At 39.4% G+C, this 260,467-nt stretch overlaps 6 protein-coding genes across 18 annotated transcripts; 3 read left to right on the forward strand and 3 right to left on the reverse strand.

Moving 5' to 3' along the window:
- The first annotated feature begins 3,147 nt into the window (after window positions 1-3,147).
- LOC131592200 (pseudouridylate synthase 7 homolog) lies at window positions 3,148-25,369 on the forward strand. 7 transcript variants are annotated; one of them, XM_058863555.1, is made up of 18 exons: window positions 3,148-3,273; window positions 4,308-4,559; window positions 6,007-6,066; window positions 6,691-7,069; window positions 9,361-9,457; window positions 9,565-9,666; window positions 10,325-10,469; window positions 14,698-14,809; window positions 16,112-16,189; window positions 17,829-17,957; window positions 18,181-18,306; window positions 18,604-18,665; window positions 19,005-19,165; window positions 20,040-20,166; window positions 20,872-20,973; window positions 22,722-22,851; window positions 23,879-23,970; window positions 24,639-25,369. In XM_058863555.1, exons 4-18 carry the CDS (start codon window positions 6,720-6,722, stop codon window positions 24,773-24,775), a joined length of 1,950 nt encoding a protein of 649 aa, XP_058719538.1. In that variant the 5' UTR covers window positions 3,148-3,273; window positions 4,308-4,559; window positions 6,007-6,066; window positions 6,691-6,719; the 3' UTR covers window positions 24,776-25,369. The 7 variants fall into 7 exon arrangements, with proteins under 7 accessions (XP_058719538.1, XP_058719539.1, XP_058719537.1 ...); XM_058863554.1 differs by lacking the exon at window positions 3,148-3,273 and adding an exon at window positions 3,723-3,832; XM_058863559.1 differs by lacking the exon at window positions 3,148-3,273 and adding an exon at window positions 3,723-3,832 and having other exon boundaries at window positions 19,005-19,128; window positions 20,075-20,166.
- Window positions 25,370-25,771: 402 nt separating this feature from the next.
- On the forward strand, window positions 25,772-36,980 carry LOC131592198 (RAD50-interacting protein 1-like). The gene is made up of 14 exons (XM_058863546.1): window positions 25,772-26,155; window positions 27,204-27,399; window positions 27,578-27,819; window positions 27,989-28,162; window positions 28,240-28,389; window positions 29,532-29,688; window positions 31,517-31,627; window positions 31,812-32,037; window positions 32,631-32,768; window positions 33,492-33,691; window positions 34,898-35,112; window positions 35,769-35,949; window positions 36,034-36,152; window positions 36,745-36,980. The coding sequence occupies exons 2-14, from the start codon at window positions 27,223-27,225 to the stop codon at window positions 36,956-36,958; spliced, it is 2,304 nt and encodes a 767-aa protein (XP_058719529.1). The 5' UTR covers window positions 25,772-26,155; window positions 27,204-27,222; the 3' UTR covers window positions 36,959-36,980.
- A 631-nt stretch (window positions 36,981-37,611) lies between these two features.
- LOC131592202 (EF-hand calcium-binding domain-containing protein 10-like) lies at window positions 37,612-39,323 on the reverse strand. The gene is made up of 4 exons (XM_058863562.1): window positions 39,190-39,323; window positions 38,910-39,074; window positions 38,546-38,630; window positions 37,612-38,033 (listed from the first exon to the last, which is right to left on the reverse strand). Exons 1-4 carry the CDS (start codon window positions 39,287-39,289, stop codon window positions 37,997-37,999), a joined length of 387 nt encoding a protein of 128 aa, XP_058719545.1. The 5' UTR covers window positions 39,290-39,323; the 3' UTR covers window positions 37,612-37,996.
- Window positions 39,324-46,500: 7,177 nt separating this feature from the next.
- LOC131592196 (ataxin-7-like protein 1) lies at window positions 46,501-160,367 on the reverse strand. 7 transcript variants are annotated; one of them, XM_058863538.1, is made up of 12 exons: window positions 160,062-160,366; window positions 159,502-159,570; window positions 122,041-122,145; window positions 78,393-78,615; window positions 70,544-70,827; window positions 65,752-65,834; window positions 64,649-64,905; window positions 62,313-62,505; window positions 59,867-59,988; window positions 56,300-57,251; window positions 52,292-52,366; window positions 46,501-49,161 (listed from the first exon to the last, which is right to left on the reverse strand). In XM_058863538.1, the coding sequence occupies exons 1-12, from the start codon at window positions 160,174-160,176 to the stop codon at window positions 49,120-49,122; spliced, it is 2,520 nt and encodes an 839-aa protein (XP_058719521.1). In that variant the 5' UTR covers window positions 160,177-160,366; the 3' UTR covers window positions 46,501-49,119. The 7 variants fall into 7 exon arrangements, with proteins under 7 accessions (XP_058719521.1, XP_058719522.1, XP_058719523.1 ...); XM_058863539.1 differs by having other exon boundaries at window positions 46,501-49,613; XM_058863540.1 differs by lacking the exon at window positions 122,041-122,145 and having other exon boundaries at window positions 160,062-160,367.
- A 25,904-nt stretch (window positions 160,368-186,271) lies between these two features.
- On the forward strand, window positions 186,272-216,266 carry LOC131591574 (cadherin-related family member 3-like). The gene is made up of 20 exons (XM_058862397.1): window positions 186,272-186,287; window positions 186,402-186,604; window positions 190,934-191,102; window positions 193,422-193,507; window positions 194,497-194,591; window positions 194,688-194,792; window positions 198,330-198,478; window positions 199,802-199,991; window positions 200,287-200,459; window positions 201,020-201,123; window positions 201,917-202,016; window positions 202,162-202,260; window positions 202,856-203,082; window positions 204,750-204,921; window positions 206,479-206,723; window positions 209,245-209,408; window positions 210,685-210,698; window positions 212,130-212,161; window positions 213,159-213,207; window positions 215,953-216,266. The coding sequence occupies exons 1-20, from the start codon at window positions 186,272-186,274 to the stop codon at window positions 216,264-216,266; spliced, it is 2,706 nt and encodes a 901-aa protein (XP_058718380.1).
- A 5,447-nt stretch (window positions 216,267-221,713) lies between these two features.
- Window positions 221,714-234,306, reverse strand: LOC131591575 (synaptophysin-like protein 1). The gene is made up of 7 exons (XM_058862398.1): window positions 234,238-234,306; window positions 233,465-233,583; window positions 232,082-232,286; window positions 231,384-231,572; window positions 230,485-230,595; window positions 228,327-228,393; window positions 221,714-221,982 (listed from the first exon to the last, which is right to left on the reverse strand). The coding sequence occupies exons 1-7, from the start codon at window positions 234,304-234,306 to the stop codon at window positions 221,714-221,716; spliced, it is 1,029 nt and encodes a 342-aa protein (XP_058718381.1).
- Between the last annotated feature and the right edge of the window lie 26,161 nt (window positions 234,307-260,467).

The raw sequence follows: 260,467 nt of genomic DNA on the forward strand, positions 1-260,467 counted from the left end.
ATTAATTCTTTTAGAGATGAACAGACTTGGTTAATAAAAACCCTCTCTGACTAAAATTCTCCTTGTCTGTCTAGATAAGATGATTTTCCACCTTTCTTCTACTGCCAACTAATTGACAAAAGGATTTAGAGATGAATTTGAAAAATAAGGAGCTTTTTATTTAAAAAAAATGGTGGAAGGGAAAAGGGGAAGAATCAATTTTAAGGTGATGGCCTATTAAAGTGCTATAAACTTTGATAATTTGTGTTTGCAGAAGACCCTTTTTTGTCATTTTGGAAATCGGTATGATTCATTTTGGACTGTTTTCAAAATTCCTCAAAGAACCTTCTCGCTGAAATTGTGTTGTGAATAAAATTCTGTATTTTCAAAAAAATCCTTTTCTCATAATATTATATTTTTAAATTTTGCATGGTAATGAGTTATCACCCCCACTTTTTGCTTCATGCAAGGCCTCAAAATAAGCATGAAAAATCCAAACAACCTACACATGAAAAATACATTAGGCTTTTAATAGTTCTTTCATTTTAGTTCTCTGTGGTGCTATTGATGACAGGTAAAAATCAGACTAGTGAAGTGCAGCTGGTGCAAAGGGGTGTAAAATTACAACTTATCTGCCTGATTGCCTGTGCCCCTGGGAGGCATAAAACTGAAGAAGAGTGAGAGCAGTTATTGCTGCTCCGTTTTATTAGCTTTTTCTATGGACTGGGAACATCTCAACTTTGTACCTTAAGATTTTCAATGAGTATCTTTGGAGGAGATTGACTCAACATGTTTCTCACTTGCGTTCTCGTCCTAGCCAGATTTATGCTCCCATCTGCTGAGATGTGCTATCCTGATTTCCCCTCCTGGGGAGCCTGAGAGTAGGAAGACATTACAAACTTATTACAGTTTGGTAATGGTTGGTCATATTTTTTTCCCAGAAAACAAACCTCCTTTAGGTTACATTAAACAAAGTTTCTATGGGAATGTACTGATACATTGTAATAGAGATTAAAATAATATTTTAATTATACCACCCAATAGATATATTAGATCATTTATAATTGAGGGTTTTTTAATTGTTAAACTAACCAGAAAGAAAAAAAAATCGAGCTCAAGTTGCAGCCATATTATTATTTTCTTTTTATATTTTACACTATAACTCTGTGTGTAAAAGGAGCACCTGACTAATGGAAAGAGAAAGGGGTCATGACTATGAGCCCTTTGCCAGCTTACAGTTGGAAACCATGTTGAGGGTAGATCATAACATAATTTATTTGATTGAGCAAGCCTTCTTCAGTGGTCTCTGCTGATGGTCTCTACTTGCCAGGGTGGATCAGTTTTATCTCTGAAGCAGAGCTAGCATTTCCCTCCTTCCAGCCCCTGAACCATAGGAAAGGTGATCTCAAGGATTTTGTCTGTAGATTCTCAGACACAGGCAGACAGTTCTTTAATATGTCAGAGAATGCTTGCTGGTATTGAGAAAGGAGTAATAAACTTTTCTGAGTATACTAGAAGATTTGGGAAACACATAGGAATGATCTTATTAAGCTATTTACCTTGTGGTAGCACCTGCAGGTCCTTCAAAATGCTGGTTCTTCAGTACATGAGGTACTTCATACCACTCCAAATTCTATCTGAGCTGATGGTAGTAGATGATAGATGAACACTAGTCAACAGAGAGACCTAAGAGAAGGGTAATTATCATACCAAGCCAGAAACAAGCTACTTAATTACTAACAAGGATTTTGAAGATGAGGTACTTAATGTAGGAATTTGGAGGAGGAAAAATAAGTATTTTAGGGAAGCTCTCCTGCAGAAGATAGAAAAAGCAAGAAGTTACATGACAGAAAAAGTTGGACCAATGCATGGTAGAAGTCTTGATGAAGGTTTTCCCCAGCCAGATATTTTCAGCTGAATGTTTTTGCCTGGGAGAGGTGAAGAAACTTTTCAACATACCACAGCTACAGTCAATGGCCAAATGACAGCAATGTTCAAACAAAACATAATTCTGTGTTGCCCCTACCACTTGGACAGCCTGGAGCTGGAGATAGTCCTAGCCCTGGCTTCCTCCATGACACTACAGCTGTCAGAAGTGCCATAATCTGCCTTGTCAATCACTAACCTCCATTGCTGTTTACAGTCCACTGTTCACCTCTCCTCAGAAGTGCACTGAACTGATTCCTGATATCCCTACTGGTATATAGTAGGTTAATGAAATTCCGAGTGTGAAGGCTGGACAGGAGATAAACTAAAGCTCTGTCAAAAAGACAAAGATTTGATCCCCTTAGTGCTTTCTAAAATAAAACTCTATGGATCCATCTCTGGTCAGAACTAGGGAGAGCTGCATCTTTGCTCCTTTCCTTTTTTCCTTGGTGGGGTCTTTTTAATAAGCTAGTCATTGAGCAATGCATGCATATCTGGGAGTTTTTTAATCCCAAGAAAAGTACTCCATTGTGTTACTTTCTTATTCTACCCCAAGGGGAAAAGTAAGTACAAGAGATGAGAAAATACGTTGCCCATATACATGTATACAACTTGTAAGTTGCATCACATAAGAAGACTGTGAATGCAATTCAACGAAAGAATGAAAAGTATGAGACAGTGAACTCTGGTATTAATAGCCTGGCTAAGAGGAAGTCCGAGACAGGCTGGGATTCAGACATGACACACACGATCTTAAAAATAAGGACAAATCTACGTGTTAAAGTTAATGAAAATACCTTCCTTGCACCAGTGCCTAAAATAGAAAAAAGGGTAGAAGATGACATTCTGACTACGTCAGAAAAGACTGACAGCACAGGCCTGAATTTTAAAGTGATTTTCATAGGTACAGTGTAGGTTTTGAATGGCACTCGAACATTGCCTTGTCCTGGGACTAACATTCAATTAGCGCAATGTATTTCAGATGCCGGGGACTATCAGGAAGGCCACCATCTCGTGTACACGATTCCCTGCTTCGGCTATAGCCGCCTTTTGGAAATTAAACTTTTGTTCTGCACAGTTGCCGTTCTTCTGTAAATCATCGCCTGCCCATTACTCTGGGCGCTCCACAGGAAGCCTGAGGCGGCCGGGGGTGATGGCAGCGTGGGCAGGAGCAGCCCCCGGCAGGTAGCACCGCCCGCCCCCGGCTCCTCTCCCGCACCCGGCGTCAGCGCGGCGGGGCCGGCCGGGGGCGGGCGCGGCCTGGGGCCGCCTCCGCACGCGCGGGGCCGGGGCGGGCCCGCTCCGCGCCGCCCCCGCCTCCCGCCCCGCCGTGCTGACGCCGGGCCGTCCTCCCGTGCCGGCGTGCGGGTAAGTGGCTCCCCCTCGGCGGCTCCTGCCCGGCGGCGGGCGGAGCCGCACCCTTCCCCGGCAGCCGCTCGGGGCTCTGCGGCGGGGCCGGCTCTTCGCTCCTCGCCTGGGCGCGGGGCCGGGGGGTTCCGCCTCGGGGCAACTTTCCCCCGCCGGCGCCGGGCTTTCCCCTGCCGCTCCCCGGCGGGCCCCAGCGTGTCCTCCCGCCCTGCCCCGGCAGCCTAGGCGCTGGTAGTGGCTCTTCCGGCCCTGCCCCGGCAGCCTCGGTGCTGGCAGCGGTTCTTCCGGCCCGGCCCGGCCCGGTGCCCGGAGCGCTGTGGCGGCGGCCCTGCCCGGCCCGCGGGCTCCGAGCGCCGCTGCCCTCCCCACCCGCGCCCTCCGCGCTGCCCCCGCCGCAAGGGTTGGCCTTGGGGCGCTGCTGCTGCAACATCGTCCCCTCCTCGGTCGCCTTTTAATCCCACGTGCCTCGTGTCATGAGAAAGCGGCTTCGTACCCAGCGCTGCGGTGCTCCGGCTCTGTTACTTAGTGCCGTGCAGCCCCCGCTGTGCCTGCTTGGCAGGTACCGCGCCAGGAGTAATCGCTCGGCGTTTCTTGTTGCGGAGAATCAAGTGCTTTATTTGCAGTAGTAAACTCAGTCTCTGTTAAAACACTGACTTTGCGGAGTTGGTGTTTATGCAGATTCTGGCTTTTATGGAAACACCTGTTAGGAAAAGTGCCGATACAGTTGAGCAGCTGCCAAAAAAAATAGGTGCCTGTCACTAGCAATCTGCACAGGTGAGGCAGTGTGTGCCCCGCTCGCTTCAACGTGCTCCTTCAAGCAATTATCCTGCAGAATACATCCCCGATGAGGGCTGCCGTTGGGCTCAGGACAGTACTTTATAGTATGAGTCACTCTTCTGCTGTGAGAGTAGTCTGTGTGTGAGGAGTGTTTCTGACTAGTATCGAATTCTTATAACAGGTTGTATAATTCAATAACTAAGTATTACAGTTTTATTTAAGAAGCATGAGATTTCTCTTGTTCCTACCTTTGGCAGATGTCTCACAGGATTTTGCTGTGCTGAGTGCTGTTTTGTTCGCTATGTGAAGATACAAGCCATCTAAGAGCCTTTTCCACTTCACTGCTTTATAACCCAGCCTCTGTAAATCTTGGTACATGGGAAAAGAATCAGGAAACAGTGGTGAATTGCTTCATTTGGCTATGAATTTTATTTATCGTTCCTCTTGAAGGAAGAGTTTTATGAGCGTTTATTTGAAGACAGACTAAAATTGGTGCTCTCAGCTTGAAGGTACATTGTTTTGCTAATTGTTCTGCTTTCTTGTGTGTGTGTGTCTTATCACTCTTCAGGCCATACATACACTTAATTTTGTAAGTCTTTCTTTATTTTCCTTTTATTCATATATTTTTGTAGCATCCATTTTCACTTCTTCATTTGAGCAAAACATTTTAGGTGTTTCTAAAGCAGTCATTCCTGTCTCTTTACCCTAAGTTGGTGATCTCTTCAATGGGGAATCCAGGCCATGAAGTCAGCAGTGGCTAACAGCTAACTAGTGACAATTACTTAGCAACCCAGCTCATGCTGATTATCAAGTTAGTAGCAGGGTTTTCTTTAAAAACATACCCTTTAAAATTGGATAGATGATGCTATTTGATGACTGGAGAAGTAATACAGGGTGATGTATATAGCTCTAAAATGCTGCTTTGTGCCTAGATTAATTTCTCAGTAACAGCTGAATTCTATTCATCTTGAAACTTGGTTGTTGTGGACAAAATTGACTCAACATGGGGAATTTAGTTTATTACCAGTTAACTTTTAATTTCCAGTTGGCTAGTGATATGCAGAGAAGACCACTACTTAAACACAGACTTGGGGAAAACTCCTTTCTTCCCCTTTTCTCTTTGACCCCTCAGGTTATGCTCTGTCCCTTGGACAAGGCAGTGGTAGTGCAAGAGGTTGGGGTTGGAACATGGGGGTTTCTTTCTAGTGCTCTTTACTTCTGCACTCATGTGGGGCCCCTCAAGGGTGTCCCTGTCCCAGGGTGGGCACCTCCACAGGCCATAGTCCCTTCAGGGGTATCCCTGCTCCAGTGTGGAGAGGCTCCTTCCAAGAGCGAATCTCCAGCTGTGTCCACAGCAATTGTCCTCTTCTCCACACTTCTCTGTGCCTTTTTGAGCACTCTGTCATGTGTCTCCTCCTGCACTTTCTTTTGCATTTGCTGCCACTGGTTGCTTCTCTGTTTCTCAAATAAACTGGAGTGGAGGCACTGTGTGCTCATCTGATGAGCTGGAGGATGGCAGGCAGCAGGTTTATGGAGCCAGCTGGAACTGTCCCACACAGATCAGTTTATGGCCTCTTCCCATCCAGACCCTGCTACCAAAACCTGCACTTTATTCCCCAGTACACTTCTGTGCCAATTGGGTGATGCTGGAAGAAAGGTCCTATCCATGCCTAATTATAGGAACTCCAGTTTCCTTTTATACACTTAGAAATAAAAACCAAGTACTCTCCTGTAGCTTGCTAAATAGGAATAATGTGTTGGGTCACTAGAATGGTAATACTTTTGCAATTGTATTTATTGACATGCCCATCTGAGCAGTTGTGTTTGCTCCTATGCAGCTGATAACACTTGGGCCAGGGGCAGCTGCTTTCTCTAAGGATTGCATTCATATATGTTTTCATAATATTTTTTTTTCATAAAACTTTCTCGAAGAGTTAGTTTTCCTCTTCTTTTCAGATCTGAAGGCAGTGGTTTTGCTGACACAAAGGTGGCAGCTCTGAGCCCTATTTCACCAGCGTGAGTAGTCATGTTCTCCTCAGAGATTGTTAAATTTCCTTGTTGTTTTGCTTGTCTCACTGATTCAATGATTTTGGTATCTCATCCATCTTACCTTTTGGGCTGAATTGCTGCCACCTTGAGTTCTGTGTGGCATTCTGTGTGTTGGAAGAACACAGAAAAGGAAGGCATGAGGTTTCAAGTTTGGGGGAACTCAGCCATTCTCTTTGTCTCAGTCTTTGCAAGATGGAATCTTGATAGAATAGGGAATAATTGAGGGTAGCCATGTTTGAGAGAAGGCTTGGAAACAGACAGTTTCTTGGGCACCAGACTGCTGTTGACAGCAGTGCTGGTGTGTGCACAGGCCTGGAGGCAGCCATGGTAAGTAAAGATGGTGGTAAGGGGTCAGTGTAGTACTGAATCTTGCTCTGCTGTATTCCAGCATGCATGCTGCCCTCATAATATCTTCCTTCTTTCCCCCCAAGTACGTATTGTTTCTAGGCGTTTACTTGATGTTTAACTTAAATGCAGAAAGTTTATGGTTTTCCTGAAAAATTGCAGGGGGCAGAGTCCTTGGAGTGAAGTGACAATGTATTAGTATTGCTCTTAGCAGACAGAAAATAAGTCTTTCTTCTTCTTTCCCAGGGCTTTCTATCTTACCCTGTGCCTTAAACATGGAAGCTGTAGAAATGAATAGTGTGTCCTTGAAACGTCCTCACTCTGAGGATGATGTGGCCAGTGCAGATGAAATTAAAAGACAGAAGATCTTGGAGAAGTCTAAGGCAGGGAGTGACTCTGGGCAGAGTATTGAGACTGTAACAGAACAACTCAAAGACATAAAAAGTGAAATGATCCCCAATGATGAAAGTGAGGAGCAGGAAGAAGAGGACCTAGGGGACAGTGATGAAGATGGAGATCCAGAGAGCTTTGCAGACATGATGAAGCATGGACTGACAGAAAGCGATGTTGGCATAACTAAATTTGTTAGCTCTCATAAGGGGTTTTCTGGAATCTTAAAAGAGAGGTAACTCTTTGTCTTGTTCTATATGTTAATTCCTTGTGTAACACAGCTGTAGTTCTCCAGTTTCCTTCTTGGACTCACAGATTGCAGTTGGATTACATGAGGTTCATTACTTTTTTTACTGCTGAGACTGAAAGAATGTTTAATTTGGGACTTTCCTAGATTGTGGCTTGTTTGGTGGGGTTTTCTTTGTTTTGTTTTGGGGTTTTTCTGGGTTTTTTTGTGGGGGGGATGTTTGGGTTATAACATGCCAGTCGTGGGTGGGGAGACTAAAGCGCCACAATTTGTGATCCAGGTCCTCATGAGACAAACAGCCTCATTTATTATTCAGAACTCACTTAAATATCCAATTCAAATCTCCTAGGCTGTACAGCCATTGGCTGCAATCTGTCTCCCTGCCCAGCATCCTGGCCAGTGGTGTGCTTACTGCTCATCCTGGATAGGGCTGGCCGTGGATAAATATAATTTATCCGGGGACATGTTCAGGCATGAGCTAGGCTAGCTGAAGTGGATTGGTGTTATGGTCAGATTTACTTTGTCCAGTCCACGCCAGCTGTACTGGGACAATACTGTGACAGAGGTTTTTTGGTGTTGTTTTAGTTTTGTTTTTTGTTTTTAAAATTTATTTCCCTGTCAGATGGAGCTCTAATGAAGGAGGCTGTATATGAGTAGAGATACATGATTACATTGACCTTAGCTGTTTCCTTTGCTCTCTGGCAGCAGCACACATTAAACCTTACACAGTACGCCCACCTTTTGTACCTTTTCTCAGTGCTGATACGAGATGCACTGAAAAATGACATCAAAACCATCCTTCTTTTGTTCTTTACTGTTCTCTGACTTTTTTGTCCTAATTTCTGTAAACAAGAATAGTTAGGCTTTAAATTATTGTTTGCTCAGTTGTAACGTCATTTACATTGAAGGGAGTTTTAAAATTCAGGATGTGGAATTTATTATATACAAACATTATATATTTAATAAGATCTTTGGGGTTTAGTAGCTTTTTGAAATGAAACTTCTAGGTTTTTAAAATTAAAGAATAGCTTTGAATAAAATAAAATGCAAATACAAAACAGAATGCAAATACAAAAGCTCACTGAAGTGAGAATCACTGTTTCCCTGACATAGCAAAGCAGTTACGGTTGCTTTGTTTAAACACTGAAAAGTCCCTGTGTTTAAATACTGGCCTTATATATAGATAATTTTGCATAATAAAATGATATATGCATATTATGTATGTATTTAATCTTTATGTGCAGCATTAAGCATCTAGTGTAACCCTTCTCTGGGAAACATAATCTGTGCTAAACCATCTTCTGGGAAATCTGCCAATTTGGTTGGCCAGTTTTCTACCATGTGGTAGAAAATTCGTGGGTTTCTCGGATTTTTTTGGATCCTAGTTTTTAACGCCTATTATTAATTAATTCTTGGCATTTTTATGGTACTGTCGCTAACATGTCTAGACAGCTACAGATAATACAAGAGAGGACACATAATACTCCTCAGGAGGGAATTCTACCTATATGGTGTATATCTGCATAGAGGGATGGCAAAAGGGTGCTTGGGGGAGGTACAGTAGAAAGCTTCTGGTGAAGTTTAACTCATCTTTTAACATTGATAGAATAGGAATTATTTTCACTTTTTTTTCCCCACTTTGCTAGCAAATGCTACTTAAAAATCATTTAGTAGTTGTAACACAAGGCTCCAACTGTGTTCTGTTATAGTTGAGCTGTTTTTATTATTAGACATGAGTGACTGGATTGAAAATGTCACAGTAGAATTCTTTCTTGCTCTCATAGAGTATGCAGAGTAACTTTATTTGAATGATGTTCTCTACAACTGAATATATGAACAAAGTTGAATTTGTCCAGCCCGTAGAGCAGCTGAAATGCACTTTATTTTGTAGGCTTTTTGAAGTGACAGATAATGCAGTAGTTAATGCATTGCACATTGTGGCTATGCAGTAGAGTCTTAATTGCCAGTAATGACTGGGATTGAGGAATAAGCATTACTGGTCTCTTGAAGCTAGTAAGAAAATTACTCAGAATAACTACAGCAGGTGTTCGGTGATCTGCAAAGAAGTCTGCTGTATTTGGATATGTGTTCCTGTGCTGTCCTTCTGGGGGGTAGGAATAGGTACAACTTTCTCATGGTAAAGTTTGTTTTATGTGAATTGATTTACATTAATTCAGAATTCTTTGATGAATTCTGCTAACAAACAGCTTTTTTAGGGAAGGACTTTATGTGATGTGGGATTTTTTATTACAAATGTAATGCATGTTTCTTTCTATCAGATACTCAGACTTTGTTGTCCATGAAATAGGCAAAGATGGACGTGTGAGCCATTTAGATGACTTTTCTGTTCCAGTGGATGATGAGGTAAATTTTGAGGTAAAGATTTGGTAATGGCTATGCTTCTTAATGCTCCTTAAGCAAGGACATTATAAGACTGAAGAGAATTATTGGATGTCTGTTTTTTCTCCCCAAACATATATTAGGACCCATCAGAAGAAACATTTACAGTTCTGTCAGACGAAGACAAGCAGCGTTTAGAAGAGCTCCAGCTTTTTAAGAATAAGGAAGCTAGTGTTGCCATAGAGGTAAAATTAATAAATGGTATGAATTTTGGGATGGGGGCAGAGGGAGGCTGAGGGAGGGAATGAGAAGGCACACACTTTATAAAGCATGTAAAGTATAAGAGCAATTTGAACGTGATGTGACAGATAACACCAAACGGTGTCCAGTTTAGGGTTTAAGTCTGTAAAGTCTTACAAATGTACTTGAATTCATGCATCTGTGAGTTGTCACTTTGATTTTGGTGAGAATACAGGAACTTAAATACAGGTTTTAATTCCTGTGGTGTTAAAATTATATTGCAGTATTTTGGTTTCCTGTCTAGTATTGTTTTAAAGAATAAGGAGGTTTACATAAAACATCTATCCTGATGGAACACTACTTTCAAGGTCAGTGTTTAATGATTTAATAGAAAAGAAGATAAATGTAGTCTTCTGTAACAAGATAAGAAAATGAAATAAAAACCTTGATATTTTTAAACATTCAAACATTCCACATATTCAAAGAATAACTATTGAGCTAAATTTGGGGCACAGAGATGAGTAGGATTATATCTGGTAGTTTCAAATAAGCATTCGTACATTAAATAATCTTTTCTAGCTATTTTTTTTTTTTTTTCTATAAGACACCCTTCCCCTTTGTCTTAATTTATTTGGTTTCTGCATGTATGTGTTATTATCACAGGTAATTGAAGACACCAAAGAAAAAAGAACCATCATCCATCAGGCTGTGAAGTCCTTGTTTCCAGGACTGGAGACTAAAACAGAAGATCGAGATGGAAAGAAATACATTATTGCTTATCATGCTGCTGGGAAAAAAGCATTGGCAAGTGAGTTTCAGTATCACAGCAGATGGGTAAAGTAAATGCTAAAATTATCCCCAAAGTAAGAGTTGTTAGTAAGTACTTCAAGTGAGCGTGCTTCCTAATGTAGTCTTGCTTCATTTTTTCCTCACTTCAGCTTATGCTGTGCATCTAAAATCATTAAGACCACAAGAAATGATTTAAATTGAAATTTCTACTTGCTTTTCTTTACAAATAATTCATCCAGTAAAACCATATTAGAAGAGAAAACATTATCTTCTACTTCAGTGGGAATATGCAAAACAGAGGCTTTATTTCCAGTATTTTTTTGAATTTAACTTTCATGATCTTAACTGTGTGTGTAGGTGTGTGTTGTGGATGTAAGAGGTTGTAGTTGGAAAATATACATTAGATTGATAGATGGTGTAATCTTGATTGTCTTGAATATTCATGACAAAATTCTCAATGGCTTGAATAGAGACAAGCATCTTTTTGTTTTCTCAGAGTTATAATTTCATATAAACATAGTTTATTTACCATGATTTTTAATTCTGCTTCCAAGGCTAATTATATTTACAGAAAATTATCTTTATTCTTTATAGATCACACTTAATCTTTTGAAATAGTCAAAGTAATGAAGGACTTTCAAAATGAAGTGTTATCCACTTTAATCTTGCAAAATGCTATTTTGGATACTGGAAATAAATTAAAGTGTTTTACATCTTTTAAAGTTACTAAAAATTTGTTGCTACTGTAAGTTTAGAGGATTATCTACCTGCAGAATGGTGCACATTTAACTAAAGATACCAAGGTTTGGTTTAAATTGGTTGCATTCCTCTGTCATTTCAACCTACTACAAATGATGGTATGTAAACCTTACCCTTTAATTTTAAAGACAAAGTTGATGGAGGAAGGATAAGGAAATAGAGTAATTTAAAATGGGAAATAAAATAATTTCCCCTTTAATTTAATTGTTTGTTTAAGGCCAGTTGTAAGCAAATATGGGAATGTTGTATTTTTATTGTCCAATTATTATGTGTTTATGTGTCTTACTTAGTCATGTTTAGAAAATGCATATGTTTGCATGCTTTATGCATGGAGTCTGTATGCTTACCAGCACAAAATTCTCCTCGGCCAGTTTTGTTCTCTGTTGGTTTGTAATGGATTTTCCTCCACCTTTTCCTTCTGCTGCTTCTATTCTTTAATCACTGTTACAGTCAAGTGGATGTTGTTAAGCTGATTTAAGGGATACTATATAAAAGAATATAAGTATTTGAAATATGCTGAAAAGAATTTAGTGATGTGTCTCTAGGATTAAAACATTATGTGGAGCACCGTCTTGTGATGGAGAAAAGTGTAATCTATTTAAACTTGGATTCCCCAGCTGTGATGCTGCAGGCATCTGTGCATTTGTTGGTGGAGATGTCAGTTTCTGAGTGTGTGCAAATGCTTATGGATGTAAGATTGAAGTTCTTCCCAGTCAGGATTATATTTATCTCTCTTGTTTATATAGCCACAAACATGTCTCAGTCATAATGGGCTCCCCAGGCAAGAAACATTTCAGCAGTGTAGAATATTGGATTATTAGCTGAGATACCTGATTAGTTTTGTTGATAACAAAAAACGTTACCAAACATGCTTCTTAAAATTTAAAATCAGAATCTTTGTGTCTATAGTCAATTTACCCTCCAAATATTTACAATACTGTCTTATTAAATTGTCAGTAAACTGTTGTTTCATCACTGTCCACAAATTAAGATTGTTGCATCTCTGATTGAAGCTTTCCATGTGTTCACTGTTTGCCTCTGCACGATTCCATTCCATAATTGTCTAAATTGCTGTCATCCACCACCCGGCTGTTGGATGCTCCCTGAAGCATAAACAATCCCATGACCATAAACCTGCATGTTCACCTCTAAAAACCCTTCTACAGTCTAAAAATTAAATGCTACTCTTTTGTACTCTTTATGCTCTGCACTGGGACAGAGGTCAGAACTGCAACAGGTAAGAGACGTTGACATTTCATACTAACAGAAATGAAATGCCAACCATTACGACCTCCTAAATAGCAACAGGACTGGCCAAACTTGTAACAATTTCTTAAAAATCCCTACACATAAGTATTACTTAAAATGCCCTGAAACAGCCAAGAATTAGGTTTGTTCTACCTCTTTTTCATAGTGCAGTATAGGCAGTATTCATGTGGTGCAGAGAAAGTCTTCTATTAATAAGTGATATGAATTATCAATTTTGACAGTACATGTTGACAACTATGGTAAATTTTTCATGGATTTCAGTTAGCCAAGCCTTTGCCTTTCAACCTGTATTTCAGACACTACTATCTGTCTTTATACAACTTCAAAAGCATTTCTCACACGTCCTGCTGTTAAAAAAGAGCTTCCAAGCCTAAGTTTCAGCAAAATGTTTGGAAAAAGGGCTTGGAAATACAATTTTATTGTCAAAAATGTAACATGACTCTGAAACACAGCAATAAGGATTTCAAATTGTCCCACTACTCCGTCTACTCAGCTGAATGCTTTGAAGTATTGGGTGAGGAATGATTGAGTATCAGGACTGTGGCTGCAGCTTTCTTTGGGTAGGGTCATGGCTGTGATGCCCAAAGCATGAGGAGCCCATTTGTATAGAGAATCCTTTTAGTGTAGATTACATTAGAGCACACTTCTTGAACTGTGTTGAAGTGAGCATGTGCAAGATGTATTAGTTAAATATGAAGAATGGAGAAGGTTCTCCTTTGTGAATTGAGCTCTGTCTTACTCTCTTCCCTTCTAATCGCTGAGATCTTCATGGAGAACCTTTCTCTTCAGCTGAATGCAGTGTTTCATTGACTTAGTTTAAGAGTAGTGATGGCTCAGAAGGAGAGACCAGCAGGAGCTTGAGGTCTCCAGTTCAGGTCCTGTGAAACTCTGTGGGAAAGGGACTGTGCTTAGAAACTGATGGTGTAAGACAAGTGATGCAATAATTCTAAGTGACTAAAACTTCTACATATAGTATTTTATACTGTAGCATCCAAAATTATCTTTGCAGAAGTGTGTGCATGAATGGCAGCTTCTCAAAAGCAAGCAAGAACTAAACAAATATATCTTTGTGGGATATCTGGACTTTATAAAGCCAATGTGAAAGAAAAAGCAGTATTTCCCAGGAACTTCCGTCCTGCATTGGTGTTTATATATTGAAATAAGGCTGGCTTTTTCAGTTAGCTTTTGCTGATAGGAAAGATGCTTATGCCTTTTTTTACTTGCTTAGTGGCTAGCAAGAGGTAAGGGACCTCTTATTTAAAGCAAAACAAATTCCTACTTTTGTTCTTAAATAACAAGGAATTGATAAACCTCATAATTGAAGGAACCTTACAATTGATTACTAAACCTCTGTGGAATTAGTCTCCCTTCCCATTAATGCCGTGGACAGTGGATTATTAGAAACTGAAAGTTTTATCTCAGGGCAGGGTTTTATGTGCAAAAAAAAATTTAAGGAATCATTGACAGTTTCCTTCTTCAGAAAATGTCAAATAGTAGCACAGAATTGTAAATCAGTTGTTAGTCTGTGGTGTATGAAGTTATTTTAGCCTCTGGCCTTCTCTCTAAGCATGGCATCATACCTGCCATGGATGGTACCTTAATGTCTCTCTTGTACCAGATTTCTTGCTCCCATTGGATTTTTAAAAACAGCCATCTTAAAGCAACTTTTTGAGCATAATTTTTTAGGGTTTTGTAGTGATACAATTCACTCTTTTGCATGACACACAGAAAAAGTAATACAGAAATAAAGAATATGTCTGTACTATAAATAATAATGGTAGTCTTCCCACAAATTGGGCTCCTGTGGTCCTCAACTATTAATTATATAAGGAGCTAGAAGAAACGTGGTGTAGCTTCTATTGCTGAAAGTCAGTATAATAATAATGTTTTTGAAAAATTTAATCAGGTGATACAGCAATTAAATGACTAGGTTATATTTTCAGGTAATTTAATGACAAAGGAAATGTCACTCTTTCATTCAGGATTTTCTAGGTGGCAGAACTGCTTAAAGAGAAGTTTACAGTCCAGTGGAAGGGGAGGTCTCTTTCAATGTGTTTCACAGCTTTTGCTGTCAGTAATTAACTCTTTCCTTTTCATTTCTTTTAAAGCAGATGGAAATAGCAGAAATTGAATCTTGCGTATTTAAAATAAATGTAGCTGCAATAGCAAATACATTAAATTTTCAAAAAGTGACACTTTAACCTTTTTTGCTTTTAAAGATCCAAGAAAGCACTCGTGGCCAAAATCTAGGGGAAGCTACTGCCATTTTGTACTGTACAAGGAGAATAAGGACACTATGGATGCCATTAATGTCCTATCCAAATTTTTAAGGTAAGGCTGTTGTTTCTGCCATCCTGGCTGGCGTGCAGCCCTCCCCATCCATGTTTCTTGTTGCTGTAAATGTTATACTTCAGAATTATATAAGATCAACACAAGTGATTGCTATTCTCTAATTTGTAGACAGTTTAAAATAAAAAGTTACTTTAGAACATCAAATTTAAAACTTAGAATTTTTGTGAGGCCGTGAGAATGGAACAAAATGAGCCTAAGAAATTTCAAAGACTACCACTTCTATGGAAAAAGTCCACAGTTGACATTGGCTGATCTGAGAAAGGCTTGGCAGCTGAAAGCCTCAAAGTACATAACCTGAATTAAAAGCTGTTTTTTCCCCAATGTGTGAATATATGCGAGTATGTTATGAACCTGTTAGATATTGTTGTGATAATATGCTGATCGGTTCCTAAGCAGTTACAGTTGATAAACTGTTGTTCCATGTATTAATTTCTCCATGGCAACACAGGCTTAGTTCCTTTCACCCCATCAAGTGCAGAAACAAAAAGATTTGCCAAGGCATGACATGAACACAGTGAATTGCAGAGGAAGAGCAGTTTTAAAATTGGGTCAGTTCAGTGATCTATTCATAGGGAAACTTCCCCACTTCTCCCCTTCTTCTCCCTTTGCCTTTCTTGTCCAAAAAAAAAATAATTTGTAATCTAGACAGTAACAAGTGAACTACTTAGTATTGGTATTGAGAACAGAATGGCAAGAGCATAGTTAGGTGGAAAACTGTATGTAATGGCAGTCCTGCTACCCCCTGGAGCCCTTAACTGGAATAACTCTAACACAGGCTGCAAGGTACGAAGTGAAAAGGAAAGAAAATTTTCCTCTCAGGGAAAGGACTGGATCAAATTTTAAACTAACTTCCTATATTCTCTCATAATGTGCAGGCATGATACTCAAACAGACATGTTTGAAGTTTAAGGAAAAAATGGACATGGTTTGGTTTTTTTTTTAGTGAAGTTGGTAGTGGCTGTGCATTTGTGGATTGAAGGAACATGTATAAAGAAGTATTTCAAAGTTCATGTTTTGAAAGCACTGTTTATTTTGAAGTTGTAAAAGTGAATTGTCTACATATAATTAAACCAGAGAAGTTTCCTTCTGTTTTATGTACTCATGGATGAGATTAGAAAATGTCACACACATGTCAAATTGTAACCCAATTCTGAGGAATGTAGGTATATTTTTCTATTTTTAATTTATAAGATTAATAATTCTAGGCAATTATGGTAAAAACTGTTTGATTTGTTGCTATTTTAATATAGATAATGTATATATGTTACTGTTGTTTTTAAGAGTGAAGCCAAACATATTTTCCTACATGGGAACTAAGGATAAAAGGGCTATAACAGTTCAAGAAATTGCTGTTCTCAGGTAAGTAAAAGTACAGTCTGGAGTATTTGCACTTCTGCCGTGGTAGCTTAGATATCTCACTAAATACCTTAAAGACTCAATGATACAAATGGCAGGTTCAGGTCCTGACCTTGTAAAACACAGGTGTTAATGAAAATGCCACATTGCTTTTGTATTCTGTGATTACTACTGATATTTTCGGTCAGTGGTGCTCTGAGTCACAGGCTGGTTACGTGTACTTGGCCCAGGCAGTGGGACAGATTGCCTACGTGCTCTTAGGCTGCTTGGATCTCATGCAACAGCAGAAAAACAGAATGGCATGGTGAAAATAATGTCCCACTTCCTTCCTGGCTTTTGTTTCTCTCTTTCTACAACTGGAATCCTATTTTCTTTTTCACTGCACTCTCTGAACAGTGCCAGAAAAGGCTAACACTGCCTTTGCTCATCTATGAGTCGTCAGAAGGAGCAAAAAAAGGATGAGGAGTTTTTCCTGCCTTAACCTACTCCCTTAAGTTAACTTCAAAGAGAAAATAAAATTTACTTTGTCATATTCTAAGATAATTATATGGTTTCTGGGCACTTTAAATTAGTGTTAGATCCATAACTGAGAATGGCAGATGTCTCCCATGATATTACAATATCATTTTAGCTGGCTGGAATATCCCACCTCCATTACTTTTTGCAACTTTTTGAAAAACACACTCCTTGAGTGAGGAATTCACAGCTTGAAAGCCAGAGGTTTGACCAAATCCTTGTTAAAAGGAGGGCATCCACTGCTGAGCTGTTCATATTTTCTCCCAATGTTCTGTATGTGTGTGTGTTAGCACACATAAAAGGAAATAGTGATATGTGAGTTGTGAGAAGCCCCAGATTTGTGTTGCTGCAAGGCAGCTTTGCAAAGTGATAACAATTAACCAGATGTGTGGTGCAGCCATCTCAGGTGCTGTTCCATTTACTTTTTAACATTATCACTTCCAATGTGGTATCCAAGAGCTCCAGAGTGCTCTAAGTGTTGTGTGGTGTCTGCTCAGGTGCCACAGCCTCTGACTTTCCTGCACAGGACGGGGGACATTGCCAGTTGCCAGCTTGCTCTAAGCTGAGTATGCTGGCCATGCTGGTTCATAAATTTCACTATCCTGGTAGAATTTAGCAGAAGTGTCCAAGAGCAGCTTGGTGATGCAAAGAACAGGGTATGCTTCTAAAAATACTAGCAACAAAAATGGCAGGTATCAGTGACAGATTGGATTCCATGTTCCTTCATCTGCACTAGGCAAGCACAGTAGCTAATTTTACTTAACTGTATCTATGACTGTGCTAACTGGGCTGTATTCATGAAGTAGTTACTCAAGTAATACAGAGTTCAGCCTGTGGGGTACATTATACATCAATACTGCAATATACATTTTTGGAGTACATGTTTTAACATAGATAGGAAAAAATAGTGCTAACAGTCTATCACAAGGTACATTTTCTTTTGTATGAGTACCCTTAAGAATTATATATTATCTTCCTTTAGCTGTTTCATTAAAGTATTTTGGAAAGGCAATGGTAGAAAACTGGGGAAACTGGACTCACTGGTTTTTGTTTTGTAATGACAGCATTTCTATATTTACCTGCTTTTCTAAGCATAGGTTGGTCACTTTTGCCTGTTTCTTTTTAGAATCACTGCACAAAGACTTGCTCATTTGAATAAATGTTTGATGAACTTCAAATTAGGAAATTTCAGTTACAAGAACCATCCACTGAAATTGGGAGAACTGCAAGGGAACCATTTCACTGTTGTTCTCAGGTAGTATGCTAGTAGGTATTTAGATGGTTCTGTTAGAATTTTTTTTCCTTCAAATAGATAAGTGATATCAGTGCAACTGGTGATAGAAAAAAGAAGGCTTGTTGGCAGGAGACTATTGAAATTGATGCATGCTATATAATATTGATCTTGAGCTTTAATATAATGGACATCTCAAAAATAGCATAAATCCTTAATCTGTCTATAACTTTTTTTTTAATGCTAGAAACATAACAGGAACTGATGACCAGATAGAGCAAGCAATGCATTCACTCAGGGAAATTGGATTCATTAATTACTATGGAATGCAAAGATTTGGAACCACAGCTGTTCCTACTTATCAAATTGGCAGGTATGTGTTGCTTTCATCCTCCCCCCCTTCTTTTTTTTTTTAAATTTTATTCTTATCACCATGTAACTTAATGTATTTTTGGGAACATTTTTCTAACATATTGCCTGTACCAGTTTTAAATTTAGATTGAAGATAGATCTTGTTTCTGAGATTGCTTCAGCAGTTATCTTGCATAATAGCACTACTTTTAACATTGCATAAGTCTAAACACTAATACTTATTTTTTTTATAAGTTGGCTAAATCCCTTTAAAATAGATTCAGTCAGTTCTTAATACACTTTCGTGTTTGAATCCTAGAGCTATTCTACAGAACAACTGGACTGAAGTAATGGATTTGATATTAAAACCACGACCAGGAGGTGAGAACTGAAAAATGATACGTCATGTGTTTCTGCCTCTTCTCCAAGAACTGTATCTTTATGAAAAACTTAGGCCAGTTTAGTAGTGGAGAAGCAATCTTCAGACTCTCCCTTTCTGCCTCACTTTCCTTGCTGTGCAGTTTCTTGCAGGGGGGCTGAAAAGGGACCTGAGCACTCACAGTGTCTGCTCCATGTGAGGACTTCCAACCTCAAGTGTTCTGTGATTCTCTAATTACCACGACTGAAAATTTAATTTTTCAACTGTTCTAACAAAAGATGAGATGGATGCTTTTTTTTGGTGTATGGTTAAAATATTTTAATTTTACATGCTTGTTCTAGCTGAAAAGGGATACTTAGTCAAATGCAGAGAAGAATGGGCAAAGACTAAAGATCCAGCAGCAGCGCTCAAGAAGCTACCTGTAAAAAGGTGCGTGGAAGGACAACTTCTACGTGGACTCTTAAAGTATGGAATGAAGAACATAATCTCTGCATTTGGCATAGTGAGTGTAAAAGCTGGGTGGTATTTACTTGAATAAACATTCTTTTGATGGTATCAGGATGGATTTAAAATAGACTCATTGATGCTTGATGAGTAGAAGGTTAAGTTTAAAAATCTTTGCGTTTATCCTGCCTTTTTGCTGGAAGTACTGCTGTGTAGTAACTGATGACATCTCCAATTAATGTATGCATAATGAGCTTTCCAATTTATACAACAATCTCTCTGGTATGTGGGAAGCAGTACAGTTATACTTAGTAGCTACATATAATATGGATCTGAGAATTGTGCAGATGTTCAATTTCAGTGTTTTCCTGTTGCTTTAAAAGTATAAATCAAACTGATGGTGGGCTAATGAATCAGCCTGATATAGAGGTGATGGATCCACTTGTCATTTTCAAGTGCTGTAATCAAGCACAAGTCTTTGGAGAAAATACCTCATCACTAGTAAACTACTGGGCCCATTGTAGGATCTGGGGGATAATTTCTTGTTTATGAGGAAGATAATTAGAGTAACACTGCGCTTTCACAGCTGCGAAGTTTACTTAAGATTTCAAGAGGTTGAATATGAATTCAGTGTTTTATAATAATAGACCCATATTTTTGACCTGTAGAATTAAAAAATTCTGGAGGGTTTTTTTGGTAAACTTAAGCACAGTTCTTTTTTGTGCATATTTCAAATGTATAAAAGCATTATTTCTTCACATATCCTTTTCTCAAACATGGAACAAAAATCAAATATGTATACCAAGAAATGGTGTAAGTCTTTTTGCTGGATAAGGTAACATTTCAAATATACCCCTTTTTAGTTATGATTGTCAGAAAAAAAACAGAAAGTATATCTTTCCAGTGTTTAATTTTTTTTTCTTTACCTCTAGATACCAAGAAATAATCGTTTAATGTATATTCATAGCTACCAGAGTTATGTATGGAATAACATGGTGAGCAAGAGAATAGAAGAATACGGGCTTAGAGCTGTGCCAGGAGATCTCATACTTAAAGGAGGTAAAATCAGACAAAGCCAGTGATGCTGTGTAGTTCAGATTCCTAGGAAAACAAGGCATGTAGCTGTTTGTCTAATACTGCTTCAATAGTTTCTTTTCTCTCACCCATTTTGGCCCAGTGATATCTCAATCCATTGCCCTGTTCTAGACAAATTGTGCAAGGAATTGGAAGTTAGGTATTACACTTCCATGAGCTGTTTGTTGGCCTGTCTTTCCAAATAACTGGATAGGGAAGAGAGACTATGGAGGACTGATTATTCTCAAGAATGACATCCAACCTAGTTGAGCTATGAAGTGTGGAAAGATGTTATGAAGTTTTAACCATAGAAGTTCTTGACTGTATTAGTGTGTTGTAAAGCAGAAGCTCCACTCAGTTAAACTTTCTTCTCTTATATTTGCTCTGGCATTTCCTACAGTATTTCTCCTTTATGTATACCTGCTACATGGAAGGGGGCTCTTCCTCTAGCAGTCCTTAGTTCATGTAGCTTTAAATCACTGGAAGCCAGGCTGTGATTCTGCCAGTAACTGTGACAGCCTTGGAGGCTGTTAATTCTTTTCTTGGAAATGTTGTCTGTTAAGTGGAGATAAAACATGGTAGTTATCTTTCTCAGAGTAAGCTTATTTCAATCAAAGGCTTCATTTTAAATTTAGCTGAACTGTCACAGGCATCCATACTGGTAACTTCATTTTTCTATCCTGACTGTAGCTACAGCTGTTCACATTGAAGAAGGAGATGTTGATAACTACACTATCCACGATGTAGTGATGCCATTGCCTGGATTTGATGTTATTTATCCAAAGCATAAAAGTAAGTCTGACTTAACTGAAATATTTACTCTGAAAACGGAAGTCTGATTTAAGATTGTTCTTAAAAGGAAGATTGGAACTAGTCAACCTTCATGACTTTTAAAGCAATACATCACTGCAGATCTCTAAAACATTAATGTCAGCCTTCTGTTGCTGCCAGGATGCTCTGCTCAGTCTCCTTCCCACTGGGAATCCCAGATGACAGCAGAGCAGAGTTTCTCACTAACCTGTACCACTGCAAGGAGTTAATCAGGTACAGGATTTTGTCCTTGATGAATTTCATGAGGTTCCTCTTGGCCCATTCCTCTAGTGTGCCTCGGTCCCTCTGAATGGCAGTCCTGTCCTTGCATGTATTGAATGCCACCCCAGCTTGGCTTAGCCCACAGATTACTTGGGGTAAATTTAAGCTCTTCTCCACTATTTCACAGGACACATCTCAGTTCCTTGAGGAATTCTGCTTTTTAGGTAGAGCTGCACCCAGTAGTGTCTATACTTTGAGATGCTGAGCCAGACAGCTGTTACGCACTTACCAGTCCACCCACTGTAATGTTCTAACCTTGGACACAAAGACGCTGTGGGAATAGATTGAAAGCCTTGCTAAAGGCAAGGGCAGGCAGCAATCCCTGCTCTCCCCTCACCCACAGGTGTAATAATTTCATCATAGAAGACGGTAAGGTTGGTGGGCTTTTTGCTTTTTCTTGTCCTTTTTCTCCCCTTTATCAAACCCACAGTCGTTGTGTACCCAAAGAAGATAATTATTTTTCCCAGGGACCAGAGGGAGTATGACTGGTCTGTAATTCCCTAATTATCTTTCCTGCTCTTTCTGAAATTGGGTACAACACTTGGTATTCTGCAGTTGTCTGGAACTTCCCTAGATCTGCACTATCTCAGATGATAGGGAAACCTTCACCATGATGTGAGCCAGCTCTCTCAGTCTGTATCTTCTCCCACTACTGGTAGCCCCTCTCTTTCTCAACTTTGCCTCTAAGAAGAGAGGCCTGGGACACTGTGCTGGTCAAGGCTCAGGCAAGAGAGGCACTGAGACCATCAGCCTTACGTCTGTCACTAGATAGCTGCCCTGTATAGCACCAGGCCATTGCTTTCCTTGTATTCTTTCATTCCTTATGTTGCAGCTGAACTCTTCTTGGTCTTGATGGCATTTGCTGCTTTCAACTGTAGCTGAGCTTTGGCTTTCCTAACACCATTTCTGTGTGCCTGGACAATGCTGGTATAGTGCCTCTTTGTAGCTGGCCCTAGGTTTCACCTGCTCTGTGTTCTGATAGATGAGGTTAGTCATGAGTTCCTTGCACGTTTTCCTCAGTACTGGACTGAACTGTTCTTATACTTGGTTGTCAAATTGTCAACTGATTTCTCTCTGTTGCTTTTTAATGAGAGAGTAATGGGTAGTCTGGCCCTTTAATTATTTTTTTCCATATACCTGAGATTAGTCCTCTGAAGTCTAGAAAATTGGAAAGCATATATGAGATGATATTTAAATGTCAGTAAAGTATTTTGTAAATTTTGTTTTCAGCTGAAATTTGATTTGATGCGTTCTTTGTTACTGCCTCTACTAATCAGGGTGTAGAAGTAAAGAGGTAATAAGATTTGCAGTAATTTTAAACTTCTGTGTAGCATCCCATATATGCTGAAAACTTACTGAATGTAAGGGAAGGGAACAATCCATGAAAAAAGGCCGTTTAAATTTGCCACAGTACATTCTCTCCTATTAAATATTTTCCTCTCTTGCAGTTGGTGAGGCCTACAAGGAGATGCTGGTAGCTGACAACCTTGATATCAACAACATGAGGCATAAAATCAGAGATTACTCACTTTCTGGAGCATACAGAAAGATTATCATTCGGCCTCAGAATGTCAATTGGTGAGTGGGAGCATAAAGGAAATTACACTTGAATTGACACCGTTTATTTAAGTATAAAACAACATGAGATTGATCCATGGGACATCCACACAGACTGAAACAGGTAGAGAGGACTCTCTCTGCACTTCTCTCACGTTTTTAATGCAGCTGAAGGGGAGCTATACCCGTATTTATTCCTTGGTTCTGTGGTGGAAGAGTATCAAGACATGTATCTCGTTGTTCACTTTTTGCAAGCGCTTGCCTGAACACTTCATAGATAATTACTTATGTTGAAACAATGATAGATAATATTCAAAATGGGGTTTTTTTTTGTAGTCTTGCTGTGAGAAGGTTGGTCTCCAATTACCTATCAATTATGAAAATTTGTATCACTTAAACCTACTAAATCACTGTTAGAGATACAGCCTAATTTTCATATGGCAACTGAATAAATACCTTTTAAACAGGGATCTGTACAAATGTGCAGAAAGACATCACCGATGCGTAGAGTAAAATGTAGAGGGCTTAGGAGGAAGCAGAAAAATACAAATATTTATGTACTTGAAACATCAGCATTAATTAATATTAAGCTTATCTACTTCCCAGTTAGGTTTTCAGCCTCATGGTTACATATGGGATTTCTGTTAAATGAACAGCAGAAACTGTACAATGTGTTCGAGCCCTTTCAAAGTTTGGATGACTGTACTGAAAGGCTTCACTCCTGCTAGGTACCCTTAGCATTGACATCATTCTTCCCTTAATTTCATGAGCTATACTTCTTGTATAGTTGGAAATTCTGACAGCACACAAGGGCAAACAGATGAGTTATGCAAAGAAACTTCTCACTAACTTAAAATTGTTTTTTAATAATCTTCATAAGGCCAAGTCTTCTACATAAAGCTTTACATGATATTTTGCCTAATTCAATTCCAGTTGTAAATGCCAAATTGCAATAATAATAAAAATAGTATTATAATAAATACATGGTTATATAAAATGTGTTAACCTAAATAATTTAATAATAATAAATTTTATGTATATTATAAAGGGAAGTTGTTGCATATGATGATCCTAAAATCCCATTATTTACTACGGATTTGGATAAACTGGAAGGAAAACCATTACCACTTCTCCCTGTGGGTAAGTCAGTTTTTCTGCTAGTTTGCTAAATGGAAGTTTGAGCTGGCTGTTGCTTTCAACTGCTACATATTGAAAGCTCCTTTAAGGAAGGGCTTTCATTTAACTATTGACTGTTAAGCAAGGGTAACAACGACCTCTAAAGCCAGGTATCTAAATAAGGACCCTAATTTCTCAAGGTGCAAGCCATTCCTCCAGTATCCATATTGACTGTTAGATTTTCTTACAGGCATCTGTAAAATCAAGTAAATGCTTAGCAGTAAATGTCTGCAACTAAAAAAGGTAGAATTAAGTCACAAGTTGACTATATACTGAGCTTGTATTATTGGTGCTGCACACAGACTCAAATGCTTAGCTCTGGTCACAAGGTGTTTTGATACTGCTTTCCAGAAAAGTGAAGACAGGCTGGGAATTCACTCTGAAAGAACAGATGCTTGCTTTTAAAACTCTGAAACCACCACTTTGTGCTGAGAGAAAATGTTAGAAATTTGTTTCATTAAATTTTTCACTGTGGATTATAAACAGGAGTGTGATGGTGGTGGTTGTTTTGCTTTATGGACAGGCTAAGTTGGTTATGGAAACTGTTAGTCTAGTTTAGATGGCATCCAGAATAAGCATTATATATGCCCTTAATCATGCTCTTTCTTTCTGTCTCTTATGTCTTCTGATAGATGGCAAATTCAGGGCACTCAAGATGGAGTTCTCCCTTCCCCCATCCACTTACGCTACCATGGCGATCCGAGAAGTTTTGAAAATGGACACAAGCATAAAAAACCAGACACAACTGAATACTACCTGGTTGCGCTGAATGAACTGCAAAATTACTTAATTTTAACAAAGTGTTTTCTTATTTACATGTTCTGTACAAATCTTTAAAGAGTCACAGTAAGAGATTTGTATTTTTTTAAGTTTTTTTAGTGCTGGCATTTAACTTCAGTAGTCCTTTGCAAGATGGTAACTGTAATATAATACAGATTTTAGTGACTGGTGCTTTTTACTGAATGAGTAAGTTGCTTGAGCTGTAACATGAGTGCGTCTTTAGATTTGAGCTTATAATGGCATCAGACCTGGAAGAATGTTTAGCTTGCTTTCTCTGGGCAAGCACTGAATGTTTTTACGAGTTCAGCCCACCTTGAAAGTCTTTTCAAATACAATGAATTACATGGAGAAAGATGAATTACAATAAAATTAAGATACTGATGAACATGGGTATTGCTAGAGTTTTGCTGATAGCATTTGCACTGATGCAGTAGCGGATTCTGCTAGCAAGGCTTTTGTGAGCTGTAAAGCTGTACAGTTCTTCTAACTATTTCGACTTCTCATTGAGAAAATACCTGTATTTTCCAGCCAATACCTGTACCAAAGAACAGGTACTTAAAAATAAATTAATCTGAAATTCTGAGCGTGTATCAGTAAGTGCTTCCTTTAGGCCTGGCCCTTGCCCATTGTTGGTGGGGAATGAGTCAGCCTTCCTGTGGGGGAAAAAGAAATAGAGTGGAGCTGTTCTAAAGAGTCCACCTGCCCTTTTCAGCCAAATGCAAAGCCGGTGTTTAGTCATGCCGCCGGCCACGGCGGCTGCGTGCGGAGGGGGCGGGGAGGCCGTGAGGGGAAAGGCCGTGTCCTTCGGAGCACGGGGCGGGACAGTCCCGGAGCCGGCGGGACGCGGCTCTCTGCAGGCCGCGTCACTCGGAGCCCGGGGCGGGACACGGCTCTCTGCAGACCGCGTCACTCGGAGCCCGGGGCGGGACACGGCTCTCTGCAGGCCGCGTCACTCGGAGCCCGGGGCGGGACAGTCCCCGAGCCGGCGGGACGCGGCTGTCCCCGGGGCGCGGGAAGCGGGTCCCGCTGGAGCGGCGCCGCGCCTGCGCCCCGCGCTCCCTCACCCGCGGCGGCGCTGACGCGGCGGGGGCGGCGCTGCGGCCGCAGGGGGCCGCGGGGAGCACACTGAGGGCTCCGGGCGGCGGCACCCGCGGGTCTCCCGTCCCCGTGGCACCATCCTGCGAGGGGAAGCGGCGGCTCGTCGGCCTTCGCCCGTGGCGGGGGAGGAAGGGCTCGCCGAGCCGCCGCCGGGCTGAGGGGCTGCCTGGCCGCACGGCCCGGGCCGTGGTCGGCGGCGCTTCGCTCGCAGCCTCCCGGAGCTCGCAGAGCCTTCAGCCGGCCCTTGGAAGGGCCCGGCCCTCTGTCCGAGGTGGGTGCTGAGCCACGGGGCTGAGCAGGAAGCTGCTGGGAGTGATGCGCCCAGAGTCCTGTTCCTCTCTCCTGTAACCCGATCCTTTTCCCTAAGTATGAAAACAGCATCGCTCGGTTATCTTTTTCCTGCCATATTATGTTTAGGTTGCTGCAAACAGGAGTTTTGCTATTCTGTTTTCTTTGCTTCTTCCTCTGCAGCACCCTTGGTCACCCAGTTTGTTCTTTTTGGTGCTCTCTATTGCCTCTACAACTCTGGCTCATCAGCTGTACCATTTTCTCTGTGCTGTTGTCAGTATAATAGGGGGTTCAACTTAATTAAAGCTTGTAGCAGACGAAGTGTAAGTGTATAGGTTTTTATTTTTAAATACTGTTTTGAAAGTGATACTAAGAAGTTGAGGATTGAACTAGCCAAACAGTTGTCATTGTTGCCTTTTTTGTTTCACTGTGAACATCCTCTCAATGTCAGGTTTCTCTGGATGCTGCCAAATGTGTGGATCAGCAAGTGTCTTTTATGTTATACTCTGGGGTTTTTTTGGTAAATATTTCAGTGATGCATTTATTTTCCAAATTATTGTGAGGCCCATATAGATACTTTGCTAGTAACACATTAGTGGTGAGTTGGTGCCTCTGAAATATCCTAAACTTGTGAAAAGGGAAAGTGGAACGTTATCTTCCGTTGCAACTTGTAATTTTTTTTGTACTTTTCATTAAGTTTTCTATATTTTATATATATAGGAACTACTTACTTATTGAACCATTTTAAATAGAATTCATGCTTTTGGGGAAGGAAGAAATTAACAGATGTATTTCTCTTTGCTAGTTAATATATAATAACTCACCAGTTGGATATGTAAGCAAGGTTTTATCAGACTTCAGATTAGACTTAAACCAGCAAATTGTCTCACTTAAACAGTATAATTCATGAATATGGTATTTCAGTCTCAGTTTGAATTGAACTGCCCAGTTTTTCATGGAGTTTTGTTCCTCTATAGATAATATTTGTTTGTGCTGTCTTTGTGTTGGCTAATTAGAAACTGTATCCTCAGTATTGCAGAGAAAGAAAACATGGCAAGCATTGCTGTTAAAAAGAAAGAAGTCACTAGAGATCTAGACCACTGTGATATTCCATACTATGTTTCTGAATTTGTGGAAAGAGAACTTGGAAATGACTATGAGTCACTGGGAAAGCTAGATAGTCTGATTGAAAAGCTATCTGAAAATAAAAAGCACTTAGAGGAACAGGTAAGCATCTTTCTGTTTAATTTTTTTTCCTTCTTCTGAACATGTTACATTACATATATTCATATGAGAATATGAATAAGAATATGAAACTAAATTAAATGTATCAGTATCTCAAATGGTACTGCTCTACACAGTGCAATGGTTTTATGTCTGCATTAATACTTCTTTGTCAATGCAGGTACTTACAGTTTCATCAGAAGTTCCTAAAAGAATTCAGAATGCCTTAAAGAATGCAGAAGATTCCAAAAACTCTCTGAGTCAGCTTCTAGAGGAAGAAACTGTTCTGTCTGAGTCCATCAATAGCCACTTGCTGAAAGCCGAGCCATGGATGGAGGATCTCGATGTACTGATCGGTCAGGTTGAAGAGATCGAGCGACACCTGGCCTACCTCAAGTGGATTTCTCGCATAGAAGAGCTGAGGTAAAGTTTCTGAGTACTGTGTATATGTTCTGAGGCTGGTAACCTGGTTTATCCCATTATTAAAATATTTTAAATTCAAGAAAGTTTTGTCTTTACTTTTCAATACACAAATTATTCTTTTCTGTTATCATTAATAAATATTTGGCCTTGACTTTTTTGTGTTTTATAGTGATAGCATTCAGCAATATCTGATGACCAACAATGTTCCAGAGGCAGCCAGTACTCTAGCTTTCATGGCAGAACTGGATATTAAACTTCAGGAGTCATCTTGTTCTCATCTTCTTGCTTTTGTGAGATCCACTGTTAAATTCTGGCATAAAATCCTTAAGGACAAATTGACAAGGTAAGAGAGATACTGTGACTCCCTCATCTTTACATTGTACTGTAAGTTTACATCCAAGTGCTTATTTTATGTTGCAGTGACTTTGAGGAGGTACTGACACAGCTCCGCTGGCCCTTTGTGGGGCCGCCTCAGTCCCAGACATTTGGCCTTGCTGCACCAGCCAATGCTCCTGAGGTGTACAACAACTTGGAGATGCTGTTCTGTCAGCTTCTGAAACTGCAAACCTCGTATCCTTTTAAATTCTTGTGGTGTATTTTAGCATGTATAAAAACTGTTAGAGATGGACGTTCTCAAGGAGATTTATTTGAAATTTTATTCTCCCTAGAGACATAATTTATGTTGCTTTGTATTAACATTAGAATGTTGTGGGGGCTTTTGTCTGGGTTTTCTTTGGCATTTAGAAAAAGCCAAGTGCCAAAGTCGTCCTTTTTGTCAGTAGCAACATTTTAACTCCAAATCATCAGATCCAGTGCTGTCATTGTAGCTGACACTTGAGGTTGCATGAGGATTTGGCCTTACACTGTTTGGTACCATTACCCATGCATGTTAATGAAAAAATGGTGTGATGTGTGTTTTATTAGCCACAGTTAATGCTTTCCCTTTTATAGCCTTATATGAAATCAGCTTTAATCACTTTAATATGTCTCACCCCAGAAGAAAAAGAGGGAAAACTAAACATACATGTCTTGGAAGGAGACTTTACAAAAAGGGGAGACTGCATAAGGATTTCTGTTGTGCAACAATCATAGTCTGCCTTTGAGGTTGTTCAGAGGGCACTGCCGCTCATTCTGTTCCTGATTTTTATGAATTAAATAATTCACAAAAAAATAGTTAAAATTAAAGCTCAACAAAGTCTTTGTGTGTGTGACTATGGCTGCCAGTTTTTTGGTTTTCTTAATCATGTAGTGGAAAGATGCAAGGCCATTGTACACAATCCTGAGTTGGCACCAATTTTGGTTTGGCAGACTGGCTCACTTAAATCTATTACATGAAAGTGGGAAATCATGTATTGCATTTATTAATCCCAGGAGTCTTTATCCTCCTTTAACAAATATGAATAAGTGTGTCTCTTGGACAGCCACTGTGTTTGTTTCTGACAATGGTGGTTTGCTGGGTTCTTATAAGTTTCCTAAATCAAACAGACTTAAGGGGTATGTATTGTCATTGAATAAATAATCTCTAAGGGCCTGAGTTATATATAATATTATGTAAAGTGGAATATTTTAAATATCTTTTATATTTGAGGAATTGTATTGTTTTCATAATACTGCCTTCAGTCAATGCTGTAGAAGTAAGCAGTGTTTATCCAGTAAAATGATAATGCTGGGATAGTTCAACGCTTACATCCATCCTTGACTGTCAAACTTAGAGATGAGCTGTTAACCAAACCTAAACAGTTGCCAGAAAAGTACCCCTTACCCCCTTCACCGCCAATTGTCCTTCCGATACAGATCATGCTGAATCCTCTTCAGAAGAGATTCAAGTATCATTTCACTGGAAATAAACAAACCAATGTTCTTAACAAGGTATGTGAGAAAGTGGTTTGACATTTCTCAATTGCTTTCTAAGCAACCTCTAGATTGTTGTGTTTAAATTGTATGGATTTCACATTTTCCAAAATCAGGATTCTTTGAATCCTGTGCAGTTCTTGTGCCTACCTAAGTGTGGACAGACATCGAGATAGCACTTTGAGACTTTTCAGAGACACAGGCATATTCTCTGAGTGAGGCAATATTTTTCCCTTGCCCAGATCCTTCATAAAGCAGTATTGCAATCTTAGACTGACTCCCATCTGTTCACAAGTTTTGATTAATTTCTTCTGTCTTGTTGAAAATGGTTTTGTGCTGTTCTGTATTTCCTGAGCTCAAAGGCTGTGACTTTGATTTTTGGAATTGTGTTTGGCTACCTTCATGTATCTGAAAATATTGGATTCTGCAGTTAGGATATGAGATGGGATTAGTCTAAAGGTACTGTTAAATAATTCTTTTTTTAAATGGGTTGAATTTTTTTAATTGACATAAAACAAGATGCCGAGTTGTTGGAAACTGACTCACTTTTTGTGTGAATTGCCTTCAAGGACTGAGGATTTTTATTTGAGAATTAGCATGGGAATGGGTTTCATTGCACTAATGCCACTGTAACACATCTGGAGCAGAGTTTGAGAGCTGTTTTTTACAAGTCCTGTTGCCCAAGTCCCAAGTCTGCTTATGATCACCATCTTGTGTAAATTTAAATACATTTGCAGTCTTGACAGATGCTACTACAGAGCTTTTAAAATACTGTTGTGTAGGTCAGTGTGAAAGAGGTGTTTCAGATATGAACAAAAATTATTTTAAAAGCAAATGGAAAATTATGTTCAAGACACTGAATTTGCAAACAACAATAGGTGAACAACTGTTTAAAGAAGAAGAACTTGTTAAGAAAATTTTACAGGGAATCTAGATTCAGGTCAGAAAGATATTTCAACAGGGCTTTGCTGAAATTTGAGTTGGGGTTTTGGATTGGGTTTTGGGGTTTTTTTTTTAGTAATTACTTGGATAATGCAATAAGGAAAAAAAACCCAAACAATGTAAAATATTTACAAGGCAGCAACCTGGACAGGATTAACAGTATTTCAGAGGAGAGGCTCAGAGTTCACAATGACCTTGCCCAGCTGGGGAAGGAGCATCAAAAAACCCAACAACCCAAGCATGATAAAATGAATGAGACAACTGAAAATGAATACAGAGGTGAGAAACAGACACACAAAATGTGAGTGCACCTCAGCAGAAGGTTCTTTAGTTGTTGGGAATGAGGAAAACAGGAACTGCTTCCAGTTGCACTAACGCTGAAAGAAGTGTTCATCAAAACCTGAAGCCCATATTTTTAGGTGATGAAACTGAAAAAGCTTAAAGGCATTAAAATGTGAAATAAGAAGTGATTCCCCACTTCTAGGGGGAAGGTGGGACTGAGGTTAGGTACAATAACAATAAGAGCAGAGCTTTTCTCAGGAGTGCATCCTTTTTGTTGTACCAAGAAATGAGGGCCACACAGGATAACAGGAAGAAGCATATGAAGCAGAAACAAGGCTCTCATGAGTAAGAAAGCAGTAGAGAAAGGGGAAATAAAAATGGAATTTTTGCTTGAGAGACACAATATTTGGTACATTTAAGACAGTGAAAATCCAGAAATATTTTTCTGACAATGCTTTTATACAAATGAAAGTTAAGTAAAACAGAGTGAAAGACTTGTATGACCTGAGATCAAGAGAAGGTAAGGAAGGAGCTGCATTTTTTAAAATTTGTACTAAAATACTAGTAGCACTTGGATATATGTTTGGATACATTTAATAATGTCTTTTCTTTTTTAAATAAGCCTGAGTGGTATTTAACACAAGTACTTATGTGGATTGGAAATCATTCAAAGTTCCTTGATGACAAAATCCAGCCAATACTGGACAAGGCAGGATCTTCAGTGAATGCTGGGGTAAGTAATTAAATGGTTTGTAAATGTGAATATAAACATCTAAGCTTCTGATAGATATTTGTGTAGGCCCATTTCCACTGAAACGTGTACGTGGTAAGACTAAGTCTAGTAGCAGTTTCTTGTGTACGTATTTGCACATGTCAGTACTTCCTGTCTCTGACATTCACTTCTTTCCTTTCCAAAGCTTGAATTCTCTCGTGCTCTAGTAATGCTGATTTTGGAGAAGTTGGCTGCTGATATTCCCTGCCTGTTGTATGATGATACACTCTTTTGTCACCTTGTGGATGAGGTACTTCTATTTGAGAGAGAGTTATACAGCGTTCATGGTTATCTTAGCAGCTTTCCCAGTTGCATGCATATTCTGTCAGAAGAATCCTGCTTCCAAAGGTGGCTAACAGTGGAAAAAAAATGTAAGATTTCCAGTGCATTTTTTTGGCCTTTATGTTGCACAGTCAGAAAGTATGTGTCTACTTACACAGCTACCCTTCTTAAATAGGATAAGTCACTTGGACAGGGCTACTAACAAAACCATAGGTACTTTAATGCTCTGTAATTATTCTGAATAAAAATTGATTTGGTTTCAACAGTACTTCTGTATTTTGTGGCACTCTTGCCCCTAAGCTGTATGCAATCAAGTGGGCTTATTTTTAGACAAATGTTATGTGTGTACAGACAGAGATGGACTTTAAACAGAAATAAGGGTGAGGCGTTAGTTTCTGAGAAATGAAAAAGTAGTATATTGGAAAGGAACGAGCCAACTATTAAAAAACAAATAAAATCCCCCAATCAATTCTGCAGTTTAACTCTGTTAACGGCATTGCAAATGCAGATACATTGAAGCTGGTTTTGTATGAAATGAGTTGTCAGTAATTTTTATAACCTGATAATGCAGAACTTAATTTACTAGACATAAAGCTTTTATTTTGATATATATTTTAGAGGGGCTTTTGTTAGATTTTTTTTTTAAATTAAAAACTTAACTTACAAGTTTTTTCCATCTCAGTTGCTCTTCAGAAGATGGACTCTATGCTTTCATCAGAGGCTGCGTGGATATCACAGTACAAAGATATCACTGATGTAGATGAAATGAAAGTTCCAGACTGTGCTGAAACTTTTATGACTCTCTTGTTAGTTATAACAGGTAATTATATCTATGGGCATTGCTCTTGTTTGTAATGAACAGTAAAGAACTTTCAGCTAACAGACCTCTTTACTAAATATTCATTGTCAGCAGTAATCACCAAGTTGCAAAGTCGTCATGTCTGCAGTTTAATAAAAGCTTCCTGTTCATTTTGTATTTTGGACACTAACTCACGCTTGAATAATCTTGACCTAGTAACATGTTTGCAAAATAATAATTATACATTTGAAATTTACCATATTCTCTCATAGTTGGCGGAATATAATTTGTTGCAATGCAGTAATAAATGTTAATAGTCCTTTCCAATCTGTGAGACTTCAGAAGCTATTAAGTAACTTCTCTTTTTTTGCAACAGTACATAAGAGCAAGCGTGTCTTCAGGAGACAGTTGCATCTGCAATGGCTTTTCTCTGTGTGAGGAAGATTTAAGGGGCCACCATGGAGGGTGTGGTGTTACCACACATTGCTTCAAGTGTTAGAATATAAGCTGCTTGTGGAATGAGGAAGGAGAAGAAAGTCATTGCCTTTTTAGCTTTTGCATGGGCAAACAGTTTCCCTGAAAACATTGAAATATCAACTGTTTTAAATACTGACATTTAAATAATGACTATATTATGTTCTCATAGGTGTGAGTTGGTACGGTAATGTGCCTGTAATGTTTCTTTTTGAAAAGCTTTTATTTACTGCTGGAAAGCCTAAAAACATTTTATTAATGTCTTTCCAGACAGGTATAAGAATCTTCCAACAGCTTCTAGAAAACTCCAGTTCCTGGGCCTACAGAAGGAGTTAGTTGATGATTTCAGGATACGATTAACTCAAGTAATGAAGGAAGAGACAAGAGCTTCCTTAGGATTCCGCTACTGTGCAATCCTTAATGCTGTTAACTATATAGCAACAGTGCTGGCGGACTGGGCTGACAATGTAGTAAGTAATTAATCTTCTTTAGGAAACAAAATATTTAAAAATGGACTTTGGATGTTTGTTTTGTAACAGACATTTTATTTTCATCACTTTTTAGGTGTATTAAGAGAATTAATTACTGAAAAATAGAATGACATATAAATTTGGATTTAGTAAAAGATGAATAAATAAGGACGGGTTATTGTTTGAGGCCTAAGATGCCAATTATAAACTTCCTAGGGAAATGCAGAGAGAGCCTGGGAAATGGAACAATCTGAAGAGACAAAAAAAGTAGTTTTTTTAAAATGCTTTTTATTGTAAAAAAAAATGAATTAATTTTGGAGATCTCTGAACGAGAGAAGCAGCCTTTGCCTGGTGCTTGAATTCCTCCCATGTCAGGAGACCTTAGACAAATCCCATGTGGGTAATCTGTGTTGCAGCGTGGTTCAGGTGTGGCCCAGAAAGGCCACTCACTGATAACTGGGAATTAGTGACTGCTGTACAACAGCCTGCTGGCAGCATGGCCTAGTGCAGAATTTCAGCTTTTCTAAGACTATTGGTGCTAAAGTTCAAAAAACCTGTTACACATGGAGTGTGCAGAACAAGGCATTGTGTGTGCTGTGGGAACCTCCAAATTCTTCCTGTGTTCACAGGAAGCTGTGGCTCTAGCAGGGGATAATCTTGACTTGACAGGACAGCAGCCTTCATGTTGTATAACTGCATATACTACAGTGTCTTGATCTGCTTAAAAGCAAAACCAACAAGCTATTACCACAATGTCACATTGATCTTGATAAATTCAATTTTCTTGCTGTTGTCAGCACAGTAAATTTATGATTCAATGAATAATCATTGCTAAAAAAATTACTATTAAAGTTTACTTTTGCAAATCTTAAAGAGGCCAAGGTAGTAATTTTTTTTAAAAGCATGCTGCTGTCAGTCTTAAAATATCTTTTCTGTATTTCTCTAGATCTGTTCCCTTTACCTATCTGCTGTTGTATCTGAAACCTGTATCAGTTCCATCACTAGGATTAAACCAGCATGTTTTATTTTTCACTAAATCAGGACCACAGGGAAAGATAAGAAAGTGTTTTTAAAATCTTAAAATTTTATTTTATAAATGTGTCAGAGGAGAGTGTTTTCTAGAACTATGCCTAACAAAGTTCCAATGAAAAGTTCAAGGGGTAAGATTATTTTCTGTGGTGTTCCTCTCTGGTTTTGTTTGCCTAGTTCTTCTTGCAGCTGCAGCAGGCCGAGCTAGAGGTTTGTGCAGAAAGTGACACGGTGAGCCAGCTCCAGCTGGGACAGCTGGCGTCCATGGAGAGCTCTGTCTTTGATGACATGATCAACCTCCTGGAGCGCCTGAAGCACGACATGCTGACGCGACAAGTAGATCATGTCTTCAGAGAGGTCAAAGATGCTGCAAAGCTGTACAAAAAAGAGAGGTGAGTCTGTTTATTTAATCTCTTCACATATTACGGTATTATTTCCTGTTAAAAATACTGAGGTAAATAAAGACAAGAATAGATAATAGTATTTTTTTTCTGGAGTGGGAAAGCTGCAGGGTAATGAGTTCTGGAAAATTCTCTTCATTCTTACCTTGGGACCATTGTCATGCTACGTTTTCTAAAGTAGTTCCACAATTAGTGCATTCATTAGTTAAAAACCCTAGGAAAGATTCTGGATCGTTCTAGTTTTTTATTTTGAGCAGGAATTATTTTCTTCATAGTAGTATTGAAGATTTTATGCAAAATGGGCTATCATGACTGTTCTGTCTTCACAGACTCCTAGGGATTCTTGAATATTTTCTCCTGAGTAGAATTTCTGAAGTACTTTGTATAAGAAATACAACTCAATGATTTTCAAGTTAGATGGGGTTCCCTAGAATGACATGTTCAGAGATTTTATAACTAAAGCATGAGTTTAATATTAAATGAAATTCAAACATAGCATTAGACTGATAACTTTTAGATTAGAAATGGGAAAGAATTGTCTCTGAAACATTGCAAATGGGTAAGATTTTTTTTAAAGGGTAATTTTAACTTCAGTTGTTGTAATATGAATTTAATTCTAACAACTGCGGTGCAATGGTTTCTTTTAGGTGGCTGTCTTTACCCTCTCAAGCAGAGCAAGCAGTGATGTCTTTGTCGAGCACGGCGTGCCCGATGTTGCAGACACTGCGAGACCGTTTGCTACAACTGGAGCAGCAGCTCTGCCACTCGCTGTTTAAAATTTTCTGGCAAATGCTTGCAGAGAAAGTGGATTTGTACATCTATCAGGAAGTGGGTATCAGTGTGACCTGTGCAGTGCTATGTACGCTTCAGTGACTGGCTTAAACAGCAGATGCACCTCTTTTGTGTTTGTAGATCATTATGGCAAATCATTTCAATGAAGGAGGAGCAGCACAACTCCAGTTTGACATGAGTCGGAATTTGTTCCCCTTATTTTCACACTACTGCAAGAGGCCAGAAAACTACTTCAAGCAGTAAGTAGGCAAACTTCTGATCTACTGGTATTTCAAAAGTGAGTGTCCAAAGAAATGCAAGTGTTTTACTTAAAACCGAGTGTTTTTCATGGTTAGTTTGTATCCATGCTTTAAAGGCGTGGATCATTCATGCATCTGATGTTTTCAACTAGAAAAATTGATTCTGCAGCATGTACTCAGACAGCACAGACTTTGGCATGTCTTGGAGTATTTTGTGCAGTCAGGATGTCTAGATAAAATTATGGAAGTAATATTAAGTAGCACAAACCTCTGAAACTTTGGCCAAATAAACTTGTCAAAGATACAGTTACAACACAACAAACGTTATTGTTAGAAGGAGTACTTAAAACTATGTTCTTCCTCAGGATTATCTTGTGTAGCAGTCTAGCTGCTGTCATGGATGAGAAGCTGCTACTTTCTTTCTGGTTAGTCTTTTTTCCTAGCCCACAATCTCCTGAAGAGTCTAGCATCAAAATCCTCATCGAATTGGGGCTGAAATCTGAATATTTTTAAACCAACATGGAGCATGGAAGGTTTTTTGTTACATTTAAATTTGTGCTGCTTACATTAATCCATGTAACTTTTCCTCTAGCATAAAAGAAGCCTGCATTATCCTGAACCTGAATATTGGCTCTGCCTTGCTTCTGAAGGATGTCCTACAGTCAGCTTCAGAAAATGAATCATTAAAGCCAAGCCAGCCATCTGCAACAGCAGCACTAAATGAACTTGGAGTTTATAAACTGTCTCAAAGGGATGTTGAGATTCTTCTCAGTTTGAGAGCTAGTTGGCCAAATACAGGAAAATAAAGACTTCTTCAGAAATGGTTAATAACTTGGTCTAGATTACTTATTCCAAGCAAAAGCAAAGCAGATATCTTTAAATACTTATTTATTTCAATTCTGTATGCTGAGAGAATGTTTTACTCTAATCTTTCGCCTTATTCTATACAGTTAAAAAAAAAAACAATTCAAAATGACTTGGTGTTGAACTGTGCAGATCTTATTTTCCATGGCCACCTTGCCACTGCATTTGGAAGCTAAAACTGTGTTCATCTCTAATGAATAGTCTGCCTTGTCAGTGTTTGCTGTATCATTCTAAGGAACACAGAGTATTTACACTGTAAATGTGTTTTTGTACAATGTGGGCTAATGTTCCCTATGAACTGCTTGGTCTTCAGTTAAACACAGATGTTTCACAGCTCCAAAATCCAGGTAACGGATGTTCTGTATTAAAATGTATATAATCAATGCAGAAAGAAGGAATATTTCACTGTTTTGTTCACAGAAATTAAGATAGTCTTGTACAGAAAAAACAATCTCCTAATTTTTTTTTTTAAGTTTCTCCTTATAAATTGCATAGTGTGTGCTAAATTTGAAAATACCACTTGGTATTTACCTGTGGACATCTGTCATACCTTGTTGTTTTTTCCTTAAAAATACCTGAAAACCAAAACCCAGCACCAGGCCAAAAACAAACTTGATTTTATTCAGTGGTAATGAGCCAACGGGTAACAATTCTTTACTGTAAACTATAATTTGAAAGAGGAAACTCCAAAATACTATTTCAGTTGCGTAAGACATCTCTACTTCTTTTTTTAACTGTCTAATTATATTAAGAACAGCAATTCTTAAAGATACTCCCTTCAGTGCCTTCTCAACATGAAGACGTTGTTGTCATTTGTCCTTTTCAGCTGATTGTTCCTCTGAAGGGTGGGGAAGATGAGAAAAAGAGAGTATTGCTTAAAATCAACACAGCTGACAAACCAGAAGAAAAACTGGGGAAGATGCCTATTTTTAATATATATATATATATATATATATATATATTGCAGAACGCTGCTCAAACTAATACACAGACCAGCTCTCCAGCATCTTTTTCTTCCTAAGACAGAAAAAGAAAATCTCTAGTTAGATAATTAAGATTATTAGTTCATTACCTTTCAGCAATTGCAACAGTTACTAAAAAAATCGCTTCTAGAACCATACCTTGACTATGAGGAATTATTTGAACTCTGAACCTATTTCATCTCCAGCTGTGGTACCACCCCTGATAAAGACAACAGGGTCTCACTGTTCCACATTTCTAGATCCGTATTTTAACCCCTGGGCTGCCTGATGACCCTTGCTCTGACCTAGGCGCGGGTACCATGAGAAGATCCTGAAACTGAGCTGGTGGAGGGAATGGAGTTTGGTTCACCTTACAGCATGGCAAGAAGGTCAGGCAATCACTGACCTTTTTTTAATCTTGCAACGCAAAGTGACACAGTCAAGCTTAAACTAGCAAGTCCTTTAATTATGTAGTTTTGTAAATAAAAAATAAATCTCAGTAAAATATCTTCTATGCATATGTACCCCCCCAAAAAAAAACAAAACTACGATTTCAATTAAACTTACATTCCTTTCTTGAATACATCCAGTGTGATAAGCATGTCATCGTCTAGCTCCAAATCCTCAGTGCTCAGTCCCAAAGTTTTAAGAGCTAAAGTTAACAAAAGAGAATTTCTTATGTGAGTCTTTTGGAAAGACAAATTGAAATTTAAAGGTGCCTTGATCTAACAGAAGGTAAATGTGTAGCATAACAACACATAACTTCTATGTAGGAAACAACCACATGTAACTCTCAACTTTCCCAAGTTCCAGGTCCTGTGGGTAGCTGTGTGGATAATTCTGAAGTATACAGATGGGCAACTTGGAAACTATTTTAATAATTCTGTGCAAGTAAACAGTTTGTTGTGAGCTGGGGTGCAGGTGGGCGCACCTTCCCTGTACTGCGCGGGCCTGATGTGGCCCTGGCCTAGGACATCCAGCAGGCTGAACATGGCGTCCACGTTGGCCTCGTCCATGAGGAACGGGTACTCGCCCTCGGCTCGTCTCCCAGCCTTTACCCTCTCCAGCACCTGGATCAGGAACTCGCGTGGCCTTTCTGCAACGAGGTGAGAGTGCCCGCGGGCACCGGGCCCTCAGCCGGGGAGCGGAGGCCGCTGGCCCCGCCGCCCCCGCTGCCGCCCCGCTCTCGGCGGGGCCGGGCCCGTGCGCACCGGGCCGGTGGAAGAGCAGCAGCGCTCCGAGGCGGTGCAGCAGCTCGGGCAGCCGGTGCCGCCGCAGGTACTCGCGGCTCTGCTCCTCGGCCGTCGCCATGCCGCGGTGAGGCGTGAGGCGGCAGCGGGGCCCGCGGCGGGAGCTGGGCGGGCACGGGGCGGGAGGAGGGCGAGCAGAGGAGCGGGACGCTCCGCTGGGGTGAGCTGGAAGGGGAAGGAAAAACTGACTTCCCTGGAAGTCGTCACGTTAGCACCGGAACAGCCACGCCTCGCTCCCGGCTGGGTCCCGGCTCTGCGTTGGTTCGTGGGGAAAGCAAATTACACGCGGTGCTTTTTAACGCGTGTGCAGGTGTTGAGGGCCTGTTAGTCTGGAGAAGACTAATGATATCCTCTCTCAATGCAACAAATATCTCAAAGGCCGCTGCCAAGAGGATGTGCCAGACTCTTTTCAGCGATGCCAGCGACAGGTCGGGTAGCGTTGGCCATAAAAAAACCACAAGAAGTTCCACCTCAGGATGGGGAAGAACTTTACGTGAGGGTGACAGAGCACCGGAACAGCTGCCCAGGGCGGGCGCGGGTCTCCTCCTCTGGAGACATTCCAAACCCGCCTGGGTGCGCTCCCGTCTCACCTGCTGCAGGGCAGGGGGCTTGGGCAGGATGATCTCTCCCAGCCCTAAGGATTCTGTGTTTCTGTGTTCTTAGCTCCAGCCACGTTTCCTTCCACCGGCGGTACCACCTTCTTCACCTCTCACCGTTCCGCGGGCACAGCCCTGGTTCATCCCCGCCGTGTGAGGGGCTGCCAGGATGTTCCCAGAGCTCCACACCCGTACGAAGTGCAAAACCAATGGCCAGCAATGGAGAGGAAGAGAGTTTGCATTTTAAAACCATTATTGAGCCTTGCAGCATAGCCTCTGCAAACAGAGAAGAGACATGAAAGAAGCTTTTCACTGTACTACCCTCTGTTAATAGAACCGTAATCAAGTAAAGTATCTCACTAAAACAAAATTAAGGAAATCTACAAATATATAACTGTCTGCCATCAAATAAAATCCAACAATGGTAAATGAGCATATAGTAAAGAACAGTATTCCTATGAAAAGACTATTGCTAAATATATTCAACTATTTGCCAAAACTATCACAAGACAGTAATAGAATTCACTTTTTTTTTAGATAAAGTGGGAGAAAGGCAGCATCCAAAGCTGCAGAGATTGTACAGCCATGTGCTGTATGTATTTAGTATTTTAAATTACTATGCTACTTGGTTTGAGTCTCAGGGCTAGAGGTTTCTAACAGTTGCCTCCTATGACAGTTGCCAAGCAGTGATGGAAATCTCCTTTTCCTAAATAAAACATTCCATAGTTACTCAATCCATTCCTGCATTTGTCTTTCTATGCCTTTCTGCAGAGTTCACAAAGCACTAGCAAAAATTTTTCCCCAAAAGGAGCCATAGGAGAAAGTGCAGATAGAAATGTGGAGAAGTACAAACAGGAGAAGAGTTGGTCAGCAGAGGAGAAATAGAGATCTGGAAAATACATTATTGAAAATGAGGATAGGAAGATTGACAGGAAAAGAACAAATGAGATACTGGTAGGTAGGTAGGACAGTGTTTGGGTAAAAGAAACCAGCTTTTGGCAAAAGATGTTTCTCCTTTAGTGGTCAACAAATAACCAGTATGAAATACACATTAAGGCTAAAATTTTAAGAATAAGCACAGGAATTACAGATTTAAGTGCTTTCCCCTGAGGAATGGTTAAAAAAAAATAAAATCACTAAACAGAGTGACCCCAATTTGATTTACAACAAGAAATGTATTTTTTAAAATTCTATTCCCCTATTAAGGAAGCACAATTTATTTACTTAAAAAAATATTCTGATAATGAATCACATATTTATTACTTATGTAATAAATTATTATCTTCAGTTCATATAATGATAGTATCAGCTATCCATATATATGGATAAAAAGTATGATAGTTCAGGATAATTTGTATAGAGCTTGCATGGGCTATTGTAAGAGAAATTGAACTTCTGGTAGCTGAGAAAAACAGGATTTGACAAACATTTGAAATTATTCTGGTTCTTTTATAGAGATGCTGCTAAATGAGTTTTAATAAAGAACTAAAGGACTAAATTATTTTCATGTGTTTAAAGTGTCCTGGTTATATAAATTAATTTGTTTAAAAGGCTTAATACCTGTTGTGACAGAAGCTGAGTCTTCTACAGAATATCACTAATAATTTAAGCCTTTTATCTAATTTAATAGGGCTAAATAGACTACAATGAGCCTTTAAGAGTTGTAACAATGAAGAGAAACAGGGACTGCAGGTCAGAAATGCAGCTGGCTCCAGAACTACCTTGCAGGGGGAAACAGGCAGATGGACATGTTCTTTCAAATGGGAATGGCAGAAGACTGAAGCCTAGGGCTGTGGGAAAAGACAGGAGCAATACAGATTGGGAAAGATCCTCAGATGTGCCACAGGCTTCCTGTGCACACGGCTGCTGAGAGCAGCTCCTTTAAGGCTTTACCTCTGCTGCTCCTCAGCATGGACATTGGGAAGCACTCTGCTAGGGTGAGCTGTAGGGATTGGTCCTGCCATTGCTGCAGCTCCACTGCACCTTCCCTCTGTGTGTCCCCAAGGACTTCTAAGATACAGGTGAGCTCTTCATCAGGGGGTTTTATAATATATATTTACAGAGGAAACTGCTTAACTACAGAAATACTGAGCTTCTGAGTATTAATTATTCCAACAGCCAGAACAACTTTTTTAGTTGTTTTTACTGTACAGAACAGTGGAATAATTAAGTTGAAAATGTCCTCTGGAGCTCTTGTGGTCAACTCCCTTTCCTTCTCGAACTGGGTTAATTTGAAAGACCAGCTCAGGTTGCTCACTGCCTTTTCAAGTTTTTACTGTCTCCAAATGGAGATTTCACAGCATCATTTGCTCTGTGTTCCAGTGCTCAGCTACATGGGAATGGTATCAGCCTATATCCTTGAATCAAGCCCAACTTTTCCCATAGGCTTCTAGAGATGCAGGATAACTAGTCCTTCACTCAGACATCCTGGGGATAGCACCTCAGTGCCTGAACTATGCCCAAAGCTCCAAGCACAGACCTCTCCAGTTAAAACCTGAAGCAAAGGTAGCAATGAGTGTCCTTCCGTCACTTCCCTGTCCTCTGTCACCGGGTTAACTATCACATGCAGTGGGGCTCACATTTTACATTTCCTTCCATGTTAATGTTCTGGAAGTGTCTTTCACATCTCTCACTAGTTCCAACTCCAACTGAGCTTTGGTTTTTCTGGTTCTGTTTCAGCATGCCTAGGCAGCTTATTCTGCTAAGGTAGTCCACCCCTGCTTCCACAATCTGTGTTTTTGCCTTTTGCCTCTGACTTACCCAGCATGGCTGAATGGAGAGCTCCTTACTATCTCCCATGTCTGCTCAGCTTCCTGCAGATCAGAATGGACTGTTCCTGTGCTTCAGCTAACTCTCCTGGGTCAGTCTTCTGAGGGATTCTGCCAACAAAATGGCTGGAGGAGACAAAGTCAGCTCTCTTGAATTCCAGGGCTGCAATTCATCTTCCTCACTTCCCTCAGAATCTTAAGATTTGCTATATTGTAGTCGCTGCTGCCAAGGCTGCCACCAGTGTCAGTGCTCCCAGCAGCCCTTCCTTAGGTGTGAGCAGCATGTCTAGCATAGCCCCCCTCTGCTAGTTGAGCCCTTCTGTCAAAAAATTGTCCTTGATGTACTTCAGTAGCTGGATCACCACTTGTGCCATCCTAGTCCTTTCTAAAAGAACAAGAGCCCGTAGTTATCAGTCTAAGCTGTGAATGTTGCCTTTTTTGTTTTTCTTTCACCCACTCAGCTGCAAAATAAAGGCTAAACCTGCCATCAGAAATCATGTACTGGGGAAAATAAGTTACAAAAGTACTTCTTGTTTGTGAGTCCAGGAGAAATAAGTCACAAAGTGCCTAGTTTGATATCAGAAGACTTTACTGTCACAGAACTGTCCACTTCTCAATTGGCTGAAAAGCCATGAAGCTGATTTCCTGGAACTGTGGTTGGCCTCCTGCTGAAGGCTAAGGGGAAAAAAGAAGTTACCTGAGCAGAAGTCTGCATTCTTTGATATATACAGTATATTTTCCTGTTTAAGGCCCTGAGCCCATAGCTCTTCAAAGCACAGATGCTTTTATTCCAGCAGTATCTGTAGAATGAGTTCACACTACACAGGGTAGGAGAGATCAGAGGTCCATCTAAGTCAGATGCCATCGCCTCAGTGTGTCTGACAACCCATGGTTCAAATAGACATTTTGAGCAACAAAAAGGTGGGCATGCAGTTAAGAAGCAGAAGTAAGTATGGATTGTGCATCTCTAAAGGTTTGTGTTTCTGAAGAGTAACCCCTTTTTTTCCTGTACTTGATTGCAAATCCACACATCTACTCTAACTGTAGTCACTTCAGTCAGTATTTTGTAAAAGCAGAGTTACCAGGAAGAGCCCTTGTTGGTGTTATAACACAAATCCTAAAGAAAAGTAACATGGAAGGAGTAGCTAAAGGCAAGATTATAAAAACAACACAAACCCCAAATGCCCAAGAAACCGCACTACAAAACTCCCTAACTGATTATGGGTCAAAATAAGAGAAAACTAAAAAAAAAGAAGGCAAATAATTGCAATTTAAGAGCAGAGCTGACCAGAGGGGAAGGTTTCTTGTGTAGGCTGTTGAGAACAGCTTAGAACTGAGGAAATATAAATATAAATAATATAACTATAACTATAAATATAAATATAAATTTTCTGCACCAGTGGTGGGAAAGGCAAAGAGGTTGAGCCTGTGTAGTCATTTCCCAGTAGTGACCTATCTCACTCACCTGTGCCAGAGCTCTCCAAATCAGCACTGAGGAAATTTCCCACTGGGAAGGGATGATGGTTTCTCTTCTGCAGTGATGTCTCCTCCATCACCATTTCATCTGCTGCCTCAGTAGGGCCAGGCTGGAAATGAGCTGATGCCAGCATGGGACTCCCAGGGCTGCTCCCATGTTCATCAGGCCATTCTTTGTACTTACACCAAAAGGCCTTCACACCTGTGGGTTCTGTAAATGCACTTTGTCCGTGATAAACAGCTTTTCTGAAAAACTACCCTTGTAGTGTCATATCAACCATGTTAGCAACTGTTCCAAGTTAGTCAAACCCAGATTGAATTTTTAATTTTTATTTTAAAAAATTAAATTTTAAAAAATTTATTTTATTTGATGTATTTTTAATATGTCACATTTGGGAAATTGGCCAAGGGCACAGCTGAAGGTGGTGCCCCATCTCAAATCCCTACGGGTGTCCTTACCCTCAAATCAAGTTTCCTGGATCCTGACTATTATTTCTGGCAAACTTCCTCTAAAGCTTCTCTTCTTTCTGTAGGGACAACAGATCGCAGACAAGAGCTAAAGATTTTTGGGTCAGTCATAAAGAACAAACCCCCCCCACACAAGAGAATGCAGCCTGTGTCATTTGTGGCACATTACAAAATGAGAAGAACTCAATATCATCTGCCATGGATCCTCCAGTCAAAGGGCAGACTGGGACCTGCTGCTGAATGATCAGCTTTAGCTTTCTTCTACTTAGGAAAGTATCTTTTAAAAGAGATCTGCATTTACTTCGAATTGTTGCTTTCAGGAAGTATTCAAGGAGCAAAACAGCATAGAAAAATTTGCATGAAATAAACATTCTTGTGTTCTGAAGTCTGAATGTGTTGTATGACGCTCCTCCAAATATTTCTGGAATCAGTATCTGGCATTTTTTCCAATTGTGAATCCTGACAGATTTGGAAGAATAAAACATATCCTGGTTGCACACAGCAATGACTTTCTTATAAATAATTCCATGGTACAAACAGAAGCATAAAAACTACAGTGCAATGAACAAAGTTACAGTGTGATCTGCTTTCCTCTAAAACTGGTGATATTTAGAGCATGTTAGAGAATACAAGCAGGAGAGGAGTGATACAAGCAAAATACTTGTACATAACCAAAAAAAGGAGGGGAAACCCAACTCCAAATATGAGAACAGCTTAAAGATTATTCCAACAAACCCACAAGAACTAAAAATCTGATTCATTTTTGGGAAGTAAAGTCAGTGGTCTTCAACCTTTGCTGGCCATAAGCAACGATGGCAAGAAATGAATACAACTAATATATCAGCCATATTCTGTTTTCTTGGCTGTAGTTTTAATTTCTAATGGCTGCTAGAAATAGCAAAGCATCTTATGAACAGTGTTACTCTTTAGCCATACGTGGGGACCACTTTTATCAGATAAAACTTCAGCATCTACTGCTACTTCATGATATTAATTTTTTTTCTGTAGTAGAAAAGATAAACTAAAGATTATTAAAAAAAAAAAGCATTCAAAATACAAGTATCTCAGAGTATCTCAGATCAAGGCATGAATTGTACAGTAAAGAGGAAATTTTGGATTAGCTTTTGTGACAGGTCTCAGAAAATGCAAGACACCTCACAAAAAGCTGTTTACCTAGGAGGTAAAATTTCCCTCCTTCAATTCCATTTTCCTGCAAGGCAGCCCAGCTTCCTGTCTCCTCTGCCAGTTCTGATTGTGTGCACACAAAAATGCAGGTGGCAGTCCAAATTGCTTGCTTTTGGAAAAGGTACTGTAATTGTGAGCATCTTCCCTACAGCATCTCCAAGACAGTTTCCAGATACTTCAAAAAAGGAGCATGAAAATGTACATCGTCCCCAGATTTGCAGACGAGGGTGCCTGTGAGAGAAAAAACTGCAATCCTCTCTGCAGAGCTGTCGAGCCAATGAACAATTTAAGTCTCATTTGATCTGTAATTGGAACAGGCTCTGCACAGAACAAGAATCTTAATGCCTAGATAAGAGCTGCGGTTTTAGTATTAATGATGATAAAAAGACCGGTTATAAATTTGTACTGCCCATTGAAGTGAGAATTCCTAAATCTAGCAGCTGTAACAAAGTTAATTCTTACACTGATAAGGAATGAGAAAATGCATTCAGCTAAGCAAAGGAATTTAAAAATGATTTATAAGTGCAAAAAACCTCAATAGCTGATCACTGCACGTGTCTTGACATGTAAATACAGAAATATTTTAGACATGAATGCCAAAAATAATCCCAGAGGAATTCAGCCCTGTACAGAAAGCTGGGCAGATCTTTTGAACTACCATGGAATTCTCAGTGCAGGGCATCTGCAAAATGTATTTCAGCCTCTGGAAAGAGAAAGAGCAGTCTTGCAATGCACACCATTTTTGCTTTGCAAAGAGAAATAATGACAAACCCCATCCGTTTCTTACAAACATATAAATTATTTTATTTACAAAGCCATGTTACAAAAAAAAAAATAATAATAAAGCAAAAAACAAAAAATACAATCGCTCACTAGAGAATATCTCCAGGCCCGGTGTTGAACCATGGCAGTATCAATCAGATACATGTTTGTTCTGGTTTTCCTTTTTTAAACTGTAAGCCATAGAATTTACTATTTACACCTACTTTAGACATTTATTCTGCTTACAATTATCACAAGCATGGAATGAATTCTATTTGATACTGCTAATACATAAAGGTGCAGGACAAAGAATGAAAATACTTAGTGTTACAAAATATGGATTGTAGAAAAGAAATTGGCTGTACAAGTATGGCATTTTTTTTTTTCTTAGAATGATTGGACATGCTTTCTTCAAAAGTCTTCTGGAAAAGGTTCTAAAATCTGTAGTAGGAAAGCACAATATAGCAGGTGCAAATTCATTTCTGTGCAACAACAGTTATTTAATATATCCCATGACTGACCAGCTATGCAAAACCCACAGAGTTTTGTTAAAGTGCCATGGGTCAACAGCATAACAAAATATAAGGTGTAAATAGAAAAATTTCTTTTTTTCTTATTTTTTTTTAAAACAATAGTTCACTGAGAATCAGCAATAATAGAATATGCTGTATAAACTATTCTCTACAAAGGTCGATCAGCACTATTTACAATTGTTACATCGATACAAAAGAAGGCATACAAGTTATCCAAGTCGCTTTTTATGGCTGACGGGCCTATGCATTGCGTATGTGTAACAACCAAAGCTTCTGAGCCTCTATTGCTGGAAACAAATCACAAGGTTTTCAGGCAAATGGGGAAGAAAAAGAACTACGAGTGAATGCTACACTAAGAATGCATTATAGGCTGGTCCAGTTTGTTTCCACTTTTTTCCGAGAGTTTACTTCCGTTTCATTTTGCAGGCTAAAATTTCAGGTACATTTCATTAAATAATGATTCTTTGATGATGAAAGAACACCACGGGATTTTACTTCGTGCTTAACTTTCCTGAAATGCTGTCAGGTGTAAGCCAGTTGAAAATAAAATTTAAGCAGCATTCAAAGGACAGGCTCCATAATTCAGCTTTCCAATTAAAAGATGCATGGAAACAGCTAAAGCTTTCTAAAACTACAAAATTGCTCCTTCAGTCACTGATTAGCATTATTTCTCAGAAGCAACCACTGAATCTCACAACCACTGTTTTCCCTCAACAACTAGAAATAGCAGTTCATTGATTACAGAGGATGACTTTGTTACTGAGATTTTTAAAATCCTGCAGTTTTATAACTCAAAATAAATTAAAAAAAATCAACATAGTACTGCTCCTAAAACTGAACAAGACAAAAATTGTGCAAAAATAACAAAGATATGTACACATTTTTCAGTCTGAAGAAATGTACAATAAAAACATAATTCAAAGAACATTTTAAAAATATAAACATTGCTTAAACTTTCCTAAGTTTCATACTGTTTCTGAAACTATACCGGTCAGTTAGCTCTGAAGTATAGCAAAACATAAATTATTACAAAATTAACACTATAAAAATTTATTTTAAGAATATTTCTAAACTTTTTTTCAAAGGGTCTAGCCTTGTTTATAATTGCTTAAACATTTTTAGTCTTAAAATTTGCCTTAACCCTTCTTTTTTTAAAAAAGAAAGTAGTAATAATCTCCCTATTTGCAGTCTCTCGCCTTTCCCCAAGATGTAAATAAACCAGCATATAAGTGCACTTTTAACACTGTAGAAATAAAAATTAACTCCTCTGTACTACTGTTCCAGTACCTAGTATTGGCTTCCTGATTATAAAATCTATATTTTATTAAAAAATTATTCAGTAATCCTATAAGAAACACTGTCAGTGCAATTCTATTAATGCAAGCCAATTTGCTCAACTCCTGTTCTCACAAACCCAAACTGTTCACTGAAGTTATCAAGTGTTGTGTTCTTAAGGGTCTGGAAATCCCCCAAGATATGGGGATTTTACACATTGGGCCCCTGATAACAGTAATTACAGTTTGGTGCAAAATTCTGCTGTGCATTGATTGAAGTATAGATTCCTTAAGAGCCTGATCCTGGAAGAGGCTGAACACTCAGAATTCCCACTGAAATTATTAAATGCTGTAGGTACAGAGCACCAATCAGGATTAGTCCCTAAAGTTGCAGTGCCCCAGCTGTTTGCAAATTACTAAGAAATGCACTCAATTTTTATCCATAGGACAAGCTTAAATACAGAATTACTGTAATTTTTATTTAATGAAAAAATTTGGAGATCTTTTAAATAAATTCAAATCATGATCTGGATTTTTTTTTTTTTTTTTTTTTTGAATGTCCATTGTGTTCTGGTTAGGAAACAAAGGGAGCATTGCAACGCTAACAGCTTTAAAAGGCATGAAACATAACCAAGCAGAACGTACAGATCAGTGGCAAATACAAGTGGAAAAACTAAACAAATCACTATTACAGTTTTCTGTAAATTTAATTCTCTTTAAAACCACAAATTCATAAAAGATTAAATCCATCTGCAGGACATAGAAAAGAAAAACCCTGTGGAGTAGGGCTGCTGAGAGCTAGAGATTATAGGCTGGTTCCTTTTCCTTGTTATGGAAGAGTCCTTATTCTACCAGTCCGGTTTGATGTCTTCTAAAAGAGAAACCAGAGCCAGGTTCAAAATCACACAATGTCTTTTGGTATAAAACACTTCAATAATGTCTGTGGCTGACAGTACTCAAAGCAGGAATTTTTTTCAAGTCCCTGAACTAAATTTCCTCCCTGTTTACTGACTACATTAGACCTTTAAGAAAAGGAACTGCTTTGAATAAACGGCATATTTCCTTTTGGGACAGTCTGATTTTAGTAAGCTTTGGTGAATCTCATGTTCATTAACTTGGTTATCATTACAAATAAAGAGCAGCAATTAGACGACAACTCTGAAGAATCTTTTCCTCTACACAGCATGTTTTCATGCACAAGGAATCCTCACACAGCATACACGTTGTCACCTTCCCTTAATAAAATGATCTAGTTACTCAGTATTTAAAAACCACCGCATACTGAGGTCTTGAAGTGTTAACACTTTCAGGCACCTAAAAGCACTATGAAGACAAAAAGACTTGATTAGTTAAAAACCTAGAACAAGAATAAAATCTGGAGAAAACAAACTTTTAATACATACAGACACAAATAATTTGACTGTAAAACTACTATTCCATTAATTTTTGTTAAAGGCCAAGTAGTTTTTTTAGGAAAAAGTAGTATTTCTTTTACTGAAGCAACAATAGTTAGAAAACCAGGCAAGCTTTTATGCATACAATCCCTAGTTCAGGTCTCAAAGAAGGGCAGCAATATTCATATTAAACATTAATTGAGAAGAATCCGTTCAACCTGATGGAGTTTAATGCAATGGGAGCGAGCTGACAGGCCCACAACAATTCTTGTGATCCACCAGTCCCACGGGAGTACCCGAGTGAACTTCAACACATGGAGCAAGTGATCAAAAGGAGCTACTCCTGTGACATGAAAACAACTACAGGCCACCTTCAGCTCACAGCTCAATAATGAGCACTCAGTTAAGGGTGGCAGGTGACCTTCCCAGTGCTGCTCTGTGTCCTGTCGTTCTGACTGGCTGCTTTGGGAAGGTCAGCAGGAAGCTCTCCCAGTCAGACTGCGCCTGGGCCGTCACAGGTGCAAACAAGGCTGGGTTTACAGCCCAACACAATTTTCCAAATGCCACACTCTCACCCAGCCACTCAACCCTGTGATGAGTTATGGACCCCTCTCCCTTCTCTTGAGAACAACAATCTTCTCCTCCCTTTGGCTCTCCCTCTGCACCAGCAGACAGCTCCACCAGGTTGCCTGGCCAGGGAACACAGCGGAGGCAGTCCAGAGGAACTGCTCCATATGCACATTTAGCTCAGCAGCTACAACTCTGCTTCCAACTGCATTGTTAGAAGTCTGTTGTTGTGATGTATTCATGAAAACTTGCCAGATTTTTCCAACTATAAACCCTGGTGTATAGCAGAGATTGTCTCTGCCTACAGATCTTGCTTCACTTGGACTCCCTGATTATCATGGTTATAGCAACACTAACATTCAAAACCAGAGAGCTCAGCTTCCAGTTTTTACTGACACAACATACACTTGTAGATCCACTTATTGTTACCTAATTATTAACACCTTTATAATGAAATATTACCATAGTTTAAGACAGATTTTATTTAGAGACTATTCAATTGCTAGATTGGAGATAAACGCTGCCAACAAAGCAGCTCAAATTTGACAGTGACAAGCATTTATTATAAAGGGAATCATTATTTGTGGTTCCAAATACTAAAATCCTGTGTAAGTTTAAAAAAAAAAAAAAGTTTAATAAAACTTAGTATCAACTTAATTTTTTTTGTATTTGTACTTTGAGCTCCACATTCAACTACCAAACTGACAGAAACATATTCTTAAAAATAAAGAGTTTGTGGAGCTTAAAACTAGTAAGCACTTCTATTTTTGATAAAGTTATGAAAACAGGCAGCTGAAAAGCTCTGCAATAATCTCAGTTTACATAGAGCTGACACAAAATTAATCTTTCGTACTCTTAGGTTTTCCCCATGGGATCTAGGCAACACATCCCAACAAGTTCTGCCCCTTGGGCAGCGTGTATGTTATACTAACACAGGAGCAAGACATTAAAACAAAAACAGTTTTGCACTTCAGAACAGTTTGTCACTGGCAGTCAGATGACAGTGTCACACAGGAAAATGCCACTCCCTAGAAGTATGAAGAAACTTTCCACTTTTTTCCCTTTGGAGTAGTTTTCCCATACATATATTGCTTTGCATTCAGCAGTGAAAGAAAAAAAAAAAAATTTACTGTTCATCTCATGATATGAGTGATTCAGAGTATTTTAATTTGGCATACAGTGATGGGTTATCATTACTATTCTTCTCCTGTGTCTACACAGCAGAAACTAAACAGCATAACCATTTGGAGTAACTATTCATACATAATTTAGCCAGAATACATAACAGAATTCTATGACACTGGCTGTACAGAAAAATCCTCTGAATTACTTGTGACTATACCTTGCTGAGGTGGGAAACCTTTTCACACTAAAGAACTTTATATTAAATTCATGATAAAGTACTCAAGTTGGAGAGTCAAATAGTAGGGGCCATATTGAAGTAAACCAGTGTGGCAGTCCTCCAGACAGATGAGGGCTGGATAAAAAAAGCTGAGTTACAGCATTTATTATCATTATCCAACTCATAGCCTGTTTAAGAAGAACTCACATTACACATGGGTTAGTTATGCTTTCAGATTAGTTCCTCTGAATAGTCAAGTGCCTTGTCTTCTCTGTCCTGTTTTTGCTCTCCCTTCGCTGCTTTCACTTTTGGCCTGTTTTTAAATGCTGTCCCTCCTGTGCCAGTCTGGGGACTCTGCTGTGCCATCTTGCTCAGCAGAAGTTGGACAGAAAAACCAACAGAGACCTGCTGCTGCTGAACCTCTATCACCAAAGCAACAGCCAGCTAGCAGCACATGAGCCAACCTGAGCCATAACTCAGGTGGTGAAAAACAAGCAAAAAAATTTATAATTCGTAATTCTTGGAGGGAAAAACAGCTGGAAAAAAATTACATGAGAGGAGAAGTCTAGTATTAGTCCACTGAAAGGCAGCTTCTATAAAGAACTGTATTCATAAATTGTATTTTAAGATTTTATAGTATAAAGTGTTTCAAAACTGTTTACAGACTACTTAAGTACACTTTGTAAAAAGCAACTTACTTGTCTGTTGTGTACTGGGTTTGATGTACTCGAAGGACTGGATTGTGACAAAGCTACACTGCTATTTTTTCCAATCTGAAAAACATTAATTGAGCAGTATTGAGAGGCACATTTGTCAGTTGAATTCAGATGCTGGTGATGGCCTTCCCTTCCCTGTGTAATGTGGTACTAATCACATTACATTTGGATCACAGATATTTTGCTATTGCAAAAGATACGCTTCAGATAGAATCATCATTATCTCTCAGAGCCTGTACACTTTAAGTAGTCTTAAAAGGCACATAAATACTGTTACAGGTCAGAAAATAACATACAAAACAGTTGCTGAGGGAATATAAACTGTAACCCCCCCACCTCTCTTGACAGAAATACTGGTTTCTCTAGTTACTGAAGTCACTTAGAGCAGCTGTTCAGAGAGCACTGAGTGCTCCAGGTCATGGGATCCTCCCCAGGAGATCTTCCCCACTCCAAAACGGCCAAAAACCAAGTGGCCAAGCACCAGGGTATGCCCTAAGTGATTCCATTTTTTCCCATATATCATTACTCAATAAAAAAAGTATTAATCACAAGAACCAAACTCCAGAGGTTCAAATTTGCATTTGTATCCATTACTGCATCAGAGAATTTCTTTAGAAATGAGTGTAAATTGTAGTACACATACATCCATTTAAAAATACTTAGTTATAATACTGCAATATTCCATCTGCTTGTTTCAATGTTTGTGAATTTCCAGCACTCTGCAAGAGCAGCCTGTCATAGGTTTTTCTACAATGACCTGTAAACATGGTATAGATATTTCTCTTGCCATACAAGAAGGGACACAGCTGTTGAGTCAGATGAGTAGTTCCACAGGGGTTACAAGACTGATAAAAATTAACTATTAACCTGTCTGTAAACGGCAGATGACTGCAGTGTGAATAGTTGTTTACAAAGTCACTGACTTCAAGTAACATCATTTTAATCCTTTGATGGAGAAGTAGCAAGAACCTGTCTCCTAAACAGTGAGAAATGCAGTAGCCAGTTTTGTACTGACTTGGTGGGGCTGTGACATTGGCTGGCAGGGCCTCCACAAGAGCAGCTTTCTCCTTCCCTTCCACAGCATTGTTTTTTATTCTGCCATTTCGTGTACAGAGTGAAAGGTAGCCTCTCTCTTCCTCTCCACACCTGCACTTTCTCACACAGAGATTGTTTGAAACAGTGCTCTCTGTTCACATCCTATCCAGAATAAATGTTTAAAGATTTTATTTACAGCCAGTTTTGAAGGTGCTCCCATGGTGCATGAAAATTAAAAGGATAGGCCTTTGCCTGTCCTGCTCCCTTCAGCTTGTTTTGCCTGTCACAGCTGTTAACATAACAGAGGAAAACATTCTTCAGCTACAAATCTTGACTAAAGACACACAACCTTCTATCTTTCCTGGTCATTCAGAACATCGGGACACACCTGCAAATCTTTCTTCTCTACATACACCATTACAGCATTCATAAACCCCTTCAAAATAAATACATGTCCTCTTTTGAAATGGAGAAATAGTCGCACAGGCCAAAGAGGTACAGCACTCTGAAATGAAGGAAAGGTTCTCAGATGTCTTGGGTTTATAATGGGGGGAAACACCATTCCAAAAGTATAAGTGGGAGGCCAAAACTCAAATCCTTTTTTTCTCCCCTGAGTCTTTTAAAAATAAAGTGTACTTCAAAACCCAATGGTTAACACTTCTATCTAACCAATGGTCTAACACTACCTATCCAGTCTAGAGTTGAATTAAATAAGAAAACTATACCTGAGCCTATCGCCTGTTGCTGTGTTCTTAGTCTCTTCAATTTGCCCTGTTACATGAAGGAACAAGAGCAAGATTTTAAGTTGTGCCATTTTTTTGATTGGGATTTTTACTGTAACTGCATTTCTAGAACACAGCAAGTCAAACAGCACAGCTTAAAAGGGAATTTAAGTATTGTACTCTCCAGAGCTCCAATAAACACATGTAGAGTATGTAATATTATTTGACCCATATGCTTAAATGGGTACAAATTCCATTTATACTGTATTGCATACAGTATCCTTGTCACAAAGACAATTAGCTGCCAGCTACACTTCTCAAACACAATTAACCCCAAAGGCCTATTTTTGACTACTGCTGTAGCTCCAAAAACCAGCAATATAAGAGGAAAGTGTGACCAACTTTTACATATATACATACACACACATATATGCATGTATACATATATATGTATGTATGTATGCACCTGGTCATATATATAAAACATATATAGATATACACAATACATACATATATGTATAACATGTTTAAATATCTGTATATTGTAACACTCACTACAAATATTTAACCTCTTACTTCAGAAAAAAATATTAGTCAGAATTACATTTTTACAAATATTCAGCAAAGACCTCTGATAGATTTTTTGGGGTTTATTTACTTCTATTACTGTGCAACACGACGAAATACATCAGGAATTGAAACAGGAATGACACACAGGAACAGATTTGATCCCAAGGGAGCTCAGAATTTGAACTCAGAACCTCCTCTGTAAGATTTCCTCACACTGCACTAGCTACAGATACAGTCTATGTTCTGCGAAAAGATGATACAATCCATTTAATATTACCCATATTTGTACCAAAGTACCAATTTCTACTTACTTTTTCTTTCCATTTGACACCTTAAACCTCAGGGCAATTTAATCTTTTTGGGCACACGTTTCAAAATTCAGATTGTGTGACAGAAGAATTTGCAGCAACCTCTGCTGACTTCAGTTACTTGAAGATCAGTTCTGATTGCAGGACACGTTTAAGAGGCTTACAACAGAAATACAATGCCACTCCCCATTTTAAAAAGCCAAACAATTCATCTCTGTTGCACCTCTGCTGGAAGTAGGAAAGAGAAAATATACCTGCTAGACCATTCTTTGAGACCTTCAGTCTGTCTTCTATATCAGCTTTAGAATGCATTTATTCCTTTTCTCCTCTCCCATTTCTGCCATATTACTTACAGATTGCTCTGCACTTACCATCTTCTTTTTAAATTACACTTGTTTTTATGGGCAATATCCTTAGGAAATGAGAGCTTCATTAAAAAAAAAATATTCCTAAGCTACCTTCTCTGGATGCTCTGAGGTATCCTATTTTCTATGGCTTTGTGTTCCATACACCAGGGCCAAGCATTGTTTTGTGTGCACTGCACAGCACTGGGCACGGCAGCAGAATGAAACAGTTGATCATTATAAAGACTGTATTGGCAGTTTTCCCACCAGATCTTGCTTCACATATACTTTTGTCCTTACATAGCACCACTGAAAGAGGAGCCAAAGCTCTGTTACTATCAATGAAGCAATGTGTGTAACCTTATCTGCTGCACTGACTTCAATATTCTGTGAACACATGTACACTGAAAAAGGTAACCAAATGTCCACTAAAGGTCATCTGATTAAGATCCCAATTCCTTAATTTTTCCAGTTTCAAACAGGAAACAACATCTGAGGTCAGGCACCACAGACTCTCCCCAGGAGAAAGGTAGATGTGATATGAAGACTTGCATAACATTAGGAAATGAACCAGCAACAAGTTTGGAAAAGAAATAAACAGTAATTCTGACTCTAATCTTCCTGTTTAAATAATACAATTTATTTCAGAGAGATGAGAATTAAGAAAAAAAAAATCTAAAAATTATTTATCCATTCCGGACATTCAATTTTACTTGCTGAGATAGAAACAGCTACTTTAATAATTGAATAAAAAAATCTCATAAAAATATTTTGAGAAAGTGTATATATATATATATATATATATATATATATAAAAATATATATATACAATTTTTTTAACTCTCAGAGCATCTTGCTATGACCGGTACAAAACAAATAACTTTCTGTATTAACCTAGAAAGCAAATTGTGTGATGAAAACCCATCTGTGGCATTTTCTTTTCAGAATGTATGAAATATTTCAAGGAAGTCAGACATGATCTACAAAAAAATAACTGGAAGAGTCCCTTACCTGCCGAGAGATGGAGCTGCTTGTAGGATCTGGCACCGCAGAAATAAGGTTGGCAGTGCTCTTTCTATGAACACTATTCATACCAGGCATTTTAGTGATTTTACAGGCTTTGCTACTAGAACTAGAGTTTTTACGTTTTTTTCCTTCTGATTTGTCAAAAGAAAGGGGTAGAGAAGACACTGCATTATGTGCTCCCAGGGAGTGGTCCCCTGAGTGGTGCACGAGAGAAGATACAGACAGATTAGAAGAGTCAATACTGCTCACTACCATGCTCATGTGTTTCACTGAGTCTGTTGAACTACTTGACAATGAAGTCCGTCCTGAGGGCTCCGATTTGGCACTGAGTGGGCTTGTTCCATTATTGGTATTGTGCACAGACACACTGTTAAAGGAGGATGTCGCCTGATAGGAGTTCAACGTTGAACTGGGGTTCAGGACACAGTTCTTTTTGTGGGACCCTGAAAATGAAGATGAGGAAGATGTCTGCAAAGATAATGAGGATGATGACGACGATGAAGACGACGACTGCGGCTTTTTCTTTTTGTTACTTGAAGACTCATCACTCCGAGATGACAGGTCTTTCACTTTTGAGGATTTGCTGGTTTTTGTTTTGGATGGCTTGTGGGATGGGGAAGGGATGACTGCTGGCACTGGTGACACAGCTGATGGCGCCTTAAAAGTTGAGTCCATGATACTTAGGCTTGCAGCCATGTGAGGAAAAGCTGTGGTGTGTGACATAATGGAATTTGTCTCTGCCGTTGTCACAAAGGCTGCATTTGATAACATGGCTGATGTCATTATGTAGGAAGAAGTGATTCTTGAACTGATAGGTGTTGAAGGAATATACACCGCACTGGGGTTGCTAAAGGGCTGTAAGACTGATGCTGGAAAAGGAGTGGAGACATGTGCTGCTGGAGAAGGCATGGGACTGTCTGCCGCAGGAGGAATTTTCCTAAATAGAAAAGGGAGGGAAAAAAGAAGAAGAGAGCTACATAAAAAATTCCATCCAAACAATGCAGATAGGAAATAATTTCCATTAATTTATTCAAAAAGGCAAACTTAGTTTGTTACAATTTTGATTCCTATTTTATTCTATTAATCATATACAGCAATTAAGTGCACAATATTACAATTTAAAAACATTATTACAAATTTCATTTCCTTTTTCCTTCTCTTATTTTACTAAACAATTAAAAAATGCAAATAAATGCCTGACAGTGGCACCTATAAATATCCTAGTCACCATGTTTCATTAATTGTATATGCTTTGCTTCAAAGCTCAAGTTGTGGAACAGTTTCAGTATCAACCTAAACTCATAGGTTAGATTTCATTAAAGTAGTAAATGCGACAGTCTGAGGGGTTGTGAAGCACTTAATCATTGAGCATAAAGAGGAAAGATCATCCCTTTCCAAATGCAGTGCTATTCCCAACAGCTCATTTGAGCGCTGGTTAGATGGCATTAAACATGTAAATTGTTGATTAATTTTCACTGATATTGAAAAAATGACAAAATATTAAACAGAGCTTGATAAGCTTTATAAAAAGCTGAATACTCTTTTGAGAAGAAAGTATAATAGTATTACCTGTGAAATTAGTAAGGTGTATTCAAATTCCTTTCCGTTCAGCCATCATCTATTATTTTATCTAATGTGGTGTTATCAAAGAACCAGACCTTCCTAATGTCTCTTGGAAAACTAATATATGAGCTTTTCCCATTATTTAGACTTAAATTTAAGTCCCGGTTTAATCCTATTTCTCTTTTCTGAGAAGTTGTACAGCCCCATAACTCTGCCCTTGTTATCCTCACTACTGACACCTTTCCCATTTTTAAAGGCTTACTCTTGCCATCACAGAAGTACAACAAAAGAACAGCCCTGGGTGTGCTGTTTTATCATAAATCAAATCCTAATTACAAGTGTTCTCTCCAGGTATTCCTCTTGTGGAGACTGTTGGACAGAACACTGTTTATGGCACAGTTACATAAGGGATTACACACAGTCCATGCTGCCAGAAATGAGGAAGTCCTACTGCCTGCCACTTGCAATGCAAACAAAGCTGCTTATCAGAGCTGTCCTTCAGGTTTCTTTTAAAGAAGGGCCAACAATTCCTACCCACCTTTGCAAAGTAGTTTGAGAACTAGGGATTAAAGCACTTTGTTAATGTTACAGTTCTGAGAACATGGCCCTGCATCCCTGTACCTGTGGCCACAGCTGCAGAGCTATAGAATAGCAGCCTCACATCCAGGTCTGCTTGGGGAACACAGAAAGCCCAGAGGAGGGTTGAGGACAGCAGAGGAATAAAACAGGGGTTAGGCACTGTCAGCTTCCTGTGTTATACAGACAAGTGAGTATGGCTGGAGCTCATCAAGGTATTAGAGATTATAATAAGAGCTAAAATTTGGGAAAACTTTTAAAATCAGATTTAGTGGGAGCAGGATAAGGCCTGTTTACTTCTGGTATCAAATGACTACTACAGAGGTTTGTTTTCTGTACTAGTTTGTACTAGTGGTGGTACATGTTTTTTCAGATGCCTAAGCATCTTTTCTCCTGACAAACAAAGCCAATAGGTAACTAATTTTAATCTTCCTGTATAAGGAAACTAAAATATTTTTATTTGTGGAAGGTGACAGACACTAGTTTACAAATTTACAAAGTAGATTGAGCATGATCAGTCTCTGAACAGAAATGAAACTGGCCCTTTTATGGCAGAACCAACCATTTCTAAACTCTATCTCCTAGCACAATGTCACCATTATCATTAAGTTACCAGGTTAGTCAGACAAGCCAAGCTTTAGTGCTTAAAAAATATATATATTTAAATGAAAATCAAACCTTGTTTATCTAATGGCTGTTATCCAATGAATGTAACACAGTCCTGATAATAAACAGTGACATGAAACACTGCACTTCAGCATCATTACGTTGAAAGAATGCATATTCTGTAGCAGAATATCCCCAAAAAATCTATCTATCTGTAGATGCCATGAACTATTAATTACTTTTTTTTAAAAAAAGAATTAATATCTATTTTAGAAGTGCAGTCTATTTCAATGGATCTGTGTAGTCAAAGCCTATAATGCTTGGAAGCTGCATATGTGATAGAGAGGTGCTTCAACAGTGAGTAATAATCAAACTTTTAAGATCTCAAAGGCAGTAAGGGCACTATGGATTAAAAACCTATCATATTCCATCTTATGCACAGACGGATGTGCACCAAGTTTCTTATCGTACAACTCATGAGTCTTGAACAGCAAAGCCTGAATGGGTGATACAGGTACATGATAAAGGCATAAAATTCTAAGCAAAATCAGGATTCTTAGGGACTAGAAAGAGTCCTAGATCTGGCAGAAATTTACATTGGACTAGGATATTGTTCCGTTGGGCTGTATATTCCTTAACAGAAAATATTTGTACACATGTTACTGCTATACCTTAATACAGATGTAATTTTACAAATGGAGTAAATGGCCCATGGAGTGTTTAATTTAGAAATTTTAAAGAATTAAAAAAGTAAATTACCCACCAAGAAAAAAAAAAAAAAAAAAGAAGTGTAAAAATTCCACTTACTTCCACATCTGTGAGTTCAAGTGTTTTTCTACCATGGAGTTCAGTGCGAATCGAAAATGGTCCCATCTTCTGTCAAAGACATAGTACCCTCTTCCCATTAAGCGACTGCCGTATGAACAGAACTGAAAGAAAAAGTATTTCAATGTTGCTTATAAAAAATTATTTCTACATGATGAAATATTTATTGGTAGATCAAGGAACACCATTGTAATTTGTATCATGCATATAAAACTTCTTTTAAAATGTGGTTTTCATTATCTACAGCATAAATAGTTTTTTTAAGAATTATGAAATATGTGCATATTTTAGCTTAGTGTAAAGTATATTTCATACTTCATTAACGAATCAGTGCCAGAGAAAGAATGTACCTGTTGAGGTACTTTCAAAGAAAAAATTCTTACTGCTTCAGAAAGACAAGTTACACTGTTCTGTGTGTCTTAAATCTCATAATTGCATGACAGCAATAAAAATATAACTGAAGTGGAAAAAAAGTACAATGGGAACATCTTTAGTATCTACTTAATAAACAAATCCCTGACATTTCAGTAAAAATGTAAATTATCATCCATGGCATCTGTGCTACAACAGAACATCGGCTACAGTCTTGACAGTGCATGAAAATCTACTGGAGGAGTAGTATTTTGAAAATTCTGCAGTTCAGGAGTACCTGCACCACCTCCTCTGGAGAACCTCTTGAAAAGTCCTACTACACTGAAATGTTACAATCAGGAATCTGCTCTTGGTTCAGCTCAGTCTTAATGATCTACATGATGCAGAGAACTGCTGCAATGTATTTGTAGGAGAGAACTCTGTTACAAATCATCCTCAAAAACAAGACAACTCTCCATCATACAAGGGACACAGTCACACCAATTATGGCTGACAGCAGAAGCACTGATGCAGTAGGAGAGCATCCATTCAAAGCACTCATTAGCTTAATGGACAGCAAGTGGTCACTGCAACTGTTCATTTTAACTCTGTTTCATGACAAGGTTAAACAGGTTAATTAAAATCACCACCTAAGCTGACAAACTAGTCTTACCTCCCAGCAAGCTACCACTAACACCAAGTACCACCAAGAGGAAATTTAAGCAGCTACTGACCTTCCCCCTGATCAGTTTTTACCACCTGGCCAGGAGAAGGATGTTGTAAGGAAAAGAGTCTACTTGAATATGAAATTCAGCAATTAACATAAACTAGATGTGATTGACACTATCTTTTCTGACTTCACACTGATATGGACTAAGAACTGGTTTCACTACCAGTAACTGCTTCAGTTGAGAGATGTTACGATTTCAGAGAACAGATGAGTCAGTGGGTTTGCCTTGAAACAGAACTAGGATCCTAAACCAAAATGGCTATTGACAGCCATGCCTCACTGCTGAGGCATGTACAAGAACTGGCTGCACTTAGATTATTTTTTGAATTGTGTAGGCACCCATGCAGTGAACCTTTAGTTTTTAATTCATAGAGAAGCAGTCAGCAAAACCAAAGTAGCATGCCATAGTACCAAGGAAACAGGAGGTTTCTGCATATCATACTATTGTGTGGACTACAGTAATTCTCATTTTCTCTGTAAGAACCAAATACAGGATTTCATCTGACAGTCATTTAATGTTTGGGTCATACTTTTTCCTGGTGTCTGACAGTAACAAGTTCTCATTTGCTCTAGGGAATACAAACAATGCTACCAGTTATCACAGTGTTTATTCTGCATATTATATGGAAAACATGTAAGTGTATTCTTTGACTCAATTTTTATGAGAACCAACTCCTAAGAACTTCAAGAGTTCTTCCACTGCTTCTTGGTTTGAACAGTGTAAACAAATTCACACTGCAGAGATAATACCACAAAGCACCTTTTACTACTTACAATGAATTTCTCACTAACACAAGAGAAAGACAAAACCAGCTGCTCAAACACATACTTGAGCCACCACCAGAGTCTTTTCATTTTGAGGTGAATGAAGCAATAGTTTCAAAGTCCACATACACTCACATAAAAGACATTTAATTACTGCTTTAAAGCAGACTACAGAAATGAATGGAGCACTGTACTAGCCTTCTGCCACCAACTGCAAGGTACAGTTTTCTAAGAACTGCAACAACCAAGAGAAAATCTGCTCATGTCACATTTAAAGCAATGCAACTTTCCTCCGTTTAGCAGAGCTACATCCAATTTGAGGTCTACTGAGAGGACAATCTAAAAATAGAACTTCTGATTTTCTGCTGCCTATCTTGTCCTACGTCAATGTATCATGTGTACTGACCAGTGGTCTCTACCTTATCCCATCCTTACCCTTTTCTATCAAAAGTATTTTTTCTCTTTAGAACAGTTTTCAGAATGTGACTTCTTCATTCCTTACCTTCTTACTAAATTACTTATTTGTTCTCCCCTCCCTAATTATGCAAGAACAATGGCAAGGCATGCCAGACTGACACATACCCCAAGAGGTCTGGGATGGTGTCCAGAAAAATGACAGTCTAATTTCTCAGATTCTTCAGCTCCATCCACTTCTCCTTCATCACTGGACAATCTGCTTGTGATATCTCCTCCCATGGAAGGCAGTGGCAGCTCTGGTACATACCCACTGTGGTTTGAAGAACTGTTGCTGTTTATGCTATTTGCAGATGAAGGTCTAGAAGGAGAACATATATTTAAATCATCAGCATTCAAAGGCTCTAGAAACCTACCTGCTGGCATCAAGCATCAAAGCAAATGATGCCAGAAATTATCAATGTAAACAAGGAGAGTAAAAGACACCGAATAGCTGACATTTGGTCTTGTCAGAAATATATTGTGGGGTTGTCATCAAGTTAATGTTAACAGAAACACCTGTCTATCACCAAATTTGAAATTTGAAATTTTAAATTTGTCATGAAGCTGGATTTCAGATCTTAAGAGAGACATGGAACGCTTAAAGCACAGGTATATAAAATCTCTGCTACATTATTAATCCTAAAGGTCCATTTATAAAAATCCTACTTAAATTAGTGTACTAAATATAGGAGTGTTTAGCTGACCCCCTCTACAGGTAGATTAGTGAGTGAAGTAACTGGGAGAACTCCTCACAGCATTTTTTACCTTTGTCTAAAATGCAATAAAACAAAGTAGGAATGTCCTTGCATGACAAGGTATAATGGTGCTTTGCCTTTCAAAACTAGTTTGAAAACAGATTAGATTAGAAGTGGGAGTGGAAAAGGTTCTCAATTACAGTACAACCAAGTATGTATGGAGAGCTCTGAGGCTGGAGGAGATGCCCACACTGGGCAAAATCCTCCTTCAGTCTCATTAATTCATGCTCTCAGGACAGTGCAGTCCCCGAGCCTGCACACAGGAGCCCTGTCCTGACCTGAGTAGGGATTGCTCGCCGATTGGCACAGCCCAAGCTGCAGCTGCTGTCACCTGGGCTGTGCCAGCGCTCCGCAGCCCCCAAGCGCTCGGCTGAGCCCCCACGGTGGCCCTGGCGGGCTGTGCCACCGGCAGCAGCAGAGCTGCAGCTTGCTGGCCCCCACAGAGAGGCCACAAGGCTTCCATGGCTGCTCTGAAACCAGGCAGGACAGCCCAAGAGGCGCTGCAGCTGAAACAGAAATGCAGACTGTACAAACAATGTCTGACTGCTAAAATCCTCCTCCTCGACTACTACCTCTGCAATTTCTGCAGCTGACTCTCGTGGAATTGCACTCCAGTTTTGCTACTTTGATTGTTAATACCTACTAAGCCCCATTTCTACCTGTCTGTCTGTGCTCCTCTCTATGGAAGGATAGTGTAAGGTCACTGCTTTTCCAAGAATTAAGCAGAGAAGCACCGCTCATCTGTGGGTATTCTCTCATTGTCTTTTTCACTAAAACCCAGCAAGGTCCACCTCTGCCGCCACAGGAATGAAACTTCATTCAGGCTTGGTGGCCACACAGAAAACATTGGAAACAGCTGTCTCTGTAAGACCCAAGATAGTAAATACAAGAAGTATCTCTTTCAAATAAGGACTATCATAGTAGGAAAGTCCCAAAATGAACACCCAATCCTGACTAAGGTTTCTGCAAAGAAATGAATGATGAAAAAATATAAATATGAACAAAACCAATTGATTTAGCTCTATGCACACCAGCCAAAATGAGTACCAAAAAAACCCACAAATAAACAAAATATATGTGAAGTTTTCCAGAGGATAATTAGAATTCAGTAGATCAAATACCTTACTCTGTTTTTTGCAAAAGGATGCCTTCAGAAGTTTTCATTGTCTTTCTGAAGACTGTTTTTGTCCTTTCTAAGAAAAATCTTCAAAATAAGGGAAGACATGCTATGGATGGTTTCATATCAATAGTTTTAAATCAACACTAAATTACACCCTTTTTTACAATTCCATTGATGCAATTCGCGAAGTATTTCTGGAGAAAAATTTTATATAAATGTGCAGAATTTTACCACTAATACCTACACTGATTGATGTAAACAGACTTTTCTCAATTCCCAGGTGTGACCAAATGATTTGAATAGAATCTTTATTAATTATTACTGATCATTTTAGGAAAAAAATGCAGTTAGTCTGAGATTCTGAGCCAAAGGTGGACACTATTCCTTTCCTCATTTCCAATTAGATCACAGGCTACCATGGACAGAGTTCAATTAACATAAGCTAGCAGAAATTCTTGTATTAATACGTTTTATTGTGCAATAGCCTAAAAAAGTATTAAAAGCTTATAAAATGAGTTATATGAAAGTCTAAGAAATTTCTTACAGCACCTTCAGAACGCAACACTCCACACTGCAGAAGTGCTTACCTTGGAAGTACAGAATTTGGTGGTCTAGATTTTGCAGGAGATGTTACTTTAGATTCTTGCCCAGAGTTCACTGAGGATCCTGACAGAGAGTCTTGTGCTGGTGTGGGCTGGCTCTGATAGCTTTCCCTTGCAGATGGTGGATGCTCTTTGTCTTTTGCGACTTCTTTTTCCCTGGATCGAGCTTTGTGTTCAGCTAGAAGGATGTCAAACTGTTTTTTACGGCCTGGAACTGCTCGTCGATGATTAAGTGAATGAGTCTAAAAATAGGTGGTTAAAAAGCATTTGTGTGTGCATGACATTGTTTATGAGTCCTCTATACTTCTGATACACCACTACTCTAAAAGATAAAATCTACTTCAAACAACTTTAGCCACAGTTATGGAAATAAAGCTCCTAATCCACATTATCTTTGATAATTTATAAAGTCATTCTTAAATGCCAACATCAAGGCTAAAATTACTTTTTGCAATGATTTTTATTTAATAGAGACTATTGACTTACCTTTTCCAAGATGGAAAATAGAATTCCAGTAATTTTAAGATATTAAGAAAATGATTATAGCTTTTAACTTACAATGAAAACTGATTTCATTGGATTGAAAAACATGAATACATTTTAAAGCAAATTTAGCTGATCATCTCTACTGACAGGCAGCACATACACATACAAATGTTCATTAGAAACATCTCACATTGCAGCTACTTTTTGACACAGGATTTATTACTATCACAAGGGCAGCCTCCAAGTAATTTATTATACACAAATATGGTAATTTTTTAACTAAAAAATTACTATACTTCAACGTTGTTGCACACATGAACCAAAAAAGAAGCATTTAAAATAACACTTGGGTTTCTACATGAAACATTAATGCTTTTTGCATAATAAAATGACAAGAAAAAAATCTTTTTAGAAATATCAGCGGAATAATGCAGATGCTCTGATTCAAAGAAATAGAATTACACAAAAGAATTACCTGAAGACAGCGCCTGAATACCATACCCATTGTCTGTAAGACAGGAGCAGGTATGACCTCTCAAACTACTGTGGTAGGATTTAAACTATAACAAAGCATCTGATATTTTATCTTCTAAGAAAAATACCTTGCAGGTGAGCGATCTTGTGCAAGGTTTCTTTGTTTCAGGATCCAGTACTCCACAGTGCTTATTTGGGTCAAATTCTCTTTCTGTTTGATGGGAGAATGGGAAATGAGAAAAAAATAGATTATTACAGAAGTTTTAACTAGAGTAGCTTATAAATTTTCCTGTTAGAAATTAATTTAATCAGGCTCAGCCTGAACCACTGATCCCATAACAGTGCTATGTGCATCACACTTATAGCTGTGCATCTTTTGGTCCTTGCATGTTTAAAACCATTTAGAGCAGGATTTCAGCCAAAGACTTCATGGAAATAAGTCTGCTTACAGTAGAGTGGCCCAAACAAAGGACCAAACCAAATCCCTGTGACATCAGTTCCCTCCCTAACTCTGGCTGCCTCAGAGCATTTGCAGCTCTGGCTCCAGAGATGGGCTAAGACACAAATAGCATCACAAGTGCTTTAAACAACTGGTGGCATTTTTAAAAATAAAATTTATCTAAATCTGTCCCCTACATCTTTATAAAAATACCATGTATGTTAGTTTTTACTTCCCGATGTGAAGGGAGGGATGGAATTTAAAGTTTGCGGAGATTATGAAAAAGGCTTTTACTTGAGTTCTACTCATGATTAACATTAAAAGGGCATTAATATTTAATATGCTGTACCTGCATATTTAATTTCATTAATATTTTAGTATTTCTATACCATAGATAGCATCACCTCCTTTAGGTTATGTTAATACAATTTTACAGTTTGCACTACGAGCTGTAACAAAACTATGGATCTACACTTGTTAGTTTATGCCATCAAAACCCTCTACCATTACCTTCATACACCTTGACAAATTATGGTGCAATTGGCAGACTGGTTTGCTTTTGTTTGGTAGGGGAATATAAACTATTTGCCAAATCCTATTTTAACTATACAGTGGTGCTACATTCAGATATATTAAATATCCTGTACTCAAAAACAACTTTTAATCAGAGGATTTAAAAATTCTTTATAAACAAACAAATGGGAGCTAAGAAGACAGTGATTCACAGCTGTGTTACAATGTTATGACAGCATCACAGCAAGTACAACAGCTGGAATAAGAAAAGTAAGGACAAGTAGCTTAATGTTAGACAGCAACTAGCCTTCAGATATCACAGTTTCTAGCAGTTTTATGTATCCTGCTATCTAGACTTAAAAATGCTTATCCAAACATTAAATGGTTATATTATTAACCTATTAGCAGAGCCATACAAAAAAGTGAGCTTGGAAAAAGCAGCTGGTACAGGGTTGGTTTTTTTTGTGAAACCTACAAAGGGACTGAAATATGTTGTAGGTAGTTGTAGTTTCTTTGGTATTTACAACACAACAGAAACACAAAAGTAACTGTGTATGACTCAATATAATAACTATTTTTTTCTACTTAATAGATGAAAACACATGTTTATGAACTAAAGGAGTAAGTTACTCCTGCAGTTTGAGTGTAAGATGTTCCTATTACAGTTTCCTGAATGACCCACCTTAAACCTTCAATGCAAATTGAAAAAACTAAAGAGAAAATATGGGCTAATAAATAAGCCTTCAAATGAAAAGTCCTGAAGACAATTATAAGGCTATGGAATGTGTTCTGAAAGTCACCAAGCAAGGACTGTTTTGGATCAACAAGGAAACACTTCAAATTTCAAAAGTGCTCCAGATTGGTACTAGTCAACAAATGGCCCAACTGACTAACACTTGTAGGATTGATTATAGCAAAGCCAGTTATTAGGAAAAGATATACAGATAAAATCAATATAAGGAGCTACAGGAGGAAAGAGTGGAAGCCTCTGCCATTGACCAAACAACAAAATATCATGGTTTCCCTGAGAAACAGAAAATACTGGACAAACAGGAAACCACTTCTCCTGGCTGAAGCATTTATGACTGCTCCAGAGAAATCATGACCATCTAATTGCCAGCTACAGACATGCCTGGTTTGGGCAACACACTACAAAAAACTTACCACCTTCTTATCATCTAAAATGCAGCTTCTGAGTATTGTGTTAGGAAATGTGGAGTGTGGCAAGCCCCAGACCCCTGTGCACAGGCACAGTTTGGGAAAGCTGTTTTTCTGGAATGGATTCTACTTCTTCATGTTCAGTGGATAAAGTGAAGAGCACTTGTTATAACCTCACCAAGAGAAGAACAAGGGCCAAAACGGAACTGTCATAAACTTCTGTTTGCAACAGAACAGTTTTACTTGGCGTAAGCTGGGCATCTGCATTCTTTAACAGCATCCCAAAGAGAACAAGAACTGAGGAAGATTTAGGGGGAAAAAAAAATGTTTTTTGCAGTTGCTACTAGGAAACACTGATCCACTTCTGCTGGGCAGCTACAGACTGTCTTTTGTGGTTCCACAAGCTGTTTCCTCTCTCTCAACAAGGACAGTGCTCCTGAAAAGAGGGCAGGTTGATTCATCACACAACCATCAGGTCTCAGCAAAGAAAAAAACCAAACTTCAATCACAATCAGGGAAATGGTGTGAGAGACAGTAGAGGTTGTTAAAAAGGGAAGGAAACAGATGCAAACTGGCCAAACTTATTAGGGAGCTTCAAAAATTAACATCTGTCCAGCTCTAGGGCAGTGGACCGAGGGAAATCTAAATCCCTTAGCTGAAGTTTCATCCTTTTCATATGAAATGCATGAAATTATGGGATATCTTAAATATCTCTTTGACCTTCCAAGATCTTTTTCTCAGCCTTTGCACTGTCCTGTATAATAATGGAGAGGAATACATCATAGTGACACACAATCTACAGGCAATTCATCTCCAGTGCTCTCAGGACGTCTACAATTTGCTTATAATCCCTAAATTATTGCATTGTTGCATCAATTCTCAAGGCAATGGAAGTAAGACTGAACAGATCACAAATCTGACCATGACAGAGAAGCTGTAAAAAGTCTCAGTTCTGTGTTTTTGTTAGCCATAAAAAGGTAAACACCAGCCTATCCAGGTGCTCAATCAGTCCTTTGCAGAAATTTCCACCATAGCCTAGAGACACTGAAAGTCAGAGCCTAGAGAAAGAACAGTGCCACCTCCACAGAAAAAGCCAGCAAGCTGTAGGAAGCTACAGAACTGATTCTCCTTTATGAACACATTTCTGCAAGTACTTGCACAAAAATGTACAAGTATCACTCTCAGCCCTGCAGTGTTAAGTGGTGACATGAGGAAAACCACTAGCAGTTTCAACTGCTCAAGGAGGAATTCTGAATTGGTTAACTAAATTAGCTAAATTTAGCATCTAAACCATTACAGGAAACAATAGGTTAAAAAGAAGCAATATTCTAAATTAACTGTAAAATATAGAGAGTTTTTATTAGAATAATACATTGGATTTTAAAAAGTGAAATGTAAGGGTTAAAGCCTAATCTTAAACTACTCTCTTGTAACATTTTTTTCATGTTGTGAAAGCTATAAATGAACAACAGTTCTGTTTTCTTATATGCCACCTTTAACTAGTTAAGAAAGCAATCAGTGTACTGAATCTTTTCAGGCAATGGCATTGTTCCATGCCCAACACAGCCCTAGCAAACACCTCACACTGGTCTGAAATCCAGCCAAGGTAGCAGTACCATAGGCAAACTGCCAAATCTGAGAAAACTAAAAAAATAAACCTGATATTCAGGCAAAAAATAGGACACACTCATGAACTGGAAATGAAAGCATTTATCTAGTACAACTTATACTGGTTCATAACTAGTGCACATTTAGAAATCATGTGAACTAACTTTGTGCCAAAGTGACGATCTAATGCGGATCATGCTGCCATTAGCAAAATTAGCCTTTCAGTACACACAAGAAGTTCCTGCCCGAGTCACAAAGTACTGCGAGCTGATGAATAGACCTTGCACAGCTTCTTCAGCCATAAACTTGAGTCAGTTACTTTTGCTTTAAAAAAAACCCATAAAATAAAAACCCTCAAAACACTTTGTTTCCTTTCATTCATAGCAAAAATCTGGTTTCTGCCTTCAGGGGCAAATTCTCTCCTCACTGCCCAGCAGCTGGCATGGGTCACCTCTAGGGAACTCCACGTGGATGGCAACCTTTCTAACAGAGCCTCTGCCCACCCACAATGTGGTGTTCTGTGCTTTGGTGGCAGGTTTGGACAGGACCTACATCCTCAAAATTACCCTGCCGAAGGCCATCCAGGCTGTTTCCCATTTAATGTCATTTTCTCAACTCCACTGTCCTGTCTTCCTGAAAAAGATCAAGATCCTCACGCTAGAAACATTGCCACTCATATATGAATTGCATGGGGAGAGGAGTGAAGGGAAATTATGACTTTCAACACTTCCCCAGCATTTCCCATATCTCTTTAAGAATTTTCTCATATCTAAAACAAATAAAAAAAGGAGTCTTTAAAAAATCATGACTTGGAGGGTAAACCAATGTCTTAAACCTGTTCAACTTGATCATGATTTAAGTAAAGTCACCCAACCAAGGCACATTTTCCTTTGTTGTAAACAGACTCAAATTCCATAATGGCTTGAAGAAGTCTTCTGTCTTTCTGTTTTAATGAATTTACTTCCTTAAAAATTTGTATTTGGCCTGTTGACCAGTAATTTCAAGCTAAACAGAATGTGTACTTTGAAAAGACTGTACAAATGCTTAGAGTGTGAAAGTTTTCATTTTCATACATGCAACCCGGCATCTTACAGAAAAAAAAGCAAACCAAACCCAACATTTTATTAGCTGCATTATGAGCTATAGAATCATTAACAAAGAACAACAGACTACCACAAAAGGTGAACTACAACATCACTTACCTGAAAGTCTTTTGTAAGGCTTGTTACTGCTTTTAGTGCCATTTTGGTGTTTCTTGTCTATTGATGGAGCTACAATTCCTTTGCCGTTCATAATCTTTTCTGGTGATGGTGGCACTGACTTGGATGTCAAACCAGATTTAACCAAAGTTGGAGCAGGTATGGTGGATGAAGAAGCTGAGGAGGAGGTGATGGTGGTAGTGGTTGCAGAATTCATTTTAACATTGGCACCATCTGCCTTCACTAGGTTAGGAATTTTCTCTAGACTGACTACTGGAACAGGAACGCTGCAAGATCAAAGGAAAATATTCATGTGGTATTTTCTGCACCACAGATTTAGGGTTACTTAATCCCTTTCCACAGATACAAAAATTTCAATGCAAGTGACACAGTATCTCAAGACCAGACTAAAATGAAATACTTGGTACCAGTATTGACTATTTTTGTTCAATCAAGTATTTACAAAGCCAGGCATCTGTTAAGCCTGTAGAGAATTATGAAAATGAACCTTTGTAATTTTTTTTAAGATTCAATCCCCTACTATTTATAAGTAAAATCAGTATTTGGTACTAAGCAAAACATACCCCTTACAAATACAGTCTCATGCCTTTAACACAAGCACGTACCAGATATGTGTATGCTGTACTAAACTCACCATGATAACGAAGCAGTTTGCTAATAATATTAATATTTTTAAACAAACACAAAAATAATTCATTTGCTCAGATGTGTCTGAATGACATACAAGTTCTGGAAACAAGGAGAAAAGAGATTTTAAGCATAGAAATCTTAACAGCTGTCCCTTTAAAAGTATTAAAATCCTTGATGACTTGAGCATTACTACAATGTATTTTAATAAAATCTTAGGGACTTAAAAATTCTTAATATAATTATTAACTTAGCTGTCCCTTTTCAGAGTAAAGTTTGCAGTAACTAACTTACTCTAACTTAACTACCACCACTGCATATTTGTGACACTAACAAATGTTACCTTCTTAATTTGGCAGCAAAAAAGATTGAGACAAATGATTTTCAGCTGCAACAGTATTTTAACATTTCTGGGTTCTATCTTCATGAGGAAATATCCAGTGACAGCTTTTTATCTACTCAACAACTCCAAAACTGGGTATCTCATGACTACCAGTTAATATATAAATTATATACCCCTCCCTACTGAAACAAACCCAAATAAAAAAAATATAACATAATGCATGTATGGTTAGGGACATCCCCCCATTCACAAATCACACATAATTTCAGTCTTTTGTGTCTGAGAAATGGCAACTTTGCTGCACCTTTCTACAGAAGGAAAGTGTAACAGGTGTGAAGTTTTCACAATTAGAAAAAGATGACTTTGAGATGGCATTCTCCATGGGACACACTTTGGAAACACTGAAGCAGGGTCCAAAATAACTCAAGTCTTGGCTTTCCTGGGCTCCTACAAACTTCTGTTTCTCTGTAGCTGCTGAAGACCTTATTCTAAGGGTATTTTAACACAGGGAAATGTACAAACATTGATGTAAACAATAGGTATACATAACTGTGAAGAAGATTTAGACCAAGACATCTTCTGGAGCTGGAATAAAATTATATAAAAATTCTATCTCCTGTGGTACTATAAAGCAGTTAGTCAGAATACAGATGCAACTGCAGTAAAGTGTAGAGCACTGGCCAGTAATTAAGCAAAAAACATACCTTACAAAATCAGAACTGCATTAAGTATTTCAACAAATGCAAACATGTAGCTATGAAAGGGAGGATTTGATCCTCTCCTTTTTTAAACTGCTCTGAATTTATTAAGTTAAATGGGAGGCAAAAATTGTAACATCTCAGCATAGGAATTATTTTTTATCTTTAAACAGATGGCATTTACATTTTCTGAAAATAGGATAATTTTACATTAAGTAGTTCTACTATACATAAACCATATAAAAACATAAGAGCAAATCTGCATGCCCAGTTTTAAAGAACTATCTTAATTCAGAATACTGATATTCACTGAGAATCAAGTGTATTATCTGGTCTAGTAGTGAAATACTGTTAATAAAAATTACCAGGGTTTCTTTGTTTTGCAGTGTTTAGAATCTCAGATCCTAGGGCACATACAGATGTATTACTGTGACAATGAAAAATGCCCAGGGAGGGAATATTTTTCCTTCATTTTGTTACAGATAACAAGTCAACCTTCATTATGCATTTCATTGTAGTAAAGAAGAAAAAAGAAAAATACTCCAGCATTTGTGGACATACACATTCTATAGGATTCTATAGGTACTCTACAATAACCTATTTATGATTTCAGAAGCTACAGATGATAATTTCTCTCTCTTTTACTGCATTCAAGAGTGAGGATCTCTAGTATTAGCATAACACTTAAAGATGAATTTATAGCCAAATGGCAAACTGGAAGGTGCACAGCAACAGTGACTGGAGTCAACTACTAAAGTCTTAAAAAGCAAATAAATTACAAATGTTTATATTTATATTTGATGATAAGAAAGAATTCTTTTCCCAAACATAGTTTTTTGAGTAAAAAATTGAAGATTTATATCAAAAGTCCGTTAGAAAAAGAAAACCCAGGTTTTTAGAATTATTTACTGTATTTCAAAAGGAGTTTTTGAACAATAAGCTTGTTTATATTTTTTTAAAGACAGCTGTTGAAAGGGGCAATTAGAAAAACAATATGCAACAAACATATAAAGTGAGGAAAAAGGTCTGTATTCAGTAAAGATAAATTTACTTTTTTTTAGAAAAGAAACTCTAGTAAGAATAGCAGTATCTACCTAAAAGGCAATAAAAGTTACTACCAAAGCAAACACTTCAGAAACATTATTTCTTCTGCACTAAGAAGGAAATAGCATAACTCTCTCCAGGCAGATAACAATGCTTTTTGATTCCTTCAGTAAGTGCAAAGTGCCAGCTAAAAAATAATCAATGTTTTTCTTCTTTTTACATATGGGAATCTGCATAATGTGGCCATGGGTTCCAAAAGAGTAGGAGCAGTATTGGGTCTCAGCACAATAATTTCCAATTGAATCTTGGAATCTTAGAGAAGCTAGCTGAATGTTGATCTTGCACCCATGCTGAAAACCCAAACCAAAGTGTCTTGGAAGAAACATTGGAAAAGCTAATAAAAATAAACTGATAAACAATAAGTTAACACGCCTTTGCAGAAAATCAGATCCTGGCAAAGAAATATGGTTTCACTTTTTGATGAGGTTACCAGTTCAGAGATAACTATGAAAATGTTCCAGTTCTTGAAAGGCATTATAAAACAAATTATTTAAAAGCGAATATTAAACAATATGAAATTCAAATCTAGCTTTTCTGAGATCTATTATTCATTGGGGCTGTTTTTCTAGGGGCATTTTTAGCCATCATTACCAAGTCTGACATGACCAAAAACTTCAGTGGACCTGAGAAATAAAGATAAGATTACTGATGATAACATTTGCTGATGGAATCAGGATTGAGGGAAACTAAATAATGAAGAGAAAAAGTTAGAAAAGCAGTATGGAGTGTTTGGTAAAGTTCATTAACTCAAAGAGACATTTTAACACAAATGAATGTAAAGTTACACATGAAATAACAAGCTGTTCAGTCTGCAGTGAAATACAGGGAAACAACACACTGGAAAATAATGACAAAAATATTCAGTGGTCACAGTGAATAAGTAATATGAGGTTTTATTGTATTGTTGTGCTTATATCAAAAATGGGATATGGCAAGTAAGACATGGTTTTCACATTTCCCTGGTTATACTGATATTGGAATATGGCTTCCAGTGTTGCTGACCAGCAGTACAACACCAATGTTGATGAATTAGAAGGGAACCAGAAAAAGGATCAAAAACGAGGACTACACAAAATGCATGGTCACGATAGACTTTAGAAGCTTATTCTCTTTTTCAAATAAGGTAACATTTCCTTCTGTTTTCTTGTGCTCTGTCAGGCAGTTGGACTAGATGGTCATTGTAGGTCCCTTCCAGCAAGCAAGAAAAATAACTGCAGTATGTCACAATACTTTTCACTTCTTTTACTTCTTTTCACACCTTTTACTTCTGTTTTCCTGTCTCTTGGCTTTCAAAAGTTATTTCTCCTTCCTATTATGTAATTTTGTTGGGTTTATGTTTTGGTCATTTGTAATTATATTCATTCTAAAAAGCTCAGCCACTCATTCAACACTTCAAATTTGTGAAAGAAGAAATTCACAAACATTTAAAAACATAAAACATTATCCTATATTGCTGGGATTGCCTCTACAATGTACAAAATATTTGTGATTTAATGTTAGATTGTATGGTCCAAGTTAACCCTGCTGAGTTTTGCTTCCATGGTGCAATAGGAATATCCTTAAATCATGACTATCTTAACTTTCTCAGTCTCAGAATGAAGAATTGTACTTCCTAAAAAGAAGAAATAAAGGGCAAGAAATTATTAAAAAATACTTTGAAAAGTGACATTATAAATTTTAAAGGATTGCTCACAGGTATACCTTTGGGATCTTTTTTCTGTTTACAGAGAATCAGTTTTCTCTGTGTTGATGAAAACCATATCAATTTAATCACATTTTTTTAATTTTCAGAACTTCTGGTAGGCTAAACTTTGTGGAGGGAGGCCAAAGAGATCTGCTTCAGCTGGTTTCTCAACACTAGCTTACTTCAACACTTTACCCCAATTTTATGCTGCCTTAGGATCATGGATAGGTGGAAATGAACACCTAAATCCTCCATGGCAGCACCCAGAAGCTGTGCTGGGGCACAGCAAGCGAAGCAGCATCCTTTGGGTAGGTCAGCAGTGAGGAAGAGAGCTCCAGCTGCAGGAATTCCTTTTACAAAGGGTAAGCATCTGACCTATGCTTACTAATTATGATCACTTGTTCATAATTATTATTATTACCAATTCTTTGCCTTTTCCTCCCCAGTTTCTTCCCTTCTGCTATACCTCTTACCACCTTGCCTGCAAGCTGCAGAAAATTATGGTTTGCATTTATCTTGTGCACAGTGCAGTGGTGTTCCAGCTCTGCTCCATCTCTAAGCACTGCTGTATTAATAGCAACGATGGTAGAGATACAGGGGAAAAAATCATAACTGACAGATATTTCTGGATGATGTATTCACAATAATACTTTATATTCCAACTACAAGAAAGTATTAAAACAGCAGCTGAAAAATGAAACAGTTCCAGATTTCTTTTATCTGATCATTCCAATCAAGATTTTTAAAGCATTAGCCATGGAGCAACCTGAAACTCTGGAGCACATCTTAGAACAACAGAGGACATGAACAAGAGAAAGATCTACTTGGTCAATGGTTAAGACGATGCTTCAATCAAAACTATAACAAATTTAACAACAGAAGTTGGATCTACATGAAGGCAGGCACAGAAACAACACAGAAACTGGGCTATGCTGTTGCAGAGGCCATTCCCAAAATCCTAATTGTAACAACTAAAACTTAAAGGAGATGCTGTACAAAAGAATCAGGCAAGCCCAACACAGGTTGTTCCAGGTCTGAAAAGCAATCATTAAAATGATGTAATTCCTGAAATAGCTGATTTGACAACTGTCTAGAAGAACTTATATCAAATAAATGCTTGGCATAAGATTACAATGTAACAGACAAAAGCACTGAAGACCTGGAAGCTTCTGAGGATGATAAACCACAGCACACTTGGATACAACATGAATCCTGTTTGCATTTTTGAGACAAACGTTTCTGTGTTGAATATTTCTTTCTAAAACCTAAGATAAGAAATTCTATGGCTTGTGCAGCAGCTGAATGGAAGACAGAATCTTAAAAAATAATAAATTTTATTAATAATTTCACCATAAATCAGATCTGCTGAATATTTTCTAGTATTCTAAATAAATATTATAATCCTCTAATAGAATAGGAGCAAGCACTTTCTTCTGTAACAGCTGTCAGCTCTCTATAACCTGCGATGATAAGCAGACAGATTTTATTCTCTAACAAATCATGTAATCTAAAGCACTTAACACTATATTTTGCAAGAGAATTTCATTGATCTTCACTTCAGACTGTTTGTGATTTGCTATGTGGTAATTACAGTATTATTAATTACTATATGCCTTGTTTTTCCCCAAAACAAAACAAAACAAAACTGCAGTATGATCTCCTAGCATGGCTGCAAGAATTACATAATTCTCGGGTACAACTACTGTCATATTTATTGCCAAACAATCAACGGAGCAGTACAACATTTTTAAATGGTTAAATCTACCTTGTTAATCATCAGTAAATATTTAGGATGTTCCCAATAAAAGGAAAAGGGATTGGTGGAAATACTCAGTTATTTTGTTCCCTTCCAGCTTTTACTGACTGCCAGAATGACATCTGTTGCCAGAACGGAAGATATTGTTTATAGATTCAGTGAGTCTGCTGAAATGTGGATATGTATGTTGCTGTCTGTAACAGGATGAGAAATAGGTTTATAGTCAATACTGTTAATACTCTTAAGTCCTTTCTGATTTACTTTTAATTAGACTTATAAAAGAATCCTCTATTGTATAAAATTCCCCTCCAACATTCATAAGGAAAAGTCACTATTCAGTCAATAATATTTGGTTTTGAGCAGTAAAAGAGGTATTTACACACAGATGAGACAGTGGCTATTCTGCTTTTCTAGTTAATGTGTGAGTGTATAGTCTAACCAATCAGATTTCCTATTTTCAGAATTTTATATCATAATTGCCCACAATGCTCATCATGCTTAAAAAGATGGTGGGTCCAGATTTATAGGAAGAATATATTTTTCTAGGACAAGGTAAATTCTACAGCTAGGCAGAAGCTGCTGTCCTTGAAATCATGCCAACTTGTGCACATTTCAGGCAGAAAGCATGAGCTATGCCTTTAACATAATTTGAGCTTATTCTTTGTCTCATGAGTGAACAGTTTGCTTTAAATGATTTGCTGTTTTGAGGCAGTTGTGTCCAGAAACCCTACGTAAAATCATGACTTTCTTATGCTAGGTGTTATATACAAAAGAGAAGGATCTTTATAAAGTAAGTAGATAAATCTTAAGAAAAAGGAAGTCTCACTATCTCAAATTTACAGATGAAGAACTGAAGAGAGCAAGGCATAACAGAACCAGGAACTGAACCCAGATCTCAAGTCACCAACCTAACGGCCTAATCACAAAGCATCTTTCCTGTAGATAATGAAGACAAAACAGTTCCTTAAGGGATAAAATAGTGACCCAGTTCTGCTGTCATTTATATTTTTGCAACTCTGCCGCTATCATCACAGTCATGGGAGGATGGGCATGGCAGTGTCAAAGCCTGTATGTGTACATATATCACAGTACATGATGTAAGACACCCCCAAAATAGTGATTTTTGCAGCCAGAATTTTCTTGTCATCTCATAAGGCATCAAACATTATCAAAATACAGAATGAACTCCAACAGCAGCTGCTATTGAAGATAATTGACTATAACCAGTAAGTTTTCATGAACATCAGTTAAGCCAATATTAAGAACTCCACAAAAAATTATCCTGTTAAACTGTTTAAAAGCATCAGTTCTAAGGGCTGATAGTGTAATGGAAGATGGACCTTAAAGATAGAAAACTGGGTCAATACCTCACTTGCTATATGCATCTTAGAAAAACACACTCGATGGAACAGTGAAAAAGTAATCCAGTCCTTCTTGCTCTTCCTATATGTAATTTTTTTTCTTCATTCAAGAATATCCTAATTTCCTCCCTTAGAAATATAGAGGCTTAAACTGTAAACTTAGGTAAAATGAGAATACAGATTTTTGTGATGATTGTGATATATATATAGAGTACTTTGAACACCAACACCTTTGGTCACTATTATTTTGGTACTTACCATGGTTTATCCCGTGACACTTTTGAAGGAAAGACTGTGTGCTGTTTGCTACTGGAGGTAAGTAGATTGTCTTTGGGCGTTTTGAATGGCTTTGAGTTGCTGCTGACAGGGTTATGGCCGCTGATACAGGATTTCGGTTTCATCTGTACTAGGGATGTCCTGGAATTACAGGCTGGAGAAGCTGGAGAAGGGGAAGGTTTACACATTGAACTGTGTCTTCGTTCTGTAACAGAAAAGAAACTAATTTTACAACATGTCATAGGCTAAAATTAAAAATACAAGTTGGGAAAGAGGAAGTTGTTCTTCTCTATGCTAGTTACAATGATTTTCATCACTCCAAAGAACACCAGTTCATTACTGTTGGGAATGTAATCAAGCCAAATGATAATTAGACAAAATCAGCTTCATGAAGCAATCTGAAAAAAATGTAAAACATAGTAAAATAAATAGCAATAATCTACCAGAAAATCTATGTGAGGTGTACTTGGTGTCCCAGCTCTTTCATGCTAAGAAGAAAGGAGAGTATGTAACAGCTAAGATGACTCAGTAAACTGCTCTGTGACAGATATGTGATTGCTCCTATAAAGGTTTATGATGAATTCAACTGACCTAGTTATTGGGCAGTTTACTTTATGACTATCTTGGTTCAATTCTATTGAGAAACTGTAAGGAAAAAAACAGGAAGACTGAAAAGTAGCAAAACGTCTACTGCTCCGGGCCCTTCCAGAGAGGTGGGCTCTGCTTGGTTCACTTGGTTATCTCCAAGCACCATTCAAGGTAAAAGCTTGGGTTTTTTTCCACACAGAGCAAATGGCACGTGCAAAAAACCCAGGACGTTTACATCTCAGTAACAAACATGGCATCTGAAGGTCAGCATGGCTCACACTCACACCAGAGGCCTCTCAAGCACTACAAAAAGGCAAGGCCTGGCTGACCCTGCACAAGGCAGGCTTCAGTGAAATTGTTTTGGTTGAGTCGTTATTAGTGTTTTTTAAAATCTAAATGTCCTGTCCCTTATATTGTAAAGTAGAAAGACTGTTTTGGCCATTCTTTACAAATCATATCTTTCTCCAGGGTCAAAGTGCCGGTGCTTGGCCAGCTGGCTACATGAGTGTGCAGCAAGCAACAGGCTTGTGCTGTGAACTTCAGCACAACTACAAAATACTTACAAGAGACAGGAGTTGATCTTTGCTGTGATATTTTCAAGGGGTGCTACAAATCTTGAACAGTCTTGCTGGCCCCATTTGTGAAGCACCCTTTCCCCAGCCCGCTGACCCTGCAGTGAGCCAGCCTAAGGCAGCAGCGGCTGGCACGGATGGGCTGGGGAAGAGGAATTTTCCGGTCAGCAGGGCCTGGCTCATTGGCACGGACTCCAGTTTGCTGTGCCTGAACACCAAGAGCCCGATCACAGCAGGGATCAGGCAGGTACTCCCACAACCAACACCATAATCAAATGTAGCAAGCGGAACATAATCATAGGCCGAGTACTTCAGACAAGGTGGAGTTTCTCATTCAATATGCAGCAATTTTTCCTTGTCTAAAGCCTTCAGCACTTAACTTGAAGAATCCAAGTAGGTGCTACTCTTTTAGCTTGACCAGCATCACACAGTCAACCAAGAGCAGGTTAAGGAAGCACCAGCGACCTGCTAATACATGGGAAGGTTTTGTACTTGCATCATCAACCCTGCACTCACTAGTCTGATATTTCAAGGACAACTAAGAAAAATTTTCCCACAGAGAATCAAAACATGACAATTTGTCTGGCATCCTCACAAGTAAAAACTTGCCAGTAGCAGAAGGATTCATCCATGATTAACTTGCAATAGGCAAATACCTCAAGAACAAAGAGAAATGCTTTAAAAAATTCCAAAATGTTTCTATTAGATCTAAAATAACTAAATAAAGACATTTTTTATTTAAGATCAAGCATTTCCATATCTTCACATTCACAGCTTTAATTACCAATGCTGGAATTCCCTCCACATTCTCCTGCAACTGAAGAACAAAACAGTCTTAATTTTTTTTCAAATACAAAAGTATCTATTGCGACTCCCAAAATGTCCCCTATCATTCGCTACTTTTCACCCCACCACACACTTCAGTGTGCAGCCTCTGCTTTTAAAAGTCCTTTGCAGGATGCAGTGGATTTACATTCATTTCACCTCACATTTGTGGTAACACCTGTGTAAGCTACACATCTGATTTTGAAATGCACAGTTCCATTCATGGACTATTTATTGTATTACATAATAGCTATTGTTTCAAGATTTACCAACTTTCTCAGCATCTATTTAATCAATTTTAAGTAGGCTAATCAAAATTCGCAACTTTCCCATAAATTACTTGGGGACTGATGAAAAGGAACTGCTATGCTACCAACAAAATCAAGCCATATATAAAGTAAAACTTGTGAGAAAACATGTTTTCCACACACATGCTATATAAACTTAGGATTAATTACTCCAATTTTTACCACAGCTACTGGTTTTCTTAAGCCTGACTGGTTTCGAGTAAACTGTGTCATCAATATCAGCCCTATGGATATGTTTGGAAATGAAATATATTACTCTTATTAAAATTAATCTTCTGGAAAGATGAACATTCTAGATACTGATTATCTAAATATATATTTTAAAGTCATTAAGTATCACATGCCATAGCAAGTTATTTTATAAGAGTCTTTTTGTACTGGATTTTTAGTCAAGCTAAATGTTTGGTGCTTTTCCCAAGACAACTTTCTCACTTTATTAGTTTTTAAGAGCAAACTAGTACATTAACCTTGGATTTTTTACTCTAACATAGAATATGGTGGAAACTGTTGTAATTAGACTATAATAAAGTGCATCCCACTGCTTTAAGCAGCAGATGTTTACTTAAAAGATAGGGAAGGGAAAAAAAACTTATTTTAGCTGAGTGTGTCAAATTGGTGGTTATTCTTGTGATCAGAACCAACTGCCCTAATTAGCATTTCCTTTTACCTCCTCAAATTCCCCTCTTCCCTCAAAACGTGCTACAGAAAATCTTCCACCTTTTAGACAGGTACAATACACATTTGAGTATCATCAGCGTTACCCAGCTTTACTTCAAATTTCCTAGAATGGAAACTGTGACCCCTGTAAAGTCATAAAGGAGAAAGAATGCAAATAGCCAGTGCCACACAAACAAAAGTGTTCTGAGACTGCTTGGACGGGTAAAATCTGCACATTTTTTCACAAAAGTTAATGTCACTTCAATGTCAGCAGAAGAAGATGGCAGCAACACCTTGCAGGTATGGCACTGTGGAGAGCTGGAAGAGTAATTCTCTCCAAAGGGGCTGAAAGTCCCCTTTTTGTGCTGGGCAAGCATGGTTGCAAGAGGCTGTATTTGACAAAGGTGTGAATTCTCAGACAAATCTCGATGGTGAGGGCATAAATTGTAACTATATGTTGGTATATTCCTTCTCAAGAATTATCAAGTTGCCTCTCGATTCTTCATTCCTTACAATGTATGTGGTAGTCAATCACCCTTGGACACTGGCAACGTTTCAGAGAAATAACGGGAATATAGGACAAAAAGAGAAGGCTATCAGGTGTCAGAATACACTGCCTATACCAGGGTGGTGGTGGCCTCCTCTATCAAATTGACTTTTGTGGTCAAATCTGTTGAAAAATTTTTTTACTAGTTTGTCTGTTCCTATTTTACATATATACAAGGAATGACACATAATGTACAAATCTACTATTATACAGCCTATGCAATAAATTAATATGTGAATAAAATACATTTGCACATCAAATAGTTGTGATAAAATTAAATATTCACATACTAACATATTCAGGAGACAATCAGCTATCTGTGTAACACTTTCTACGCTCATTTGCAGATCATTTGTAGACAGATTAGATCTAGCAGAGCAGGTGAACTTGTATTCATACAGCTGTGGACATGGCTGTCCCTGTTCACATACACCAGTGATAGAGCCAGTGGACATTGATGAAACTAAAGAAGAATGAAAGTTCTTGCCCCTAGAAATTATAAAATGCAGCAAGGCAACTAGAAAACCAGTTATCATCACTGATAAGATACTAACCTAAATTCTGCACACTTTAGCAATGCTATGGATATGTGCTCTAGTTTAAAAGATAATTTTTCTGATTCATTTAAGTACTTCCAAGTGGATGCTTACATTCCCCATAAATAACAACACATATTCTGTTTTGATTCTAAATACCAGGTGCTGCCAAATTCAAGAGCACAGGAGCACAATCAAACTTACAATCCTCTTTACCACATTAATTCCTTCTGCAACCTCTCAGCTGTCTCTGTGCAGCCATTGCATGTGACAAGCAACATGTGACTTCTGCTGTCAGACAGTTAATGTACTAATGGTATTAATCTCAGAGGGAAGTTTAACACTCTCACTGAATTACCTCACTTTCTATAGAATCAATTTCAGATCAATATCTGTTACTTTTTCTATTAAGCAGTGTCTGAAAGCCCAGTGTTCCATATAATTCAAAGGCGCATTGCAAACTCTGCCTCAGTAGCACTGCAAATGATCTTAACTATTCCAGGAGATTCTCCATGTCCTATGGAAACATGGATACAGTCCAACTTTCTCAGCCAAATCTGAATTGTTTGTAGATGTGAAGTCCTTATGTTGTTGGAGACCTAACAGTCCCTGAATCTCCAGAGCTTCTCTCCTATGCCCTTATACTCCATTTTTAATCCTCCTTCCTGCCTCCTGCACAATGCAACACCCTGCCTTTCCCCAAATCTCTGTTGCAGCTGCCAAAGTCCTCTAGGTCTGCCTTTAAATCTGTAATTCCACTGGATCCTCTCTGATAGGTCACCAGGGAATACTAGCAGCTGTTTTGCAGGAAACGCCACATCTCCTTCTAATCATAAGAAAAAAAAGCAAAGCAATAGAGGGGCAACATGAGCTCCAGAGCCACAAGCAGAGTGTGTGGGAAAATGAGGCAAAACCACATTCTGAATAGAAAGTCTCTTTTCAAATTTTTGCCTTGACTCTTATACACAGGATCAAGCACGTACTTACCTCACAGCAAACCTTACAATGATGCTGCAGCAAATACAGTAAAATATGTCAAACATTGCAGTTTCCTACCAAAAAAGATCTTTATGTGATCCTGAAACTGCAGATATCTCTAATCTGGACTAGAAACAAAAACCCATTTCTTATTATACCCCACCTGCATCCACATTCTCACCCATCATGCGGTACTCAAAATTGATCAAATCAAGTGAAAAGGGTTCGCCCACTTAGTGCCTTGTCCATAAATATGGCAGACAATCATGGAGGAAAAAGGTAATGATACACTTTGAGCAGAGAGAAAGATACGTCTTTCATCTTTCAGTGCTCTTTTTCCCCAGATACTTGAAACAAAACAAGAAAAAAATCCTCTTCATGTTGTCAGAAGACAGACACTAAAACTCTGTCAGCACGAGTCATTTTGAAACATTACTCTTGTTTAGCATGATCTGACTTCCTGTGTACAAGAGGCCTATAGGAAAAACCAATTTTAGGTTGACCCATTAATAACTTAGGGACCCAGTGTTATGGATAATAGCTTGGTAAAAACAAACAAATTGCTAAAACTCAAAAAGGTAAGAGCATTATTTACTGCTAGTAAATATTCATAGAATAATAAACCTTCTTTTTAAGCCTGTATTCATCACAACACTTGCATTCATAGTCCTTTTACTTGGAATAGCATAGAGTAACTGATCCAACTGCCCTTAACACAATATGAATACTGTTATTCCCCATTTACAGTATTTAAGCAGATGATAATGAAATTTAGTATCTCATAGTCTTGTTGATGAAGATGTTACTCATGGTAACTCCTATGCACTGCCTATGCACAAATTACAGTTTTCCCATTTACATTATATCCTGAGGTGCTTTGTTGCACAGCCTTCCACTGTGCAAAGCTGAGCAACTCACACTTACAATTTCAATAAATGGTAAATGAAACCTACCACCTTGTACTGATCCCAGTTCAAAGTTTGCAAATGTACTTGGCATTAATCCTAATAAAACCAAAACAGAAAAAAACCCACACATGCCCGAAAAGCAACAGCCAGCAACCAGAAAATGAACAACCTAGACTCTTGCAGAAATGTGTCATCCTGCAGGAACTGGCAGCTGGTTCATAACAAGAATTCATAAACACCTTGTAAGCACTTTCATTTTGCAGCCAGTCTGAAAAAAACACTAGCAAAACCCGGTACATGAAGTTAAACAAAAATAAAATTGTATTTGATGTTAGCAAACTACAGCATAATGTTGCAAGATTGAAGGATAACTTTACCAGCTTTTTTGACAAAACACTATTCCAAGTCCAGCTGAAAAAGTTTGGAAATAATATCCACAAACTGTTCCACCCTTCTTGCACTGCGCACTGGAAAGGAAACAGCACAGTCGGTTTCATTTTGATACTTCTTGTAAACTGACAAAGGAAATAAACTGCCAGCTCCAACCCCCAGACTGATCCGCTGCATAAAACACTGCTCAACAATCACAAGCTTCATTTCAGGTCAAATGACATAATTGGGAAATTATCAAGTGCTAAAATAACCACCGTTCTGCTGGTGTTTATTTACAATAAACACAAGCTCCGCTTTCTGACAGAAACCCACTAAAACGATTCTCCATTTCACAAAGTCTACAAGTGAGTAGGATCAGCAAAATTATGCAAAACATCCTGCTAGAAGAAGAAATGTAAACTGAGCCACTTACAGAGAGGAGCAGGCTGCCAACTTAATCTGATTCTACGACGACTGTAAACATGTACTTTTGGAACGTGAAGCGATTCACATTGCCACAGATGCCGTCAGAGAAACACAGCAACGTGATTAGGTATTCTGCACACGGGGAAAAATCCGGCAGATGACCTGCCGCAGCAAATACCAGATCTGTGCTCGCACACACCAACTGTTTTGACTACAGGCACTTGTTAAGCACCAAGTTTCGGTCCTACCAGTTGGACACCAGAACTGAACCTGTGCCAAGAACAACACGAGCTGAAAACGGCTGCAGGGTTTTTTTGGGTTTGTTTTTCTTTTCCTTTTTTTTCCTTTCTTTTTATAATTGTTGATACAACTCAAGCAACTGCAGAAATGAACCAAAGTGCAAAATTCAAAGCAGCAAAACCCACAAGTGTATATTTAGAAGACACTGAATTTTTACTTCCTTGATCCAGGAAAGAAGGAGAGTTTTTGTGTGTAACATGGTAGGATGAACCTGAGGTTTTCCTGGAAATTCTTTTATTTATGGGATAACCTGGTATTTGTCAGGATAATTATAAAAGACATGAGAAATAATCTCTAGATTATCACTATTTTACATTTATGTGACCAAATATCTTAAAAATGGCAAGATTTCATGAAAGTCACACACAGCACTTCACAGAACACTATTATTCCTCTTGAATAAAAAAGCATTAAATGAAAGAAGGGTCAAATGGAACTCCAAAAAATGCTTCAAATAGTGAAATTAATTATCCAAAATGTAAACTGAAGCTTCTGGGTATTTGCTTGCTTCTTTTATAAGGATTTTGAGACATAAATATGAAGCTCCAAGGTATCACTGAAGTATCAGACAGACAGGAAAACAATAGAAGTGTGAATACCCTGCCCTGGTGACAATGTCAGTCTTCACATGATTGAGCAGGAAGACCTAGATTTAACTGTAGTGTAAAGGCCTGCTTCTACAGCTATAAAAGAGGATATTAATGATTTAGAGTATTAACTTGATTAAAAAAGGAAGACTTAAGTAGGAATTCATCACTCCTGTAATGACACAATTCCACATGCATAACCAGCGTCTGCCACATGACGCATTGCTACTGCAAAAAAATGACAATTTTCAACTCTGTATTTCTCTGCTCAGCAAGGCCAAAAATCCCCAGGCAAAAAAGAAGTAATGGAGCAAGCAAGTCTTGGCTACACACTTTTTTGGAGTGACAGCCTACCAAAGAAAAGCAAGGAAACCTTATACACAGAAATTTCACTTTCTGCTGGAGAAGATGCTCAGGTAAGTCCAACATGAAGCAAGAGTCTGAGCTACATAACACCACAAACCTTGTGTCCAGTGCTTACACCACAAAGACAGCCCTCAGCATCCTTCTGCACTGGTATCTTACTACCTGCTGACTCACATTCCCAGCATTTTTGTACTCAGAGGATGGAAATGCATTATCAGCCCTAAACCTGGGACAGACACATCAGGTGAAATGCTAAAATATTTCCAGCAATCAAGCCATGGTACTCTCAAACATAAATACTGCCAACAAATCAGAATTTTGTGGGTGATTTTATACCTGAAGAGAAATCTTTTATTTGGCTAAATGTACAAATTTATAAACAAATCACCTATTCATTTATTCAAACACCCAACTTAAATAATTGCACTCCAAATTGCTGCAAAATAGAGGAAAATTTAGTATTGTCATCCTCTCATGCTTTGTATCATGTAACAGACCAGTTTCCCCAGGCAGATCATTCACATTCAAGGTCAGCTAATGACAAATGTTTTTATTTATTTATACTTATGAGATAAAATATTTCACTGTATCTCTGTTTTCATCTTTAAGTATATTTACATAACAATAACAGAATAATTTATGTACATGATTGCTTGAAGAACTAATTAAATGTTTCCCCTCATCTATCATAAACCAGAAATGTTTAATGTTTCTTTAATGTTTTAATCCAAAAATATATAATGTCATTTATTTTTATTGTTAAAGAAAGGTAAGCCATTGCAGAGTGAGATGGGACTACTGAGGTGGCTTGGAAAAAAAAAGGATGCTGTACTATGACTCCGAGAAAACAGGCTATCATTTTTAGGTGACATGTTCTTCATCTGGCTCTGTGAAAAACACGACACCAGATTTTATTCAATATCTAGATCACATATCACTATCTTATTATATCATTCTGTACAAGTAACTTCTAGAGAAACAGTAACTTCACTGAAATTAGCCCAGAATAACATCTTTGCAGGACTTGCACATAATCTGTTGTTTAAACCTTCTGGATTTTTCTGTTACTTGAGATCCAAACCCAGCACCTGGTGAATCAATGTATTTCTTAACAAGCTGAAGAATTATTTAAGCACAGAAATAATGGAGATTTTTTTTCCTAAAAATATGTAGGTTTGAATGGTAAACTGTTCCATCTCTGTTACCCGAGTTTCTTTGTCCCCCAGCAGCCCCATAATTTCATCCTGTATCCATGGTCCTTTGTCCTTCTCCCCAAAGAGACAGGAGAAGCTCTCTTTGGTCTGCAGGTAGACATGTGCCAGCTGTCAGTACGAGCTGCAAATGTGCTACTGCCACATGGAATACTCTTATCTGGGCCACATCATTTAAGCTGTCTCCTCACAGTTGCTGATTTTCACAAGACTGCTGAAAAACTTTGGATTTTTGAACCAAATTAGAAAACAGCTAAAAATTCTCAGACAAAATAGAAAATAGATACAATCACGTAAGGTTTATTGCCATTATTATTTTTATTACTAGTAGCATTATTATAAAATTATAATATTTTCGGAAATCCAAGCTAAAATCTATAAATGAGGTTTTTTACTTGCTTTTCTGTGTTTGCCATTCCCCATGGGTATTCCCAGGCATCAAATTAATTTCCTTGGAATACTCTGACATAATTTCAAAATCCAGGTAACCATACACGATCTGCCAAGCTTGGGACACTATTTGAAAATTGAATGAGCCTACATTTAAGTTTCAATTGGCTTTATAAAAACCTACTACAAAAGCAGCATAACTGTCAGTTCAGAGTATTTCCTCATTCCAGATAAATCAGTTCACTCATCTTTCAAGCGCGTTATTTGCCAGAGGTAAGAAAATCTATTATTTAGAATGCTGCATGAATAACCACAAGTGATAACCCCTTAACACACAGCCTCTGAAATGAATGTGCAAAACAGTTCCTGAAGAGGTCACTTGATCATATTTCCCTCATTACATACAATAGCTCTTACAAACAAGAAACCAAACTCTTAACCTTCTACAGAAAAAAACTCAAGAGACAAAACTGAAAAACATACCCAAATACAAAAGCGGGTTCATAGGGCATTTTTAATCTGTTCCTCTCCCTTTAAAAAAACTCTTTAGTTCTGTATTTACATACAGCTTCTTAATTCTAAAGTTAGTTTTCACTTTAACTTACATCATTTATGACTTCTAACTGTGCAAACTAAAGAAACTCAGGCAACTCCACATGAATGAATAAATGCAAATCAACCTCTGAGAGTCCAAGTGACAGCTACTTCATATTCTGTCTATTCATGCACCTCTTGACCATTCATCACTGCAATGAACTTCTCATACTATAAATTACGTCTTTTGGATAAACCATTTCTCCATTCTTAATTTATCAAATTTCCCATCATTGTTCATAATGAGAGTTTTTTATGCCTACAATATTAAATGTCTGCTATACCTATACCTATATATACATATAAAAAAGATATTTTCTCAAATAGGTATTTACTCCATGTTTTTCAAGTTGAGACTTCCAAAGTTTGTTGAAGCATGGTGAGCGTTTCAGATGCTGTTTGAAGAAAGGCATTTTCCACAGCCATTAGAGTGTAGATCTTAATTTAAAGCATTCCAAGTTTATTCACCCACTGATGCTATAGAACAATGCCTCTCTTACAGAACAATGTGGCAGGAATGACACAGGGAAAAGAGACAGGTGATTTTCAGTACAACTGCCTACCAAGGTGCATGAACTGCTGTGACAGCACAGCTATGCAATTCTGTTTTCCCTTCTCCCACTTCCAATGCCCTGAACAACCTGTCATCCAGTGCAGGTGGTTCCAACTTTCCACTGATCTTCTCAGAAGCACACACATACTATATTTTAGAAAGACTTCTGGTAAAAAAAATGTGTAGATGCTCACCGGCTGAAGACACAATATTTTTCCTATGAGGCATTCTAATTACTTTCTATAATTCCTTCTATAAGGTAATAGAAAAACCATCTCCTTAAAGCTAGGCTTAGCTCAACTCAGAACAATTCTTGTGAGTTTTAACACTGACAGTAAGCAAACAAACCAAGATGATTAGAAGTCCAACTTGAAGCAAGTTCATACAAATGAACGAGTTTTACCCAAAGACATTTCACTATTATATATGTAACAGAACGGTATCTGAGAAGAAGCATGCAATAAGTATCTTTCCAAGGTATCAAATGTTTCATGTGTGTCAGTCATTTTCGCTTTAAACACGAGAGTTAATTGGAGCATATGTAAAACTTTAGGATGATTATTTCCTACAAGGACTTAGCTGGCTTTTTATAGTGCTAGAATCTGTTTTCACCCATGCTTGGTGTAACATTTCACTTCAGGTGGGAAGATATGAATAGGATATATGTTTGCCAAGAGATGAGAGTAACCCTTGGTCAGCCAAGAAATGACTACAGAGAGTAAGCTTGGAAGCTAACAGGAAGAAGAGAAAACAATTTTAAGACAGGTATTTCAAAGTGGGTTATTTATAGAGTCAACACTGAATTATCCATGGTCAGATTATCTGTACCAGAGATGTAGAAACAAATCAGGTCCAGCTGGGCTCATTAGCAGAGGTGCAGCTTGGTGCAAACATCCTTACACTTCCAGGGACATTGTGGGTTCAAAAATTACACAGCATCTTTTCTTTAGCATGAGACTGAAGTCCTTGTTTCAATCTAAAGTGAGTCACTCAGGTTGTTTCTGTATAGCATTTACAAAGACAAGAGCACTGGGGGTAATGGCAAAGACTTCAGACAAAGCCACCACCTGGCAGTATTACCCTTGGGTCTGGGTCCCAAGAAATTTTATTAACTCAGGCACAGCATGAAGCCCGAGCTGGCTGTGTGCATTCCTGCATTCTGTGTCAGAGCTACGGCCCCCGCCAGGGAGCTGGGTACAGACAAGCACCAGATACTTGTGACAAGGCAGGAGTCAGGCACCAGCCAGCGACATCACTTGAGATTACAATTTAAAGTTAAGTAATTTAAACCAGATATTCTAAATGAGGGAAAAATTAAAACAAGTACTTTTCTAACTTCAAGAAAAACACAGCCACAGCAATATCAACCCAGCTTGAAACTGTTTTCTTGGCCACAATTCCAAAAACATAACTGACAGTGAAATACAAAGGTAGATTAAAAAAAGGGAACGAAACGGAAAAAAAAATCCAACATGACATTTCTTACCTACCAATTGCTTCCTCTGAATCAGACTATCTGAGTTCTTGATCAAGGACTGAAACCTTTCTCTACCTGTCAGGAGACAGCAAACTCCAGAAGAGACTACGATCTTAGGGAAGTTGTCCCTTCTCATCAAATTCATGTTCTATAGTTGAAAGAAATCCTACTGTTTAGAGATAACAAGAGATACTTCTAAATTGGAGGAATTTGAGATTCAATTTATTTTTTTCCAGCAATGGTAGTCACTTGACCAAAGAGACAGAGAAAGGACAACAAGCAGGATACTGGCATGATAAATCTCAACTATAATCAACTGACTCCAGCTTGATTACAGAGGAGGAACGAAATTCTGTATTTGGCAAATGGATCACAGAGCAAGTCTTTTCTAAAGCTTTTTGCTGAGTCTGCCAATTGTTAGCTAGACAGTACAGCAGATTTAACCAGCAATGGCTAACAAGTGAACCAAAACTAACCAGGCCTGACCTATCATCTCTGGGATTTGCCTACTGTATCTAAATACTGAGAGAAAAAGGTTTATTTATACTGAACTGCTCAAGTAGTTTCAAATGATAGCTAGAAAAAGAGGATCACTGAGTGCAGGATGAGATAGAGGTTATCTATCCCATCAGAAGACCACTTAACACTTGAGGAAATCTGCAGATCCTAAATCTACAACCTTATTACCCCTCTTCCTTTCCTCCTCCCTAGTCCCAAATTCCCTGACTTTTCAAGTTGCTTAAGGTCTAAAAAAAAGTAATTCAAGGGAAGAAACAATTCAAAAGCACATTCACTATGACAGATATGACTTATAAGAGAACTCTGGCAGTTTTATTTGTTCTTATTTCTCCTTACAGTTCAGATCCCTAAATGCCTACTGCCTAAAAGGTATTAGCAGTGGCATTAACAAAAGGCCTGCTGTCTGTCTTTGCTGTTTTACGTAAGGACATGAAGTCTATTCTCAGTTGAGGGACTAACTTATTTTGGAAGGTGAAATATTCAGGAAACAAAACCAGAGAACAGATCTGCTGTACAGTATTTGCAAGTCTCGTATATGGTATTTATCTTGGAATACACAGTAATGAGGACAGCAGCACAAGCACTAGAAGGGAAAAGACTCAATTACTGTAAACAACTGGGAACAAAAGACTGTCTAACATTCAACAACCACATCAACAGAAGGTTCAGAAGTCTTTACCTCTTGTTTACTGTAACAAGATTAGGTCAAGGCTTGCCTCTGCCTCTTAGCCTCATCAAACTAGGGAAGACCATAAAAACAAAACCACTGCACTAACTCACACACTCACTGAAAAAACTCACTGCCCTGCTCAAAGTATCAGAAACATACCAAAGTATCAGGGGCTACTGCACAGTAAATTTCAGCCTGTAACTTCCAGCTAATCAGCTGCATCTCTGTCAAGCACATACATGCAAACCACACTTACATAAACTTTCTGCTCCCTTGCTGTTCCTCCCACTCCAAGATATCAATTCTAGCCAAGAACTTGGCTAGATTAGCAAGAGACTATGAAACACTTTCAGAGAACATCAGAGGTGGCACTTACAAAAGGACAGTGAACTTTTAAGGCCTGAAGGCCCCAGAGCAAAGTGTGGCAGCTGGCATTGAGCATCACATGTTATAGCTGCAGTCGTACCATGAATCAAAAAAAAGATGCAATTTCTTTTTCTGCTCTTCTTTCCTTTCAAAACATTCCTGGCACACCTCAATCTGGTATTAATTCATGGCTGAATTACAGTGTATAGATGGAGATGGGGCACATTGTATAACACAACCTTGAGTCTTTTAGCATGTGCTTCCTAGAACAGGCTGCTCTCACATTGCAAGTACAGCACGTATTGTTGTCTCCAGATGTAGCCTCACAGAATCAATATTCTGAAAAAGACCTGCTGAGCCCTCTTTCACAAGCAATCTTGATCCATTCTGTATCAGGGACTTCTCTCTTGTTAGTAATTTTATGCCAGTTTAGGAGTAACAATTATTACATGCTCTCCCACTCCTTCCTGGCTAACTGTAAAATCATTAAACACCAGAGTTACATGGACTACTTTTGTAGGACTTCTGTCTTCCTCTTTATAATTACCTGTAAAAATATAGTACACAGCAAGTTTTAAACTATCAGATAAACTATCTATCAGATAACACTGGTTTCAAGTAAGGAAGTAGGTTTTATTCTTTTCCCTGAAAAGTCTAATGAAGTTTTCTAATGTCCCTTAGATTTATAGTCATTTAGAAAAATGTAATAGAGATATAGAACCTTATATTTTTCTCCTTTTAAGTTCATTAGAACAAATAGAGGGAGAATGTAATCCATGTGCACAGCAAGTAATCCAGCTGTAATTTATACCAGAGCATAGCAGAGGTAAAGCGGTAATGCCGACATTAAACCTGATACTGTTTAGCCCTTAAAGCTTGCAGGTAATCCTTTTCTTTCCAAGAACTGCACACTCAGAGAAATCAGATATATTTAAAGAATAATTCAGTATCATGAAAGTTTTAAATGAAATTTAATTTTTTGAAATGAAATAATTTAAATTGAGCTTCAACATCTAGATCCACATCGAGGCTTTCAAAAGCAAACACTCAACAACTGCCTTTTTCTTTATTTAAAAATCTCTATGGAATACATATAAAACAGAGCATAAAAAAGTTGACAGCTGCCAATTCAAGAGTCAGCAGTTTCCCACCGGCGTATTTTGTTTAAACTACTTCAGTATCACTGTCATATTATTAATCAAATTTTTAAAAAAAACTTTCATGAATTTATATTTCTGAAATACTACCCATTACCAATGTAATCAGTTTACATTTTTTTAAACTACATCGCCACATGTGAAACATACCCAAAAAATGGCAAAACAAAACACAGAACATACAAACACATACTTAAGGGAGAAATCAAGGTGACTTCTTGAAAATATGGGTCTTGTTAAGTTTCTAGTTACCTGTATCCACTTTTATTTAAGCTTTCTGAGGCTGCAGCAAATGGAGCTTAGTGTCTGCCCTCTCAAGCTAAAAATCTTTGCAATAATTTGTGTAGATTTGTGCAGATAAAAACAAAAGTCACAGACTATATTAGATTCCAAGATTGCAAGCAACATGAACTATCATATCTGCACAACAGCACGCTGATATAGTTGGGAAAAAAAGTAAAAATATTCACACTCCAGATAACCAAGGGTCAAAGTTCTGGTTATGCATGAAGTTTCAGTATTGGCACTTCCTGTTCTGAGTCTAAAATACTCATAATTAAATCTATTTTGTCCTTCTTTGCTAAAGTAATGAACTGCTATTCTCTCCCCTCCTTCATAGATCTATACCTGATTCGCCCACTTACATTCCTGTGAACCATTAGGTCAGTTTTAAAAGGCCTTCGGCGCACAAGAGGCACTGCCACACTCAGTCCCGCAGGCCAGGGCTGCGCTCAGGCTTCCTGCACAAGGCTCAGCCCAGAGCAGCCTCCCGGAGCGGGGCGGGAGCTGCATGGCATCCCTGCACCCCGGAACGCCTCAGCTGCTCCGGAGACCGCAGGTGTTGCCGACAGCCCTTAAACACTTGTCACCTCCCTCCGCACCGCGCAGGTATGTAAAGCTGTGGGTGTTTTTCTCCAGCAACAGCTCTGTCCTACAACCTCGTGCGGCTCCTACACCAGGTTTCTCACGCCGCTCGACCACAGCAGCAACAAAGCAAGGCAGGATCTGTAGGGACCCTCACTCACATTCAGCCCTCCGCTGCAAAACCCACCAGCAGCACCTTCCCCTGGCGCGCTGGCAGCTTCGCCTGCGGGGTTCCGGGCCGTCCTTCGGTGGGGGCCGCCGGGCCGCAGGCGCCGTCAGCGGCCGGGAGGCTGCCGGGAGCGGAGGGCCGGGAGGAGGCGAGCAGAGAGCCGGGACGGGGAGAGCAGCGGGCCCGGAGCTCCCCCTCCCGGACCCGCCGCCGGCACACCCGCTCCCGACATCCGTCCTTCTGCTCCCTACCGTCCCTGTGCACGCGACGAGCAGGGAAAGCCCCAACTGCGAAAGGTCAGGATCAGCAGAGTTAAATGCAAAACTCGTTTCACTTATCGCACGATTTTTTTCTCCCGAAAACTCGTCAGACTTCTAATTTAGTTTTGGAAGGCTTAGGGAAAGTCAATCCTTCGACCCACCGTGCCACAGCTTCAGCCACTGCCGGCAAGGATACACACGCTGTCCACGTTAACTCCAAGTTCAGGTTCTGAACTCCACACAGTAATGTATAGAGTAATGTATTACCATACAGTAATGTATGGTAGCAATGTATTACCATACAGTAATGTATGGTAGCGGGTAATAAAAAAAAATTAAGCTTCTGAGGATCAGATTATCTTTGATTTTCACACAGTGGAGTACAAGCAGACCAAGGATTAAGATCCTGTTTAAAGTCAGCTGCTGGATAAACACAAAGGTCTTCATCACTTATTTTTCTTCTTACAAGTACTCCATACTCATGAGTATGCAGATATCAGAGCTGTGGTGTCACCGCCCAAAATAAAAAGTTCAGTCAACAAGCTGAGCTTTGCTGTGGCACAGCTCTGCATGTTAAAGCATCCCTGCGCCAAACTCTCAGCCAGCTGACTGCTGCTGGAAATGGTGGGTTCCCCATTAACCAAAAATACTTCCTTTGGCATAACTCTCAAGATTTGGAATGGCGGTATGTTTAATGTTTACCTGAAACCATTACAAGTAATTTGTTTCAACTATATTTAAATGGGCAGCCACTCAGCTCTTCTCACATACATGCAACTCCCTTTGCAGCTAAGTTGTTGGCTTGTTCACTGAACCCAGCAAAACCCTGCAATTTGCAGCAGATCAGCATGGGACCTCAGTTTAAATGCAAATTTATTCTCATAGCTGTGTCCAACATGCAACACACCAGCAAACGGAAGCTCACACCACAATGTATTTTACCATGTTTCAGGATTAAATTCCATATATTTGAACACATATACGGAGTGGTGTTCCCCTGGAAATTAAGATGGAAGATGTTCTCTGGAGTACTGCATTCCCTGGCTGTGCACCTTCCTGACTATGTAGGGATCCCAGTGGGGCAGGAGCAGGAATGGCCTCAGTTTATTCAAGTTTCTATCTTAATCACAGAATCTTCTGCCTGGGGCCTTGGAAGAAGACAGGGAGCATGGAAACAGAACCAGAACTCTCACAGACTACTTACAGTGAGTAAGCTCTTCAGAGGGCCAGGCTGGGTCCTTCCGGCAGTGGTTTCCATTGGACAGAAGTGAGAATTGGATTCAAGACACCCTGACCCACTGGACCCAAAAATGAAGCCCAGAAATTTAGTCAACAGATCTTTGAAGGTGCATAGCCAGTTGTTTCATAGCTTTGTTTGGTTTCTTTGTTTTTAATTTAATATGAACATAGGACTTATAGTAAAAAATAAAACACTGTATTTTTGAGGCAGAAGCCAACCTAAACAAAATAGTCCTGAATGCTTCTGGGATTCCTGTTTAGGAAATCATTCACTGCAGGTGTACATGCCTCACAGAAGAGGCAGTCACTGAAGCCAAGGAATAATGAGACACAATAAAATATGGAAGTATAAATAACGAGAAGAAACAATAAGAGGTATTGAAATAATAGGCAAATAATATCAACATGCAAATAAATAACAAGACAAATAGATACAATGTTTAAAAGTGACAAAAAAAAAAAGCCAGCAAAAATTTACTATGCTCATAAAAAGCTCCAGCTAAGCTGAGAAATAGATGGTTGAAAGCAACTACTGGTGTGCTGTATACCTTCATCACTTTATGGTGAAGACATTACATACTGTTAATACCTATTTGTATATCTCAGATTCATGCCTGCAGAGCAGCTGTCAAAGCATGTTGTAACACAATCCTGGGGATCCACGGGGCTGCAAGGCTGCTGCAAAGTGAATGGTGATTGCTGCCTCATGTCAGCATGCCATAAAGATCATATCACAGGTCTTGAATGGCCAGTAAAGCATTGAGTGATCATGACTATTTAGAATATAACACAGGGTAATGCTAAGGGAGGGTTAACTTCTATCAAGAAACAAAACAATGCATCAGAATTTGGGGGGGTGGGGAATATGCATAGTAACCATGCAAACAATCTAGCAGAAGCAAATCCAAAGCAATGCTTTCATTATCTGAAAATAAAAATCCATCTTCTGAAAATCAAGGCTGATGTTAGCTTTTGTTTAAGATGCAATCAAGACGTTGACACTTTTCTGTACCTTAATACTGGGCATCTCAAGTGATCCATCAACAAATCACTTAAACCAAATGTTTCAGAAAGTTATAATCAATGCATAAGTTTTCAATCTAAAATGGGAAATTTATCAACAATATTAAAACACATATTTAAATAGGAAATTGAGCTGAAGCCGACAGACATTTACCTTTTAGATTAACTTCTGTAAATAGTTACCTTTACACAATGTGATACGTCGCCGTGTGTTGCATGCACTTCTTGTTAATGGTATGTTATTGCCCAAGTTGATGGTTTGGCCATGTTATACCAAGTTATACCTTCCCACCCCATGTTGTCAATCTACCCCGAGTTCCCTGTCAATCCTACATTACAAGCACCACATGCTTGGAATTCCACTTCAGAAATCTCCTAAATTTCGACATTTGATTTGTCTGTGTGACCCAATTTCCCCCCTACCTCCCTCATTGGACAATGATTTTGTGAACCCTGCCTTTTACCCTCCCCAGGACATCTCTGATTAGCTGATGCTTTGTACCCTCCCTTTGAACCGCCTCCGTATTTCAGCTGTTGCATGCTCACATTTTCTGTCTTTTTTGCTCCCAAGATTCCCCAGAGCAATAAATCCTCTATTATCCCATGCAAAAGACCTCCCTGTCGTCCCTGCCTCCTCAGAGTGCAGACTGACAGCCAAAAAGCCGTAGAGCAAGTGCTCCAGTGGCACCTCAGGTCATCCTGCTCCTGGGGTGTGACCCATTCCTGGCACGGGCTGAAGTGGTAGAGCCAGATAAGCTCTGGCCCATCATTAGTGATACTAACAGAGACTGTGCTAATTGACAGACAAGTTCTACATTCAATCATACTGAGAAAATAGTGCACAGGAAATAATTATTTTCTATCTCTAGAATCTTCATACAGAAATTTTTGCACAGAATCCACAATCTGCAGAAAGGCTAAGAACAAAACTAGTTAATAGTTAAAAGGACTATTCATTGTAAGTAATATGGGTGAAAGGATTTTTTTTTTTTTGTTGAGGGATCACTTTCTTTGCTCATCTTGCAAGCTTTAATTAAGTGGCTATTAAATAAAGAGTAGCTGAGAATGATTCTTTTATAACCTGTTTTCAGGCTATAAACACGTTTCTGGTTATAGTAATACTACATACAAAACCATTAATAAGACTGCCTATTTACCAAAGCCTAGATATTAATTTGCCTGTTGTCAGCATGAAGTTAGGATATCAGGGTGTTTTGAAAAGAAAACATCTGATCTTTGTGGTTGGTTTTGGACTGATGAAATTGGGTTTGTGTCTATTGAAGAAAAATAAGTGATATGCCAGAAGCACTTTATGGTGACTCTTTCATGCTGTCCATCAGAATACTCCCATAGAATTTTCAACATGAGGCCCAAAATTTAAATATTAAGTGCTTTCCTGATGGACACTGGCATTATCAGACAGCTTGCACATTTAAGCTACCTGAACCCAGGAACATTTCTTAGTACCCAGCACACGGAGACTGCCTAGTCTGGAATGTGTATTGGGACTAAAACTTTAAAATGCAGAAACCAGAGTCCAATCTGTTGGGAGTGTACATGTTTCTTGCTAAAGATGTGCGGGCCTAAAATAGTGCTAAAATTAATTTTGTTTCCTTGTACTGCTAGGTAGGTCAACATGCAGGATTCTTTTCCCACCTAGAAACAAGGCTACAGCTCTGGCAATTCAGCATGAGCAAACCAGAAGGGACTTCAGGCAAAAAACTTTAACCCAATAGAACACCAGCATGTATATTTGAGTGGCAGCTGTATGAAGTATTTTGGGGTTTTTTTTGTATCTGTACACTAATTTCGCAATGAACCCTAAATCAGGTTTCTTATGTTTCAGTACCATGGATATTTCAGCACCAAAGGACAGAAAAGGGGTGTTAGAGAAATGCAAGTGAGAGTGCTTGAAAAAGCCAAAATGGTACTGATTTTGCATGTGGAAATTATTTCAGAATAATCTCTGAACAGTTAGCTGATAATTTCTGCAGACATCTTATCTAAACCACATTTAGCAGAATACAGGGGACCCAGATTTCTAAGAATTCCAATTATCCTGGCTCAACTCCTGCAACAAGTCAAGCATCTGATCCATTTCCAGAACAACATTCTACAAAGCTGTGTTTGTGACCTATAAGACAATCCTTTTCCTCTTAAAGCATTACAGACCTTCATAAACAAAGCAAACCGTTGTACTGAGGAAGAGTACAAAGCTCCAACTAACAAGTGGTGCTTGACAGACACTCAGTTATGCCTACATTACCTTACAGATGTGACTAATACCCCAGCAATCCCAACTTCTCACAGCAGCTCCTCCAGAAACCCCATGGGATTCTGGATTCTTGTTTAATCTCTTGGAAAAATGAGGAACACTGGTTTACTTGAGTGCCTTAGTCCTGCACAATCCACTCCTTAATCTATAAATTAGACTGTTATTTTTGGGAAATGCTAGAAGGGCTGAGATATATCCATATCCTGAGACAGTGCCTTTTTTTTTCTTATCCTCTCCATCTATCAGAGTTTGTCCATATCTGATGCAGGGAAAAGCTACTCCACTCCCTTTCACTTGATTTTAGTCAGTCCTTGCATGAAGTTTGTGCCATCCTACTCATACAGAGACTTATGACAAACAGGATTCTCTCCCGTCTCATTCTCTATCCAGGCCAAGAAGGTGCTGTCCATATAGGTGTCAAAATATATGCAAGTCACATTTTAAAGTCAACTTCGACCAGCATAAGAAAAGAAAACCTACCCTCTGCTTTCTGAGGAAAACATTGTCTTTTCAGAAAGTGTTTGTTTAATCTCTAGCACAGGATTTCTTGTTTCTTGGTCAGACTCCCTAGGGGTTCCTAAAGACCAGTTTGTCTTATTAAAGATGAACTATCATAACCACAAAATTAAAAACAAGCTCTGTTTCCATTTTGAGTTGGACACAGCTTTCTTGCTGTAAACCTTCAAATCTAAACTATCTAGGAAAGCTAAAGTACCAAGAAGTGATTCCACTGTCTTTCCAAAATAGCTACAGTTAATATTGTACAACCATGTAAAACCCAGTCTTTGTTCTCAATTGCTTACAAATGAATTTAAAAACATGGGCACCTCACCAGTGCCATGGGTTCAGCAGTACCACTGCAGGTGGCTCAGGTACTTTGCTTAGGTACACATCATGCTTAGGTACTTCTAGGATAACCCAACAAGAAACATTCATCCCTCCTCCTACACTTAAACCCGAATTCTTCAAGTAAGCTCATGGAGACAACACATCTTTCAGTACTTCTGTCATACAACTTTTTCCACTGTTCTGTGTCTCTAAAGGTTTTTGAGTATTTAAAAATATTTATTAATATAATTTACTGATAATATTTACTAATTAAATAATGCTAAATGATACACAAAGAGTTAATGAATTCACAAGTAAAATACACAAAAATAGTATTTATTACAGAAGCAATGCTGTTGTACCTTAAAGTGGTTTCTGAAGTTTATTAATTTTGTCCTCATATATACACTGCTTCCTTAAGGTGTTATAGGGCTTCAAATGTATCCTTTAACTACCTATAGCAAACAAGAACAAATCTGTTGCTTGACATGTGCAAAGCTGCACACACCTTCACAAGCACGCCAACATTTTATTTCTTAGCTGTGAAATTCCACAGTCACTGGTACTAGTAGGTATCTATTACTGACTTAATTCAACTGATAATAAAGGGTTTATTTCAATTAGTCTCACATTAGAATCAGTGATTTAGATTTAAATTAAATTCACATAATTTTCATGTCCTGTGGGTATGCATGTTTTGACAGTACTGCAAAAATGTGCTGCAAGTTGCATAGAAGTTGATTGAAACCGTCAAACCAGTATTTAATTGCTTGCTGACATGTACCTCAAAAATAGTCCAGAGTGGATTTATCTGAACACACAAAAGGACATGCAGAAAACACATTTTAAAGTCATCTCCATGCATTGAAGAAATACAGGTTTTATTGCTGTATTTCTAATTCTTGAATCAAGCACTACAGCTTTTGCCTGTCATTTGCTCTATGACTATGTGCATCACCTCAGACTTCAAGAATTCTTTTTTCCATGTAATGAATATTATAAAATAATATTTCCAAAATGAAACAAATACTAAAAAAAAGTTTTAAACATAAAAATTTCCTCACTTCTTTTGTTCTGATCCCCAGCCTTTGAAACTCTGTAATATCTGTGCAGTCTCATTAAATACATTTGCTCAGATAATGTAAAAGAAAAGCAATCCATAAACAATATGTAAAGTTCACAAAGTTTTTGCAGAAACTTGTATTCAATCTGTCTTCTCTCCTGAATTTGGTGCTGCAGAAAGCAATACTCAGGACATGGAGTCTAGCAGTCCTCACTACTTTTTCCCCACTTAAATCTAATTTTCTGTCATTTACAATTTTTACTTTATTCCTAATCAGTCAGTAAAGTTTTAGAGTTGTGTTCTAGACTTTCTATGTCTTTTGGTAATTTTAACAAGCTTACTTCACACATTAAAACCTACTCTTCATCACATCCCTCTTTAGGGCTGTGAATTCTTGTTAAAAGAAGAGTACTTTAGGAAAAAAAAAAAAAAGAAAAAGGCATGTTGCTACCAATTCTTAGATCACAGAATCACAGAATGGCTTGGGTTGGAAGGACCTTAAAAGTCATCCAGTTCCAACTCACTTGCCATGGGCAGTGACACCTTCCACTAGACCAGGTTGCTCAAAGCCCCACCCAACCCAACCTTGAACACTTCCAGGGATGGGGCAGCCACAGCTTTTCTGGACAAACTGTGCCCATGTTTCACCACTGTTACAGTACAGAATTTCTACTAATAGCTGATCTTAACCAGCCCTCTTTCAGTTTGAAGCCATTCCCCCCTGTTCTGTCACTATCTTGTATCTGTCATGATCTTGTAAAAAGTCCTTCTCCAGCTCTCCAGTAGCCCACCTTGGTACTGGAAGGTGCTCCAAGGTGTTGCCAGAACCTTCTGTTCTCCAGGCTGAACAACCCCAGCTTTCTCAGTCTGTCTACACAGCAGAGGTGCTTCAGCCTTATGATCATTCATTGAGGCCCTCCTCTGGATTTGCCCCAACAGGTCCATGTCCTTATTATATTGAGGGCCTCAGATCTGGATGCAGTACTCAGGGTGGGATCTCCTCAGAGCAGAGGGGGAGAATCACCTTCCTCAAACTGCTGCCCATGCTGCTTTTAGTGAAGCCAAGGATATGGCTGGTGATATATCAATCTAGTTATGTCAACAGCTTGTATGTAGCAACTTTAAAAAACCCAAACCCTCATATCTGAACAGACACAGCTCAGAAAAAGAGCACTTTTAAGATAAATTCAAATGGTAAATCTTTCATCTTCAAGGTCAGTTCTCCTTTTCAAAAGATATGCTTTTAAGATAGCTTAGAGAAGACAGGCAGAGCTGAATTAATAATTAATTGCAGCTGTTGTTCCTGTGCAAGTGCCACTCTGAACCATTCATTCTCTCTGCTTCTGCCTTCCACCCTCCCCGGCATTCACCTGCTGCCCTCACGGGTGAGCTTAGCTTGCTAAACCAGCAGAAAACTAACCAAGGAAAGGGGGAAAAGTTGCTAAACAAATAAAACAAATCAAAGTGAATAGCTTTCTCCTATTATTTGATAATAAGTTGAATAGTGTCACTACAGGGTGAGATGAGCAGCAGGGAAGGAAGAGGATTGCTGAAGTGGGTAAGAAGGGTGAGGTGTGAAGCGCGTGCTCTGCCCTCTGCAGCAGCATGCCTTCAGATCCATTTGGGACATCCTGCCACAGCAATAGTCAACAGAGCTGTAGAAAGGGCACTAATGTCACTAACAGAGGAAAACATCCTAGAGAGATGATCATGTTTTAAAGCTACTGGAGATTTTGGTGTTGTTGAAACAGGTTCTTGCATATTTTACAAGGACCATGGTTGCCACTTGGTTAGCAGTGCTTGCTGTAAAAGAGCACTTGCTGCACCTTGTGACCTATGGCTGCTCTCCAACCCATCTGCTCTTCTTCCAGTCTTTACCAATCGAGGCTCAAGAGTTTATTCTCACAAAACATCAGTGACCACTGCTCTATTTCAAACAGTGTTACTCTGGGGAGCAATGGCAAATGTGGTAGTCTGGAATTAATTGTGTGATACTCGTACCATGCTGACTGGTCTTACTTAACCTATCTGCCTCCAGTTATGGTAGCAGAGAGGACATGAGGTAAGAATGAGTAACTAACTCTAATATTTTGAGAAATATGATTAGGTGTCTGTAAAGAACTAAAACACTAAAACTAAAACTTGTTTAAAAAAACAAGAGAAATTTCACTCACTTCCTGTGTGTATCATCAAGAAAAAGCATACCTCATTTTCAAGAACAAAACACTAGAAACACTTAGACCCGCTGAGTCTACTGGATATTGCAGACCTACTTCATCAGTGACTTCTGCATAGCTAAGAAAAGACTTAGAGAATTAATACTGAGTATGAGGAATTTAACGGTTCTCCATGACTTGAGACTCAACACTATTATAATATTAGTACTTGCCTTGAGAGACTAATACAGTTCATTAAAAAATCTAATCCTGACAATTAAAATTCTCCATATCCTAAACTTTAAAATAAAAACATTTTGCATATTGCATTTGTCCTGAAGTTTTCAAATAAAATATGAACTAGAAATACAACTGTTGTACTATTTATTTTCTCTCTTAGTTACTTATAACACTTTTTTTTTTAGTTAAAATAAATTTTAAAAGAAAAGAATAAAGAAAAATAATCTCACTACATTAAAATTAAGTTCTACATTAAAACAAAGTTTCACTATACCAAAATTGACAATTTGGAATAAATAAAACATAGATTGCCTATCAAAAGAAAAACCAGGGTGCAAGACAGTGTAAAACTGTTAGTAATGTTCATATGTAGCACAATTGATTATTGCATTTCTTATAACACTATATTAATATTCCACACATCAGCAAAAGAAAAATCACAAAAGCAAGAGACATAAGGAAGCTTTTCCATAATATAAGAATAGATGGATTACAATCAATACTAAAAAAGCCAACTGTTACAAGATGAGACCTTTTCTGTAGGTAAATGTAAATTTATATTTTTCTGTAAATGGCTAATCCACATTAATAAAACCACTACTAAACATCACTGCAGGTACTTTAGATTAATATCACCTAAACAAAAACATATCTTAATGTAACAGCGTGGGTTACATTTTAAAACAGTTTAGTCATTTTAGCCATCAGCACAATCCAATGTTTCTAGGAATGCAAGTCATTTTTATTAGGCAGCCAGCTGTAGGCATTGCTGGAACTAAAATTTCAGAAAAACTGGGAAAATTACTATTCATATGCTTTCAAAAGCTTCCTGAACACATAAATGGAAGCTGTGTTTGAATGGTAGAAGTCAAACAATTTGGAAACTAGATTAAAGGAAATAAGTAGTGAATTATTTGCAGTGTATCTTTTCATTCCACATAAAAATGCTTGAGCTTAGTGACCAAGATTTAGTCCGTACTTACAAGAATATACTACTGCAATGATACATTATGAAAAAATCTTTGAAAAAAATGAACTAGGAGCAACTGCTTTAAAGAATTACTTTCCTGCACACAGCATCAGGGATGGCAGTGATGACTAATGGGGAGAGGCGCTGCTCGGTCAGCTCAGTCCCACAGTGTGGGGGAGGCACTGCATACCAGGGAACGCTTGCAGGGAATGTGAAGCAGATACTCTCGTATCACAGGGAAATAAATGGGGCAGTAAGACAAATAAAGCTGTTCAGCCTTTCCTCCTGTAGTATTTTTAAAATATAATTAAAATAAACTGCTAAATGCTAGTGTAATCTTATGAAAATTCCCTTTATTTCCATATGTAAAGCTAATACTGAATGGGTTTCTTACACATAGATATCTATAGCATATTCACCTAAAGAAAATCAAGCCCAGGTCTCTACGCCCATTACACATGACAATATGTGCAAAGCCCACATGATAAAATCTTAAATTTTGTAGTAATACCAATTCTCAAACTTTCATCCTTTTTCTTCCTTTTTACATGAAAATCAAACATTTTAGGCCACAGTACAGCTTCCTATACAATAGTTACCATAGCTGTCATTCTTCAATTAAAAAAAGTTATTAATTATTACAGCTTTACCTAGCAACATTTCTCATGAATATTTACAGATGATGTAAAGAAACTTCTGGTTCTTAATTAAAAAGCAGAATTTAAGTTATTTTACAAAGGTATCCCTTTTTAAAAAAAATAACAATAAAAATAAACAATGTTTCAAAATTTCCAGGAATATCTTTAGGTGATCTGAATGAGACACTTCACACATCCTACTGGAGTTTCTAATCGTATAAAAAGTAGCAATAGCCAAAGTTATGTTGACCACACTTTATCCTCTCAAGTTTTAGAGAAGTTACATGGAGGTTCTCAGCAGAAACTTTGCAGACTTGGAATCCCCAAGCCATTTCTCCAAATAAGATCAGTATACATACTTCTAACCAAGGGGATCTCAAAGAAGTCAACTATACCTGCACAACGTAACATGCCTGTGCCATAACCATGGTTCTGCTTCCACCTGGATGGTTCAATTATTTAGGAATAAACTGACATTCCCAAAACCAACCATTAAATGTAGTATTTTAAAACACAATTAGGACTGATCTGCGTGGTTCAGCTGAAGCTGAGCTTTAAAGTGAAATGTGTAAGAAGAATGGGAAAAGCAAAGCATAACAAGTAAAACCAGCTTATGTCAACAGTTATGCTGTTTCATCCAATGCAACTATCTTATGTGAATTGCACTAAAAAAAGAATCCTTTTTTTTAGAAAGAAAGAGAGAGAGAAGGAGAGAAGGAGAGAAGGAGAGAAGGAGAGAAGGAGAGAAAGAAAGAGAGAAAGAGAGAAACAGAGAAACAGAGAAACAGAGAAACAGAGAGAGAAAAAGAGAGAGAGAGAGAGAGAGAAAGAGAGAGAGAAAGAAAAACAAGAAAGCAAGAAAGAAAGCTAGAAAGAAAAAAAAAAGGGGGGGGGGGGTCAGAAACGGTGAAATAGAGCATTTAAAAGCCCAAAACAATTTGCAACACAAATACTGAGGAGCAAGCAGCTTCCTCTTTGAATGAAGCAAGGGTCTGACCCCTTCCTGTGTCACAAATTCTCCCACTTACTCAATATGTTTTCTACTGGCAGTAAAACAAACATCAATTCTATCAGCTTTACAGACATGTGTGTATCAAAAAAGACACCATATTGTATTCCATCCAGTTTTAGGAGAGATAGAAGAGGTATTTGATTGAGCATCTTCAGATCTTCGTTGTCTGAACTGCTCCCTAATATTACTTGTGATGAAATAGCTCCTAACTTAGACTTCATAAATAAATATTAACTTCTGTCTTTTAAGCACATCCTATAATAACCTAAGAGCACAGAATGAATGCTACAAAATTTTTAAGAAAAACACAAGAAGATCATGGAGAAAATGGTACCTTGGCAATTCATGCAACTCCATAGTAGACCTTATAATGCTGAGTTAAGCTACACTTCATGCATTAATTTCCTTCACAGACAAAAAATGCCCAGGTTAGAGCTGCAGCTAGCTGACTCTTACACACACCCACAAGTTTCAGATAATTATGTTAATTGAAGCTATGAAGGCTGTAATATTTTTTCAAAAAATAAAGTAGCAGCAGACCCCTCAAAATCCTGTCTGGACAGATCTGAGTGAAGCACAGTTTGCAATCTATCCAAGCTGAAGAAGAAAAGGCTTCTAAGTGAAGGTATGATGTGCTGCTACAGCAGAGGAGACACTTGTGTTAGATCATACACACGTAAAAACACCACCTGTACACACGCAAAAACACCACCTGTTTTACCTGTTTAACAGTTGATGTTATGCAACTCTAACTGCAGAGAGTTAGCTGGCATTTGTATATTCTCTTCCCATTAGTCAGTTTTCCAACAGATAATTCTAACTCTAAGTGGTACTTTCTTTTTTGTGATATTTGTATGTTTTGGGGAAGAAAAAAAAGGTCAGTCTAACCCTATATTAAATATTGAAGTCTAAAACAACAAAATCAAGACATCAAGCAATTCTGAAATGACATTAAACTAACTTAAAAACTGAAAATATTTCTCTTTTATAAAATGTAACTATGGAGCAAAATGTCAATGAATAAAAAAAGTCTTGCATTAAACTAGCTGGATTTAAGTGTTCAGTGGAATGAATTTGTTTCTACAGCTGTCTTTTTAAAGGGTGGTATTGAAACTCTATGTATCATTTATCTGAACTTTGTTTCAACCTAGCGATACTATCTTGCTAGAATTGTCACTTTCAAACCTGTGAGTTAAAATACAAAATTAAACTTGAGTTATCTTCTTACAGAGTGCTATTGGTAAAAATGCTGGCAAGAACTCTATAATTCCTTCTTGTAACTGCATCACATGATAAGCAACTGGAAATAAAACTATCCTAGCACAGGGGATACTGACTACCTTAGGGCCCTCTGCAGATGAAAGCAAAGCAGAGACTGAAGTCAGTTTTGCCAGGTTTCACTGACACAGATCTGAACATGCAAAGAAGAAAGACAGTTCACATCTTCCTGCCTGCATTTCCAAAATCTGCCTTTGTACTTTGACTTTTCATCACACAGAGTGCCTACAGGCCACTCACAAGTTCAAGATCACTGGGCATCCTCAAATTAGGGCAGAAGCAAACATTCAGCTTTGTTCCCTTATGCCTCCTTCCAGCTAATTCCCTCTGAGTGCTAGGAGAATCACCATGAGAAGGCAGGAAAGCACATGGATAAATACCGGCATGAAGTGTTGAAGAGGAACAGCCTCAGAGCATGCACAGGCAAGTATCTTCACTTGACCCATGCTAACCATAAGATAACATCTTTTCAATTGTCTAAGAACTCCTAAATTGGAAGATGGCTGAATAAGTATGTCTGTGAGACATAGTAGTTCAGTCTTCGTGGTTTTGTTTCTCTATTTATGAAAATAAACTAGAGTGAAAGCTGTGAATGTAACATGGACTGGATACGCATATATCCTAGTTCCAACAAAAAAAACCCAAACCATGCTAAGTGTGTTCCTTGCTGCAGGACTGCCATTGACCTTTCAATCTTGTCCCTTTTCAAATGCAAAAACAGGCTAATTCTGAGCTACTTTATTTCCAGTCTGCCTGATATTGTTTATGGAGCAGTAGGTATCTGGTATATGGAAGAGAAGAAAGGCCTAAACACTCCAGTTCTTCCCATGGCTGTCTAACAAACACTAGTTGAAGTTTTCATGACTCCCAGGATTCCAAGCTAGAACATGTGAACTCTGATGATGGGATTGTGTGTAACAACCTCATGTACCTCCTCCTTCTGCTTCTGGGATATAAAGGGATTTTAGTTTTTTGCTGTGATTTGTTTTTTACCCATCTTCCCATCCCTTCCACCTCTCCAAGAAAAAGACTCTGACCTCAGCAGGGCAAATATTAAAGAGCACCTGTAGTATTATCATGACATTCATTAGGGAGTATTTAACTCAGTGTATGTATGGCCCATAGCTCTTTGCTGGACCAACTAGACATGAACAATGTCATGGAATTCTAAGGGAACCCTCAGGCTTTGTCAACCAACTCACTGCTGGTAACTGCTGCCTAAGCACTTGGCCTGTCCTCAAAATTACTTTATATTCCAATACATCAGTATTTATGACTGGACCAGCAAACACAGGAACTGATATAATATGGTTTTTCCCCCTCAAACACCAACATATGATCATGTGACAATTCTGTAACTGCCTTTATTTTGACTTTACAATCAGCTACTTTAGCTTGATTCAGAGAGTGGACTTGTATCTAAAATTCTGACAGAATAGTAAGTATTTCTAAATATATTTTTTTATTATAAAGCCATTTAGTGCTAGGTCTTTAAACAAGACAAAGTTGGTGAAAGGAAGATGACTACTTCCCTGATCAAAGCACTCACCTTTCTGTAATCTGTCTGAACCCAAATCTTCCCCTTTTCATAAAAGGTCTCTGACATGGACAAAGCCTTGTGAAGGGTGTAAAGAAGTTGTTCTCCCTCCATCCCGCTGAAACTATTTCAACCTTTTATAAACACGTTTCCTGAACCACAGATTGGATGCCAAGTGTCTTACTTGTCAAGGTTAGGGACAAATTCCCCCTCTAACTCTGTTCACCGCTGTTATTTTATGCAAAATAAAAACACCAAAAGGAAAGAAGAAATGAGTGTGGACTGGAACTTGTATTTTCCAATAGTAGAAGCCCAGGTAATTCTGTTCTCAGTCATTTGCATTCCTTTTCCATACAAAACATGCAACAGGAGAAGCAGGCAAAGCCTCACAAGCAAAATTGTTCCACCACACCCCAGCAAATGAAACACCCCAATTCTCATTAGCATTTCTTTATGGAAAGGAGAAAAAACACCTATCTACACCAGGTAGCCTCTTAAGGTGCACTCAATTCAACTCCCCACAGATTTGGGAAGAAAAGTGTAAAGAGAATGTCCCACATTGCACATTAGCTGTTCTAATCACGACACTAGTGGCTAAAGGAACAGAAATAATTTTGCAGACTTAGAATTTAATTTCCTCTGGGTTTTTTTTCCCCCAGTCTCTTAAAAGAGATTTTACCTCAGGCCAAGTGCAACACTTCACCTCTACAGGCATGGAAATTATTTTGGTAATAAAATGAGAGAAAGATCAGTTACGGTCAAGCCATTTTTTAATGTAAAAAACCTCTGTGTTTTTTTCATAAGAAAGCTATAGGAAAAAAATATCCTATTTTTTTACCAATTGCATCTACTCAGGAAGTGGCAATAAACCATTCCCTAGTAGTTATTACAGAATTAAGGCTACAACAGCATTTGGGGTGCAATGGACAGGTCAGACAATATATGTGAATACATATAGAAATGTATACACATGGACACTTATGCACAAATAAACCTGTCCATAGTCATGACAAAAATTATCTTTATGGTCCAGATGCCCCAAAGGACTTAGAAAACCCATCTCCAACTGAACTAATGACTTAACACAAGGGAAATCCGACTGACACAAACATTTAAGTGAAAATTTTCTACTTAAACATTTAAGTGAAACGAGGCCATGCATACACATTTCTTAAAGATACCTGCTGTTGAGATAGAATGGAGGGTTGCAACCTTCACCTAAAGGCTATAGAACTACTGATAGACCAAGGAGAACAGGGTAAAAATGGTCCTCGAAGAAAGAATTTAGCAATGATATGCAGCAAGAGCCTGTATTAGTGCCTGAGCTATTCAGCATATCCAGAAATGACTGAAAAAAAAGGTGGTGGTTAGTGAGAGAACATGATTTTTGGTATATAATTATTTAAAGTACTAAAGATGAAAATCAACAGATTGCAGAAAAACCTAATACTGACCAGTGTAATAAAAGGGCAAATGGAATTCAATGTAGAGAAATATAAAGTGACAGGCATGGAAGAATAAAACTATGTTCACTTTATATATAAAATGATGGTTTTTCAATTATTATCACACAGTAATGAAACACTGGTTTTGTAACAGTTCTATGAAATTATAATCTCAATGATCTGTGGTGGTCACAAAGGCAAAATAAATGTTAGGCAAGGAATACAGCACATTATGCCATGGCTTTCCTCTCTTCAAAAATGGTTTAGAAGAGTTAGGCAAGATATAAGAACACATAGGAAAGACATTGGGAGTTTCCACAAGTGACAATTAGACAAATTTGGACTTGTCAAACTGGATGAGTGATGACAAAGGAGGGTTATGGCGCACATTTATTATTAACATGGACAGGAAATGATCATTTGTTGCTGGTTCAAAAACAAACCAAAAAGCAAAGTATTTCTTCACACAGTGTAAAGCTAAGCTTTAAGAATCCTTTCAAAGGGACCACCTAGCTCTCAAGTTTCTATTAACTTCAAAAAACCCACTGTGTCAACAGAGTTGTTTAGCTCCACAGTGACAAATACCAGATTTTTCTCTTCAAGATTTCCTTTTTTGCATTTCTATACTCATTTAACTAAACATGCAGTTCTGCACTGTGCTCTTCTTCACAGGCTTATCTGTCTAGTCTTGACTATGCCCTTCCTGCCCATGCAAAAATGATGAAACTTTTACTGCTTGTTTCAGGATTCTTGTTACATACATCTGGTATTAGACATCAACTGAAAGGTTTATTTAAACTGCGAATGAATCCTTTGTTGTCGTAGCCAGACTCAAAGGCATTACTTCCACTCACATTTTACAGTCTTCATCTATCTAGAATCACAGAATGAGAAACTCTTGTTTTCAGACTCATTAGGACATACACAATACCCCCACAAGATACTTCCACAGAGAAAGCTGAAAGAACAAAGAAGGATGCACTGGTCTTCACAGTTCCTGCAGTCCTGTCACCATCAAATACAAAATAAATCTATCTGAAACATCTATAATCAATGTAGACTTTTACAGCATTGTTGACCAATTACTGGTCCAAGCTTCAGTTTTCACAGATGTATTCCTGCTTCAGTATTTTTAAGTAGAAGTGGCACCGAGAAGAGACTCCTCTCTGCCAATCCTAACCAATTGAATTAAAAAGTGAATTAGATTTTCAACTGTCAATCTCAAACATAAAACATAAAACTACATTTAATTAAAAAAAAATTAAAAATCAAAATTCTCTAGTTACCCAACTAGTAAAGCACAACATTGATGACATAAGAAAATCGTATAAGACAGAGGGAATAAACTGAAAACACGTGTATCAAATAATGATACATTAATGCTTGCCTTAAACATGTTTCTCACATGCAATGCTTGATATTTTATGTAAGTATGGTGTTAGTTATACTTCATTAGTTGCAGAGCAGATGCTAAGCACGATAAAAGAGTATTTTAGAGAGAAACAAGAAGTGTGCCCAAAAAAGCAAGTGGAAAAATGTGTTATTTCCCAGAACACCAGTCAAAGAAAATGTTCCTAGTTAATAAACATAAATAGTTAACAAAGCAAGTTTTCTACATTTTATTTAGGCCTCTTAACAATAGGTAGGTTTTGGTGCAGAAAGCTAAATCCAGTATCTGAAAACTGACCATAATGAAAATATGTATGCATTAAAGTCAACCAGTAGTCTATCATCATTTATGTAACATTTTAAACATTTCTTTCACTGTGTCATAAGTAATATAATTTTTTAATTTTGCTAAATGAATGCAAAAAAAAAATTATTTTGAAAACAGAAGCCTACAGTGTGTCTAACCTACCTGTACTAATATAACAAGGCCTAATTCAATATTTTAAATTTTAATGTGACAATTAGTACATTAATATCACTAGTTAAAGATAATAGTAATAAGCCATTAAGATAATTATATGAATCACTACAGGGGTATGAAATGGGAAACACGAGGAGCTTCAGCTACATTTGAAATGATGAGAACTTTACTTAAAGTATTGTATGCCCACAAATAAAATGTTTTGAATAGATTTGGCACTAGTCACATACCAAAAGGTTGTGTACTATTATTACAATGAAATAGACAGAACTCAATAGATTTTAAACCTAGGGATGTGACCAACATGTTTGCATATTAGATGAAAAAAATAACATTAAAATAAACAAGAAGAAATATACAAAAAGGTATACAAAATCTAGGATAAATGTTACTATTGAAAACTGTGGGAAAAGTAATTTGTAAGCCTTGTACTAGTGAGTTTATCACAGCTGAGATTTTCCTCTACCAAAAACAAGGGGATTTTCTAAAACACCAAATAAAAGAAATATTTCTTTATGAAAGACATTTAATGTAACTACTTTCAGCTAGAAAAAAACATAAAGCTCTTGAAATACAGCCCAATATTTAATTTAATTGCTCTCCATTGCACATCTGTGACCAAGGACATAAGACTACCCTGTCATCTGCCTGCATGCCAATGGAATTTCTGTATTCCTCACTACACCCCAAGTGGCCTGTAGATGTTAGAGAGGCAACACAAACATTGCTGGAAGAAGCACTTCGGCCTCTCAGAAGCAGTACTTCCAGAACCTAATAAACTGTCCACTCCCCAGTGTGCATAACAAGGCAGCTGTGGGGGCCACAGCTGTACTCTGGGGTCATCCAACCTCCTCCCCACCCAGTTCTCCAGCTCTGAAAGAAGCCCTTGAAACGCCCAAGACAAGTTGCAACTCCAGCCCCACCTGCCACCTCACTTGCAGGCTCAGCAACCATAACTCATGGCACAGGAGATGTTCAGCTGCCCAAAAAAGTGCTGCTGTTCATGCAAGGAAAGGCCCAATAATTAATAGTCAGGAATCAACTTTATGAGACAGCTTACAGAAACAGTTTCATACAAGGACAGTAAGAAATTACTAGACTTGTGATATGCTTTGCAAGAAAATGCTGAATGATAACACAGTAGAAATTGCTACATTCAGAAAATTAACCAAACCCAAAATATTCAGACAGCTACTAAAAGTCATGGTCAGTAGGGAGGGCTATATGCAGACATGACTTCTACAGACTTGAAATGAAACTTACAATATTTGATAGTAGCTAATCCACATCTTAATTACCTTCAGCAACACATGTAAAGTGAAACACTATTACTAAAAAAATCCTACACCCCACACTAAAAAACTCTGCTGTATCTTCTTTGTCTAATCACATGCAGGAAATACAAAGAGAAAACAGAGAGACAAGACTTGCTCTTAACGCTTCTGTACTTCTGAATACAGTGAAGAAGCAATGACTTCTTACTTGGGTATTTGGCAAATTCAGGTTCCACTCCAAATTTTCTCATTAGAGTACATCACAATTTGATATAAGAAGGAATTTGATCTTGCTTGTTTTGCTCACCAAAACATTTCCAAACAGTGACTTCAAAAACCCCTTAATTCTGTTTCGGACTTTGTCTAGGAATAGGACCATAAAGTATTTTTAAAATCATTTTAAAAAACATTCCTTCTCTAAGATGGGAAGCACCCACCTTAGTAAGACATGCTATGGAAGACTTCAAACCAAATACTCCAAATTTTAATTTTGTTGGATTTTTACAGATTATGACAGAAAAATTTCACTACCACAACCCCCATCCCTCCACCAATGAAGCAGCCAAAAGGCTGCTGCTCTAAACACAGCCCTGTAAATTACAGTATGTAAGGGATTAAACTTAAGCCTAATGCTACAGTCAACCTTCAACAGCTGAGTTCTATTAATGGCCACTCCTTAAAAGGAATCCTTATTGGTTACTATTTAAAACTACAACTCCATTAAAATCTTGACTGAAAGAAATTACATGTGATATGTATCACCCATCACTGCCATGACAACAACACCCAGTTCAAGTATGTACTGCATCGTTTACTGCAATTTATCCAAAGCAAAAACATACAAAAGGGTTCACTAATCAAATACTATCAATGAATACACAATGAAAGAGATGAGTTAATTTATAATGGTAGGGATTATGTGTAAACTAGAATAGTAAGACTTCCAGTGCACTGAAAAGCCCAGTGTCATTATTATTCTTTCACTCTCCTTCCTACGTGGATTTATTTAAGATCAGCATTGCAAAATTCCAGCACAGTCAAGGCACTGTAAAGTACTTAACAGAAAAACATCAAGGGAAAAGACAATTAATTGATGTTTTACTTCCAGACTGCAATTTCAAGCACAGGACCAGAAATAAGGGGAGGGTGTGTAGGTTAGTATGCTGAATAGCAACTGCATATATGTGTGGCATTCTGTTCACTGCTGAATGTTTTCTCCTGTTGAATACTTACTGCTCTCCAATGCATAGTCTTTTTGAGATTCAATGCTCCAAAGTGTTCCTGCTTTCTCATTCAAAGAATCTTTTGAATGAAGAAATTTTCAATTATTGGCACATCAACCGAAGGTCAAGTTATCTGTGGGAAGCTGTTGGCTTCCTACTTACACTATTTGTTGACCTTGTAACTCTTCGTGTATCATATCTGTTTCTATATCTGAACTTCCCTGTTTAAGGCTCTGTCACTGATGGTGAATTAGTAACAAGAAAGAAAACAATTTAAGCAACAGATGATAGTAAAAAATACAAAAAAAAGCCAACCCTATCCAATACTATGCTACCTGCTTCTAAGGAAACAGGTCAGCAGGTCTGAACACAGCTCCACTTCTAATTCACATGCTAGACTAAGTAAAGAAAGCACAACAAACCTTGAGCAGATCTCAGCAACCTGCCAAGTGAAGACACATTGTGCTGCTGTTGTTCTGAACATCAGATGCACATTTTTCAGTCCCATCACAGTCCTTCCCTTTGATCTGGGTGTTACTTTCCCCATCCAGGTTCACTTTGTCTGATACATCTCTGCTGCAAAAATCATGTGTTGTCTTGTTTTAGCCTGGGTTATGGTGGGTGTGTTTTCCTCTCTTAGGAGGTAGAAGGTGAGAGAATAGCTCCTAGGTGGTAAGGTTACTAAATCCAAATCTCTTGCTTCCTGGACAAGTGAGTACAGAGAAGATAGGATTTTGTTGTCATTTTTCTTAAATGAACACGGTCTTGTCAATACATCCTCCAGTGGAAATATAAAAAAAAGCCCAGGACTGCTTGCAGTCCTGAATGAGCACAGTAGGCAATATCTACATGACCAACACTCTCACACATACAAGCAGCTACGAGGGTTTTTGTTTATTTTATTGTTTGAATCAAGTATTGAAATGTCAGTTGATTGCCTTCCATGCAGCTAAGTGCTTTTCTGGCCAGACTCTTATCAGCATTTAGCATATAAACAAAGTAAGATTTTGTAACAGAATAAACAAAGCCAGAAATTTTCATTTTTGTACCTATTCAGAGCCTCAAGAATTGCTGACAAGTCTAAAAATATATCACTCCAAGAATATGTAAGGAAAAAGACGAATTCAAAGGAGTGCTGGTTTAGTTTTGCCTCTTCGAGGGTAATACTCGTTTGACCTCGACGGTCCATGCAGGTATGAATGGTGCAAAAGATAGCCGGTGATCCCAGTCTCACAGTGTCTGCTGTTATGCTGGGCTTGGAAATCTTAAAAGAACAGGGACATGACAGACCCACATGTACCACTGCAGGAACTACAGCTGAGACTTCCATCACTTACAGAAGACAGAGGTTTATGCTTCTGGCTGTGCCTTTGTCTTGAGAACAAGATTTCTGATAGAAAACCTGTCTCACTGAGAATCAAGCTTTCTGATATTGTTTTTCATAGTTTCTAGACACTTTCCCAGGAAAGTAACTATAAACATAGATATTTATACATTGAATTAAAGCTATGTCTTTTGATGGACGTTTCTTATAACTAGTGTGGTTGGGAAGGTGGTAACCTGACTATCCAATCCCTGGTCGTTGTTGAGAATCTATAAATACTGAAGCAAAAGAATAAAGTTCCTTCTTCTTCCTCTATCCCACATCGAGCGGTGTCTGTGTGAATCATTTTGTGTCCAACAGTGACAAAAAACTGCAAAGCAACAAAAACTTTTTTTGGGAATGAGGAGTTTCCAGTTTAGAACAATGGAAATTAGAGTGTGAGACAAAATCAGTGTATCCTAGGTAGTCACAGAAATAAAAAGATATATATGGTACATAAAACATTCAAATCCATCTTCCTTCTGTCCCTACCCCTACCAAAAGAAAAACTTTAATCTTGTCAGTCTAGCTGTTACTGTTTCCATTTTGAAAAAAAAAGCCATGGGGATGAGACCAATTTTTATTATTTTAATTTTTTTATTCAGTGAAACCTAAACATGTGACAAGTAGAAAGTTATTTAATCAATAATGATATCATAGAACAAGTTTTGACAGGGGTATGAATAAAGAAAATCGCAGTAACAGGAGAATCACTCAAAATGTCATTGCCCTTTAAGGGCACAAAAGTGCTTCTGATAAAAGGTCAAATGCAGGGGATAAAATATTAACAATTACAAACCCCCAAACAGCTGTATTTAATAAAAAACAAGGTACCAAATAATTGAAAATATAAAAACAGAATAATCTGTCAAATGTGACACTGACAAAATCCCTATGCAAGAAAGGTGCCAAACAGTAATGCTCAAGCTAGTGTTAAAAAAGCCCATCATTATTGTTCACACTTTAAGTTTAGCCTTCTTGTCTTTAATCATGGTTCATAAAATTGTAACTACTAGCACAATGTAAAATAGTTAGTCTGAGTAATCCAAAATATATAACCTCTCTCAGGAAAATAATTATGATATGGAATAACAAAATAATTTATTTATATTCTTCAGTGCTCCATTACTTTTTAGTTTGCTTTTGTTTTAAATGACACTTATACAGCCAAACAGAAGGATAAAAAGGAAATACTCTTTTGCAACTTGCATGAGGACATGAAGAGACCAACCCAAGTATTTATAACTCAGAATTAATGAAAACAAAATGTAGGTTTTTTTCTTTTTTTAATGAATAAGAACTTCTTAATTTGAAGCCTGTTAAAAGAACCTTATAGGCAGGCAGGATAGGTATCAATGAGCCTCCAGTAAAGACATTAGAAAGAAAAAACAAACAAAGAGGTCTCTGTGGTCATTTCTCGTGATAAAGTAAAATTGGTTTCCTCTGTATGCTACAACTTCATCAAATGGGGATCTCGACTATACAATTTGTTAGGATACCATCCACAGCTTTGGAAACTGTTCCAGAACATGTGTGGAAGTTTTCTTTGATGGTTATACTGCTGCTATTGTTTAACCAAGCTGCATTATTTACCTTGGCTAATTCACCTCTTCCCCCTGACCCTCCCTAACCTTCTCTTTTTTTTAAAAAACTTTCCCATCATTAATTAGTTTCCTCACAACAGAAGTAGAAGTCAAGATGTCTTGACAAGCTCTCTAAATGTACACTGCTTGATCCTCACTGTACCAGAGCTACATTTTATGAGAGATTTTCCTTTTAACTAGGAAAGACCAAAGTTAACAAGACTATTAATGTACAAAACATTAAAAAAAATAACCAGAACAGTATCTGATGCTCTTTAGTCTCATAAAGGACAATGCAGTATAAGAACATGAAGCTTTAATCTTTCTGGCACCAAAGAAAAATGGAAATGTCTCCTGGGAAATGGGACAGGGTGCCATCTTCACCAGTATTTAACAATGACACAACTGGAGCTAACAGAAGTCAAAGGGACAGAGTTAAGTATTGACTGTCAGCCTAAAAGTCTCCTAGAAAACAGATGGACAAAAATCCCTAAACAAACAGCAAGGACAAAATCATACTTCAGTATTGTACTATGGTACAATATTTTGATGTTCCAAGAAGTGATCTTCATTGAGGTTGGCACTCGAGAACAAATTAAAATTTTCTGAAAATCAAAACTACAGTTCCTCACATGTCAAGTACACTTAGGAATGCTACAAGCTGCATATCCAGACTGACTTCTTATTTCAATCTACTTTATGGAGGAATAAATACAACTACATGTTAACACATTTTTAAAAAAGTAAATCCAAGATACTGTAACAAGAAGATACTCAAAAGAAATTACTTCAGAAGCCAACACCACTGTTTCAACTCTATTGGTGATGACATTATGATATACTATTTTCTAAGTGCACAATAATACCAAACAATCTCAAAAAATTATATGATTTACATGGTTTATCCAGTAGCCTGTAACAGCAAGTCTCTTCCAGGTGTGCTTACATCATATATAAATGAATGGTTTAATACTTGCAAATGGATATGTTTATCCTGCAGATGCAAGGATGTGAAACTGCTCTTAAAAACAGATCAGTATTTCTCTGACTTATGGGCTAGAATAGATCGGTTATCATGCAACACCAAGCTTTATGTTGTGTTCCCAATATACACTCTCAAGCCCAGAAAGTCAGTCCTCTAATTAGCCAGATCTCTTATTTTACCTTCCTGATTTTTACTGCCTAAGGTTCTGTGATGCACTGCCTGCTATTAAGAACAGCTTGAGCCACAAACAGATTTTTCTTTTTTCCTGCTTGATATTACAGGAATCAAACCCTTAAAAGTTAAACAACATCTGCCTCTATAATCTTCACAACTTCCCATAGCCATCAACAAGGATGGCTGCCACATGTCTGAAAACAGAGGCAAATGAAACAGTGGGTCCTCTTACACTCTGGAGAAAGGCAGATGCCAGCAAGGGCTCAAGAGAAGTATTACAAAAACCTTTGCTAAACTAAAGCATTCCAGTGCTGCTCTGAAGCCAAGACCTTCAAGTTACAATGCAGGGAACCTAGAAACATAAAGCATGTGCCTGGCATGGACCTAATTTCTTACTGAGAGGATATGGATTGGATTTTACCAGGGATATTAGCAACAAACCACACTTTGTGGGAGATTCTGGGATAAATCTCTACAAGCCCTTGTCAGTAGCAATAAAGACTCCCCATGATACAACCTACAAGAGCCAAAAAACAGTAGTGCCTTCTAACGCTTTCTCATTCCATTGTCCGTGCCACAACTTTGAAGCTGTAATTCAGTAACTGTATAATAATGCATTTTGTGGTAAATATGATAGTCTAAAACACCTCAAAGTCTACTGACAGACATGCCTGGCATCACTGAATTTACAAGCATTCTGCTGCACCCTCTAATTAAAGAAAGTCTGATCCACCAAAATGAATGTATCTGAAGGTGATAAAACTCTAAATAGAATTGAGGATTAAATATTCCTGCTTCACAGAAGAGCTCTGTGCAGCCAGAATCAATGTCTCAAATGAGGCCCTGTCCAGACCTTTCTCAATGGACTACTGGAACCATAACACATCCAGCAAGAAATTATTCAATCACAAGCAGTTCATGGCTGATGTGTTTTCTAATGGGAGATTTCTATAATTTTCTAACCAGACAATGCAACTACAGATCAATTAATAACATCTATGTGTAGCTCTTCTTTAAATCTTACTAATTTCTAATGAAAACAATAATAAAATAGTAGATGTATTTAACATATAAAATATGGAGTTCTTTTAACATATCGATTTTTTGAAAATAAACTATTGGTTATTTTACAACAATTCTCAAGACTTTGAGGAAACCTTCTAAGAATCCTTTTATATGGTTTTAGTACATTTCCTTTACTGTTTCTTTTTCAAAATAAAATAATGTATTTATATATTTAAAGCCCTTCCACAGGCCTTTCAGCAATATTCCAGTATACCTTTCCTGAAACAAGTCTGATTAGATTAAGTACAATCTTCCAGACCTTTGGTCAATTATTTTCAGTATTCTCCGGGGTTTTTTTAACACAGTCCAGTTTTTTTCCAAGTCTTTTTTGACCTTAGGCTCTTAAATCAAGCAATTCAGAACTTAACATTCAATCACCCAGTGTAAAAGGATTGCTATAATGAAGATGAAGTAAAGGGAACAGTAAAAATAATGGAGTAATGGAGAAAAGAGAAAAGCAGACAGTAACTCATGGGATCTTTGTAGTTTACATGCATTGCACTAACTGATGGCAATGCATTACTTACAAAGAGCTCAAAAATCCTTTCTAACATGAAGGAATTTACTCTCATCTAGAAGTAATATCATTCAATGCACCTACTACCTGAAAACAGGACCAACTTTCACACTGCTCACCAAGCCAGGTTAATGCCCAGGAAAGAGCACAGCTATGGAAGGTCACAGCAAGGCATCCCACAGGTTCTTCTGCCCTGAAGCACATTTTATTGATGCATGACTTCAATGTTTATGTACCCACTGTACCTACAACCACGTGCAGAGAAGCTTCTCTGTTACTCACTGAAAGAATCATAAGATACCTAAAGCTGGACAGAAAGGAACCGTGCAAGACTAAGAACAAGAAACAAATTTTGAAAAAAATAGCAGGATGGCTTGTTAACACACTAAAATCAACATCTGCCCCCATCATTAAAATAATAAGCTCATTTCACCCTAGAAAATTCTTCTAGATCTTTTCTCATTCACTGGATAGAAAGCTGCATTTCACTATAACCATTTTTTCACATTTCAGTCTAGGTCAAAGCTGGTGGTAAGTCTTAGAACTGCCTCCCAATATGAATGCAGTTGTTCCTGGTTTGTTGTTAGCCAGCTATCCATACAAACACAACCCAGTATTTTGGTAATATGTCTTTAAAAATAAATAAACTATTTTTCTGTGCATCCCACTTACATTTTTTCCCTTACTGAGTTGGTTTGTTGCCAAAAAGACTAGAAGAGTTACAGGATTTGTGAAGCTTACTTGTATTTAGACAAGTAAAATCTTGCAGAGGTATTCTTTTTCTTAACGTATTTAACTTATTGCATCCTCAGTAGTAGCTGCCTTTCTTTATTATGCGACCACCTTCAAATTATTTAGATTAAACTAAATTTTATTAAAGGTCATAAAAAGCTAGCTATTCCAATCACTCTTTGCATGCCTTAAAAAAAATAAAACAATAAAAAAATCACCACAGAAATCACTGGACAAATAACAAATAAACCACTAGATAAGTAATAAATAAACCAGACCTTAGGATGAAGTTTTTCAGAAATAATTTTAAGTAGTTTGTTAATCAATACCAAAAATTTCTAACTGGAGTAATTCTGCTTTCAAATAGTCAAGAAAAAAATCATCAACTTGTTGTCATACTAACTGAGAAATTAATATATGCATATGCTTTTCAAGACTCTCTTGAAAAATGTTAATTTAAGAAATGTGTTTCAAAATGCCAATTTTGTAAAAAATTAAACCTTATGATAAATATAAAAATATCCCCTATATATAATTACGCATTAATCCCATCAGAAAAAAATCCATAACATCCAACTTCTAGTTAATATAGATCAGTATCATAGACCTCACTTTACAGCTTTGATAAAAGACAATCCAATATTAGGTATTAATAGTTTTAGCCTAGCTAGTCTCTAACTAACAGGATTTATTTGTTGTAACAGGTTAATTTCGTGTAACAAGTTCAACTTGAAAAGCTCAGCTTCCAGAACAACTAATTTAACTTCCTCTACAGGAAATATGCATATTTGAAGGCATTGCTGGTATTTTCTGTGGAAAGAACACACGATAACCAGAAAAGTCTATTTGCAACGCCTCTGTTATGATTGTATGCAATGATTCTTAAGAGAGCCATACGCCAGTTTGGCACTGTAATTCAGGAAAGAAAACATTCACTTACCGCAGTGTGACTGGAAAACCTGTGGCTTGACTACCTGATTGCAGATATTGCACACTACAAGATAGAAATCATCATGAGCTGGATAATGGCCAAATAAGTGCATATCTGTGGGAAAGTTAAAAATATATACAAGAATTAGAAGTTATGCTTTAAATATATATTAAGAAAAAAAAATTGAAAATACTGTAGGGCCATTACTGTTATATTAATTTACACAAAGCAAATGTATACATTGCTCCATAAGAGATTCTTACTATGTTAAAAAGATTTTTTTCCCTCTTTTGGGTTTCAAGGTCCTGTACTAATGCTGCAGTCTCATCCCTCAGTCTGAGTCAGAACACAGACTGCAACACTTTTTCTTAACACTCACTGCCAAGAAGTGGAATAAACATTTCTGTACTGGTCAAATGCTGAAACACTAAAGAAATATTTAAAAATCTCTGCCTGAAGATCCTTAGAGAAAACATATTGCATAGGTTATGCTCTATATTACAATATTCTAAGCTTGACTTTAAGTTGCTTGAGAAAGGCTCCTGCTTAAAAGCTAGTTATAGTAACCAAGGTCCTACAGCTTAAAATACAGCCAGGAATACAATGCCACATGAAATTTCTGATTCTGTGCAAATGCCCTTCCCGAGTTCCGACATGCTGAGGTTTGTCGGAAATACTGTGAGAAGAGACAAAGTTGGTTAATGATGTATTTCTTGGGGATGGCATGAGGAATTTAATGAAATCCAAAGACAGATACAGTCAGATGATGACAGGCACTTGTCCTTCTTAGCCAAAACACATAATGCAACACATGCATTCTTAAGCCATTACAAACAGAGTAAAATGGCTTAAATTACTAACTGAAGGCCTCAGAACTCTAACATTACAAGTGAGGTAACCTGTTCTACTCTTCATTGCTATAAAGAACAAGCACACACACTCATCCACCACAGCTCAGCTTGGAGGACAGAAACTCCACACTTTCATGCATTTCAGTGGGATCATGTCACCATACCCAGTGTTGCTAATGAATGTGTTGCTGCATTAGTAACACCGTGCCAAGTAGTGGCCCCACAGATCACACTACCTCTCAGATTATAAAAATAAATATGTTGTAAATTTCAGTGTTATTCAGGAGCATCTGAAATCTATTACAGAACTTACAAATGCAGACTGAAATATTAATCTGGTGCCTTTTAAACAGGAGGAAAATCAAGAAACCAAACATGCACAACAGCAGCTGTGATTGATAAACATCAACAATGAAATCCTACTTCTCCATTACGTCACGTATTTCTAAAAAATAACGATTTCTTTCAAAAACTGACTCAAGCAGGTACCTTATTTCACTAGTTCTTAACTAAAGCAATTATTTTGGCCCTAGAACTATTTTCATAAGTAATTCTGCCCTGGCCTCTGGCACTGTAGATCACTGCTCATGATGGCAGTGCTTGGCACAATGAAGTGTAAAATGTCTTCAGTTTCCAAAAAGCCCAGAGGAACGGGGCATCACTCTCATGGTAATACAGGCAGTAACACAGATAGATCTAAAGAGGCTCATTCAAGAATTTTTGGGCACAAACCAGCCCCATTAACCTGCAGGTATTTTATAGTATGATATGATGTCCATTGTTTCTTTATCCCCTGCAAACCAAACCCCTTTCTTTCTGGTACTGCTTGTACCAGGCTATGAAATCTAGATGAATAATTAACCAGACATGACACCTTTGCAGTGCTGGTCTTGCACTAACCAGGCCTTCAAATGCAGTACAGCCAGATGCATGCAACCAACACATTCAGCCTAAATTTAAAAGAATGCCACTGGTGAGGTATAAACTCCTTTGGTATAATTACTGTTAGTACACTGTTAGTACTGTTAGTGAAGCAAGAAGTGCAAAGTTAGGTTCAATCAAATCTTCCTTACTGGTAAAACAAATAAAACCCTAAGCAGGCACTAAAACAGACCTTTAAATTCTATTTATTGTTTTAATATGATAATTCAGTGACCTTAATAATTATTTTACACTGGGAATTCTTAGCTGGATAGTTTTGACCAGAACCTACAGATTTCCAATAACAGCACTGTAAGTTCCACAGAAAGGAATATTTCTTCTGGGAATGAAAGAAGTCTCAACTCAAAAACATGCATTTAATTACACTTATGAAATATTTTTTAAATGGTTAAAATCTCAAACTATTTTTTTCTGCTGTTAGAAAGGTACAGTGACAATCTCTTATGAAAACAGAGACTTTTGCCCTTCACAAACAGAAAAGTTACAACTGTTTCTCAGTTTAAATTCCTTAAGTTCTTTTAACCTTCACAGATCTGTATGCTAACCTTTAAACTATATCCAGCTCTGAGGTGTCTAAACTTTGGCTGGGTCTGACTCTTTTTTATGATTTCTGGCTGCAGGGAGTAACTTTTAAAAAACATAAGGTATTAATATTGGCAAAAACCATTCAAGGACATAGGTGGGAAAAGGAATCAGGTTAGTTCACAGGATCACAAAACCATCTACCTTTTCATCAGGCACTGCCAAGGAGACAGAGTAGTGAAGGAAAAGTCCTGTGAACTTGCTCCACTACCCTGGCAAAAACCACTGCACCTTAGAGGTAAATAGTACCATTTGAGGGGGTCTTTTTCATACTCCCTATGGGTTGATATATAAAGAAATGGCAGAGACATGTAGGAGAACACACCAAAATGCTGCTGTGAGACACATAGCATCAAAAGGATGCACAGATGCAGAGTAAGTGACTTCCTGAAGCAGCATTTTGGAAGTTTTTCATTTTGCAGGTGCCTAGAAATAGCCCAGTGAAGGTGCAAGTGTCCACTGTAAATGAGAGTGTTCTGTATGAAGTTATCAGCCCCCTCTGAAAAGTCTACTCAAAATAATCCAAGAATCTTGACACAAGGCTGCAGGTTGAAAATAAGAATGGCAGCACACAATAATACTGTTATTATTAAACCAGATTAGATAAAATACTTAAACACCACCTTTCAGATTTAAAGATCATCTTTTAAGATTCCTTAAAACTCTCACTATACAGGAGTTTTTAAGAAAGAAAAATTCTTTAAGTCCAAGCAGGTTCAACTACCTCTCTTAGTTTATTCATGTTAACCAGATTGGCATAAATCTGTTCTCATTATTAAATTCATGATTTATAATTATATAAATTACTTTTCAACTGTAATTGCACAACATATTAATATTGTCTCACTAGAAAGTCCAACTGGGGATGCACTTTATTAGATGTAATAATACTAAAAATGCAATCCAGATCAGAGAATTTACATTGAATAAAGCAAGGAACATTTGAAATTTAAAAGAAAGTGGAAAAGACAAACAGCTATATATGTTTTCATACAGGTTTTTCTGTTTTTAATAAGAATAGTTCAATGCTGCCATGTCCTACTCAAAGTAACCAAGACTGAAAGATTATTTTAGACAGTGGTATCATTCTTAGATCAGATTGCAGCCATTTGAGAATTTGGACCTTCTGTGTGCAACAAAAAAAGACAATGGCCTCTCCAAACAAAAAACTGTCTTCTAAAGGCAATAATCACATCTCTGTGTCTGCTTAGTCAGAAGCAATGGTGATAAGCTTTTCAGAAAATATTATTTTTGGGGAAGAAAACATTCTCTGAAGTCAGTTCAGGAAAGACTTTTTCATGCAAAGAGGCAAGACCGCTGAAAAAGACAGGCAATAATTACTGAATAAGGTGAGTGACTATCAAATGGTACTGAAATTATTACCAAGCTATAAAAAGGAACAAGGAGGGACAGAAAAGCAATGGCAAAGAGTATTTCTTTCTACCAAAAAACTGCCTACCCCCTAAAAGTGAAACAAACTGACCACAGTGTGCATGACTCACCACACACTGGCATGGTGAGCTGCTTGTTCCCTCTGTGTCAATACAGACAGCCACCAGTGTGAGAGAGAAAGGGCTGCCCAGCCCTTCTGCAAGGTGAAAGCATTCCTTAGCCCCCATCACAGTCACCTCATTTTACTGGAAGATACTTCCAGCAGATTCAAAGTAGACTCTCGATGGCAAAAAGAAGTGGTAACTTACTTTTCAGTACCCACACACTTTCCGAAAGGGCCATCCACACATACCTCACTCCTTGCAGTACTGAATTGTCATCCCCTCAAAACGAAACGTAACTGACACAGCCATATCACATTCAATGACAAAATCCTGCTTGAAAATGAGCTATTGAACTAACAGGATGCAAAAGCAGCCCATATCATGGGAAAGATATTCTATATAGGTGGAAATCTGAGACTGCGAATGCTAACTGTTTGAAATTACTTTCATAGATTAAAATCTTAAAATACTGCTTTCTGTATACTTTGCTATGGCACTTGAAAAATTCTTTCTGTAGGTTTTATATTACTAACATTCGCAAATAAAAAGAGAGCTTTAACCATATGACATAGTTTTGTAAGACATCAACTTGGTGAAATTTGCATTAGGAACACACATACCATACAAAAAATAGAAAACGTTGCTTATGCAAATTGTGGCACAAACACAAAAATGCAGGTGTCAGATACAACTTTTTATCTTCTCCAATAACACACAGAAAGGAATCATTTTTAGTAACAATCAAAGGCAGATGACTTATATGAAGTTCCTTCTCTATTATTATATAATTCATAATCATTTACATCCCACTGTATAATAAAACACAAGCTAGAAATAATCTAAAACATTCTTCCACTGCAGAATTAAGGTTGTCAAACAGTAAGACCTCACAGTATTGCGTGGGAAATTGAGTTTTAATGATGATCTTTTGCTATAAATTATACATACTTTAAATGTTCACTTATATATCTGTTGCTCCACTAAATATACCCACAAAGCCTGCTTTGAAAAATATTAGTGATGTTTATGTGCCAAGAGAAGAGGAGTGAGGAGGGGAAGAGAAAGACTGTTCAAGACACACGGCACACTAATTTAAAACTAAAAAAGAAAAGCTAAGAAACAAGCAAAGACAAAAACGGCAGTGGACAACACCAAATACACGTGATTCTTCCAGCTCCTGAAGCTACACATTTTTAAACTCTGCATCTAGAATTGTGCCCAATATTTCCCTCTTGTTACATAGAAGCGACAAATCCGTACATCATTCAAGAACTAGAGCAACATACAAAATCTTTCAGTGCAGTAGATTACTTCTACGTTTGAGATTACTTAAAAAACTAAGTAATTTGAGTAGTGAATTGAAACTTGAAACTGAAACAATAAAAATACAATCTTTAGGGCATTATTCAGACACCAGTTAAACACGCTTGCATAGACAGGTTGGTCTTGTCATAGAAATAAATGTCACACTCTTTCCATTTAACATGAGCTTATTCTCCCCCGAGTGCAGTTTTCCTTTCTTACACAAAAACCAGTAAGTCACTTCAGTAATTAGTTCCCCAGTATAAATTGCATTTTACCCCTGAAAATGTCAGTCACACTTGCAAATTAATCACAGAATTATTTAAACTGAAAGAGATCGTTGGATGTCATTTACTCCAATATCCTAGTGAAATTGTGGCTAACTTCAGGGTCAGAACCACAAAGTAATGCTCAAGATCACTTATTTTCTCATGGAAAAATGCTGGTCATGGTTAAAGTAATCATAAAGTTGAGGAAAAAATCAAATTAAAATATTCATGACAGAACTAACACAGGACCAAACACAACTGTCGTAAGTCCTGACTGATGCCTTTCAGGTGCTAATACAAGGAACTTAAGATTCAGCATGCTAGAAAGTCAGGTGAGAAAGAAAATCAATGAGAAGAAAACAGAAATACTGGCCTTCTCAGGAACAACAATAATAAATGAAACATGACCGTGATGAAGAAAAAAAAAAAAATGCAGGGAAAAAGCAGCAAATGGACTTCAAGTGTGAATGTGGTAAAGAGTCAAGGTCATGACACCTTTAAATGAGTCCAGTATGGTTGAATGGTATGCTGCCTCCCAGGTTGGAGCAATCATAAGGATAGTGGCAATCCTAAAGAATGCTGGGAATAGTTCATTAATTATAGTGTAAACAATAAATACCATCCCCAATGACGCAGAAAGACTTTGTACTCCACTGCCTTATCTAGGCATTATGAAACGGCATTGAAGCTGGAAACAGTGCCTTCCATTCCCAAAGATCCATAATAAAAAACAGAAGTTCATAATTGGGAACCAATGATCTAAACAAATATTGTGGAATAACCATATCTACATAGCTTTTGCAACAACCTTTGTTTGGAAGGGATTATAAAGTAAGCTATGCAACACTGACACTACTATTTTGCATAAGACACTACATATCAGTAAAGAGAAGAATGAAATAAACATGGGAAAATGTGATATTGCAGTTCTTCCATAATTCTGAAGGCTTTAATGCAATTTATGTAGGCTATTTGCCATCCCAGTCTAAGGTAATTTGGCAATAAAGGACCAGAACTGCCTGGGCTACCAGATTAACATATCACAAGAATACTAGAAAACACAAAACTCATACATCAAAAAGTATGCTGCATACCTGTGACACCAAGAAATCTCCGTTTTTCATGTCTTAAGACATCTAAGTCATCTTAAAACATCTACCTAAAGTAATGTGCCTTAAAACAGTACCTAAAAACCTACTTTTTTTCCTTGAAAAACCTACTTTTAAAAACTTCCTTATATGGAGGCACAGGGCCCCTTAGCTCCTAGGGTAGGCAGAAGATAGCTCATCCTCTTATGGAACTTTTATTTCACTCTCTGTACAACTCAGAATTTAAACCAATTAAAGTTCGGCACTGGCATGGTTCTTTTGGACTCCCCATCTTCATACTCCTGCCCCTCCCGTGTGCTTGTACCATCAATTAACTGATTACACAAGGCGTCAAATTCAAGCCAACTGAATCAGGAGCAGAGCAATATAAAAGACAGAACAAAACAGGAAAAGGTTTTCTGACGGTTTGATTCCATAAACTGCCACACTGCAGAACTTCATGAATGCTACCACCAGCGTGAGGGGAATGAAATGTAGAGCCCAGAACAGGACAGCAGGAAGGCCAGCAGGACCAACATCAGTACAAACTGCAGTGGTGACTCTCTAGATTATGCTGAAATCTGTCACACAGCCATCTGTGCAATATTAAAGGAAGACACTTGGATCTAAAAGAATATTTGTAAAAATACTTGCTTCTCAGTTAAAAATAGCAGTAAACATATTTATTAATTTGTAACATATAAAAAGATGTAGAAACATGGCATTGTGCTTGTGTGGCAAGGTTTTGGTAGTGTGGGGAGCTAGAGAGGTAACTTCTCTGAGATGCTACCAAAAGCTTCCCCCATGACTGACAGAGCCAGTGCCAGCCAGCTCCAAGTCAGACCTGCCACTGGTCAAGGCTGAGCCCATCAGCACATCAATGCCTCTGTAATAACATATTTAAGATGAAGAAAAAAGTTACTGTGCAGAAGTAATCGTGAACGGAGAATAGAGATGTAGAGAATATATGAGAAAAATAGCCCTGCAGACAACAGGGTCAGTAGAGGAGGAAGAGGTGCTCCAGGCACTGGAGCTGAGATTCTTCAGCAGTCCATGTTGAAGACCAGCCTATTTCACCATGGAGGTCCATGGGGGACCAGAGATCCACCTGCAGCCCATGGAGGACCCTACACTGGAGCAGGTGGATGCCCAAAAGGAGGCTGTGAGTCCATGGAAATAGAAGCCTATGCTACAGAAGCATATGTTGGCTGGGCTTGTGACCCCACTAGAGCATCCTGTTCTTGAAGGACCACACCCTGTGGGAAAGGACCCACACTGGAGCAGTTCATGAAGAACTGTTGCCTGCAGGAAGGACTCAAGTTGGAGAAGGTAGTGGAGGACTGTCTCCAATGGGAAGGACCTACACTGGAGCGTGGGAAGGAGTCCTCTCCTTGAAGAAGCAATGGCAGAAGCAACATCTATTGAATCATAGCCCCCATTCCTTATCGCCCTGTGCTGCTGGGTGGACATGAAGTAGAGAATTGGAAATAAAGTTAAGCCTGGGAAGAAGGGAGTGGTAGAGGAAAGGTGTTTTTAGGATTTGTTTTACTTCTAACTATCCTGCTCTGATTTTGACTAGTAATAAATTCAGCTAATTTCCCTACATCAAGTCTGTTTTGACTATGACAGCAATTGGTGAGTGACCTCTCTCTGCCCTTATCTCAGCCCACGAGTCTTGGTTATACTTTCTCTCCCTTGTCCAGCTGAGAAGAGTAGTGATAAGAGTAGCTTTGGTCAGTACCTGCCTCCAGCTAGGGTCCAACCACTGCAAGCATATCACCTTCCTTGACATAATTCCTTGTGTTTCTAACACTTTCTATTACTGAACTAATTTTAAAACCAGATTCCCATTTTGCCATTTAACTACTCAATTATTTTGTGGAAAGTATCCATACAGGGTAACTTCTACCTTATCAGTTTCTGAACACAGTGACTTTCCTGCCTGCCCTTCAGTGAAAGAACCTCCCCATTTCAGACATAAAGGGTGCAGGTACTCAGAAACCAATGTACATTTAAGAGAGGAGGTTATAAACCACTGAGGTCTGTTTGGATGACTATGAGAAATTTGGTTAATAATTTCTTTTTATTTTTTTTACCATCAGAGTTTAAACTACGAGCAACTGCAACAACAAAAGTTCCTAAAATATATTAATAAATATTAGTGAACATCTGTACTTGGACATTGCAGCTCAGGGCTGGAGTGACAGGACGGCACTGGAAAAAGATCAGCTACAGCAGACAGCCTATTCACCACCCTGGCAATACTCTGCATTGACCCTTCTCTAGCAAATCTGTTTGGAAGAATCTGGAGAGTGAACAAGGCTGCAAAATGAAACAAAATACAGCTTAACAGGGTGAAAGACAACAAAACCAATGCCTGCAATTGAAATGGACATCACTAAATTACACAGTATCTAGTTTTCAGTCAGGTAAGTGTAACTGTAACATAAGAAAAACAGGCAATTGTAACAACTCCAGTAGCATCTACAAAATCATTAACTGTTCTTACATTTTTCTTTAATTATTAGTTTGTACTTCAGGGAAATTATTTAAAGGAGCTTCTTCCTGGAACCTGGATTTTAAATTGCCTTTTATTTTACATACAACAACATATTTTAGGAACTACAATAATTGCTTATGAAGTTTGTATTATAAAACTGTACAAAGTCAATACCCAGAAGAAAATCCTGCTACATTGTAAAATAGATATCAGTTAAACATATTATTATCCAAAGACATAAAAAAAATGAAAAAAAACCCAAACAAAAATCCTGAAACAAAAGCAATTTTTCCACAAATCAATTACCAAATACGCCTCAAAAAGCCAGGTAAACAAAACACAAGGAAGAAATAGGCTTTTAATGTGTTCAAAAACAAGCTAGAAGAGTAATGTAAGTGTAAACAGTGTCTTCAAACAACAGGTTAACATTTAGATCTGGCTTTTGGGATTTAAAGAGACCAAATATCTCTATTTTCCCAGCCAGATGCATTTAGTCTAATTAAAGATGTCACCTTCAGCTACAAATTTCATCTTGCTAATGTCTGGAAATCTTCAGGACAGCAATAGTATTATCAAATGACAGCAAAAATTAAATTACTGAGGGCAAGGAAAAAAATACACATTATTTATAAGGATACAGACTATGTACTCCACATCCAGAAGAAGAGGTGACATTCCATCTGTAGAACATACAGCATAACTGTCTCCAGACTCCTGAGTATGGAAAGCATGGCAAAGAGCTGATCAGAGACTTTCTAACCCCGTAAATACAGTGGCTTTCATATCACCATCAAAAACCTCAGAGAGTGAGCATGGCTTCACACAGGTGTACAAGGGATAGGGAATGTGCAGGAAAATCATCAATCTCTACATTAGAATTCTGATTTCTTAACATCCCATGGGCAGACATAAGGGGAGGAACGGCTGGAAATCATCTTAATTTCTCTCATAATTCAAAGTGAACGTTGTGCACCTTGACTAGGCAGTCTCCACAAACCACCGTACAGCAACAGAGCAATTCTTTCTTTCTCAAATGTGTATCAAGAGAAGCCTCCCTGCAAATGAGACTTGTCAGCACAAGTAGTACCCTTCATGGATGATGGCACCTAATTTCAGCTCAGATTGATGTATAGCTCTCTGGAATCAGACATTTGACCTTTAGCAACAGTTAGAGGGTTGTACCACATCCATACTTTCTGCAGCAGGTGAACTCTGACAACTTCCATGCTGGGAAAACACACCTTGACACAAGAAGAGATGTCACCTGCAACTTAACTACAATAACTCATAGAAATACACAGTGTTTCAGCTTCTGATTTTTCTGCATGAAGATGATTAGCTTTCTGATATATATCCAAATAAACTAAACAGGTATGGAACATATGGAACATCACGAACATACTGATCCTGCAGAAGCAGTAAGATGAAGATCTGGAGATACCAAATGCTCGCTGACAAAGAATCAAAATAATTTAATAACCCATCTGTAAACTTCACAACAGTACCTCTGTACTACACATCATCTTTAGAGTGAGTCAGGGTGAGTATTAAAGTGGTTTTTCCTTATTTTTCCCCATTTCCCTCATAGCTTCAATCATCTTATATTAAGTGTACAAATATTAGTGATCTGAAAAATAAAATTTGAAAGGAAAAATCTTCCCTGACGTTTACTGACATTTTTGTTTTTTTAAAGGAAATGTTGAATATGTCATATTAGGGACTACTAATAGTCCTGTTAGGGATTACTGAATTTGCAGCAGAAAGACAGAAATGTTTTAAATACAATTCATTTGCAATACTTTTACTAATTCCAACATCTGGGATGCTAGTAATGAAATACTACAAGGATAGCAGGTTTTCCTCTTTCATTTTCCTGTCAATGCACACTAAGAAAAAATTATTTATGCAGCAAAACAGTCCTACAGAGAAAAATCCCATGGCCAAAAAAACCCCTTTCATTCCTATTTCTTCTGTGCAGGCTGCCATGAAACCAGCTTTAATCCTCCAACTGGTGTTTCCCTCATAAACACTCAGCAAGACACAACTGGCACTCTCACACTCGCCTGCAAAGCTGTATTATCTTCTGCAGAAGAGTGACTCTGGTTTAAGGCAGTACAACTGGACTGAAGGAGAGAGCTGGCTTAATTCCTGGCTCCCAAACAACATTCTTGCATGACCCTGATTAGATTTTTCTGTGCCTCAGTATCCCATCTCTAAAATCAGGATAATATGCTCTTTGTCTGCCCTGCCTGTTTAGATTGCAGCCTTTCAGTATTCTCTTACTATTTGTCCATACACTGGGACCACAATGGGGCCCTTCATTTTGGCTGGAACCTCACTATGACAATGGAACAAGCAACGAATAAGATAACTTGCAGTGTGTTTTACAAGCAGTTTGTGACAATCTTGACAGAAATTCAGGTTTTTTGATTAAGGACATAAGTTATTAAAGCTTAAAGAACATATTATAAAAATTAAATTTTCACAGCTTTCTAGGCCACCTCTTTAATAACATTATTGTTATTATTATTATCATTAAAAATAAAATAGCATTATCAGAAAAATATTTCTCAGAAAATGACCAATTTTTATAGTAGGGAAAACGATGAGTAAATGAGCAAATAAACACTGAGAAAAATAAAATCTTTAATCTCACCTATGTAATTTTATAAAATGCTAAGTATTTCATTGATCTTCACTTCTCCCTACAACAAGAGCCAAGGCCAAGAACATCTTTTAATTTAACTCTCCTCTCACTCAAGATAGAAAGTGTCTCCTCATTCTTAATCAACATTTGGATATTAAGTGGAAATGTATTGTCTAAATGTACTGTCTGAAAGGACACAATTTTGACAATTTTCTGAATTGCCTCTTACACCTATAACAGCACCTCTTTTCAGGAATATTGCCTCTCATCTAACTCAACTCTCTGAAGAAAGTTACTTCCTGATAGACTTTGAATAACATCTTTTTCCTTCACACAGTTCCAAATGAAATAGTTTTAGTTCTCTTTCTTGTTGGCATACAGATCAAGCTTCTGCTTAAAGTGTTCAGCCGTGGGGATTTTTCAGTTAGAGCACTTTATGCCAAGGAAAAATACATGAGAAAAAATATTAATGAATAATAGGAGGTGGAAAGATGAATGAGAGACTTTCTAACCAAAGTCCAAACATACAAAATATCTACCTCAAGGCCAATTAGACAAAATAGTAAAAACATTCTTACAAATTGAAGAGCAGCCTATAGTTCCACTATCACACAACTCCAGAAAACAGCCCTCATTCTAAGAATTCTGGTCTCAAGGGAATAATTATCTTTGCAAGTGCAATCAGTCAAATACTTGTACTGTCTGCAAAAGCATACATACATCATCAGCTCTTACACTGGGATTTATATAGTACACTTTCATGCACACCACAAACATTTCCCAGGATAGGAATATGCTCCTACTGGTTCAACATGTTGCCTACAGAAAAACAAGTCAGGCAGTGCAGCACTCTGTGCTGGTACCGTAGTCTCGTCCTCATTGCAGGAAAGAAAAGCAGTTTTGCTGGACTAACCGAGTCCATGACAAGAACCTGCTACACACCCCAGGGAGTGTTCTTACCTCTAAAAGTCACAACATTTAAAAAACATGGTCATGAAGGGCTCAGGTCAATACAAGTCTGTATGCCACCAAAGTGCCCATCAAATCTTTGGTATGAACATATTAAAGAACATATACACACTGCATTCAGAGGTATTCTGTTCCTTCCACCTCCCTCCTTCCTCCAGCAGTGCTACTAACAGTTTCTCAAAGATGCGGGATCAACCACAATTTAAAGTAATTTAAATCAAAATAAAGCTTTGCAGTTAAAGTGACAATTCTCTAAAGGAGCAAACTGCACTAGCAAGACAAGCTCATGAAATTTGCTACCATTAAATGAGAATAAAAATCAGTATTCTGCTTGTACATCAAGCAAAAAAGTCCTTAAGAAACTTGAGGAGATTTTATCAACTAAAGAATGAGCAGAAGAAATTCTAAGTATTTTCCCTCTGAAACATCAAAATACTTCAGTTCTGAAGACCTTCAAAAATTTAAAGGGCAAGTCTAAAGAAATCTGCCCATCTAGTAGTACCAAAGAAGCAAAAGAAAAGCAATGGAAGACACACTTACTACTTGTATCTGTCATCAACTTGTTATGTTGCACAGTACCTGCACCTGAGACAAATTATTGGTTTAATATTGTCAAAGGCATACATGCTAATATAATAAAAGCTATTAATGGGGACTCTTTCCTTTTAATGAAAGAAAGAAGTAGTTTATTAGCTCAATCATGTTATTGTTGTTTCAATTTCTGCTACACTGAATACTGCACAAGTCATATTCTCACCTGCACATACATAATACTCACCATCTATCAAACAAAAAAATGCAACAATTTTGCTTTTGTCTCTCAAACAGAGACTTGGGAATGCTTCAGATGTCTCTGGAGCTGTTTTTTGTCTCCTGGACAGGAGAAAAAGGTGGCTTTTGTGAAATAAACTACTCAAATATGGAAAGATAAGTTTTTCCTGATTTTAATCTTAAATACATGACTACAACAAGGATCTGTCCAGCTCACTGCTCTTCACAACAGTAGATCACTTTCTGCTACTTGGCAGCAGCAATGACTTCCTAGTACCTGATTGGTACTTCAAAGGGAAAAGTATCACACAGTAGCATTTCTTCTTCAAATACCATGAAGTAGCATTTCTAAGACTTAAGAAGTTTTTCTCTTTAAAGGAAGACCACTGCAGGTGATCAAGTATCAGCAGGCTGAGTTGAGATGTGCTGCACTGATGAGAAAAATTAGAATATTTCAGATCCATTTAACCAGGAAGGTAGCGAGCCTCCTTCGCAGTGCAGCCTCTGAGTTGCCACTCCTTTCAGAAGGTACACTGCAGCTTCATTGCTGTTGATGCCTGACTGAAATTAGGATATGAAAGGCTCAGAGATATTTATTGGACTTAGAACATCATAACACACACAAAGAAAACTTCACCAAGATTAAAGCAAGCTGCTGAAAATGGCCCTGCTAAGTGACTGTCTGAGGTTCTTGGCACAAATGTGCAAAAGGTCAGCAACACCCCTTGCTGACATGACCTGATCCCAAAATGATGCTTCCACCAGCACCCAGCTTCCTGCATTAATCTCACCCACCTAACAGCTTGCTGATATGGGCAGACCACTTAACACCTCTTATGCTGCAGTCTGATGCCTGTCAACATTGCTTAGAAGCAACCTCCCTTCCAGCATTATACTCTTCTGAGGATTTGGGTGTAGAAAAGTAATTGTTCATTTATTTCTGAGGATTGGGGTTAGGGAAGCAGTTGCTAATTTATTTCATCCAGTACTGAGAGTGTTGTGCTAGCTCTTCAACAACTAAAAAAATATCAACCAACCAGTTCTGTTTAAAGATTGATTTTCATGTGTTTAGAATCCACTTTTTTTTCTTCAAGTCTGCTGTGCCCCTTAGTACTCCATGATTTATCTAATTGTAGGGTCATTGGAACAAGAGGTTTCCTAGATAAAGTTCAAGATACAGCTTTTCAGAGACACTCAGTTCTGTGGCACATACCTGGCTTCAGGAGTGATAGTGCCTTGAACTGAGAAAAAGGAAATAGAGGAGCAAAAATACACTGTCTTGTCTTATGAATTTAAAGTACACTCCAGCATCATAAAGCAATAAAAAGTCATCAAGATGCACAGACAGAGACCACTTAGGAGACTTTTTCACCAATCCCATTTGACAAAAATATCTTCCACATTATCACAAGGAACAAACCTTATCCCCATTTACTTTAACAGTACAGGTCTTTGAAGGGCTGTTACTAATTACTTCATAATCCAGCAGACAGGACAGTGGACACAGAAGGACCCAAACCCTGCATTCCTTCATTCCCCTAAGGGGAAAGCTTTTAGAAAAATTTCTCAAATTCTTAGTGTCTTTCCCTGTACATCAAGAGGAATTACATGCATCTGTAACTTATAATTAAACACTTCCAAATTTACGAACTAAAAGCATCACACAAGAAAAGAAGTATATCCATTATTATGCACATTTGAATAAATGCTAGCAACTCATCTGCAACTTTATGTGATAATTACAATGGCACAAGTGACAGCTAATTCCTATCAAAGCATTTCATCTGGAAAAAAACCACTGGTATTACTACTTTTCCAAAAGACTGAATTCAACTAAATTCAGCTTCTGAAAAAAAAAAAAACAAACCCACAACAGAAAGTAGACTGAATATGGTACAGCAGCCATGTGAGTGAATATCTGTCCACTAAAAATCTGCATGTTCTCCAAGTTGCAGATCAGAAGTAAACTCTGGATCTTCTTGAATGAGCTGAAGCTGCTTCAGTATAGAGAGGTTCATCACCATTTTGAGGGATGCAACACAGCACAGGACTGCACTGTGTATGCTGTTGTAGCACCAAAGCTGTAGAAGGCACCAACCTCAGGAATCTTGCCAGCAGGTTGGTGAGTGATTAATGTGGTGCATGGATTTAATGAAAGGTAATGAAGGGTAATACAACACCGGACAGAATCATTATTCTAATCAAAAGAGTCTGTGAAATTCTTTGTTAAGGAGTCTAAATACCTATAATAGTCTAACACTAGCAAGCACTAACACCCCACTCACCATAGCACAAAGAATGACCATATACAGCTGTAAAGTGCATTTTTGGAGTGTCATTCACAAAACCTCAAAGTTAGTGATGTGTACTTCTTCAACAATCTCATCTTGGATAGACATGTGAGTTTTGTTGAACTGTGTATCTGAATGGCAGACACAACTTGTTAATGTAAACTCCCTGTTAATGAAGCTTCTGTAAATGATCTATATAACTACTCTGTAGTTAAATATCATCTTGTTTCCAAGATGATCATAAATATTTTTTTCCAATAACTTTCCAACAGAAAGGATATTCTGTAGTCATCAGAGCAGAAAGGCTGAACAGTCCATTTTTTTTTTCAAGTATTCATCATAGAAAGCATCTGCCTAACAAGAACTCTTAAGTCCCAAATACACTTTCTTCCAGAGTGTTAGAATACAAAGCACCTTCAAAGCTTCTTAAATTAATTTTATACCACATTTGTTACTTCATGTTCAAGTGCAGTACATTATTTGTACTTATACCTTAAATGTGGTCATTTGACTTCTCTCACAATTGCAAGCATTAAAGAGTAAAGAATCTTTGCAGTTTATAAAACTGGACTCTTTTTATTTTGATTATAACAACGTTTTTCTGCAATGCAAAAAGCCTGAAAGAACTGTGAAAAAGAAAGCATGAACTACAGAGAAGCACATCCTCTGAGGAAGTTACTAGGATACATAGTTACTGCATAGTTACATGACCATATACTAGAATTAAGGCAGTTTGGACATCTTACCTATACATTTCTTTACCGATTCAGTAATTTTTTTTACTATCTGAAAAATTATTTTATAATTTTATTATTCTATCTATATTTTAAATACTTGAAGGGTACTAAGAAACTTATAATATTACCTTTTTTCAACAAGATTTCATGCTAGTGAAAGAGAGTTGTTCTTTTTTTCCTGATTGTATCATCCTAAACTCTTCATAAACACAAATTAGAACTTGTTAATTACTACTTTGCTATTCTTTCATCATTTAAGTGAAAGCAGTTTCTTTTTCATGCACCAGCTGAATTTTACAGCTAACACTAGCAAAGTCATCGGCTATTAAATTCAACAGCAATACACTAACATTTTCAGTAGAAAACACAGGCATAACTAAGATTTAACCCTGGGTTCAAAATTTTTGTCTGTATCTCCACATACATAAAGTGGGAATATTGAGTTTCATTTTAGAATTATATTTTACAGCAAGGAGAATATTTCAACTATTTCCCACCTACAGTTTAGATGCTGACCACTAGGCCATTCACAATTAATTTATTTTGGTTTAGTATCAACAGGGTAGCTACCAGAAATTAACAGATGAATCCCCTTGTCAGAGAAAGGAGGAAAAAAAAAAGAGAAATAATGAAAAAAATTGTAGTGCTATAAAATAAAAATCACCAGTAATGATTCATGCCCAGTTAATTATCAAAACATGCCCCAATTCTTATTAAAATAACATACTCACAGCTAGCTCACAATCACTGTTTACATTCCAAGTGCTTTACAACTACATGTTTCAGTAACCTTACAAGGATTTATTTCTCTGTGGAAACAGAGCATTACAAAATGTCAAACTTGTTGCAAAACTGCTGATGAATTTGTGAATAAAATCATCTCTACTAAAAGTCAACCAAAAGGATATGCTATACAATAAATAAACCAAAACAAAAAATTAAAGCATTCTTTCCAGGTGAATATTTTTTCTTGGGGGGGGGGGGGAGGGAGGGCAGGGGAAGCAAATAATACAGTACTATTTTTTTATTTCACACACTTGAATTGCATTTCACTTTATTAAAAGTTACAGAACAAAGTACATTTCAATGACTAGATTACTGTGGTATCACCGTGACATCTGCATACAAGAATATAAGGATCTCCTCAGGTGCACAGGTTTGACTGCATGGCTCTCAGTTATATTCAGAAGACTTCTAGATGTTACAACCTCCAGACTTAGATGAAAAAGATATGTGCCCATTTTCAAAACAGTTAGTATCCTGAAATTTTAAGGAAGATTTTGGACATGTAAGGTGAGTGAGAGCATTCGTAATGGGAGCTATGCTGCTGTTAATCAAATCTTTGCCCTTTATCTGCCCGTGCAGAACACACATACCAAAGGAACTGTAAGCAGTCAGTAGCCCAGACACATCAAAACTCAGGACACTTTAAGCAAACAAAACCTTAATCATTTACCACACTTCTTGATTGCTTCAAACAGATTCTGATGATTTGCGAGCTCCCATCGTCTTCACATTAGGGATATCTGAAGCACTTACACAAAGCAAATTAGGCAAGAGGTCACACTACTAGGCAGGACACATCCCCTGAAACTTCAGATGATCCATTCCCAGACCCTGCCGTGGTATGAATTCCCCCTGGCTCCTCTTGCCTATCCTACCCCTACACTCACCTTCAGCCCCCTCCAACCTTTCACTTGCTCAAACCTCTCTAATTAAAACAAAGCTATGGGTGGGAAAAAAAATAGCCAGAAGCAACTCAAAACTATGTAAAAGAAGATATCACATACAACACAACAGGCAAGTTCCTTGCATTGCAGCAAGAAATGTCTCTGAATGAACCAACTCTGAGCACTCTTGAGTCAATTTTCTTTCTTAAAAATAAAATAATTAACTGATACCTACTAAAGAAAAGGAAAGCCTCCTTCCAGCTACAGAGCATACACGGTAGCATCAAATTGCTACTCTACCAACTCCTTTGATCTAAACACAAATTCTGAAGAAAAAGAACCCCACATTTCTAAGTTACCTGAGGCTTCAGTACACAGGTTACTGGAGTGCAGTCCAGAGGTATTCCTGTATACATTGTGTACTCCAAGGCAAACTTTGCCAGTGCTGTCTGACAAGAGACCTGGATTTTGCTAAGTACCTACATTCGGTTGACTGCAAGTTGAGTGAATTTTAAAAACAATTAAACAAAAGAAGAACAATAAGAAATAAAGAACACACATTCTGACGACAAAATCTCTTCTATACGACAGTCCTTAAGGCAGACACTTTTTGGAGAGATGAAAAATCAGTTTTTCTCTCCTCAAATAAAGGAAAATTAAAACTTAACTTGACAGCAGCAGTGTAAAGCTGTGGCTGATCAGTCTCCAAGTTCCCACATACATAACTGGTCCTCCATCACCTTTCTTCAAAATATCAGTGGTAAGGAGGATGTAGCTTCTATGCAGATACAACTAGCTATGCTGTGTAAATAACAAGATCTATATCTAAGGTGAATATTGATGAAAACATTTCATGTGTTGCAATTATATGCAGCAATTTATTTATTTTTATTCACCTCAGACTAACACAACCTCCATATGCAGGTGCATTTAACCATAGCACTCCAGCAACACAACTAGAGATTTATCTTCTATGTCTGGAGCTAGTCACTTGGCCTCTCCATGTTTCTCAGTTTCTCCATCTGTGATGCTTCACAGAAAGCTTGAGAGGCTTAATTTATTATGCAGCCTGCCAAGAGCTTTAGAAAGTGTGTTACTAAAGCATTAAAACTGTGTGTGTTGGTTCTGAAAGGGTAAATTGTTAACCAAACCAAAATGAAACCAACAATATCCTTAAAAGGTGGCTGCACTTTTAAAATACAGAAGTGTCATGTTTACCTTAGTTGCCATTATAGGAAAAAAGTCTCCAGACTTCAGGTATTTTATTACTTTAGGACATCAGGAGATCTGACTATCTTCTGAACCCCTTTTCCATCCATTTACTGTTACACTCCCAGAGGAGGTGATAAGAAGAGAGAAACAAACCAGTAATGCCAAATCAAAGTGACACGTGTCCAGCCAGACTCACTGTCCAGAGGCCACAGGGAAAGATCTCTACTAAGGAATCAACAATGTTTAACTGGCAGCAGATGTCAACTACAGGTTGCCTGATCAGGGCAGGAAACAGCTCAGATGCTAATAAAGACAAGGGCAAACTGTTCCAAACACCTGCAAGACAATACACTAAATACTGACAGTAAACATATTTAAGCCCTAGACATCTTTCAAAACAGTATATCATGTGAAAGTTTTGTATTTCTACAAACCCCAGGTATAGGCTTTTGCTTTTTTTTAATTGTTGTTTTTACTGTAGTATAACTGAAAGAATTCTCAGGAAGCTGTTTCTGGCAAGCAAAACAGTTCTCCTAAAACATTGACAACGGACAAAGATTGTCTCAAAATACCATCTATATAAAATACAGACACATACCAACCAACTCCCAAACACTAGTTACACTTAAGGGTATATAATATATACCTTTTATAGCTAAAACCACCTAAAAGAGGCAGCTGGAGTAAAATAAGAAACTCAGAAGAGAAACAAATAAATAATAGTACAATTTCTTGTAATTTTTAAAATTATTAAATTTTTAAAATTATTAGCTAATATTTAAAATATTAGCCAAGTAAGACAAACAATTTCAAATGTATCACAGATTAAAACCAGTATTCATTTAGGCAAAAGAGCCCCCGCACACTTATAAAAGTTGTAACATTAGCTCAAGGAATATAAGTGATACCTTGAAAGGTCATTTTGAATCACCAGATAACAAAAATCTTGAAACCCAAGAGCAAACATGATTCCAGACAATTTTCTAGGTATCAGCACATGTGTGTACACATATGCATATATTTTTAGGAAATCTGCCTGCAGATTTTCAGCACATAGCAATGCTCGGTGCCATCCCTCATCTTAATCCAGCTAACCTGTGTGCTTTATGTCTTTTTCAGACTGCAAATGTATATTTGTACTGCACTTTGTTGCTAGTGTATCCAGCACACAATTTAAATATGGCCTGATGCAACTGTCAGGATTCTGCACTAGCTTATTGCATCCTTAAGCTCCCACATAAGCTCAAAGCATTTCAATCGCACACTTCCATGTCCACACTGCAGAACCCATCCTGTCTGTAGCATCCTGAGGAGTCACTACTGTAAAAATAACATTTTTCCCTCCTGACAGATCAGCATGGCTCTCTCTCAGCAGGTGACTGGCAGTAAGAAAGTAGAGTTTCAATTCCATCAGATGCACAGAGATGGACATACGTCTCTGCTGGAGCCAGCACCTGACCTATGTGCCATATCAAGAACATAGTGTTTAGCAAGTTAGCAGGCTTCTGCACATTTCAGGACAGGAACTCTTCTGGTATGACTGCTGCCATTTGTCTCTTGCAGAAGCATGCAGTGACATTTTGGCAAGGGAAGTGGGGAAGAGAAGAGGGGCTTTTTTGTAATCAACAGATATCAGATGGAAACACATGGCTCAAGATGCCTTGCCTTTTTGTAGGTAGGACACTGATACAAAAAGCCAAGAAAATGCCCTGAATAGTTTGGTGCTGTGATGTGCTATATGAGGTTCTGAAGCTCTGCATTTTATTTCTTCTGAAGGGAACACAACTTTTGTAAGACAACAGTCCTAATCCATTTAAACTTTGAGACTATGGCATGACAATGTACAGCGTAATTTTTTTCAGCAAGTAATTTGTTCCTGTAGAAAGCAAATGAGAAGTAAGAACTTTGGTGCTCTTAACCTCCAGCCTGAGTAACAGCACCTAACAGGAAGGTAAAGCTTTGAGCTTTCTATGGAGCCACTGAGTTTCCGTACATTTTAAAGAACTTTATCCAACAGCAATAGTGATACTGATCTGCCTAATACATAGTCCAGCAAACCACTGCCTTGGCTGGACACACCATGCCAGCAGAATAACTTTATCTGACTAGTTCCTCCAATTTTTAATCAATCTCTCCCTCCTGCAGGGTTTCAAGTCTCCTTGAATTCTTGTTTTCATATTAGAAATTATCCTTTTTAGTGCCTTATGTCAAAGCAAATATCATATTTTGTTGTCATATTTGCCACAGTCTCAAATACAATTTACGTGAATACAGGTATGGACTAAATGATGCTGGGAAGGTTAAGCAGACCAATCATCTGATTCATCTTGGCATAGCTGTTAGCATTCCACAGCTTTACAGCAGATCCTGACCTAATCCAACATTTGTTGGATAACAGGATATACCTATGGAGGAGATCATGACAAAGTCCAAACACTCAGTCCAGCTCACTATACAAGTAACATTAAAGGTGACTCCAATTGTAAATGTCTAAATATTTTGTAATTACTCAAACAAAAACTGAGGGATCAGATACCCATCAGGCTGTGCAACATCATCACAGGCAACAACAAGGAACTGAGGAAAACTCAGATTTCCTGAGCCTTTAGAATCTCCTCATGGTACCACTACAAGGTAGCACAGGATATGTGTGACCCTGTACACTCCCAACCAGAAAAAGCTCACATTGGGCTTCAGAGTTCACATGGCTCTACAATAGAACACATACTAACACATATTTGGAGCAAACCTCATTGTCCAGTTCAGTTTGTTTTAGCCCTTCCAATTGCAGCAAAACCAACAACAAAGTCTGTTCCACAGTACTGAAATTCTTTAGTTTTTGTTGGGTATGTAAGCCCCAAAACTTGATATTTAATACAAATAAATTCAATATTGCCTATTTTCATTTCAATTCACACTGTCTTTTTCACATGTCTTTTTCACATTCACATTCAAGCAATTCACATTATCTTTTTTTACAGTTTTTGGAGGCAGCAATACTGGTAAGGGGATGAGGGTGAAGAATTTATAAACTTGAGATGCGGCACATTTGCTCTCTGCTTATTTTGTATACAGTGCTTACAAGAGTAATAGGACCACTGGTGCTGGGAAAACCTCTGAGAGCAGGTTAGGTGCTTCCTTTAACCCCACATACATAACATTTCTCATCTAGGTTGAATCTATCTTAAATCAGTACTGATTGGTCTTGCTGTCAACATAACCAAGAAAAAACGTGACACTTTCACCCAAACTGATGGTGATTTTACAAAAAAGAGGCAAACTAAATGATACATATACTGATATCCTTCAAACAACTCCTACTGTTTCTTTTGCAAAACTAGGATAAAATGAGTTCTTATACAATTCATTACAGAGCCTTTTACTCTACCACAAAGATTGATCTCCTATGTCCTAATAAATCCATGGCCAAGAAGGCAGCACCAGGGAAAACCTGCTGACAAAGACTGTTTTGCTTTGCAAACCAAGTCAAGAAAAGTGTTTGGGTCCAGCTGTCAATTACCTGACCTTACAATGAGAAGGCACAAACTATCTGCAATGCTTCTGAAAAGGTCAACAATTACATTGGTAAATGATTAAGTTATGCTTAGAATTAATGACTGGGGGGATATTAGTGGTTTTGATTACAAGAAAAACACAAAAGGAGATTCGAAAGTGTAACTTCCTCTTTTACCTGCTGTTAAAGGATAGTTCCTTCTCACTCACCACATTAGAAAGCTGCCTTTTGCTTTTATCACCTCATCCTTAACATGAATTTTTTTTAACAAAAGAAGTAGTAATAATGTATGAAACCTTAGGCAGTTAGAACAAAAATCTTCCTTATGAACTGTACTGACTTTCTATGTTAAAACAGGCCACAGAATTTAATCATACTATTTTAACCTCAAACCCAAGATTTATGGATGGCTAAAGCACTGTGTGCTTCCAGGGAAATGATCAGGGCCTTATGTGAGGATTTTGTGCAACAGAGTCTACTACATCCCTTGATAAGCTGTTCCTATTTAATTGTATCATTAGAAAACTGCATCTTATTTCTACTCTGAACTGATCTAGCTTCAGCTTTTAGCCATGAGAATCCCCTTAATCTACCTGACAAAGAACCATCTAACTGTCAGATACCTTTGCCCTGTCTAAGTACTTACAGACTTATCAGGTAGCCTCTACGGTCTGTTGATAAACTAAATAGATTGAGCTTCTTTAAGTCTTCCATTCTAAAGCTGCTTATCCAGGCCTCAAATTAATGTAGATTTTTTCTGAACTCCTTCCAGTTTTTCCAACACCAGATGTGGACATGAGAACTGGGATACAGCACTTCAATAAAGCTGTATAAAATGTAGCAGTATTCACCTCCCCCTACACTCCCAGTCATGCACTTTCAGCCTCCTTCAAGACTACTTTGCACAAGGAGTAACACTTCAATTAATCAACTCTCAAAAGCAATTCTTCCATCTCTACTTACATTCTATCTAGTTCTTCCAAATATAAAAAAAATCAGAATGGACCAAGTTTACTTGTTTGCTGTAAAGAAAAATGTATGTATTTTTAACCCCTATTGCATAAGCTCCAAGTATGATGAAATGTATAAATTCAGTGTCTGTATTTTACAAGAGAAAAACTGCAGAGAAAGATTACACTGCAATCATGTAATAGTTACCCAATTTAAAGCTCCCTCTTTAAACTACTATTTCATTCAATAAACTCAACATTTACAACCTATTTTGCACTATGGCATTCTGATGCTTACTTATATATTCACCTCTTGAGGCGCTGGGTGGTCACAGCAGGTTTTATTCTCAGCAAAATCCAGTGGGCACAACGAAAAATTGCTTCAGGCTAAAGTCAGTGTTCTTCCAGACAAAAGGCAGAGCTGCAGGCTAGTCATGGAGGATTTGCTAATGTTATAAATCTACCCATGTAGTGAAAATTAATTGCCAGTTATAATCTTCAATTATTACTGTATCACCAGCTAGTTCCCCTTCCTATCCTGAAGTAAAATCATGAAGTATCTAGGATGACCATTTTCACAACACAACAAAAAGAAAACTGCCAAAAAAATCCAATTAGAGATTATAAAATCATATCCTATCATATCTGGTAAAGTCCATGGTCCTCACTGGTAGAGCAGGTGCAAAAAAGATGACAGTAATGTTTGCACAGAAAAGAAGCAAGTGACATCCAATTCTGCCTTTAAGTAATTTAAAAATTATTGAAAAGCACCATACTAGAATATGTGGTGACTTACTAAAATATAGTGAAGTACTGCTATGGGTTTTTGCTGTAATAGGAATTGACCTATTCTTCTAAGTGTGGCTTGGGTAACTGTTCTTTGAGAGAAAGATAAACCTCAGCAATATATTTTGAAGTACGTCAGTCCTTACTTTAATGTAAGTAAATGTAATGTAAGTAAAATTTGGTGTAATGTAAATAAAGTAATGTAAGTAAAATTTGGTGCCAGTGGCAGCATCGACTTTTGAAAAACACTAAACAGAGTGCTAGTCAATAAAGCCTGCCACAACCCATCATAGGGAAAGGTAATGTGCTCTGGTATTCTGCTTTTTCTTTTTCCCCCCATAAATAAATACATTCTATTCTGTATTCTCTTTGTAATCTAGAAATAAGGCATCGTTCCTTTCCTTTCAAAATTGTTATGCAACAACATACTTCAGTGAGGACTGGATTATACCCCATGAGTAGGGAATAGTAGCTTTTAGTGTTCTTTCAGCTAATTCCAGTGCAGGTATGATTGGTCTTCCAGCAGCAGCAGCCATGTTTGCCTATCCTCTTTCAGTGACAAAAAATTTCCACACATAGCTGGTAGGACACCTTGGGCCACTTCACAAAGAGAGGTGATCTACAAACATCAGTAGTCAACTTGCTTCTTCTCGTGACTTCTTCCTATCCATTCATTCATTCCCTCTGCCTTTCCTCATATTGACATGAATCCTACTACATACACTTCCCCTGGATATATACACACCATCCTGATTATTACTCAAAGCAGGTTCAATATAATGATTTTGAACACAGGGAAAGTCTCTCCCATAACATCACAACACTAAAATGAGAAAGCTTTTTAAAAGCACTTGTTCCGCATATTGTTTTCATAGCACACTATGCTTACACATGGTATGTCAGAAATCTGCCATGGAAAGCCCACATTGAAAGAGGTTCTCCTAAAAGAAATTAAAACTTCAGAGAAATTTGGACACAAAATTTGGAAACAAAAATTTTGACACAGGCCTATTCTAAGGTAGATAGTCAAGAACAAGAGTCAAAACAGTTTAGAATTTTGCATGTCACTTACTCTTCAATCCTGTAATATACAAACAAATAGGCAGAAAAGAACTAATACAGAAGAAAGAGTGTAAAAGAATGACAAATGTTGTTGCATACACAATGTGTTAGTTTCTCTTCACTTTCTGCCTATAGTAGCAAAACTAGGGCACTATTCAAAAGAACAGATGAGGCTGAAGCCTAATAATAAAGGGAATGTTTAAGTATTTGGAGAACAGAGGGCATGTTTAGGGAACAGAGTTAAGTAAGATTAAGATTTATCTTTCAATATTTATGTTATTTTTGCAGTCTGGCAATTACAATTAGTTTTGCTTTCCAACTCCGAGACAGTAAGACAATATTAACAAAACAGGGAGAGTTTATTTTTACAAATGAACTGCTTTCACTAGAAATCTGTTCTGTATGCTACTTTCCTGTGTGCTATACTATCAGCTTTGATGCCTCCTTCCTCCACATCAACTAATTATTCTCTACCTCCTTCAAATTCCTCCTTAAAATAGCTCACTGCATGAAATTGTTCAACATTCATAGACTGATTTTTGTCTTCACAACATACACTACTTATAGTTTTGTCTGAAATGTATTGGAGGCTTTCAGAAATAGAGACGATATCTTACTGTTCTAAAGCCAACACTTATATACGTTACATCATTTGAACATACATGATACATCTCTTCAGAACTTTTCCAAATACACACTTAATTGCAAGGAATTAAAAAAACTCAAAACAAATGAAAAGCCTACAAGAACTCCAGCAGTGGATATACTCTTACCTTCCAGGAAAGCGATAAAAGTTTACAATACCTTTGATTTGCCAAGGAGCTTGGAAAACAAACAGAATAGTGACAGGCATCTTGAAAAGCTGAAAGAATAATGAATGCCACTCAAATAAAACTCGCAGCATCGCCTCCTTGAGCAATGCAGTCAAGAATAATTTTTTTTGATGAGAAAGAAACCCAAAAATATGTAAAGCTGCATTACCTCTTTCAAAATTTAAATACCTAAAAGGCTTGGTAATGTTCACACCCAGTGTGTTGCGAGTTATGAGAGAAGCTGAAGAAAACTTACACCAAGCACAGAATGTTCGAAGACTCTATTAAAAGCTCTATACACACAGCTCACCATAATTTCAAGAGCTGAAATATTTTTCCTCCCATTTCTCCTCATGTTTTTCCATTGCCATGCATTCAGTTTCTTAATATATTTGCCCAAGGTTCTCCAAGTTCTCTAAAAAGCCAAAAATACAGCAAAAGCATGAATACAATCAGAACCATAAAACTTCATGATAGTGCACAAAAAAAAAATCACCTGAGAGACCCTGAAAAGAAAATTTGAAGACTTTTTTCTTTCCCTGTTTTCTCAGCACCTCTGCATGGTGACGTGTATAAGCTGCTGGGATGACTGAACATTGATAACATACAGGGACATGCAGAAAGTTGCTTGGGAAAGGCAGGCAAGGTAATGAATAAAGCCTTCCAAGTCAAAGGATCAGCTCAATGCTCTGCACGTGAAGGAACAAATCTCCCCCACAGCATTTTCCTCTTCTTTAAACAGATGTTTAGATCTACTAAAGAGATGTGAAAACCTAGGATTAACTTCTTAGACACTGAATGACATGAATGACAGCCATTCCATGTAACCCCTCTAAAATTACTATGTCCTTTCTCAGAGAAAAAAAAAAAAAAAAAAGTGCTGTATCATAAAGCATGCCTGCCTGTAGCATGTAGACAGGAACAAGCTGCTTTGCCCTGCAAGACAAGCAAAAGCCATACAACCATGGTTACTGCAGCACCACGCCCAAGCTCTCACGATACACCCTGAGCAGTACGACATTACCGGGGGCCCAGTCCACGATAATGCAATCCCGTGGCCTTGTCTCAGCTCTGGAAGCAGGAAGCACAAGTCAGTATCAGTATGTAACAAATCATGTAGATATATTATCTAGTTATGATGCACTGCAAGGAACAGAATACTTTCATGTCCATCATGCTATGTGATAGATATGATCAGACACTCCTCTCTCCTTGAAGAGCTTTATTTTTTGTGATGGTTTTTGCTCTGCTTGCCAATACCAGGTCCAACTTCACCAAGCCTGAACTCATGCTCATCTTAAACATCCATTTTCTTCTCTACGTTCTCGCCTGTCCTAGAATTTGCAGTGGAAAAAAGAACCAGTCTGAAAATGAGGTTATTGCACATTTTCTCTCTCTCTCTCTCTCTCTCTCCTGCTGCTTACTAATCTGTGCCATTCCTCCAGTTGAGCTGAACCCACACCTGCAATTTCAGCCTTTTTTCTTCCTACTTTTGACTCACTCCTCAAACCTTTTCTTTTGTATCTATTTCTTTCTCTGCAATAGAATGCAAATATTTATTCCAAGAGAAAGCGAGAAAACATAATAACCATTTCACATTCTCCCTTCCCACTCTCTTTCTCTCCCTTATAGCTCTCCCTTCTTCCTCGTACAATAGAGGTAAAACTCATCTGTCCCACTCTCTCCTTGCCTCACTTGCATGAGCCCATACCTCACATCTCCTTTCTCCTCCTGCTCTGACAGAACAGCAGGACAGCCAATGAATCTTTTCTGTGTTTGGAAATCTACTTCTGACCCCTTGATTCTCTAACTGCACTACTCTTCCTGTCCTTCTTTCACCTCTAAGCTTATTATGTTCTGTTTGATAACAAATTACACTTTTGTCTATAAATTCAGCGTGAGTTTCCTTCATCTGTCCCTTGCAATATAGTGAAACTATTTTCACTAAAATGTCTAAAAACCTTTTACTATTGCAGTATCACAAATTAATAATTTCCATCACCCATAACCCTTGTGCATTCTTCATAAAAATTAAATGCCTTTCTCCTTTTGAAGCATTCACTCTCTGTTTCCGACTTCCATGACTCTCCCCTCTCCTACTGTCCATCCTTCTTGTACCAATCCCTTCACAGAGTATTGGCAGTCTCCTTATTCTTCCTTTGTCTTCTAGCAGGTCTCCATTGAGCTGTATCTTTTGCTACTACTTTTATGTCTGAGAATTTTACATTGTTCCTGAGAACAGGTCTTAAATACAGTAGATTTACATCTAAACAAAAAAATCTCATTCTATCTGACACGTCTTGCCACTGAGTAGCTGTTAGCTTCAGCTCAAAACAGCCAGAACAGAATTTAGATCTCACCACTCCTACCCTTTTTTCTCCACCTCCTCTCTGGATCACCCTGGACAGCATAATCAACTCGTCCATCATTCGGATAAAAAACACTATGATAAACTAGTATGTCATCTTTGCCAGTAGCTTCTCTGTTAAACCATTCATTCAGGTTACAGCTAAATCTAAATGATTCTTCTTGTCTTGCATCCCTAGGACAAAGTCTTCTCTAAACATCTTCAGAGCTAAAGGTTTGTCTGGGCCTTCACCTCACATTAGTTGTATTTTCTTATTTTAAATGTTGACAAACGTTATCCACCTTGTTCACACTGTTCCAAAAGCTCCTTCTCCTATACTCTCATACTACTTTACTCTCTGCATCCATCTATGCACAATCCTCCATTACAAATTTGAATTTGGGAACAACTCATCTTTGCCTTCCAGTCTCCTCTGTTTTATGTACACTAAACTGTCCACATCCTACTTGCTGTCACACCATTTGCTCACATTTCTAATTGGTTCATGGCATCAGTATCCATTTATGAAGCTTTCAACAACCAACCTGCATTTTCATACAGGCCAATTTCCACACCTGAGTAAGGATACCTTCCAAGCTCTTGCAAAATTACTTCATTGCCATCCAGATATCACTTTAAAGCTTTCCTTGTTACAGTTCTAAGAAAGTCACTTTAGTTTAGGCTAAAGTCAACCACATTGAGAAACTAAGTGCTTTTGTTTGTCAATATTCAAACTCCTGCTTCATCATACATTAAAAAATTAGTTCTCTGCAGCACAGTTTCACAACACACGCAAGTACACACCCTTCCTCCCTTTGCTGGTATCCAGCAGAGTAGCATCTTGTGCCTGATGGGGCTGCTAGGTGCCTCAGCTAGGCATTAGGATCATGCAAATAATAATACTGCCTCCCTAGTCATTGCAGTAACAGATCAATTACTTATATTCTTCCAGATCATTGTCCTCTGACTATCTCCATTATCAGACCCAAACAAACAAGGCTCTGTCGGTGTTTGCTGTGGTGGCATGGGTCCAACAAACTTTTTAGATGTAAATCATTGTACCATTCTGTCTCAGTAAAACATAACTAAAAATATCTTAAGAAAGATATGCTATCACATGATAATCTACCTAATCTTGACAATCACTAGTGGCCAGCCTGAAAGCCACCTGAGGACAGGATACTTATCAGAGATTAAAAAATGAACACACAGAAATTATTTACATTTCTTTAAATCTCAGCTTCCATTCTGGCCATTTCATCTCAAAATGATGACAAGCTCAAGTCACCTTATTCTCTTACTGGAGAGGTCCATTCCCACCCTCTTTTGTCTTGCTAGAGAAGAGAATTTTGATCCAGCAAACTTCTCAACAACTACTGACATGACATTAGCATTGTTCAAATATAACTTCAAATTCACAGACTCTGCCTGACCCCTATGTCTAGTCCCTTGCAGTAGGAAAAGGAAGAGAAAGAATGACTGGACAGAAAACATAAAACACTGTATAATATAAACAAATATAAACAAAATAAGGAACATAATGATCACATAGAACCAAACCCTATGAACTCTTGCCCTTTGCCAGTCATTCTCATGTATTGATGCTACTTCACCAGTCACTCTTCTGCCTCTTCTGCTGAACACCTGTTCCCAGGGAACGGAAAGGGAAGCCAGCCTAACCCCCTGTGTACCACGCGCAGCTCTGTCACAATACAACTGCTTCCGTTTTATGGATGATTCAGGAGGGGCCTGCAGATTAAGTGAAACTGCACTAGACATACTGGAACCAGCAGTTGTGCAGAACCTGGAACTTCTGTTGGCAAGTTCTTTGCTACTTCTGGCTGATGCTCTTTCTGATCTAGGAAAACTCCCCTTCTCTTTTGCCAAACAGCACACACTTTGTAAATACATGAACACAGAAATTAAAAAGTTGGAAGACCAAATAAATGTAAATTCTAATTACTGTCAAGAAAGCAGAGAGATAGGAATAGGTGTTGGGCTTAAGCACTGTATTATTAATACAACTTGGTAAAACATGAAATTGAATTACTGAATAAGAAGCAAAACATTTCAGAAATAAGAAAGACATTTCTATGAGCACAAGACCAAGAGCAATCAGAAAACTCACTTCCCCCGCAACATCAGTGGCTTTCAGGCATGACTTTTTTTAAGCCATACAAAAAGTTATGTCAAAACCAGTTCCTTAACATCAGCCATAGAAAGGGACACAGAAAAGAAAAAGATAGAAATTATTCATGCCATAGTTGGTTTTTCTCTGTTTTGTATCAGTTGCAAGTAGCTGTGCTGGATTCTTCCTTCAATTTGAGACAGCTTAGTCAGCTGCATAACACTGCGATAAAAAACTGGGCCATTTTTACTCTCATAGCATCTACCCCTCTCATCCAGCAAGAGAACCACCAAAGACTTCTTGCTATAGACTTGCTAACAGACCTCTGTCAAACACCCTTACTGTCATGACAGCATTTGCCGAGGGGTTTTTTTGCATATTAATTACCTAAAGACACCAGCTTCACCTGGCATCCTGCACCATTAACTCCTGAATCAGCTTTTTCAAAGACAAGCTGAAGAAGTTCAATTTGGAAGACAGAAAGATCCAGCAACTTAATTATGTCCATACAAACCAATAATCTTTCTTGCTAGTTATTCCAAAATCACTCTTAATAATGAATAGTCGTGGCATTCAGATCAGCTTATACTCAAGTTAACTCTTTAAGAAACATTCATAGCAACAATACTATTTTTACTGAAGGTAATCCTTCTTAGTAATTCATGCAGTGACTACCAGAAACTTTTGCTTTGACTACCAGAAACTTATGCTTTCTGCCAACAGGACTCCTGTGATTCACAACTTAAAATGTAATTTGAAATGTTTTCTATAGGAGTTTCCACTGCTTTAATTTCATTCATACACCTCAGCCTTGGTTAAATGGCTAGTATTTTTTTGCCCAAAGGTAAAACAGAATCTGATAATATCCTAATTTTTAATTAACTAGAAAAAAAAGGTATATTTCAAAGAAATTACTCCATTTTACAGTGGAAATAATTCAGCTCTTGTGTAATCTATTTTTAACACACAGAAATCTATATTTCATCTATAAACTATTAACTACATACAGAGGCAGATCAACACGAAAACACACACGTTTGTATATCTAAATCAAAATTAGACACACAAAGTCATTTACTTTCTGTAGTGACAGCAGGGCCTAGGGCACCCTCTAGTAAACACATAAATTTCCCTCTTTCTCAAGTCTGGTTATAAATTACAACTAGTAGAAAGAATGTCAGAGACAGATCCTTAGTGACAGTGCTGGCAGTTGACAGGGAATCACACATGGTTTCCCCACACATAATCAAAAAAAGGTACCTTAAACAACAGGAGATCTAACCTCTTCAGAACAACTGTTGCACAAATAATGCACTTCATCAAGATATGTGAACCTAACAAAACCAGTTTTTTTAATGAAGTCATTTACAGTACAACAGTTTTAGATGCATATTCAAAAACATCAAAATCTTGATTCAAAACACAGAATACCTGATCAGAAAGCCTTACCATTACTCCACTCCTTTTATCCAGTGTGTGGGATGAAGAACTAAAGGACAGGTTTCAGAAAATAACTATGTAACTATGAAGATAAACTACAATTCTGACTAAATTTTCTGGGCACTATCATACATGATGTTTCATTCTTCCTCTGTCATCATTCCTTGAAACACATTAAATGAGGTGACAGCCATAACCAGGAGACATGCCACTCCCCTGCAGAAGCTATCCATATTAAAAAAAAATAAAAACAAAAAAAAATCAGAGCCAGATATCATATATAGAACTGATTAGTCACACATCAGAATGCACACCAGAATTCAATCCCACTGTCATTTTTCATCCTAAACAAAGACCCCAAGGGGACCTCTGCTTACTGTTCTTCTTCTCAGCATAAAGATAAGAACGGTAAGAAAAAGTTTCTCTCGAAAACAGCCACAGTTTTGCTATTTGCAAATTGCAATTGCCCTGCCAAGTCTCAGTTTTTTCACTCATCAAGCACCACAGAATATTACATGTGTTTAAGAATCAGTATCTCTGGAAGATTATATTAGCTTACGGAGAAGAGACGAATAATTACACAACATTCAACTCTCTCTTTTGCCCACCGCAAAACCAACCCCAAATCACCAACTGTGGCGGTCTAAATTCAATAACCTCACTTCTTTCTTTTTAAGTATGTGTTTAAAACCTTATTATTATTTTCTTTCCCTCTCAGCCCTTTCTAACATTCCCTACTACCACAAGAAGGTGGAAGATGAAGGTGGTAAGTAAAACAAGAATGTTTTTATTCTTTTTTGTTTAGTATGTTTTTAAAGGAGACAAATAGCACCACAAGCAAACCACTAGTAAACAAAAAAATAAATAATAATTTAACTCCACTCTCTATGCTTGCATTAACCAGCCGGTTTTGTCTTCTCTTCTTTCACAATCTGCCCATAATAATTTTAGTTCTCTTCCTCTTGCTTTTCATAAAGTAGAATGTTATATGTCGCACACTTTTCCCCCCTATAGAAATGCTCCCTACCACCATCTAACCTCCTTAACTTCTTATTTTTCCAACAAGAATACTAAAATCATCAATATATTTTTCTGAAGAATTAAAAAGATATTGAAAGCAAAATGAATCTGTATCCCTTTAATTTTGTTTTTATGTTGCCAAAGGATTTATCAAAAAACTTTCCATCAGATATTTGTGTGAGAAGTCAAAATGGGAAAAAATATATTGTAAACCATTATCCAATACATTTAAAACTCCAGTTCACACGCGTAATCATAAAGTAAAACGGTGAAGTCTGGGGTGGAACAAAAAAAATCTCTTAACACAAACTCAGAAAAACAATCAGAATTTTTTAACTTCAATAATACAAACGCACTGAACTGGGAAACTGAAGTTGACTATGAAACCAAGTATCCAGACATAGACCTAAATTCCATAGGTCATATTTAACTCTGCTGTAATTCACAAAGATACACAGGATATCTTTTGCTCCTTTACAGCCTGTGTCTACCTGCAAACACTCAATGCTTGCACATTACTAAACCAATTATTAATACAAGTTCTGTACATGAAACCTAAATAATCCCATTCTTCCATTATTTTGTCAAATATTGTATAAAGTAAAATACGAGCCTCCAAAATTAATTTATAATAATTTACAGGTTATGGCTGATAATAACAGAACACACTACCTGACTCAGGCACACAGTAACTGTGATGTTTTACAGAACACAAACTCTCAAATACAGACTTCTTTTAGTATGCCTCCTCTCTGCAAGAAAATCTTCAATTCTTCAAATATGCCATTCAACCTTTTAGAATTCAACATAAATTCTAAATGCTGCTCTAATTCTGATAACCTCTCTTTTAGCTAAGTTGGTTGCTTAGTAGTGATTTGTCAGATAAGTTACACAATACTGTTTCTGTTTCCTGATTAGATAAGCAGATAAGTTTTTTGGGTTTTTTTTTTTCTGGCACAAACATTTATGTATAAAATTTCTCCTTTTCTGTGAGCTCTTGGAACTTTGTAATCCCCTCTCTACAAATCCACACGCCAGTAACAGTCAACTATGGACAGACTGCACTTGCTATAGGAAAACTCAGAATAAGTGTCAGCACGCAAAAAGCAATTCTGTCTAGAAAACTGAACAAACATTCAGGAAATTTCTCTCCCTCTATGCTACCTACATATACACTGCAGAATAAAGGAAAGCAGTGAGCAATACTTCTGTGTCTTTACTTTTACCCTTAATATGGGGCACAAGGCCTCAATGCATCTCTTGCATTACAGAAATGAAGAGCACAATCAGACTGTGACCCCTCCTCCCAGGGACACAACCCCTTGGGCCGGCAGAGACTCGGCAGGCAGTGTTCCTACCCCCCACCTCCAGGAAATGCTGCCTCCCACATCCCCTCCTAGGCCAAAGTGAGGAAGAAGAGCAGCCTACCACTCTAAACACACATGGTACACAACCAGAAAGGAGCCAGAGAAGCAGGGATCAAGCTAACTGGAAGCACTTTTTGCCACCTGCCAGCATTGTTTTCCTTCAAAACCAAAGTGAAACCATGACCTTGTCATGGTCTGAAGACCAACATATTCCCACTCTTTAGCTCCCACTATGCTCTGCACACAGTTTCACTCACCTAAAAAGCCCTCCTGCTAAACTGCTTACAAAGGAATGGCAGCATAAACCTGGCCACATCAGCTAAAGATGATGTGCAGACAAATATGAGAAGAAGTAAGTGCAGAGAGATCAGGTTTTACACTACCTTTATCAAACAGGACAGTCATTTTTGATACTTAAAATCCTGTCCGTCTGTCGCCACTGGTTACTTGATACAAGTAGGTTACAAGTAACATTTGATTTTTCTAAGACACCACTTACAATCTCCTGGCATCACAGATGCCATTAAAAAGGTCTACTCAAGTTGGTAAGATTGTAAAAAAAAGGAATTGGGTTTTATATTCAGTCCTAACATAACCACAACCCTCATCTATGAACAAAGCATGTAAAAAAATGCAACAAATGGTAAAAAAATGTCACACAACACATGAGCAAGGTCAGAGTAAAAGCACAAGCATTTCTGCAAATACATGAAAAACATTTCCTGCAGACCAATCTAACTCTTGACATTTTTCTCCACTTTTATTAATAAGGACTGGGAGGCCCAAGGAAGACTTACAGTGGGTGTTCAGACACACAGATGGGTGTGGTGAAAACACCTGTATTAACAGGCTGCCTAAGTGAATACAGTAGAAATGTTTCAATACATACTAATTTATTCAAACTTCATGGAAGTTCCTTCAAAGTGATCTAACACAAGTTACTACTTGAAAGCAATAATATCCCTAAGGCTTTTTATTTTCTAAATATAACAGTCAATTTTGGGGTTTTTTTTTCATGGTATTATGACATAAGTACTATAAAAGCCAGTAAGTGCTTCACACCTGTCATGATCATAATGTCAGCAATGACATTATGCTTTGTTTGGAAGTAATTTTTCTGGATAGTGAGTTTAAATAGCGCTCCTTTGATGGAGTCTCTGTCCCCCCCACCAAAACCAAACAAGACTGGAACTGATAATTTAAACTGAATCTTTCTAGGAAACAATTTGCATATTATGTATAGTAGAGTAGTAGAGACTCTACAGTCTTTATGTCCCAAGCTTATAATATGAATTTGTGTTCAAGGACTTCTGCGCACAAAACATTTTATCTCGACAAATTAAGCTCCTTATGAAGGCACAGCTGAAGTCGCAAAATTATTGTTTAATTATTTTTGAGTCAACATTACTGACAGATGTACAGAGCCTTGAACCTTTTACCTATAAATAAAAACTACATGAAAATCCCAGTTCTGCTGCTAACTTATCTTTGGGCAGAAAAATTAGAGAGATTCAGGCACGTAAGAATCAAGATAGGAACACAATCAAGCTTGGCATCTCTGTAAAGGTCTTTCAAAAAGGAAGTTTTATGGTATTTTAAATAACTTTCATGAATACTCCATGCAATTTTATAGTTTATCACACTAATCTACATTACTCATTAATTCATTCCTTTTTCAAGAGCTTGTTTAGAAAACATAAGATTCCTTTGAGCTGCCAAGATGCTCAAAATCGAACGCATGTGTAATGACAACTGCAATGTAATGAGAAACTTAACATAATTTCAGAATATATATTATGACATTACAGGTAATAGCGGGATTTCTCTCACCATGAGTAAGTCACACCAAAGTTTAACTGTGATGGGATTGTTCATTATGAACTGACTTCCCAAGAAGTATCTCCCAAGACAGGGAGGTTGTGTACGTAAAGTGCTTTCTTAACGAACAGAAACAAACACGAAGCTACTCGAAAAAGCGTCCTGAACCATTTCACTAGTTGCACTATGTGTTACCTCAGCATGATGTTAATGATACACATCACAAACAAAATGTTTCTCCTCTTGAGGCTGACAGAGCTCTGACAGGCCTGGCATATTGGCAAATACCACTAACCTGGAATTTGCCTGCTCACACTGACAGTACCAGAAGAACTCATGGCCCAAATTACTAATTTTATTTATTTTTGCATAATATGCATGGGTTAGTGTAACCTAAGATAATATTTGATGCTGGCTGCTCAGTTGATACACTCAGCACTGCAAATGAAGAATAAAATGCAATTTGAGCTAAAGTGAATAAACTTAAAGATTGTAACAAACCCTTTCTCACTGCAAGGGAAAACATCTTTACTAAGTTTCTAATAATAATATAACATTTAAAGTTTATATGCTTATCTTCACACAAGCAACTGGAATGTTGCACCAAGGGACAGGGTCCACAAAAAAATCCAATATGGCCACTGACGTGTAGTTGTCTTTAGCCTCAAAATTGTCTTATTTTTTACCATGTCTGTCAGTTGCATGTATACACCTGTTATACCCGTACTTCAAAAGAAGTTGACACAGTGATAGTCATCTGCATGTATCCAACCCTGAAACGTTCTTCACGGCAGGGAAATCCATATGCTATCAGACCACCCTGTCAAGGCCAAACCACAGTCATTCACAACCACCAAGAAACAGACAGGTAGAGAGGTGTGCCAGCACTATCCACTTACCTTCTTTATTAAGCCTCATAACCTCCCTGCTTTTTCCACCCTCCTTTCCAGTCTCTTCCAGATCTACACCTGCAGAAGAGAAGCAGAGTCAGGAAGCACCGAGGGCCCTGAGGTGTGCATTTATTGTTTGGCGAGGAGAGGAGGAGAGGTGAGGAGGTGAGCAGTGTTTCTATTTGCAACAGCAAAAGCACAATGGTAGGAGCATCTGCCAGGGAGCGGAACCGCCGGGCCCCCCGCGGCAGCACCCTCGCCCCCCCCTCCCCGCCCGCGGCATCCTCCGACCCCTCCGCGCATCCTCCCCCTCGCCCCCTTCCCCCACCGCGGCGCCGGCCCAGCGCCGCGGGGCAGCGGCACGGCAGGCGCGGCGCGGCGTGCGCCTCCCGCACACATGGCACGGGGGCTCGGCCGAGCGTCAGCTGAGCGCCCGGGGGGGCGGCACCTCCCGGCCCCGGCGGGAGGAGGGAGGGGAGCGGAGAGGGGGGGGCGGCCCGGCCGGACCCCGGCCCCGCTCCGGGGGGAGCGGCGTGCGGAGCCGGACCGCGGCCGGTCCCTGCCCTTACTGTGCGGGGGGGCGGCGCCGTGCGCGTGCGGGGGGGCGGCCTCCCGCACCCAGGCGGCCCAGGGCTGGCCCAGGAACGCCTCGGGACTGGGCACGGGCCGCTCCAGGGCCGCCATGGCGCCGCGCCTGCTCCTGCCTCCTTGTTGCTTTTCCCGTTTCCTTCGGCGGCGGCGGCGGCGAGCGAGCGAGCGAGACACGGGATTCGAGAACGCCGCACGTCATCCTCGGGACGTTCCGCCGCCCACACGGGGGTAGTGTCAGCCCCTGCTCCCTATCAGATCGGGCTCCCCGCCGCACAGCGCGCATGCCCGCGCCCCCCGCGCCTGCGCCCCGCGCCGCCGGCACCGGGCCCGCGCCCGCCCCGAGGGGCGCCGGACCCGCGCAGCCCCCGAGCTGCCCCTCCGGCACCGGCCCGGCCCGGCGGAGCGGAGCGGGGCCGGCGGCCCGGGAGCCCCGCCGGGAAGGCGCAGCCGCCGGCCGTGTGCGCCTCAGGGCTGCGCGCCCCGCGTCTCGCAGCTCCCCGCAGTAAGTCCCTGGGACGGGCTCTCGGTAACTGCGGCACGGCCCCTCCGCGCCCCAGCGCGGCCGCGAACCGGACCCGGAGTGCGGGTTTGGGGCTCCCCCGCTCCCCTACTTCCAGCTGCGCTCTTGTGGATCACCTATAGCCACAACCACAGCCATTTTGTTGTCCGAATACTGCCTGATCTGTAGTAGGCTTCGTTTGTTTGCAAATGGGATTTTTTTTCTCGTTTTGGTGTTCTAGGCTATGGTACAGCAGCTCTGAACTCGCAGGTCCGGCTACTCAAACAATAGCGAGGTTTTCATCTCGCTCTACATAACCTGTGGGGCGTACATGATTTTAATTTAGGATAATATAATTTTTGCTTATTTCACCATTAAGGTAAGAATAGAAAATAACTGTGAAAATTTTTATACTCAGTATACCTGCTCTGGATTAGGAGTTTCAGCATAATCCTGTTGCTTCAGCTCACACCTCTTAAGCCAAATATAAACGTTCCCAATGAAGAACTTGGTTTCATTTAAGCAGCTTCACATATCCCTCACGTAGTGTCTTTCATACAGCTCTGCAGCCCCTTTAGGGATGGTGATGACTGAAGTTAATGGCTCAACAGACACTTCTCAGGGTGGTGAAGTGAGCTTTGCGTGGTCCAGTCCCCATCCTGTATCTTTTCCCAGACACTCGTTCACATTTTGCTAGTTCAAACCATTGTGAAGCAATACTGAAGCAGAGCATGGAATTAATGTGGACTGGGGAAAAAAAAAACAACCCTCCAAAAACCAAACAAACAAACAAAAAAAAAAACCAAAAAAACTAAAAAAACCCCCACCAACTCCCCCCCCCCCCGCAAAAAAATAAAAACAAAAAACAAAACAAAACAAAAATCCCTAAACATTTTAGGCCTGCTCAAAGGTTGGAGCTGTGGCCAGAGGGAGAGGACAGGAGTTGCTGAAGTCAGCACTGCTGCCTGTCGAAAGGTGTAAGGTGCTACAGTCTAAAGTGGATTTAAGTAAATTTCCCACAACTTCATTAAGACTAAGCTCTTCACAGTGCTAACAGATAAAGATTTGGGGCAAAGGACAGACACTCTTGCCTTATGTATACTGTCAACACACTCCACCTCTTCCAAAAACTAACTGGAATATGCAAGTCCCATCCCTAATACCCAGAGGTGAGACTAAAGGCTTTCATTATGTATGGCCTAGCCAGAGTGCCTCCAGTCAAGTAAACATTAGCTACAAGAAACTTCAGTAGCATTATCAAAGAAGCAGAAAGCTCACCAAAATAACCCTTCAAATAAAATCAGGCAACCACAGCTGGCTTGTTAGCAGTCATCATGAAGCAGACAGAATGCATGACCTTTCATAGACTGCATAGGCATATGACTTTCATAGACTACATGTGGAATTTCCAGAAGCAGGAAGGGTAGTTGTGATGTAGCCCTGGCAAGATCTATTCAGGAATATTATGTGCAGTTCCATCCACCAGTTTAAATTAATCTTCCTACCAAAAAAACCCCCGATGCGTGGAAAGGGTTATGAGAAGGATCAGAGGAATTACAATTCTATCATTTGAGAAGAGTTTTACTTAATCTAACAAAATTCAGCTGGTAGTGAATATGTTTGATGTTTTTAATTATAAGGACACCTAATCATCAATGAGGAAATAAAAATAAAGAATAGGTATAAATCGCTTATGTTGAGGTTGAGACTGCCCACTATACTGAAAAACTCTTTGGTCAGGAATAGCAGGAATAGCAAGATGGAATTCCTTAGAAGGAGTGATAAATGACATGAACTGAATAGTCAACTGTGTTTGACACTTGTGTTCAAATTCACTGCAAGATAATTGAGCAAATGTCTTGACAGTGGCCAAATAGTCTCATAATTAGAGAAGTTAAACTGCACAGCTTATACCATAACTGCTGTGATTACCCAAGATGTGTATCTGGAGAGAAGATACAAAAGAAAGGCATGTGAGCACCTAGGAAATCCCCATCAATGAAGGGCAACATTAGATTTCAGGGAAGTATGGGTGGCCAAATGTCTAACTAGTATTAAATACTACCACAGGATACACAGGTAGTAAAAGAATTCCTAACCATACAACTGAGAAAAAAAGGGAGGGGTAAAGTATTTAATACAAGCTGCCTTAAACCAAGGGGGGCCGGGGGGGGATGAAGTGAAGAAACTTTCCAGCTGTAACACATGGCAGAGCTACATGCTGCTTACCATGACACACTGCAGAACTACAGACAAGTTTCTCAACAGAAACAGACCGTATGAAGGAAAATTAGCATAAAATCAAAGATTTAAGATGTAACAATTCCTTCCTAAAATAAACAATCCAGTAACTTACAGTTTAAGAGAAAGGTTTCCAAAGCCCTCCCCAAGGAATTTCTCCTCCCTACCTTATGTATTCAGGAACAACAGTATCATTAAACAAATGGTTCCACAATCAGAATCATAGGATCATTTAGATTGGAAAAGACCTTTGAGACCAACCATTAACCATAATTCCATCACTAAAACATGTCCCTAACTGGCACATCTACACATACGCCCAGCTTTCCTGTGATCAGCATCTTTTGTTTAAAAAGTGTGAGTTTTGCTTTGATTACATCTATGCTACCGTTATGATCTTCACCAAGAAATAACACCATCCCTGAGCAAACCAGCTGTCAGTTTGTCTCTGTTGTCTTGTAGGGTGCAAGTCCTGAAGCTGCAGAAAAATATCCTCACTTCTGCACCAGGACTTCTCCCCAAGAACACCTTTATTTCAGTCTACATCGGTGTCAAATGAACAAGTGTATATTGCATGGACAGCTGGGATTGTGCTCCAGAGCCTTATGGCAAAATAGGAAGAGAGCTGACCTGACATCCTAAAAGTTTTCCCATTGTTAGGAGTATAAGTAGTTCTGTCATATGAATGTGAACTTGAGCTGCAGCTTTACTGTAGCAAGACCATTCAGATGGTTTCTTCTTCTCCTGGCATCTGCTTCCACAAAATTCATAGAAAGACAAACCTATTTAAGACTTTAATTCCTTTTTCAGGTTTGTTTTTATTAATCAGTTGGGCCAAAATTTATGTGTAGGGAGAAAAAAAAAAAAGAGAGAAAGTCACAAACATGGTCACAGAAAACTTATTTCCTTAGGAATTTAATGAAAAAATCTGCACATATAAGTGTAGATTAAGCATCCTATGTTTTTTTTCCACCTGCTCACCAATACAGAAATTTAATTCTTCTATAACCTCGAAGAAGTCACTGTGCCACAGAAAAATAATTGAGTCAGTCAGGAAAGATCCTTTTTTCCCTCCCTGCTCCCTGAGGATTTTTTTACTTCAATTGCCAAGCAGAAGCTTCCTTTTTCTATGTGTTTTTTCAGAATTCAAGGTAATGCAGCCCTGGTTTTGGTTGCAGTTTCTTAACACTACAGTGATCCAATCATAACATGGTATTAAAAAGGTAAACTATAAGCAAATTATGGCCTTTAATTAATAAATGGCAAAATACAGATAAACCTCTAATCTTTTTAATCCATATATCATTGGTCTTTTAATAAGATGATCTCCAAATGCAAGCTTTTTGCCAAGTAACCAGAAGATAAAAATCATATGTTCCTGTATCTACTTATTAGAATCATAGTTAAAGACTTGGGCTTTATAAAAGTGCAGTAAAAGTTATGATATTAGAAGAGATCCAAAGCTGCATATCAATCTTTGGCTTATTTGGAGACCAATATTTTAATGTAATTTTCAGGATGTGAATGGGAAGACATGACCAACTAAAACAGCAATGCTCACATGTGGCTATCAGGAACATCATATGTAGTCACCATGTACAAATAAATGATATATTTTAACTTCAATTCTACTGTCATACACTGAGAAAATACCATGAGAGTGCTAAGGGTGTGTGTGTAGTCACAACAAGAAAATCACGTATACCTGGCAATACGTTCACCAGATGGCTTTAAACAGGCTACAGAAGTATTATAAAAAAACAGCTGTATAAGGCCTCAATATCATAACAACATTATAAACATATGATGCTTGTGGCAGAGTCATGATTTAAGCAGTTTGGAAGGAGATTCATAAGCACCTCCCAGGATCCTGTTGTGCAATGGATTTACCACAATGGTGGTTTTATCTTATATTGCAGAAATTATTACATAGCAGACAGTTTTATGAACCCAGGTATCTGCTTTGGTGGAAATGGAGCAGTAAATGAGTCACAAGATTTTCTTACAGATAGTCAGTGATGGAGTTTGCATAAGAAAAGCAACAGCAAAGTAGCTGGCTGTCAGTCACAGGGGTGCAGAAATTTTAATCCTTCAGCATTTTGAGGAGTGCAAAACTAACTTGTACATTCACCTCTGTGCAACCTATTTTTATGGTGGACTTTTACACTTGTGCTGATTTTAAATCTGTAGATTATCTATTTGCAGTCATCTGTTTGCAGTCTCTCTTTCCACAATGGATAAAAGAAGTTTCTATTTAATGCTACAGCAACACCTCAGGTTACCGGAGAAGTTTATATTGAAAAGGTGCAAAATCCACCAAATGCATGGTTTTGCATTTCTCTATTAAAACGGATTCTGAAACTTTTTAAATACAGTGCAACATTCTAGTATGCTAGTAATATCTAGTATGTGATAGTTAGAGTAGCTAAATTAATTAAATAAATTGGATGCTTTTTTAAAAGTCCTATATCTAGGGTTCTGTAAAAATATGTATACAGGATGGCCATTGCAACAACTCAGGAGTTAGCAAGCCAAATCTAGAAGCCACTATGAGCCAGTCTCCCTAGAGCCAGTCTGGCCAAAAGTGCAGTCCCTGTAATATTTCTGATCTCTCTGTAATTTCAGAAGGTGTCTCAAACATTATGAGTACCATCATAGCAGACTTGAGCTAGAAAATGGTATTAAATAGACATTTATATCAGAGAAATCTATTTTTAATGTCCTCTGAAATAACAGAAGGAAAAAAATCTGAATTATGCTTTCGATTCCATTTTAGCCAAAGAAACTAGCACTTAAAAAAGAAACAGTCAGAAAAAATGAAGAACTGAGAAAGAAATTAAAAGTGTGATACTCTTGTATCCCAGCAAAAAGTTGTTTCTCAAAAGATTGTTGTAAATTGCTTCACACAAAACAAAGCAATGCTTGAAACGCTACAGCAGCACTAATCAGATGAAACGGGAAATCTGAAGGGAGGTGTACTGCATGGGTTTTTGAACAGACAATGCACAATTAGGTAACTTATTACATTGAACTTTGGGAAGTTTAAAGAAAAAATGATACCAAAAGTAAGGGTACAAACTAGAGATGGAAATCAATAGTTACTGCACTTTTCAAACCCAAAAGAGTTATGCAAGCACTGTGAAAAAAATCTTTTTGCTCCAGTGCCTTAAAGTTTGTTCTAAACAATTTTTCTGAAGTGTTGGTTGTCACCTAAATGCATTAACCTACTACTGTACTGTCTTTTCCAGAAGATAAGTTTTCTTCTTTATTACCATTGCTGGAGTATATCTCATACCAAAGCTAGCAATGGTAACTATCAGTGTACCATTGGCCATCTTTGTGCAGAGCAGAGATGTATCCTCACTGAACTCCAGAACTTACCAATTGCTTCAGAGAAACAAAACAGTTTCTTCTTTTTTCTGCAACAGTTTCGGGTTTCAGCCAGGAGTCTCTGAAAATTCAGTTTCTGACCCATCTCAGTTGCCAATACTTCCTCTCCCTCAAAAACATTCCCCGTGTCTTGACCTCCACCAAACACCTGAAAATCCAGTCTCCGTGCTATAGTATAACCTGTATGAAACATGGATCTCAAGCTCCCTTCTTAAAACACACTACCCAGAGTCCTTGGTATAGCACTTCATCAGCTGCTCTTGTGGCAAGAAACTGAGGATTAGACCAGGTCAGAAGAGAGCATCTACTGAAGAAGAGTGAGGACTAATGTTCCAACTAATGTTGGAAATTGGAAGACATGAATGACAGAGTACTTGCCAGGCTAAAATTCAGTTTGCTTGTATTGACAGGTACCCAGGAAAGATCTCAGACAAATTGTTTTAAAGCATCATCACTGCGTGTTTCTTACTGCTTCTTAAAATTTTTAAACATATCTAGCACTGGTGCAGCAAATCACTTCTCTTATACTTACTAAATATTCATCAGTTTTGTTTGTTGTTTGGTTTGTTGTTTGTTTTTTTTATTTGAAAGAGATTTTTTGATAAATAATAGTAACGAATTAAAAATGATATTTTTATTAAAAAATAAAATAATATTCTCAAAGGCCATATTCAGATTTTAGAGGAAGGCTCTTAACTGTCTAGTTGGGACAGAAAGTAAGAAAGCTGTAGGAGTTCCCTGCATTTTTGAAAGACAGAGCAAACTTCTTTAGATTTTGAGATATAAAACCTCTTGGGGATGGAGAAAGTTACCTTGCCTCAGTGTGAAGTCTGCTTTAAATTGTGTGCTGCTTCCCTGTGCTTTGCTCTCTCAAAATGCCCATGTGAATAACCAAAACCACAAAACATGAGTCCCCAAAGATCTTCACACATTTCTCGTTGAGGTAGGCATAGAAACATTCTTTCATTAAAAATTAAGTTTGCCCCAATGAATAATGTATATTATAACTTTCCATTCACCAGCCATGTTTGTGTGTGGTGGCAGCACACAACAGCAGCTTCCTGCCTTTCCGTCATTGCATTGTAGCCAATTTTCTCCTGTTCCTTTTCAGCACAGATGCCATACTTGTCCTGTTTGTATCTCTCCTTCTCCCAAACGCTTCCCTTTTCTGAATATTGTTCTCACTTTTCTGTTGCTTTTCCCTAACCTTGTGTGGTGTGTTTTCATCTCGTGCCAGATTGCTCCACTGGAACAGCAGTTTGGGGCCTGTTTTTCACTCTCAGCTACTCTCTTGCCACCGTCCCACTTGGGTCCAGCTGCCTCACCAGAGGTGATCATGTATTTTAATATACAATGCCTTGTTTTCTATCCCCTAGCTTGCAGTTAGGAGAATTTCCTCTCCTTTCCCATGTCTCCCTCAGTGGAGGGCACATCCCTCCCCATCCTGAATCACCTCTCCTACCAGTGAGCTGCCCCTTCCATCACAAAGCTGTTTGGAGTTGCCCTCTTTTCCTCTCCAAATGGTTCCTCTTGTCTTGAGGCACGTCCCCTTCTCCCCTCCTCTCAGCAGCCAACTCTCTTCTGCCTCTCCCTGGGAAGCCAGCAGTCCTTCCCCTGGCCCTGGCTGGAGTCCCTTGGCCTCAATGCAGGGGTCTGCCTCCTCTCCCATCATTTTCCACAAGTGCTGGTGCCCTGGCAGTCCCCCTGTCTCAGCAGCTCACTGATCCCAGCAGTAGACAGGGACTCATCTCTGGCAGGGCCAGGTGCCATGTGTGAGTGGGCTGAGGGGAGGCACCCACAGGTTGCCAGAAGATTTCAGCCTGGGAGGGATGTCCCTCAGTGTTTGGCAGTCACTCGAGTGTCCTTCAGCCTGGCTGTGAAAGTTTGGGACCAGCCAGAAAAGAGGTTAGAGTGAGAATCACACTGTTACACCTTTGGTAAGGTCACTTTTGGTCCCTGGATCAGTGGAGAGCAGAGAGGGCCCAGCCTGCTCACATGGCTCCCCAAGCCCTCTCTGCTTCTAGAAGCTGGCTCCAATCACATCTTGCTCGAGGTTCTGAAATGTTTTGCCAGTTGTTATGGTATGTCCTACTTCCAGCTTGTACAGGAAGCAGACATGTTGAAATCACAGAAGAAAGCAAGCCTGTTCATCTTGTATTTCTGGCTGACGCTGGAAGTGGAGTGCCAGAAATCAATTGTGTCTCATCTATTATACAGGGAATTCTCTTGTAGCTGTTTTCATCGTTGTGCTAACTCTGCAAGGAGCTTTGTCCTAGTAAGATTCCCATTACAACCCGTAAGAGTCAGATGTAGTATCTTCTGGTAAGCACTGCAAGTTCTGTACTCAGTCAAAATGGATCTCGAAGGCCTTAGCAGGAATTGGGGTATAGTTAGTGATGTGTTTGACAACTAAATGAACCCAAAGTAAAACCTATGTGTGATGTTTAAGCATTAACTTACATGTATAAACCTCACATGGGCTGCCCTGAACTTCAGACTTCACCTGACCTTTTATAAAGGCAATGTGGTTGCAGAGACCTGATGTGGATGGACCTCAGTTACAGTCTCACAGATCAAGTGAATCTTTTAATTAAATCCTCCTCTTAATGATAAAAATACATAGTCCTTTGTTATTTTTTGGAAACCTGTGGTTTGATGAGTGTTCCTGAGGCACTCTTTCCTTCAAGCAATCCAAGTATAAGCATACTACTAATACTGCTTTGGGTTTAAATGGAAACCATAGCTAGTAAAGAAGACAAAAGTTCAGACATCATTAAAAATATCCCATGTTACTTACGAAGGGTGTATACTTCTGGAATGCCTGTGAGCTAAGACTGCAACATTGCAGGCTCAGATTAAGAGAGTCTTTGTACATCTTTGGCCATCAAACATTTTAACTGACTAATAACATCCAGTGGTACAGATCTGTGCATTGAAGCAAATCTTGTTTTGTAGATACTCTGCATGTGACATCTGGTATATGCAAAAGTAACAAGACCGATGAAAAGTGAACAAAAAGAAAAAAAATTAACTAAAAATCATTACAAAATTAGCATTTGAGAATCTTGTAATTCAACTTCAGATACCCATTTGATCCAAGATTATAAACAGAATTAGCTGCTGTTTCCCAAATCCTTTAATTGACAGAGAAAGAAGTGCTTTTTCTTTAGGAGACAGCAGGCATCTGTGGATTCCCTGTCTGTGTTTAATTATGCCAAATAATATATAACAATAATAATAGATTATTTGAAAATACTCAAATTCAAACCATTAATTAAGCATGAACTCCTCTTCCTCTTTCTGTGGAATTGTAATCTCTTTCTGTGAATACTAAGCCTGAGCTCTTACAGTTTTACTTGCATTTATATTGACATTCAAAGATTCTGTAGTAATCTGATAATGCAATGCTTGTTTTTCCTTCTGCACTAAGAAGAGTATTGGTACTGCAGGTATTGGTGACTTCAAAATATTACAATTGTGGCCCGTGACATAGGAAAGCTGGCAAATGAGAATGCTTTATGTATAGTGGGCTGAAAAGTTTTGCAGCAGATTATTTTTCTAAGCATATATTGACTGTCAGTTTTCTATAAAGAGAGGTGTCTACTCTTCTGTTTACAGGAGAGATGGAACCCTTTTTCTGTGCCCTCCCACATCGTCATAATTAGCAAAATTGATACAACTCACTGAAATCTATTAATAGCATAAGCAGTGGCATTTTATTGAGTAATGTGCTCATGTTGCAGTAGAGCTGGGTCCTTCTGAATATTTCTAAAATTGTTTGTAACCAATGGAGCAAAACTTATGTCATGCTCTTATAAAAAAATACAATGTTAGAGGTTGTATGGAAGCAGAGTGAGTTTTGGTGGTGACAAGACCTAACATCAGCGCCTTGATAAACACAATATATACTAGCAATACAATAGGAATTGAAATTGAAAGGTAAGTCTACATTGGAGGGGTTAGAAATGTCTTGTATGTCTATGTATTACAGGTGAATAGAGCCATGAACCTGTGTCTTCTGGATTTGTAGAGAGAATAGCATCTCTGGGTTCTGAAAGTGCTCATATGAGGGTGAATTCCTCCATTTATTCAGGGTTTAATGTTTTTGCCTATGGAAATTTTTACATTAGCTGACAAAACCCCCTCAGTCTGTCTTTGTCAATCTGAATCTTAATGTAGCCAACTGTTCTGTTCTGTTCTGTTCTCACACTACATTTGTGGTGTAAGAGTCTAAGAGCATGCTGTGTCAGCCATGGGATTATTGGTCCTAGATTTTGTAAAATTTCCCATACACATTTTTAAAACAACAGCAGATAATTATGAGAGTTGGCAGATGCCACAGACATAATTGTTTTCAGCAGCTACAATAGATGTTTTAAAAACACTTCCATATTCAAACCTTTAGTTAGTTCAGGGCTGGTGAAATACAATCCTTCCTATTGCCTCCTGCCCTTGGGACATCCTCTAGGGATAGCAACCGGCAGGACCTCCCTCTTTCTGGCTCCCCATTGCTTTTCACCTGCCTGGCTCACCTTTTAGGTCATTGCTCCAGGTAATTTGCTGGGCTGCCTCTCTGATCTGCTGCCTCTCTGATCTGCTGGTCTGGACTTCGCAAAGGCTTTGGAAAAATCATATCTCAAAACAACTATTCCATCAAAATGGAGCCATGTCTGGAAAGATGGTTGAACTCATCAGCATTTTATTTCAAAAAGTAACATGGATAAGGAGTACCTGGCACCAAAATATTATGTGTTAGTATTTAAGGCATGATGATGATGTAACTGTCACTTTCCTTTTCTCCTGTCCCTGTCTCAAACTTGACCTGACCTGAGATTAAACAATCAGTGTTGTCACCATAACATATTTCTTGTGCTCTAAGATCACAAGTAGGCTGACCTCAGTACACAGCAGATATGGTTGGCGTGCAGAAGGTAAGCAATGGTACACATGATCTTGACCAATGCATTTATACCCTCACCCTGTCTGCAGCACACGTGGCCACACATTAGTGAGATGATAAAGTTTTCCTTTCTTTTATATTTTTTCACTTCCCTACTCTATTTACCTAAGCAGCAGGAGTCATCCTAACAGTTGTTAGTGGGAAAAGATACAGAATGTAATACATCTTCTTGTCCCTCAGGAAAGACATTTGGTAAATTTGGAATGAGCATCTAATTCTCTCCAGGATGCTCTGAATGTAAATTTGGAAAGAGAAATTTCTCCAAATAATTATAGTTGAAATGCCGAATTCCAAATATATTTATTTTCTTTGCTTTTTTGTTGGCGCGTGTTGCACACATGCTGGAAGAGATTTCTTTTTTGTGGTTGCTATGGTAAAAAGCAGTCCCCAGTCCTTTTACTTAAAACCCATGAACTGCAATTAACTGTTTAATGTTGTAACAGACAACAGCTCTAGTAACACCTTAACAGCTTTGAGCATGATACTCCCATCATCTCAGCAGATGGTGATTTTTGGCATTCTGTGTTTTCAGTTTATTCCTCTCCTTTATAATCCTTGCCATTATATCTTCTGACAAATGCTTCTGGACTAACTTAATTGCAATTTGATTATACTGGGACAGTCCTCAGATCTCACATCTTTTTGTATTTCTGTTAAAGGTGACCAATATATGAAAAAAAAAATAAATTGTGTGTATCCCCATCAACAATTATAAAACCGGATTTTAAAGTAAGAATCTGTTTCTTCTCATCTGTAACCACAAAAATACAGTCTTAAAATATGCTTAGTCTGCCATAGGAGCCCTTCATCTGAACAGAAAAGGAGAAATAAATTATTCTTTTGTGAAGAAGGAGTAACCCTGAATGTTTGTCAAGATTCTGAATTAAATAAGAGTTACCAATTTCAACTAGTTTTACTACAGAGAGTTGTCCTTCATTATTATTTCTATAGAGATGGAGACTGAATTCCTCATGAATTTTGCTCATTGTTTTAAAGATTTGTGGCTAATATAAATCCTTTTAAACAGAGAGTTTCAATTAAATTTAGAAAAAAATTCAACTTTGCCAAGACATTATCAAAAGCAAGATTGCCTTATGAAAATGTTTTTCTGCTTCTCTTCCTTTTTCTCCCATATAATGTAGTTGTATTCTAATTTTTTTTCACTTAGAAATAAATTATTTGAATTTAAAATCAGCACTGTTCTCCATTTTTCTCTTTAAAAGGATTTAGCAGGCAGAACACTTCAGATGTTTAATTCTGTAATACAGGACCAAATAAAGTTTTTTTGGTACCTCTGGCAGCAGTATTAGCATTTCTTCTTTTTTGGGAAAAGAAAACAAGAGGGGAAAAGGAAAAGAATAGTTTTCCCAGAATCACAAGATAATATTGCAGTTTCAGGTTCTAAAATATGAATGTCTCATTCACAGCAATTTCCTGGCTGACTCCAGGTTTCTATGATTATTATTTATTCAGTGCTGATAGTGTGTTTGACATTGTGCAAATATAGAAAGAGATATTCATGTGGACTATCTGCCAGGATTTCCTAGTTGTTAGTGGCAGTGTTAGCCTCTTTAAGCAAAAGCTTGAGGCTGTCTTTAAAGCAGAGATTCTTATCCATCCTGCCAACATGCAGCTTCATACATATGACCGTGGGAAACACTGCTCAAATGCACAAGGCTTTGGAAGGATGGACCCAGTGGAGTTTAATTTAATTAGTACAGCAGCAGTGTGTGGTAGCTCTAACTAATCAAACCTTTAAGACCATTCATGGTAATTTTAAAAGCTGGAAAATTTTTAGAGAGAAGTGATTGGGAAGAATCAAAGATACCTAAAGATACCTAAAGAATCAAAGAAAGACTGTTTGCTTGAATACTGCATGGTTTAAAATCCTGTGTCTTGTGTGAAATCCATGAACTGTTTTGTAATTTATTTGTAGGAGTTACTGATGGCCCGTGTACTTGATTCACCTAGATAGTAGTGATGGTGTCCCTCGAGTTCTTGCTGCCTGTTGCAGACTATCCCCTGATTAATTTCTCAGGTTAGGGACATTCTGCCAGAAAAAAAACAAAAAAAACCCAAAAAAACCAAACAAACAAACAAAAAAAAAAAGTGAAAAATCTTAGTCTAAACGGGAGGAATGTTTGTCTTTTTATTAGAAATCTATCTTTGGATTTCCTTTCCAAAGAAGTCACTGAAAAATCCTTCTAAGGAACTTTAGTGACACTTCCTTGACTTTATGCATGAAAGAGTAGAAAGTTTGCTGTCTGCTGTTTCATAGATGAAGAATATTTTTGTCATGATAACTTGTAAAAATAATAAAATGTCCAAAATCCCACCAATAAAACCAACTTGCAATGAATTAAAAGGTGGAATGCGAACACTTGTCCGTGTTTTCTTCCTGGCTAGGATAATAATTTCATTATCTGATTCTTTCCCTTACCCCAGCAGAATGAATGGATGATGACAGTTAGCTTCTCTCTTTGTCTGAGGTAGTGATACCACCCAAGCTGGCACTGCAAAGCCTTCTTAGAGCAACACAAGTCATATATAGGAGCCAGTATCAAAAAGCTCCACATCCAGAAATGAGCACATCTGCCACGTATTGTACAGAAGCAGCCAAACCAAAAAGATTTGTAGAAAAATAAACAAATCTCTGAGGAGCTTGAAAGCCGAAGTCAAATATCTTGAGGTCAGTTCAGAACTGTGAAGCAAGTTAAAAATGGATGTATCAAATCTGATATATAAATTACAATTCCTGTATTAGTCATAGTTGTTATACCCCAAATTTTGTTTGGGGAAGGAAAGACAGTGCTCAAATTTCCTTGCCTCTCCACCCACCTCCCTCAAAGTGTTCCCTTTAGCTTTCAAGCAATTTATTTACACTGGGAAAAATGTCTGGTCTGCACTCACAGAAAAAGTTTTAATTAATTCTCATTTTACAAATCCTCCACAATATTTATTCAAAAGATTGGCAAATTCCAGGAAGTTCACCCATCCCTGAAAAAATAAGTTTTATAAACAAATCTGGCAACAAATTTATTTTAACAGCAGCAATCCTGCTAATCTGTCAAGATGTAGTTTGTTTCTGACTTTATTAAATTCTTTTTCATTAAAAATAGAAAATAATTTGCTACAAACAAACCATTTAGCTGGGACATGGTGACTACCCCTCTGCTATTTCACAGAGCATTTAATTCAACATAGAAAAGCTAACAGTATAATGTTTTGCACTTTTTTTTGTTTGTTTGTTTTTTAAACAGAAACAACAACAACATTAGGGGCTTCGGGACCTTTAAAGCCCATTCTTGCTGTATCCCACAAACTGAACCAGCATTACTCCACATCTCAACATAAACAAGGGGCATGTTTCAGGCTGTATTCCACAGGAATTTTTTTGCCCATACCCCTATTTCCTGTCCATTTGTTCCTGTACATATCATCCACTTGGTCACTTCTTATCCAGCCTCAATCCATGGATCCAGTTCCCTGTGCAGCAACACCAGCACTTGTGCAGGTGCATTAGCCTGAGACAGCCCAGGCTGATATGACACAACTGAGTGGACTGTGCAGCTTAGTCGGATTTCATTAAGAAAAATGTCCATGCCCAAAAAAATGTTTTATGCAAGGAAATAATCTCAGATGTTTGCAAATATCAGTAAGGCAAAATATGCAAGCCCCATGGCTTGCCATTAATGTTGATTGAAACAGAAGAAAAATAGGTGCTGAAGTTCAACTGAAATGGAAACCATCCTTCTTTGTGTTAAGACCTCATCCAGCCGGACTGCTGGGTGTGTGAACATTTTGGGGTGTTCACTTCTTGATTCTTAAAGAGATTTGGCATGTCATCTCACTGCTGCTCCTTAGCACAGGAAAACAATTTGTGAATCTATTTTATGTCACAGCTTCATAAAACTGCATGTCCTGGTGTAAAGGCTCAGCTGGTGCAATGCCAGTATAGTCCCAGCAGTTTGTACAGCAGGTAAAATCTGCCATCCATCTTTCCTGCTACTTCCCCAGCTCCTTCAAACTTTAAAAGACTGATCCAGATCCTGATGAAGTCAGTGAGAGCTTTCTCTCTGTGCTGGATCCAGCAGTATGCAGCCTCTTAAGTCCAGCAATTAAGATATTGAGCGAATGTTAGTAATCCTTTCCTGCCTGCCTAGAACACCCAAACTGTCTGAGTCAGGCTTCATTTCATGCAAAAGCCTGAGGAAATCAGTTGGGTTCATGTTGCATCTGAAAGGTCAGTCTGTGTCCCCATGGACTGAGAGGTATGGGGGAGTTCCAGAATTTGCTGTCAGTTTCTTGCTATTTATTTCTGGAAGCTGTTAGCTTAGATTTTTTTTTTTTTTTAGCTAAACTTAGTTATGGGGAACTGAGATGCTAAGAGTGAGGGCTTTGGAAAGTCCCATTTCTAGGTGCTTTAAAACCTGTTTATAAATCTAGAACCCTTGCTTTTCAGGTTCCTTTTCAAATGGAATTTTAAGTCACATTATGGACACTCAGGAGTGTGCACATATTCTATTTATTTTCTAATACCACATTTAAGGACTTTGCCAAATGAACAAAAGCAAAGAAAACAACTCTAAAAGTCCTGTCAGAGTTTGACATCAGTAACTTTATAAAGTAGTATTATTGTGAGACATTTTATTATCTAAATAATACCTCATTTGGAGGAATTTCAGATACACATTTTTTGAAGCATATTTAAAATCAGTGTAGATAATGAAAGGATTTATATTTGATGTAGAGATTTATATCTGATGATGGGAAATAATGGATTTTTAAAATATAAGCCAATTAACTTAGCAGACTCTTGCTCAATTGGCACTCATTCTATTTAAAAGAAAAGGAGTGGTGGGTGTCTAAAACTTTCTCAGGCTGAAAAACAATGGTTTTTTATAGTATTGATTCTCATGCTCTTTTTGATTTAATCCTTTCCTTTACATGTCTAGTAGATAGAAATAGTGGGAAAGTCACAGCCACAAGCAATAACATGGCAATTAACTCAGGGGTACTGGTGGGACATTTAAGTAATTCTAAGTCAACATTTATAAACATGATGTTGCTGGCTTGAAAATCTGGACATTATTTGCAGCTTTGGAAGATTAGATTACTTAACTGATTTTGATTTTCAAATTGCTTTTGAAAATCAACCACTGGTTTGAATCTGCTCCAGATGGGCAATGACTGAAAATTGTTATAATTTGGCACATATTTGGTAGCATAGATAAGTGAGTTGATGGCCTCATTAAAAGTATCTCAAACATATGTGCTGATTGAAACCCCCTCATCTCAGGCTCAGCAGGGTTTTGGCTGAAGGGACCTGAACGGCTCTGTCACCCCTAAGGGCCCTTTCTGGCATGACAACAGGAGGAACTTCATAATGCTGCTGCACACAGAGGTGGATATGAAATATGTCATGGCCCAGTGCACCTGCCCAGCAGCAAGTGTACCCTGGTACTGGCCACCAGGAGTTTCTGTGTGAGTACAAGTGGCCCCACAACCTGAATGAGACTCACACAACTGAGATCATGGAATTTACAAGTCTAAAAGTGGTGTTTTTTCCACCAACAGGTCCTCAAAATTATTGCCTATCTAGTTAAAAAATGGTACAGAGAGACAGGTACTGAAGGTTCAAAGGCTCCAAACATCAGAACCAGACATCCCCAAACCCCCTTGTTGTCTCTGCAGAGAAACAGATGTTTCAAAAGTACATCACTTCCCTAATCCTAATGTAATACATCACATCCTAAATGCAACAGCTAAAGCTGGCCACACCAGCTGGGCCCTAGCAGTGCCTCTTTGCTTCCAAAAGAAATCTAGGGTGACCATGGAACAAGAGCATATACTGTCTGGTCTGTGTTTTAGTAAATTTAAGGCAGGCAAGATAAATCCTATTCTCAACAGCATCCCATCATTCTGGCAGCTACTTGCTAAGCAGCTATGAGAATACTTTGCACTTTTTTCACTATCTCAGAACAACTGAACAGGGTCTTTCCTCTGAAGTGTTATGACTCAGCTCCCACACACAGTAATTTTTTAAAGGAGAAAAATGTATCATTTCTAATAACAAACCTGGCAAAGGCACTGGCCAAAAGGATGTCCCTGGCACATAATATAGCTGCGTTTTGGGATGTTTTGTCATCATTGCCTACATGAATTAAATGGCTCTTTTCTGTTTAGACAGCTGGATTTCTCTGTGGCACTAGATGGCAATATTCCCTCAGCTCCTACAATGGTCAGGGGAGCAATACACAGCAAAGGGACACATCCTGACCTTGTTTCCTTGTTATCACCCATGCAGCTGATATTATAACAGCCAGGTTTTATGTGACTAAACTCAATCTGGGCTGTAGGGTTTTTTAAAATCTCTGTGCGTTCATCCACCTACCTTTACAGCTTCACAGTTCTCTGTCAAAACATTTATTGGACACTAGGTTTACTGTGTGGGATCTTCTGTTTCATTAAGAGAGCTCTTATGGTCTCAGGCTGCTTCATGATGTTGCTGCTCAAATCCACAGACAAGAAATATAAACATCCAGAATATTGCACTGGTTTCCTGCTGCCTTTTATTAATTAGTGTATTAATGTGGTGGCAGATTCAGTCAAGTCATTACTCAGATATAATGTTGCCTCATGTCAATTATAAGTGGATTAGTTTTTCCACTCATGTTTGCTCTCATATAAAATCAGCATAATCTAAAGTCAGCAACTGTAAAAAAGTAATTCTGTGTCTGTACCTAGATTAATTTAACCCTATCCATGTGTAATACTTTTAAAGGTTTTCTCTAGTTAAAGAGCCTATAGACAGCAAGGAACAGGGCCAGCAATGAATATTGCCTATCTCCTTTGTGTGATTAGGATTTTTTTTTGCCTTTGGACCACTCCAAAAGTGTTTATTGAAATTGCTGCTTTCAAAATCAAGCTTGTCATTGATTTTTGTGAGACCACGATCACAATAATTCACAAGATCATGATTTTCCAATAATTAAGTACTCTGAAACAAAGGTGTAGAGTAAAACACCCCTGCTTATACCACACCCCTCTTCTGGTCCCCTGGAGAGCCACAGAGCCCAGCTGAAGATCTCAAAGTTTTTGAAACCATAAACAAACAAAATTTCACACTGTTAGGTGGTAGTGAATTATTCTCAGTCCTCCTGTTCAAAGGATGGAGTGACTTATGTGTAAAAACCCATCTATCTCTTAGTGAAACTCCACCACCTGAGCCTTCACCCTGTGCCCAGCCATGCCCTTTTCTGTTAGTTGCACAGTTTTCTGTGGGTTGTTTTTTCAAAATCAATAGAAAGTATTTTATATGTGCTAAAATGCAACGTTGCTTTTGCAAAAATAATCAAATGCCTCTTGCTGATAAAAAGGGAAGGCCAGTTTAAGTAACTCTTGATATAATAAAATACTTGACTAAATGAAGTGCATCACACTGTGTACATAGAAACCTTAGAGTTTGTGTACCCATGTTTTCCCAGAGCATTCCTTCTTGTTGCACTTGGATCATTTGCTATTCACAGCCTGGTTTATATATTTACCAAACAGCTCAGGTGGCCAAGCAATTACAATAACAAATGTGTAATATGCAGTAAATGCTGTAACATGAGGTACAAAGTATTGCTGCATGGGTTCAGGCCCTCATCCAATAACCAGTAAATGCAGAAAGAAGACTTCATTGGCCTTAACACATTTTTCACTGTATCTTTACTGGCACTAGAACTTAATTTGTAAGACATGATTAAAAGTCAAGTGTTACATGTATCTGGTATGGACAGGTGACATCATTTCTTGCAGGCACCAAATGTTCTATGCCACAACACATTATTCATCTCAAATCACAAGACACAAAATACTTGCTGGTAACATGTACTTTTGCTTGGGTGAAAGAATATTAAAACTTGTTATCACTGACTTCTGTGTTTTGTTAGGGAAGAAGAAAATGTAATATTTTTAAGCAGCACAAGAACTTCTTAAAGAGAAAAACATTTATCAACAATGTGTTTTTTACAGTCATGATGTCTTACAGTTGTCATGACTGTTGTTGGGAGTGGGACTAAGACCTCCGGCTTTTCTGGAGTTTCTGTGTGGCCTTGCTGATGTCACTTGGTCTTTACATTTGGAGCATTCAAGTACCTCTAGAGCTTTCTTGAATTCATGTCCTTGTAATCATCTGTCTGCCTCAGTCCACATTTGTCTAGATGGAGCTGAGGGAATGGGAAGGACCAGAACAGTCTCTGCTAACTTAATGCCTTTCATATTCCCAGTGGTCCTAAAATAAGTGCTCAAATTCTTTGTTGCAAAAGACAGACTCTTAGGATTCCTTCTTCTCTGGCAAATGCTTTCACCTCTTGAGTGTATAACTGCTGGAATAATGGGAAGACTTGTTTTCAGCACAGACAACAGCATCATTTTCAGCTCTCTGTGTGTACTCACCCAGATTTTAGGCTGTTCTTTACTTAAACCTGGATTCCCAAAACAGAATTAGCATGATGGAATCTCGTCTTGTTAACAACCACTTCAAGCTAATTGTCAATGGAGTGACTAAAGGGGGTTACATGTTTACAAGTCAATGCTGGAAAAATACCTGCCTGGGACTTTTTTTGTAATTGTATGGGTTACTGACCTAGCTAGTAGGGGATTGCAATAGGTATGATTAATGTAGAATGGATAGTACTCTTTGACTTTTATTTGTTCTTGTTACTTAGAAATGGTACAAAGGAAGCTGAGAAATTGAAGGAAATGGTGCATAAGTTTCTCGTGTAGGATGCTAAGGTACCCTTTTAATATTTTAGGAAAGGCTACCAAGGCAGTGCTTGGAGAAGCTGTAATGTTTAAAGAGAAAGGAAATGAAAATAGAACCTAACAGTCTCAGTAATATAATTCATGAAACAACAATAATAAAAATCATAAATTGAGGCTGGATCAGGTGTATGAAAATTCTCCTTAGGCTGCCTAATTTTTGGTGAGTAATTACCACAGTGATAGCAAAATATCTGCTTTCTCCCGTTAAAGAGAAGAGAGACACTTCTCTGGCTGAAGTAACCATTAATGGAAAAATTATGTCTTGAGCCTCTGATGTGTTTGAAAAGTAAGAGAACATTTCCTTGATGCTGACGGACTGGAAGTCGATTGAGAATTAAATGCATAGAAAACAATTGAACATCTTGAACCTGCACATTTTGTTATGCAAGTGGACTACTCTGAAGCTGGCTTCTGTTGAAATCCCTCACTTTCCTGAGCACAGGCAATTGGAAGCTTGAACATCAAGTCCTCATCTTTCCCACCTCATAGCCCTCACTTCTCATGTTCTTTCTCCCAACTTAAGAGCAGTGCATCCCATCTGTAGATCTTTTCCTTGGAACCAGGATTCTTTCATCTCTTGAAAGATATTTCATCTTCCTCATATTCCCCACTTTACCTGATTATCCAGAAGACTTTTTTTCAGAAGTGCACTTTTTTTGCTCCAAAGCAAAAAATAATACAATACCCAAATTACATTGCAAGTCATCATGAAAGCCAAAGAATTAAAAAACCCCACCTTTTTTTGAGCTTCCCTCCATTTTGCCTGAAAACTCCCTGATTGTATTCTTGCTAATGTTGCATTGACCTCTCTTCATCTATTTGCATTATATTTCCAGAAAGCTCATTCTTGACCTCTTGGCAGTGTAAGTGCTGCTGTTGCTAGACTTGGCAGTAAATTTCTGCCTTGCTCACCTTTTCCTAATTCACCTGTTCCTAACCAGCTCATATGTTTTTTTCCTACTTGATTTTCAACCTCTTTGGGGCTCTCTTTTAATTCTGGCTCCCCTTTCACTTCATGCCTCACAGCCTGTCAGGTTGAATCAGAGAGCCATAGAAATCCACTCAAAGGAATGTAATAAATGAGAGATCTAAGGAAAGTAATGAAACACACTGGAAGTGACCCAAGACAGAAGAAAGAGCCAGTGCCCTTTCTACTCACCCTTACTCCACCCATATGAGCTGCTCTCCACACTCCCCTTCCTGTGTGCTATGCTTGGCTCTCCCCTCATCTCCATGGTCACCTTTACAGTCTCCTCACAACATGCTTGAACCATGAGGCTTAGCAGGAACTGTTTGAAAGCCCTGGAGACATATTTAGAGGGAAAGCAGGAATTAACTACTCCATGGGTATTCGCTTAGTACCTGAAACAATCACTCATTGCATTTCCAGGTGAAGTTGGGGACAGGATAGCATTTCAGGCACATGTACCTTTCCCATACATGTCTCCTGTATCTCTCTACAGTGTCTATATCATAAATAATGTCTGGTTTATGTTTATGGACTTTGAATCCTTGCTGAAAGTAGATGTGTACGTTGTCAGAAGGAGGATCAAAACAAAGAAGCTGAGAATTTTGCTTATAGGAAGAAAAAACACCTCAGGCCACACCAAAATCAAATCCTCCTCCTCCCCACCAAACCCCAGCCTAAGAAGAAAAGAAAGAAAATAAAGGATAAAATTGTGACCTTTGAGTTCTGGAGAAGGCTTGGCTATCCAGAGCATAGGATGGAATCAGTCCTAACACTCAAAATAAATACTAAACCAATTTAGAAATGTATCTGAAAGACTTTGAAACTTATCCCAGATGTTTCTATAGTTTTGTCAAGACTTAAAGAAATAGGCTTATAATGGGATAGATTACACATTACAACCAAAAGGAGGGAATACCAGTGTTCTGGTATTCAGTAGAAGATCACTGCACAAGACATCATCTTGTACAAGCCTGATCCATGCTTGTGCACACAGACCTCATCTCTGTGAGGTGTCCAGTCAGATCAAAAGTTTCTTTGTGAACTCAGGAAATGCTATGAAGGGATGGGCAAAGACCTGGTAGGTAAAGAGACAGGTTAGAATTTTTTGACAATATAAATATATTAACATTATTACCAACATATCTAGGTCATTTGAGAGTGAGATTTTCTATACAGTGTTTTTACTAACATGAAGTCTAGGCACACATTTCCTGGGACAAAGAAAGATCAGCCTCCTTGGTACTACAGGTTTTGTTCCCAGATGATAAAGTGTGGCCACACCCACTTTAAACCATTACAAGATCCTAGAAGCACTTTAGAATAGATGCAGATTAGCCATCAAATGAGTACTTCTCATGATTTCTCAAATCAGTATCTGATATGTAGGTATGGTTCTATTCCAATCAGTAGGCTTTACTGACGCATCCTTTCCAGGTCCATTGTGTCAGCAGAATTCTCCAGGCCACATAGGTACCATTGCCTAAGGTGTGAATACAGCAATCATAGGTAATGCCTGCCCCAGTGTTAAACTGGCTGCTCATGTTCAGCATGTTCAATTAACATGCTCATACTACACAAAACACAGAAGCAAGGGACAGAACTTTCTGAGCTACTGTTAGCTTTCAATGGGACAACCAGAAAGGGTCATGCGGACACATCTAGAGATGCCAGCTTAGATCACAAATCATTCAGGTTTCTTCACAGCTGTGTTAAGTATGAATCTCAAAATTCTTCCTCTTAGCAGAGATGCTAAGTTTGTGCAGAGGTGTTGAGAATCAACTAGATGAAACCCTGAGCAACCTGATTTAATTAAGTCTGCTTTGAGCTGGATATTTGACTAGGTGACACCCAGAGGTCCCTTCCATGCTAAATTATTCTATTAATCAATTCTAATGCATCTATATTTCATTCAGGTCCAGTATTAGTGTCACTGCTCTCCTATTCTCAATGAAATAACACTAGGACTGTCCTCAGTAAAAAAAAAAAAAACAACAAAAAACCAAATTTGGTTGTATTGTGGGCTAGCAAGTTAAGTGTATAATCTAAGGGAGCCAGTGCGCTTCTTCAGGGGCCCATGCTGTTCCTGAGACAGAAAAGCTGCATCATGTACAAACTTCCTCATGTACACATGCCCCACCTCCAAGTATGCAGTATTTATTGTCTGAGTGATCCTTTAGTAGTCAGAAAAATAAGAAAACTTCAGGTTCTAGGTTTGGGTGAAAAAAACATGAGTATTTGATTCTGGTGTGTGAAGAGAGCACCTCATTGACAGAGTGGTGAAAGCGGCATGGTATTTCCAGATTTAAACAATACTAGATTCTCTTCATAATGCTTCATTGAATAAGACTATTATAGTGGAAGGACAATTAATGACTGTTTTTCCAAGTACAGACCAGGGCTGTGAATGAAGTGTCAGCAAGGAGCAGTTCCCTGACAAGCAAACAAGCTGACTGTGTTTGGGAACTCCCTTAGAGACGTGGGTCCTTTGTTTCATTTCTCACTGCTCAACATGAAAAAGAGGAAGAATTTAGGAGGAGCTGATTTAAACTGCAGAAAACATACTGTGATCTTCCTTCAGTTTGCATACTGGTAACATGAAGGACAGGGTCATAAAGACAATGAGGAGCACGATCCTTTTCCTAATTTTGCTGGGAGTAGTATCTGGTAAGAACATGATTTCATTATGCTGCTAAAATTAGGACACTGTTGGCTGTTATACTTTCTCTAGGGAATTTTATAATACATATTTAGGGATCAGACACAGATGGGAAAAATCAAGTAACAATTATTTTCCTACTGAAATAGATTGGGCTCTGTGGTCACAGCAGTATAATGAAGAGAATATGACTCTTTGCTAAAACACTTTGTTGGATGAGGCACTTCATTTCTAATAGCCACTGCTCAGTGTGACAGCACTGGAGTGGGAAAGGAGGTCAGCTCTCCAAGAAACAATAACTAGTAGTTATACTCCAGTATCTTCCTTTCAAATATTGATAACATTTCTCTTTGATAAAGTAAAACATGCAACCAAACAGGACCAAACAGAAAGAAATTTATGGACTATATTAGTGATGCAAAATCACTAATTTTGATCTGTGTAAATACATGGGAAATTTGCTAATATGATATTCGTATATTAGCAACTTAGTAGATATTCAAACTGTCTGAAGTCTGTGTGGCACATGAAGCACTGCTGTTGCTGTAAGCTACTTCCTCAGGTAGGGTCATTTTGTTCTCAAGGAACTGTAAGATTTCTGCAATCCCTTAGAAACCTGACAGTATTCAGTGGTTTTCCTGATGTTCCCAAAACTGTGATTAGGACACTGCCCGTGACTTTAGGTTTGTTTCTTTGAAAAATAGCGTTTTTCTAACCTGCATGGTGGTGGATAGAGAAAATCTTGAAGGTGTTACTCAAACACACTCTAAAAATTGGCACATCACAGACAAATAAGTCTTAAATATACATAAACTTTTCCAAACTAATATCGTTGCTTTGTCTTGGACTCATCATTTGTCAATGATTGTCATTGATAATTCTGATAAATAATGTGTTAAATTGCTTTAGAAATATTTTGTTCTGCAAAGTAAAGAGGTAAGCAAGGATTTGTGAATATGGAAGGAGAGTTTTTGTAAAATTGGTGGGAAAAAGAAGAAGCCATTTAGATGAAGAACCTAAAATTTCAGTTAAAAATAAAGAACAAGAAGTAAGAACTTTTGATTTACAAAGACAAATTCTGAGTAAACAGCCAATGAAATCTTTGGAGATAATACAAAAATAGCAACTCCTTTCTACATTTCTAAATACTAGTAAATTAATTCATTGTTTTTATAGATGGTTTCCATTAATGAACTGTGGCTTGATGAGTGAGCTGAATTCATCAAGTACTGTCCACAGGAGATTACATTCAAAGTTCAGCTCCACTTATGGAAATATATCTCCAGAAGCCCTTCTCAGCTCAGCCTCATTTGCATGGGTGATTTTTGTTGATGATGTTTTCCAGAATCTCTAATAACAGTAATAAAAACTTAGTCCTTCACTGTTATCTTGCTCCTGCTGATATAAATCAGTAACAGCTCAGCTGAACTCAGTCCTACTAAGGTGTCAGATTGACCTGTTCAGATTAACTCTTTCAGGCACTTCCCACCTCACAGTCTCCCACATCCCAGCCTGTACCTGTAGAGTTTCTCCAATGCCATATTTTCCATAAATGCCAGAGTAATCCCAGATGGATCAGTGACCCATGAACCTGCTATATCTGCAGTGTGGGAGCATGAGAATCTCCATGCAACTGTGGAGGGGCCCTTAGGCTGCAGCTCAAATGGTCTCAGACTAGTTCCTGTAGCAACTTTTCACCTTGTAGTTCTGCAGCAAAAAAAAAACAACTTAATGGGGCTTTTGCTACAGTAATAACCGTAATTACAGTGATTACTGAGCCTGTCCAGACCCTTGAGTGGGCAGTATCTGTCTCCTTCTTGGCACAGTGTGTAGGAAGTTTGGCTGAACATGGCCAGCTTTCTTGGAGAGTGTTTTGGATGAGCCAGTGAAGCATCCCCAAGCAAGAGTCAGCCCTGCCATGATCTGGTGCTGAGGTACATTGCTGGTTCAGGGATGTGAGATTAATGAAGTGCTGTTTCAGGGCACCAGAAACAGTCCTGATTTATGTTTTCTGACATTCTTCATAAGATGAAGCACAACAGGCCTTTGTCAAAAATACCAAAATCTAGAAGCTAAACGACAGTGGCAGCAAAAAGTTTGGTTTGGGGAGACCAGAGGTCCGGACAAACAAGGAGCTTGCACAGATCTCTTGGATGCCTCCCCAGTACAGCTTCCATGCAGTTTTGAACCATAGTGTGCTTTTGTGGGCCTGCATCTTCTGCAAAGACTTCTCCAGATTGCTCTTCCTTGCTCAAAGAAAGAGACATGACAAAAACACCCCTGGAACTGCTACTAACTCACACTACTCAAGAGCCAGGCTTGCACACAGCTGCCATAGAAAGAATTAGAAGAGGGAAAATAGAGGAAATAGGTGCTGCAGATAGTATAGTCCACAAAAGAACATTATTTCTTTAGTATCTGGGTCTGTTTCTCAAGGTACTTTTTGATGTAACAGTGAACAGAGGCACTAGTTAGTACAGGGGGAAAAATGAAAATATAGAAAGAAAATTGGCTTCTTTGCTTAGGTATAAAGACATATGAAGGCAAATGGTGCAGTAAAATAATTCTTTAACAATAACCACTCTAGATGACAACATTGTAGGACTGAATAAACGAAAAAATGGGTTCTTTAGCCATTAACACTGGATTTACTATGATGCAATGCCCCCATTCATAGGTAAAAAGAGAGTCAGGGCATTTTGTGTTCCTTAATGGCAGCTCTTGACAAAAGCTGTGTACTTATTAGCTCAAGATTCCCAGAAGTAATTTTACATTCATTTTCATCTTGCAGGAAGAAGAACCCAGTTGCTTAAGGGCTTACCTGCAACAAGCACTGTTGAAGAAAACTCAGCAGCTGGTGTTTCAGTCTATGACTTTAATGTGACTGTTTCTTCATTGGCTGCTGAAGGTGTTGCAATTCTTCCTACCATAGTAAATTCAAATCCACTCACAGAAGCTTTTGACATTGAATCAAAAGGAGGTCTTGAATTCAGGGTGAGTTTAACTTGAGTAATTTTCAGTTGTAGGCTGATGTTTCCTGGATTACTGAGCACTGACAGTGCACAGTGTCACATCTTTTAATCAGAAAAGAATTTTAAATGCAGACTGTGGTAATATTCAAAAATGCTGTAATAGATATGACAGATGAATAGCAATAGTAATTATGATTTTTAATTGCATCTCGGAAAAATCACTCATCACAATAATTCCATTAATTCTGTGATAGAAAAATTGTGATTTTTAGAAAATAAGAGGTGAAGAAGAACATGGAGGATCTGCTTCTGTTTTGAGGTTTTATCCATAGTTTTTCAGCTTAATATGTACGAAGTGAAATGAAACGAAAGTGCCTTCGTTAAACCACTGTTTGGCCACTCTCACCAGGAATTAAAATAAATTTGTCTCACTTCCAAAATAAATGAGGCTGAATCAGATCAAAGTAATTTTTAATTCTGAACAAAGGCTGTGACACATGAGGAAGTTATCTTGAGGTAAGAAGTTATCACCCTTCCACACATCTGTGACCTGCCTATATCTGTTGCACACTCTTGTCCCATGGCAAATGCAGAGCAATTTCCATTACTTCAGGCTGATTTTTATTGTTGAATAAATTAGCAACTATTAGCTCACATTTGTCACAGGCAATGAGTGTTTAGATGCCTGATAACTTGTCATCCCATTGCAACTTGCTTGTACATCTGAGCCTGAACAGTGAAGAGTGGCTTTAATGGATACAGATAGAAATGGTGCAGAGTCTTAAAAAGGTGATTTGAATATCCTTTTCTGGGTGTTTGGGTTTTCACAGACCTGATAAACAGCTCTTTTCTTGTTCTCTCTGCTGGTGCTTTTGGGAGAAAATTTGGGAAAAGTAAGGCTGCAGCCCTAGGTGGTGTTTGCTCATGGATTTGATGTGCCTGCAGGGAGCTGCTGTGGCTCCCATGCTCCAGCCTCGCAGCAGAGTACAAAGCTCACTTGTGCCAGCTCTGATGGCTCTTTACTGCTCCCCAGCAGGGTCAGTGAAGTGATTAAAAAACCTCTCAAAAGAGCCTTCTTTCACCTGTGAAGCATAGGGTGGGACTGCACAAATACCTGGACTGTGTCAGCTGAAGAGATCATAGAATTGTAGAATTATAGAATATGCTGAGTTGGAGGGGTTCCTTCAGGATTATCTAGTCCAGCTCCTGGTTCTATACAGGACATCCCAAGAATCACCCCGTGTGCCTGAGAGCATTGTCCAATCACTTCTTTAACTCTGCCAGGCTTGGTGCTGTGACCACCTCCCTGGAGAGCTTATTCCAGTGTCCAGCCACTTTCTGGGTGAAAAACATTTGCCTGAAATCCAGCCTAAACCTCCCTGAACTCTGCTTCATGCTCTTTCCTCAACTCCTGGGTAACAATCAGAAGGAAATAGATGCATCTCTTAAACTGGCTTTGCTGACAGAGAATCCATAATGTAGGACTCCCTTCCTAAGTTTCATTTTGGCATTTTGCATTAAAGTGATCCCTTCTGCTGCAAAATAGTCCTTTTTTATACCTGCTTGCTCCTGTCCTATGCCATCTTTATATTATGACACACAAGAATTTATATAGCTGCTTGTTGAGTGGGACTGAGAAGTTAATCTGGAGGAAAAATAATAGACAAAAAGTCCTTCTTGGAATTTTTCATGGCAAGGATGATGGAGAAATTCTTGTTCTAGCACAGTGCAGGGTGACACAAGGATGAAAATGGAAGAGACTGCTGCTTCCAAAGTGCCAGTTTGTATCCATTTCATACCACAGCCGCATTACCAGAATGGCCTGTGAACCTTTCTATGTTTTGCTTGAACTGTTGCTTTTTCCAACATTTCCTAAGTAACTCAGAGGACTAGAACAAAGAGTTTGAGCCAGTGAATATCAGTCATGAAAAAATCATAAAGAAAGCTACATACAAATTCTGCAAATTAGCTGATGAGTGCTAATTACAACTCATAAAGCAAGGATAAATACTTGGATGTTCTTAGTTATTTTATTTGATGAGGATTGCTCCTTTTAATTACTTATGCTATGTTGTAGCAGATCTGTACAATATTTCATAAAAGTGACGTGATCCAAAACCAGACACCCCAGCTCTATCTACTGTCATTAAACCTCTGCTAAGATATAGAAAAGGCACTCATTTCATGAATGAATTATGAGATTAGCTAAGTACCTGCTAGGACAGGCTCTTCAGTATTTATGAAGCACATTTAATCCTGTTGCAGCAGCAGAAAACAATATCATGTTTCTTGATATATTTTGAGACTTCTGAGAAAGTAAGAGTTTCTGAGATCTCAGTCCTGCCCATTCCTCCTCACCTTACTCCTGTTTGAAGTTCTCAAGAGCAGATGTGTAGAATGCATGAAAACCTGTTTTTACCTGGGTGCTCTTAGTGGTGCTCTCTGAATATATTGGTGATGGAGCAGGGAGCAGTGAAATTCTCACGTGGAATGAGTGATAGACAGTTCAGAGGTGACTCTAGATCCCCTTTATGAAGCCTGCAGCTGCTCCAAGTGTGAGCAGTCCTGCTTTTATCAGTAAGCTTTGCTCCTACCTGAAGGAAAGGAGAATAGCTGCTCACAGCCTATGCCAGTGTCATGCTGTTCCCAAAAAAGTTCAAAAGAAACCTAGAAAGAGATCATTTGGATTCACATGTTCACTTCCAAGGCCTGCATAAAGGAGGGTGGAAGATGTGTATTTAGACACATTTAGTCCAGCTGTAGTTACAGTACCAATGAAAATATTTGGCTGTGAACCGGAGGGATAATCTCCAGAACACATAACTTCTATTTAGAACTGGACAGTTTAAAATGTTGAATTCATTGTATGTGTTCACAGTATTTAGATCTCCATCAAACATTAATTTTGAACATCAAGCTTTCCATGGTTGTGACAAGTTTTTACAATGTTTCTTCTGTGTTAGCATCACTTTATGGGAAACTCATGTCTGTAGAGTATAGGAGGAAAGGAGACCATCCAGGACACAGTTATTTTCTCATGCAGTATTTTAACAGAAAGATCCATGAGGTTCCAGACAGCAGCTCTTTTATGTACCAGAAGGCACAAAACATTTGTGCTTCTGTTCACTCTCCTCCAACTCTTTGTTAATTGTCTCAGTTTTGACTTCTGTCTTCTAACTGTGCTGTGTTTTTGTGTTTGTCCTCTGGCCCACAGCATCTCATCTAAACCCAAGGATTTATCTCTTTGTTCTCCTTCTGCATGCTCTTCAGTCTCCTCTATTCTGCAGTACTGTGAATATACTGACATGCTACTTGTCACACACACTCATGAATCCCAGCTCTTCTGCTTCTCCAGTTCCACAGAACCCTGCTACTGGGTTCAAGTTTCACACATTTTTAGCCACACAAAAAACTTAATGGTCACCTTTTCCTTTCTTGTCCAAGAAAGGAAAGATCTTGTTTTATTATTGGTTTAAGCAGTGAAGATTGAGGCACACAACTTTCAGTATCCTCCTGTTGCTCTGGACTCATCCTAAATCCAGAATGATTGCATTTTACATTTTTTCACAGGGTGTCAGTCTCAGGCTAGTACATATTTTGTGTTAAGAGGCAATATGCAGAGCTGAAAGCCTTTGAAATAAAATCCCCTAAACAAAATAAAGAAAATGTTTGCCTTATCAATCTTGCAAACATCAAGGCCTAGGATATTTTTTCAATTAGTTTGACATTTTTCCCAAACAATTCTGGTGCCTCTCTCAGACAATGTACCCATGAAGCTCCCTTCTGTGGTTTTCCTGCAAGTCTTCTCCCAGATACAGGCTACACAAGGAAGGTTCTAGTAACTTCTAGATATATGGTCTTCTGCCTTCACACTCTTTATTTCAAGTTAAAGATCTTCTTCCTCATGTTCCTAATTCACAGAAAAAGTGAAGCTGCCCTTGTGTCTTGCAAGGCTTCCTCTGAATTCTCAGTCTCATCACACCTTGAGCACTCCTGGAGCACGGTGTAGAAAGGAAAACACTTGGCACAGAGACATACCTGTGGGCCTGAATTTGAAGATAAAGCATTGCCTGAGAGACATGGCAGCACCTTCCAGGCTATCTCCTCCTCAGACTCCTCCTCACACAAAAGATCTTTGAGTTACTCCATGAAGCCACACAACATTTTGATCTCTTCACTCTGTTTCTGTCACATTTTTGCCACTGATGCAAAATGTGCCAGCAAGTAAAAGATTGTCTAAAACACTCACTCTTTACTGATTGAAAGTGTCCCTTGATTTGTGTTCACTCGTTTGGACTATAAGTTTCATCTCTTGCATCATGTGCTAATAATAATAATCTTTTATTTTCAGGTTATTACCACTGGAAACCCTGTCCTAGATTATGAAACAATGCCAAAGAGCTTTGATTTGCAGATTTTTGTTGAAGATGCAACTGGAAGAACTGACCTTAACATATTGACTATTCATGTAACAGATAAAAATGAGCATCCTGTATTTCGAGGAAATTTGGCAATTCAAAGTAAGATAATGGTAGAATTTGCAAAGAACAATACTTGAAAAGATTACATCATCTTAAAAAAATTGAGCTCATACAGTGCCTGTAACTAAAGTAGTCTAAAGTAAAGTAAAGTCTAAAGTAGTCTAAGTGTTTTGCTTCAGGAAAACAGGGAAAGAATAGGACACTGTTTTCATCAGTGTTGTTTTACACAAAGAGTTGGTACACTTCATCTCTGGAAATGCCCTTTAATTTTTCTTGAAATTTTGTTAAAAAATTATTTACCCATTTTTAAGCAGTTGAAGAATTAAAGGAAAAAATTATATCAATAAATACATATGTTCTTTTTAATTAGAAAATTAAAGTTTGCTGGTTTTATAGCTATTGAGTATGGGTCCATATTTCTGTAGTTTGTTGAGAACTGGACTGACAAGCAAGATAAATTTCAACAAGGGCATATTGTATGTGCAAGAATTTCTGTGGGAAAACAATAAAAATCTTGCTTTGCAGATGTTTTATATCTGCATATGGCATCTGCACCTTCACATGAGAAATTAAGTTGAAAATCAGTCTTAAGAGTGAGACCTCAGAGATTGTGATCTATAGTGATACAGATGGAAGGAGGCCCCTACATGGGGCGATTGATGTTAACCAAGTTTACTTGGTTAACAAACGGGAGGAATGTGCAGTAGCCTTAGGAATGAGGCTGGAGAGCCTGGACTGCAGCTGTGGCCAGTGCAGGTTTTGCACGTTGTGCTGTACCTGACGCTGCCATCAATAGAAAGGATGGGAAATAAGTGTCCTACTCTCTAAGAGATCTTATCTTGCATATTTACTAATGAAGAAGACCTTCAAAAATGGTAACAGATACATCAGAATATAGTGATTCATTATGTACTCACATGCAGACAGAACAATTCAGTTCATTCCATAAAGTACTGAGAGCCTCTTTGATGACTTGCTGTCGTAGCAGCACTATATGGCCAAGCATACTTCAATACTCAGTTTTAAAAAATCTGAAAATACTAAACTGTGATCCCTTTGTGGCAGGTATTCAGAGGTAGCTGCTAACCCCCCAGGTTTGGACTGACCACGCTGGGACAGTGAAGCTTGGCTGCAGCCTGACTTTTGCAAGGGGTCGGGTTCAGAGCAGCCTGCTCACATTCAGCCCTCCTCACTGATGCCTCCTGAGCACATTGGCATTGCTGATTCCATACAAGACTTAGTTTGTAAAGCAAATTAGCTTCCCCAGGGAAGAGGCTGTGTCATCTTCTCGGTATAGCTGGTGTCTTGCATATCATGGGTGCCGCTGGAATCTAATAATAATTAAATCTGACGCTTCAAGGGATCAACACAGCATGAAACACACTACGTGGGAGCTTGTTACAAATAAAGGCATCAGCTTAACTCTCAGCTAGAGCTGCCATAAATTGGTGAGCACAGATGTCTGATCTGTCTAACTGTGTGGCTTTAGTTAACAGTACCAGCCACAATTAGACACTAATTGTGCATTTGCTGTTTATGAAAAAGCATCTCCCTCTCATTAAACTTTGTATTCATATTGTTGTCCTCTGGGAACAACTCATTATGCTGCTCTGGGATTCCTACTGCTCTGATGAGGAGCAGCAGTCAGTAGGGGTCACAGTGGAAATTAATAGTCCAGAAAGAGCAGATCCAGTATACACAAAAGGGCATAAAGCAAATAATGTGATCTAAAGATCTGTTGTTCTGTTAATTGCTCTGCCCAAGGAGAGATAAGGCTGTTGCCAGTAGTCCAGTATGGGATAGACCAGCTGTGAGAATCCCTGGCATGGAGAGAAACATACCTTGCACTGAAGTACCAGCCTCAGTAAAGCAAACATTTAAGTCTGTGCAGACCATCATCTACTTATCTGCCTCACAGGTGTAAAGGAAAAGCAGAAATTAAGATGAAAGGCTCTGAGCTCTCCTGGCAGGGCACAGGACAGGAGGGGGATGATGATAAGGACCTAGCACAGGATTGTGTTCTTCCCACCTGCATAGTAAAAACCCCACAAATGTAGCCCAAATACATAATTTTCCCCATAATCTGTGAATAGCTAAAGATAGTCCATAAGGAAAGATCAGTCCTTCCCCTGAATGGACAATTCATATTGCAGTGGTTGTTGCTTGTTTACAGATATGTAATTGGTTTCTTTTTGTCTTTTGAGTATTTATGATCTTTATGATGATTTTGGAATTACACTTGTGAAGTAAGAAGATGTAGCAGGCAGTAATACATCCTAACAGCTTCAGTGCATCAGTCTCTTTGCTGCTGTGCCCTTTATTTTACCCAGATAACAGAGTACTCTTATGTCCGTGCAGCTGTGACCATCTACGTGTTGGAAGGGACACCTCCAGAACGCATTTACCAAGTTGATGCAGCTGATCCTGAAAATGAAAAACTCCAAGTAAGTTGTACTAACCAAAAAACTCCAGAGATTATGTAATCTGCTGAGTCTGAAATGTGAATCACCATCATCTTTCAACAACTTCCTTCCTTATCAGAAACACAGGAAAGGTTTGATCTGGAAAAAAATAAGCATTCTCAATACTAAACTAAGAAAAACCTGCCTTAATGTTTGGACAAAAACTATATTTTAAGTTCTCAGCCATCCAATATTAAGGGATATTGGAGGCAGAATTTGATATAGTTAATCAGAGAGACAGTAAAAATTGTGAATTTAAAATTAAAAAAATAGCTTACAAAATGTTTCATATAGATGACAGTGACTAAAAATAAATAAAATTTTTAACTTTCTGTATCACAATGTAAATTCTTTTAAATGAGACCATAAGGAAATCACTTACAAGGCAAATTAATATCAAGTTTTTGACAATCTCAGGACAAACTGTGACCTTCAGTAATGAAAATGTGAAAATGGCTGATCTGAAAATACTGGTGGTATTCAGAAAAACTTGTGGAAAATGTTAAGTTGGTAGCTGGGGAAAAGTAACTGCACTTAGCTAAGAATTATGTTGTATCTTTGCTTTATTTAGTTTGGCTTTATAAAGTACAGTACATTCAAGAACTGAACCCAAAGACGCTACTTCAATGTTTAGTGTTATTCAAGAAAGCAATTAGCTTGAAGTCTGTCCTGAGTCTTTGCCCAGTCAAACTGAGCTGGTGAGGAGGGAAGCAGAGCTGTGGGAGTTTAGCTCTGCTTTGTGTTCAAGAGCAATGGCAGTGAGTTCCATGTGCCCTCTAACCTGACATATCTGAGGCATAAGAAGCTGCAAATAAAGAAATGCAGTTACATCCTTGGACAGATCTGCTCAGTGGCTTTTGCAGGTTATTTGCATGGTGCAAATAACTTTCCCTTTTCTACAAGGCAAGGAATGAATGAATGGAGGTATGTTTAAAGACAAAAAGACTAAATTTTTGTTCTCTTCATTTCAGTATTCACTGCTCCCTGCAACATTGCCATTCTCAATCAGGAAAAGTGGAGACATTTTTTCCACAAAAGAATTTGATTATGAGAAAGATCCACACTGGTGAGAATGTATTTTATTCCCATAGTTTATAGCATTCAGGGAAATGTTTTCTGACATACACAGAATAATTCCTGTTCTGTTTTTCTTATCTAACAGTTACTTTTTAAATGTAACAGTGACAGATCCAGAAGGACTCAACTCAACCAAAACAGTGAATATAAATATAATTAACATCAACGATGAAAGACCTTACTTTACCATGTGAGTAAAAATTTTCCATTGCATTCAAAATGTAGGTGTTTTCTCAGGTTTACTGCTTTGGCACCAGTGGGAGGGTTTAACATAAGGGCAAATAACTATGACAACAAAATACTACTGAAAAAAGCATTTTAATTTTGCTATGATTCCTATTCTTATACTGGAAAGCTTTGTCCTAATGTTCCTAATTTATTCTTATTTATGTTCTTAATAGTTTAAAGTTTTCTAGGCTCTGTCTTCATGCTAAGAACAGCCAAAAAAGCCTGTTTTACTTGTTAGCATTTATAGAGGTTAAAGCTATGCAAAGATCTGTGGACAAGTTCAGACAAGGAGATTAATTTCACCCGGTGTGAATACAATCATATAGAGTTTTCTCCTTATGTAGGTGTGCATTTCATCATAATTGTGTTTATTCATGCAGAAATGTCTAGACATAAGAAGGTCTCCCTTTTGATCAGTCTTCCTCTTCCCAGACACGCTTGTAAACAATAGGTGATCTTTGAAACTTTGTTGTCTCTTACTATGTCCTAAGCAGGAAATTGTGTCATAACACACAAGTCAGAAATATCTTTTGAAGACTAATGGAGTCAGGAAATATCGAAAATGTGGAAAAATAGGGACAAATATGTATGTGCTGCAAGCAAGCTGTTTTGCTGTGGAAAGCACAGTGGACAGTTGTTTCTGAAGCAGGAGCCTGACAATTATCACAGTTGATCTGACTCTGTTGTTGATTTATCTGTGTCACTGTATGAGACACTGATGGGATTCAAGGCACTGCCATTGTGTCTCTTGATTGTGAGACTCTGCAAGTTCCCTGCTGAGAATATTTATGATGCCATCTCTGCAAAAGTGAAGACAGGATAGCCCCTGGGGCCATGCCAGGAGGTTCCAGCCACTGGTTTGGAACAATCTTCTGGGTGTTGTCTTGACCCAGAGCAATGGGTGTCTCCTGGGCTGAGGCAAATCATCTGGACCTTGATGGATAAAGGGGTGAAGAATCTGAAGAAACAAGAAATTAAATGTTAGAAATAGGCATAAATTGTTGTTGATGTTGTTTTTGCTACCTACTTAATACTTGAACCTCATGTCTGCAATAACAAGAACTCTAGTAGCTGATTCCATGTTACTGTACTTCTGCAAGGAGAAGGAATCCTGTTCCCAGTACCAATGTCTGCACATTGTGTTCTAGATGATTGTTGACTCCTATTTTGCTATTTCTGTGTATTTATCCTTGTGTCTGAAATGCCAAAAAAGCTCTTTTAAATATTTATCTACTTGTTTGAATTAGTGAAAGCTGCAGTGGCTTGAGAATCTGTAACACCTAAGTTCTAAGACTCTTTTGGCACAAATAGAGTCTAGTATTTGTTTGAATCTTGTCCTTTTTTAGATTGACACTACTGATCAAAAAGAGCAGCTCAGTTTGCAAAGAATTTTAGATTAAATTGTATTTCATGATCTATCCTTAATATGCACATGTATGGCCTGTCCCCTGCTACAATGTGAGCTGCGTGCCGGGTCTAAGTACTTCCTGACACTAATAATTAGTTCTGGAGTAAGAGCTGGGGAAACGTGAGGAGTTAACAAACCTCCTTTATTTTACCCCAATCATAGATGTCAAGAACCGAGTTTCAAAGGGTCTTTTTAATTGTTCCCATAGTATATGCAAGCACATCTGGTTTTGGTGTTCACAACACTATGTTGGCATTCAGCCTTTTGAAACTGTTCCTGTTAAAATCAATGGAAAACTTGTGGAGTCAGGAAAACAAAGGAGAAGAAAACAAACATATGCTTCCTTTGCAGTTATATTGCAGTGACTAAAAGGTCTGCTTGAACCATCCTGTAACCACCACTGGCAGGTGGTAGACAGATGACAACAGAACACATCCCAGACATAGTTGTGTAGGAAGTGACCCCAACTCCTCCCCAGCTGTTTCTTTGTGCAATGGGGGTGTGCTCAGTAATATCCCACTTCTTCCCAAAATATCTAGTGGGGAGGGGATAACGACCATGTTGCAGAAGGGTTGGTAGGACTATGAGGGTGGAACTGTGATGAGTTTGCTGTTCACAGAGAGGTTGGAGTTGGGGTTCCAGTGGTCCTAGGGAATTTCCTACTTTGGGGCAAATACAGATAGAGATGTGGGAGTGAGTGGGATCTGTTTATTTCTGCATGACTCTGGAAGCAACAGGAGAACAAGGAAGGAAGGGATTCAGTGCCAAGGATGAGATCAAAACTTAGTAAATAACTGACACAACAGGCTTCAAAAACTCCTTGTTTTCTTCTCTCTGTAAGTTAGGTGTTTTTACCGGGAAAACCCTATGTGATTTCTCGCCTGTATACTTGCCTCTTTTCATATGAACTGACAGAACAGTTGAAGATAGTGTGTCTTCATAACCATTTTAAAATTGCAAGTGGAGCTCTTGAGGCGTGGGATCTTCTGTTCTGTCTCTGCAATTCTCTGCTCCAATTGCTAAGTGCCCCATGAAGTGTGTCTTCAGAGAGCAACAAATAACTCATGTTTTCCTGTGCTGGAAACTACAGACTAGTCAATTACCTAAGTGGTAGCATAGAATGTTTTAAAAGTGCAAAAAGTATTTAGTCTTGGAACACACTTCTAATGTTTTTTTGAACGCTAGAGGACCTTCAACTCCCTTTGAGTTCCAGAATCAGGAGGTGTGTGTGTGTTTATGTGTGAGTAATACAAATCAGTCTTCTGAAATTCCTTGCACCATTTTTGTGTCCTGGCCTATGCCTATTTTTGCATGTGGTTCAAGTTCTGAAATTGTCTACCTGAGTACCCATGTGAACATCAAACTGCAACCACTGTAAGCAATCCTGCACAATTGCTTGCACAATGCAATTTATTGTGACCTATAAAACACAGTTATTGGAAAATCTGGGAGCACTGGCACACCAAATAGTGGCAGTAGAGAACCATTTTCCCAATGTAAAATGCATCAGATAGACAGATGCTGCTGGAGTTTGAGGCATGTTCTTCTGTTAGGCACCCAGAAGAGTGCTCCTTCCTGCCTTTGCCTTCTGCAGCAACAATTCAGTTTTTCTGTATTATTGTTGCCCCCAAGAGTGCTCCAGAATTCATCCCAAAAGATGGTTAACCACATTACTTATTGTAATTTTTGCTTTTCTCTTGCAAAATGAAGGAATTAAAGCAAATATCTTTATGACCTGGTGGCTCTGTACAGATATGGATGGCTTGATTTAACCACCCCCTTGATTTAACCACCCCCTCTTCAACTTCCATGGTTCTGTGAAAGTTAAATTGCTTTTACTGTGGAAAACTTGCAGAGGAAGAGCTTTTACTTGTGTGGCTGTGTCATGCTTTATGAACATGTGCCAGTTCAGCTACTGCTACATGTCCAGCTGGCAGAACCAATGACTGGGATATTTATCCAGACATGCAAATAGCCATCACTGAGCCCAACAAGGCCATGGCTCTGCTGCTACAGTTGGCTTCTGAGCTGTGTCTGTAATCAGCTGCCCTTACAAACAAGATGCATGCTTTGCTGCATTTTATCTTGTAGAAAACAAAGAATCTACAGAATTCCAGAGGAGCAAAGCCCAGGCACCATTGTTGCCAATGTAACAGCTAAAGATCCTGATGATGAAGATTCTCCCAGCAGACTTTTCTACAGTATCCAGTCATCTGACAGACATTTTTCCATAAACCCAGGTCAGACAAACAAAAATGTGACTTCTGACATCTGAAAAATAATAAAAAAAAAAGAGACTGTCTACTTTGGAGAAATTATTTTTGCCATAGTTTTAAATAGACTTTATTTTGTGGCTCCTTATAGCAATAAGGAATGTGCTCAGTCCCTTATTAAGGCCAAATTCTTTGATCAGCTGACCAACACTTGGTAAGATGTCTTGGAGAAAGTAGACCAAAGGTGACTTCTTGACAAATATTGACTTGTTTCTGGAGGGTCATGGCTCCTTGGGTGGAAGTAAGATTGCTGAATATTTGAGGACTGCAGTGACCTTTCTGGGGCTCTTGAAACAGCTGCAGGTGGTTAGACCATGATGTCCTCCCTCCTGTCTGAAATCCTCTCTAACACTGAGGTGCACAGCAATTCTATACCTCAAGTTCATTTTTCTATTCATGACCCTCCTCAGTCAAGACCATCCAAAAAGAGTCCTTTTTCTCATGGTGACCCTATCTTCTTCATGCTCTCTGGGGTCTGTACATTTTTTCCCCAGGATTTTTTCCTCCAGGGCTGGCATTCAGTGGCAGCTTTTCCCCTTGTCTGCTGTTGCTTTAGAACTGTTTATCACAGTTGTTAGAAGCGCCACACAGCACAGTGCTGTGGGGGATAAGGATGATCCTTAAAGCTTTGGATTCCCTATACCCTTTGGCCTTGTATTGCCACCTTCCTCCTCAATTGCATTCCAAAATGCAGAGGATGTATTCACTGTTCTTTTAACTCCTTTGTGCTCTGGGAATAGTACTTGTACTGTGCCATAATATTTTTGATAGAGGCAAACAGAAGTGAAAAAACAGTATTAAGTGAGTGGCTGACCACAGCACTTGGCACAGTCTGTCACAGCTCTGTTGATGTGAGTAGATTTGGAGGTGCTGAAGGATGCTTGAATGATAACAGTGGAAAGTGTAGCTGTTTTACTAGCTGGGGAGCAAGGGCAGCGCAGGCATTAGCAGCTCACTGTCCTTGATACTCAGTGAATGCGTTTATTTCTGGCTTGCACTAGAAGCTTGGGAGTAAGGGAAACCTAAATGTTTTACAAACCTGCTGCTGAGGCCTCCTAACGTGGGTTTTTCAGCAATGGTATCTAGCCATTTGTCTTACCCAGAATGGTCAGAGCCATTTTTTGTCACTTAAAAAAAAAAATAACTAAACCAGCCACGATTTCCACAGAACAGAAGACTTTTTGTTCTGCTACTTGTGTGTGGAGCTGGCCTACCCTCTTGCACATGCACCATGACAGTTTGTTGCTTTCTCCCATGGTGAATATCTGACTTCTGGCTGCTCTCTGACAGCAACTGGAGTGTTGCAGGTGACCGGGAGAGTTGACCGGGATGCGCTTCCACTGCGGCTCCATCCTAACATCTCACTGATAGTCCGGGTGGAGGATGGCCCCAGCAGCGGCCATGCCAGTGAAATGGAGATCACAATCATTATTGATGATGTCAATGACAACCCACCAGAATGCAATCCTTCTGCCTTCAGGTATGGAGTCTCTTCCTTGCCTTGGTGCTGCCTTTCTGCCCCAGACCAGTGAGCAGATTAGGGTACATCCCCAGACCTGCAGCTGGAGTGGACATTTGTCATTAGCCTGCCCATTGTACAGGGCTGTTGTCCATCACAACACATGGGTCAGATTCTGGGTTGCTTTCTCCATTGTTCCATATTTAGATCTAGGACTTCACTTAAAAATAAATCAGTGTTTTGGCCTGTGATATATGAAGAGTGCAAAAGGAGAAATATAAGTTGCTCTGACAGGAAATGTCTTTGTTTTAAACAGGAAAGAAGCAAATGAAAATACAACTCCTGGGACATTTCTTGTTGATCTTAGAAATTACTGTAAAGATATTGATGTTGATCCATCAAACAACCAATTTAGTTTCACTGGATTATCTGGTTTTGGAAGCAATAACTTTGCTCTGGAGTCCACTGTGTCTGGAAGACTTGTGGTCAGTCATTTGTGGCTTTATGTTAGATTACACCAGTAGAGAAGTCAATTTATGAAATATTATAAGGGATTTTTCTAATTCATTGTACAAGAAAAAAAAATACTGTAATCCATTTCACAGTAGGTATTATGTGGAGAATGACTGTTTTGACTGGTTGTGAACTAGGTATCCCTAGATAGGATGCTTTCTAAGGATTCCACAGAATTTAGTGAACAGAGACTGTTTTCTTCAGTTTTAAATAAATGTGCTAGATATGATTGAAAAAAATATTCTTTTTTAGGGAGTGTGAAGCACCAACTTTGATATGGATAAACAGAGAAATTTGATGCCATTTCATATTCATTTACTCATGACAGACTGTGGAAGATCCTTGCTATTCAGCATGAAGAATATAAATACTTGAGAAATCTCATACTCAGTAACTCAGTAAATGGTCAGAATCATAAAACCTCTCTGAGTGGCAAAATTTCACAAAAGTGTGGTAGGATTTTCACTTCTGTGATTTCACGTGTCAAAATATGGATTCCTTATGCTGATAGCTGCTGGCAAACTTGCATCGGCCAGAACCCCACCAGTTCCTGGACATGTGCAATGGTGGATCTTTTTTTGCTTTGAAAAGAACCATGGGCAACTATAGAAAAAGGGAAACAACAAAAAATAGGCATTCTGTCTAGCAGACAAGAGTGTTACAGGAGCAGTAAAATGATTTTGTATGGTTTACTTTAATTTTGGAACTGAGGTTTCCTTGTCAATAAGAACTGCCCTTAGCTGCTTCATCTGCCAACATAAAAATCATTTTCCTTGCTGCACAGGATATGATTGCTGTCAAGCCTTTGATTGCTGTGTATGTTCAACGTAACAGACTATACAAAGTAAGCTGTGCCTCCAGGAATCTCCCTGAAGAGACAACCAGCACTGGATGCCTGTGTGTTGGTCCTGCTGCCCCAAAGTTTATGAGGGTTCCACAGCAAGATAGAGAGCTCAGAAAATTAGAATTTAAATCTGTGCAAGCCACCATTTGGTAACAACTTGGTTCCTGGACAAACACTCATGGTGATACCCTCTTTTTCAATGTCTGCAGGCATGAGCTCAAGTAATAGCTCAAGCTATTACTATTAACAATGGCAGATCCTTGTTGAGCGAAGAAAGGATAGTGTAAATAGCCAGCTCATTACACAAGCTTTGAATTGACTAGGTAAAAGGTCAAGACCTTATCACCCAAATGATTAAAATTTCTGCTCTTAAGGGGAAGGAATTTTGTTGGCAGAAGTGTGAGTATGTAGAAAAAGCCTGGAATTCAATCCTGGAATTGACTATTAGCCTGTGTTATTCCTATAGAACTGTTCTATATACCCAAGGGGCAAATCACACTTACAGAATGCTGAAAAGAGTAATTGTCATCATGTGTTCTCTGAGTTCATGTATGGAGATATAATTATGATTATGTTCCTTTCTATTTAGATCAATGGAACTATTGATTTAGAAAACCCAGCTAATCAAGGTGTTGAAGTTTATACACTGACTGTCAGGGTGCAAGATATTGCCCATCCTACCTACTCAAGCAAGTATCCCTTTTACATTTCTTTTGATAGTTTTCTGTGCTGTAACAGCATGGAGAGAATAATACCATATGTATTTTGAATATATGCATGAGAAAATTTCACAGCCATACTTAACTATGATTTAATCTTCTGTTATATTTCCAGATATCATCTACATTTACATCAGGATAAAGCCAGTGAATGAATTTTTTCCAGTCTTCCTTAATTTATCTTATGTATTTAGTGTTTCAGAAATTACTAAAGGTACAGTAAGTAGAACCTAAATGATAGAAATAATGTTGCCATATTGTTAAGTGCCTTTTCTCTCCAAATGAATTTTCATATATGTAGATGAGGCAAATGGCTCAAAGTTCCAGTTCAACTAGGGTCTCACCATACAACCACCTACTACCCTTAAATAGACTAAACTGGCAAAAACTCCAATTGTACAGATGGAAGCTGAGACACAGACAAATTCAGCAATTGCACAAGAAATCTGGGACAGTGCCAGGAACTGAACTCAGATGTCTTGTTTTACACTGTCTTTCTGCTCTTGCTAAATTAGCCTTTTGGAGGGACTGTGGTGCACAGAAACCTTTACAGACTGACACAGACAAGTGAGGACTCCCTTGGCCCAACCACAGAGCACTTCTGCTGAGGTTCTTTAGAGACTCCTGTGTTTTGGTATTTACTGCTAGCAACCCATGCACAGGGGAGCCATAGCACACCATAGGGAAGTAGTGCTTATCCCACCATTGCTTTAATTTTTAGTTAAAACTAAACCAAATCTTTAGCTCAGTTTCATCTGCACCTTCTGTTACTTCAAATGTGAATGAAATATGGATTTTCTGTCTCTCAGTTGGATCTAGCATTGGAAGAGTGCATGCCACAGACAAGGACTGGCCACCCAGTGTCATCACTTACTCCATTGTAGCTGCAACTGGCACCAGGGATTACACAAATATCTTCTGGATCAGCCCAACAAAAGGAGATGTGAGGATTTTAGCTAGATTAGACTATGAAACAAGTCAGAAACATATTTTCATAGTACAGGCCTCAGACCAAGAGAATTCTGCAACAGCATCAGTGAGTAAACCCACTCTACTACTTCACCTTTACCTACATCTTTCTCTCTTCTTCCTAGCAAGAATAATAAGACATTGGGCAAAGCACTTTGATCTGTAAAAGGCAGGTTCAACCCCGCCCAGTAATATATTACTCAGATGAAGGAGGTGTTGTTCACTCAGTGTTGGTTTATTTCTCACAAAAAGAATAAAATAATATTTTAATGTTTTTAACTGTGATGTTTGTTTCTCAGACTTTTGTTTTTCTTATTTTACCTGAACAGTGAAATTATTTTCTGCACCCTAAACAATTTAAGTTATTCTTTATGGCTATAGAGGTACTAGAAAACAGAAAAAGGACAGGGTCATGAGGCCAGGTAACACAGTTTAATTGTAGCCATGCTTAGTGGCAAATTCTTTTTGGAATCTGTGTAGTGTCCCTTGGCCCTCAAACATACTTTTGAATTTTTTTGTGATTTTTTTTTCCCTGAAAAGTGTTCAAAGTAATGTGAGAATTGTATTGCAGCGTATCAGAGTTGTGTTTTCATGGAGTGGTAGAGAGAGGATGTGGATGGGAGGAGGGCTCGGGCAGCCTCTTGGTTTAGTGTCAGAGGGCCAGTAGCTGTGTCCACTTGGCCTGCTGGAGTTGTGCCTTGCCCTGACCATGATCTACTTTTTTTCCTGATGGTGTTATCTAGCAAGAGCCAAGACCATGCCAGGTACCAAGAAAATATTTAACAGCAGAGTTGCGCCTAGGTTTTCTGCCCAGACCTACTTTATTCAGAAAAATAAGTATAAATGCTATATCCACTAAGGTATTTTATAGTAACTTCTTTCAAATCCCCGTGTCCTTCACAGACAGGCTCCTTTTGACTTCACATTTTGTCCCTCATGACTCCTTTACATTTGATTTTTACACATGTCTTGGGGGTAACACAGGTACTAGGCTTGCTTTTCATTCCAGCCAAGCACCACCCATAGAGTTGCTACCTAGGAGTCATTTAATCTCTTCATCATCTGCAATGTTTCAAGGTGAAAATTAATGACAATTTAGCATCAGAAGCTTTTAACAATGTCAAGTTTATATGTTGCCTGACTAACAGACATTAGAAGAAAGAACTTTGGGAAGGGAAACTTTTTCTTTTAGCTAGCTAATCCCAGTTGACATCAAATACCTCTGGTGCTATTCAGGGTGCTCCTATCCATGCAAGAGGCCATTACCAGCATTTCTCGCTCGCTGGGAAGAGTCTATAAACACTCTTCCTTCCATGGAACATACTCTAAATGGTTATTAAATATGATAAGAGGTCTAAGTAATGATTGTGAAGCAAGTTGAGAGTTTTGGAAGGGAGTTTAATGATTATGTGGTACTATTATTATTTCTCATTTTGGCTGTAACACAAGTCAGGTTGTTCAAAGGGACATGTCATCTTGAAAACCCTTCACTTATGGAAGATGGCTCAGGTTACAGAACTTGTTCCCAGAAGAATGCTGATCACAAGAATTGAAGGACAAATGATCACAGACATTTTCTGGTGGGAGCTAGTTTAGAAAGGGACTTCAGTGCTTTTAAACAGTTGTTGATCAAAAGAACAGAATGGACAAAACCAAACAGTTTCTGAAATTAAAAAAAAAATCTGTCCCAGTACACTGAAGCAGCTTCAGCTTGATATTGCTCTTTTCTTCCAGGTAACCGTGAATGTTTTGGAAGTAAATGATGAAGAACCAGTTTGTTCACCCAATTTCTTCTCACTTCAAATCCCAGTTGATTTAGCTGTTGGGACCAATATTAATGGCTTCAGGATTGAATGTCAAGATCGTGATTCTGATCCCAGGTCTTTCCGTTACTTCATTAACAAAGGTACTGTGGGTGAGCTGGGAACAGTGAAAAAAAATAGTGAATGCTGATAGTTCACTTATATTTATAAACAAAAATCTAACATAGTTTGTATGCTACTTTTCTGGTGTGCTAGCTGTGATCCACAACTCTGCATATCATTACGTTGATCCTCTCTCCACAAGCTGGCTACTGGTGCTACTGGTGCTGACAGCTAGAACCACCCCCTTGCAAGGCTGGATTGCCTGCCATATTAATCAATAGGTTATTAATTACACATTGACTATAACTTCAGAAGAATGAGCTGGAATGGTGTGCAGTGTCAAATTTCCCTTCCAATTACAGCTGACTAAATCTTGAGAAACGATGGAAAGTTCTGTATCTCTGTGTATCTCATCATCACATAGATGCTGGTGCACTGTTCAAAACAACTGCTGGAACCTACATGTCGTAGGTCCATGCTGTATGCAATGAACCCTCATTTTAAAAATCCATCTTTGACCCTGATCAGCTGCATCCACCTGGAGAACTGCAGTAGTATGGGATGACACTCAGCTTTACAAAAATGGAAGCACACTCTCTCAGAGCAATTCCTTCTTTTCTTGCTGAGGTGACTGCTGTGAAGGAGGGAGCAGATTGTTCAAGTGCTAGCAAAAACTGTGAACATCAAAAGAGAGAATCTCTGTCCTGCTGTAGTCCCTTGATGCCACAGAAGGAGCTCTGCAGACATGGTATTAACACGTAAATCTGTATAATGGCTATGTTAGTAAATCCCTGACCACAGGCCCAGTCCTGGTGGTACAGACCTGGGCTGTGTTGTGCATTGGCCTCTCAGCCACAGAGCAGCTCATGGCCCTTTTTGTGCTATAAAACAGGCATGGCCTTCAAGAACATGTCAACTCTTCATCTCTGTGGGGCCACAAGAGCAAAACCAAAGCATATTCGGTGCCTCTTCAAGGCTCTGATTTCCCGTATACGTGGTCTGTCCAGATCCTAGCTGCTGGGGCTGGTCTCCCTGCAGCCGGGGCCATGAGCAGCTCTCCAGCTACAATGGACAGAAAGCAAGGGGTGGGGAGCCAGCATTTCTAAACTCTCCTCCCTGCCCCATGATGTTGACAGAGCGCTGGAGGCAATGAATGTCACGAGTCTAACTCTCTTCGAAGGCCACTGCCTCAGGCAGATAGAGAAGACATGAAGAGGGGCTGGAGCAGCACTCCAGAGATGGCCCAGTAGCAGAATGAACCCTGCCACAATGCAGGGTCCTCACCCCAGCTGGGTGTTGTTGGGTGCTCCCCAGGTTCTAAGTCCAGGTCTTTCAGGTCACCTATGCTCTTGTGTGCCCTATGGCTCTGAAGTGTTCCCACAGCATCCATTCTGCTATGTCCCCATATAAGGTCTTATTCTAGATTGCAATGCTTTTATGACTGTATTGTTTTAAATTATTTTATATGGTACGAGGAAGATCAAGGAGCCCTTCTTGTCATTAACATTTCACCACACCTCACCACTTGTTATACACATTTACTTTAATATGGGATTAAAGTAATTTTTTTTTTGCATTTTGGTGTTACCTTTTTGCAGGCAATGAAAATAGACATTTCATCTTTTCACCAAGCGCTGGCTCCAACACATCTCATCTGATTCTTGCATCAAGGTTTGACTATGAGAGTGGACTTGATACAAACTGGATTTACAGTCTGAACGTCCACATAACAGATGACAATTTAGTATCTGCCAGGGACAAAACTACACACTTAATTAAAACTGGAACAGTGACTTTAAGCATCAGAGTTATCCCAAACCCAACTACTGCCACAACCACTACAGTAAGTTCACTAAGACTTATGTCCAATTCTGCATTTCTTTTATGGAGTAATCTACACAGGAGTAAATAAAAGAGGATAGATGTATGCAAAAAGAAAGCAAAAACCTAGAGTGCATCTAGTCCTGGGAGGTTCTGAGCCCTGCACTCTTATGATGAAGCCAGAGGTGGTTGATGTGCTCAGTATCATGAAGGATTAGTCCCAGGTACAGAGTCATAACACGTGTTTTGTATTTCTAAAACAAAAAGGGCATGAAGCCAAAGGACTGGGCATGCTGCCATTACCATGCAACTGGAAAGTTAAAGATTTTGGCAGCTTTATTAATAAGGAAAGAGCAGGGATTAACCTTTGCCTGGAACCTTAAAATTACCTCATGCATTTTGCACTACCTCTTTTCTTATTCATAACTCTTCTCTCCCCCAGCTGCCTCGCAGTTTTGTGTGCTTCTTTATCATTGGAGCACATTAATCTGTGGCTATCAAAGTTGAAACAGACAACAACAACAAGTCCTCATTTCTCAAAAGGGTCTCTTTTCCAGACCTGAGGTCACTGTCATGTAAAACTTGGAGCAGCATGTCAGGAACCGAAGCAGTTTTGCACAGCCTCAGCGTGTTGCTGAAGTTTCAGCAGGTTTCAGACAGCAAATCCAGAGGGCTGGGATGGGTCTTTCCTGAGCTCCATGCTCATGTGATGGCCATAGCCGAGCTGAGGAAGCCTGCACAACTTTTGGCAGCCCAGGTGGGATCTAACATTGCACAGCCTGTGGAGCTGTGGGCCTGTGTCCAAGCAGTACTTTCCACTTCTCCGCACAGCCATCCTAGTTGAGTTCTGTCTTACCAGTTTAATTTTGAAGCTGTTTTCCATCAGGCTGGTGCAGGATGTACAGAGAACTTGCTTTTGTCTTGCCTGTAGATGTGACACAGCCTGCAAGTATAGGCCACTCTGTCCCTATCCTTGTACCTGTCATCCCTTCATGCCTTACTGCACCATCTTCCATCATCCACAGTCCATCCATTCCCTGCCTGCCTGCAGAAGGCATTACCCTTTGCTCTCTGGCATTCAGAAATGAAAATGAGTATCCAAATGAAGTGGTGAAAGAGGCCTTGGCCCTAAAATTGTCTAGATCTTCTAGAGGCTCCTGCTAACTGAGCCAGAACCAAAGGATCCTGCAAACAGCACATACAAGTCTAGTTGCTTTGCTGTGAAAATGCTTAGATCCAAATTTTCAGACTGATTAATAACCCCATTCTTATCTAATGCTCTTTTGGGAGCAAATCTTGATGTGGAAATGAAAAGTTAAGCTGAATAAACTTATTCTGTATTTCTTTCCTGTGCTTTACCACAAATACAAGCAGTCTCAACCACATACCACAACATTAAATGTGTCTCTCCAGAGATATCAGCCTTCCACTTTCAGGCTGTTTTCCAGAAGAACACTTCCATTACAGCAGGTTCTCCCATCACTATTCTTTACATGTGTTCAGTGCAGCAACTTGATGAGTCAGAAACTGAAAAGCTGGTAGTGTAGAAAAGAAGCCCCATCCCAAAAAGTAACTTGTGACTTCAGTCCAGGTGAAGATAAAGTGGTAGTGGTGATTTTGAGATTATTTGAGCCTTTCTCTAAGGATTGGATGTATCTTTTTTTGACAAGACTAAGTAGGTTATTTTAAAATTATCCTTAAACTGGAAAGAAATAGATACCCTGCTCAATTTCATACTCAGTGTGATTACAAATGCCTTACAGAAAATTAAATAAAAACTTCAGTAGATGATCAAAACTAATAGTATCACACTAGATAATGAACCACGTAGAGTAAATGAGTAATTTCTGAAATGTGTGAGGATCGTTTCATAATGGCACCTTAATGAATGAGCTGCTAGCACCAAGTGATGTGCCAGCTCAGAGATGTGTCTCCTGACACTCAGGAAGATGTGGGAGATTGCAACTGCTCAGGAAGTGTGGTTTTTCCTTCTGGAACAAGTCACTGGGTAAAAAAGGAGTTCCACTTCTTTTTATACAATAACCCAGTTCCTTAAGGTTCAACTCCTCTTACAAAGCAGGCTGAATGATCACTGCAGTGAAGATGACCCACTTCCAGTTTTGCCTTCGGTAACAAGAAAACATTGTCTCAGTAATGGCAGTATTCCCTGAACTTGCCCGCCCTCCAACAGCGTGCTTACAGCCTCTCAGGCAACCTGGAGCTTTTAAACTCCACCACGACATGCTTGTTTTAATGTAAGATATTGAAACGTGATCTGGAAGCTCCCCTTTTCCTTGTGGATGGGCTCCATTTCACCTGCCTTTGGTTGCCCCAGGAGCTCGGTGGTCCATCCCAGGCATCTGAGGTGCCTTGGCAGTCAGCAGGCAGGCAGGCACACTGTCTCCCTCCTCCTCCCTCCATCATCTGCAGAGCCCCGGGGCAAGCTCGGGCAGGGTGCCTCGGTGCAGAAGTTCAGCCAGATGAAAGGTGATGTTGCTGTCAGTACGCAGCCTCGAGGAACTCTTCCTGTCTTGTTTTAAAAGCCCGGCTTCACTGTTGTGACGAAAAGGGAGAACCTCTACTCTCCGTCGGCGTGGTACGTGCCATTCGTCATCACCCTCGGCGCTTTGCTGCTGCTCGGGCTGCTGGGCTGGCTGGGGCTCCGCAGCCGCTGTCCCCCGGCGCGGAAGGGCCGCCGCAGCCCGCGGTGAGTGCCCGGCACCGGGACAGGGCCAGCAGTGACACAGGCGGCTCAGGTGCTTTAAATCTTTCATAGCGCTACGCCCTGTACTGTAGGAAATGCTAATAGCCGGTACAGCGGTATTGGGTGTTAATGGTATGAACGCAAGGAAATGCGTCCACGGCATTTTTTTCCCATGGGTTTAGTAATATTAATATTAGCAGAAGGTAGGAGTGGAATTAGCAATTATAACCTCTAAAGGCAGCTATGCTCATGAGGCTCAGTCAGAGCCTGTGCCAGACTGTGCTGATCACAAATATTTTGGTCTGTATTTGACCCCCACTCCAAGGGAGCTCCCATCTAGGTAGTTACTGGATGCGTTTTCCTCCCTCTCAGCTACAGATCCCGGCGTCCTTTGCAAATATTGGTGCTCATGCCAAATTCATTGTTCTGGCAAAACTTCTGCAGATTTCCTGGAGTTTTACCAAGCCAGTTACAAGGCTCTGGCCCATAAAGCTTACCTCTAAGTGTTCGTGCTTGGCAAAAGGCATGGAAGCACCTGGGACCAGCTCCGAGTCACTGTGAGAAGTGCAGAGATCCCTGCTGGCTGCCTTTTCAGTGGGCTGAAGCCAGACTGCCTCTAAATTCACTTTGTACTTCACCAAACAAAGATAAGCAGTCCTTTAAGTGGCTGGGATTAAAAAAAAAAAAGAAGAAAAGAAAGGGATTTCTACAACTATTCTCAGGATTTGGACATCAATTTAGAAGTTCCATTAAATGTAAAGAACTACTATGTCACCATGACTATAGTTCAAATGGTGTGAGCAAGGCATTAACAGCTTGTGATAAAAATGACAAATGAATCTAAGATACTGCTATTATTTATTAATTGGGCAAATGATTTATTGGCAGCTGGGGTCTCCCATTAAAAAGCAATTTCTATATTTTCAAAAACATTTATAACCATTCAAATTCTTTAAAAGGTATTCTCTGAGCACATCAGATCAAAAAAAAAATTGACCTTCCTCCAAGGATGGAACAAAATGACAATATCTGAAAATGTATTTTTCCAGATTATATAAATCCATTCTGCTATCATCAATAAGATTTTATTATTTTAAGAGCATTTCTTCTTGAAGAAGTCTTAGGGTTTTCTTGTTTGAGAGCAGCATTAAATGATGCAGACTTTCTGTGAAAGCAAAATCAGAAACCAAATAAATCAAGCAAATCATGATTTTTTTTTTTTATGTAGGGAAAACCATGACATTTGTTAACTACACTCTTAATCTTCTTTTTATTACAGGATAAATGCTCCAGGTGTGTACCTCTTTTCTATATTTTAATGCTTCAAAGCAAGACCTTGTTTATGATTCCATGTAAAACATATAAATTAATTTCTAGATATAAATTTAACACAGTAGAAGGGTACTGAGATTAGATAATCTTAGCCAGTTATGGAAGGCCTGACAAAGTGATTTCATGGCCTTTTTAGTCTTCAAATCTATTAACTATTAGGCAAAACACAAATTCAGAGTAGTCTGGTATTCTGGCACGGATGCCAAGAACAACGGCATTTTTCACACACAATTTATATGCTATCATTCTAAAAACAATCCCAGCCATCTATAGCACCTTCAAGAGAGATCACTGTTCTCTGATCACTTCATTTGCTCCCTTGACACCATTACTTCACATAAATAAAGATTTATTTTGAAGTATTGGTGCTTTTAAAGGGGTTTGTATAACTTCACAGGGAGATAAATCACACATGGAAAAGCATGATTTTTTTAAGCAGACTTTTTCTTTTTAGTCCCACTGCATTTCTGCTAGAAAGCATTGCTCATATGGGCTCAGTTTGACCTGGCTTTTGTAATTCTACTTTCCTCAGTCAGTGTCTCCAGCTGGAAAAAAACACAGGACTAACAAACCCCACAAAATTAGCTGTTCTCTTGGTTGCCCAGTTTGAGATATTTCAGTGTTGGCTGGTTTCCAAAAAGGGAAAGCGTTTTGCTTTCTGAAAAACTAGTTCCCAAATGCTGGGCAGCAAAGTCCAGACAGAACAGGTTTCCCATCACTGCTCAGGTTGAGATCCACCAGCAGCGCTTCAGAGTTTTGCACCCCTGGCTGCAAAGCACATTTGTGGCCAGGCGCAGTTCTCCAGAGAAAGGCCATTAAACAAATTGGCAAGGAGTGAGCAAGAAGAGCCCTCATAGCAACTGGTTAGGTATCATCCACAAATGCATGCTGTTGAGATGCCCATGGCACTTCTGCTGTATTTGTTTGCGTGTGGGATGAGTTAATAGTGTGGTAAATTTGCACACAACCAAACTGTTCTTCAGTCTGAATTTTACTTGACTGAAAATGCAGCTCTTCCATGTTTTGTCTCCAAGCTGATATTTGACACATGCTTTGCAACCACAAATATTCATGTAAAACAATAATCTGCATTTCTGGTTCTGATATTCTCAAAGGTGAATTCTTGTATTTGTTCATATTATTTAGAAAGGGAAACCTGTTTGATAACCACTGCTATTCATTCATTACTGAGTTTTCAAGACTAGTCTTTTGATTAGTCACTGGCAACTGTGGATTCTCACTCAGCTTTTGAAAAGAAATAAGACTCATTTAAGATGTCTCAGCTATTGAGTAGAAAGAATGTCTATTTCTTTGAGAAAGTATTAACTTTAGTATCTACAGTCACTATCAGAGAATTTTGATTATTAACAGTGTGCATTTTCTTTTCTGTAGAAAAGAAGAAGCCTAAGAAAGACGTGGTTGTAGTAAGTACTGCTGGCCTCAGAAGAAGAGCCAGTTTTGCCAGCCCCATCATGCCATACCATCATTGGACCCTTTTTATGAATGGTGTCTGTTTTCCAAAGAGAATATGAAAATGATAGGAAAGGAAAAAAATATTGTCCTCAAGTGCAAAACACTTCATTGTCCCATCTGGTCTCTGTGGTTTGAAGCAGCATGGGGTGTGAGGGGTGGTCACCTGCACTGGGGCCCCTTTGCTTCCAAGTGCCAAAATGCTGTACTTGGGTGGTCAGACAGGCTGTGCCCACAATGACAGGGACACTGCAGAGTTGCAGAGGTGGAATTACAAGTGCCCCAGCTTCACTGATGGCAGCAGTGCATTGCTGAGACACCACTGACTCTGACCCACCAGAGTGCAACGAGTAAGGTATGCCAGCTGTATGGAGTTTGGCCATGATAAGCTGCTTGCAGCAAAATGTCATTTTGTTGAGATGTTTCTTTGCTCCTGGATCTCAGGGCTCCTTCCTTTTCATAGATATGATTGTATAAAGGCTGCATAATTGCATAAATAGACATAATGCTCTCAGGCCTGTGGTATGGTTCCTGGAGTGGTTCTCTGCAGGTCCAGGAGCTGGACCTCGATGACACTTGTGTGTCCCTTCCAACTCAGGAGATTCTGTGAATCTGTGCAAGGCACTTTGATTAATGAACTCACTCTCCCCAGATTTTTCAGAGAGGAGATTCCCAAGCTATTCTGGGTGGAGGAGACCCTTTTGTGGTTACACACATGGAGGCATTTAGCATGTCAGAACTTATTAATTCTCCTTTAAATATTTATTGATGAAACCCTACACCACAAATGGCTCTTGTTGCCAGTTTAGATTAAACCCAGCTAAAGGAAGGCAATATACAGGTCACACAAATCCACCTCCATCCAGGTAGTTCACCATTTCCAAATCATTGCTCCTCCTTCTGACTTAACTAATTCATAGGTATCATTTCACATTTTGTGTTTCTTCACAGACAATGACAAAGCTAAACACCATCTTTGATGGAGAAGCCAGAGACCCAGGTAATAAAAAGCAATTATCAGAGGACATGAATACTAGGCTGTAACCAAACTGGATTAGTTGATTTAAATATGGTTTAACATTGGCTTTTCATATTTCCAGTTTGCTATTTCCAAGGAGAATGGGAGCTGTATCTCAAAAAGTGAAAATCAAGACAGTGCCTCAGTAACATCTGAATAGTAGAATTTACTTACAGCCCTTGAAAGCACAAATCTGATGGTCAGGCTGTTCACTACTCCTCTGCTAAACTGGAATGTATGGATGTGGTATAGGAAGGTGGGAGGGGAGGAGGAATTTGCTCCGAGTCTCCTGTCCTGGTGCTGTCATAGCTACATGGTCTCACCAGTCTCATGTCTGGGAAATGGCCAGGAGATTAATGTCACTGCAGAAGTGCTGCCTTCTCCTCCTAAACCTCTCCCTGGATGCAGGGTGGGTGGGTGAGTTGCTGGCTCCTGCACAAACCTCCTCCCTTACAGCAATGGTGCATTGCTACTGTTTATCCAAGGCTCAAGCATTGCTTGTTGGGGAGAAAAGGGAAAGCCATCAGCTGGTGACAGCTACTATGTCACCAGGCTCCAGCTCTGCAAACTCTGGGCTTATTTGATAAACCAGCTGGGAAAAGTGAAAATGAGGAGAATGCTACAAATCTCAGGATGAACTGGGGAGCTCATCCAGCTCCCCAGATGACAGCCACTGCTCTGCAGCAGGGCTCGTTACAGGAAAAATTTTGTTGTTTTCAGGAGGGTTGATCTGGCTTACCTCATTCCCCTGAAACACAGCCCCTGCCTGAGCCCCTTACTTTGATGCTTGGCCAGGAATCAGGATGCCCAGCCCTGTACCTAATGGCTGAGGGCCCCAGCACAGAGATGGGGAGCTGGTAAAATGTGACAATCAGATAAAATAGGTTTTAAAATAATAGATCTGAAAATAGGTCTGAAACAATAGGTCTAGAAATCATCCAGAAGAAGGCTTGTTTCAAGGCTTGGATTAATCTGGCCTATTTCCACCCAAGTGCCTGTGACTTGTGTTTCTTATTAGCTGGCTCAGAGCGGTTGGATGCCTTGAGCTAATGGGAAACACTAGGCATGGAGACTTCAGTACAATTTGGGCAAATAAGTGGGACCCTACTGTACAATTAAGCCCATCCACAAGGCTGCTCAAGGCCAGTTTCATCCAGGTCAAAGCTCACCTGCTATTTATAAAGAGATCTGGAGGAATGGGCTCCAAAGTCCCTGCTTTTTTCCCCTGTGTAGCTGCATTTCTAATATATTAAACATGAATAGTCTCTAGGCTGCTGAAAGAGCTGCTTTCCAGTGTTCTTGCAGGGCTGCTGGGGCTCTGTTTCTCAACCAACCTAAACATACTGGACTTAAGGATGTCTGAGCTCATTCAAAGAGCCATCCAGAGCTGTAGCATCTGTGTCATGCCTGACACAAACACTAAGCTCTGACACAGCTCTGTGCTGACAGCAGGGAAATGTGTGCTCCCCAGTTCTCCCTTCTCTTCCCCACAGCTTGATGCAAACCCTAGAGGGTCAAAGGTTTCTGGTTTGGAAATGAGATTAAATAATTCCTGGGACATCATCTGTTGAGTATGATTAGGAGGGATGGTCAGAGCCTGTTTCCTGACCTGGGCTGCTTTAATATGCCCACCTTGTAAGCAGTCAGAAAAAAATAACATGTAAAGAGATCCAGTTTCATCTTGAGTTGCTCAAATTGTGTCAATGTGTCACAAATGATTAATTCTGATACAAACTGCAACATTTAGTAACACATAACCACTGTTTCTTTCCAAGTCATAATAGTCTTTTGGTTGTCTCTTATTGCTAATGTTTAATTACAGGAAGTGCCATTATAGCTTCTGATTCTCTGTTTAGCAACATACACTGAGTTAGACTGTGATCACACTGGACACATGGTAATTTTTTGACTTATCTCTTGGTAGCAGTGAACTGAAGGAGAGGATATTTGCTTTTAATGTACAAGTGGAAATTACCCATGAAACCTGAATAGAGATAGAAATCTTTCTGACAAGGGAAGGTAGCCATGTGTGTTAAACAACACAAATTTAACAATATTTTATATATATGATAGAATCATGTACTTGTATGAAACACACAGTACTTCACTCTATTAATGGCAAAGTGGAAGAAAGCATCTAGAAGAAAGAATTTTACACAAATGGAAAAGGAAATCACACAGCCAAAACTCACTGGATCTCCAAATCCTGGGTCAGTCCAGGTGAGCTGACACGGCCTGGAAGATGTGTGTAGCATATTGTGCCCCTGAGAAGGTTTTGCTACCTCTGGTAGGAAACTCTACATGACAAAATAGGCACAGACATATACAATGGTCTTGCTTAGTATGGTTCAAGACAGAAGTTTTGTCCATTCAACTATGGATGTGTTTGTCACACTACCCAAGTTAATCCCTGGTAGCTGGAGCTTGGATAGAGTTATAGGGCGATAAGAAAGTTATTTCTTTTGGAATGTGAATGTTTTAAATATCCTTGTTCTCCTAACTGTGAAGACAATTCTTAGAGTGGCAGAACAGCCAGCATCTCTGAGTGGCTGTTGCAATGCCTGGGTCCCCTCAGAAATGAGGCTTTCCTTCTCAGGGCCACCTCCCCAGCTCAGCTGAATTCCAAGAGCTTCATGTTTCTCATTCCAGTCCCATGCTGAGAACTGTCATGTCTTAATCTGCTAAAGCAAGAATGATTTTAATCTGTTGTCTTTGTGTTCTTGCAAGTTACTGGCAGAATGTACGAGTTCAGCACACGGTCGGGGGCCCGGAGGTGGAAGAAGAGCAATGAGCCCCTTCAGCCAGTGCTGGCTATGCAGGTAACTTCCAATGCCACAGAGAAGAGTGGCCAAGGGGTGGATACAGCAGAGGCACCAAGTGAAAAAGAGCCTTCAGAGAAGAGGAAAGAGCTGACTGCAGCAACAAAAGCAGCTGCCAAGCCCTCAGCAGGGCAATCAGAAACACCAGGCCGATCTGGGCTGAGATTGCAAAAGAAGAAACAGGAGTCTGAGGATAGGGAGTTATCCTCACCAGCCCCTTAAGGCAGGAACTGACCTCTTCTCCCAAAATGAACTCTGCTTTGTTATTAAGCCAGAGTGCATGAGACTCCAAGGCTTCTCTCAACAGACCATTGATCTGAACAGCCAAAGAATCAGATGTGATTTTTCTGTCTCTCTCAGCTGTAAAACAAAAGGTGGCCATAAGGTTTATAATCCAGACACAAAGGCAGGATGAATCTGAATGTACCTTTGGCAGGTGCATGTAAGAGCAGGAGAGAAGAAGAGGAAAGAAAGCAGAGTCATGGACAGAAGTATTCAGTGCTCACTGCCTCCTACAGACTCTGGTAGTTTGCCCCTAGAAAAGTCTGCACCTCTAGCAGGCATGGTCACATCCTCTGATTGCCTTTGGGAATGGCAGCATACACAGATGTGCTTTCTCAACAATAAATGGGGTCTCCTGTCCCTGCTGAGCAACTGAATGAGTGAAAAGCACACCAGGGTAGAAATGTTTGCTGGTAAAAGTTAAAAATATTTTCTTTTCATTCAGTATTTCATTTCAACCCTTCCTCGCCCTCCCATCTTCCTGTAGAAAAGACCATGGCTTGAAAGCAGTTCTGGAGTAGAGAAAACCCAAAGCTTCTTGTGGTATCTCAGGCTGTCAACACTTTCAGCTTATTTATCTTTTGTAACACTAAGAGCATTCAATATCTTCACCTTTGGTATTTCCTCTGGCACATTTAGTGTTTTACAGAATCAAGTGGAATGTACTCAAAAGAATAATGACAGTAAACACATGGGGTGAAATAATCTTTTCTGAGAGTGAGCATGTATAATGTAAAGGCTATCTAAAAACCTGATATAAAACATACTCAACAAGATTTTATAAAATTATTTTAATCTGAAGAAAAATAATGATAAATGATGACTTTATACTCTATGTCTTTGTTTATTTTCTTTCCTGATTGCAAAGTTTTCTGACAGTAAGGGACTGATATCAGGTTTCAGAAGAAGATTTTGGTTTAAGTTGAGCAGGGGCAGTCAGTGAAGATTTTATTCAGTCTCTCACATACACTGTTTTTGTCACACAGCAAAGGATCTGGATGGAGAAGTCCACAGGAATTTCTCCAAGGATCCTACACTCCACAAAAGCACCTGTCATGGTGCTGTAACTCTTTTCTGTGGTCCAGAGGAGTGGCTTGGCTCAGGAGCAACTTCCCTGACAAATACAAATCATCTTCAGCCAAATACTGTTTCATTGCACAATCAGAACCCCAGTGTGTAATGGGCACCACAATGATACAGACCGGAGAGAGTGATTTATACTCTCTGAGCACGGTATCACTTTACCGTGTCCATGGCAGTTGTCACAACATTGTTTGATCTTCTGGCACCAACAGGGGCAGCCACACATTCAGTGCTCCAGCCCACCACTCTTTGTATTTTTTAGCTGTAAATACAGCACATTCAATTTATATCCAGGTGAGTTTCCAATGACATAATGAAACTGCAGCTTCTTAGCAGATCCTCCTAGCACTCTGACACCAAACTACCCATAGGCACACCTGGCACCTCCAGACATTAAATTTTCTTACCTGAAGAAGTTAACTGCATTACTTTCATGACAGGAAAACACAGGCTTTTTGTGTTGACTTTCCTGGGCATTTCTCTAGGACAGCTGCTTTGCTTCCTTGATGATTTTCATTTTGCTTCAGTGATTAAGGGATGAATAATTTTTTTATTTTTTTGTTTTTGAAGGAAGGGAGAAACAGGCTGTTGTTTTATCCAGGAAACTGGAAAAGATGCAGATGAATACTTGTCTTTCTTTACTACTGTTCCTGCTGCTGAACTGCGCAAACTTATTTCCTTCCTTCTTAGGAAAAAAGCCCTAACAGCAGCATAACCTGGTATCACAGCGGGCTCTGAGCTCTGTGTACACAAACACAGTGTCATGGCACTGCTGCTGCCGTGCTCTCCCACAGCTGGGCAACAGCTGGCTGAAAACCAACTGCTCTTGTCATGGTGCTCTCATACTCCTGTCTCAGAAAATATGACAGCTGAGCAAAGAGGAACCATGGATATAAGAGAGATGCCAGATCCAAGCACTAACACTGCCCAGAATACCTGCACACAGTTGAGGTGGGTTTAGGTGATGTACTCAGCATTTGTGGAGGAGAGGAGGCAGGTTTAAGCAAGGTAAAGTATCCTGTGAGTCCCATGCAACTCTCTGCATGAGGAAACAAGTGTGCTGACCACAAAGCACAGCTTCACCCTTCCTTACACTGTTGCTTCCATATGTGAAATTCTGATCTCCAGTTCCAACTCATTCTTCATCTTGATCTTTCCTATAAAATCTTATTTTGGACATGCAGAGGACTACTTCCCTTGCTTAGGATTCACAAAATCAAGGAATAACAAGGTTTTATATGAACTTTATGCTAAAGCAGCACCATTTTCTTATCACCTGCACCTACTACTATCGGTGTTCCTCTCTGTGAAGGAACCAAGAATGAATTCTTGGTCTCATTGAGCCAAAGCACATCCATTCATGTCTCTGGCTTGTCTTTGGTAGGCAGAACTGACTGACCCAGGTGTACACTTGTTATTTATTGTATCAAACAATACATGAAAATATACTTCTAAGATAAAAGCAACATATTTTTTCATAAAATAAAGATTATAATACACTGTCCAGTACAGCTTTAAATGTTAGAAGCCTCTTCTCATTGTCAGAGGAGCTTTTGTGCTTTTTAAATTCAGAAGTCTTTTGAGAACACAGAGTCAGTGTCTAGAACTGCCACTAGATGGACTGAGAGCAAAGATTAAGTGCAGCTCTACACAATAAAAGCATTTGATAATTGGAACAATTAGCTAAGAACATGAGCCCTTTCCATCATTTGAAGCTTTCAGAAGTCAAGAACTGCTGCTGTGTGCTGGAGAGGGTCAGACTAGATGCAAGGAACAGCTTCTCTAGTCTTCAACAGCTCTGTTAGCTTCTGTGAACACAGATACAAGGTGTGAACTTTGATGCCATTTATTTTAGACTGATGACACTGATAAACTGAGACTAGAAGAGGAGGAAAGGCACCTGGTGGTTCAAGCAGACTGACTGGGGGCAACAGTTCCTGACCTACAGCTGCCTTTTATATGTTATGCAATAATTTTTTCTGAAGTCAACAAAAATCGGTGCTAATTCTGCCACAGCTTTTGATTGCTGTGTCTCTGCCTATTACACATCTCTGAAGTGCTTCCAGATCTGTGGATTGGCATTGCTCTGAAAGCTTCAAGGGTGCTTAGGGAAGAGCACAGGTCACTTTTCTTGACGGGGTCTAATTCCTCCAAGCAGTTTATGTCAGATCATGTTACTGGGGTTTTGTGCTTTTCTTCAAAGGGTCCATTTTCATGCTGGTGTTATAAATAGCACTTGCAATAAACATCAGAAGTCTTGACTTCTGGCAATGTAACTTCTTTTATATTAAGGAATATAGAAGTGCCAATAATGCATTTCTTCATGATCTGAAAGAGACCTACACATGAGAACAACTTCAGCTGCAGAGATGGAGAATGCCCAGGAGGCTGCCACTGTGTGACTGCTCACGAGGAGCAGGAGATGGTGTTCAGATCCCCACAGAGAAGGAGGGTCAGACAAGGGGAGAAATCCTCCTCCTCCTCCTGTGCAAAGAATCTGGCTTCTAGGTTATCCTATGAGAGCCAGATTACAACACTGTAATGTAACTAAGGCTTTAACAGCAAGCAGCCACAGCTGCATATTGCACATGTCCCAGCTGGTTAGTTGTCTGACAGCCACAGCCACATCAGGCCTTTTGCAAAGCTCCAGCTGAAAGGCTGAACACAGGTTCAGCCCCCACTGGGCTCCATCTGCACATGTTTTGTCTGAACTAGTCCCTGCAAGCTCCCCATGTTGTCACAGGGGAGAAAGAGACGCTGGGGGTGATTTATTGACATCTCACATCTCGAATAGATCAGATGAACTGTGCCCTGAAAACAGCTCTTTCTGGATGCCTGAAGCAGGTATCAATGACTACAGAATGCACACAAAGATAGATCAGCTGAGTCTCTGCCCAGGTTGTTCAGGTGAGGGCAGGTCTGTGCCACTGCACCAGTGCCAGAGGAAGCTGAAAATGAGGGAAAAACTGAGCACAGAGGGCAGCCAGGCTCTGCTGCTGCCTGCTCAGATCCCAGGGGGAGATGGGACACCACCCATGCTTTGTCAGTGCTCCAAGGTCTGCTTCCTGGGACCTGTCTTGAGGGAATTCTGCATCTGGAATCAGATGTCATGAGATGTGCATTAAAACAGCCCAGTAGAAAAGCATGGGCATGGCCATGAGATTAAAGAAGTCAAACACAAGCTTCAGCAAGTTTCTGCAGTGGGCTCAAGGTTATTGAGTGAGACACACTTGCAAACAAATTAGATAAATACATCTTACTCTGAATTGTATTCAAGAATGGTATAACTCTGCAGTTCTTTGGTACCTAACCTCAGCTGCTGTGATCAATAGATGCCTGGGATTTGATTTTGGGGCAGAGTCCGTACTTCTGAAGCTTGAGAAGAGCAGTTGGTGAATGACATGGGCAAGGCATGGCTTGGTCTGGCCATGCAGCTCTGCTCTCTTCTTTATGTGGATACCAGCTGGGACCATGCAGACTGGAGCAGCAGTTCTGTGTTTGCACAGAACTGGCCCCTCTGTGCCCAGCACTGCCTGCTGGGCAGCTGTGACAGAGGGGCTGTGTCTGTCCCATGCACATGAACCTTCCTCAGGCAGGGTTTGCACACTGGCTTCTGTTCATGTAGGTAGCAGGAGCCACAAGCTGCTGTATCTGCACATTTAGTGCAGCTCTGGGCACAACACCCTGGGAGGGGACAGGGTGGAAAGAAAAGGAGCGACTGGAGAGGGTCCAGCAAAGGGCAACAAAGGCAGTGGAGGAATTTGGAGCATATGAGGACAGTCTGCAGGAGCTGGGCCTGCTTAATCTAGAAAAGACTGAGAGGAGATCTCAACAAAAATATCTCAAAGGCTGGTGCCAAGAGGATGTGTAAAACTCTTTCCAGTGGTGCAGCAACAGGATGAGGAGCAGTGGTCATTGAAAACCAAAAACCCACAAGAAATTCCACCTCAATATTAGGAAGAATTTTATGTTGACGGTGGCAGAACACTGAAACGACTGCCCAGGGATGTCATGGAATCTCCCTCTGGAGAGATTCAAAACCCACCTGGAGAAATTCCTGTGTAACCTGATTTTGGTGATCCTGCCTTGGCAAGGGGGTTGGACCAGAAGTTCTCCGAAAGTCCCTTCCAGCAATAATTATTCTGTGATTCTGTAACAACAGGAGCACACCTGGTCCCACCGGCCCCAGGCAGAGGAGAAGCCCCAGCGCCCCCGTAGCTGACCTGGTCCCAGCTCACTCCAGCCACTTCTCCTTTCCTGCAGGTACTGAAAGCGATGGCAGACACGGGCTCTGTACCATCCGCTCACTGGCTGGTCGGCTGAAACTCTCTCCAGGCGCTGCTGGCATGGAGGGAGGCAGGGGATGGACAGCACTTGAGACGGGAGAGCGGAGGTGCGGCGTTCCGCCCGCGGCAGCGAGGAGCCCGAGCAGCCCCGCGGAGCCCCCAGTCCTGCCCCGCAGCCCCGGGCTCCTCTCGGGCTGTCCCGCACACCCCCAGCACCGGCACGGGGCCCGAGCGGCGGAGGGGTGGCAGCTGCAGGACCCACGAGAGAGGACCAGGCTGGAAGAAAGCTAAATCCGAGAAAAACGAGGGAAAAGAGCCAGACCGTTCGGCACCATAGCAATGCAGGCGTATTCAGAGAGAGATGATCCCCTTATAGGATTTATCCGTTGCAGAGCACACTGGGTCACTCCAGGAACGATCAAATGACCTATTTTCTGTTTGCTTTGAGCTCCTCCCTTTGCCACGCTGAACTGAACCCGTTCCTTGCTGTTTGTCTGATACACAGACGGGTGCTCCTGTATTTCATCACCTACTCTTTTGTATCCGTGCAGACTGGATGCAACCAGCAGGCAGGGAAGGATGCTCCGGCAGTTCTCTGCACAGCCATGGGCATCAAAGCAAGTAGGAACCATGTTCAATCCATTTTCACACAATTTCTAAACGCCCCTCCCTGCAATATCCAGCCTGATCATATCGTCCCACTTCATGCAAGCAGTATAACCACACTGACACCTAGAGAGGAGGCTGAGATTTCTCTGTTAACTACCAGCACCAGGGCTAGCTGTCTAATACACTTACTCTGAAATGTCCTTACAGATGTGAAAGCATGCAGCCTGTGGCAGAAGCATCTATGAGATTAGACACCTCTAAAATTTCAGGGGAGGAAAAAATGAGTTTAGAAAAGTGACAGCATTCAAAGATATAAAAATGGACACTAATTTCTGCCAAAGGGTATTTCCTAGTCCCTATACCAAAAATACAGCAGTATTTGCTTGCTATGAAATACTAAAAGGCAAGGACTAAAATCCAGATATGAAACATCACCTATTCAGCTGCTACACAGCTATAAAAGTGTCTGAAGAAGTTTGACACCTTATTCTGTCAATCACTGCCCCAAAAGCTTCCCCAGGTATCTGAACAGCCCATTTGAAGCTGCCCAGGCAGATCAGAGTCGCACCAATGTCTGACAGCAGCATATCAAGCTCAGTGATATATATAAACTTCAGTGAAGAATTTCCTAAACTATTTTGCCTGATGCCAGGATGTGTTTTGGCATCATACCAATCCCAGTGGTGCTGGAGGGGATGAGAGAGAAGGGGGAAGTGAGCAGAGCATTAGTGTAACTCTGTGTCTGTCCGCATGGGGTGGGTGATGCCTGTGGGACAGCTAACCCACATCAGTGCACCCTCCAGACTCAGCAGAGCTGCAGCTTGTACCTTAAACCATTTTGTCCCCTCCCCACCACTGTTGCACATGGAGTGAGGGAGCCAGCTTGGATGATCAACAAAGAACTAAAACAGACATTTGAAGACAGCATTCCAGTGTTGTTGTGACACATAAGTCAGGACAGGGATTTCCTCATGCACAGCCAGTGTTGAATCAATACCATGCTCTTACATGTTCCTGAAGAGGTCCTGCCCCATCACTGAACCAGAAGCTTTTTCCACAGAGTTAAAAGGGCATTAACTTACCCTCTTAACAAAATAAAGCAGCAGCCAGCCCCAGGGTGCTTCCAGGCAGAACTTGGCTGTAATCACTCATCTGGCTTTTCTTGCATGAAAGAATCACTGTCCTTTCAGCTTTGTTAGCTGTAGGTCATGACAGGTGGTTGCAACAGAATGGTAGCTCAAGGGATTAATCCAGACGGGACTGATCATTTCTGCCCATTTTGGGGCACCAGCACATATGCATGGCCAGTGAAACTCCAGCCTGGAGGCCTATTGCACTTGCTGTAAATCCATACAAGTAACTTCCCAGCTCATGGAAAAGTAAGTTCATGACTTCTTGAAGAAGAAAGTAGAGATCTTCAAAGTTTCCACAACTCCTGCTCTACTTCCAGCAAGAAAATGTTGAAAGCTCTGAAGTGCCCACATTGGCCACATAGTAAACCAGGCAATCAGTAAAGTTCAAAATTAAATTACTTCCTTGATTAAGAGCTTTCAGGGCCTTGGGACAAAAAAGGAAATACAGGCCCTTTGGCTTTTTTATTTTAGCAAAGCATTTCTCAAATTCATTTCTTGATCTATCTTCATTCTTAAGATACTCTGCATGGAGCTGAATGCAAAAAGCCTCCTGTGCCTGCCAGTCCTTTCTCATTACTTTTGATGCACAGTCTCTGTGGAAACTAAAGCTAAAAATAATTTCCCTCATCTCCACCACTAGCACATACTATTTTATTCTTTAACCATAATTGCTTGATCTACCTGCATTCATGATCTTCTAGGAAGATACCTTCCCAGTATCATGCCAATTTCCATGAGTCCTCTGCAGGGGTACTGCTGGTGTTGTACCTGGGATCATTGTTTGCACACTGTCATAAAGATGAGCGTCCACAGTCACTACTGGGAACTTCTGGAAACCCCAAATTCAGCTCTGAGCTGCTGCAGCTTGAAGGGCTCTATTGCCATTTTTCTCCTTTGGACTCATTATTAGAATATTGTGTCTTCCTCTTCTGTTCAGGGATCTTTTGTTTGCTGGTCAGCTCACAGTGAAATGTCCAGTTGAATTGCAGGCTGTTTGCATGGTGTAACCAGGACCTGCTCCAGGGCAGTAGAAGCACTTCATGTTCATAAAGGGCCCAGAGCCAACTCTGGCCCTTCTGAAGGCTCCCAATGCAATATCCATTAAGTCCTTGTATAAGAGCAGGTCAAATTCAGTCTCAAGGCATCACAGCCTCCTTTTGCTGCATGCAGACTAGGCTGTTATGTGGCACCAGAAAAAGTTTTTTCATTAGATAGCCAACATCTATCCTTTACAGTCTGCCCAGTCTTTTGCTTCTTTGCTGGACAGCAATCTTCATGTCACTGCAGGCAGACACCTCAACAAGCCACTGCTGCCACCCAAATGCCAACTGAAAAATCTGAGCAATATAAGAGAATCTACAAAAAAACACCCCCGAGATCTTCCATGCTAAAGCCATCTCTCTGTGGAAGAAGTGTGCCATTTCAGCTCATAGGACCAGTCACAATATAGAATAAGTGTTCTCTAGCTATTTTAGAGTGATTATGAAATGAAACCTGAGGACACAATTCCTGTATTAATGTGGCTGTTGAGGGAGCAGCTAAAACATTGTGTTCTGCTAGTGCCAATGTAAAAGCAGAAAATAATTTCTCTGATCTGAAAGCTGTTAAAAAGAAAATACTACAAAACTTGAAAAGGAGTACGGTCTGGAGGCTCATAAAGATAATAGTGAAATATAGTATTTTCAATTCATAAGAAAGGGAAAAAAAAGCCACAGAAGCATAAGGCAGGAAAATCCAGCAGAAGGACTAGCATGCACAGTGCAGCCATTCACCCCAGAGCAAAGGAGTACTCCAAGGGAACTTGATCATCTTAAATGTGAAGCTAAAATTAGCTGCTTGCAAAAGCAGATCGGGATGCAAAAATTAAAAATAGCTGCTGTATCTGCAGAAAGTATTGGAGAATTAGATTTGAAGTCACCAGAGGAAGATGATTTAGGGGATGGTATATGTAAATGAGAAAATAAAAAGGAGCTAAGAAGATCAGTATGTATAACAACAGATAGAATACCATCCCAGGGCAGGGGGCATCACAAAATGACTTCTGCTTTACATGACAACAAATAGCCCAGGGGGTTCTGCTGCTCATCTTAGGCCACAGAAAGCAACAACTCTGGTCTTGAGTGTGGGCTACTTCCAACTTCAAATTGAATTGAAACAAACAGGTGAATTGATTAAAGCTTGTGCTAATACCAGCTTTTTTTTTACTCAGATTGTGAGTTAAGTATCACACAGCCTCCTCTATGACTGCTTTAAGGCCAATGCACAGACAGTTAAGGAGGAAGCACAGCTGGCAGCGATAGCCTGAAGTCACAAGCCAAGAAAAGACAAAGCATGTTTTATGAATAAATGAGGAGTTACTCAATTGTTGACAGGATGTAATAGCAAGTACAAACTACCCTTTGCTGATAGGGCATAGATACCTGCAAGCAGAAGGTACAATCTCCTGGCAGCAACAGCAAACAATCAGATTCCATGGGCCTGATGGATTATGAGATCCAGCTGTACAAATACACCCCTAATATTTGCAACCAATGCTGATGTAGCAGAATGAGAGGGAACCTACTCAGAGAGCTAGAAGAACACTCTTACTGAGTATTATGGGTTTGGTCCAGGAGGGAAGGGGAAAAAAAAAAAGCCTGAGGGAGCATTCCAGTGTCAGCCAAGCAGAACCTACAGTGAAACATTAACGGAAAACATGGATAGCAGAGAATAAGATCTGTCAGAGACAGATTTCCTCAAGGAAAGAATGGAAGAAAAACATGGTCAGGGTCAGCACATATTTCCTTAGTACCTAGAGTGCTTATCCTGAAACAAAGGGCAAAACCTTTGACTGTGTCCATGTGCGCACAAATTTTTAAGGATTCAACACAGCTCTATCTTGTTGCCTTCCTAACCCAGTATGAAGAACAAAATATCCAGGCAAGAGGAGTGCTACTGAGTACAGGTAAATTTTTGGAAGCTGCAACTGAAAAGTAAAAGGAAAATTTGTAAAAACACAAGGCTGAAATTTTAATTTCTTCTCCCTGCTCTAAATATGTAGTGCCTGTAGGAAAGCAGTATTTATAAGGGTACACTTGGATTCACTTGACATGATAGAAGGGAATTCCACATTTGAGTCAGTCTCTGAAATGCAACTCTGGAGTGTTGCTAATATGCAGGGACTGGATCTTAAACTTGAAGAAAACCCCCTCACTCCCTAGTATTTAAGGGATGGGAATGTGTTCCTATCCTGTACCATTCTTTTGTCTAATTAATTATTCAGCTTAGTATTTCAAGGTGATTAAGCAGCAAAATCTGGCTTCTGACGCTGGTCTCTATTGCTTTAGGCAATACAGTAAATCTGCTAGGAATGAACACACACTAAATACTCCCACAAGAATAAAAGTAGATTCATGATGATCCAGAATATTTGATACACTGTCATGACTTGCTCAAGAGTGGGGCCTTTGTGGAAGCGTGAGGGACTGTTTTCAGGCAGTTTCCAAGAGTGAGGTACCCTACCAGCTCCCCAGGAGTTTGGAGTAGGGCAGGCAGCCAAGCCAGCACAGCCCAGCCCCAGCTTTATGTGCTGCTCAGTTCTAGGCAATAGGGAAAAATAAACAGGCTGCAGCTACCCTGTGCCCATGAGCAGGTGGTCACATCAAGGTGGCATCTGTCTTCTTTCTCACCTTCAGTGAGAACTCCATACCCCTGTCTTCCACGGCTAGCCAAGTGTGCAGCAGAGCCAAAGCCTTGAGGAATTCACCACTCATCACAAGGCACTCTTTGTCTCCAGTACAATCCATTCTAGCAATGGTGGTGGCCTGTCAGCTGCTGTTTCAGTGTCCCAGCCCCTGCCTGTGCTGCAGGGGGGTTTGCTTGCTGAAGTGACAGGGCCAAAGTGGTACAGACCCCAGAGTGACTCCATTTCGCACTTTTGGCACTGGCTCTTGGGGATTTGACATTGCCAGACTTCCCCTGGATTTAATTTCCCACTGCTTTTCCTGCAGGCTGGTGATGAAGCTCTCAGCCAACACTGACACCACACCAGCTCCCACGCAGGGACTCTCTTAGGAGTTGGGACATGCATTTCCCAGCATTGTCACAGGGGTCTGATCCCCAGATCACTGGTCACAGCAGCCTAAATCGCAATGTACTTGCTTCCTTAAACACATCCTAATGCTAATAGATTCTATCCTTCACTGAAGAGTTTGCTATTGTTACCCCATTCTGACCCCTCAGCTTGGTTTTCCTTCACCATCACCTTACAGCCTTTCTTCCCACTGTGGGTTTCTGATCAAAACTCCATCTCTAGCATCACACCACGGATCATACAGCAGTTGACTTGCTAGGGTTGCATAACTATAGCCTGCTACCAGAATAATTCCTGCAGCATGAGAGGATTTTTATGAGCTTGCTCCACTGATGGCTGCAAGTAAAATTGCTGCCAGCTGAGGATTACTAACCTGTAGAGAGCTGGCAGAGTTCCAGGTCCTTTGTTCCCTCAGTACAGAGGGATCAAGCACACTGCATCTCCTGATAGCGCTGGTGATTCTTGTGCAGTCAAGATAAAGCTGGTAAAGCAGACAGTCATCCCCCTCCCCTGCCACAAGTAAATAAGACACAATATTTTGGTGCTACCAGCACATATATGATGTTAATTCAAAGGCAAAGACTGCTCAGCCCGTTGTGGGTGTCCAGGGTAAATGAGAACAGCTGCTTACTCCTGCTGCATGATGCTTTCCATTTCATCTCAGCTGCAGGACTCGAGCAGCCATCAAAGCCTGCAGTATTCTGTACCAGTCCCTCCCCCCTACAAAGGGAAACAACCTTTAGCCTAACCAGACAGAAGTGCACATGGGGCCACTTTTTTAAAATATTCCTTGCTGTGGACTACATATCACACCTACCTTGGCCTGTTAACAGCATCTGGCTCTGCATTGGGCTCTGTGGAACAGACACAAGCAGCCTGGATTTCTACAGAACACAATCCCTTATTTGTGAATCTCTGTTTTACCAGCTATAGTCCTGCCTGTCAGGTTCTATCTCCTCCTCTTTTAAAGGAAAGCACTCTGGGGATGGGACATACCTGTTTCTTCTACAAAATAGTGTGAAGGTAAGTTTCAGCCTTAAGGAAACAAGGGATGTCTTTTCGAGCACATATTAAATTTAAGTTCTTGTTGAAACAATCAATCAGTTAGTGTGCCAAGATTTCCAGCTCTGTTTCACTTGTTGGCTAGACCTCAGCCATCAATAAGGCTTACACTGATCTAATCCATTACTGTTCTCCTATATGCAAAAATACTATTACCATTTTATAACTAGGCCATGCCAATGACTAACAGGTCTGTTTGTGACAAAGTAGATAAGCACATAAGATATAGGCAGGAACATATTTCTGTGGAAAACATTAAAGGTTAATAAAAAAATATTTTAGCCACATCATGTGTAACCTTATATCCCAAAGGCTGAAAAACCTAATTAATGTATAATTACCATATTTTTTTCTTAGACAATATGAAAATAGGAGTTTTAGATTTTAGGATGAAATATGTGTTTTTAAATAAATAAAACAGTATTTTTGTAACAGTAATGCAAACAAGTGAAAATTGCACTTATTACCTCTTCCAAAAGGCAATTAAAATGAAATACTGGATAGCTACAAGTAACGAAAGCCCCTGCTCTGAACTGACAAAGAAGTGCTGAACAGCATTAGGCAGCAGTAGCCTGCAGGAGTGATACATAGTCCTCCTTACCAAAAAAGCCACAGGGCCCTAGTGTAAAAGCCCCTCCTGTAGCACAGGTAACTCCTCCAGCCAACAGGGGCAGCCCCAGCTAAAGCCATGCCCCAGAAGCTACAAAGCCAATGCATTTGCATCCACTGCTACAGCAGTAAGGACCCAGGGCATGTTATTTCAGCAGCACTTATACTGACTTTATTATACTCTTTGAGACTACAGTTTACTATCAGAAGGTCAATAGCTCCAGCACACTGAACAGTTACAATTTGCATTATATACACACTATTATGTTTATTTTCATCACAAACAGTTTAAACAGACCGGAAAGAATTGAACAGCTTTTATATTAGGTTTGTCAAAATGGTGGTTCCAGGCAATTCCCAGGGAGACAGACACCATAATAAAGAAGTCCACATGGGAATACCCAAATATTGCTCCCAACGAACGGGCTGAACAACATCAATAACAAATTTGTCATATTCGGACATCTCCCTTTATATCCTTTCACACACAACCTTTGTTCATGAACCTCAAAAGCAATAGACAGAAGCCTGAGCAGTAAATAGCAGAATATATCAACTTTGAGTTCTACAGCATTTGTAAATGTTTTTGGCCATACTTTATTTTTTCTTCCTCCCCCACCTCCTTCAAGTGTTTAAATTATCTATTGCAGCTGTATACAAACTCTCACATCAGTGAGACTAGGAGCTGTGAATTCATTCAACAAATGTCCTCGTTCAGAGATTATCCCAAGCCATTAAACAGTAACAACATATTAAACATAGAAGTAATGTCCTTCCTGACAGGCCAGCAGCAGATCTGATACAATGATCTGAAAGAAGTATCTGGAAACCTACACATCTTAGCTGCAAATTCGACAGAGCTGTGAATTCTACTCAGGTGACTTTTTCAAGGTATCAGTGATAAGAAGAAACTAAACTGCACTCTCACCTGCCCTGGATGAATTTACTTTCCATTTTTCAGAGAAGACTTGTCAGAACTAATAATATCCCAGATACAGTAGCTTCTCAGCCATCCCTCCTATAAGGCTAATTTAAGAACCAGAAAGGGTCAGCATCCAGATAACCTCTTCATTTTGCTCTTCAAAAACTGTAATATAATGCTGCACAGCCTTGAAGGACACAATATATTTCATGATAATTAAACACTTCAGTTGGAGTACCCACGACCTTATGTTAAACTATAGTAGAAAATAGAAGTTTGTATGAATTATCAGTTATTAGTGAAATGAATCCTAATGGCTCCATGATCTTGGTAGTGTGATGTGAAAGGGTAAGCACTTCAAAATACCAGCTTGTTTTTATACCCTTTCAGTTGGACTTTCAGAAATTCTCTTCCATTGGTTGTGCAAGTTGGTGTCCTTGTATATCAGCCAAGCATTTCCTGCCCATAAAATCATATTAAGCAAGCCAAACACCTGTAGGATAAAGAAAAAAAAAAAGGGGGGGGGGGAAAGGTAATATTAAGTTGGTTGTGTTTGACTGGGTCTTGTTTTCCTTTTTTTAAAAAAAGTAAGAATGTCTCTTCAAGGCAAACCAGAAACAAGCAGTGTCTTTGGCATCCCTTTGTTCTGGACAAGACATTTCCACACTCTTCAGCTATTTTAGCTATTTAACAGAGTTCTTTGTAGACCAGATAGTCAAACTTACTCTATATTTTGCACAGAATTAGACAAATTATTTTCAGTCACTGAGCACCTCTGCTTATGCACTCTCAGACCAAATGACTAATTATTATTGGGCCAATGAATAACAGCTGGAGTTTTCAAAAGCAGGATTCAATAGGAAGATCATACAATAAGCCTAACTTTCTCTGCTATGAAGAGTAAAAAGTTGGGTTCAGCACCAGCACAGCATTCCATCCTTACATCAGTCATCAAACCACTTGGGTGGCTTAGTAAGATATTTTAAGTTGCTGTTAGCTAGAGGCATAAATAGACCCTCAAATGTGTCTGGGAATGCTGCTAGAACAGCTCTAGAGGTAGAGCCTGCAAGTTGTTTCTCTTTCTTTAGAGGAAAACTTGTTTCCTCCAAGAAATTATTTGCTCAGCATTTTATCACAGTATTTATGGGCCTGAATGACAAAAAACCCATGAAGAAATCTTAACACAGAGCAACACATGCAATCAGTAGAGCAAGACACTTGGGTACCATTTGTTGTTTTCCAGCACAATTTTTGTACCTGTATGGTGGAAGGCATACATACCACAGACACATTCAGAACTCCCATGTTGGTCACAGAAAGAAAATGGCAAGTTGTTCCTGGTGCTTTGCAAGAGTCAATTCCTGGAATAATGCTGGCTCCTGTGGACACCTTGATGTCAGCAAGCGCCTTTGCCCAAACAAAAGTACTGACCAGCCACAAAAAGGCTGTCAAGACACTGATTGCCAAGTCCTACACAAGAGAAATACTCATTAATAAGTTAAAAAAAATTGCAGGAATGTACATGAGAGCAAGGCAGAGACAGTATCAATTATATCACCAGGATAACTGCATCAGTGCTAATGACCACAAGCAAATTTAGTCATTAACAATGTTATAGTTACAATTCAGTCTTGATAACCTGCTACAAAAGTTTATGCTTGTGCTTGATAGATGCAAAAGAATCTTAACCTAAGAAATCTGTTTCTAAAATCTATAACCTATCTGAAGAGAATTTAAGCCAAACTTAAGTAAAGTGAGGGTGATGGGAGAAGGACAGAGGACTTAAATATGGATGGCCAAGGGCTTTGGGCCCCCTTTTCTGCTTGAGTGCTGTAGGGACCAGTCTGAGACACTTGTGTTCACACTCCATTTAACTTTTGTAACTACTGGATATTCACCAATTATTCTTGCATTAGCAATATTTCTCTTCTCTTTGTAGCTTCAAAGAGAAAGCATTAAAATAGCTTAGTATTACTTACAGTTAGTGGAAATTTGTTATTTTGCTGATACACATGGTTATATCCAATATAAACCACAAGGGCAGTAATACAGTAGAGGAACACCAACGCTGCCAATGTAACAAAGAGCTGAGCAGAAGAGGAGAAGTTGCCCATGAGGTAAACATCAGTCCAAGTACCACCACAGCCTTTTGGGTCTGGTGCACTAAATACAACAGTATTCAACCTGTGAAGAGTATATCCATGTAGTTAGAGTTTGCTATATAGTGGGAGCTTCATATAATTATACTTCATACATCACAGCAACAGTGCTTCCGCATTCTGATTGTATAAGTTTACTCTGAAAGATACATATATGTATGTAAATAATCAGTTACATAACACAAGGGTTTGCCAAGCTATCTGAATATTGTGCCCCATTCTACACTAAGATAAACAATAGTACCTTCAGGAGAAGGATCCTAATTTCATTTTTTGCACAGTTGAACAAAAAATTCCTAATCTGGAAGCAGACTTAACATTACTTGAGAGTAAAAAACAGGGTGATGAGGACTTAAAAGGCATTATAGCTAAAAAAACACAAGCACTGAAGCTGGATAAAACAAAGCTGTGTGACTAGCATTGACCACTCTGTTACCAGCATAGAATTATTCCAGATCCTCACTCTCCCCCCTCCAAATGCTGTTACAACGCTGGGTTTTGTGACCAAATTCTGTATGTTGTAGTAGCTTTTACTGGCTGTCCACTGGATTAATTTCTATACTTAATTATGTTATTATGTTTATTGAACACAAATGGAACACCAACCCTGCATGCATTGTAGTTGTGCAGCTGACAGAGCACAGGGGAAGCCTCCTTCCTCCTGCTCCAGGAAGAGAGCTTGTCTCTACAAGAGCACTACAATGACACTGAAGTATTTATGGTTTTTGTGCCCAATACCCTCACCAAGAAAGTGCTGGTATAAACTGAGAAGAATTTTCCATTCAGTCTTTGAACAAAAGTGGGATAATGGCACATTCAAAATAATCTTATCTGGGCCTACAACGCAGTTCCCAATTGATAAAGAATTAGGCTGTTAAAATTATGTTGTTTTGCCTACTAATTAATTTCTATAGCATATGTGCTCTACTAGACTAGAGGCTAAAGGTAGAGTCATACAAAGCATAGTACAACCTATTGCCATTTCTACCTAATTCTTTCTATAGAGAAAACCAACAACTATAGAGCACCAACAACTACTGTTCTTTGAACAATTATAACTTAATATTTATTTATTGTTGCTACAGACCAAGCCAGAAGATTCGCACCTTCATTTATACAGCAATGTTCATAACGAGACAGACAGACAGGGAAAAGGGGAATAAGAAATAATTATCAAGTAATAGCTGAACAATTAATGCTCACCTGAATGGATAAGCAAAAGAAGCTGTAATTGTTTTGTTTACCACACCTTCGCAGGAAACTAAAAGAGCAGTTTCACCTTGAAAGCCTCCACATGTGGTAAAAGCAAAGACAGCAAGAACCTGTAAGAATTGATATACAGACACTTAAATGTGCTCCACTAGAGCTCAAAGGAAGGAAACTCAATAGTCAGCTGAAATAGCAACAGAATTAGTAAAGCTGAAGTATGAAGTAACGTCAAGAAAAAAATGCTGAGTTTCTAAAATCCAGAAGCATAAGCAACACCGCTAACCAAAGCCCATTTAAAAGTGCTTTTCATATATTTTATTTTCAGTTGCACAGAAAATGTTTTTGGGGTTTGTATTTTGTTGGGTTTTTTGTATGCTAACAGCCAACATAGTATTTTTACAAGTCTTGCATACCTACAGCTATATGCTCAAGTAACTAGAAAGTACATGCTCAGAGTATCACACATCAACCTGACTCTCTAAGCAGCTCTTCTTTTCCCTTTTTTCACTATCCAGACCTTAAACCCCCAATCATCAAAACAGCACAAGCTGCCATAACACACTTGTAGCTAACACATCAGGTTTATGTATCTGCAGCCCAAGGGTGTGGCAGAGGAGCAGCCCAGAGCTGGACACGCAGCACCAGCAGCCTAGGGCAGGGTCTGTCAGCCCAGGGGCTCACAGCTCCCCAGGGGTACCCAGCCCAGGCACAGCAGCAAAGCCAGGCCTGGGCCAGCAGAGGGAACAGCCTCCCCCAGTTCCACTCACCCATTCAAGGACCTTAACAAAGCCTAGAGGCTCCAGGAGCATGCTGAAGTCCATCCTGAAGCCCAACATCATAGGAGAGACCAAGGCAGCCAGCAGGAACCAGCACCAGCCAACTACTGCAGCATCCCCGGCACCTCCCTATAGGGGCACCCCTTGCCACACCCCCTCACCTGGGGGATGGACCCACCCACAGACACTCAGCTGGGGCTCTTCAGCCCCAGGCCCTGTCTGGGTGCTGGGGAAATGAGGCAGTGGGAACAGCACTGGTTATTTCGTGCAATGAGGCAGCAGTGACTTCTTCCTCTCTCCCCATCCAGGACACTTTGGACAGTTACATGTGCTGTACCTTGAGCTTGGTGATGTGATGGCAAGCAAGGCACAAGCACCTGACAATCCATGTGCTTGTCAAAATCTCATCCACTACCTTTGGCTATTTAAGCTTTAATTGTTTTCTGAGACTGCACTTTGTTGCTGGTATGTTAATCATCAGTAGAAGTGAAGAGCTGAAACTCATGCTGAAGAAGGTTTGAGGGCTGTCAGAAGAGTTGCCCTCTTCCCTGACCAGAGACCATGGATAGCCAAGGGCACAGCACTTACTGCCAGTTTCCTGGCTCTGATTAAAGATCCTTTAGGAGCTTCTTTGGCGTTGCTGGGAGCCTTTGAGGAACATCAGGGTGTCTGGTGCTGCCCTTGGGAAGGGATGGCTATGGGAGGCTGTGGCTGCTTCTAGCAGGATCCACCTGATCTGGCAGCTTATAGCAAGATCTGCAGGCAGATCCTGGCCAAAGGTCCTGGCTCACAGCTGAGAGCCATTATTGCTGCCAGGCAGCCCTGAAGAAGGTGCTGAGGAGATGCCAATGGAAGAACTGGCTTTGCATCCAGCTCCTGGGTGTAGTTAGAAGGTGCAGCAGTTTGTGCCAAAGGGGGCCAGCAGCCTCCACAGGGCAGCAGATGTGTGCTCAGCTGTGGTGGTGGTGTGCTGAGGGTGTCTGTCCCAGCTCGGCCAGGATCAGCTCTCCCTTGGCTCAGATGGAACTGCTGGGGGGTTGCAGCTCTCCAGTCCTGGGGCTGACAAGCTGAGGTGCTCCATGGACCTGCTACCCACAGGTAAGGAAGGACTGCTCAGGGCTGTGGAGGCTGGGGGCTTGACTGAGTTTGCTCTGTAACAGAGGTTCTTGCTGTGAATAAATCATGGGAGGCCAGCTAAGGGTGGGAATACAGGAAGAAGCTTCCAGGCTGGGGACTGCCTGTGAGAATGGTAACAAAGCCAGTGTTCAGCTGGCCTGGGGCTGCACTGCTGCAAACTGCCTGGATGGCTGCAGGGTCTGCCATTCTCACACAATTCAAGGAGAATTTTTGACCCCAGCTTTCTGTGCAATGACCAAGAGAGGTGCTGACATCTGCCTGCTGCTACAGATCCTGGAGGGAGTCCAAGTTAAAGCTGCAAAAAGGATGGCTCTTTCCTTTCTTTCACTGCTTTGTTAAACACATAAATCTCACAGAAAACGCACCATGGTCCAGACAAGTAGTGCTGAGGGGTCAAGTCACCTTGGTCAGCTTTGCTGCCTGGATAGCCAGTGCCTTTAAAGGGGTAAAATAGGAATATAAAACCAGGGACAGACCAAGGTGAAATGTCTGTTTGCTCATCTTCTTGACATCCTCCATGCCAAAGAAAATCTCTTCCATATATAAGTGGCATATACAATCTCAGTTCAGCCTAAATGAACCAAGTAACTCTTTGTCTTCTCATCCAATATGCCTCTGCAATTTTTTGTCTTCTGCACACCCTACTTAAACCCTATAAGCAATGTATCTCCCTAAAAATACATATAGACATTGGTTTGGTTACTCTGTTTTTCCACTTGTCTGTTAATTAAAACCATTTCATTATTTAAAACATTATTCAAAAAGGCTCTCAGTCCTGATTTCTATGCTTTTTCTTCCTCAAGCCTTCTTAGATGTCAGATGTCCAGTACGGATGTACTCTGAACTATATACAGTGTTCTAGCTGTGGGCTTGTTAATTCAAAATTGGAAAAGCTCTTAATTTTTCACTCCATATAACTTATCTTTCCCCTGAGTTTAAAAGTATTTTGGAACATTTCTCCTTGTGGATTTCATTTCAAAATGATACCAGACATTTTAAATACATGTGTATTTTAAATACAAGTGGTCCTTCCAAATGGGTAATTTCATAACCTGAAACCAATTCTGGATCAAGTCTCTGCAAGGAAACGTTTAAGCAGAAAGACTTTATATTTGTAAGATTCACTGAAAAAGTTCAGTAAAAAAACAAAAACCAAACAAACCTCCCCCCCCAAAAAACCTCAAACGAAAACAAGTGGCAAAAAGGCAGTATTGCATTCTGTATTTGGGAAAAAGCAGGACAGTATTAATATGCTAATCATGTAATAAATCCTTTCCACTCCAGCAGGGCTCAGGGGAGTGCTGAGGCACATCTGCTAAAGCTTCTATATCAGTTGTCAATACCCAGCAACCCCAGTTTGGACAGGGCTGATAAAGGAGTTCTTTTAATGTGGACAATGATTGGCAGTCATCTCTGAAACTGAGATCCAGATGTCTGACTGCTATGGCAATATAGGGCTATCCATTTATCCCTGATCCTAAGAAAAGAGATACGGTGACTGATGCAGAACCCTCTTGATGGAGAATTAAATTAGAACAATACAGTTAATGTCAAGCTGCACGCTCACTTGGGAGTCAGTTTTTGCCGATTAGCTGATGCTCAAGCTGATCAAAAGACTGGGCTGATAATATTTGACACTGTAACGTAGTTTCAGGTTCTGTGAAGTATTTGGCCTGGTATTTGATGACTCTGGAAGGATATAAAATTCATGTAATCACTGATTTAATTAGAAAGCAGATACTGCACCTGACTGAACTGAAAATCAATACTATTAGTGAAAAAAACTTATTTCTCAGTACACCAAGTCCCATCCTTTGGAGGTTAATAAAAGGACAAAACCTGTGGCATCTATATATCTGGTCTAATGGTGTGTGACAAAGCTGTGGGAGAGACCAGTGGGATTCCTGGCTGTCCCAGAGATGTGTGTGCAACAGAGACAGCAAAGGGCTTGTGTCCCCGAGTGAGGAGAGAGGAGGCTTCCCCTGAAGCATTGTGCAACAGTCTCATTTACTGATGCCTGTGGAAGATTAATTCAAACTACTGGATAATTAAGAGTCACAGAAAGCTCATTTTCTAAAGAACTTGGGTGGCTTAGCAAAATGAAGAAAACACTAACAGGTATTACTGCTGGCTTGAGTTGCACAACAGAGTAGATACAGGGAAAGCAGAGATTTATACTAAGAGACAGTTTTACCAATAGGATCCTGCATATAATCGAAGAATATGATTTTTATTGAACACAAAGTGTGAGATTCTGAAAATATCTTCCAGCAGAAGACAAATACTGGAAGTTGTTTTATAGGGAGTTTGGAATATTTGCAGTATTGTTGTTTGTGATAGCAGTGTTAAAATCTCTTGAAGGTTCATGGTGTTCTTTGCCCATCCAATCCCCTACAGAGTCCAAACAAAGATTAATTCAGGGAAGTCCTGAGCTCTGTGTTTACAGATAAAGCAAGAGTGGATGATTAAGTTAATTCTCACCTGCTGGGGGGGAGCCATTGCCCAGGACTCTCCACAGCACTGTCTATTCAGCAGGGCTGGAAACACCAGGTGAAGAAAGTGCTTTTCTTTCTCCCGTAGTAAATAAAGCTTACTTGACACTAACTGTCTACAGATAGTTCCTTGTCATGTAGTGATCTGCATTTTGTTAGTTGTCTGTATGTTTTCAAATATCTGTATCATTCTATTTGCTTGTGCACTCTGATGCTTTAAATCTTTCCTCTTTAGACCTGTAAGTATATTTATTATTCAGTTCATTTCTATTGGCTGTCTAATAACAACATTAAGTTAGATTGTTCCTTTCCTCTGACTTCTGTAGCACACCTCTGCCTTTTCTCCAAGACTTTGGAAATCACTGTTTAATGTGTTTGATCTTTGCTGAAAATCCTTGAGATGTATTTCACCGGGTGTACCAGTCATCTTTCCTATCCAAGCAGGCTTTAAGTTCTGTGGCTAATACAAGTTAGATTTTACAAGATATTGTATCATTAAAAAAAAAACCTGAACCCAAAATCTAGTCATTTTGCACTGCTTCTTTTTCATTTACTCATAGCAGCTTAGTTATTTCTGAACTATTACTGACATCCTTGCTGCCTTGAATTTAAATTTTCTACCACTACACGTGAAAAAATTCTCATTATTCTCCTCGATGCCTGTGGAAGCCACTGAAGAGCAGGTGGTGGTGTCCCGCACCCCCCACGTTTCTGTGCACATTTCCCAAGCGAGAGGGAACACAGCCCTGCCCGGAGAGGCAGCGGCTCATCTGGAAGATGATTCCAAGCAGAAGTTTCTTGTAGCTGCTCTTGCCTCTCAGGCAGTGCGATTTACACACGGGATCACAGTTTATAGACGAATCCTGTGGCTTAATTTCCATAGTTTATCACTGATTAACTTATTAATTTCATAGTTTATAGGTGTTAGCTGAGTACCACGGGACCACCCCTGTGCTAAATCTGGTGCGTGCCTTGCTCTCTACTGCTGAAGACAGAGCCCTAGAAGATATCAAATTAGCTATAAAGGACAAAGAGTATGATGTATGCAGCTGGAATAAAGATTCTAAGTTGTACTGTAGGGGTATGAATCTTCAGGCAGGATTGATTGGTCTGCTTTCTGGAGGGGTTTGTCTGGGCCGGGGGAGGCGGCAGGGCTGTGTGGAGTCCTGTCCTACCATCTAGTGGCGCCTGGAGACAGTGCACACACGGAAAGGGCCCGTTCTCAGAGGAAGGAGGACTTCACTGATTTAATAAATTATTACCAGTTTATCTTTGTCATCTCTGAAACCTTCTGGACGAAGGGAAACCGTTAAGAATGCCAGGGATGCTGATTTCCACACGGAGGAAAGGGTGTAGAAAGCATTCTCTGCTGCAGCCAGGCCACTTAAGTTTGGTGTGGATCGTCAGTAGCATCTGTGAATATACACTGGTCTCACTGTACTTAGTGCTGCGCGTGATCTGCGCCTTACAGAAAGAACAACTCTTTAGTGCTACGATTAATTTACTTTTCAGTGAATCTAGATATCAGAAAAGGCCTTCCCCTTTTCCTTCTCTTAATTTCTTGACAGTAATCTCTGAGAACTAATCTAGGAAATGAGGTTTTGATTGTATCACGCCACTTTAGGCAGTATCTGTCGCTCATGCTTCAGCCTCCCCCTGGGTTTTGTGGTGTTTTATGTGTTGCTTGGTTGGCACTGACAGCTAAATATACATGCTCTGCCCATGGCTGCACTCTTTTCTGCAGAAGGTTATACTGTCACACATTTGAACTGATCAGGACACAAAATAAACCCATAAGTAGTATTTTTTTGTACCAAATGGATGCAAAAAAATCTTGTGCATGTGCAAAGCAGGAGGTATTTTGAGGGAACCTCCCAGGAGGATCTGAACACAAAGAGTAGAGTTCTGCTCCCAGCAGAAAATGCAGGGCAGTACAGGACCTTTGGAGCTCCCAAATGTATCAAATTGGACTCCTGAACTGGATTCAAGATCAGCTCAGGGATTGCTGTAGCACACTGACTCTCAGCACTAAAGAAGCTTTAAAATGTGCCCATTTATTTGATGGATGGATAAAACAGCACCCACTCTACTTGCTGAGCACTGCTGCTATGCTGCTGTGCATCTAATGTTGCTATAAAATTGTTTGTATTTTTAACCAATTCTCATTAGAAGTTTATGTATAATTAATTATGCAACTGAACTGATTGCATTACTTTTTTTCCTTCTTTATTTGTGTTGAAGGTTCCAGATTTCACAACTGTTGACAAAGTACGTGCTAATGACATCATTATGAAGTTCTGTTGTTTACTGTTTTCTTCAACAAGTAGTAATTTTACTGACTTTGGCAGAGAGATTGGTGTTTTGCATGATTTCAATAGATTTTCTTACACAGAGGCATAATATAAACCAAGATGTTCCAGAATAAACAGGACTATTACTACCAGATGGAAACAGTCGTGAAGCATTATTGGACTTGAAAAAACAAAAACATTTTAGGAAAAACATTCTAGGAGTCAGCTTAATCATTTTGAAAACAATATCTAAGTCCAAAGTACTGTTTTTGGAGAAAACAATGGAAGGATATAAATAGCAATTATTTCTGATCTTGCTACTTTATCATCTATGCACATATTTAGAATATGTGAGTCTTTAAAAGGCTTGCCAACACACTTGAGTTAGTGTTGTAATTTTAATCTGAAATGAGATATTTCTGATTGTAACACAAATCAAGGCAGCTAAAACTCAAAAGATAGTCTGGCAGCAAACTTATTGGACTTAGGGACAGGAGAGATTGGCTGACTTTATTTGTAGAGCTGGTCAAAAGATTAATTGTGATTTTCAGATGAATTTGAAATTTATCCTGGTAACAATAGCTTATGCAATCAGAGCCCTGGCAAATGACAGGTTTACAACTGAAATCCAGGTCATGGACATCAGGCCACAAAATTAAAATTAATCTATTTAACAGTACAAGTATTTCTTATTCTAAATGGTGAGAAAGGAAGTCTGTGGAGTTGTGTGGAATAACTACACATGAATGCCGATGGTCAAACAGGTGATATTTGTCTGCCAAATGAGACACAATAGACATTGTTACAGAGTCTGTTAAGAAACTGAAAGTAATGAAATCACATCTTTTCAATCACAATGAGATCACATATTTTAGATCATAAATTGCAAAAAATGCATTCAGGTTAAATAAAATGCAAAAAGCTATGAGAAGTGAAGTGAAAACTAAAACAGAGGATGTAAGAAATTAAAACATCACTTTGTAGTTAATTCAGTTATTATTGGACTGGACTAAATTCTCTAGAAAATGAAACACAAACTAAACAAGTCTCAAGCAGCCTATATAAATGAAAAAGCCTCTCTTAAAGTCATTAAATGCAAATGCTACTCAGTTCATAAATCCTTAGTCCAAAAGTGCATAGTCCTTCAAATGCAAGGGTGATCTCTCTTTTGGTGCAAGCCAAGAGTTTGGCCAAGATCATCTTCATGTAGAAAAAGCAAACTGTACTCTTGCACTACAATTTGGCAGCTGCATGTTTAACATCTTTCCTCAAGACTGCCTCAACACTTGACATTTAGCAGAAGCAAATCAAGCAGGCACACAGTGATCCTGCCCTTTTCTTGCTGCTTTGAGTCAGGGAATAAATTGGGCCACTACTGGTACCTGCCTGTCACACTGCAGGCTTCAACAGGAGCATGACTTCTGGCAGGAAAATTGAGCAAAAGAGGATACCATTTGAGAAAGAAGATATTGCAATGTTGGCAAATTATTACAGGGAAAACAAAAGAAAACATCTCCTTCCTGTGACCTGACAAGTCCAGATTTTCAGGTACTTGTGCTGTAAAAAGCTGGGCCTCAGAGAAAGAATTTAGCAATCATGTATAAGATCTGCTTTAAGACTTTTCTCAGTTTTATTTTTTAAAAAGTTCTCTTAACTTTCTAAGCCTTATTAATGCAGCATGTGGCAATATGAATGCAGAGTAAAATGTAGTATAAAATGCAGCAGAAAACCTTCATTTCCTAAGATGTTTCAGCTGCAGTAACTGAGATGTGGCCAGGGGCCTTCCTGAGCTCTGGGCCAGCTGACATGGTGTTATGTGACTTTCTGCTCCTAAGCCTCAGCCTCCAAACCATGGTGGCTCTGAGTCCTGGTTGTAACCATCTCTGGACCACTGTCACTCCTGAAATGTGTGACATGAAATCCCTGAAATGTGCCCGGGAATTATTTGGGAGCATGCCTACGTGTCCGGTTCCTGCCCCAGAGTGCCTCAGCAGTTTTCTGACTGACAGCACTCGAGGGCAGGTGGCCCCCCTTGCCACTCATGAACTTTCCTCGTGTCAAAGCAGCATTTTTATGGGAGGTCTGGAATATCCATAGAGAGACTTTTTCCAGGATTTCCTTCTCATTCTCTCTTGTAGAGACTCTCCTCACTCTCCCACCTCTCCAGGCACTTAAATGCTTGTGTCAGTGCTTGCAGACCTGGTTCCCCCCTTCAGCCATCACCTCCCTCCTTCACACCGCCTCCATTTTTCACAGGTCTCTCTCATGTTAATCACTCCTGGGGGAATTTTTCCAGCCTCGGGTGATGGGAGATAGAAGGCAGCAGGAGACTGGCAAGAAGCCAGCCAGGCACGGGAATAATTATAATGCTGCCTTCTATGCTCTAAATCCATTTTATTGTAAGCATCCTGCTGTACAAGCCATTTCATGAGCCACTCATCATACTCGTAGATCAGCCCTTTACTCAGAGAAAATTCTGAAGAACAGAAAGCTTAGAAGGAAGATCTACATTTCTCAATTATGTGGTTAGTCTGGGGTCATTTATGCACGCTGGTGCCACTGCAATGTGTCTGTCAGTGGTGCCCAGCTGCGGGATGCGCCTCCTCTGCGCCAGAGCTGCGGGAGCACCCGGCTGCTGCCACCTCCCTGTCCCGGGCTGCTGCGCCTCTGCCTGGCACCGGGAAACTCCAGACAAGCCCAGGAGTGGGTTCCAGGCGCTAACACAGCTCGTGTTTCAGCGCTGGAAACGCTGTGTTTTGACAAGCTTCCCGGGGATTTTTCCGGTAGTTGGTTTAATCGGTCCTGCTGGTAGCCTGTCAGCCCCAGGCAGCATTTCCGTACAGAAAGCTGCAACAACCTCTGAGGGGCACAGGCAGCAAACTCCGAGGCCGTCCCAGCCTGGCCGGTTCTGCAAAGCCATAAATCCACTTGTGTTTCCTCCCTTCATCCCTTCTGCACTGAGCACGCACCAAATTTTTGGCTATACAGAGTGCCTAAAATTTCTACCTTCTCCACGCTTTCCTGTTAACATCCAAAACAGACGGTCTGGGTTTTTGGGGTCTTCCTCAAACAGGTATATATAGGCTTGGCATGTAATGTGTGTGCACATAATCTACAATAATATATGAATTTCAAGCACCTGATTAAAATGCATATTGTTAATGGAAGGCACAATTTAGGCCCTGAAGTTTTGACAAAACCTTCTGTAAGATACATTTGATTTTTTCATTAACTTGCTATAAATTAAAAACAACAAATGGAATAGCAAATGGACTCCCTGACCAAATCCTGTGTGTCACATGTCATTTAAGGCTGGGACAAAAGCTTCCATATTTTTAGATGTCTTTCCCCCAGTTTTGAGCACTGCCAGAGGGTATTGACATACATGGGCAATATAAATTTAAAATTCCCCACTGGTGACATTCTGAATTATATATATATATATATATATATATATATATATATATATATATATATATATATATATATATATATATATATATAGGCAATATAAATCTAAAATGCCCCACACCACCCTGGTGACACTCTTCTTGCACTCACAATACATAATTACTCAGTAGCTTCCTTTTTAGCCTCTTTTTGCAAATATCCATTGCCAGGTGAGAGGGTTTAATGGCTTGGCACAAGATTCAAGGGGTGCTGGAGAAGTCCTTGCTGAGCTGTGATTGAAGCCATTTGCTGAGATTGTTTATCCCATGTGTACAAGTACATTGGTCCCACTTGAACTGTTTCCTCCCTAGTCAGAGCTCTCCCCTGAGGCCGGGGGACCGTCCTTGCACCCGGCTCGCTCTGTCCGGCAGCCCAGGCACTGCTCCGCGTCCTCTCACTCACAGCACCCTGATGTGCCCGCTCCAAAGAGCTCTGCATCCCTGGCAGCCAGCCTGCCTGTGATTTTCCAGCGGCACGTGTTCAGCGACGGCCGCCGTTGGCTTTGGCAGATGCGAGGAAAACGCTTTGTAAACCTGGAAAATTCCCAGTACTCACACTCCGTCTGACTGGTGTCCGCTGGCAGCTCCGGACCGAGAACAGTCAGGAGCATAAGCAACAGGATGGAGCCTTAGAAAGAAGGGAAGAAGCACAAGGAGAGAAGAAGAAAAAAAAATAAGAGGCAATTTTTCCTCTCTTCACAAAAATTCCAAGTATTCAAAATTTAACAGTTGGTCCTCAAAATGATGCTGTTTTTAAACCATGCATTTAAAATTCAGGCACATGATACAGCTGAGATTCTTTTCACTGGTTTTTTGATCTGTAACCTTTTGGAGGTCACATTCGCCAGCTTTTCTCTATAGTCTCAATGACTAAAATCTACTTTTCATTGTCGTGAAAGCTGAGATCCTCACATAATCATATGACTCCAGAAGCTGGAGATAGAAGTACATCGTGTTCCAAGGGACCAGCCATCAGAATGCTGGCAACGCCACAAAATTTCCCTGGAGGACTCATCCTGCTGTGCTTAATGTCCCAAAGATAATGTACAAAGTCTCAGATGAGATGAAGGGGCAATCTAAAGGGCACATTCAGCCCTTTGCAATTAACCTGCAAAGTCCATAGATCATGCACCTCTCAAGCAGGACCTGTCCATCTCGGTAATGCTGACATTCATGTTGACCTTGGGACCGGGTTGAATTTCCCTCAAGGTGCACTCAGAAGAGCCAACAGCTCTCTTGGTGACTGCAAAAACAAATGGAAACAAAATCTCAGATCTAGAAAAGATTTTGGGGTTTGTGTTTTCCTTTTTTTTTTTCTTTTTTTTTTTTTTTTTCTTCTTTTCTTTCTTCCTTCTTATAAATCACTTACCCAAAACCTCTCTGGTGTTGACTAAAAACTATATTTAATTTGGAAAGAATATTTTTGATTAAGATAATGATATGATATATGCAGAGAAGAAAAAGGTACGAAATATTTTTATTTAGAGACAAGCTTCCACTTTTACATGTTTTCAGTTCAAACACTCTAGTTTTTCCATTGTGGAAGCACATTTTATTCTGAAATGTGCCTTATTTAATAAATTCTAACCTGATCAGATGCAAAACATATCATTTTGGATCTCACAAAATCTTTCAGCTGTGTGTGATAAAAATAAGGTTTATTTCAATTGCTATATTAAGAAAATCAATCCTTGGCACTTGTCTCAAACACTCTGACAACGCAAAAAAACTGTCCAGAAGCCTGTGGGGAGCCAGGGTGGGAGCAGAACCCCTCGAGACATGAAGTCATTAAATGAATTTCTGCTCTGGGCAGGGGAGGTCTCACTGCACCCAGCTGCTGCCCCCACTCCAGCCCGTGCAAGGGCACTTCGGTGTGAGCAGAGATTGTGCAAAAGCTTGTGCGGGAGCAGGGGGTGCCCATGGAGTTTGAAAGCAGCTGGCAGCGCGTTTTTCTGCATTTCTGCATTAGTGTGAAACACCCAAATTCGCTTGCCGGTAGCCCTCTCATGGACATCAGAGGCGCTGCACCCAAGCGGGTGCTGGTTAACCCTTTTGTCTTATTATAAGAATTATTCTGTGTTTTTTCCCTCCATTATTTACACAGCCAGACAGAAAGTTTCATTATCTCCTGGGTTCTGGAGCAAGTTCAGGCTGGAAGTTGTGCCAAGGTGTCATGGTTTAACCTCAGGCAGCAATTAAGCCCCACATGGCCACTTGCTCACCTCCCATTCTTTCATTAGGATGAAGAAGACAATCTGAAAAAAATAGAGCCTGTGAGTCAAGAGCAGTTTAATAATTGAAATAAAGTAAAATGTAATAATATTAGCAGCACCAACTGTAATGGAAAAGAGATGTAGAGTGAAAGGGATAAAATCCAAGGAAGAAAAATTCACGTGATGCCCAATACAGTCCTCAGCACCCGCTGACCGATGCCCAGACAGTCCCTGGACAGTGACTGGCCCCTCCCAGCCAACTCCCCCCAGTTTATAGACAGGGTATGACATTCTGTGGTGTGGAATATCCCTTTGTCCAGCTCGGATCAGCTGCCCTGGCCATGCTCCTCCTGGATTCTTGTGCACCTGCTCCCTGCAGAGCAAGAGACACTGAAAAGTCCTTGACTTAGGGGTCAGCACACTGAGCAACAACTGAACCATCCGTGTGTTATCAATGTTATTCTCATACTAAATCCCAAACACAGCACTGTATCAGCTACTAAGAAAAAGAAATTTACTCTATCCCAGCCAAAACCAGGACCAGGTTGACAGCTCTGGGAGAAAGTGGTATATGCTGAGAGAATAGTCTTTGGCTACTCCAAAATTTAAAAAAAAAAAAATTCTTGGCTGCAAGAAGGCATTTTGGCACAAGTATGAGTGGGCATTTTGTGTCAGGTTTTACCCCACTGATGTTTTTCCAGTGCCTTTAGTGTCAGGGGATGGGGAAGAGTGCCCCAGCACAGGGTGGGGTGGCATGCCTGGCTTTGGTTTAGCACAAAAATAAAATGCTGAGTGATGGAACATGCTCAGACAGGAAATCACTTATGCACTTATTTGTGCAGCTGCTATGACAGCAATGTTGATATTGGATCTTCCCTAGCTGAAAGAAAAAATAGGGCCTGATTTCAGTACAGATGAGTCGTCACCTCACTCTGGAAGTTGGTTTTCTACAGCCCCTGTGCACAGAGTATCAACCACACAAGCTGCCAGAGGTGGATGGTTGTGCATTTATCTTCCTTTATCTACAAGATGCACAGCCCCAAGTAAGGAAAAAAATAGAGATTTAATTATGTTTGGTTGTACCCAGTAAGAAACAATGAAAGATTTTCCAATTGCACTTGAGGTGCTTTCATTTCATTGCCCTTGAGACAGAGATTTATATAGTCCTGTCACTTGAGAAAATCTGCTTGTGCTTTTAAATCCTGTGTTGCCTTTGGGAAAGAGGCTAATAGTCTTCAGTGACTAAAATGTCTCCTCTGGTCATTTCATGTGGGAAAGCTTTGAATTTCCTGACACCAGCGTTCTAATTTTCACTGCAGTCATGATTCCTCTGGAAAAGATGTTATGAGCTTTGCTCAGCCCACTGGCCAAAAGGACAAACCTCATCTTGGCAGATATGTATTTGTTTTTTCTTTTATCCCCTCACAATTTGCTCTTCCCATATTGCCAAGAACAGAAAAGACAAAAAGAGCTGTTATTTCATCTATTCTTTCCCCAGCTCTGCAGGTGGTTTTTAGCTTTGGAACAAAAGTGGGAGCAGGGAGTATTTGAGAAGTTGTGTGGCAGCAATTGACTGTAGAGTAAAATCAATGCTCCCCACCAAACCAACTCAGCCTTATGTGCATACCTAGATGTTCTGTTTCCAGATGCTGCATTTGGCTCTAGCTCCATTTCCAGTTGTCATTATCAACCTGAGCTCTGTGTTTCACCAGCAAATATTTCAACTTCATTTACACATTAACAGGCTCAGGTTAATTTACTTCCTTGAAAATGTGTGGAAAAGGAGACCTGCACCAAGAAGTTAGGGAATCCTTGTGAAATGGCATAGGAGAGACTGAGCAATGAGGTACAGATGGCACTAATATCACTATTTGTCTGATTTACAGTGATTTATATGAAACCAGAGTCATCCACCCTAAGGGTTTTCAGTCCCAGGAGAACAAAGCCTTGGTGTTGAGACAGTGCCAGCTGTGGTTGCCACGTGCCTTGGACTCACACTCCCCAGGCCTGTTTGGCAGCTGCTTTCCAGGTCCCTGCCTTGCTCACGGAAGCCAACGATGGTGGAGCAGCAGCACCTCAGCTCCTCCAGGGTTGCTTTAAAAGTAGTTTTCCCTCAAAAATAAAATCATATTTGTTCCTCTTTGTCTACATGATGTCTTTTTCTCCTTTGTTTGAACCTCTCCCAGCCAAACCTGCGCCCACACATGAAACCCATACAAGCCACAGTGGCCTCACCAGACTGATGCTCAGTGGCCAAGTTGTGCTGGCTTGTTTTCCAGTGGTACATGTCCTGCTAGTTCCCTGCCAGCCCTGGTTACCTCGTGAAATCCCTCCCTGTGACTATGCCTAACCCAGGCATGCATCCCACCTCTCAGGTAAGTAGTGGAAAATTTGTTTGTACTCCCATACAGCCGGGGTAGGTCACAGCAGCCAGGGGCTGCCTGGGTGGGAGGATGTGTGTCCCCTGGAGCAGAGGCACATCCACACATTTCTCACCCACCACCAGAAAATTCAGCTTAGCCTTAGCACATAAAGATGCTCAGCAAGACTGAGCCATGCATCGACCTTCCCCTGCCTGAAATCACTCCTCTGGAGCTTTAAAGTCCATCTACTCTCATTAGAAAAAGTGCTGCCACGTTCTCTTCAGGGAACCCCAAGGTGAGGATGGGGGTGGCAGTGTCCCTGCCAGCTGGGGAGCAGCTCCTCAGCCTGGGAACACAGAGGGATGGAGACACTATCCCCTACTCTCCCAACAAGTGCCCCAGCACAGGGGTGAGGAGGCAGCTAAGAAACTTGCTTGGACCATAATGGGAGTGGGAAAAGTGCTCACAGAATCAGATGGCTCTTCATGTAACAGGTGCTGAAAATGCTGAGATGACTGATGTTGGCTTCTCCCAAAGCTCACAATCCCATCAGAAAGTGACAAGTTTGACCAGCAGCCTCGCTCCAACATGATGCTGAGCACAGCCGTGAAGGCATTTGGTTGTCGCCCTTATGTCAAAACACATAAATGTGCTCTTATGTCCATGGGATTACTCCAGCAGATCCCAGCCTCCAGGAAGCAGCACCAGCCTGAGAGTGAGCCCAACACTGGGCATGAAGGCTTTGCACCTTTGAAGAGGTGCACGATGGATATGTGTCCATCTGTCTGCAGTGGTGGGGACATGCTCATATTTTCTTGTCCTTTGAGCGGGACAAACTCAGTCTTTCACTCCAGGAGATGTCAGCTCACTCTTTTGGCAAGATGCAGTTCTGGATCCTAACTAGAGTGTTCTTATGTGGGTTTCCACCTAATTTCTTTTATGATTTGTAGAGGTTATAAATAATTTCCCTGTACAAGACCTTGTAGTCCTGTGGAGAGAAAATGCCAAAAAAGGCAAGCAGCATTATGGTAAGGAGGCAAAGCTAGGTGTGATCCAGCATGCCAATGAGCTGCAGCTGAGCACCCTCAGCAAGCCCAGTACTGGTTTCTTGGGTCTGAAATCTGAAGCAGCTCTGACCAAAGCTGTTATCCTGGGGCTGGAGTAAAACCAGCATTTTTAATACTAGTTTGGTCATTAAAATAAATATACAACATAAATAGTTAGAGTAAAGATGGTCCTCAAAAGAAACCAGTTCCATCTAACACAGGAGTTCAAAAAGCTGGACAGGAATAGGAGGAGGACACTGGGCTGTGGTGTGAGCTCTGTGCACAGATAAACTAATTTGACAGGTAAAATGTCTAGAAGGGAACTAGGAATTGGACAATCCAATGATTGATTAATTAAATATTTATTAAAGGCATTCCTGACTGGTGATCTTTGAGCTTGTACTTGATTTACTCCAAAAGCTCCAGGCATTTATATTTTTTATGGCAATGAATATTTTATGACCCTTGAATCACCTGTTTCAGATGCAGAAATGCTTTCAGACTCCTTTCTCTTTCAATTATATTAATTAGAAATATTTAGTCTTAACACTTTTGGTTTTTGACTGTTAATCTAGCATAGCTCTGTGAAATTCAAAAACACACAATGTCACTTTATTCCTAAGCAGCAAGAAGGAAAAAAAACAAGCAATGGGTGATTTTTTTGAAGAGCAGACATTAATTCCAGATGGAGCAGCCTCATGCTAATCTGCCAGGATGATCAACCAAGAGAAGGAAAAGCTTTGTCTACTGTGTTTCAGATAATGCATCTCTTGGTCCAGCTGAGGACCTGAGCAGGGGCAGATATGCATTGATTATACCTTGCCTGGTATTATGTTGTTTCAGCCCTGGGACGATAAAACTCAACAGCAGCAGCTCTCAGGAGGACTTGAATCAGGAGGCATTATCAAAAAGATGAGGAGTAAAGACAGGCCACTTGGTGTCTTCTGTCACAAGCACAAACCAGCACACTGCCGTGGTACTTTGGGAGCGGAGGGAGGATGGCACAGCTGCACACAACCTGCTTGGTTGCAACCCCAGGGGATTAAGAAACATGCTGTGCAAATATAAGTATTATTGTTGCCTTTTTGGCCCTAAGCCACAATAAAAGATATCTGTAAAGAACCTCAGTTTGATGACTTTGGTGTGTCATGGGACTTAAGGCCAGAAGCAGCATCACTTCATCCAGACAGGAAGTGCAGTTCTACCTTGCCAGTGCAGGTTCTGGAGAGTATTATTGCAGGATAAAGGCCTCCATTTTTATTTGTGAACTTAAAACTCTCACTTCAATCCAAAATTAGAATGAATGTAGTTGGTTTTCTGTGCTTTCTCTGGTGCAGAAAGCAAGGGAAAAAAACCAAACAAACCAAAAACCACCAAAATGGAAAATAAACAGTTCACACTCCCACTTTTAATTATTTCCTTTGGTTTTCCATGCCTGCCAGTTATTCCCAGCATGTATCCTGGACAATAATATGTGTATTTCTTAGACCTTTATCTTGCTCTAAACATACCTCACAGTAGTTCCAGCCCAGAATACTTTTTTTGGGGGGTGGGGGTGGGAGGGGTGTAAAAAGCAGCACCAAAACAGCAATAAGCCTTTTAAGATTAGTTAGTATTAGTATTGGCTGGCAAGACCAATGTGTGCCTTTAGCTTAATGGGTTTTTTAATTAGATGTTTTGCACTGCCTTTGGTGATGAGGGGGAGAGTCAGAAATGCTTCACCTGTGGATTTGAACACGTGTGGTACTGAAAGCTGAAATAAAAACCTATCATAGGGGGCAGAGATGCCATTGCACAAGGTTCCCCAGTTTTCTCTAGAGCACAGGCATGAAACTTCAACCCACAGCGTGGTTGACACTTGCCTGAAGTTTTTCTGAGTAGCTTTACCCAGGAGGGAGTGAACTTTCCACTCCCCAGAAAGCCACATTTCAAAGCTGTTGTGAACTGATGATCACAAAGTGTCAGGTCAGTTTAAACATTTTGGGTTTAAATAAAGCAAAAATACTTCATTTTTATTTAAATTGTAATTATTTTTTCTACTTTTAAAATTTGAGGTTTTTTAATTCCACCTGTAGATTAACTTCATATTTGAGGAGTTATGCTGACAAATTCAGCATTTCAGCAGTCCAAAAAGTTTCTAAGTAGCTACCAAAAGGGACGATTCACTTAAACCAAGCCTTTCTGCAAACTGTTCTGGTTTTAGCAAACTGGCATTTTTTAAGGAAAAATGTATTTTGCAGAAGAAATTCCAGTTCTCTTTGGCCAAAGTATTGTATAAAGGCTTTTATAACACTCAAAGGTCAGTTTGTTTTCTTGGAGAAAGCAAGTTCATATTTTCTTTCACTTTCCTCTTCTAACCCAAAAGGAAATAAAAATACATAAATGGTCTCCTTTTTGTACTAAAAGTGCCATTTTTTGCTTTTATGAGTACTACAGAAAATGTAATAAAGTAGCTTAAAACTTCTGTGGCTGAGCTGGTGAAGTTGAAGCTGTGGAAACACCAGACTCCCAAGGCTGACACGGCTGCTGCTCACCAGCTCACAGAAGCCAGAGGTGGCCACCAGGCTCCTTGTGAGCAGCTGCAGTGTCCTGTGCCTCCATGCAGGGTTTTGGGTTGTTGTTCAGACATCACTCATGGAAGCCCTGCCAAAGCCCTCAACATGCAAAAATTGCAAAAAATTAGCTTGAAGTAAGGGGGTCTGCTCAAGTAAAATTTAGCTTTTCTGGCCCCAGGTTTACCCTCGGGTTTCCAGAGCCAGAATTTCATCCTGACTGGAAACCCTGCTGCTCTGGCAAGGTCTGAAGGTCAGCAGGACTGGGGTGTGAGCCAAGCCCCCATGTCCTGCGGGAGTGGTGGCCTGGCTGGGGCCACACGGAGCAGAGGGGACGGTGGCTGGTGGAGGGTGGCTGATGTGGGGCAGGTTTGTTGGGGTAGGAGAATAAGCTTCTTTTTATAAGGTAGTGTTTTTTTTATTTTGCAGTGGTAGATTATTTATCCCGTGAGAGAGGCTGGCGCACGTTCATACATTGCCAGCAGGGAAGAAAGGGGAGGTAGCAGAGAACTCAGGCTGCTACAGTGTTCCACAATGTGAAACAAATTTGTGAGGCGGAGCAAGGGACTCAGGCTGTGTCTGAGGGACCAGGCAGGAGGGTGTGGAGCTGCGGTCACCAGCCCTGCATTCTGACCCCAGGAAATCACCTCTTCAAGCCTGGCCCTGGTGGCAAGAGGCTGTCTCTGTTTAACACATGCGAAAATTCTGGCATCAGTGCAGGAATCCGCAGTTTTAGCACAGCGTGGGCGGTGTTGAGGGAATCCTGAAGGCTTGATATACAGTTAGATCTGTGGTTTATCTCTCAGTCAATTAATTATTCCATCCTAATTCAATGAATGAACAGCAGCCCTCGGGTCAGGGTCTCTGTGAGATAAGAGATGCTGTACAGGCACACTGTGATGCCACAGGGCAGGCAGGAGAGGGGCAGATGGCCAAGCTGCCCCCTTGGAAGGCCAGGCCTGCCAAGGGTGCCCAGCTGCCAGACACAGGTGCCTGTAGGCAGCACTGGGTGGAGTTTGGGAATGGTGCAGGACCTGCAGGATATGGAAATGTGCTGTGAGACCCCTCGCACTGCCAGAAGGCACACGCAGGAATTGTATTTCCTGTTTCAAGCAAGATGATGTTTGCTTGTGAAGGGGGCATGGCAGATGCCATCCAGGCTTACAGACACACTGCCTGCTTATATGGAAGTATTGGTCAGCCCACTGAAGACTGTCTGGACTTTTCTTGGGTATGTGCTTATTCTCCTGCATCTTGAGGAACACTAGAGGGCATTTCTCAAACTGCAACAGATACCCTGGACTGATGATGCTCCAGGGAGGTAAGTGTTCAGAAGATGAGTATCATTTACTGGGTACACAGGGTCTGCTCAGGCCCTCGCTGGAAGCTGAGGGTATGTGCTCCTTCCCACTCACAATGTTCCTAGCAGAAAAGTCCCAAGTCACAAACAACTGGAAATAGAAAAATGATCTCATAGATCAGTTGCTAAAAATACAGAGTCCACTTACAAACACTGTGGCTGTGTGGTGTGTTATTCACCCAGTAGAGAAAGAGATCAGGGAATCCCTGATTTTTCCAGTTTTGAAATTATTTTTCCTTCCAGGTGCTGCTGCTGCCTATTTCTTACCAGCACCAAGCTGACACTGAGCTCACTGGAGAGGATCTCATCTGGAAGGAAGTGCCAATGAATGAGGCAGGAGAAGAGAGTATCTCCCATGGGCCATGGGCTCTGCTACACCTGCCCATCACCCAGGGGTGTGCTGTCCTTTTGGAGTCTGAACCAATATTTTGGACTTACCTGATCTGTGAGTGGAATCACCCCAGGGGCTGCTGGGCTGCAGGGACAGAGGCCCCTCCTGAGAGCAGCATCTGATGGAAAGGACTTGCTGCAGGCCCCAGGACAGCCTGGCCATGCTGCTGACTGCACCTTGGCATCTCCAGGGGAGCAGTGTGCTCAAAGTGAGCTCCAGCTCACTTCCTTCCTCCCACCTCCACTTGGACAGGTGTGATAGTAAAGGCAAAGTGTATTTCAGTAAGTTACATCCAAGATTTTAGGAGCTGACAGGTCACCAGTGAAAGCTATACAGGAAAGCTTAACAGGATACACAAAGCAGTGTTCATCCCTCTGGCTTTTCTTAGATGCAGACAGAGAGATCTGGCACTGTCAGAGCTGGGTCCCTACAGACTCCTTTGACCTGCACAACTCAGTTTTGCTTTGTATCTGTCCTGCACAGGTGAACACCACCCCAAGCAGAGCTCTCTGATACCCCACGGGGATCTCATAGGCCCCAGGGAACTTCTTGTGGAGGCTGCAGTGGGTGTCTGAGTACTGCAGAAAATGAACACTCCTGACTACCAGCAGGGCTGGAGGGACCAGGGAGGCAACCAGGGCAGGCCCTGGGAGATGTGCATTGTTCTGATGCACTGTAGGTAATCCCTAAATACAGCACACATTTGCATTTCAGCTGCTCTAAACCTGCACAGGCTCCTCTCCCAGAGGTTTGTTGAGCCACCATGGGTTGTCAGGTCCCGGTTGGAGCAGCTCAGTGTCCAGGGATGGATGACCAGGCAGGTCTGGGCTGTCCCCAGGGTGATGGTCCCTGCTTCTCCTGTGACTTTACCTAGCTAACACACAGACACCACTTCTCCTCTGGGGATGTGTTTTCCCCAGCCAAATATTCACAACACATTCTTTACCTAAAGATGCTATTTTTCATCCTTAGGTATTGCAGTAGAAACCAGGATTTGGCCAGCAGCAGGTCCTGATCAAAGCTAAAAGGAGAAAGAGAACCCAAGTGGAGAAAGAAGACTGTCCTTCACATTTCAATTCAGAGCATTGCTAACTGGTAGTAAAAAGGGAATGAAATTGGGCTGGTGTTTTTTCTTTTGTTATTTTATTTTTCCAGGTCTGTTGAATAAAGAAAACCATCATAATGCAATGTTAATTCCTTCAAGGCATTAGTACAACACTGCATTTGGTTTCAAAGTCTCAAATAATATATAACTGCCAGGTAATTAACTATGTGGATTAAAAACTGGTTCTTCCATTGACCTCAAAATACTGATCATTGCAGGTCACCAATGAGCAAGACCACATTTAGCAGTGATGCCACAGGACTGGGATCTTTTTGCCACAATTTGTTTGCTCATTGGTGACCTAGACTATGACATAAACCTGTCATTGATAAAGTCTGTGGGAGACATGTAAGTTGAGGGGTAGTAAAGAGGGACCAAGGGTATTGTTATGCAAACCTGACTTGCCTGATCACAGTCCGTGACATCCCCTGGCAGGCAGCCAAATACCAACTTACACAATGCCAGAGACAGACATGCAGTGTCTTGGCAAGAAGCAATTCAGAGACAGATTTAGGAGTAACCATAGATGATCATTTCTGCATAAGCTGCCAGTCAGGTGGTGGCTGAAAAGGCTGCTTACACAACCCTTTCATGCATAAAATGAAGTTATCATAGATAAACAGGGCAAGCATAATCCAGGTAACACAGGGTTTATAAAAGATCATAGCCCATAAACAATCACTAAAAGAATGTCCTTAGTATTTATGGATATTTCCTTCAATAGTTAGAATATAAATACATCTATATACATCTGTCTATTCATATATAGACAGATTTACATCTTTGTGTGTAGAAACTGTATGTACGTACATATATGTATGTGATTCCTATACAATCAGTATAAGATAAATAAGATATCAACTGCCAGTGCTCACTTGATGCTCAACAAACATGACAGAGACACCCACACTGGAACTACTGGTTCCAATACATACTTGTTTCAAGTATAGAGATGACCAGGTTTGTACATCTTTTTGGGACATGAGACATGTCTACAGATCTGTGCCTGTGGTTTTAAAACAAATGGCTCTTCACTCAAAAGTATTCTGGAATCTGGTTTAATCCTGAGTCCCTTGTTGAACAGAATTATTTTGGAGTCCAACGATGAGCACTGTGCAAAATAGGTTATCTTTACCTCTAGTCCACAATGCTTGGTGGGCCTGTGTCTGATATTATGCCCAGCTTTCCTGTTCATGCAAGTGCCTGAGAGGTGAAGCCTCCTGTAAGTTGGTCTACTCTTTGGTAATTGTCCCTCTTTAATTCAAACCTGAAGAACAGATTTGTCCCAATGGCTCACTGCCTTTTTTATCCCAAGGTACTGCAGTGCAGAATCTTGTACCATTCACCATCAAGCACTGCAGCGCAAAAGGACAAAGACAGCATGAGAACAGGAATCCATTTCACAAATTCCCTGAGTTGTGTGGAGCTGGATTTTCTAATTTTTCAAAGGAGTTTTGATCTTGTGGACAAGCGCACAGTAAGACCAAGGGAGAAATTATAGCAGAAAGAATGAATTTAAGCTCCTGAGGGAGATTCTGATTGATAAAAGCAAGAGAAAGTTATCTTCTTTGAAGTCCTTTGAAGGAGTCAACAGGTGTGTGGATATAACCTACTTTCAGAAAGACATTCAACAAGACTTATAATAAAGTTCTTAAGGAAGCAAAGAAGTTTTGAGACACAAGGAGAGGCCCTTACATATACACAACATTGATCAAAGAAAATAATAGCAAATTACTCAGCTTTCTCAGAGAGTGAAACTCCACTTGGTGATCTGTGCTGGAGCTCCCGCTGCTCAACATGTTAAACAATGTAGAGAAGGATGGGTAAGGAGGTGACAGCTTGCTGGAAGTGCTGAGCTGTGCATGGCAATAAAGGTGGGAGCTGATTGTGAAGAATTGCAAAAGGACTTTATGAAACACTGTGAATGCAAATTATAATAGGAGATGTAGTTTGGCACAAACCAAACGTGCACAGGAGAAAATAATCCTAACCTCGCATAAAGTGACATGTTATGATTCATCTACTACCCCCTAAATAGAAAATCCTGGTGTTATAAAAAATTGCTTACTAAAAGAATGTTAGTACAAAGTGCAGAAGCACTAAAACCAAACAAAAACAAACCCTGGCAATTCAAATGTCAGGCAAGAACAGAGAATGTGGCACAGAGATTTACACTGTTGTAGGAAAATTACACATGGGAGATTGATGGTAGTGGTACTTCCCAAACTCCACGTGTTCTAAGAGAGTAGACAGAGAAAGTGGAAAGAAGCAGAGGCCTTAGCTGACCTGCAGCTCGACTGCCTTGTCTTTGCTGTGATGTTATAACAACCATCCCAGTGGCAGCACTTGTGTCTCATCAATTGACTTGGGAAGGAATCATTATTTACAATCATACCACAGCCCCCAAAGTCACTCCCTCCTCTCATGCTGGTTTACAGGACACCACATATCCAATAACCACACGGGTTCTTGTCTCAAAATGCCTTTGGGCAGGACTCTGTTGTAACAAAGAAACTACTGAAATTCTTCCCAGGCCTTGCCTAATCCACTGTGGGCTGTGAAAGACAGACCAAGGATTAATTATGTGTGCTCTTACAACAAAACAGCCATGGGAACAGTCTGCACAGCTATAACCAGAGCTGGAGCTGAATTAGGCTCAGCAAACCCACTTTTGGTGCTCGGGATGGCAGTGGGACAGGTTATTTCACGTAGTGTTGGACTTTCTCAGCAGACACAAGACCCAGGACTGTGGTCTCCATGAACTCAAGAACTCAATCTTGCTACTCCAGGTGCCAGTGCAGCCCCTCTCTGATGGGATTACCTGTGGGTAGCTCACGTGGAACATGGGTCAGACTGGACTGTCAAGAAACACCTGCAGAAACCAAGCTAAGTGCTTGAGTATGCAGCAGTGCTTCACTAATGACTATCAAGGTTCTAAATGTATGTTTCAGTATGGGACTTTTACATGGAAACAAGCTTTCAGGAGAACATATCCTTAATTTTGCCAGATTCATGTCTATTAACATTTTTATGGTCACAACTTGGACACAAAAGCTAACAAGGGGTCACCTTTCTCTGTTCTTAATGCATGAATCTTTGCTTTTATCTGAAGGTGTAACGATTGCAAAACCTTGTACAGAGGTGAAAACATTCTTTTTATCTTCTGGAGATTTACAGCAGCAATAAAAACAAGTAATGGTCTTCAAGCAGCAGTGCTGGAGGTGAGTCTGCAAAACCCACAGTGTGAGGGAAGAACAGGAGCTTTATGAAGTTTGTCACCGGTATTTGGTTTAACAAGTAGCTACAAGATACAAGGCTTGAAAAATGGATTAAGGTTAAATTGGGGCACATTAACAGACCACTGCTTTGTAATCACAGGGGCCTGGCAACACTTTGTTTTGGTTGAACAGACTCAATGTTTTCACTGCAGATTACGGGATAGACTTGAACCTGCTCAGCTGAGACAGAAATGGCAGGGAGGCAGCCCCACCAGAGGGAGATTAGTTGTCATACTCTGACCTTTCTGTGACTTACAGACATATCTACCCAAAGCCTTTTCACCTAGAGATTATCCTCTTAAATTGCTGGGTATGTCATCCTTCTGACACATCCAACAACGAGCTGCAACTCCTTATGCTTAAAATAGGGTGGCATCTTTTGGAATAGGGAAAACTTCCTTGAAAGGAAGAGCACACCAGCCTTGTCCTTTACCAGGAAGCTGAGGAAAGCACGTCCCAAAGGCTGAGGAAAACAGCTTAATTCTTCTCCTGTTTGCAGGAAAGGGAATTAAGCTTGAGGCTGAAGTTCTTCCCTTTACCTTACAAGAGATAAGGTTCAGAGCCCATGCACTTTGTTTGATACATGTATTACTTTCATTAGTATTTTAGTGACATGAGTACTCAGACATTATAAAACAAGTTTCCTCATCTGCTTTTGCATAGAAGAGCTCATGTGGAAGCTTTAAATGGCTACATTAATAACCAAAATTAATGACAAAGAAGTAAAAATGTCCAGCCCTCAGAACCTTCCATGTATCCTTTACCCAATTGAATTTCTTAAGTAGTTTCTGAATCCATTTTCAGCAATTACCTGGCTATATGCAGAATGTTTAATTGACATGAGCATTAGATCAACTACCAAGAATCAGATCTACAGATCTAACAAGTAACCAATGAAGCATAAATACATACATTAAAAAGTGGAGTATGCTTGTGTAAATATATCTAGTGAGTGATTCCGTGAAATATCTTGGATTTCTATATCAATCTATAATTGCTGGGGGAAAAAGGAGTTATATAACCCAAATTTACTGATTTTTTTTTTTTTCCTCAATGGTAAATAGTAAACGTGCCCTTGAACTGAGAAGAGCTGTATAAGAGGGAAATAAGAACCTTGCTAGTGGCATGATGGCTCCTTATCTGTTCTTAAAAGATCTCTGCTCCAGCCAGAAGCAGGAGAGGAGACTGCCATTCTGATGCCAGGAAATCTCACCATAACTTGATAATTCTAGAAATTCTGTTCAAAAAGCAGTCAGGAGTACTCATGCAAAGATTAGTAAGGAAATTATGTGGAACAAAATATATTACTTAAGAACCCTGCTGACTTTACTCATGGATCTTCTGAATTGCTCTGGATTCTACTACACCAGACATGAAGGTACCTTTCAACAAAATATGGTGCCACAGTAAAACAGTTTTTGGAAATACTCTATTGCTAAATGCTTTTCATCCCTTTTGATTAATTAAAACCAAATGTCTTTCTGTGAAGGGTGTTTTAAACTCATTCCTAAGATCAGCTGTGCTGCTAGTAAGGCAGGAAAGCCCCCCCAAGGACATAATATCCATGGTTAGCAACTGTGATTTTAGAAAGCATGACTTTGCCAACCATCTTTCATCTCATTATTTCCTTATTTCTCATCACCTGGTTACTTAGAAGGCATGCAGTTCTCCACATAAGGCCCCTATCCAGCAGGTTTAAGAAAATGATCTCTCAGATGTTTACAAACTTGATGGAGATGTGCACCTACAGGACCCTGATGGGGCTCTCAGAGAAACCCAAATTTCCAGGCAGAGATGCAATTACCTCTGTACAAATGCACCCTCACAGTCCCTGCCTCAAGCAGCTCAGCACAGTTATGATTTCAATTGTTACAGTAGGATTGGAGGACAAGGCTCCTCCTGCGAGTCCCTTGCCTTCTGCACAGGCCAAGGCCTGGAATTTCCCTGCTGATTTCTTGCAGATGACCTGGGAACCACCACCACCACTCACAGCTGGTGAGTGACTGAACTTGCACAAGGGCTTATCAGAGTGAGAACATCTGGAGTGCTGTAGCTGCTGGGTTTTAACCAATCAAGCATGGGAAGGAAGTGGAGGAGCCTGGCACTTGGGCTGTGCTTGCCCTCTGTAAATCATGTAACAGAACCTTTAAATTCCAGCATTATTGTGGGCTACAAGAGCCCCTTTCTACAGGACAGCAAGAGCTGAAGGGACCAGCAACAAATGATGATACCTTTACAGGCGCGCCTTATCCACCCTTAGCTGCAACCATTCCTGCTGCAACCTAAAGTCCAGCAGGAGTTAAAGTGTAACTTCTTCTAGTTACAAAATCCTGTCCAAAGGACTCTCTGCTAAAGAGGTGACATTATTTTTCACAGTACTGCAGTGAACTGAAGGATGCAACACTGATGGTTAATTTGCCTTTAAACAAGCATGCTAGTGACTTTAAAATTTAAATAATGGAACTTTATTTGAGAAAGGATTATGTCAAATATAGAGGATAATTTCTTATATCAAATTCGAAACCAAGTGCTTTACTTTTAAGC

This window comes from Poecile atricapillus, chromosome W (assembly GCF_030490865.1).
Source record: "Poecile atricapillus isolate bPoeAtr1 chromosome W, bPoeAtr1.hap1, whole genome shotgun sequence".
NCBI lineage: Eukaryota > Metazoa > Chordata > Aves > Passeriformes > Paridae > Poecile > Poecile atricapillus.

Bases quoted from the DNA above. Each gene is read 5' to 3' on its own strand.
- LOC131592200 (XM_058863555.1), top strand. From the start codon at position 6,720: ATGGAAGCTGTAGAAATGAATAGTGTGTCCTTGAAACGTCCTCACTCT. The intron at 18,307-18,603 runs GTATGTGTTGCT...TTTGAATCCTAG, and splicing joins CCTACTTATCAAATTGGCAG to AGCTATTCTACAGAACAACT. The intron at 18,666-19,004 runs GTGAGAACTGAA...TGCTTGTTCTAG, and splicing joins ATTAAAACCACGACCAGGAG to CTGAAAAGGGATACTTAGTC.
- LOC131592198 (XM_058863546.1), top strand. From the start codon at position 27,223: ATGGCAAGCATTGCTGTTAAAAAGAAAGAAGTCACTAGAGATCTAGAC. The intron at 27,400-27,577 runs GTAAGCATCTTT...TTGTCAATGCAG, and splicing joins AAAAGCACTTAGAGGAACAG to GTACTTACAGTTTCATCAGA. The intron at 32,769-33,491 runs GTAATTATATCT...ATGTCTTTCCAG, and splicing joins TCTCTTGTTAGTTATAACAG to ACAGGTATAAGAATCTTCCA.
- LOC131592202 (XM_058863562.1), bottom strand. From the start codon at position 39,289: ATGGCGACGGCCGAGGAGCAGAGCCGCGAGTACCTGCGGCGGCACCGG. The intron at 38,631-38,909 runs GTGCGCCCACCT...TGTTAACTTTAG, and splicing joins GCCCGCGCAGTACAGGGAAG to CTCTTAAAACTTTGGGACTG. The intron at 38,034-38,545 runs GTAAGTTTAATT...TTTCTGTCTTAG, and splicing joins GATGTATTCAAGAAAGGAAT to GAAGAAAAAGATGCTGGAGA.
- LOC131592196 (XM_058863538.1), bottom strand. From the start codon at position 160,176: ATGGCGGCCCTGGAGCGGCCCGTGCCCAGTCCCGAGGCGTTCCTGGGC. The intron at 62,506-64,648 runs GTAAGCACTTCT...TTCTCCTTCTAG, and splicing joins CCAAATTCTGTACTTCCAAG to ACCTTCATCTGCAAATAGCA. The intron at 59,989-62,312 runs GTATGTGTCAGT...TTTTTCTTTCAG, and splicing joins ACCATCCCAGACCTCTTGGG to TTCTGTTCATACGGCAGTCG.
- LOC131591574 (XM_058862397.1), top strand. The intron at 198,479-199,801 runs GTCAGACAAACA...GCTCTCTGACAG, and splicing joins ACATTTTTCCATAAACCCAG to CAACTGGAGTGTTGCAGGTG. The intron at 202,261-202,855 runs GTACAGTAAGTA...TCTGTCTCTCAG, and splicing joins TGTTTCAGAAATTACTAAAG to TTGGATCTAGCATTGGAAGA.
- LOC131591575 (XM_058862398.1), bottom strand. From the start codon at position 234,306: ATGTTGGGCTTCAGGATGGACTTCAGCATGCTCCTGGAGCCTCTAGGC. The intron at 232,287-233,464 runs GTGAGCATTAAT...TACTCTTCACAG, and splicing joins TCTTTTGCTTATCCATTCAG to GTTGAATACTGTTGTATTTA. The intron at 230,596-231,383 runs GTATGTATGCCT...TTTATCCTACAG, and splicing joins GAGTTCTGAATGTGTCTGTG to GTGTTTGGCTTGCTTAATAT.